Below are 288,358 nucleotides of genomic sequence, written 5' to 3'. Positions count from 1 at the left end.
TTCTGGCCCATAGTGTGGGGAAACTGTGCCTTGAATGGCTACAAAAATCTACACTAAAACAAGTGAAACAACACTTATCTTTACTTAAAGATGGCGTTGATCTGAGGGACTTCTTACAAGGACCTACTAAACCGCGTCATACACATTTTATATACGCCGGTATCTATACCATATTTTTAATAAAGCATGGAAGATTACTCAAGCAGAGACTGCAGAACGAATACGAGAAATTGATCGTATTAATTTATAGAAATCTCTCTCTGTAGTTGACAATGGGTTAACGACTCTGTCATCCAGAATATATTCTTTGGACAGCATAGTATCCTCTGCCATAGACATAATGGAACAGGACTTGGTCATGTTGTAACATGGTCAGTCACAATTGTGTTCTATAATGCTATTGGGCTGGACGTTACAAAACCTTTGTTCAGGCTATGTGCCTTGGCATCTAATCAACACCACGTCATTGTTTTCTGAATTCAACCGTACAGATACACAAATCACTTTGGCACAAAGGGGAGCAGACTATACGGTGCTGAGCATTGAAAAACTGGAAAGATTGCCATTAACTGTTTCTGAGAAACCAGCAACAGAATGGATAATACACGGTACAATCACTCTGCCTGTTACAATTTTCCCTTTTCAGTGTTGCTTAAAACATATACCAGCAGGTGTGTATGAAAGGTTGAGTAAAGAATACATCAAGACATCCTGGGATTTACCCTATACACACAGGTGTTAGAGTGGGGGAAAATAGGTGTTTCTTAGTGGTACAAATTGCGAAAACGCACTAAGCGGTTCTCTCTTATGTCAGGGTATTAATTTACACGGGGCCTGCGATGGTACCTCAAACAACTTATCTTGCCACCTTCAATGTTCTCCAGCCGTGGTGATTAATCCAATTTTTAGGCAACTTTCTAATGGAAGTTATATTATGTTGAATGAGTCAATGTGTCAGCCAGGGTCACTTGCTGTATGCAAGTATTGTTTCCTAAAACCAAGACAGACGGGGAGTCGCCGTTATGGCCTTCACTGAACATCTCTTCTATAGGAATTGATACTTTAAGCAGAATGAAAGCCATTCTTTTACAAAAAACGGTGCCACTGACCTCGTCCAAAGAGACGTATGATCTGCAAGTTGCAAGGACTTCTGCAGAGATACATGCCCTTTTATCCACAAACTGCCCTATACATTTCTCAGAAATGTTCGGTCATATCTTAAACATGTCTGATACCAGTGGTAATGTACATGTATTTAAGACAGTTTTTTCGGGACCGTTAGCACCCTTTGAAGCAATCCTAGGCATTTTTCCAAGTTTCGTGCACTCTGTGTTCAGCGGACTGCCTCTCATTTTGGGACTCATAGCAGGGATACTATTTTTGCTCCTTCTGCTCCTATATGGCAAGCCAACTCACCATGGACACCCAGATAGGCCTGGGCGGAATTTGCGAAATCCACTTTTGCAAACTATCGCGGAAATGTTAAAAATCTCTGCGAACACGCGGAAATATCGTGAAGACGCGGAAGTTTTTTCCCTCCCGTTCGCGATATTTTCTGCGCGATCACGTCTCGCCAACTTACCCATGCGGTCGCTCATGGGCAAGGCCATCTTGTTTTCACTTGTCCCGCCTGCTTGCGATGCTTACTCCCTGTTCCGTGTCGCGCAATGCATGCTTGCGGTACGTATTTCCTGTTCGGGAATGTTTTTACGCGTTCGCGACGGTTTTTGCGTGCTCGGAGAGAAATATTGCGCGAACTTGCGCACGTGGTCGCAATGGGCGCGGCTATCTTGTTTTTCACTCTATTGATATGGTTCTGGGGCCTGATTTTCAATCCTCCCTCTATCTTTCCAATCCTTTGTTTCAAGACACTTTTTAAAAATCTTTTTTATTTATTATCTCTCTTACTATTTTCCTGCTTCTATGTTTTTGGTTTTTGTCTACTTTTTGTGTGTTTTTTAGCTACTTTGTCACTCTTTTTCTATTGCCTGCTATTTTCATTTCCTTTACTTACTTTTTTAATTTTATTACCTTTTCTTTCCCGCCCCATCTCACTCTCCCCAGAACCATGTCGAAGGGTAGGGCTCACCGCAGCCAGAGGAAGGCGGCGTCCACAAGGGGTGCAGGCACGGGCCTTATTTGGGGAGGTGGAGTTGGTTGCACTCATTTTCTTTGTGCTGCACCACCTCCCCTCAACCCTGGCAGCAGGTGGCAGGCCTGGGTCCGGGTACGGGCTTTGGGAGCGTCAGCAGCGTTGGGGGAAAGGTGTGCTGGGCAGTGTTCCGCTGCTCTGGGACCCAGCGCACACAGGCCCAGTTGACGCACCGGTGGTCTGACATACTGGACCGAGAGCAGGACCTGCTGGACCTGGTAGGAGTGGAGGTCCCGGGTCTTGGTGAGTAACTATTTAATGTCTGTTCTTCTGCTCTGTGTTATATAATTATATTGCGAATATCTTTTTTTTCCAACCAAGAAAATTGCTGCTGCTAACATTACAGGTTAATTAGGTTTAAAAGTCTTCTGTGATTGTTATGACACAGGTGCTCTTCTGCGCTACTACTAATCTTACTTGTTTGCAACTTTGCGTTTGCGCTCGCTTAGCGTGATTATGTAAGAGTTTATTTTAGAGAAATTAAGTTACGTAATGCTATAGTGACTCTAGTCCTTACTTTGTCCTGTCACTAACAGATAGGCCAAAAAACAACTAAGGGTTGGCTCTGATCAGCAAGGCTGAGCCATGACCGTAACTAACAAGAGAGAATTGCCAATACTGATAAACAAACAATTCGTGTATTTTTTAAGTAAAGTACTTGAAGCAAAATTCAAGACCAATAGCTAATTAATAACTTTTATTATTCTTTAGAGTTTTATCAACACAACAAATCATATATTTAACGATTGCATATTCCAAAACACACACAAAAAACCATATTAAACAGGGGGTCGATATTCAGGAATCATTCAGCATATCACACATATCCCAGACATACACGGTACAACCATTCAAGGGAGGGAAAAGGGTACAATTGCTAAGAGCAATACAAAATTTTTTTTCAATATTTACAGAATAGCACAAGGCGAAACAAGAAAGGAAATTGAGAAAAGAAGCCAGGGTCTGCGAGGCACTTAACAACCTGGTTGCTTAATGATTAATCTAATAAACAGTACATTCCTATGGAGAAAGTTATATGTTATTTAAAACAGGTAATGTACAAGAAAATGAGGACAAGCAAAAAAATAATAATTCATGACATCCATGCTTGTCAATATTGCAGACAACTGTATGGCTATGGCCTACGCGTTTCGAATCCCATTGGATCGTGGGGATTCTCTTCAGGGCCTGGGGTTTTCTCTAGAAAAAATAGAGAAGAGAGAAAACCAGAAAAGATAAGGAATTACAACATACTCCAATTTTATTTTTCAATAGATCAACATCAGGCGCTTCACTTAGTGACCAACCCCTTCTCCACAGAAACTTACCAAAGGGCAACAGAAAGCAAAACTTAGTGGGGCCTCAACTTTGTAATCGGGTGGAATATGCCAGAATCTGGAAGGGTTAAAACAAGGCTGGAGTCAGGGGATTGAAAACAAGAATGGAGGCTATCAGTGGAACTGGGGGCTGCACATTTACTTACTTTTCTTTCATAAGAGAGAATATCACGATAGGGTGAACCACAGTGAAGACCTGTGAGGAAATAACCGTATAGTGCATCAGTACAATCTCCTTAAAATGAGTCAAAGAAGTAGTAGTTACAAATGTGTGATTAGTCTCACCTATTAATTATGTAGCTAAAAGTTCATTTGCGCCGAGGAAAGAAGACTCGCGAAGAAAGTCGAGCTTCTAATGTAAATCTTGTGTGGTAAAACTTGCACCTTTCGGTCCGTTTAACTTGTTGAGGACTCTGAAAATAATAACCCAAGAGAGAAAGCAATTTAGCATACTGTCGGGCGACAGAGTCGCAAACAGTAATTGTTTACACCGGGCGGCATCTTACCGCGTGAATCAGCAGCACTCAAGGGTTTGAGCCGGGTAGGTAACAGATTGTATTTTTTGGTCCGTAAAGCGTGTAGGCTAGTCTGAAAGAAACCAATAGTGGAAACAATTCAACAAACTGTCGAGCAACTATGTAGCAGACAGTAGTTTCACAAAGGGCGGCGTCTTACCGCGAGAAAAAGCAACAATCGGAGATCTGCTCCGGGAAGGTTGATACAATGTAGCCCAGAACGGCCCCGGGAAGGTTGATACAATGTAGCCCAGAACGGGCGCCTGGAACAGAAATGACAGAATGCGTATGAGTTGTTTAAAAGTGGTCTTACACGGACAAATTACTGCAAGGGCTGAAAGCGCTTACCGGCATGTCAATTGCCCATAATCTGGCGAAAATGGTTTGAAATGTTTAACTACAAAGGGGACAGAAAGAAGGAAAAACGTAAACTGAACCATTTAAAGAAAAACGGGTCAAATACCGACGAGGTTTGCACAGAAGAGTACTTACAAAAGAGTTCTAAGTCAGTTCCTAAAACTCGGCGGCATCAAAGCGGTCAGCACCGGTCACTGGCTCCTGCGTGATAGCAAGTCTTGGCTGAACTGTTCTCTCTTTATATATTTTCCTGGTGGGGCGATCCGCCCACAACTTAATTTAGCTCTGTCTAAACGTGAAGCCCTTCTTATAGTTAAATTTGATACTGCAGTATCAGGGCTCAATGAATTGAGTGAAATTTTTAAGCTTTAATTCGTGCTACTGGGCCTTTATTCTTTCAGCTAGGCTGTTACCCTGGATTCTTCCACTCCGGTCCACGGTTTACTTCCCTCCCTGGTTTAAGTTGTGGGCGGATTCTGTCATTTCTGTTCCAGGCGCCCGTTCTGGGCTACATTGTATCAACCTTCCCGGGGCCGTTCTGGGCTACATTGTATCAACCTTCCCGGAGCAGATCTCCGATTGTTGCTTTTTCTCGCGGTAAGACGCCGCCCTTTGTGAAACTACTGTCTGCTACATAGTTGCTCGACAGTTTGTTGAATTGTTTCCACTATTGGTTTCTTTCAGACTAGCCTACACGCTTTACGGACCAAAAAATACAATCTGTTACCTACCCGGCTCAAACCCTTGAGTGCTGCTGATTCACGCGGTAAGATGCCGCCCGGTGTAAACAATTACTGTTTGCGACTCTGTCGCCCGACAGTATGCTAAATTGCTTTCTCTCTTGGGTTATTATTTTTTGAGTCCTCAACAAGTTAAACGGACCGAAAGGTGCAAGTTTTACCACACAAGATTTACATTAGAAGCTCGACTTTCTTCGCGAGTCTTCTTTCCTCGGCGCAAATGAACTTTTAGCTACATAATTAATAGGTGAGACTAATCACACATTTGTAACTACTACTTCTTTGACTCATTTTAAGGAGATTGTACTGATGCACTATACGGTTATTTCCTCACAGGTCTTCACTGTGGTTCACCCTATCGTGATATTCTCTCTTATGAAAGAAAAGTAAGTAAATGTGCAGCCCCCAGTTCCACTGATAGCCTCCATTCTTGTTTTCAATCCCCTGACTCCAGCCTTGTTTTAACCCTTCCAGATTCTGGCATATTCCACCCGATTACAAAGTTGAGGCCCCACTAAGTTTTGCTTTCTGTTGCCCTTTGGTAAGTTTCTGTGGAGAAGGGGTTGGTCACTAAGTGAAGCGCCTGATGTTGATCTATTGAAAAATAAAATTGGAGTATGTTGTAATTCCTTATCTTTTCTGGTTTTCTCTCTTCTCTATTTTTTCTAGAGAAAACCCCAGGCCCTGAAGAGAATCCCCACGATCCAATGGGATTCGAAACGCGTAGGCCATAGCCATACAGTTGTCTGCAATATTGACAAGCATGGATGTCATGAATTATTATTTTTTTGCTTGTCCTCATTTTCTTGTACATTACCTGTTTTAAATAACATATAACTTTCTCCATAGGAATGTACTGTTTATTAGATTAATCATTAAGCAACCAGGTTGTTAAGTGCCTCGCAGACCCTGGCTTCTTTTCTCAATTTCCTTTCTTGTTTCGCCTTGTGCTATTCTGTAAATATTGAAAAAAAAATTTGTATTGCTCTTAGCAATTGTACCCTTTTCCCTCCCTTGAATGGTTGTACCGTGTATGTCTGGGATATGTGTGATATGCTGAATGATTCCTGAATATCGACCCCCTGTTTAATATGGTTTTTTGTGTGTGTTTTGGAATATGCAATCGTTAAATATATGATTTGTTGTGTTGATAAAACTCTAAAGAATAATAAAAGTTATTAATTAGCTATTGGTCTTGAATTTTGCTTCAAGTACTTTACTTAAAAAATACACGAATTGTTTGTTTATCAGTATTGGCAATTCTCTCTTGTTAGTTACTAACAGATAGGGGCGGATTGATACTTAGGTTTAGTTACTTTGTATGAGTTTGTAATTTTTTAGTGGTATGCGTGATGCCCCCTCTGTTACGTCATGTGCTGCTAGTACCATAGTCTTTATTAGAACCTTTTCTAGTTTGTTCAATGAGTGGTAATAGGCTTAGCACTAGCAGAACATCAGCATCAATCAATCAACCAAAAATTTGGTGTATACAAAAATGTAGACATGTGTCCTCCATTTATTTGACCAAATGCATTGTTGAGGACTAAAAGAAGTGGAAATGCATACTTAATGTACAATTGGCATGCCGGGAATAGGTGGGCTAGGTCGGGTGGGACGTCGTACTTAGGCTTAGTTAGTATTCTGGAATCAGAATGGAAGACTGGATTAGTGTTGATAAATAGTAAGTAGTCGATCCACGAATCCCCCGATACTACTTATTGACCAGATGAGATCAGATCGGTCAATTTAGTTATTGCAATTGTTGTTTACATAAGTGTTTTTTGACCGTTCTTTAAAAATATTTTATTTGTTTGACACCATCCATCAATGTTTGTCTCTTTCTTATATCTTTCCTGTTCAGCACCCAGGGGCAGACAGACAGGGGCACAGTCGGCAGGACAGTCACAAGAACAGTGGAGGACACCAATGCGGGCTCTTCTGCTGGCCCTAGTAAGTCTTCTTGTTTTTAATAATAATTCTTATTCCATAACTTTTACTGCACAATATTTTTCCCGAACTATTGTTTCCGTTTTCTAATGCTTTTTTTTTACCAACAATTATCCTTCGATCTGTATTGTTTCGAAAATCTTGTTATCCCTGCCTCTGCTATGATGAATCTCTGTACTACTACTACTATTAGTTTGTCTGTTCTGTTGTAGCTAAGCTTGCCCAGATGGCCACTCTTTATTTAAAAGGTTTTAAATACAACTCAGATTCACCAATAGCTCTAGCCATTGAGTCCAGTCCTTTGGGTCGTCCTCTTGTACTACTTCTAGTAATATTGATCTTGAGTCTTTGTTAATCTTGAGGCTTTGACAATTCACACCAACAAATGCCCAACCAGATTTACTATTTTGATATGATAGGACATACTACTACTTTTGTAGGGATTTTGCACATACACACCTTTGCACAAGCAAATAGGATGTTGGTGATGGGAGGTTGGACCTTCCTCAAACACCTCAATCAGAAGTTCAGAACCCACCACAATCCCCTGCCCGACTAGTTATAGTAGTGTCTTGTCATAACTATTAGCTCTCCCAACCCTCCCCCCAAGATACCCAACAAGTAGACAACCCAGAACATAACACACCCAACCTCTCAATCGTGGAAGCAATGCACATGCACACCCTTCCTTTCGTTCGCTCACTCATGTTAGTCCACACCAAATACCACCAAGTCTATGTAAGTTCATAATTTTTATTTTGAATTGACAAGCTCTGTACGCTATAAAGCAGCACCAACAGGAAAATCAATAATATTAAAACAATAAACATTGTTACACTTACTTACAGTTGGGAAATAAATCATGATAACTGAACAGTGGTGCAAGCACCACCATCCCCTAGGTAGGAATATAGTTTATATAAATGTATAAATGAAGATCTCTGAGTAAATTCTGGGGACCCCTCACCTTAGAAGAACCTAGTACTGGTAGTTGTTGCATCATAAGCTCTGTTTCGTAGAAGGGAATCTTCCGTCTGTAATGCGAAAAATGAAATGGTGCGCGTTAGTATATTGAAAGCATTTCTCAGCAGTGCCAAAAAGCGTAACATTTATGGATAAGCAATATGGACTAACAGTACACCAGAACTTCATAAAAAAGTGGCTTGTTAATGTTTTGGTTGACCGCCTGTACGCAGCGCTTAGACAGTAGCAGTATGAGGTCATGTGGGCTCAAAGGTGTCTTATACAACAAGCTGCAAGGTAACGTCACATGTGCAAAAATAAAAGACACAAAGGTAGAATGGTTGCATGGCTTGGGCTAACTAAGCAAAGGCTAGAATGACCCTGGGACCATATATAACTACTAGTGTCTACTCTTCTACTACCTGATTTGTATTAGTGATGTATGTTGTATACTATTAACTCATTGATATTAACTCATGGTGCATTGCCGCCACGTAAAGGCATGTGGAGTATGCTTGGGGGGCCCCGTTGTGGGCCCACATGGAGGGTACCTATGGTACCCCCCTGCCTTTCAAAGCACAACGTGGCAGGCTACGCGCGAGGCCTGTCACATTGTGCTTGGAAAAGCACAACATATATTTTTAGCATTTCGGCGGGCGGTGCTTTTAGCACCACCCGACACAATGTTAAAAATACGGGATGCGCCTGCCACTGTGGCGGGCGCATCCTAATTGCCCCCTTGGACCCCCGCCCTTATGGCGGGCGGACAATCCTAATGATGCCCTAAGTAAGTAAGAGGTGTTGTGAACGTTTAAAGAGTGAAGAAAGACACCCTTTAATTGGCATTAGGGGCGGGAGTATTGAGTAACCAATGGCCCTAACTTGGATAGGCTCTTTTTTGAGTCGGCGCACCTTCCAGGTTTTTTCGGCCAAAGCATCGTCTAAAATTTGTGCATCGGCATACGGCATGCCCCAGGGGTCTATTATTAGCCCATTACTTTTTAACATCTACATTAGACCCCTGGCCACTATTGTGGAAGAAGCTGGCTTAACTTGTGGTTCCATAACTCCGAACCCGTCCAAGAAAAGGTCGTCGGAAATAGACGATTTCTGTATCAGCGAACCGCAAATGATTAATGCGGCATGTACGAGTGTTTTTATTACAAACGATCAATGAGAACACCACCTATTCAGGGATTTCGTTTGAACCTTCGGGTTCCATTTTATGTACGGCAGCCATTTTGTGTGGTTGCCCTCACATAGGCGAATGACTACGGCCAAACAAGTCCTTGGGACACGTACACTTTAGCTGACTTCTGAATGACGTGGCTGAACTGACTCCCTTGCCTAAGGCTGACCACGCTGAGCCAGTTCCTTGTTAAGCAGCTGGTCAGATAAGAGATCAAGGAGCAGGACATGCCGAAGTTTATAGTACACTGCATCCACCCTTCTATCTTGCTTCCAATCTATTTCTGCTCTTTGCTTTACAACATAATCACTGATTTGGGTTGAGGATTTTATGATGGGTTTTGCCCGGCCTGACCGAACAGGATGTTAGAATGTGCTTGGTCATTTCTGGTGGGCTGGACAGATGAAAAGTGGGATTGTCTTCGTTCGATATGTTTGAAATGTCACATGCTCATTGGTCAGTTTGTAAGTAATCAATGCTAGCCTGGAATGTCTTCCTGAAGCACAAATTTTGGCATAAAAGACCATGCTCCGCTCAATGAATTTGTGCAGTCTCTAGCGAACCACCCGTGTTGTGCTTCTTAGACCTCTGTTCCTGGTTGCAGCCAATAAATTTGATCCTTGACGCCATCTAGAAGTGTCCCGTGTCTCTGTGCTCTAAGACAGGTGAACTCAAAGACATCGGGCGTTTTCCCCTGGCACCGCTGGGTTCTAAAAACCCGGTTCTTCAAACTTTATTTTCGTACGCCGATGACACACAAATTATTTTTTCTCTATCTGGAAGGGACGGCAGCAATATCTCAGCTCTTAAATTGGGTTTGTCACAAGTGGCAAGTTGGATGCAGGTAAACTTCCTGAGGCTAAATGGTGACAAGACCGAGATTGTAATCCTGGTTTGGGACAAAGATCTCTGGGGCCCTCAACATTGGCCCGAGAGTAGGGGTCCTACCCCGAAGCCTGTGGCCCAGGTTCGCAATCTCGGATTTTTAATTGATGAAAAGCTCACAATGCGACAACAGGCCGTTAAAGTGGCCGCTATTTGCTTTGCCACCCTAAAATGGCTCCAAAAACTTTGTGGATGCTTCCGGTTGCCACTCAAAGAACGGTGGTCCAGGCCTTGATAACATCGCGCCTAGACTACGGGAATGTACTGTATCTTGGTGCAGATTTGACAACTGTGAGAAAACTTCAGGTTGTTCAAAATGCAGCCGCACAGTTGTTACGTAATGTTCCCCGGAAAGCATCCGCATCCTCAGACCTTCGCGACTTGCATTGGCTAAAAATTAAAAATAGAATTAAATTTAAGGCTCTATGATATATTTTTAAGATAAAACAGGGCTCTGCCCCCAGGTACCTTCAAAGTCTTATTCATGCCTACACACCTAGCTGTACCCTCAGATCTGCAGGTAAAGGAGACTTTTGTCGTTCCTAGATTTAGGCTGGTGAAGACGGGCGGCCGCTCTTTTTCGCACCTGGGAACCAAAACTTGGAATGCTTTGCCTGTTAGGCTGAAGTTGGAAACTGATTTTGTCAGGTTTCGCAAGGGATTAAAAACTTGGCTTTTCCAGCAATAATTTTCAGAACAGTCTCTTTCTAGCTGCCCCATTCTTTAAAGCCTTGTAGTTCTTTCTTCTCTAGTCTATCCCTTGGCGCCGGGAAACCCATTGCGGGTAGCTGCACGCCTTATAAGTTTAAATAAATAAATAAATCTATCTGTGATTTCAAATCCGCTTTGAAAGTTTCATGGAGAAGACTAAAAGTCAGATCAGATCACCCGGTGTTGAACTAAAACGTCAATTACAAAGACGGGTGGAAGGAAGATCCACGGGCGAGATTTAATATTTATTATGACTGACAGAGAGAAGAATACGTGTGATGCAAGCATTTGTGGTATGTATCTATCCTCCCACTTGCTTGGGCTTTAATATTTGCAGGGTTTTTTCAGGCATTCAACCAACCATGCATCAGATTCTTTACTATCATCCACCTTTGCAAATGTTAAAGCCCAAGCAAGTGGGAGGATACTTACATACCACAAATATTATGTACTGTGCTTTATAGTGCTACCATGCCACTATGTGTATAATTAACTTGTCTTACTGTTTTTCTAAGAGTATATTTTACAATTGTCTTCTTTTTTTCTTTTTGATATACAGCTACTCCTTCCAAACCTGACCGGAAGGAGTTGGCCGCCGTAGGAACGGCGTCGCAAGCTGTAGGCAATCCAGTGAGAATATCGGCGACTGGTGGTCTGGGTAGAGGAGGAGGAGACTGCAGCACTTGAAGCCTCTCCAGTGCCCCCGGCCCCAGCCACCGCCCTCCAGCAGGACGGCGCCACCGTCTGGCGGCCGGCACCGCCCGCTGCCGCATTGCCATCTCCGGTGCCCCCCCCCCACTGTGGATGTAACTGCTGCGCTTTAAAGCGCTGGGTCGCCCGACTAGAGGAGCAAGTGTGTGTCCTCCTCCAATCCCGCCACACACAGAGTCCTTGTCAATTGCCCCTTTTTTAATTCTTGTTTTGGTGGGTGGGAAATGGGGCGTTGGGGTTTTGGACATTTGGACTCTCATTAACGATATTGGTTGGGTCAGCTTTTGTGGATTTTTGTTAGGGTGTGTTTTCGACAAAGGGCTTGTCCTTTTACCTCACATTAGACTAGGCCTGTATGTTTCCCATTATTTTATAATGAAGGCTTGTTCATGTATTTATGCACAGTAGGATTAAGCATATTGTTATTGAGCATAGTAAGCTTTGTTCTAGGTGATTTACAAACTCGTCCTTCATATGCATGTTTTATGTTAAGAGCGATCACCATGTTCCTTTTTGTTCACACATTGTATGGTAATTGGTCCCAAGGCTATGGTAATTGGTTCCAAGGCTCAAAAGTCAGCAGCAATCTCGTTATGGAAAAGCTTCACCTCATGTGTAAACGGAAAGACGTTCTCCACCGTTTACACGTGCACAAACCTGACCCCACCCTTGGACGTATATAAAAGGCAGCGCAGAACACGAGTCAGCGTTTGTGTTCGTCTTCGGTTTCCTGCTCACCTGCGATCCAGCTCCCACGTTCTTACCTGATGACTCGCTTGGCAGCGCTCCTCGACCGAGGCAGCTCCTGAGGCTCCGTCGTCTTCTTCCTTTCCCACGTCTTCCGGCTGCTGGCTCCCGCTCCTATTTCCGACTTGTCCTTTTCGGCTCTCCTCCTCCGATGACCCGGAAACGATCCCTGCAACAAAAACAAAGAAAGAACGGTAAAGCTTAGAAAACTTGAACCTTTTAAATTGTAAGTACATTATTCTGATATGCAATAAGCAAGCGCAACGGCATAGAAAGCAAAGTTGGCTTCAAGACATTGCTGCTTACATTATAACACAAGAGTTTGGAAGAGGCGCAAACCTGAGACTATTGATAATTGACTTTGAACTGTCCGCTTTTGCCTCACATTTAACACTTTAGAAGCAGTATGATTTTGTGAATACTGTTAGAATACATATGATATACAATTGGATATCGTGCCAGGGTGATTAGAAAATTCTTTTAGGAAAAGAGAATACTAAATCTTCCCTAAAAACAACCTGTCTGGTGATGTTGAAAACGCCAGATGAGAAAGGTACATTATCATTTAGGTCACTCTTGATGTAGATGATGCAAATGTTTTGTGTGAACTGTATTGTGCTGTTAACAAACACACACAGATAAGTAATGATTATTTTATTTCCTTTCTTGTGATGATGACATCGTTCTTCATAGAAGACTTCCTTGCTCCTAATTGATGAAGACAGATGGATAGGAAGAATCTGAAAATTAAGAAGAGCAGTGTTTCTCTTTTGTTATTTTCTCCACTTCCCCCTTCCCTTGGGCTTCTTTCTCTTCTGAACTTTGCTTTTAGCTGTGCAGTGGGGATTGAGGTGTAAGGGAGGGTGCGAATTATCATCTCATCCTTCGGGCAGAAGTATCTGGATGTGCAGGTGAGTGAGACACTGACAATTTTTTGACATAGTTTATTTTTATTAGGGTATTAAATCTATATTTCTACTTTACATGCAATGTTGTTAATGTTTTGTAGGTGGGGTTACTGTTTTACATCACACTGTTTCTTTGCTGGTGCATGTCCGCCCATAGCCAGTGTTTGATTTAAATAATTGGCTGACTCTGTAAGACACAAACAGGTAGATGCGTTACCCCTCACTGATTGAATTGTCCTACTAGTACTTTCAGTCTCTCTCTTCTAGTCTATGCATTCTTTATCTGGACTCAAAGGGGTGTGTGAATACATTGAAAATATGTCCATTATTAATTATGCCTCCCCCAAACTTCTCTTACCTTTCCTATATGTTTAACGTAGGCACAGCGATGGCTGCATGGTGATGACGGTTTCTTTTTTATAATGTGCCATGATTGGGGGTGGTGATGGTGGTAGTAGTAGTAGTAGTAGACACTGGCAGGGCAGCAGCATTTGCAAAAAAAGAAAATGAGACAGTCAGTCGACTTTGAGAGACTGTTCGAGGAGTAGTAGAATAAAGTACAGTACAGAACTTACCGAGCAACAATAATATCCAAAAATATTTTACAACAAAACATAATGGTGGTGGGGATAGCCTACTAGACAGAGTTACAAACTATAGTTGTGTCGAGTAACTTGACTAGACCTACAGCGTAATAGTTAGTGCTGGGTATGAGGATGACAACAAATCCAATCAATGCTGGCAATTAATGCTGAAGTATATGTTCCTTTGATAAAAATCACCTCTAAAATATACTGCTCATGGGTGGGCAAGCAGAAGAAGATCATCGCTCTGCCTTGAAATTGAAGTACTGTTGCTTTCGCCACATCCGCCCCAGCAAGCGTGTGATTAATTATTGGTGTACATTTAATTTAGTCACACCTCAATAAGTCACACAGCCCGGGGGAAGAGGGTTAGGGTTTGTTGAATGAATGGGAAGGGGGTTTGGGGAAAGGTTTGACAGTGAAAAACAGTACGCAAGGACAAACAACAAACGACAATCTTTGTAGACTACCATATCCATATCAATATGTTAAGTGAGAAAAAAGAAATGCATGCATGATGAATATTGATAAGGAGACCCGGATTACATACACTTCTTTTTCAGTTGTTCCAGGCTTAATACTTTTACAGATAGCAAATACACATTTTAAATATTGGTACGGATGAAGCAGAGAGCAAACCTAATGATAAATAATAACAACAACAAGAAGAACACACTGTTGTAAAGATTGTGGACAAAAAAATTAATCAAATTATTTAAAAGAAGATGAAAGTTGATACTGTTACTGTGTTATCCTGGTCAGAAATTTGGACTGGATTTGCATCTCGGCATTCCTCTTGGTCCTCTCGTCCATTAATCTTGGGTGTCGCCACTCGCCAGTTGCCTCTGCCCGCCTGGAATTTGTTTTAGATTTATTGGTAAGGTAAGTGTGCATTGTAATGTTTTCCCAAGTATAGGGCAAGGCCCGGCCTGTAATTGTAGATTGAAAAACAAAGCGGATATTAAGAAACAAAGTTGAAACAAATGCACAAGTTATGGTGTAGTGCAACAAGAACACTTTCCGAGGCGGCATGTATGCATCATCTCTATTCTAGTCTGTTTCCAGCATTGACCTACAACAACAACAGGACAGAGAAGGCCCACAGTGACGGCACGTTGCTTAGCACATCCTCCGTTTAGAGTACTTTGTTTTTTAAAGAGTTGGACAAAGCACATATCCATTCCAAACATAGCATTGTACAATTTAAGTTAGTAAATCAATGCACCGCAGTTATCCCACCGCTACACTCAACTCCACTTCTGCACAGACATTTGGGTCTGCTGTGGTTGTTGACGTGTTTACCTTTAGGCTTTTATATGCCACTCATGAAACGTCCCCCTTACTTGTTATATATTCCATCAATCATCTCCGATATTTGTACTGACTGACTGTGAAGATCGGTCTGCAGTACAAATAAAATTTTGTTATTTTACAACAAGAGTAGAAATATTACTGACTTGAGTCACTCTTTAGTGTGTACAGTAAGACTACTAGTACACTTTGACCTCACTTCGTGCGCAACAAACAAACAACAAAAACACAAACACCAATCGCTCAGAGACAGGTGTCCAATGCATTCCATTCATTTTCATTACCTGTTCCTTCTCATCTCAAGTTAACAGGCTGCCTTTTTCGCCATCATCATGATGGACGGTGCTGTTGTCATACTCAGTGTGCAGATTGAGTCCCCTTCCTGTATTCAATCAAAAGAAATGTATCAAGCTGCAGTAGAAGTACAAATTTCTTATTTGCAAGAAGGGGAAAATTGCCTTGAGTTACGTTTAGTGTGTACTGTAGAAAGATGATTAGTGCACAATGACATAACTTCATGCACAACAAACAACAACAAAATCACTCAGTCTGCGACTCTGTGTCCAATGCATGGCATCAATCATTACCTGTTCCATCTAATTTTCAGTTAATGGGCAGTCTCTCTCGGCTCTGAAAGGAGGATAGCTTTAGTAGTCATCATGTTCCACTTCTTTTGGCGGGACTAGGAAAGTTTTTATTTTTTCTCCTATTTTCCATCATCCAATTATCATGAGGGCAATAGATTTAGGCGGGAGATTCAGTATGATGGCGCGGAGGAGCTGGATTCGGAGGACTGTACTGTCAAATGCAGACACCTGAAACTTGTATATTGAAAAAAATAAGAAGAGTAGAAGACGGTGGTAATGGATTTGTTGGGATTCAAAGTTTGTAACTGGAACAACAGACACACAAATAAGGGGAAAAAAGGGAGGAAGACAGTAAGTGCAAGCCTAATTGTCAGGGAAGTATAGCTCGTCCTCAAACTCTGGGGGTTCAGCCAGTAGTAGGTAATCATGTGACACACTACTTCCGTCACCTGAGCCGCTGTCCTCATCTTCCTCGCTTGCTTCATGTATTGTGTAATTCGGTGGTATGAAGTGCTGATTCGATTCGATTCAATAAACTTTATTTCGATTAAAAAAGGAATCATAAAAGTATAAACAAATTAATAGGAACATTACACATTACACAAATAATTTAAAAAGACCATACAGTTATATTGACATCCAAAAAACATATTATTTGTCCAGATTAAATTTACAATACATTTAGGATACATTTAGGATAAAAGGTCACGTATATGAACAAAAATTATTGTAAAGTGCATGTGCAATCCATAAGGATACCAATCTATACACTGATCTACTAGATGTAATCAAAAGATAATCAATGATTTCCAGTAATGGTGATCAATATCGATTTCTGATAGTGAGCACCAGTCTAATAAAGCTAAGGACAGCACTACATATAGCTGGAGTTGATAAGGACAATAAATATTCATATCCCTCTTTGTAGTTAATAAGACAGGTTTAATAAATCGATTTCTTGGATCTTTATACAGGGTACAAAAAAGAATGAGATGCAGAGTGTTTTGTGAAACTTTGTTGTTACAGGGGCAAGGGGGTAATCTCTCACACCACCCCACTTGCTTTGTAAAAGCAAAAAGAAAATGTAGTGTGTTAAGGCGAAACCTGGTCAAGTAAAAGCGCCATTGGGTATGCATAATGTATGATAGGTAAGGCTGCTACTGCAGCCTTCCCCTATCATATACCACACTCTCACTATTTCTCAACATACCTAACCTGGCGCGATAGGCCTCTTTAATTGTTAGTTTGGTCTCCTTACCAACAGTTTCGGGGTTTAGATAAATATGTACCAAACCTATCCTGTGAAATGTTTCCCTGACATATAGTAGCCATGGGATCTTCGCAGGATGATCAAGTTTAAGGCAATCTTGCAAAATTTCCTTTGTGAGTTTCAGTTCTTCAGAACTCCAAACCTTGCTCTATAGCAGCAATGGGGAGACATGGATAGTGTCACTCACAAATTCAAGGCCCACCTCAGTGTGACAGAAAATGTTTGAGGTACCGGATGGGACAGATAGGAGGCGCTTCATAAATGTATTTTCCATAATTTGGATTTTATTACAATTTTGTATCCCCCACACGCCCGCGCCGTATGTTGCAACAGGGAGGCATTTTGCTTTATATAAAGTTTTTAGTTCTGCAACCGGCTTCTGACCCAGTTTACTTGAAAAACGGAAAAGGGCCTCTATAGACTGCGTAGCCTTTTGAACGCGAGCTGATATTAAAGGATCCCAACTTAAGGTTTTATTGAATAGGTTCCCCAGATAATTAAAACTATCAACTTTCACAATAGTTGAGTCCTTCACCATAAGCCTGCAAGATTTTACCCTTATTGGGCCGCAGACCATGGCAAAAGACTTTGTGAAGTTGACCCTTAGATCTAATCCTTGCATAAAAGCTTCAAAAGCATTCAAACAGGTTTGCATGCTATTGGCAGTTAGGGTCATTAACACCGTGTCGTCTGCATAAGATAACATCGGTATCCGTTTACCGTTAACCTGGGGAAAGTCTACACCACTTTCCAACAAAAAACCTTCCAGACCATTAGTGTACACCAGAAACAGAAAAGGAGCCAAGATACACCCCTGGCGGATACCTGTAGTCGATGGAATGGACTTTGTCTTCTCCCCGCCTGGGCCAAATCTGATCCTCACTGTTGTGGCAGCATGCAGTCTACGGAGAAGGGTGACCAACGGTTCTTCAAACCCCATGGACTCCATCATCTGCCACAATTTGTCTCTACATACAGTGTCAAAGGCACTGGATAAGTCCATGAAGGCCAAGTGGATACAACCACGCTTAGCCCTCATGTACTTACCCATAATTAAAGCCAAATTAAGGCACTGCTCAGTGGTTCCTTTTCCCCTCCTAAACCCGTACTGGGAATCCACGATAATACCTGTTGACTCAGCCCAGGTTTCCAGGCGTGCCAATATCACCCTTTCCATCAACTTACAGGACGCATCTATTAACGATATCGGTCTGTAACAACAGGGGTCACCTTTTTCCCCCTTTTTAAATATCGGTACCACTACCGCCTCTTGCCAGGAAGTCGGAATACGCCCTACCACAACTGCTCTAAATAAATGTAATAGGAGTGGTGCCCATACCACAATGTTATGTTTAAAAAGATCCAAAGGGACTGAATCCGGCCCTTGGGCCTTTAATGGGGTGTCTTTCCTTAAGGCGGCCTCTACCTCTGGGAGGGTCAGTGAAAGGCTAAGCATAAGAGCTGACTCCAAATTGAAATCACTAGCCCCTTCATTAGCAGTTGACAGGATCGCCCCATTTGGGTTAAAGATTCTTCCATAGTGTAGTTCCCAGGTATCCCCTGGTATATACACTAACATGTTATCCGTTTCATCGCTTCTTAGGAATGGGCGGTTTATTACCTCCCAAAAAAGCCGGCTATCCTTTAGTTCTTAATTGCTATAAAATTAGTTATTGAAACGAAATTTGGAATTGAAATAGGGGCAGCTCGAGAAAGATCATATAGACAGAGGAAAGTCCTCATTTCTAGCATCTCGCCATACTTATTTCGTCTGTGGCCAAACGGCCTATGTGCAGCTGCCCTTGAACTGGGGGGAAACTTGCTATATAGCATTCCTGTTACCCCCTGTCTTTGTGGCCCCATCCACTTACCACCGAGACCTCCTAGTGCCCCATGTCATACATAAAAGAACGATCAATACCTCCTTGGTTGACCAAACAGAAACCTCATGGGAACAGTATACAGATTTTAACAAAGGGTTCTTCTTCTTTGTTGGCCCTGTACAGAACAGCAAGCTTATACGCAGGTTGACAAGGACCTTAGAGGCTGTTGTAAACCAGACGGCGTCTGCCCTGGGGAGCTTAACCCAGGAGCAGTCCGCCAAACGATTGGTTACTCTCCAAAATCGCCTTGTTCTTGACATCATCCTGGCTGACAGTGGCGGAGCCTGTAAAATTATAGGCTCTAGCTGCTGTATATTTATTCCTGATAATTCCTCATCTGTATACACGTCCATAACAAAATTACACAAGATAGCCGTAAGTTTACATCAAGAACCTGGCACTTGGACGTGGTCTGATTGGTTCTGGAAGATAATATCGTCCTGGGGATGGCAACTGCTGTCAGCAGCAGGTATAATATTCCTGATAATAACTGGATGCTGCCTTTGCATCCAATGTGGTCCTGCCCTGTGCGGTCTATGCGCTGCAAACTGCATTCCTAAACCACTTGTCCAGCAGAGAGAAAGGGAAAGAACTATGCTACAAGAATGTATAGATGATCTCATGCAAATTGAGATATAATTTAGGTACACTCTGGGGCAAGGAGGGAATGTGGAAATAAAATTGACAATTGTGCCCCATCATTTCCCTGTTTCTGCCTGACAGCCATTTTTCTCATTCAGACAAGCACCCATTTTCTGTGTGACATCCATTTTGTCTTCAGACCCACAAGCAAGACACCCTGCCTCGGGCACCCCCGTTCATTGACCACACATTTCTGTGGTTCTGCCAATTCTGGTAACCAGCAGCAGATAGTTCCTGTTCTTAACTGTAAGACACCCTGCACCTGGCATCTTAGTTCATTGACCACCCCTTCCTGTGTTTCAGCCAATTCCCAGAACCAGCAGATGGTTCCTGTTTTAAGAAATAGTTCCTGTTCTTGACTGCAAGCCAGAGAGCAGATGGTCTCTGTTTTACACAAGATAGTTCCTCTTTTTGACTCTTGTGGTTCAGCCAATTCCCAGAACCAGCAAGATAGCTCCTGATTTACACAAGATGGTACCTGTGCTTGACTCTAAGCCAGAGATACACCCCCGAATGAGGAAGGGCCTTCAACTGAAAGAGAACACATTTCCACACATCGCATGCCCTCTCACGAGACACAAGACACGCCCCTACCTTGACACATCTGTTGGAAATTACTGCTTGTCACTTCCCTTTTTCTTGTCACTTCTCTTTTCTTCTTTTTCCTATTGACTGAAAACTGTATAAATATTCTGATGTGTGAATAAAGCTGCAGACCACTCCTGTACCCGCTTGGTGCTGGAGCTCTCCCCTTAACTCGAGTTACTGGACCTTTTTTTGTACTCGAGCACCACGGACTCCTCTCTTTGCTTTGACTGAAATTATGAATATTAAGTATAGAAATTCTGAGATGAGGTAATATTGAATTAATTTACCACACCTCCTCTGGCTTTTTGTGCACCTAAAAGCAAATAAGCCAGGAGAAGAACATCAGTGAAATGTTGCATTTGTTGTTGTGGTTCAGTTTCTTACTACTGTATTAGTGCAAACAAAAAATATCGTCTAGCCATTTCTGAGACTTTGTCGACAAGGGCTATGTTATACTAATATGTACACAGTCACACACTACACTCTCAGGAAGGATAGGAAAGAGAATAAGAACCACCAAAATAAACATGTAATGGAAGTGGGTGGACCCTATTTGCCATTAAATTATTTGAGCATCACATCATTTATGGAGCTGCTGCTGGCAGAGGAGGTGGATGGATGGAAGCAGTAAGTCAATAGGAAAACCATGCAGGCCTATCTGGCAAAAGCAGGACACTAATAACTCCCAACACAAAAAAGGCCACCAGCCACATGGACACTCACAAATCACAAGCAACAAGCAGGGGGCCTGGGAAGATAACACCAGGAGCTGACAAAAGGCCTATGAAAGCCAGGCAAATGATGCATGCTAAAGCACACTGCTCTGCCTTTTTAATGCAACTAAATGCATATACAAAAATTCACAGGCCCCAAAAAGGTCTGCAGGGTGCATGCATTACACACCAACACACACCACCAGATACACACAACAAAGGCATGTCTTTAAGACGTCCAACATCAGAAAACCCACCCCAAAAAAACACACTTCCCAACTCAATCTAATGCCATCCATGCCCTAAATGATGTCTTCATTCAACAGACCACACAGAAACACTTGATTAATAAAGCTGTGGCTACCTGCTCTGAGCCTACAGGATGAAAGCAGGCCTGTTGGCAGACAAGGCCAGACAAGCTTGCAGGCCTAGGCTTCAAAACGGCCACCAGCCACATGGCCAGGCCCAACAACATCAAAAAGCCCACCACAAAAAAACACACTTCCCAACTCAATCCAATGCCATCCATGCCCTAAATGAATGTCTAAATTCAACAGACCACACAGAAACACTTGATTAATAAAGCTGTGGCTACCTGCTCTGAGCCTACAGGATGAAAGCAGGCCATTTGGCAGACAAGGCCAGACAAGCTTGCAGGCCTAGGCTTCAAAACGGCCACCAGCCACATGGCCAGGCCCAACAACATCAGAAAGCCCACCCCAAAAAACACACTTCTCAACTCAATCCAATGCCATCCATGCCCTAAATGATGTCTAATTTCAACAGACCACACAGAAACACTTGATTAATATAGCTGTGGCTACCTGCTCGGAGCCTACAGGATGAAAGCAGGCCTGTTGGCAGACAAGGCCACACAAGCTTGTGGGCCTAGGATTCAAAATGGCCAGCAACCACAAGGCCAGGCCCAACAACAGAAAGCCCACCCCAGAAAAGAACACATTTCCCAACTCAATCCAATGCCATCCAGGCCCTAAATGATGCTTGAAAATGAAATACATTCAAAAAACACCAAAGGAACAGTTGCTTCATCATGCACACACCCATGAGGCCATGACTAACTCGGGCCTACTACTGACTACTAGTCTACTACCCACAACATTAAAAAAAAGGAATGATAGTTACCAAAATTAAATTGTAGTTGCAACAACTGCAATGCCCCCAATCAAACAGACACAACAACTTACTTGTAAAATATCCAATTCAAAAATCCTCAATTCCAATTGCAATGATGCAGCAGACAAAAAGAGTGATCTTTCCAGCTCAAAATCCAAAGGCAGACTGAGCAGGAGATGGACAAAGCACTGGGAGGAGCCTGCTGGACAGGAACAGGAAGTTGGGAGATTCTGTGGCACTTCCGACCTCTCCCCACCTTTTAAAACAAGCATTTGCAATGCAATAAGTCTCGCATTAGGAAAATTTGAGCTAATGGTCTTGTAAATTACAACATTTTTTATTTATGTGTTGGTTTTAAAAATAGCGAAATTAATAGCTTTGTCATTTACAATGCCAACACTTTTAACTTTTGCAAATGTGACACCTATAGCATTTGTAATGCAACATGTTTTGTATTTACGTGACTTAGATGTATTGCTATTACAAACAACAATGGCTTTTATTTTTTTTAAATAATTAATACATAAATAAAAGTTATTGTAATTTATAATGGCAATAGCTTAAACTTTTGTAAATAACTTGTGTGAAGATTATGTTCAGTGTATTTTATTGTGACGAAAATCCAAGAACAGAAGTGAAATATTAACATCTTTTTGTGACATCTATACTACTATTATAAAGAGAGAGCTTGCACCTTTAGGCAAGGTAAACTCGGGAACCACAGCGCCAATCTACACACCCGATACACCGTTGAAATCGGCAGGGTGTGTAGAAGGTCATAGGCTTTAATTTTTTTTTTAAATAAACGTTATATAAAAAGTTACATTTTTACAAAAAGTAGTTCCCCCAAAGTAGCGCCGGCCGCGACTGTGCGTCGTCACGTCAGGAGCAGGTGTGGTAAATAAAATTACCGGGACTATTTTTCTATACATTGAATGACAATAAGGATAGCTCAATAAAATGAGAGGCAGAGTCCGTGGTATCTGAGTCATACGGGCTTTAATTAAGTGCCTCAAGACACTGGACATCGGGTTCCATCACCACTAAGGTTCAGGAAGGGATATTCAACATTTTATTAACATCACACAATATATATAGTAAAACTGTATAGTTGCATTGAATACAGTAGGCGTAACAAGTGAAAAGAAAAGAGATAAGAACATATGGGAGTAAAAGAAGGCGTGTACAGGGCGTACACGAAGGTGTGTGCTAGATACGTCACAGAAGTGTCATAGGTGGGTGGATGCATAGAGGAAATCTGCTGGGTCTGCGGAAACCTTTACCCTGGGTGCGCACGCAACTGAGCATGACGTGGCATTGACGTGTAACTGGGGAGAGCTGGGGGCTTGACTTTAGCACTAGTAGAGGAGACTGATGTCTGGGATGTCAGAACGACCTGCACCTATAACATATCTGATATCTAGTGTTTGGAGGATGTGTTGTCTGAAGCAAAAGGTCTCTCGGGCAGAGGCCATACATCACTGAATGCTAGTGGGTGCATACGTGTCTTCGTGTAATGCGCGGGGCCATGGGCCTACTATGGCAACGGGTGCAGTAAATTACTTGTAAGGAGACAGGAAGGCCGGGCCCTTTGCTCTGTAGCCGGGAATATGTTTACCTATTTCACTAGACTGGAATGTGTTTTTGCGGAGGCTGAGCAGATAACTGTAGGCAAAATACCGTCTTGGCAGGCAGGCCAGGCCGAGCCGGGCACCGCTTGCCGAGGCAGGAAGTAAGGTAGAGGTCAGGGATGCATACCTAAACTGCAGCCTTTCAGAGACAGAAGAGACTCGGAACCTCAATTCAGGGCCTGGCTCGGCTGAGGCAGAAAACGTGTGCATCTTTAAACGTGTATCATGTAAAGACGTTGGCAACATGGGTCTAGGAACCAAATTAATGTTGCTTTCATGGAGGACTTGGTAGATGACATGTTAACGTTGGACGCAAATGCAAATGCGTCTTCATTTTCGGCCGTGGAGGGAAAATGCTTGGATGTCATGCACATACATTGAACGTTGGGGTACACGATAGGGGACATACTTGATCATGTAAAATTCAATTTTCCTCATTCCCTCCTTGTCCCCTACGTTCCCTTCAGGATATATCTATCTTCATGAGACCATCTATCTGTTCATATAGCATCATTTGCTCGTCTTTTTTCATTCGAGCACAGGATCGTGAACGTGGACGGGGAATACAAGCTGTGGCGCACAGGCCGCAAATCGCTGGGCCACATTGTAGACAGAGACAACAACTGAATACTATGAGCAGTATTATTCCTAGGAATGACAATACTTTCCATCCCTATGCTGATATCACACTCCAGAGCCAGCCGGACCAAGTCCAGGTGCCTGGATTCTGGTGTATCTGGTGAGCTATATTATGGAGCCTTGTTATTGCTTTGTACACTGACGGTGCGTTATTAGGAATGAAAATACAACAATTGGATCCGATCACTCTACAAGCTCCGCCCCTATCAGCCAGAATGACGTCAAGGACAAGGCGGTTCTGAAGTACAACAAGTCTCATAGCAGACTGTTCTTCTGTTAAGTTACCTAGGGCAGAAGCAGTTTCATTCACTACTGCTTCAAGGGTTCTGGTCAATCTACGTATCAGTTTACTGTTTTGAATAGGACCTATGAAGAAAAAGAAACCTTTATTGAAATCCGTATATTGTTCCAATGTAGTCTCAGTCTGGTCGACAATAGGGGACTCAATCTCCCTCCTATGTCTGATGTGTACAAGGTGTGAATTTCGATGATAATCGGATGGGGCTAGGAAAACTGGTGGCAGTAGGAATGCAATATAACATGTTCCATCCCAATCTAAGGGCAGACGTACATAAGCTGTCTGACCACAAATAAAATAGGAATGACAGGAGGCTTTGAAAGTAGACTTTCCTTTATCACTGAATTCGACCACAGTATTACACTCACTGTGTCCTAGGTGTACTGAACCATTCTTTCTAACACATAATTCACCTTTCACTGGTAAGACTGTTATAAACGGCAAGTCTGAATTAGTCTCGGACTGAACGTTCAGAATCATGAGGTTAAGGGAAAAATTACCTAAATCATACACTTCATTTTCTAGATCGGTCCCTGTCCTTTGGGGAAGACCATCCTTGTCTGGGAAACAGGCTTTATTCATAACTGTGTTCAGATCTCCCCATATCCAATTGCTCTGGGAAACTGTGGACTTACTACCTAAAAAGGACATTAATGCAAACCATGCTCCGCACGAACCATTGTGTGAAAACGGATAAGGAAAGAGGGGCAGAGCTCCCTTCATTTTCTGGTAAGGTGGGAGTCGGCCACATACCCAGCAATTTGTGACATTGCTGGTCTGGTGAGAATGGTGTAACATACTGATAAAAGTGTTGTTGCGTAATGCAAGTCGATAGGACAGTTCGTGAGGGGGCAGGTCACTAAAAGTGTGCTCTACGGTGTCATTAAAGGAAGGATGTACATGTGAACCAAGAGGAGGAAAGAAAACGTGTAACGTCCAGCTTATACATATGATCGTAAGACTCAGAAAAAACATAAAAAGCAATGTAACGATACATCTGCTACGCAGATTTTTACAGTATTTCATTTTCTTGACTTTCCGTCTATCTCTCTCACTATGTGGGTCTATCTCATACATGTCAGAAACCTGTCTAACCGCTTCACCCGGGGGGGACTTAAACAATTAAACGCTGTCTGACTTACTAGACCTTAGTTTAGATTTGTACTCCTGCTGCGGAGTTTTCTCTAACAGGGGGAGTTTAGAGTCAGTAACTGGATCTGGGCAGTCCTTGGGAAAAGTCTCTGGATACAGTCCATGAAAACGCTTGATGTGGCTGGAATGGAGCCAGCCTTTCCGCCCCTCCACCTTCACCGCGGTCCTCGTGGTCATCAATACCAGTTTCGGTTCCTTCCACCTGGGCTCCAGAGGGCTTGAGCGATCGAAGTTGCGGACCAACACCAGGTCTCCGGGAACGATTTCATGCGGTTTCACCTGGGTGTTGTCCGGGAAGGCAGCCGCGACCTGTGAACGACAAGAGAGTAGTGCAGACATCAAGGAAGCCAGGTAATCTGTCAGCATGTTACTATCGACATCGGTTATCTTACGAGGCATAGGCGTACCCCACATGTTTGGGGGACGACCGAAAACAATTTCATATGGAGACAATCCGGTTCTGGAATGGGCTACCATACGCATGTAAAAGAGGGCAACCGGCAGGGCTACCATCCAATCTACACCTTTTTCTGCACAGACCTTCGCTAAACGTGTTTTCAGAGTCTGATTGTGTCGCTCGACGAGGCCAGCTGCCTCGGGGTGTCGTACGCAGTGAAATTTCCACTGGTACCCTAACAGGAGTGATACCTGTTTCATGAGCTCGGACGAGAATGGCTGTCCATTATCTGAGTACACGACACGGGGCAAACCGTATCGCGGGAAAAATTCACGAACCAACTGCTTGGCAGTGGTTACGGCAGTGTAAACTGGGACTGGATATGCTTCTGTCCATCTGGATAGGGCACATACAACTACGAGGACGTACTTAAATCCACGACATCGATCCATCTGGATATAATCCATCTGGAGGACTTCAAAAGGGTGGTCAGGAGGATGAAATCCACCTTGTTCCACGGGAATACCTTTACCTGGATTGAACTGACAACAGATCATGCAGGTACGCACTTTCTGTTTTGCTGCTGCTCGTAAATGCTTGTTGAACCAAAGGTTCTGTATGCTGTCTAACATGGCTTTCTCTCCTAAATGTGCTGGACTATGTGCTGTATTAATGATAACTTGAACCATGGAGTCGGGGAGAAACCATGTGGCTTTTCCCTTCGTCATCCATCCCTGATCTGTCTGGACCCCTCCTTGTTCAGTCCATTTCTTGATTTCGTCTGGAGTAGCATGTGTCTGTATGTCTAGTACATCTTGTGTGGGATCCCTGACTGTCATGCAATGCGTCAGTGATGGTACTTCTGTCTTTGTCGTGTCAGCTGGATTGTCTGGGGTCTGAGCTGTAAGCTTGGCTGTTCGATCTGCCAGGTCGTTACCCTGGGAAATGGTGTCAGTAACTTTCGTATGTGCTTTGCACTTCATGATGGCTATGGCTGTAGGCAAGTGTATTGCTTCTAACAGAGCTTGGATGAGGGGACCATGCTGTATCTTGGCACCGTGGGAGGTCATGAAACCTCTCTCTTGCCAGAGGACTCCGAAGTCGTGAACGACTCCGAATGCATAACGTGAATCTGTATATATGTTTACTTTCAGGTTCTTAGCTCGTATGCAGGCTTGGGTCAGAGCGATGAGTTCTGCTGCTTGGGCAGACAGGGTGTCAATACGATGTGTTTCTATGACTTTAGTTTCAGTGGTCACTGCATATGCGGCCACTAACTCTCCTGTACTTGTTCTCATACATGAACCATCCACATAAAGTGTCAGGTCTGGGTCAGTTAATGCAATGTCTGTCAAGTCTTGTCTTGGCTCCGTCATGGTGTTAATGACTTCCACACAGTCATGTGGCGTAGGGTCTGCTGTAATCGAGGGTAACAGTGTAGCAGGGTTTAACATGTTGCAACGTCTGATCTCTATGTGTGGCTGAAACAGTGTCAGTTCATAGCCTGTCAATCGTGCTATGGTCAAGTGCTGAGTCTGTGTCCTGTTTAAGAGAACTTCCACAGAGTGTGGAACCTGTACTGTCAGGGGATGTCCTAACACTATGGAGTCGCTTTGTCTGATAGCTAAAGCTGTTGCTGCAACTGATTTGAGGCACGCAGGCAAAGCCTGGGCCACTGGATCCAATGTACTAGAAAAGTAAGCACAAGGCTTGTGTGATCCTGCTTGATCTTGTGTGAGTACAGATAATGCTGTACCATCGCGTTCAGTGACAAAAAGTGTAAAAGGTTTGCTGTAACATGGTGTCGCTAAAACAGGTGCTTGACATAGCTGGAGTGGACTTCCTGGTCGCTCGCTCCTCCAATCTATCTGCACCTCTCACCGTTGTCCTTGTCTACCGCCCTCCCCTGAACATGCCCCTGTTCGTGGCCTCCTGCAGGAACTCCTCGCCACGCTGGTGGTTAATAACTCCTCTGTCCTCCTGCTTGGGGACTTTAACTACTGGCCCGGCGACCCCAGGGAGGACTCAGCATCCAAGGACTTCACGGCCACTCTCCTCTGTCTCAACCTTAAGTCCCATGTTCTGGTCCCTACCCACAATTTTGGACACATCCTGGACCAAGTCTGGTCATCCCAGGACATAGTTTCCTCCCCCAGCATCCTTCCATGTACATGGTCTGATCACTCTCTCATTTCCTTCTCTATCACCACTGGTTCCCCCCACAAGCCCCTTCGTCCCAAGAATGTCTTCTCCCGTAGCTGGAATCATGTTGACTTGGCCTCCCTCTTTCACTCCCTTGCTTCTTCTTCCCCAGACCTCACTGGCATTCCCCTTGACTAACAGGCCGCTGCAGTTGGTAACTGGCTCTCTTCTGCATGTGACTTAGTAGCCCCCCTCAAGTTAGTCAAGTCCATTCGCCCTCACGAGGCTCACCGTTGGTTTAGCCCGGAGCTCAAGACTCTTAAATTGGAGCTTAGACGCTCAGAGCGCCTTTGGCGCCGTAGCTACTGCCCTGACCACAAGGCCAAATATAAATTTCTTCTTAAGGAGTACAAGAAGGCCATCTTGGCCACTAAGACCAAGTATTTTTCTGAACAAGTGGCGCTCTAGGCTAACAAAGCTAAAGAAATCTTCTCTTTGGTCAACAACTTGGCCACCTCTGATCGTGCTTGCCCTCACTTCACTCCCTCCCAGGCCCTCTGCTCTTCTCTTAACAACTTCTTTATCGAGAAGATTGTTAAAATTAAATCTAACATCTTGGTCACTCCTTTTACTCCTCTTCACTCTGTTCCCTCTGCGCCTAAATCTTCCTATTCTTCTTTTCCCCCCCTCTCCTTGGACTCTTTTCTAGCTCTGCTCACTAAAATCAAGTCTGGTTCCCCCACTGACTGTGCCCCTGCCCGCATTCTTAAAACCCTTTTTCTTCCTGTCCTGATACCCCTCTCTCCTTTCTTAATGCCTCTCTTTCCACTGGATTGGTCCCTTCTTCATTTAAATCTGCTATTGTTTCTCCCATTCTTAAAAAACCTGGTCTTGATTCTTCTCTTCCCTCTAACTTTAGACCTATCTCTCTTCTTCCCTATCTTGCTAAAATTCTCGAATCTTACGTTACTTCCTGTCTCTCTGCTTATGTTGAACAGAACCAGCTCCTGGCCTCTCACCAAGCCGGTTTCCGTTCGGGTCATTCGACCGAAACCGTGGTGTTAGCCGTCCTTGACGAGCTCAAAGCCAAGGCCGACGTCAACTCTCCCCAAGCTTTGATCCTCCTCGACTTGTCCGCTGCATTTGACACGGTCGACCATAACATTCTTTTCTACCGTGTCAGCGCAGCGGGCATACAAGGCTCTGTCCTCTCCTGGATCACCTCCTTTTTGACAGGCCGCTCTCAAGCCGTTCACCTTCCCGGCTTTTCTGCTTCCCCCCTCCCGGTGCCCTGTGGGGTCCCCCAAGGTTCCTCTCTTTCTCCCCTTCTTTTCAATCTCTATATTCACCCTCTTATCTCTTCCCTTCTTGAGCTGGGGGTCTCTGTGTATAACTACGCTGACGACCTCCAGCTCGTCTTTGATCTTTCCTCTTCTTCTCACTCTCTATCCTTTTTTCACTCCACCATGGTCTTTATTTCTGGGTGGATGAGCGCCAACCACCTCAAGCTCAATCCAGATAAGACTGAGCTTGTCCTGATTGGCGGCTCATCCAGCCCCTGGTCCCCTGCTTTCTGGCCCCCCATTCTTGGCCCTCCTCCCACCCCCGTTCCCTCCGTTAAAACTTTGGGCATCAAGGTCAGACAGGACCTGTCCATGCACGGCCAGGTCAGTGCCGTGGTGTCCTCCTGTTTTCTCTCCCTCCGGATGATCCGGAAAATCTCTCGTTTCTTTTCTCCTGACTCCCTTAAAATCATTATTTCTGCCCTTATCACTTCCCGCCTCGATTATGGCAATAGCTTGTTCGCTGGCATTCCTGCCTATGAAACCCGCCGCTTACAAGCTATCCAGAATCAGGCTGCCCGTCTTATCTTTCACTTGCCCAAAACCCATCACATCACTCCCGTCCTCAAATCCCTTCACTGGTTGCCCATTTTGCAGAGATCCCTGTTCAAACTAGGGTGCCTCGTTTATCGGGCCCTTGATCACTCTGCACCGGCTTTCATCAATTCTTTGATTTCCCTTCACACCCCTGCCCGCACTCTTCGTTCATCATCTTCTGCCCTCCTCACTGTTCCCCGCTTTCACAAATCTCGCACTGGTGGAACCCGTTTTTCTGTTCTTGCTCCCCGGTTCTGGAATTCCCTTCCTCTTTCTATGCGCTCGATCCCTATCTTTTCACACTTCCGTAAAGCGCTAAAAACTTTCTTGTTTGCCCTGGCCTACCCCCGCTAATCCTCCTGGCTCTGTCTGTTCGGTTCTTTAGAGCTCCCAGTGCCAGGAAGCCGTTTTGGCCATCGTGCGCTCTACAAATAATTTCATTCATTCATTCAGGGCTTTCTTCAATTCGTCAAAAGCAAGTGTATGTTCCTGAGTCCATGGGAGGACAGTCGCAGTCGCTGCCTCCTGTGTTGTCAACTGTATGAGTGGTTTGGCTAGATATGCATACTGAGGAATCCATTGTCTACAGTAAGAAGTGAGGCCAATGAAGGCCCGTACTTCCTTTTGCGTCTTGGGCTGTGGCAGATGTGCAATTAACTGGATACGGTCAGGTGTCAACTGTCTACCCCTCTTGGACAGCAAGTGTCCAAGGTAAACCACTTGCTGGGCACAGAATTGTAGCTTCGAAGGGGATACTTTATGCCCCTTTTCGGCCAGAAAATACAAGACTGTCAGTGATGCACGTTCGCAATCACGTTCTGTTCGGGCTGTGATCAAGAGATCGTCAACATACTGGAGCAGGGCAGTGTCAGTTGGCATGTGAATACTGTCTAGTTGTCGTTTCAGTGCTTGACTGTAAATACTAGGGCTTTCTGTGAATCCTTGAGGAGCGCGTGCAAATTTGAAACTTCGGCCATTTAAACAGAATCCGAAAAGGTACTCGCTTTCCGGATGAATGGGGACACTAAAGAAGGCGTTCTTGAGGTCTATGACAGTAAAGAACGCTGCTTTGGAATCAATGGCAGTCAATAGGGAAGAAATATCTGGGACCACTGGGTACTGGGGTATGATGCATTTGTTTAGTTCTCGAAGGTCGATCACCAGTCTGTAGACCGGAGGTGCATTTGGGTCAGTTCGTTTAAGAATCGGAATGATAGGAGAATTACATACATTGGAGTCAGTTTCTACAACTACTCCTTGAGCAATGAGTTCGTCAATAATTTTCAGTAAGGCCGTTACAGCCTCTGGTGGTAACTTGTATTGTCGGATTCGGTGTAGTACAATTCCTTGTTTCAGAGTGACACGGTATGGTGTAATGTGCATGCAACCTACATCAGTTGGACCTTGCGCCCATAAATGCTGTGGTACATTCTGTAATCTCGGATCAAAATCTCTTAACACATAATGTCCTTTAAAATCACGTAAAAACAATCTCACTCCTTCCGGAGAACAACAAATAACTGCTCCTAGTTCTTTCAATGTCCTTATACCAAGCAAGTTTTCTGGACATGATTTCGTAAGTAACAAGTCTGTAGTGCGGGACAATGGACCAACTTCTAGGGAAACTGGCTTTGACACTTCGTTAACAATAGGCTTTCCTGAAAAACCCAGGGAAACATTTCTTGAGCCTGAGAGGGGAGCCCCTGGAACCTCGTCATGACTGATGGTAGTTCTGCTTGCCCCCGTGTCAATCAAAAATTTTCTGTCTTTCCCTAATACCCGACTATGTTCATAGGGACCCTCTTGATCTACAGGAACCTCGATAAGAGGCAAGCCAACCTCCCTCTCTAGGCTGTTTCATGAATACTGTTGATAATCTGGATAATCTGACTGTGCATACTGATACATTTGCTGTGTAACCTGTTGTGTGGCAGCTATGGGCTGGGGTACGGCTACTGTCTGTTGTGCGTTCTGAGGACGTTGCGTGTTCTGCGGAACATGTTCCTGTCTAGGAGGACGCGGTCTTTCTTTTGTCTTGCCGGTAGCTATATTGTGTTTCAGAACGGCACATTCATTTATATAATGACCTGGCTGTTTACAGTAATTGCATGTCCCTTTTACAGGAGCTGCAGAATGACTGGTCGGTGTCGTACCCCTCTTCTGACAATCAGCTGGGACAGACTGCGCAACTAGTACTTTCATTTTCGTGTCTTTCATACGTCTCTTTTCGTGTTCTTGCTCCTCTCTAATTCGGTTCTGGTGGTATTGTAACATTTGTAACATTTGGGAAGGGGTGTTAGCTTGCCAGGTACTCTCAACCTTCAGTACTCGATTTTTAACTTGTGGTAAGGAATTCTCTACTAACTTGGTCACAAAAAGATGTGGATATGATTCACTACTTGTTTTCAGCCCGCTATTAATAATGAAACATTTCTCGAATCTGGAATAAAAATCACTAGTGTCTTCGTCTTGTTTCTGTTTACAAGCTGAGATCGCGTCCCAGTCTTCCTTTTTAGCAGCTAGTAATCTTGGCAAAACCTGTACTAATAACTCGGGCAATGCTTTGGCTTTTTCCCCGAGACCGGTACCAGGGATTCGTGTGTTATCTTCGTTTTCTAATTCTGCCCAATCGATCTTTTTCTCTCCCACCTCCCATTCTTTCTCTTTAAGTTTTTCGTAAATGCCTGCTGGCAATAGTACCTTTAACATTTTAATGATATCTGGATACGTGTACTCTCCCATGCGGAGCATGTCTTTTAATTCACGGTGGAACCCTGCTGAATCTTTATCGTGACAAGGCACTAATTTTTTCATTTCCAATAGTTCTATTTTCGTTAAGGGGGTGTAAACAAATACTCGTTCGAGCTCACCACCTGTTGCCCTAACGGGATGAACTTCTCGTAAGGGATTCTGTCTGTCTATGTAAAATGTTTTCCTTACTGGGGGTGGAACAGGAACGAAATGTGGAGTCAGAAAAGTCCTGTATTTGTGTCGTTGTTCTAGAATGACATTAACTAAATCGGTACCTAGGCCTCTCCATCTATTTAGGAGTAATTCTTCCAATACATTATATAGGGGACCTGGATCAGAATGCTGACTTTCGTACAGTGTAATGAGATGTTGGATCATGTACATACCAACTAGTCGCTGTTCGTCTGGGGAAAGATTCAAAAATGTTTGGGCCACTACGTCATCTTTATATATGGTAGAATTACTAGCCCATTGAACTGCTGATCGGGCTAGTTCCTGTTCATGCATGGTACTAAGCTCACTGTAACCTATTTGTTGCTTCAATACTTTATCGGTGGCTTGGATTAGATGCTCAAGAGAACATTGTTCTGGTATGGGAGGAAGAAAACTTTTCCTACATTCTAAGCGTATGGGTTTGTCAAAGGGTCTCGCCCTACCTACGTACGCTATTCTGTCTGGGTTCTCAGTTGCTATATCATCGTCTTCCGAGACTTCATCCTCTTTCTCGGTTTCGTTCTCGTTGGCACGTTCTTTCTCACGTATTTCTAGAATTTCCTTATGTATTTTCCTGTACATTGACTCTATACTAGTCTGTTTATCATGCTTTCCAACTGCTATGTTATCACTCCAATTTAACATACGTTTAGTTACTTCTCTGTGTGGTTGATCTTGTTCCCTGATCAAACAATTTATCAAGAACTGTAAAAGCAAACGCTGAGTTTCCACCTTTCTGTGTACCATGGCTTCCTGGATACTTTCTGGTCCCTCCCCCGTTCTAATGAAGTGATATATCTTGTCTAATTTCTCTCTCATGCATGGTAAAGTGATCAGATAATCTGTAACGTGCCTTAATCGTAATGAGTGTAAGACCAATGATTCCTCACCTGGTACTGGGTCATATATACAATCAGTAAGGTTCTTTCTAAGGGTTGCGTATGTTGCCTTTGGCGTTCGTTCTAGTGCTAATTCTCGTAATGATATTCGTTTTACTGGAGGAGGGGTAGAGAAACCCCCTCCCGCGGCTCCTAGATGTGAGCCACCAGGGCTTGCAGGGTGTACTGGCCCTGGAGGAAACGTGGGTGCTGGTAAAGTAGGTTGGTCCTGGGTTACAGGTACAGTAAAAGGATTGCCAGGACCAGTGACAGGAGGAAAAGTAGGGGGAATCTTGCCATTAACAGGATTGTGTGGTTGACCATTTGGGGGAGGATTAGTATTTGCATATTCTGGGACAGTATCGTCTAAGTAGGAAGAAAGAAAAATTTCTGCTGCTGTCTGTTTATGACGTAGCTTAGTCGGGACTAATGGTGGCGGTAAGTTACTGGGTACTTCCGGGGTCGCCTTAGGCAGGCCCTCGGCGAGAAGGGGATACATGCCTTTAATAAGGGCATTTCTTTGTCTGTCTAATTGTTCTGCTCTAACTCGTTCACCTTCTTCTAGTAATTCTTTTTCTTGGGCTTTTTCTGATGCTTCCCTACTTAGTTCTGCTTTCCTGATTTCTTTTTCTGTTCTTTTATGCGCTTCTTTACGCCATAATTCTATGGCATCTTTCTGGGATTGTCTGGCTTTCTTTTTCCATAATGCTTCTTCTACTCTCATGATGCAATCGGCATCCCATGTCCCTGAGACGGGCCATCTATATTTCTCTTCCAGATCTTTGGTGTAATCCACCCATAAGTCTAAGTACAGTATGGCATCTAAGCCATGCTTGTGGTACATAAAATGTCCGGGAGTGTCCCTAGGCGGGACGGGAACTGCTTCTTCGAGTATCCCTTTCCTGGTTCCTATCTGACGTAATTTCGAAAACAGCGGCATATTTGAACTTACTTGGACGTGAACACAATAAACACAGTAATGAATTGCAAACAATCATTCATACCACGACATTAAACACATTAAAAACATTTCGAACAGATACTGTCTGGTACATAGAAAAAACACAATACTGAAAATCTCGAGAAACAATACTAGAATTCTGAATTTCTGGATGCACTGCTAAAACAGTACAGACATACCGGTCCCCTAAAGAGACACGTCATACCGTATCCACCTAAGTGAACACGTCTTGACCGGGTCTGTGTACCCAGACCCGCCTTGACCGGGCACAAATTAATGAACCCGTCTAGATGCGTTCCCAACAACGGTACTCACCGGGAAGCAAAACTGAAGGCCTCGGAAACTTGACACTGGACTGGACTGGACTGCTACGACGTCTGGCTGCTACTACGCACTACGCATGCGCTTCGGAACAGTTGGGCCTCCGGATACCTCGGACCTTGCTCTCTCCGTTTGGGCTCTGGTCGGGACTCTCCGCATTCCTCACCGCCTCGTCTGGATGCTGGACCGCAGTCTCCGTCTCCTCCGTGGGCCTGAGTGAGTTAGCAGGAAAACCCGCAGGTGTGCACAGGAAGGGGTCCGTCACGGCTGTAGAAGGGGTCAGGGGCCTGCGTTACATCGCCGGCGCGTGTCGAAGGGGAGGGGTCCCTGTTCGGGCGCCAGATTATGTGGTAAATAAAATTACCGGGACTATTTTTCTATACATTAAATGACAATAAGGATAGCTCAATAAAATGAGAGGCAGAATCCGTGGTATCTGAGTCATACGGGCTTTAATTAAGTGCCTCGAGACACTGGACATCGGGTTCCATCACCACTAAGGTTCAGGAAGGGATATTCAACATTTTATTAACATCACACAATATATATAGTAAAACTGTATAGTTGCATTGAATACAGTAGGCGTAACAAGTGAAAAGAAAAGAGATAAGAACTTATGGGCGTAAAAGAAGGCATGTACAGGGCGTACACGAAGGTGTGTGCTAGATACGTCACAGAAGTGTCATAGGTGGGTGGATGCATAGAGGAAATCTGCTGGGTCTGCGGAAACCTTTACCCTGGGTGCGCACGCAACTGAGCATGACGTGGCATTGACGTGTAACTGGGGAGAGCTGGGGGCTTGACTTTAGCACTAGTAGAGGAGACTGATGTCTGGGATGTCAGAACGACCTGCACCTATAACATATCTGATATCTAGTGTTTGGAGGATGTGTTGTCTGAAGCAAAAGGTCTCTCGGGCAGAGGCCATACATCACTGAATGCTAGTGGGTGCATACGTGTCTTCGTGTAATGCGCGGGGCCATGGGCCTACTATGGCAACGGGTGCAGTAAATTACTTGTAAGGAGACAGGAAGGCCGGACCCTTTGCTCTGTAGCCGGGAATATGTTTACCTATTTCACTAGACTGGAATGTGTTTTTGCGGAGGCTGAGCAGATAACTGTAGGCAAAATACCGTCTTGGCAGGCAGGCCAGGCCGAGCCGGCCACCGCTTGCCGAGGCAGGAAGTAAGGTAGAGGTCAGGGATGCATACCTAAACTGCAGCCTTTCAGAGACAGAAGAGACTCGGAGCCTCAATTCAGGGCCTGGCTCGGCTGAGCCAGAAAACGTGTGCATCTTTAAACGTGTATCATGTAAAGACGTTGGCAACATGGGTCTAGGAACCAAATTAATGTTGCTTTCATGGAGGACTTGGTAGATGACATGTTAACGTTGGACGCAAATGCAAATGCGTCTTCATTTTCGGCCATGGAGGGAAAATGCATGGATGTCATGCACATACATTGAACGTTGGGGTACACGATAGGGGACATACTTGATCATGTAAAATTCAATTTTCCTCACAGGGGAGGAGCAGCGTCCCAGGAGCGGCGGACATGGCGTGCAGGGGAGGAGCGGTGAAGTGAGGCCAGTGGCGCAGCGGAGAGGCGGATATGGCGCGGGGAGGAGTGGCGGTGGACAGGTGGTGAGTGGCAGAGCGGCGGAGCGGAGAAATATGGACCGGCGGTGTGAGCAGCAGAGGCAAAGTAAGAATCCGGGGCAGCCAGGGTCGGGGCGGGCGGGCGGGGCACGGGCTGCTGGGTAATGTCAGGGCAGGCGGGGTTAGGGGAAGCCAGCATTTCAGGTTTGCGTGCTCTCCCGCCCCGGCCCCCGCCCGCCACAACGTTGTCTGGGACACAGACAATGTCGTGGCGGGCGGGGGCCTGGGCGGGAGAGCACGCAAACCTGAAATGCAGCCCCCAGCCCCCTTCTACCCCAGGCAACGCTGGGGCGGGCTGCTAGTTTGTAATAAAGCTTGAAACATTGAGAGAACATATTTCAACCAGTTGTTGTTGAATGGTTGCACAGATTGATGCTGTGGTGGTGCTGAGTGATGTTGTGGTGGCGACGAGTGATGCTGTAGCATTTTGTGATGCTGTGGTAGCTCATAGTGATGTTGTGGTGCCCCTGAGTGATGCTGTGGTAGTGCGATAGATAGATAGAGTGAGAGCGAAAGATAAATAGAGGGAGGGCGATAGATAAATAAATAGAGTGAGGGCGATAGATAGATAGACAGAGTGAGGGCGATCGATAGATAGAGTGATGGCGATAGATAGAGCGAGTGCGATAGATAGACAGATAGAGTGAGGGCGATAGATAGACAAATAGATAGAGTGAGGGCGATAGATAGATAGAGTGAGGGCGATAGATAGAGTGAGAGTGATAAATAGAAAGATAGAGTGAGTGCGATAGATAGCTAGAGGGCGATAGATAGATAGATAGACGGAGGGTGATAGATAGAGTGAGGGCGATAGATAGATAGATAGATAGATAGATAGATAGATAGATAGATAGATAGATAAATAGCTAGATAGATAGAGTGAGGGCGATAGATAGATAGATAGAGTGAGGCCGATAGATAGATCGAAAGATAGATAGATAGATAGAGTGAGGCCGATAGATAGATAGAAAGATAGATAGATAGATTGATAGATAGATAGAGAGTGATAGATAGAGTGAGGGCAACATATAGATAGAGTGAGGGTGATGGATAGATAGATAGATAGATAGATAGATAGATAGATAGATAGATAGATAGATAGATAGATAGATAGATAGATAGATAGATAGATAGAGTGAGGCCGATAGATAGATCGAAAGATAGATAGATAGATAGATAGATAGAGTGAGGCCGATAGATAGATAGAAAGATAGATAGATAGATTGATAGATAGATAGAGAGTGATAGATAGAGTGAGGGCAATATATAGATAGAGCGAGGGTGATGGATAGATAGATAGATAGATGATAGATAGATAGATAGATAGATAGATAGATAGATAGATAGATAGAGTGAGGGCGACAGATAGATAGATAAAGTGAGGGTGATAGAGTGAGGGTGATAGATAGAGTGAGGGCGATAGTTAGAGTGAGGCCGATAGATAGATAGATTGATAGATAGATAGAGAGGGAGGGAGGGATATCGATAGATAGATAGAGTGAGGGTGATAGATAGATAGAGTGAGGGCAATAGATAGAGTGAGGGCGATAGATAGAGTGAGGGCAATAGATAGATAGAGTGAGGGCGATAGGTAGATAGAGTGAGGGCAATAGATAGATAGAGTGAGGGCGATAGATAGAGTGAGGGCAATAGGTAGATAGATAGAGTGAGGGCGATAGATAGATAGATAGAGTGAGGGCGATAAATAGATAGATAGATAGATAGATAGATAGATAGATAGATAGATAGATAGATAGATAGATAGATAGATAGATAGATAGATAGATAGAGTGAGGGCGACAGATAGATAGAGTGAGGGCAACAGATAGATAGAGTGGGGCGATAGATAGAAGTGCGTGGTTGTGTGTGTGTGTGGTTGTGTGAGTGTGTGATTGTGTGTGTGTGGTTGTGTGTGGTTGGGTGTGCCATTGTGTGTGTAGTTGTGTGCGTGGTTGGGTGTGGTTGTGTGTGTGGTTGTGTGTGGTTGTGTGTGGATATGGTTGTGTGGGTGTGTGTGTGTGGCTGTGTGTGTGGTTGTGTGTGTGGTTGTGTGTTTGTGGTTGTGTGGTTGTGTGCTTGGTTGTGTGTGTGTGGTTGTGTGTGTAGTTGTGTGTGTGGCTGTGTGTTGCTGTGTGTGGTTATAACTTTTACAAATGTGACACTTATAGCATTTGTAATGCAATATGTGTTGTATTTATGTGACTTACATGTATTGATATTACAAATAACAATGGCTTTTATTTTTTTTAAATAATGAATACTTAAATAAATGTTATTGTAATGTATAATGGCAATAGCTTAAACTTTTGTAAATAACTTTTAGGTTTAAAGTATTTTATTAAAATATAAAAAACAGACACGGGGAAGGGACCAGGAAGTCAGGTAAACATACAGTACAAAAAGCAAATCATTGCAACGAGTCAGAAGAGAAAGAGGGAGGCAGGATGCCCCAGAGGGTGACAAGGCAAAGACATAAAGCAATAAGGCATTGTGGACGACCCCTCCGTAGGCCCCCGTTCCCTAGGCAAGGCCAAGCCAGAATAGGACTCCGCGACACAGTAAAAGAGAAGCATACCGTTCCATCAGCCCCTTGACCCCAGAAAAGAAGAAGAAAGAAAAGCAAAGAAAGAAAGGAAAGAAGACAACACCCCAACATCCCCGTCCGAAAGTCAGCATTAAAAGTATATAACTCCACTTCCCGCCCCCAACCCCCGGTCCCCAATCCGCACATTCACTCCGCCGCTGGCGCCGGCGGTGTCAGCCTAAGGAGGCGCAAGTACCGTGGGCACGTAAGTTCGCGAAATTCCGTGGACAGCAGTGCCAAAAAGGGATGCCAGAGCTCCTCAAACTGGTCAACATTCCCAGCCACCGTCAGCGACATCTTCTCCATGCCCAGTACCTGCCAGAGCCTATGCAACCAACCAGTGACAGAGGGGGCAGTAGGGGTGCGCCAGAGTACAAGTATGTTCTGAACAGCGGAGCCTAGCGCAATCGCAATCTGCCTGCCTCTGCGGGATTTCAACGGGTACATCAGGTCATTGGGGAGGCCAAGCAAGACATACGCGGGGAAGCGCGGAAGCTCGATCTCAAAATGCCTATCCACCTCATCTAAGACTTCCTTCCAGTAGGCCGACAGCACCGGGCACTCCCAGAGAATGTGCGTGAGGGTGCCCTCCTGTCCGCAGCCGCGCCAGCAACCCGTATCGCCTATTTTGCGCATCTCGTAGAGCCGCTCCGGGGTATAGTACCAATAGGTGGATACTTTAGTGAAGGTTTCCGTCAGCCCGGTGTGGTACGCAGAGTGCCTCGCCCGATATGCAATCCCGTCCCACTCCTTGTGGCTCAGGGTCCTGCCCAGTTCCCTGTGCCAGCGCTCCCTGCCCGGGTTATGGTAATGAAACGGCGGGGGTTGGAGAAACTTATACAAATCCGTGATAAGTTTGGCGTCCGAGGCCCGGGTTACCAACCATCGCTCATAGGGCGTAATCGAGCGGGCGGCAACATCACGCACTGGGGGTTGAAGAGCCCAGTGGCGGACCTGCATATAACGCAGTCTGTCCCCTTCCGTCAGGCCAAACTCCTGTCGGAGCTGCTGGAAGGGGAGCACGCCCTCCGGTCCGTAGATCTGGAAAAGCGCTCTGCATCCCGCACTCACCCAGTGGGAAAAGGCCCCCGGCTCCAGACCCGGAGTGAAGTCCGGGTTGCCAGCAATGGGAGTGAACGGCGACGGAAAAGTGGTGAGCTCCCGAAGCTCACACACCGCGTCCCACACTCTTAGCGGGACTCGGGTGATAAAGGAGGCGTAAAGATTAGGCGGGCGATGAATGCGCCGCAGGAACGGGACCTCCTGGAGGGTACGGCCTGCAACTGCCTGGTCCTGAAAGAGCCAGTGTTTGTCCGATTCCCACCGGCTCCACTCCACCAGGTACCGGAGCTGCGCCGCCTGAAAGTACTTCCGGAGGTCCGGGACTCCGAGACCTCCCGCCTCCGGGGCAAGCGTGGAGAGGACCCGCTTCATCCGAGGCTTACGGCCCTGCCACACAAAGCGGGAGATGTCTGCCTGCGTCTGCCGTATCCAACCCACAGGGGGCTGAAGAGGTAGAGCGCGAAAAAGATACAGAATCTGGGGCAGTACCGTCATCTTCACCGCTGCGATACGGCCCAGCCACGAGAGTAGGCCCTTGTTCCATCGGCCGAGTTCCGCTTTGATCTTTTTGCCCAGAGAGGAATAGTTAGCTGCAACCATGGCAGGCAGGGAGGGAGCAAGCAATATGCCCAGGTAAGGCACCGTGGAGGAGGACCACTGCGAAGGGAAGAGACTTTAAAGGTCCCTCCTGGCGTCGGCAGAGAGCGACACATCCAGTGCAGCCGACTTAGCCATGTTCATTTTAAAGCCTGCGACGCGGGCAAAAGCGTCCAGTTCCTGGACGCAGGCAGGGAGTGACCGCCTGGGATCATCTAGGGTCAGCAAGACATCGTCCGCGTATAAGCTAACAGTATGCGTGTATTGTCCCATCTTCACCCCAATAGCGTCCGGGTTGTCGCGGATCCTCTGCGCAAACGGCTCCATATAAAGGGCAAAGAGGAGCGGCGAGAGTGGGCAACCCTGTCTCGTGCCGCGCTCAATGGCGAAGCTGCTGGAGCTGTGTCCATTGACACGCACTGACGCCGACGGTCTCCTATAGCAGTTAAAGACCATCGTGCGGAACTTCTCGCCGATCCCCAGTTTCCCAAGAACCAGCTCGAGGTAGGGCCAATGGACCCTATCAAAGGCCTTCTCCGCGTCGACCGACAGCAGCATCCGCTCCCCCGGGACGCGAGAGGCCTTTTCCAGCACGTGCGTCACCCTCTTCGTGTTGTCGACCGTCTGCCTACCGGGTACAAAACCGGCCTGATCCGCCTCCACCAAACCCGGTAGATGTAGACCCAGTCTGGCCGCCAAGATTCCGGTGTAAAGCTTGAGGTCCACATTCAGGAGCGAAATAGGCCGGTACGAGCCGCACAAAGTCCGGTCCTTCCCCGGTTTGGGGATAACCGACACAGTCGCCGAGAGGAGGTCCGGTGGGATGGCACCCGGCTCAGAGAAGGAATTAAACAAGCGAGCTAGGAGAGGAGCGACGGTGGGACAGAAGGTTTTGTAGAACAAGGCCGTGTAGCCATCTGGGCCCGGGGCCTTACCATGCTTCAGCCGTGCGATCGCGGAGATGACCTCCTCCACGTGTATGTCCCTCTCAAGGTGGTCCGCCTGAGAGGGGTCCAAGGCCGGGAGGGTCACGGAGTCCAAATAGGCCTCAGCCTCTCCCGGTGGGGATGGTTCTGAAGCGTACAGTGCCTCGTAGAAGGAGCGAAAGGTATCTGCCACCTCCGCGTCACCAGAAACCGGAATCCCGTCCACACCCACCAGCTCCTTCACCACATTGCGTTGCTGCGCAGCCCTGAGCCTATGGGCCAGGAGCTTTCCGCACCTGTCTCCGCCGGTGTAAAAGGCGTGTTTCAGGCGCAGTGCTGCGTACTCCGCCCGATCGAGATCCAGCGCAGAGAGGAGTTTCCGTGCCGCCTTCAGCTGCTTCCAAACACGAGGAGCCCCCGTTCTGCGGTGGACCTGCTCGAGCTCCCTAACCTGCGCCGTCAGTTCCTCCCTCTTGCGCTGGCGTTCCTTGTTTTCCGCCGAGGAAATGGAGATAAACTCCCCCCTGACGACTGTTTTCAAAGCCGCCCATTGCGTAGCCAGGGACGTGTCAGAGTTGTTATTGTGGGTCAGGTAGTCCTGGATGACTTCCTCCACTCGCTTCACTACCGATTTCTTATGGAGAAGCGTGTCCCGAAGCCGCCACATCCCCCTGGAGGGGGGGGCCGCCGGCCAAGCAAAGACCCCTGAAACCGGCGCATGATCGGACAGGGACAAGACCCCCATGTCCGCCGCCACGGCGGCCGAGCGGAGCGGGCCGCTCACCAAAAGATAATCCAACCGCGAATAAGTGCGGTGTGCGTGGGAAAAATACGAGTAGTCTCTAACGGTGGGATGCATGGTGCGCCAGAGGTCATGCAGGTCCATCTCCGTAATCCGGTCCTGTACCGCCTTAGAAAGCTCCCCTGTCTGCGGAAAGCGCTGGGCAGACCTATCTAGAGTGGAGTCGAAGACCATATTCAGGTCTCCTCCCAGGATAATATGGCGATCGGGCGAGGCAGTAACGTCCACCAACACCGACTCCAGGAAGCGGTCCTGGTGGTCGTTGGGGCTGTAAACCGAACCAACCGTAAAGGCAACACCTCCGAGGCGCATGCGATACACCAAAAGCCTCCCCTTCTGCTCAGCATATTTATACAACACCTCCCCCCTAAAGGAGCTGGCTAAAAGAATGGCCACCCCAGCGGTCTTAGTCGCAGCAGAGGAAAAGAGTTGCGTGGGGAACTTGGCAGAGCGCAACCTATGGCAATCTCTGGGAAGCAAATGGGTCTCCTGCAGGAGGCAGATATCCGCCTGCGACCCCTCCAACAGGGAGAGAATCGCCCTACGCTTCACGGGGTTATTCAGACCCTTAACATTAAGGGTCACTACTTTCAGGGGCGGCATCGCCTCCAGGGAAACAACGCGCTATGCAGCAGGCGGGGGATCAGCGGAGGGGGCGCGCGGGGGAAGGGCACAGGGAAGGCCAGAAGCGGCATCGCACACAATCGGACAGTTTCGGACGGGACCCCCCCCACAACAAACCAACAATGAAACCCCCCCAAAACCCATTCATGGCAACCAGCCAAAACAAAAAGCAGAAAACAGCACCCCATAGTCTCAGTCTAGCCCAAATGGCGAGTCTGCAGAAAAAAGTCAAGTGGACGTCCAGCCACACACCACCCCCCTCGCCCCCCCAGCCCCCAGCCCAGCATCGTTAAAGCTAAGAGCCTCTCCCCCCGGAGAGAAGTTAGGCCGTTAAGGCCACACCAGTAGATTCAGGCAAGTTCCTGGAGGCAGTCCTCAGGGCCTCCGCCATTTCAGCTCTGATGGTGGGCGAGTCTGGGCGACTCGCTGGCGCCGACGATGGGCGCCTTCTCGACCTCCGTCGGCTCCGCCGCTCGGGACGCCGCCATGCGGGTGTAGCCCCTTCCTCCTCCGTAGCAGTAAGGCCCAGCACTCCGCAGACATCTTGTAAGGAGCGCAGCTGATGCAGCACCCCATTCCATCGAAAGATAAGACGGAAGGGGTGACCCCAGGAATAGGCTGTCTCGTGCTCCCGCAGAAAGTCCGTAGCGATGCGGAAAGACCTGCGCTTCTGCAGTGTGATAGCGGACAGGTCCTGATAGAGCGCCACAGGTCTTTCTCGGAAGGTCAGTGGTTGCTTCCTGCGGGCCTCCGTCATGATGCGCTCCTTCAGGGGGAAATCCGGCAAAAATGCCAGGATATCAGGCGGGGGTGCCGATGACTGGCGTTGGCGGCCCACCCTGTGTGCTCTGTCAATGCGGATTGGGAAATCCGCTCCTTCCTCCAAAATGTCGCGGAACAGGTCCTGCAAATAAGCCACCAGGTCCGCACCTTCATCTGCGGATGGAACACCTCGCACCCGGATGTTGTTCCGCCTGGACCTGTTCTCGAGGTCCTCCGAGTGGGCCTGGAGCTCGACACATTGCTCCCGGAGGCGGAGGACGTCCTGCTGGAGATGGGTTATCTCCTCATCGCGACGTTGAGCCGCCGATTCCACAGCCTCGACCCGCTCGCCCAGGCCCTCGACTTCCCTACGCACCTCCCGGACCTCTCCAGCCACTTCGGTCTTAAGAGTTTGAAATTCCTCCTTGAGGGAGCTAAATAAGTCCTCCATGAAGGACCGCGTGACCGGCGGTTCGCTCACAGTTGCGGCCGTTGATGCCCGGGAGGCCCCCGGGGATGGCTGCGTCCTGTCGCGTAGTTGCTGGGTCCTGCCGAGCATTTCCGGCAAAGTGCGATCTCCTCGTGCCGCGCCACGTCTTCCAGTCATCTTGGGGCCCGGCAAAGCCCAGGGTCAGTTGCTGAGGGCGAGCGCCGCCGCCCGCGGGCACCAGATGTGAAGCCCTCGCCGAGGACAAGGGTAGTGCGTCACAGGCGACAAGATGGCGGTCCGAGCTTGGGCAAGACGGCCCCCGGGCCGGTAGGGCAGACAGCAACGTTCGAAGTGCGGGCCTCCCGCCCTATGCTCCCAGGGAGGGCCGCAAATGTGCTGGTGCCAGGACCAGCCGAGGCACCCGCGCGAGAAGGGCGCGGGTCGGGGTCACTGGGCTCAGCCACACAAAGACAAGATGGCGGGAGGGTGGGACCCAAGAAGGCAACCCGGGCCAGCAAGTCCGTGGGCGACTCTCAAATGGTAACTAGTCCGGAAAGTAGAAAGCCGATGCCTCCCTCCACCTCCAGTGAATTGCCCAGTTCGGGCACTGCTCGAACTCCGCCATCCAGTGCCTCTAAGGCGCGGAGTTCGCAAGTCGTCTCCCTTCGAGACCCCGGGAGGGGGGAGACCGCCGGTGCAGGGCTGAGGTCCGTCGCCCAGCAATGGTGCCCGTCACCAGGGCACCGGCCAGGAGGCCACCTCACTCCGCGAAGTCCGTCCAGTCCGTTCCCTCGGGATCTCCGGCTTTCCGCTTTTCAGCACTCGGACCAGCCGAGGTGTGCGGACAGCGCCGTGCTACGCTCCGCCTCCAGGCTCTTCTCCTCGGGGCGACCCGGGCTCCACTCCTCGGAGCGATCTCTGGATAAACTTTTCGGGAACTTCCCCCGGGGCCACAGAAATCAAAGTGGCACCAAAATGTGCCCCTCGAACTCCGGCACAGTCCTCTCACCCGCAGTGCAGCCGCGGGGGGAGAGAAGCGCAGATATCAGGGCTCAGGCTGAGCTGGGCCGGAGGAGCTACGGGAGGAAGCGTCCGCTCACCCCGCCATCTTGGCCACGCCCCCTGTAAATAACTTTTGTGAAAATTATGTTCAGTGTATTTTAATGTGACGAAAATCCAAGAGCAGGAGTGAAATATTAACATCTTTTTGTTGCATTTATAATAAAGCTTGAAACATTGAGCGAACATATTTGAACCAGTTGTTGTTGAATGGCTGCACAGATTGATGCTCTGGTGGCACTGACTGATGTTGTGATGGCAAACGAGTGATGCTGTGGCGTTCAGTGATGCTGTGGTAGCGCATAGTGATGTTGTGGTGCCCCTGAGTGATGCTGTGGTGGTGTTGAGTGATGCTGTATGCTATGCTATGTTTTGTTCTGCTATCCTATGTTTTGTTTTGTTATGCTATGTTTTGCTATCCTATGCTTTGATTTGTTATGCTATGCTATGCTATGTTATGCTATGCATGTTTTGCTATGCTATGTTTTGTTGTGTTTAATTATGCTATGCTATGTTTTGTTATGCTATGCTATGCTATGCTATGTTTGGTTGTGTTTGGTATGCTATGTTTTGCTATGCTATTATATGTTTTGCTTTGCTATGCTATGTTTTGTTGTGTTTTGTTAAGCTATGCTATGTTTTGTTGTATTTTGCTATGTTTCGTTATGATATGTATTGTTATGTTTTGTTATGCTATGTTTTGTTATGTTATGCTATGTTTTGTTATGGTATGCTGTAATTTGTTTTGCTATCCTATGCTTTGTTTTGTTATGCTATGCTATGTTTAGTTTTGCTATCCTATGCTTTGTTTTGTTATGCTATGCTACGTTTTGTTGTGTTTTGTTATGCTATGTTTTGTTGTGTTTTGCTACACTTTGTTATGCTATGCTATATTTTGTTATGCTATGCTTTGTTTTGTTGTGTTTTATTATGCTATGCTTTATTTTGCTATGCTATGTTTTGTTATGCTATGTTTTGTTATGCTATGCTATTCTAAGCTTTGTTTTGTTATGCTATGCTATGTTGTGTTTTGTTATGCTATGCTATGTGTTGTTGTGCTTTGTTATGCCATGCTATGTTTTGGTATGCTTTGCTATGATATATTTTGTTAGGTATGCTATGTTTTGTTGTGTTTTTTATGCTATGCTATGTGTTGATGTGTTTTGCTATGTTTTGTTATGCTATGTTTTTAAGGATATGCTTTGTTTTGTTATGCTATGTTTTGTTATCTTATGCTATGTTTTGTTCTGCTATGTTTTGTTGTGTTCTGTTATGCTATGTTTTGTTATACTATGCTATGTTTTGTTTTGCTATGCTTTGTTATGTTATGCTATGCTTTGTTTTGTTATGCTATGTTTTGTTATGCTATGTTTTGTTGTGTTTTGTTATGCTATGTTTTGCTTTGTTTTGTTTTGCTATCCTAGGCTTTGTTTTGTTACGCTATGCTATGTTTTGCTATCCTATGCTTTTTTTGTTATGCTGTGCTTTGTTATGCTATGCTATGCTATGTTTTGTTATGCTATGCAGGTGAGGGTGTGTGAAAGTGAGTGAGGGTGAGTGGGGGTGCCACATGTCTACTCACACATACCCACCCACTGTTATCTGTCCACATTCACGTCAAATCTCATATATCTACCCACTGTCATCTGTCCATCTGCACGTGTACTCACACATATCCACCCGCTGTCATCTGTCCACCTGCACGTCTACTCACACATATCCACCCACTGTCATCTGTCTACATGCACATCTACTCACACATATACACCCACTGTCATTTGTCCATCTGCACGTGTACTCACACATATCCACCCGCTGTCATCTGTCCACCTGCACGTCTACTCACACATATCCACCCACTGTCATCTGTCTACATGCACATCTACTCACACATATACACCCACTGTCATCTGTCCACATGCACGTCTACTCACACATATCTACCCACTGTCATCTGTCCACCTGCACGTCTACTCACACATATCCACCCAGACTCATCTATCCCCCCACATGTCTTCTCACACATATACACCCACTGTCATCTGTCCACCTGCATGTCTACTCACACATATCCACCCAGACTCATCGATCCCCCAAATGTCTACTCACACATATACACCCACTTTCATCTGTCCACATGCACGTCTACTCACACATATCCACCCAGACTCATCTATCCCCCCACACATATCCACCCACTGTCATCTGTGCACGTGCATGTCTACTCACACATATCCACTCACTGTCATCTGTCCACATGCACGTCTACTCACACATATCCACCCGCTGTCATCGGTCCACCTGCACGTCTACTCACACATATCCACCCAGACTCATCTATCCCCCCACATGTCTACTCACACATATCCACCCACTGTCATCTGTCCACATACACGTCTACTCACACATATCCATCCACGAGCATATGTCCACATTCTCGTCAAATCACACTTATCTACCCACTGTCATCTGTCCACCTGCACGTCTACTCACACATATCCACCCAGACTCATCTATCCCCCCACATGTCTACTCACACATATCCACCCCCTGTCATCTGTCCACATGCACGTCTACTCACACATATCCACCCACTGTCATCTGTCCACATTCACGACAAATCTCACATATCTACCCACTGTCATCTGTCAACCTGTATGTCTACTCACACATATCCACCCACTCACTGTCATCTGTCCACATGCACATCTACTCACACATATCTACCCACTGTCATCTGTCCACCTGTACGTCTACTCACACATATCCACCCACTGTCATCTGTCCACATGCACATTCGCTCACATATATCTACCCACTGTCATCTGTCCACGTGCATGTCTACTCACACATCTCTACCCATTGTCATCTGTCCACATTCACATCAAATCACACATATCCGCCCACTGTCATCTGTCCACATGCACGTCTACTCACACATATCTAGTCACTATCATCTGTCCACATTCACGTCAAATCACACATATCTACCCACTGTCATCTGTCCACCTGCACGTCTACTCACACATATCCACCCGCTGTCATCTGTCCACCTGCACATCTACTCAAACATATCCACCCAGACTCATCTATCCCCCCACATGTCTACTCATACATATCCACCCACTGTCATCTGTCCACCTGCACGTCCACTCACACATATCCACCCACTGTCATCTGCCCACATGCACGTCTATTCACACATATCCACCCACTGTCATCTGTCCACCTGCACATCTACTCACACATATCCATCCAGATACCTATCCAGCTATGTCTACTCATACATATCCACCCAGTCACATATTCCCCTATTCACACATATCCACCTATCTTCTGATGTATGTTTTCCTTTCAACCATATATTCATTCCTGTACATACATCTAAATGTGCGTGCATCAGTCCTCCCCTCTCCATGCTGCAATCATTTACCCATACCCAAGTACATTCCAATAGATTCTCATCAAAGCATTCATTCATCATCCACATTGAACGACTCAGTCCTCTGCCAATACTTCCATTCATCCAGCTGTATAACCCCATCTATCCACCTGCCACTATGTACACTCTCACTCACCCAACCATGTTCTCATTTCTTTTTTTTTATAACACATTTTATCAGGATTTGTGTGGTAGATTGTGGCCGGAGCCGATTACATAGAATCAAGTTGAAATATGTTATAGAGTAGTACAGATACATCAGAACACCAACAGGAGCATGTGAAAATACAGGCTTCACCCTTCGCTCCCCAGCTGTGGGGAATTTCTTAAGAGTTCCCTTATATGGCTGAGTCAGCTAATCATGAGGGTGTCGGTGATCTAGTGACAAATGAATGCTGCCAAGTTTGGCAGGGTATCCAGTCGCACTCTGTTGGGGAAATCAATCCCTTGTCGACAATAATTCAACCTGGTTAGACAATGATGGTCATAAGTCAAGGTAAACTTTTAGTTACACATATTTATTCGCTTTTGGTTTGGATGTTTTGTCCTTTTCTTTAAGGTAAGGCTGTTACATCACAGCCATGTATCATTTCAATGTTTGTCCATATACAATTGTTCATCCACAAAATGAATTTAGGACCCAATGCATTTCGTGCTTGACAGCACTTCGTCAGGGGAAATACATTTCTGTGGGGTAAAACCAAAGGTAAGGTGTAATCAATGATAGGGAAGCAGTCCACAATCATATTAAAAAAAGAGTGAGAGTGGTAAGAATAGAAACAAAGAGTATCTGGAATTTCTTAATGCAAGCGTGTCCTCTTATTTAAAAGCGTTAGTGAAAATGGGGTGAAGGCTCCAAATGACAGAGCATCAAGGCGGTAAACTCGGCTAGTGAAAAATCCGATAACATGCGAGTAAAAAGAAAGTGTCTAGGTGCTGGCATCGCGTTACCCAATATATTCCTACTACGTGGCAAACATAGTTATCTCGAGGTTCGTGAAGTACTCAAGTATAAATCACCAGTGAGCTCATTCATTTTATGCATGCAGTTAAAACGCCTCTAAGGCGTGTGTCTAAACTCAATAATAAACGGGCGAAGACGCGCGTTCAACTGGGTCTGTAAACATGCAATGATGGTCAAAACACTCGGGTCTTACCGGTCTGTTCAACGCGTAAAGCGCATCTCGGCTCTGTGCTCGGAATCGTGTTTGCTCGCGCATGCGTGCAGCGCGTATTATCGGAAAGTAACCACGTGACCCGGAAGAAGGTGTAGTTTACGGAAAAGAGTTGAAAGAATTGAAGGAATATAAACAAGCAATAAGTACATGGAGTGAAATGTACAACAAATATAAACACTGTGCTTAAATGTGACAATATTCCATGTAGTATCCAAGCTGTGGGTGCATCGGAAAAAATAGTTAAAGTCGCGGCCATCTTAAGATGGTCAAAACCAATCTACCTGCATATAACTACATTCTGGGTGGAAAGGACACTCGTGATTGCAGGTATTACTTTCAATTGAAACGCAATCAATTCAACAAGAGACCATGTTACTTGCAATAAAGTCAACCCATCATTAAAACAGTTTAAGTGGAAATACATTAATGTGAATACTTATCAGAAAAAATTAATGTAAATAATTATCAGAAAAAAAGTCTGAGGTAAAAGTTCATCACAGGAAGCTACTATATTCAAGGCGTTCATTTAACCCCATGGGGTTGATGGAGTTCAGTTTTTTGATCCAAAACATTTCTCTTTGGAGTAATCTTTTTCTGTTATCACAGCCTTGCCTTGCGGGAACACACTCCAAAACCAGAAAACGGATTTGGCTGATGTTATGGCCATTAGAAATGTAATGGGCAGCTACCGGAGCTTTGGTGGATCTATTTCTAATAGTACTTTTGTGTTCTGTTAAGCGGGTTTTGATTTTTCGCTCTGTCTTCCCCACATAAGGGAGTCCGCATGGACATTTCAGCAGGTATACCACATTTTTGGTGTCACATGTGGCATTAGTATAAAGGTTGATGAGTTTTCCTGTTGTTGGATGGTTGATGCTGGTACCACGTATGATGTTGTTACAATGGCCACAGTTTGCACATGGTATTGTTCCTGTGTATTTTTCCAATTTTTTATGTGCCTCTTTTTCGATGAAATCCTTAAGGTTTCTGGACCTTTGATAGGCAAACAACGGTTTGCTGAATAATCCATTAAAGTCTGGTTCTTTCTCGATCATTTCCCAATTCTTAAGGATGATTTTCTTCATTTGGAAGCTCAAGGTGGAATATTTTGATACAAACACTGGTCTATTTTGAGTCAAATCCTTTGTGCGTGTTTTCAACAACTCCTCCCTAGAGATGGTTTGGGTTCTGGTTTTAGCTTCTTCCAAAATGTTGTCCGGATATTTCCGCTCTCGGAATTTGGTGATCATGGTGGTTGCATTCTTCTCATAGATCTGATCACTAGATGAAATTCTTTTCATCCTCAACAATTGCGAGTATGGTAGATGGCGTTTTAAGGACATTGGATGACAACTGTCAAAGATCAGCATATTGTTTCTATCTGTCTCTTTGGAGTATACATCTGTTTGGAATTGGTTGTTTTGCAAGGAAACTAACACATCCAGGTAGGGGATGGACCCAGTGTTAACGGAGTGAGTAAATTGGATATGGTCATCAATGTCATTGATGTTTTTAATGAAGTCCTCGATCTCAGTTGGTGAGCCTTTCCATATGAGAAAGATGTCGTCAATGTAACGCCAAAATTTCAGAATTTTGTGTTGCCATCTGGGATTTTCAAGAATATTTTCTAGTTCCAGTTTGTGCATAAAAAGGTTCGCATAGCTGGGGGCTGCACAATTCCCCATAGATGTCCCTGCCAATTGTTGGAAATGTTGATCGTTCCAAGAAAAATAGCTATGGTACAGTGTGAAATGTAACAATTCCAACAGGAAGATCTTGAGTTCTTGTTTAATGTCATGATTAATCAGAAATGCCTCTATAGCTTCTAAGCCTCTATTATGTGGAATAGACGTGTACAACGAACATACATCAATGGTGCATAATGTTATTTCCGTTGTGTTATCTAGTTTAACTTCTTTGAGTTTGGTGAGAAAGTCGGTGGTATCACGAAGATAGGTTGACATTTTCTGAACAAGGGGTTGTAGATGACGGTCCAAATACTTTCCTATGGGTTCATGAATTGAACCTCTTGTGGACACTATAGGTCTGAAAGGTGGTTTCTTCAAATCCTTGTGTATCTTAGGTAGCATGTGGATACTTGGGCATTTGGGATGGTCTTGGATCAGGAAGCGTTTTTCTTTGTCAGAGATGGTCCCCATCTCGACTGCTTGATTGATGATAGTTATCAAAACTCCTTTAAATGTATTGGTAGGGTCATTTGGCAGTGCCATGTATAATTTATCATCAGACACATGGTTGTTCACACTCTCGGTGTAGTAATCCTTATCCATTATGACGATGGCGCCTCCTTTGTCCGCCTTACAACATTTGATTTTGTGATTTCAACTGTATAAGAATATTGTGGACTTTACGTAGAATGAAGAGCGCGTGTGCAGGCCTTAGTAAGCTGCTACCACAAGTGCTCCATGCTTCTTATTTCAGCAGTGGCCCATGACGGATTCGGTCGGCAATCCGTCATGGGCCACTGCTGAAATAGGAAGCATGGAGCACTAAGGCCTGCACACGCGCTCTTCGTTCTACGTAAAGTCCACAATATTCTTATACAGTTGAAATATTACCTCCTTGGTTAGTGGCGTTATTCACCCAAAGGCCCGTGACGTGTGTCTACAACTTTATCCTGATATCGGAATCTTGATATCGGCATCTTTACTACTTTATTGGTCAGCTTTTTCATCTAGGTCATTTCGTCGCTTCAAGATCTACCAACATCTTTGCCCTGACGAAGCTCCCATGGTTGGGGAGCGAAACGCGTTGGCTGTCCTAAAAATGAAAAAATAAAAGAAAATATATTTTTTGACACAACGTGGTCCTGTTTTACTTCACGCTTGGTGCTGCCTCCATTCTTTCGCAAACATCTAACTAAGATCATAGACACTATTAGGTCTGTTATCCTTAATATTTTAAACTCCTCTATCACTACAGGTATAGTTCCTATGGCGTGGAAATGTGCCCAAGTTAGAGCACTACTAAAAAAAAAAACACCTTGGACCCTGACAACATGGCCAACTATCGTCCAATTTCACTTCTCCCCTGGGTCAGTAAACTGTTGGAGAAACATATCAATGCCACCATCACACAATATCTGGAAAACAACCTTCTGCTTCATGACTCCCAAGCAGGTTTCCGCCCCAAGTTAGGAACTGAAGCTGCTCTTCTGACGGTGACTGAGGTGGCAAGGAAACATATGGACCAAGGCGGCACTGTAGCAATTATGTTGCTTGATCTCAGTGCCGCCTTCGACACTGTCAACACCAGCATTCTTCTCCACCGCCTACGCCAAATAGGAATCTCAGGGAGGGCCATACACTGGCTTCAGTCCTTCCTGGAGAATCGTTCTTTTGAGGTAGTAGAGAGCAACACCCACTCAAAAATTTGGCCCCTTGATCGAGTGTACCACAGGGCTCGTCCTTGAGCCCTACCCTTTTTAATATTTACTTGCAACCTCTTGCTGACATTGTGCATTCGTTTGGTCTAGACATAGTAACCTACGCCGACGATACGCAACTGGTTGTATCAATGAACCAGCCCAACACCTCCCCCCCTAACCTCACTAAATGCCTGGTAGCAATAAATCAGTGGATGACTTCCTCACACTTGAAGCTCAACGGTGAGAAAACGGAGCTTATGATCCTGGGCAATTCAGTCATCCCCAGTCCTATGTTAGAATGGCCCCCATGCATGGGAAACCCGCCCCAACCAAAAACCCAAATAAAAAGCCTGGGCATATGGCTGGACACAAATCTAAATATTAAACAACAAGCAACCGCCCTGTCCGCCACCTGCTTCGGCTTGATGCGGATGCTCAGGAAGGTGTTGCCACTCCTACCTTTCCAAGCACGCAGAATAATGGTGCAAGCCATTATTCTTTCTCGTTTGGATTACGGAAATTCCCTATACCTGGGAGCTCCTATCTCCACCACTAGGAAACTCCAGACTACTCAAAATGCAGCTGCTCGCCTCCTCCTAGGCCTTAGCCGGCGAGAATCTGGCACAGCAGCTTTGAAGAAACTCCACTGGCTACCCATTAAGGCCATAGTTCTGTTCAAATCTATGTGCATCATGCACAGGGCCATGTGGAAGACCGCTCCATCTATGATTTCTTCTCTGGCGACCCCTTATCTTCCTCATAGATCTCTGAGATCTAGTACAGCTTTCTTAGCCACAATAAACAAAAACAAACGTGCTAGATGGGGCGGGCGATCCTTTTCCTGGAATGCCGCCAAGGCTTGGAACTCCTTGCCTGGTACCCTTCGCAGTGAATCTAACCTGCTGAAATTCCGGAAGGATCTGAAAACTCTCCTTTTCACCTAACTTGGCTCTCTTAGCCCTCTCTTGATGTTTGCGCTTAACAAAACACAATTAATAATAATAATAATATTAACCTGTTTGGACTGTCAAGCCTCTCATCAATACAATAGTGAATATCCTTTGAGGTGTGATTGTCCACAACCACAATAATAGCCTAAGCCAATTCTTCCAGCTCCACCGCGCTCTGGCCTTAGACCTTAGCGCGTAGAAGCCAACTTGAGCAGAGGTAACATTCTTCTCCGAATGGAATGGCACCTTGCTTTCAGGGCTCCCTGTGGAAGCAACACATGCATTTTACAAACCTGATGACTTTCAGTATTAACTGCTTCAACAACTTCAAGGTGAGCACGTCCAGTTCTTCTTGTAGGGTTTTATGCCCCCCACCTCCATATGCACAGGTCCAACACTGTTCACTGTGCCTTTCTTCCATGGCATGGCCAAGGCACACAGTGAGCTGGCTTTGCACACACAGACCAGATGTATCAAGGGCTTGCATTGTTCTTCCATCACGCGATCAATCAATCAGGATTTATAAAGAGCAGCAAAAAACCAGGAGGGTCTCAAGGCGCTGGAGTTGCAAGCTGCTTCACGGTGCTCTATTCATTCAAACAGCCAGGTAAGCTGTGAAACATGAGGGGAAAGCATCAGATATCACTCAGAAAGAAGGGGAAAGAGGGAGGAGGAAGCAGTGAAAACAACAAGGCAAAAGCAGGAGAAAACTGAAACATGGGAGAAAATGAAGGAGAAAGCAGTAAAATGAGGCAAAGTAGGAGAAAACAGTCTGAAAGACAGGGAAATGATGGAGAAGCAGTAGAAAACAAGGCAAAAGCAGGAGAAAGCGCTCAGTGAAACAGGAATAAAGGAAGGAGAAAGCAGGAAAATGAGGCAAAGTAGGAGAAAACAGTCTGAAAGACTGGGAAATGATGGAGAAGCAGTAGAAAACAAGGCAAAAGCAGGAGAAAGCGCTCAGTGAAACAGGAATAAAGGAAGGAGAAAGCAGTAAAATGAGGCAAAATAGGAGAAAACAGTCTGAAAGACAGGGAAATGATGGAGAAGCAGTAGAAATCAAGGCAAAAGCAGGAGAAAGCGCTCAGTGAAACAGGAATAAAGGAAGGAGAAAGCAGTAAAATGAGGCAAAGTAGGAGAAAACAGTCTGAAAGACGGGGAAATGATAGAGAAGCAGCAGAAAAAAAGGCAAAAGCAGGAGAAAGCGCTCAGTGAAACAGGAATAAGGAAGGAGAAAGCAGTAAAATGAGGCAAAGTAGGAGAAAACAGTCTGAAAGACAGGGAAATTATGGAGAAGCAGTAGAAAACAAGGCAAAAGCAGGAGAAAGCGCTCAGTGAAACAGGAATAAAGGAAGGAGAAAGCAGTAAAATGAGGCAAAGTAGGAGAAAACAGTCTGAAAGACGGGGAAATGATGGAGAAGCAGTAGAAAACAAGGCAAAAGCAGGAGAAAGCGCTCAGTGAAACAGGAATAAAGGAAGCAGAAAGCAGTAAAATGAGGCAAAGTAGGAGAAAACAGTCTGAAAGACAGGGAAATGATGGAGAAGCAGTAGAAAACAAGGCAAAACCAGGAGAAAGCGCTCAGTGAAACAGGAATAAAGGAAGGAGAAAGCAGTAAAATTAGGCAAAGTAGGAGAAAACAGTCTGAAAGACGGGGAAATGATGGAGAAGCAGTAGAAAACAAGGCAAAAGCAGGAGAAAGCGCTCAGTGAAACAGGAATGAAGGAAGGAGAAAGCAGTAAAATGAGGCAAAGTAGGAGAAAACAGTCTGAAAGACAGGGAAATGATGGAGAAGCAGTAGAAAACAAGGCAAAAGCAGGAGAAAGCGCTCAGTGAAACAGGAATAAAGGAAGGAGAAAGCAGTAAAATGAGGCAAAGTAGGAGAAAACAGTCTGAAAGACGGGGAAATGATGGAGAAGCAGTAAATCAAATCAAATCAAATCAAAATTAGCTTTATTCGATTTATCTGCAAAAATCATAAAAGCATACAAGTACATTTTATACAATAAATTTAAAAAGATTTCCCCATCAAGAAATTTTTGTAAGGAATTTATAATACAGTTTTCCATATGTAAAAAGTCAATGATGAAGATATGACCGAAGGCCTCATGTAAAAGCGTCTAATAGAACTAAACATATAAGGCTTATACCATAGTATTTCTGTATTTCATCACTGACATTAAAAAGCGAGAAACAACAAAGATGACATGCACCTCATCTAGCAAGAGTAACTTCAGATAAGCGTTTTTACATGTTCTAGTGCCCCAACGTTTAAGAAGAGGTAAGAGGAACAGTTTCCTCGGGGGAGAATACAGGTTACAGAAGAACATAATATGAATGTTACTTTGTGATGAATGATCATCGCATGGGCAAGTTGGGTTTGGTGAAATCCAATCATTTTGTTTCGGAAGGGTGACCATACGGAAGAAAGTGCCTAAACGCAGCCTGGTAAGAAGCATACGAGGGTAAGGTGCAGTTTCAATCCTGAGATACAATTGTAAACCTTCAATGGGGGTAATTTTTTGGTAACTCAGAGTAGTATTTTTGAGTTTCTCAGTGTCCCATCTAACGCTTTCCAGGTTTGTGATTAAAAGTTTTTTGAGAGCTGGCCTAGACAAATTTTCTAGGGACTCTGGGTCATCATAATGCTCAGGATGTCCGATTTTAGAGAACATCAGTCGGACATGTCGTAGCCATTTGATTTTGGATGCACCATCCAAATTCATACAATCCGTGATGAGTTCTCTATTAAATTGGCATTCCATAGTGGTCCAGATTTTGTGCCAAAGCAAACACGGTGATAGCTTTATAGTGTCACCAAGGTATTTGAGACCAGTCTCAATGTGAGTAATAAAGGTTGAGGTAGATTTACTCACACCTAGTAAATAGCGAATAAAAAGATTCTCACAAGTTTGTAGTGAGGACACATTTTCGAAGCCCCATAGGCCTGCTCCATAAGTGACTGTCGCTACACACTTAGCTTGATAGATCTGTGACATCTCGGCAATTGGTTTGCCCCCAATTTTTGCTGCAAAAGTTCTCAGGGCCCCAATAGCACGGGTAAAAGCAAGTTTCCTAGCAGAAACTGCATGTTTCCACGCTCCTTTCCTCTCAAAAACAACACCCAGATAGCAAAAAGTGTCCGTACTCTCAATTCTTTGCTCGTCAAGATATATCGAACATTGTGGCCTTTTGTTTTTTTGGGTGCATGGCATGGAGAAAGTTTTAGAGATGTTTATTTTCAGATTTCTTTTCCCCATGTAGGAAGAGAATTCACTTACCGCTCTCTGCAACCCTACCTTAGTCCTAGACATAATTGCCGCGTCGTCGGCATATAAAAGGATGGGTACAGGCCTACCATTGACGGCTGGGTAGTCACTTGTCAGATTTATTAAATGCTCTACAACAGAGTTAATATAAAAACTAAATAGAAGGGGCGCAAGTATGCAGCCTTGCCTAACCCCTCTATTTATGGCAAATTTCTGCGTACATTGCCCCTGGGTCCCGAACCTCACTCTGGCACCGGCGTCTCTGTACAATTCTTTTATGAATATGACGATGGTGGGATCCACCCCAATATGTTCCAATGTTGACCAGAGCTGCAGATGATCCACACAATCAAATGCTGAGCTAAGGTCAACAAAGGTAACAAACAGGTCCCCTTTTTTGGCCTGAGTATATTTGGACATCAGTAAGGACAGGTTTAAACATTGTTCCTGAGTACCCAATCCCTTTCGGAAACCATATTGGAATTCCGAAATGACCTTTTTTTCTGTCTCCCACTGCTGAATTCTCTTAAGGACGATCCTTCCTGCAATTTTCATGAGGCCGTCCAGTAACGATATAGGACGGTAGCAAGCAGGATCGTCCCTATTTCCCTTTTTAAAGATGGGCACTACAATTGCGTCTGACCAGGTGTTAATTAAGCCGCATTTGTTACCCATGTTCAAAACGTTAGTTAACAGGGGAGCCCAAAATTCCAGATTTGTTTTATAGACATCCACTGGGTATGGTCGGGGCCAGGGGCTTTCCCTGGCGGGCTTTCCCTGATGGCATTTTCAACTTCTATGGTGGTAAAGACCAGATCAATTGGGTAGGGAGATACTGGGGGGTCACTTAACTGATAATCCTGAGTTGATTTATTCAGGGATGAGATTGCCTTTTGTTGATTCTGGGTGTCCCCCTGGCTGTTGGTGTAAAGTTTGCCATAGTGTTCTACCCAGAGCTCTGCCGTGATTGCTACATCTATGCAATTGTCAGTATCTTTTGTGTTGTATACTGATCTTATCACTTTCCAGAAGAGGTTGGTGTCCTTATTCCTGGCAGCTTCCCCCAAAGCTTCCCAGGCCTCCCTTTTCATAGTTGCCTTCCGATGATTTATTTCCCGTCTATACTCTCGTCTGGCCTGGGAAATTTGAGCCCTATTTTTCGGGATGGTGTTTAAAACTTTCTTCAAATTCTTTAGGGCAGCTGTACACCTGGAGTCAAACCACCCGCGTACTTGTTTCCCCTTCTTTTTGTTGCTCCTTGTTAAAGTATCTTTTATGTACAGCTGAATATTAGCGAAAGCTGCCATAATCGCCATAGGATCAATATCTTCTTCTAAACAGACAAATATGTCTGCAAGGCAAGATGATATGAAGTTGTGAAGAAAGATTGTGGGGTTCAATTTCTCCCACTTTATCACATAGCCGTTTATCTTTGTTAAGGTGACCTCTAGTGGATAAAGTGGCCCGCTAGGTTCCTTTGCTTTCTCCTCTAGGAGCCTTACCCCAAAGGTAATAGGGTAATGATCGCTCATTGGTTCATCTCCTATCTCCCAAAAAGTTATGAAATTGGGTTTAGTGGGTGATATCAGTGCAAAGTCGATTGTAGATTCACAGCCTCTTCCATTGTATGTAGGGGCAAAGGGAACTGGGGGGGAGCATGCCTGGTTAATGAAAGTAAGATCAAAAGAGAATATAATACTATTAAGGAGAGACCCCAGGTTGGTGTGTGAGAAGTGGAAAGGGCCATCCTCCTCATGATCTGCAAGGCCGCACAAACCTAACTCAGAGAATGGGCAGATGGCACAATTGAAATCTCCCACCCAAAGAACTGTATGGTCCCCCGTGTTTTGATCTCTTACTTTATGAATGTGGTTTGACAATTTATTCAAAATCAATTCCATTTCATTTACTGGCATGTTATTATAGAAGTTTACCAGTATGACCTTTTGTGTGGTGCCCCATTTAAATGAAAGGATTTGGAAATATTGGTCAGAGTGGAAATTATATACCTTTATATCCCCTACATTCGAGGTGTATATGCACAGACCCCCTTTATTGCGACCCTGTGGAGAGGGCACGGCGGATGAATGGAATGTTCGATACCCCATAATGTGCCTTTCCTCTACAAGCCAAGTTTCTTGCAGGCAAAGTATGTCATGCTTCTGCACAGTCTCCAACCAGGGTTTGTGCATGATCTTATTTCCCAGACCAGCTATATTCCAGGATAACAGTGAATGCTTAGAGTCGGTAACTTCCTGATGTGGTTGGCCCACATTCCCCGTTAGGTCTACTGGAGCTTGGGGATGTACCCTATCTAGATGTTGTGTGGCCCGCACTGGGAGGGGGCGCTGGACAGGGCAGGGTTGTTCCACCACCGAATGGGTTGGAATGTTGTCAATGAGTGGTGATTTGTCACTGCTACTGGCATTCATTGGGTGATTTTGGGCACTCGACCGGGGTGGAAGATCGACAATTCCCAGTCAATCCACCTGATCTAGGCATTCAAACCTATTCATAGTGGGTGCTCCTTCCCACCAGTTGTTAGTGGGTTGCCATCCGTGCCCAGGCCCCTTCCATCTGTGATTATGTGCTATGGTCCAGGCCCCAGGACACTCTACTACCTGTTTTGGGGGGTAGAAAAAGGTAAGGGGTTTAGTGACAATGGCTTGTTCAGTTGCATATGAATCCCACGTGGTGATGAGATGTGCTGTATGAGGGTCTGCAAATGACACCACGATGCAGTCTCCTGGTATCGCTTTGTAAGTGCGACCCACCCATGGAACTCGCCTGACCATTAGGACCCTGCTCCTGTTGGTATGAGGGAGCTGCCTGTTGACATTTAGCCAGTAGATCACTTTGTTCTTTAAGGACCACTGGGTTTCCACAGTGTCAGGGTCAAGCGGAGGTACCCCAGCCAGGATAACAACATAGGGCCCGGCCTCAGGGGGGAGGTCAATATAGCCCCCGCGAAAATTCTGATGGTTTTGATGTGGGTTAGGTGGGCGCTCTAAAAGAGGGGTGATAGGCTTATTTACCTTCTGGTCAGCTCTAGGGAAAGTTTTGGGCTGCACCTGCTTTTTGGAAGGTTTTTTCTCTGGTTTTGGTGGATTTGATGAGGGAGGGGCAGCGACATTTGCAATTGTCCGGGGTTTCGGAATTGGAGTAGGTTTGGGTAGTGGGGGGGGTAAAAGTGAGGGCAGAATTGAAGGAACAAGGGAGGCCTCCTTGGGGGCTGGAGCCGTTTGGATGCCAGTGTTGGGGGCTGGTACAGGTTGGATGCCATCATTACTAACCTGGGAAGCAACCTCGGTAATATGGGGATATGTTGCTTCCAACTGTTTTAGGCTAAGCGTGGCCAAGGATACTAGGGTTTTATCCATTTCAAGAAGGTGATTCTCAATACGTGACAGTCTGAGTTCAAAAGGTGTCAATAGTTGTTTTAAAGTAACCCAGACTGTTTTGAGAAAGTCTTCATCATCACCCGCCTTGTCCCTGTCCCTCCCTAGCTCATTTTGCCCTCCCCTTGTTGGATTGTCGCCAGGGACAACAGGATTCTCTGAAACAGGGGCAGTAGGGGTGTTAAAATAAATAGGGTTGCTATCCCCCCCTGTTGGCTGGATAGCTGGAGGTGGTGTTTGTTTAACTTCCCCTGTGTTGGGCAGAGTTCTTCTATGGTTGAAAAACTGCTGCCTTGCAATTTTTGCTTTCTTACGAGCGTAAGCAGATTTTGCATTATTTTTCTTTTTCAGGCCTTGGCGATCTAGGTTTTTACTTTTTGCAACAGAAAAGGAAGGGGCAGGAATGTCCGGCAAAGTGCTAGAGTTTCCCTGTTCAGTAGGCAATTGACCCTCAGTAGGTTTGGAGGTCATGGGTGAGAAGATAAAGGAAGAGTCTAATAGGGGAGGAGAGGAGGAAGGGGGAGAGTGATGAACGTCAGCGAGGATCAACAAAGGGGGGGGGGCGTGAAGCCTGTTCCGGGGATGCAGCAGACGCAATGTTTCCCAGGGAAGATTTTTTAGAATTTGCAAATGTTTGGGAGAGTCTACGCGCGGCATCTAGCTCAATTGAAACCCTCTTCTGCATTTTTGTGATTTCGGCATCTATTGCCAAATTTGTTTTTACAAGAAAATCGTCCAAGGTGCCCTTTGGCTTAGTCAGGCCCAGCGCAGTCTTACTGCGACTCCCCCGAGTACACATAATGTGTGACAGTTATAATTTCTGTTGAGTACTCACTAATCTCAAAGACCAGGCACGATGACAGTGACAAGTACCAAGGGGGGTGGGCCAGGCCAGTCCTCCTAGTCCTCGAACGGCCTCAAACGGTCCCGCCCTTGTCCCGGGCTTCTCCCGGCGCCCTCCCACGCGCTCCCGCGCAGCTGGACACTTGGCTCAATATGTACTGACTGGAGGTAAGAGGGAGGAGCTGTTGAAAGTCAGGTGGGGCTGGGCGGGGCGGTCAGGGAGAGCCGGCCAGCTGGAAACGGCCTGAGCAACCCGGGACTCCTGGGATACTGAGTCCGGGTTGCTGCTCGCAGCCCTGTCGCACACTCACCGCCCAGCAGCAGAACAGAGAGCACAGCCTCGGGATGCCCCCTCCAGCGACGTGGGACCCGCGAAGCGGGTTCCACTAGGTGTTAGGCGAAGTCCGTGGGCAGGCAGCAAAGAAACGGCAGCAGCAAGGAAACGGCGTCCGTGTAAGTCCCAGTAGCAGTAGAAAACAAGGCAAAAGCAGGAGAAAGCGCTCAGTGAAACAGGAATAAAGGAAGGAGAAAGCAGTAAAATGAGGCAAAGTAGGAGAAAACAGTCTGAAAGACGGGGAAATGATGGAGAAGCAGTAGAAAACAAGGCAAAAGCAGGAGAAAGCGCTCAGTGAAACAGGAATAAAGGAAGGAGAAAGCAGTAAAATGAGGCAAAGTAGGAGAAAACAGTCTGAAAGACGGGGAAATGATGGAGAAGCAGTAGAAAACAAGGCAAAAGCAGGAGAAAGCGCTCAGTGAAACAGGAATAAAGGAAGGAGAAAGCAGTAAAATGAGGCAAAGTAGGAGAAAACAGTCTGAAAGACGGGGAAATGATGGAGAAGCAGTAGAAAACAAGGCAAAAGCAGGAGAAAGCGCTCAGTGAAACAGGAATAAAGGAAGGAGAAAGCAGTAAAATGAGGCAAAGTAGGAGAAAACAGTCTGAAAGACGGGGAAATGATGGAGAAGCAGTAGAAAACAAGGCAAAAGCAGGAGAAAGCGCTCAGTGAAACTGGAATAAAGGAAGGAGAAAGCAGTAAAATGAGGCAAAGTAGGAGAAAACAGTCTGAAAGACAGGGAAATGATGGAGAAGCAGTAGAAAACAAGGCAAAAGCAGGAGAAAGCGCTCAGTGAAACAGGAATAAAGGAAGGAGAAAGCAGTAAAATGAGGCAAAGTAGGAGAAAACAGTCTGAAAGACGGGGAAATGATGGAGAAGCAGTAGAAAACAAGGCAAAAGCAGGAGAAAGCGCTCAGTGAAACAGGAATAAAGGAAGGAGAAAGCAGTAAAATGAGGCAAAGTAGGAGAAAACAGTCTGAAAGACAGGGAAATGATGGAGAAGCAGTAGAAAACAAGGCAAAAGCAGGAGAAAGCGCTCAGTGAAACAGGAATAAAGGAAGGAGAAAGCAGTAAAATGAGGCAAAGTAGGAGAAAACAGTCTGAAAGACGGGGAAATGATGGAGAAGCAGTAGAAAACAAGGCAAAAGCAGGAGAAAGCGCTCAGTGAAACAGGAATAAAGGAAGGAGAAAGCAGTAAAATGAGGCAAAGTAGGAGAAAACAGTCTGAAAGACGGGGAAATGATGGAGAAGCAGTAGAAAACAAGGCAAAAGCAGGAGAAAGCGCTCAGTGAAACAGGAATAAAGGAAGGAGAAAGCAGTAAAATGAGGCAAAGTAGGAGAAAACAGTCTGAAAGACGGGGAAATGTTGGAGAAGCAGTAGAAAACAAGGCAAAAGCAGGAGAAAGCGCTCAGTGAAACAGGAATAAAGGAAGGAGAAAGCAGTAAAATGAGGCAAAGTAGGAGAAAACAGTCTGAAAGACGGGGAAATGATGGAGAAGCAGTAGAAAACAAGGCAAAAGCAGGAGAAAGCGCTCAGTGAAACTGGAATAAAGGAAGGAGAAAGCAGTAAAATGAGGCAAAGTAGGAGAAAACAGTCTGAAAGACAGGGAAATGATGGAGAAGCAGTAGAAAACAAGGCAAAAGCAGGAGAAAGCGCTCAGTGAAACAGGAATAAAGGAAGGAGAAAGCAGTAAAATGAGGCAAAGTAGGAGAAAACAGTCTGAAAGACGGGGAAATGATGGAGAAGCAGTAGAAAACAAGGCAAAAGCAGGAGAAAGCGCTCAGTGAAACAGTAATAAAGGAAGGAGAAAGCAGTAAAATGAGGCAAAGTAGGAGAAAACAGTCTGAAAGACGGGGAAATGATGGAGAAGCAGTAGAAAACAAGGCAAAAGCAGGAGAAAGCGCTCAGTGAAACTGGAATAAAGGAAGGAGAAAGCAGTAAAATGAGGCAAAGAAGGAGAAAACAGTCTGAAAGACAGGGAAATGATGGAGAAGCAGTAGAAAACAAGGCAAAAGCAGGAGAAAGCGCTCAGTGAAACAGGAATAAAGGAAGGAGAAAGCAGTAAAATGAGGCAAAGTAGGAGAAAACAGTCTGAAAGACGGGGAAATGATGGAGAAGCAGTAGAAAACAAGGCAAAAGCAGGAGAAAGCGCTCAGTGAAACAGGAATAAAGGAAGGTGAAAGCAGTAAAATGAGGCAAAGTAGGAGAAAACAGTCTGAAAGACGGGGAAATGATGGAGAAGCAGTAGAAAACAAGGCAAAAGCAGGAGAAAGCGCTCAGTGAAACTGGAATAAAGGAAGGAGAAAGCAGTAAAATGAGGCAAAGTAGGAGAAAACTGTCTGAAAGACGGGGAAATGATGGAGAAGCAGTAGAAAACAAGGCAAAAGCAGGAGAAAGCGCTCAGTGAAACTGGAATAAAGGAAGGAGAAAGCAGTAAAATGAGGCAAAGTAGGAGAAAACAGTCTGAAAGACAGGGAAATGATGGAGAAGCAGTAGAAAACAAGGCAAAAGCAGGAGAAAGCGCTCAGTGAAACAGGAATAAAGGAAGGAGAAAGCAGTAAAATGAGGCAAAGTAGGAGAAAACAGTCTGAAAGACGGGGAAATGATGGAGAAGCAGTAGAAAACAAGGCAAAAGCAGGAGAAAGCGCTCAGTGAAACAGGAATAAAGGAAGGAGAAAGCAGTAAAATGAGGCAAAGTAGGAGAAAACAGTCTGAAAGACGGGGAAATGATGGAGAAGCAGTAGAAAACAAGGCAAAAGCAGGAGAAAGCGCTCAGTGAAACTGGAATAAAGGAAGGAGAAAGCAGTAAAATGAGGCAAAGTAGGAGAAAACAGTCTGAAAGACAGGGAAATGATGGAGAAGCAGTAGAAAACAAGGCAAAAGCAGGAGAAAGCGCTCAGTGAAACAGGAATAAAGGAAGGAGAAAGCAGTAAAATGAGGCAAAGTAGGAGAAAACAGTCTGAAAGACGGGGAAATGATGGAGAAGCAGTAGAAAACAAGGCAAAAGCAGGAGAAAGCGCTCAGTGAAACTGGAATAAAGGAAGGAGAAAGCAGTAAAATGAGGCAAAGTAGGAGAAAACAGTCTGAAAGACAGGGAAATGATGGAGAAGCAGTAGAAAACAAGGCAAAAGCAGGAGAAAGCGCTCAGTGAAACAGGAATAAAGGAAGGAGAAAGCAGTAAAATGAGGCAAAGTAGGAGAAAACGGTCTGAAAGACGGGGAAATGATGGAGAAGCAGTAGAAAACAAGGCAAAAGCAGGAGAAAGCGCTCAGTGAAACAGGAATAAAGGAAGGAGAAAGCAGTAAAATGAGGCAAAGTAGGAGAAAACAGTCTGAAAGACGGGGAAATGATGGAGAAGCAGTAGAAAACAAGGCAAAAGCAGGAGAAAGCGCTCAGTGAAACAGGAATAAAGGAAGGAGAAAGCAGTAAAATGAGGCAAAGTAGGAGAAAACAGTCTGAAAGACGGGGAAATGATGGAGAAGCAGTAGAAAACAAGGCAAAAGCAGGAGAAAGCGCTCAGTGAAACAGGAATAAAGGAAGGAGAAAGCAGTAAAATGAGGCAAAGTAGGAGAAAACAGTCTGAAAGACGGGGAAATGATGGAGAAGCAGTAGAAAACAAGGCAAAAGCAGGAGAAAGCGCTCAGTGAAACAGGAATAAAGGAAGGAGAAAGCAGTAAAATGAGGCAAAGTAGGAGAAAACAGTCTGAAAGACGGGGAAATGATGGAGAAGCAGTAGAAAACAAGGCAAAAGCAGGAGAAAGCGCTCAGTGAAACTGGAATAAAGGAAGGAGAAAGCAGTAAAATGAGGCAAAGTAGGAGAAAACAGTCTGAAAGACAGGGAAATGATGGAGAAGCAGTAGAAAACAAGGCAAAAGCAGGAGAAAGCGCTCAGTGAAACAGGAATAAAGGAAGGAGAAAGCAGTAAAATGAGGCAAAGTAGGAGAAAACAGTCTGAAAGACGGGGAAATGATGGAGAAGCAGTAGAAAACAAGGCAAAAGCAGGAGAAAGCGCTCAGTGAAACAGGAATAAAGGAAGGAGAAAGCAGTAAAATGAGGCAAAGTAGGAGAAAACAGTCTGAAAGACAGGGAAATGATGGAGAAGCAGTAGAAAACAAGGCAAAAGCAGGAGAAAGCGCTCAGTGAAACAGGAATAAAGGAAGGAGAAAGCAGTAAAATGAGGCAAAGTAGGAGAAAACAGTCTGAAAGACGGGGAAATGATGGAGAAGCAGTAGAAAACAAGGCAAAAGCAGGAGAAAGCGCTCAGTGAAACAGGAATAAAGGAAGGAGAAAGCAGTAAAATGAGGCAAAGTAGGAGAAAACAGTCTGAAAGACGGGGAAATGATGGAGAAGCAGTAGAAAACAAGGCAAAAGCAGGAGAAAGCGCTCAGTGAAACAGGAATAAAGGAAGGAGAAAGCAGTAAAATGAGGCAAAGTAGGAGAAAACAGTCTGAAAGACGGGGAAATGATGGAGAAGCAGTAGAAAACAAGGCAAAAGCAGGAGAAAGCGCTCAGTGAAACAGGAATAAAGGAAGGAGAAAGCAGTAAAATGAGGCAAAGTAGGAGAAAACAGTCTGAAAGACGGGGAAATGATGGAGAAGCAGTAGAAAACAAGGCAAAAGCAGGAGAAAGCGCTCAGTGAAACAGGAATAAAGGAAGGAGAAAGCAGTAAAATGAGGCAAAGTAGGAGAAAACAGTCTGAAAGACGGGGAAATGATGGAGAAGCAGTAGAAAACAAGGCAAAAGCAGGAGAAAGCGCTCAGTGAAACTGGAATAAAGGAAGGAGAAAGCAGTAAAATGAGGCAAAGTAGGAGAAAACAGTCTGAAAGACAGGGAAATGATGGAGAAGCAGTAGAAAACAAGGCAAAAGCAGGAGAAAGCGCTCAGTGAAACAGGAATAAAGGAAGGAGAAAGCAGTAAAATGAGGCAAAGTAGGAGAAAACAGTCTGAAAGACGGGGAAATGATGGAGAAGCAGTAGAAAACAAGGCAAAAGCAGGAGAAAGCGCTCAGTGAAACTGGAATAAAGGAAGGAGAAAGCAGTAAAATGAGGCAAAGTAGGAGAAAACAGTCTGAAAGACAGGGAAATGATGGAGAAGCAGTAGAAAACAAGGCAAAAGCAGGAGAAAGCGCTCAGTGAAACAGGAATAAAGGAAGGAGAAAGCAGTAAAATGAGGCAAAGTAGGAGAAAACAGTCTGAAAGACGGGGAAATGATGGAGAAGCAGTAGAAAACAAGGCAAAAGCAGGAGAAAGCGCTCAGTGAAACAGGAATAAAGGAAGGAGAAAGCAGTAAAATGAGGCAAAGTAGGAGAAAACAGTCTGAAAGACGGGGAAATGATGGAGAAGCAGTAGAAAACAAGGCAAAAGCAGGAGAAAGCGCTCAGTGAAACTGGAATAAAGGAAGGAGAAAGCAGTAAAATGAGGCAAAGTAGGAGAAAACAGTCTGAAAGACAGGGAAATGATGGAGAAGCAGTAGAAAACAAGGCAAAAGCAGGAGAAAGCGCTCAGTGAAACAGGAATAAAGGAAGGAGAAAGCAGTAAAATGAGGCAAAGTAGGAGAAAACAGTCTGAAAGACGGGGAAATGATGGAGAAGCAGTAGAAAACAAGGCAAAAGCAGGAGAAAGCGCTCAGTGAAACTGGAATAAAGGAAGGAGAAAGCAGTAAAATGAGGCAAAGTAGGAGAAAACAGTCTGAAAGACAGGGAAATGATGGAGAAGCAGTAGAAAACAAGGCAAAAGCAGGAGAAAGCGCTCAGTGAAACAGGAATAAAGGAAGGAGAAAGCAGTAAAATGAGGCAAAGTAGGAGAAAACGGTCTGAAAGACGGGGAAATGATGGAGAAGCAGTAGAAAACAAGGCAAAAGCAGGAGAAAGCGCTCAGTGAAACAGGAATAAAGGAAGGAGAAAGCAGTAAAATGAGGCAAAGTAGGAGAAAACAGTCTGAAAGACGGGGAAATGATGGAGAAGCAGTAGAAAACAAGGCAAAAGCAGGAGAAAGCGCTCAGTGAAACAGGAATAAAGGAAGGAGAAAGCAGTAAAATGAGGCAAAGTAGGAGAAAACAGTCTGAAAGACGGGGAAATGATGGAGAAGCAGTAGAAAACAAGGCAAAAGCAGGAGAAAGCGCTCAGTGAAACAGGAATAAAGGAAGGAGAAAGCAGTAAAATGAGGCAAAGTAGGAGAAAACAGTCTGAAAGACGGGGAAATGATGGAGAAGCAGTAGAAAACAAGGCAAAAGCAGGAGAAAGCGCTCAGTGAAACAGGAATAAAGGAAGGAGAAAGCAGTAAAATGAGGCAAAGTAGGAGAAAACAGTCTGAAAGACGGGGAAAATGATGGAGAAGCAGTAGAAAACAAGGCAAAAGCAGGAGAAAGCGCTCAGTGAAACTGGAATAAAGGAAGGAGAAAGCAGTAAAATGAGGCAAAGTAGGAGAAAACAGTCTGAAAGACAGGGAAATGATGGAGAAGCAGTAGAAAACAAGGCAAAAGCAGGAGAAAGCGCTCAGTGAAACAGGAATAAAGGAAGGAGAAAGCAGTAAAATGAGGCAAAGTAGGAGAAAACAGTCTGAAAGACGGGGAAATGATGGAGAAGCAGTAGAAAACAAGGCAAAAGCAGGAGAAAGCGCTCAGTGAAACAGGAATAAAGGAAGGAGAAAGCAGTAAAATGAGGCAAAGTAGGAGAAAACAGTCTGAAAGACGGGGAAATGATGGAGAAGCAGTAGAAAACAAGGCAAAAGCAGGAGAAAGCGCTCAGTGAAACTGGAATAAAGGAAGGAGAAAGCAGTAAAATGAGGCAAAGTAGGAGAAAACAGTCTGAAAGACAGGGAAATGATGGAGAAGCAGTAGAAAACAAGGCAAAAGCAGGAGAAAGCGCTCAGTGAAACAGGAATAAAGGAAGGAGAAAGCAGTAAAATGAGGCAAAGTAGGAGAAAACAGTCTGAAAGACGGGGAAATGATGGAGAAGCAGTAGAAAACAAGGCAAAAGCAGGAGAAAGCGCTCAGTGAAACTGGAATAAAGGAAGGAGAAAGCAGTAAAATGAGGCAAAGTAGGAGAAAACAGTCTGAAAGACAGGGAAATGATGGAGAAGCAGTAGAAAACAAGGCAAAAGCAGGAGAAAGCGCTCAGTGAAACAGGAATAAAGGAAGGAGAAAGCAGTAAAATGAGGCAAAGTAGGAGAAAACAGTCTGAAAGACGGGGAAATGATGGAGAAGCAGTAGAAAACAAGGCAAAAGCAGGAGAAAGCGCTCAGTGAAACAGGAATAAAGGAAGGAGAAAGCAGTAAAATGAGGCAAAGTAGGAGAAAACAGTCTGAAAGACGGGGAAATGATGGAGAAGCAGTAGAAAACAAGGCAAAAGCAGGAGAAAGCGCTCAGTGAAACTGGAATAAAGGAAGGAGAAAGCAGTAAAATGAGGCAAAGTAGGAGAAAACAGTCTGAAAGACAGGGAAATGATGGAGAAGCAGTAGAAAACAAGGCAAAAGCAGGAGAAAGCGCTCAGTGAAACAGGAATAAAGGAAGGAGAAAGCAGTAAAATGAGGCAAAGTAGGAGAAAACAGTCTGAAAGACGGGGAAATGATGGAGAAGCAGTAGAAAACAAGGCAAAAGCAGGAGAAAGCGCTCAGTGAAACAGGAATAAAGGAAGGAGAAAGCAGTAAAATGAGGCAAAGTAGGAGAAAACAGTCTGAAAGACAGGGAAATGATGGAGAAGCAGTAGAAAATAAGGCAAAAGCAGGAGAAAGCGCTCAGTGAAACAGGAATAAAGGAAGGAGAAAGCAGTAAAATGAGGCAAAGTAGGAGAAAACGGTCTGAAAGACGGGGAAATGATGGAGAAGCAGCAGAAAACAAGGCAAAAGCTGGAGAAAAGAATGAAATTGGGGAAAGGAAGAAGGAAGCAGTAAAAAATTAGGCAAAAACAAAGCGCTCAGTGAAACGGGGGAATGGAAGGAGGAAGAAGTAAATGAGGCAAAAGTAGGAGAAAACATACAGAGAAATGGGAGGAAGCAGAGCGGTGCAGCTGCACGGAAGAGCTGGGTCTGTGGCCTGCTCCCATGCAAGGTGACGCAAGGGCAACACAAGACCTCAAGTGAGGTTTACTATGCCGCACAGAGCCACCTTGTGTGACAGTGTGGCACAGTAAATCTGGAGTAGCTCAAGGCATCACATGTTGCGGACTTACGATACCCCGCCCTGGGAAGGCGTTCCCTGGTTTTGGTGCATCCCCAGATTCAATAACAGTAGTGAACCAGGAGAGGTCTAACAACGAGAAATATGTCTCGATCCCTTTGTTTTTCCCTCTCTCTACGTGAGCTGCATTCTACGGCACACATGGAAAAAGGCCTCAGAGGATTGTTTTTGTGCAGGGTGTCCCTTCCTCCTCAAAAACAATCCTGTTTCTTACGCAGACACCCTAGCACCATGGTCAAGGTTTCCAGCATTGGTGCTTTGCAGTCACAAGTGCACTAGTGCAGAGGAAGAGCAGGAGGGCACTATATCTTAGTAGACATGGAACATTCCTGCCCTCTTCATTTGACGCACCACAGCAAATTCTCTTGCAATGCTGCGCCAACTATTAATACATCAGCCTCCAGTGTTACAGCACCCACTCCTGCACAGCTCTCTCAATGTTGAGATCCATACATGGTGACACAAATGCATCACAATATGTGCACATCACTATCGTGGCACAGTTTAATGATTTCTCGCTCGAAGACACACACGGGCAGATTTACAAGGCCCTTGCGCCACTTTTACAGCATTTTAGCATGGGAAAAGTGATGCAAAAAATTGGCGCAAGGGGCTTGTAAATAAGCCCCCCAGTGTGTGCACATTCGCAAGATGCGTGATAGCGGTGTGGGCTACAGATGTGTGTGTGTGCTTACATGAAACTGCTGGTGTAGGAGGCTCGCTCCCATTTTTTAAGCAGAAAAATAATATTTGTTCACTTTCTTACCTTTTAGATGTATTTCACTTCTAGGCTAGATGAGAAAAAAAGTAAAAAATTATCATATTCCCTCTAAGGTGTGCCCACATTTTGGATTCTATGCAGGTGGGGGCTGTAGAATTGGGTGTAACCAGTGAAGTGGGGGCCATGAGAGGACCTTGGAAAGGTTTTAGGTGGAATGAGAAAAAGTAAAGGAGAATGCGTAGAGCACACAACTTAAAAAAAGCATGAGGGGAAACTAGGGTACAATGACGGTATACAGAGATAAGCAAAGGTTGCGTTGCTTTCTGAGAACATTTGAAGCCCAACTTAAATGTTTTAACATTTTTCAAGATATTGGGAAATCCATTGAGTTATATAAAGGTTTTATTGGAATTATTATTAAACCGGCGACTAAACCTTTTATGATAAGAAGTTATCTGTGGTTCATGGGTAGATCCGCTAATGCTGGAGGTTGTAGAACAGGACTCCAGAGAAAGTATTGTGCCCCCGACCCCAGGTGGACCACATTTTACTTCACTCACAGTGGAAAGAAGCCACAAAGGAGACACAGAATCCAGGCATTGCTTTATTTTTCTGATCTAGTGCCATGTCAACGGGATCTGTGGTGGATCCGAAGGCAGAGGAAGGTGTGGACCTCCCCCATGGCAGGATATCACTGTTGATGCTTTTCTGACTTTGATCATCGTTGAGCTGATGTGACGTGTCCTTTTCAAGCACCACTTCAGCACGCCACGCTGGGGACTGTAAGAGAGAGAATATTTAACATGAACTTCACAAATTTCCATCACGTTAGGTTACATCTGTGTGTATCGTGCTTTGCTCTTAGCAGCAGTTGTCGTGGTCCCAATGGAGACATTTCTAGAGAGCACGGTGTGCCCTACATGAAGGAGAACAGAGAAGGACAGCGAGGGGCAGATGGAAAACAGCATTAGAGAGAAAGCTTGGGGAGAAGCGATGAGATTGTGAGATTCAGATACTGTCCTTCCTCTAGGTGACTCCCCCAAGATACAATGACTGATGCCACCCACAAATAACTCCTCATTTTTCATGTTATATCATAGGTCGAGTGCTGAAGGCATCCTTCCATTCTACCAAACCGGTTTTAGACCAGGATCCGCCATATGCTTTACCATGGACAGGGTATAAAGATGGATAATCCCCTCCTTTGCTTTATACCCTGTCCACGGTAAAGCATATGGCGGCCTTTGGAAAGTTCATCTTTCAAGCACGGGCAATGTTGATGACTTCTACTGGTCTGATTACAGATTCTCCTGCCGGCCCATGAACCTTTTCCGATGTATTACCAGGGCCCATGGAGCAATTAGATAAACTGAACTTGAAATTTTCGTGATTTTAACTTTTGTAATGCTGTTATTTTTGTATTTTGGTTTTATGTAATGGTTTTCAGTAACCAAACAATAAACATTCATTCATAGGTGGTGTCATGGTAGCACATCCAAGTTGAAGACCGATGGTTTTTATTAGGCCTGCGTTCACACAGTCTAGCTTGGAGGTGATTGTAAGTTCAATCTTGTGGTATTTACTTTCACAGATCCAATATTAAAAGGTAGTTGTCTTAGAACTGTAATTCAAACTCTCCTGCCTTCATAAATATATTAAATGGTCACAAATACACACACACTCTTTATGTGAAGACACTGTGGTCCACTCACATTTTGTGTAGATTATGTTTGGTATGAAGACTGTTGTCTGTAGTTGTGATTTTCTGCTATAGGAGCAGTCGCGTTTGCACCCTTCCACCAAACCCATGACAGAATGATCTGTAAGTCCTTTCTTTCCATCCTGGTGTGTACACATGTCTACCTGGTCTACTTACCCCTCTGATAACCTGTCTTTCCTCCTTCAATCCTCACCTTGTAATCGCCCTGGGAGCCGGCTTACCCGCTGTTGGCCCAGGCAGCCAATCTCCCCAACACCCCTCTTCATTTAACTCCCTTCTTAAACTTAACACAACTGCATCCCTCCCACTTTAGTTCTCTTTACCTTTTAGCAGCCACCAGAAAACCTCTCCCCTGAGGTGTTCTTTCAATCTCTTTCCAACAAGGTCCCCCCATCTACTTTTAACAACCTCCAACAGTTTCTGTAAGGACACCCCAGCCCCAAGCAGAGACAAGTGCATGCCTTCTAGCTCAAACCTCGAAGGAACAGTTCTACAATGTCCTGGTAATTCACCCACGTTATGCACCGTTGAAGTCCAGGGTTGGGGTGCAGATGAGAAGAAACCTCCTTTTTGCTTCTGTTATTTGACATGTATACCACTTCTGGTTGATGTAGGCAGAACACAATGGTTAGATAGGTGGAATATCCTGGATATAAGCAGAAGTAGAACATTTCATGAATTGTTATGTGCGACAGATGTCTGAAAAGGTACCTTGTATAGTGAGCGCGTGCACCCCACTGAGATGACGACAAGTGGCCTTTTTTAGGCTCGACTTGGGTCACCTGGCAGCTCACTGAAGTTTCTGGTGCCTTTGGAGTTGATGTAGGCCAGTATACAGGCCACTGGCTTTGTCAAGGTGAGAATTCACCAGGCACCCAAAAACATGGGGTGCTTTTTGAAGATGCTTTTTAGTAGAGTATTAAGGCAGTGTTTTATGAGCTACATTTAATAGAAGGTTTACTTTAAAATGGCTCCCACATGACTGTCACTGCTGATATCAGTGTCTCACATAACTTCTTGGTTTTCTAGGGGGTGGATCTTGCCTGTGCTAAAGATGGCAGCTTAGTCAGAGGGCTCCGCCTAGCCATCACAATATCCGTAATTTATCCTGCAACTAGGTAACTTTTTCTGCCAAGACTACGATGATCAAGGCGCTGGAGAGTGCTGCCGTTGCAAGAAGCTGACTTGGGGCCTTTGTATCAGCCTACAAATATCGACATTGAGAGGTGGCGTGAGGGCTGGGTTCTGAGCTGCGGAGGCCAGAGCTGCGCTGCGAAAATAACATTTGATGGGCAGAATGCAGAACAATGTCATACATTCACCCCAGTACAGAGATCTGGGCCTAAATCCATCGTTTTTTTGCACTCCACACCACCCCAGTTCAGACATGGCCATATGCAAATTAGCCTTGACCCTGTGCCTCATGGGAACAGTCCAGCCCGAACTGCCAAGCCATGTCTTTCCTCGACCGGAATCAAGCATCCGAGGACCGGTTTCTGGCTATCAGCCGTCTTCAGCCAGGATAGCTTGACTCCAGTGGCGTGGAGAGCATGGGACTCACGTCTGAGCATACCCATCCCACTCGGGGTGACAAATGCAAAAATAACAGTTGATGGACAGAATGCAGAACAATGTCATACATACACCCCAGTACAGAGATCTGGGCCTAAATCCATCGTTTTTTTGCACTCCACACCACCCCAGTTCAGACATGGCCAAATGCAAATCAGCCTTGACCCTGTGCCTCATGGGAACAGTCCAGCCCAAACTGCCAAGCCATGTCTTTCCTGGACCGGAATCAAGCATCCTAGACCCGGTTTCTGGCTATCAGCCGTCTTCAGCCAGAATAGCTTGACTCCAGTGGTGTGGAGAGCATGGAACTCACGTCTGAGCATACCCATCCCACTCGGGGTGACAAATGCAAAAATAACAGTTGATGGACAGAATGCTGAACAATGTCATACATTCACCCCAGTACAGAGATCTGGGCCTAAATCCATCGCTTTTTTGCACTCCACACCACCCCAGTTCAGACATGGCCATATACAAATCAGCCTTGACCCTGTGCCTCATGGGAACAGTCCAGCCCGAACTGCCAAGCCATGTCTTTCCTGGACCGGAATCAAGCATCCTAGGACCGGTTTCTGGCTATCAGCCGTCTTCAGCCAGGATAGCTTGACTCCAGTGGTCTGGAGAGCATGGGACTCACGTCTGAACATACCCATCCCACTCGGGGTGACAAATGCAAAAATAACAGTTGATGCGCCGTGGACAGTGTGCCTGTTGGGGGCATGCTGCGCCTGTTACCCGTCTACTACCTCGCAGTATTGGCTGCAGATCTGGCTCCATTACGCCTGCGACTGGTGGGCGTCGCTGATTCCTGGAGACTGTGGTGGACCGAGCACGGTGCGGGGCGGGCTGTCCCAGCGCTACTGACACACGCAAACCCGGGCGCTCATCGGACTGGAGAGACAGCGGCTGGGTTTGCAGCAGCCTCCGGCACCTGTTGGAGACCTGACGGGTAGGTCGTGGCTGCTTGCTGAGTGGAGCAGTGAGGTCTGGGTTTCCCATCCCCCCTCTCCTCCCCGACACTGCTGGAGGCTGAGGCGCGTGCCGGTGGTTCTGTGCTGGGCCTGAAGCAGCCATCTTGAGCCATCGGGCAGACATTCTCACCTGTCCTGGCATGCCTAGGTCATAGCTGCCAGAGTTTGCACTCCTGTTCTCGAAGCTGAAGAACAGTTGCTTTCACAAGCGTGGAGGGGGCTCTAGGGACCCCCACTAGGACAATTTACTCTCTGTCCCCTGCGCACACTGGAACCTGTGTGTCTGCTTCGCCAGGGTCATCGCTACTGTCTGGTCGACGCACCAGCCTATTTGATATCCTGCCTGCGGGGGAGACTAGGACATTGGATTCGGCGATTTGAGAGCTTGCGGTGCTGGTTCTGGGATCCATTGAAGTGATGGTTGATGTCCTTAGGCACTGCCCCCTCATGTAATAGCTTTTGATGCACTGTTCTGGGTGGAGACTGGGTGCAGCTACAGCATGTTGGGGTAGTGGGGATATGTAGGAAGGTGGATACCTGACTATGGTTACCCCCAACTTTTTGCCTAGTGTTTAGCTGGTTTTGGACTTAGTTGGCCTGGGATCCTGCTATTCAGGGCCCCAGGCTATCTGCTCTCTCTATAAAATGGACTCCATGTACTTTAGGTACATATCTAATTGGATGTTGGGTCACTTGGTGAGCCCCTGTATAGTGTATCCTAGGTACCCAGGGCATATGTGCATCCAAGGCCTACCAGGGGCTGCAGCATGTATTATGCCACCCCTGGCTGGCCATCCACATTGACACAACTGGCTGATCACTCAGCTGGGGCAAGGTCGTGTAATCGCCCCTTGCTTAGATATAGTATTCCTACATCTACCCATATATATATAGACACAAGTGCACCTATAAGTCACTCCAATAACAATCCTGAAGGCAGAGTGCTTGATTTTATGTGAGATGGTGCTCTAGCATGAGCTGAGCCTGTCTGCAGCTTTTGGAACCATGTCCTTATAGCTGTTCTATGATATAATAATACCATATATAAGTGCATTATAATCCTCGCTGTTAATGCTAACTTTGGTTTGGCTTCATCCAAACATGTCGTGTAAGGTGTCATACGCTTTGGAATACTACCCCCTCGACAGTTCTGGTGACGGGGGTAGCATTCCACCCTTCTAGAGGGAGAAGACATGTTGTTCCTGGTAATCCCGGTTAAAGTTAACCAGAACCTCAGCATCACAAAATGGATGCTGCTGCCACAGACACAAGACCTCCTGCTGCTGGGAGTCCTTCCAGCGAGGGAGGCTTGGACAATAGGTTTACTGTCTTGGGAGGTGCTAGCACCACCACAGACAGGCCATAGTGTATTGGGGCAGGGAGGGCTGAATGAAATGAGAGACTGCCTGGGGCACACAAGGTGCTCAACGCATAGTCCAATTGAAACCAGTAGCTGGGGCACTCCAGCCCCAGCTCTGGCGCGAAACTGGACAAAGGTAAAGGGGTGTAACCACCCCCTCCCTGGTCCCACCCATAGGTGGGACCTAGCAGGTAAATCAGCCGCTTTTATTAGTATAAAGCTAGGAGCTGAGTCTAGAGACTTTAGAATTATCCTGACTGAAACTTGAAACAAAACTCTGGACCTTCGACATTCTACTGCAACTAGAAGACTGAAGAATCTACCTTGTGGTCAAGGAGTGACCACCCTGTGCAAACACCAGCGATCTGCAGTTTTCTTTGTCGACGCTCTGGCCAGAGCCCGAGCACAGAGCCCGACAAGAACTGGACTTCCAGACTTCGTTGACCGTCATCCACATCCACAGCAAAGCTGAGATCCGTGGAGGCGACGAGTGATGTGGGACCGGCCATCTTGGAAAACCTGCTCCTTGCTACTTGTGCAGCTTCTGAGGCACCCTCGATGTTGTGCATTGGGGATTGAGAAGCCCCAGCCCCGAGCATCATCTGCACTGAAGATCAGCCCTCCACACTCCACGAGTTCTGCGTGGGGCCCTTCTGCATTTTCCTGCTCGACGTGTCTGTCCGGTTACTTGCCTGTTGGCTAGTGGCCTCTGTGACGATGAACCTTTAAACTTGCATTGCTGGCCTGGTTGCTCCAGGACCCTGCTTCCCTGGAAAAGAGGAGCACCCCAGACCTTGCTGGTCTGCAACAGAAGCCATCTTCGATTCCTGTGTGGGTTGCCTTTGTCAAGGCCTTTTGACTCCAATCCAGAAGTCGACACCGCCAACAGCTAGATCCTTCGTGGGAGAGTCCGTATCCAGCTCCTGGTCATCGTTGACACCTCCTCGCCCACGTGGCTGCAGAGACAAGCTTCACAACATCACCTGATTGCTTCACAACATCGTCTGGTTCCTTCCTGGTTCCTCCCGGTCACTGGCTAGTGACCCAGACTCTGTCCCCTCTGCTTTCAGGTACTCTTCATCCTCGATCCGCCCTTGGATCCAACCGGACACTTCTCACTTGGTCGCCTGCAGCATCTTTTCACAGGTCTCCATAGGATCCAGCGACGAACCCCCGACACAACTTGACACCTATGCACCCGGCTCCTGTGTGTGAGGTAACGCGAGTACTCCGGTGCTCCTGTGGGTATTGACTATCCAAGTGTCCTTGTTTTCAGTAGCTTCCTCCTAGGCCAACCGGAAGTGTCCTAAATTCACTAGTTTCTGACTCTTAAGTTCCCATTGTATTCCTATGGTAACTCGCGTGTGTGTTAAGACACTGCACACGCTTCCCGTGGGCCTCCTGCTTCCTAAACTTTGTAGTTCAGTGTAGCCCCAGCGATTCCCTAGGCCCTAGGCCTACTCCTTGTCCGTGACGTGGTTCTTATACCACTATTTTAATATATGGTTTACATCGCCCCTAGGGCTCGACTGTATTTTGTGCAACTTACTGTATGATAATTAAGTAACTTGTTATGTGTTTGTGCCTCTGACCTCATAAAGAGTCCAGAGGGGTTGTGTTAGTAATAAATACATATATATTTTATATATAACCTGTGTGGGGTCCTTTCATTTGGTTTTCAAGGGGTTACATATGGTAAAAGTCTAAACAGAATCCCTGGAGAAAACAATTCATTCACTCGTACTACTTGTAATCACTGGTCACAAACTAATTTATACCGTTCACAGACTTGTTTTTATTAATATTAAAAAAACATACACATATAGATAAAACAGAATGCATTGCATAATAAATTTTGTTATTCATAAAAAGACTGGCACTTCATGCAATAAGTAAAAAACAAAGTTAAAAATAATTCATCGAGGAGGAGCTACGCGGGCATCCAAGATGGTCGCGTGAGCAGAGAGCTCCCGACACCCGCGCCGTCCTTCTTTATCTATCCTGCACCTATCCTGGTCATTTTGACGGGCTTTTGCAGCGCCATCATCGCTGATGCTACTGATCCTTTTTTGGTCGAAATCGGACCCTGGGGACCATTTCTCTGAAATTTGCAACTTTCTGGCCTGCCCGCGGGCGCGACCGGGGACTCTGTTGCCCACTGTTGCCGACCTGTAATTGAACAACAACGGCTGCCTGGCATCTGGCCCGCCGGAGGTGTATTGCTTTCACTTTCGGTTTCCTTCCCTTTGTTCCTGTCTCCTCCTACTCTGCCTCGCCTGCTGCCCTCTCAGCCTGCACTATCCTCCGTGGGACTGGCAAGGAGCCCGCGACACCTCTGTCTCAGTCGCGCGTCGGAGTTTCGAGACTTTCCTACCTTCTCGTCACTTCCCCTGGCTATCCGGCCGACGCTGAACGCGAGATGGCAACGAAAGCGGAGGCCGAAAAACGCCGGAAGGCTGCGACCCGGGGGGGATCGATCCAGTCGAACATGATCGAACGCTACACCCAGCCGAGAGGCTCCCCCGGGGCCGTCTGCATGGGTGCTGAAGGACTTCAAACGGACACATCGTCTACTTCGGAAGTGTCGCTCCAAGACCTTTTGGCTGCCATTACTGGACTCAAGGCCGACATGAGTCAACAATTCGAAGCCATAGTGTCCAAAATAGACACGGTGGCGGTGGATGTGACTCTGATTCGGGCCGACTTGGCCAAAACAAATGAGCGGGTGAAGGCACTGGATCTTAAAACGTCGAGCCTGGTGAACGACATGGCTGAGGCGCAATCCGAAATTGGCAATCTGCGTGCATCGCACGACTTACTGCTCAAGCGGAGGGAGGACTATGACAACAGGGCCAGGCGGAACAACATACGCCTTGTCGGAGTGCCGGAAGGTGATGGTGCTGTAGCGACCGATCTTTTGGTTGAGGAACTTATAGTCGCCCAACTGGCTCCGGCAGGACTTGGTAAGTTCTTTGCCGTGGAGCGCGCCTATCGTTTTCCAGGAGGTCAAGTGAAGCCGGGGAACCCGCCGAGGCCTATCATCGCGAGGCTCTTTCACTACCGGGACAGGGATGCTATCCTCCAGGCCGCCCGTAAACATGGTCCCCTGAAGTATGACAATAACTCTGTCTCCATATATCCCGATTTCACTCTTCAAGTGCAGCGACAAAGATCAGGCTTCCTTGGAGTGAAGCGTCGCCTGAGAGACCGGGGACTGAAGTATGCCATGCTGTTTCCGGCCCGGCTCCGGATCGAATATCGGGAGCGTGCCTATTTCTTTGATCAACCTGAACGTGCAGCCGACTGGTTGGACTCGTTGCCGGCAGATGACTTTGGGAGCGGAGGCCCTGGTGGTGCGGAAGGTGGTGCAGCGGCCCAGGAGTAACTGAGGCCCTGGAGGTTCCGATTGAGACTATGCAACGTACTGTGTAAATTGACTTAGTCCTTAATGACTCTGCCCGTGGCGGTGCGGTAACGGGTGATTTCTCCCTTCCTCCTCGGGGGGTTCTTTGTGTAGAAGTATGGGGCGACAGGCACACTGCAGTTGGGGGTGGCTTTTTAGTCAGCAGGGGTGCAGGGAGGGGGGTGTTGTAACGGGTTTGGGTTTTGGGGTTGGCGTTTGGGGACTGGGTTGTGTTTCGTTTAATTTGTTCTGTTTTGTGTTTCATGGTATTTCGTATCTTGCAATGACTTTTCATAGTGGGTCCTGCTGGGGGGTGGGTGTGGAATGTTTTTGTCGCAATGGGGGGGGGTGAAATGCGGATTATTTCTTGGAACGTAAATGGTTTGGGTGACAGGATTAAGAGGGGCATTGTATTGCAATTCTTGAGGCGCCACGCCCCTGATGTTGTGTTCCTTCAGGAGACCCACTTGATTGGCAATGCTTGCAAGGCCTTAGACCGCCGGGGTTATCGACTGGTTGCACATGCGGGTTTCACCTCGGGTTCCCGGGGTGTGGGTATTATGGTAAAGTCTTCCCTTGCTCTTGCTATCGACGATGTTATCCTTGATGAGCGTGGGCGGTATGCTGCTGTTTCGGGGAGGTGGGAGGGTAAGCAGGTCGTGTTTGTTGTTGTCTATATCCCCCCGGGACTGCAGGCTACCACTTATGCTGATTTAGGCAGGACTCTCCTTGGGCTGCCAGACGGCTTGTTGGTCCTGGGCGGGGACTTCAATTCTGTCATGTCCGGCGACTGCGACCGGCTACCCCCTAGAGTGTTGCCACAGTCCCAGATGTGGCTCAGTGAAATGGCTGACACTTTTGGCTTAGTAGATGTCTGGCGCTCACTACATCCCACACTCCAACAATACACTTTTCACTCTGGTGCGCACGGCAGCCTCTCCCGTATCGATTATTTTCTTATGTTAGCCTCCACTTTGTCCACTGTTCGTGAGATTCGGCATCTCCCCCGGGGTATCTCGGACCACTCCCCCCTGCTGATTACGATTTCTGTGGGCGGTCTGCCTGGTAATAGAGTTCCCCCGATCCCTCCCTGGCATTTTCGAAACCCCCGGCTCCGCTCAGACTTGATTAAGGCAATAGATTGCTATTTTTCTGAGAATCTGGGCTCAGTCACTTCCCCCACTGTTCTCTGGGAGGCCTTCAAGACGGTTATTCGGGGTTCCGCCCTGTCACTCATTGCCACTGAGCGCAGGGTCAAGAGGGAGGCTGTTGTGGCTCTTGAAACCGAAATCACTGCGCTTGAAAGTGAGTTGGGTGGGAATGACACGCCTGCACTGCTGCACGAATTGGAATTGAAGCAAGCAGACTATAAAGCCTGTGTCACGGATGCTGCTAAATTGATGCGGTCTAATCAACTTGGTCGACTGTATGATGTGGGTGACAAAGCTAGCAAGCTTCTTGCGTGGCTGGATAAGACTGAGCGTGCGAGTCGTGTTGTTCCTTCCATTGTTCGTGATTCTGGAGAGACTGTCTCTGATCCGGGTGAGATTGTTGAGTGCTTTGTTGACCACTTCCGTATGGTTTACACGCCTGTTAGTGATCGAGATGAGGCCGACTCCAGGCTACTCCTACGTGACATTGCCCTGCCTACTGTGTCTGATGCGGACTGCCTCGCTCTGGAGGCCCCCTTTACTGTCGACGAGATCGCCCTTGCGATTCGTTCCCTTCGCTCGGGTAAGGCAATGGGCCCCAATGGACTCCCCATTGAACTTTACAAACTTTGCCCAGACAAGATGGCCGCCCACCTGCGTCACATGTTTCTCGAGGCGGTTGAGGCTGGATGCCTCCCCCTTGAGCAGCGCCTCGCTACTATAGTGGTCATCTATAAGGATGGCAAACCTCGTGACCGTTGTGCCTCGTACCGCCCCATCTCCCTCCTTAACGCGGAACCCAAAATCCTCGCTAAGGTGCTGGCCACTCGGATGCTTGCTGTGATTTGTGACCTGATCCATCCGGATCAATCCGGTTTCATCCCCCACAGAAACACTGCTCTTAATTTGCGTAGGCTCCACAGTGTCCTCGCGAGAGCTTCTATTCTCGCCGAGCCAGCAGTAGTCGCTTCCCTCGACGCCACGATGGCATTTGACACTATTGAATGGCCCTACCTATGGGCAGCCCTCGCTAAATTTGGCTTTGGCCCCAATTTCATCGCATGGGTCAAGCTTCTTTACGAACAGCCGCTGGCTCAGGTCGCGGTGAATGGTAGATGCTCAGACCCCGTCCCCTTGGGCCGTGGCACACGTCAAGGCTGTCCCCTTTCTCCGCTTTTATTCGCTTTGGCACTCGAACCTCTTGCCGCGTGGCTCCGGTGGGAGCCCTCTATCAAAGGGATCCGATGGTCCCCTGACCTCGAGGATCGTGTCTCCTTGTACGCGGATGATATCCTTCTTTATCTCACTTCCCCTCAGAAGTCACTCAATGTTCTCTTCGACGTCCTCACGTCCTTCGGTAAGAACTCTGGACTTGTCATTAATTGGACCAAGTCCTGTGTCTACGCCATAGCTGGTACCCTGCCGCCTCTCCCCCGCAGATTTCCCATCCTGGTAGCGACTGACGGCTTTAAGTATCTGGGGGTCCATGTATCCATGATCTCTTCGGTCCGCTATGAGCGGAACTTGTATGCTCCGCTCCGCAGACTGAAGCAGGATGTTCGGCGTTGGCGCGATCTGCCCCTATCTCCATTAGGCCGGGCGGCGCTCTTTAAAATGATGTCGCTCCCCCGATTCCTCTATGCCCTGCAAAATTTCTTCGACCCTGTTCCAGCTCGCTATTTCCGTGAAGTCGAGAGTTTGCAGCGGCAACTCATCTGGGACGGCCGTGCCCGCATTGCCTTATCCAAGCTCACGCTCTCCTGGTACGACGGAGGTATTGCGCTGCCGGATATTAGACGATACTACTGGGCCTCGCACCTGAGCGCCATCAACCATGCGACATACTCTCCGGAGCCCGCTCCTGCCTTTGCTTTGGATAAACTGCTGTTGCCCGGTGGCAACTTTAATAGGGCGCTGTATTCCAAGGCCCCCTTCCGACTCCTTACGGGCCCAACGAAATGTGCTGTGCGGGCATGGCGGGACGCTACGGTGGCCACGGGCTGGGGTGGTAGACTGACACGTATGACGCCGCTGTATGATTCGGAACGACTGGGCAACCTGTGGAAGACGAAAGGGTTTGAGAAATGGGACATGATTGGGATTAGCACGGTGGGGGACCTGTGGGCACGCGGCGCGGTTAAGTCCTTTGAATCATTGAAGCTGGAATACCGGCTCGATGATAGGGAGCACTTCCGGTACATGCAGGTGAGGCATGCCTTGTCTTCTGTCTTCCCCTCCGGTACGGACGTTCCGCAGTCCTCCCCTTTGGAGGATCGAGTTCTAGATGGCCACGTCCCAGACAGTACCATCTCCTTAATTTACAAGAAGCTTATTAATAACAGAGCTGACCAGCTCGAGAAGCTCCGGGCTGCCTGGACGGCTGACGGACTTGAATTGGACGACGAGGACTGGCAGTCAGCTGTGTCCTCCCCTAAGGAGGTGGCTATTCCGGCACGACTTCGCTTTGTCCAATTGAAAATCCTCCATTGTGTGTATCTTACTGGAATGCGTCTGGTGCGAATGGGTTTGGTTTCGGATGGACGATGCAAGCGTGGATGTGGGATGGATGGTACCTTTCTTCATGTTCTGTGGGAATGTCCGATGATTGCAGCGTACTGGCCTAGGGTGCATGATGTGATGAGTCGTGTCACGGGGGTCCCATTGCTTCCTGAGGCACGTCGTTGCCTGTTGAATGTGTGGGAACCGTCTGACTGCACTGCTGCCCAGACACTTTGGGTTACCTTAGGCAATATGATTGCGAAGAGGGATATCGCGCAGCTTTGGGGCTCCCCTAGACCGCCAGTGCTAAGTGCCTGGAAAGAGAACATGGACTGGTCCATGTTCCGAGAGAAGACGGTATATGAGGCCCGGGGGCGTCCAGGGAAGTGGTCCAGAGTTTGGGCTCCCTGGAATACTTATCGTGGAGACATCTGTTCTCCCCCGCTTGACTACGAGGTCCCTCTCTCCTCCTTCCCGTGATTTACGTTCCTCTCCTATTCTCACCACATGCTTTGTTCTCTTGCGCGCGCCACCCCCCCCTCACCATCGTCGTTCCTCCTACATCCATCCCCCCCCCCCCACCTCCAGCAACCCTTGCCACTATGACACCATGTGTTTGTTTGTTTGTGTTCATTTCGACAAAAACATAAAATTAAACCTTTTTTATCCTATTTGTATGATGTTATGCTCTTGCCGATAATGTTAACGTGAGAGATTGCTCCAGCAACGTACTGCCTCATATTGCACTTTTCGCTCAGCCTGTTTTTGTCATAGCGGCCGGCCCAGCGGGGTTGTAGGCAGACGCTGTGTATTGTGCATTCGTAAATAAAGGTTTTAAAAAAAAAAAAAAAAAAAAAATAATAATTCATCAATGTATACAGATAAAACAGCAGAGAAAAACCTATTTAACACATTTTAGAGTGTCAACAAATCCTACCAAGGTTTATCACAACTTAATCTAAGGCAGACAATACAACACCTATAAATCAAAAGCATAACCCCAAAGAATCAAGAATATCTATTTCTAATACTGATTGCAAGATTCAAAAGCCCTTGCTGTATTTGTAGGACAAATCTCATTTGACAATCAACCTTATTCCAGAGATTTACTGGGCTTGAATTCTGAAAACAAAAATAGCGTCGACGCGTTTCGGTGTTACATATGGTAAAACAGCTGGCTTTACATGCCCTCTGAAGTTTTAGCCTAAAACTGCTTTGTCCATGCTACCACTAGGATAGCTGGTCTATAAGGTTGACTTACAACCATTCACCATAAGGGTTGTTTGGACTGATACAAGGTGCCCACTAGAATAGTGGACATCATATATTAGGCCAACTTCTCACAGGATATTCACTTGGCTTGCACACAAGAGTTACACAGCTGTTTTTGAGCATTCCTTGTGCCAGCGACTCAGTACACCCCAGTATAATCATCATGAGAAAAGTGGACATAAATCAGACGAAGCTCCACTTTGAGCAGAGAAACGAATATGCTACTTACCAGTATGCATCTGTTCTTGGCATGTAGGGCTGCTGACATTCATATATGTGCATAGATCGCCGCCTAGTGTTGGGTCCGGATGATTGCACATTGTTGTCCTGGAAGAGTCTTCGAAGTATCACGAGATAGGTGGCTCCTCCCCTGGACTACAGTGCGCATGGGCATCGCCTCCATCCCCAGATTGTTTTTAGCCATTGGCAGAGATGGAGTGAAGTATGTGAGTGATGACCATGCTATGAGCATATATATATATGAATACTGCAGCTGCTACAGGCGCAGGGGAGGAGGGTGGGCGATATGAATGTCAGCAGCCCTACATGCCAAGAACAGATGCATACTGGTAAGTAGCATATTCGGTTCGAGGCATGTAGGCTGCTGAATTCATATCTGTGCATAGAATACATAGCAGTCCCTCCATTAGCGGCGGCTGCCCGTGCCAGCTGCAGCAGTTTGGAAAAGTGTTTTGAGAACAGCCTGCCCTACAGCTGCCTGCTGTTTGGAGTGCACAGCAACACAATAATGCTTAGTAAATGTGTGTGTGGTAGACCATGTGGCTGCTCTACATATGTCTTCCAAAGGAATGTTTCCAAGGAATGCCATAGAGGCCCCCAACTTTCTGGTGGAGTGGGCTCTCGGTGGAATGGTAAGAGTACGTTTTGCTTTCAGATAGCAGATCTGGATACATTTAACGATCCACCTAGCAATACCAGCCTTGGAAATAGGGTTACCTTTGTGGTGTGGTGAAAAGGCGACAAAGGGTTGTTTAGTTTTCCTAAAATCCTTGGTCCTATCGATGTAATACATTAGGGCCCTTTTGACGTCAAGGGTATGGACCATCCGCTCCGCCATTGACTCAGGATTTTGAAAGAAAACTGGTAATTCGATCGTTTGGTTGATATGAAATTGAGACACAACATTGGGTAGAAACTTAGGGTTAGTGCGAAGCACTACCCTGTTGGAATGAATTTGAAGGAATGGCTCTTGGATAGTAAGTGCTTGCAATTCACTAACCCTTCTTAGCGATGTAATTGCTATGAGGAAAGCCACTTTCCACGTCAAGAACTGAATCTCGCAGGAATGCAGTGGTTCAAAGGGAGGACCCATCAGCCTGGTAAGGACCACATTGACGTTCCACTCAGGGGCTGGTGGAGTCCGCGGTGGAATGACTCGCTTGAGACCTTCCAGAAAAGCCTTAATGGCAGGCACCCTGAAGAGGGAGAGGTGCTGCCTATTTTGGAGATGAGCGGCCATCGCAGACAGACGAATGCGAATGGAAGCATAGGCCAGATTACACTTGTATAGATGGAAAAGGTAACAGATGATGTTCTGAATGGAAGCATTCAGCGGGTTAATGTGGTGCTCCGCACAATAAATGACAAACCGCTTCCATTTTGCCGCATAGCATGCTCTGGTGGTGGGCTTTCTTGCCTCCCGAATGATGTCCATACAGTCGGAAGGTAAGTGTAGGTAGCCAAATTCTAGGACTTCAGGAGCCAGATCGCCAGGTTGAGCTGTTGCGGATCTGGGTGCTGAATGTCGCCATGGCTCTGCGTCAGAAGGCTGGGTGTGAGATGTAGCCTTTGATGCGGTACCACGGACAGTTCCAGAAACGTGGTGTACCATGGTTGGCGAGCCCACGTTGGAGCAACCAGGATGAGAGTCATCGAGTGCTGCCTGAGCTTGCGTGCCACCAGCGGTATCAGAAGTGCTGGGGGAAAAGCGTACGCAAATTTGCCTGACCAGTTCATCCATATCGCATTGCCCTGCGACTGTGGGTGTGGGAACCTGGCGGCGAAGCTTTGGCATTTTGCGTTCTCCCTTGTGGCGAATAGGTCGATCTCTGGATGACCCCACCTTTGGAAGTATGGTTGGAGAACTGATGGATGTATCTCCCACTCGTGCATCTGGTGGCTGTGCCTGCTGAGCAGGTTCGCCATCTGATTGTCCTTGCCCGGGAGGTGCTCTGCCATGAGGAAGATGTTCCTCTGAATGGCCCAATTCCACATGCTCTGAGCCAGATGAGACAGCTGCAGAGAGTGTGTTCCTCCCTGCTTTTGAATGTAGTACATCGCCGTCATGTTGTCCGTCCGGATCAACACGACCTTGTTGCAGAGATGCACTTTGAAGGCTTTTAGCACCATGAAGATTGCAATCAGTTCCAGAACATTGATGTGCATCTTCGCTTGTTGATGCGTCCATAGTCCCTGCACAGTGTAGTGGAGTACATGCGCTCCCCATGCCTGGAGAGAAGCGTCCGTCGTCAGGATGATCTGTGGCACTGGCTCCTGGAACGGTCGGCCCTTGCAAAGGTTTCGTGGATTCCACCAATGCAGAGAGGTGTATGCCCGACCGCTCACCAACACTAGGTCTTTCAACTGCCCGTGAGCCTGAGTCCACTGACGTGCTAAGCACTCCTGAAGCGGGCGCATATGTAGTCTCGCGTGCGGGACAATGGATATGCAGGAGGCCATCATGCCTATCAACTGTATGAACACTCTTGCTGGAAGCGAGTGTTGAGGTCTGAATTTTTGGACCAGCGATTGAATGCTGTTGACTCTCACTGAATTTGGCTGCGCTGTGGCTGCCACCGTGTCTATGGTCGCACCCAGATACTGCCGTATGTGGGCGGGCTGGAGGTGGGATTTTGGGTAATTCAGTGAGAATCCCAGATCGTGTAGGAGGCGAATGGTGTGGGACACGTGGGCGGCACACTGCTGGGCTGACTTTGCTTGGATGAGCCAGTCGTCCAGATAGGGGTAGACGTGGATATTTTGTCTCCGTAGATGTGCTGCCACTGTCACCAGGCACTTTGTGAACACTCTGAGCGCCGTGGTGACCCCGAAAGGCAAAACCCAAAACTGGTAGTGCTGGTTTTGTATGGTGAACCTGAGGTATTTTCTGTGTGAGGGGTGTAGTGGAATGTGAAAGTACGCATCCTTCAAGTCTAAAGTTGCGAGAAAATCGCCCTGCTGGAGCAGCGGGAGCACTTGCTGCAGAGTTATCATATGGAAGTGCTCAGACAGAATGTAGAAGTTGAGGGGCCTGAGATCCAAGATGGGCCTGAGGGACCCGTCCTTTTTTGGGATTAGGAAGTACAGGGAGTAAACTCCTGTGCCTCTTTCCTGCATAGGCACGAGCTCTATCGCCCCTTTTTGCAGCATGACGTCGACTTCCTGCTGCAATAAGTGCAAGTGCTCGTCCGACATAGGACGGTGCCTTGGGGGAATGTTGGGTGGAGTGGATGTTAACTCCAGACAATAGCCAAATTGGATACGTTTTAAGACCCACCTGTACGTGGTGATGGACCTCCACACGGGCAGGAACTGCTGGAGTCTCCCCCCGACCGGTGTTATGTGGTCGGGGGGCAGTGACAATGCGTCACTGTTTGCTGGTGGTAGAGGACCTGGAGCTGTTGTTGCCACGTCCTCTGCCTTTGGCGCTGTTGCCGCGATATCCACCGCGACTCTTGTTGGCATAAGAGGTCTGGGTGTTGCCTTTGTAGAATTGCGTGGACTGTGAGAGCTGACCCTGTGTCGTTCCTCTTGCATTGGAGCGACGAAAGGACCCACCCCGAAACTGCAAGGCACCCATGGATTTGGCAGTGTCAGTGTCCTTCTTCATCTTTTCTAGGGTTGTGTCAACCTCCGGGCCGAACAGGTGATCTGGGTTGACCTTTTGGTTTAAGATGGTGGTCTGGATGTCAGGCTTGAAACCAGAGATTCTCAGCCAGGCATGTCTCCGAAGCATAACACTGGTATTAATGGCTCGCGCAGCGGTAGCAGCCGCGTCCAGAGCGCACTTAATGGAAGCGTTGGAGATTAGCTTCCCTTCTTGAATCAGCATTTCTGCCCCTTCTTTGTATTGATCGTGCAGGTGTTGTAAAAGGGTCTCTAGGGTATCGTAGTGAGCCCTGTCATAGCGCGCCAGAAGCGCCTGTGTGTTTGAGATGCGCCATATGTTGGCTGCCTGAGCTGCCACCCTCTTCCCCGAAGCCTCAAAGACCTTAGATTCTTTGTCTGGGGGAGGAGCATCACCCGTAGTCTGAGAATTAGCCCTCTTCCGGGCATTCAAGACGACCAGAGAGTCCAGAGGCAACTGTCCCTTAATGTAAGTTGGATCAGTAGGCGCTGCCTTGTATTTTTTGTCAATCGTAGGGTTGATGACTCTTGCCCTGGTAGGTTCTTTGAAGACCTCAGCAGCATGTTTTAACACTCCTTTAAGCATTGGCAGAGTCTTTACAGTCTTTTCAGACACAGCAAAGGTGTCAAAGAGGAAATCCACTTCTACAGGGTCAGCATGCAGCTGGACATTGTGATTGGCAGCGGCCCGTTCAATGAGGGCATTGAAAGCAGCAGAGTCCTCAGTTGGGGAAGTTTTCGCAGAAAAGAGTTGAGGGTCTTGTCCCGAATGAGGGTCCCCAGGCTCACCACCAGCCGACCAGGGCTCCGTTGTATCTTCTGGGTCTGTGTAGACCGGATAGCTAAACTCATCTCCTTCATCGTCCTCACCAGCCTCCACTTCAGAGCAAGCGGGTGAGACCTCATGAACTGGTGGTGAAAGGGGCTCCATCAATGCAGGAGCACCAGCAGAGTCCATTTTCTTTTTAGGGGGATTTTGTAAGACTCCAACGGAGGTTCTGTGGTGATTTTCCTTTTTAGAAGGGAAAGCCGGCCCGTCTCAGTGTCAATGAAATGTTCTTGACGCTCCTCTTCCATGGGTTGTCGAGGTCGTGGGCCGTGGACCACCCACACCGGCTTCGGCGTCGAAGAGACCTTCTCGGGCACGCCGGCCCCTGGCCTAGGAGCGAAAGCCTTTGGCGCCGTCTGAGGCGGCAACGTGAAAAGGATAGGCGTGGAAGCCTTAGCCAGTTTCTCCCGAGTCTTGGTAGGCGGAGGGTCCTTCGGCTCGACCGCCGCGGTGCCGTCCCTAAGGCGCTGCAGGGACTCAGAGATTTTCTTCGTGAAAGCGCCAGCGGCCGATGGACGCGCCGATTCCACAGAGTCCTTAGAGGGGGGCTTTGGAATCGAGTCCTTCGAGGACACCTTCGGGGTCGACGCATGTGAGGAAACCTTCGGAGCCGACGCATGTGGCGCAGCACCCTTGGCCTTGTCGTGTGGAAGCGGGTTGGAGAGCTCCTTGGACCGCTTCTTTGGGTCGTCGAGAGACTTCTTTGCGGTGTCGACAGACTTCGCTTGTTGGACCCGAGTTTTTCCGGCGTCGACCGTCTTCGGCGCCGATGCGCCAGTGTCGGACACCCGTACTTTAGTCTTTGGCTCAGTAGCTGTAGGCTCGGCAACCTTGACTTGTCCCTTCGGCTTGATGGCCAGTTTTTGTTTCTTCGGCGCCGAGGCCTCAGAAGTCTTCGGTTAAACCAATGCGATGCGCACTTTCGGTTTCGATACGTGCCCCTGTGCAGCGTCTGGCGTCGAGACCGTCACTTTCACTTTCGGTTTCATTTTCACCGGGAGTGACTCGGTAATAATGTCCGTGGCCGGGCCAGAAGGCGGGGCCGAGGATTCAGTATCGAGGTCTTGGGTAAGGCCCGAAGGCGAGCCCTCGACCTGGGCCTTATAGAGATTAACGGCCTCAGTGTCAGTTTGAGGGTGCTCCTCGTCCGAGCTACCCTCCACGGCCCCGAGGACCTCGTCATCGTCTCCTACCTCCTCGACGACTTCCTCGCTCTCGAAAACCTCGGCGTCATTGTCGTAGTCTTCCTCGACGTCCGACGCGGGGTTCGATTCTGAGACGTCCAGGATATCTTCCTCCTCGACCTCTCCTACATCGAAAATGTCCGGAGGCGCCGGATCAGATCGCTGGGCCTCCAGGCGCGCAGCTCGACGGAGCTTGAGTGTCTTCTTGGACACGAATTTCGAACAGGCCAAACACTTGGCCTCATCGTGGTCCGGAGACAGGCACTTGTTGCACACCGGGTGGACATCGATGTGTGGGTACTTGGAGTTGCAGACCGGACATCTCTTGAATGGACTACCGTCCATGATGGATAGTCGATGAGTCTGGAGCGTCGACAGGGCCTTCCGCGCCGAAAGCACGCGGAAGTACAGAACTCAGCTCGGAGCCGAAATAGAAGGTGTTAAGCCGAACGCAGAACAATACCGACGTAAACTAAAGACCTTTTGATCTCAAGGAAAGTTTTTCTATCGATTCCGACAAGAGGGAACTAAAGACATCCGAACCCGATGGCGGAAAAAAACAATCTGGGGATGGAGTCGATGCCCATGCGCACTCTAGTCCAGGGGAGGAGCCACCTATCTCGTGATACTTCGAAGACTCTTCCAGGACAACAATGTGCAATCATCCGGACCCAACACTAGGCGGCGATCTATGCACAGATATGAATTCAGCAGCCCACATGCCTCGAACATCTAGGTTGCGGGAGCAAACTCCTGAAGAGAGCTTGAACTCACAGGCAGAGGCGCCGGATTCAGAGGAGGGGGACATTCGCTCCATGCTGTCCGCAGTACAAAAGAGCTTGTCCTCCATCGATGCTAAAATTGATTCCTTAGAAGGGAAACAAAAAAGGCTTGGGTCTATATACTAACTGGCCTAGACCACTCAAATTGAAACAGCAAAAACATTGGCCAGGTAGATTGATTGTAACGTCAAAATCTAGTACCACTTATCCAATTGATCTAAGCGGACACACTTTTCATTTAGTATTTTTTACTCAGTCTTTCGTTTTCAAGAACATCATTCATATATGTCTGAAGAATGATACCATTTCAGTAGCAAAATTCACATAAAAATACAATATTCAAAACACAAATTTGACAATCACTGTGAATGAGACATATTTACATTTGCACAATATATACAAAAACACAGACAAAAAATGCCTATCTTCATTAAATGTTTAAGGCACCAGTCCTGATGTACAACCTACAGACAAGCAACGGGCCGTTCAGTGTTTTTGCTGGCCTGCTTGCTTGATTATGCTGGAACCTGCTGACTACTAGGGTCAAAGTTCAGGTAGAATTCATCTACAATTAAAGTCCTGATATGCCCTTCCTGAATCTTGTTCCAGCATCGAGTCAACGCGTTTCGAACCCACATGTTATTGAGGGATTCTCCTCAGGACCTGGACTGGAAACTGTCCTGTACTGTGAAGTGTAAATAAATAAAATAATCGTGTAAGAACAACTGATCCCTTCTACATTTTACATAGGAATTTCCTCTATATCAGCTAGGAATACCTGAAATGTAGCCTTGGTGGAGCAACAGTATTCTCTCTCTCAGGGGCACTGTAGTTCTGTATTTCTGCAGATATACAAAGAATGTTTCAACAATGCCTGGTTTTGCTACACTGTTCTCTTGTGAGAGGCTCGGTCAATAATATACCACTGTGCGTGGTGGACTTTCCTACCTTGTGGTAGAAATTTTCTTTGATGATTCAAACTTGTAGAAGTGATGCCTGGTACTGTATGCTGTGAACGAGAATGGAGCGTAGATTGAATTGCCTGTATTCGCTATCTAACTTGTACGCAGCTAGTCTGAGGCATCGTTTGCACATACCTCAAGGACGGAGGAGGAGCGATTCAATCATGGTGGACGCAGGGGATTTACTTCATGATCCTGCCGGCTCTGTTGATGTAATTTAAGACGCACATTTAGACTGTATCGCCGCCAGTCAGGTTAATGCGAAATATGTTTACAAACGCTTGACACTTACGTCCGCTCAGAGTTCGGCATTCAGAGTGTCTCTCCGCTCGCGGCTTCCATGTACATCGTCAGGCCAGGTTTGTCAGTTTTTTGTGCAACAACGCGAGAGGCTGTTGCGACGGCTTTTCTCCCCGGGGCACTTGGTCTTTGTAGTGCACATTATACGTTCGTCCCGTTCAATTGATGTATACAGGCATCTTCGACTTCACAGTTTTAGAATCTGTTGAGATGACCGTGGGCACCACTCTCAGCTTAAATTGCTCAGCTCAGACAATTCATTTAAACCAGCATTGGTTGTGTTAAATTTCAAAATAAGGAAAGCCTCCCTGCGCGATAATTGCAGATCTGGATCACCTCCAGATCCTGGGGCGATTTTAATGGCTGACAGAATAGTCCATTTGAATTCATTTGGGCCATGTTTTTGTTCCAGAAAATGAGATACAAGTGGGGCAGACATTACCTTGTTCTTTATCCTGGATCGGTGTTGAATGATCCTTTGTCGCACTTCCTGCATCGTTTTCCCAATGTATATTAGCTGGCACCGGCACTTGATGGCATATACAACGTATTTAGATTTACAGTTTGTGAACACGTTGTGTCTCATCACTAAACAATGTGCCCTCTTCAGTGGGATCACATACCGAGTAGGTTCCACACTTGTGATGTCCTTTAACTGGACCTGCCCCTAAGATTGTACTCTGGACTGTCTTTTTTACCAGTGGACGTGTTGACATTATTTGGTGCCCAATGCTGCGATTTTTCTTTAGTGTGAAGAGGGGTTTTCCCACTTGGGGGATGACACCTTCCACCAGGTGCCAGTGATTTTGAATAATTTTCTGGACAGATTGTGTGTAGGGACCGAATGTGGAAACACAGACCATCCGTTCTGTGGGCGATTTGTTTTCCTTTTGAAGTAAATGTTCCCTAGGTGTCCAGCGGGCCCACTTCATCAAGTGTTTGAAAAAAATTCCGTGGGTACCCTCTTTCTTGAAGCTTTTGGCACAGAGCTTCACCATGTAGTTCAAACTCTTCGACCCTTGAACAATTACGTCTCACCCTCAGGAATTGTCCATAGGGGAGGTTGCTTTTAAAATTTCGTGGGTGGTAGCTGCGAAAGTGCAAGGCATTGTTCTTGTCCGTTTTTTTCAGGTAGAGAGAGGACATCAGTCCCTCCGGGGTGTACTTGATTTCAACGTCCAAAAATGGAAGAGATTTATAATCATACGTGAGGCAGAATTTGATGTCGGGGCTGCGATCATTGAGCCACTGATGAAAGTTTTCCAACGACGTAGGTGATCCTTCCCAGATGCACCACACGTCGTCAATATATCGCAGCCACTGTTTTGTATGTTGATGGTGCGGGTTGTTGTTATATATGAACTTGTCTTCGTATTGCGCCATATACAGTATCGCCATTTCCGGCGCAAAAGGACACCCCATCGCGGTTCCTTTGATCTGTAAAAACAGATCATCCTCAAATTGAAAAGAATTCCGATGTGGGCGTGGTCTCCTTTCAAGAAAGACCTCCATGGCATCAAATCCATCCTGTTGGGGAATCTGTGTATATAAGGACGTTACGTCCATTGTTGCCAGTATTTGCGAGGTTGGATCAAATTGAAACCCCTCCACCAAGTTTATAAATTCCATTGTGTCCCGTAGATGTGCCGGGACCTCCGATACACATGGTTTTAAGAATACATCCACGAATTTGGACACTGGTTCGAGAATCGAATCACAACCGGAAACTATCGGTCGGCCAGGTGGTGTTGTGGTATCCTTATGGACTTTGGGTAGGAAGTATAGGTGGGGGGTTCGGGGGTGTTTTTTCACAAGATATTCAGCCACCTTTTTCCCAAGGATTCCTTTCTCCTTTGCATCGTCGACAATCAATGTGATCTCTTATAATATCTGCATTGTAGGGTCAGTAGAAATTGGTCGGTACCATTCTGGGTTTCTTACATGTTTAGCTCCCTCGGATTTATACAGGTCCTTCGACCAAAGGACCACCGCTCCCCCTTTGTCTGCAGGTCGGATCACCACTTCCCACTGGTTCCTTAGATTGTTGATGGCCTCTCTCTGTTTCTGAGTGATGTTTGCTGGGATGAAGGCACGCTTTCTCTCGGATGCATTGAGGGCTGATAGTACAGTATGTTCAAAAGTTATTATTTCTTTGGGCATATTGTAATTGGAAGGGCAGAACACAGATTTATTTCTTAGTCCTGACGCTTCAGCGGAAGCTGTCTCCACAGAGTCTTTAAAAAACCACTTCAGCCTGATCTTTCTAAAACATTCGATGACTTCCATCTTAACTTTGATGAAGTCCATCATAATGCCAGGGACAAACGACAAACCGAGTTCAAGTACTTCCATTTCGGCCTTAGTGAGCACCATATCCGATATGTTGATGATTGGAGATTTGTTCATGATTTGTAGTGTTGTTTGTGCGTTGTCATCTCCCATTGTGGTTTGAACCTCGTGCGTGGTTGTTGCTGGCCCCGGCCTAAAAAAGGCCTCTTTTGTTGCTGGTTCCTGTTTGAAGACCCTTCTCCTGGGTCAGAATCACTTGTAGTGTCAGAGGAAGAAGTATCCGAAAATGTAAGAAACTTTTTCTTAGATCTCCCTTGGTATGTGTTTAGGTACTTTGTAGTGTCTGATCGCGTATAAAACTCGTCTTTTAAATAGGGATATACTGTTTCCAGATTAAAAGTTTTCTTGTCTTTCTCGAACTTGGTGGTTTTGAAGTTAATCGTCTGGTCTTTAAACGTTGCAAGTTCTTTCTCAATTTTCTCCAGGAGAATTTTGGCTCTAGACTCTGTGCAGTAAAAATCACAGGGACATTTTTACTGACGATCCTGTGTATAGAAAGGGGTTCAGTTCCATAAGTACTAAGTGCAGCAGGGACCTGATGGTGCACACCATCGAAACCGCCCAACGTATATGTAAGAAAGAACAGGAGAAGATTGAGGAACAACTGAAGGTGATTAGGGATAACCACACAGAGTCTGAAGCCAAAATTCTCCTGGAGAAAATTGAGAAAGAACTTGCAACGTTTAAAGACCAGACGATTAACTTCAAAACCACAATGGGAGATGACAACGCGCAAACAACACTACAAATCATGAACAAATCTCCAATCATCAACATATCAGATATGGCGCTCACTAAGGCCGAAATGGAAGTACTTGAACTCGGTTTGTCGTTTGTCCCTGGCACTATGATGGACTTCACCAAAGTTAAGATGGAACCCCCCACATCCATTCAGGTTCGCCAACCGACCCCTGTCCCCACCACATCTTCAACAAAGCAGACTCCATCATCGCACCCCATCTCCGTGATGTCATCAACTGCTCCTTCAACTCTGCTACCTTCCCAGAAAGCTGGAAACACGCCGAACTCAGCGCTCTCCTGAAGAAACCCACAGCAGACCCCTCGGAACTTAAGAACTACCGCCCCATTTCCCTCCTCCCATTCCCTGCCAAAGTCATTGAGAAAGCCGTCAATAGCCAGCTCGCCGCCTTCCTTGAATCCAACAACTCTCTCGACCCCTCACAGTCCGGCTTCCAAGCCAAACACAGCACCGAAACCGCCCTCATTGCAGCGACAGACGACATCCGATCGCTACTGGACAACGGAGAAACAGTTGCCCTCATCCTACTCGACCTCTCCGCCGCCTTCGACACAGTCTGTCATGGCACCCTCATACAACGCCTCAGCAACGTCGGAATACAAGGAAAAGCCTTGGACTGGATCATCTAGTTTATCGCCGGGAGAACCCAGAGAGTCCGACTCCCCCCATTCAAATCAGAGGCCACCGAAGTCATCTGCGGAGTACCACAAGGATCATCACTCAGTCCCACCCTCTTCAACGTTTACATGAGTCCCCTCGCATCCATCGCGCGACAACACAACCTCAACATCATCTCCTACGCTGACGACACCCAGCTGATCCTTTCCCTCACCAAAGACCCCAACACTGCCTAAACCAGTCTTCATGTAGGCATGAAAGAAGTAGCCGAATGGATGAAAAACAGCCGCCTAAAACTTAACTCAGACAAAACGGAAGTCCTCTTCCTAGGGTCATCCCCCTCTGCCTGGGACGACTCATGGTGGCCATCGGCCCTGGGCACAGCACCCATACCCACAGACCACGCACGTAACCTAGGCTTCATCCTAGACTCCTCCCTCTCGATGACCAGACAAGTCAACGCCCTCTCATCCTCTTGCTTCAACGTACTTCGGATGCTCAAAAAAATCTTCCGTTGGATCCCCACCGAAACAAGAAAGACTGTCACCCACGCACTGGTCACTAGCCAACTGGACTATGGAAACACCCTCTACGCCGGAACCACAGCCAAATTACAGAAAAAACTCCAACGCATCCAAAATGCATCAGCCAGACTCATATTGGACATCCCTCGCCAAGCTCACATTACCGGCCACCTGAAAGACCTCCACTGGCTTCCCGTCAACAAGAGAATAACGTTCCGTCTCCTCACCCACGTACACAAGGCCCTCTACAAACTAGGACCCGAATGCCTCAACACACGACTGTCCTTCTACACACCCACCCGCCAACTAAGATCCTCCAATCAAGCTCTCGCCGCAGTTCCGCGCATCCACAGATCCACCATGGGAGGAAGATCCTTCTCCTACCTGGCGGCCAAGACCTGGAATTCTCTCCCCACTCACCTCCGCCTCACACAGAACCACATTTCCTTCAGAAAGGAACTTAAAACCTGGCTATTCGATAAATAATGCACCCCCTCCCACAAGCGCCTTGAGACCCTCTGGGTGAGTAGTGCGCTATACAAATTCCGGAACTTGAACTTGAACTTGAAGTCATCAAATTTTTTAGAAAGATCAGGCTGAAGTGGTTTTTCAAAGACTCTGTGGAGACAGCTTCCGCTGAAGCGTCAGGACTAAGAAATAAATCTGTGTTTTGCCCTTCAAATTACAATATGCCCAAAGAAATAATAACTTTTGAACATACTGTACTATCAGCCCTCAATGCATCCGAGAGAAAGTGTGCCTTCATCCCAACAAACATCACTCAGAAACAGAGAGAGGCCATCGACAATCTAAGGAACCAGCGGGAAGTGGTGATCCGACCTGCAGACAAAGGGGGAGCGGTGGTCCTTTGGTGGAATGATCTGTATAAATCCGAGGGAGCTAAACATGTAAGAAACCCAGAATGGTACCGACCAATTTCTACTGACCCTACAATGCAGATATTACAAGAGATCACATTGATTGTCGACGATGCAAAGGAGAAAGGAATCCTTGGGAAAAAGGAGGCTGAATATCTTGTGAAATAACACCCTCGAACCCCCCACCTATACTTCCTAGCCAAAGTCCATAAGGATACCACAACACCACCTGGCCGACCGATAGTTTCCGGTTGTGATTCGATTCTCGAACCAGTGTCCAAATTTGTGGATGTATTCTTAAAACCATGTGTATCGGAGGTCCCGGCACATCTACGGGATACAATGGAATTTAAAAACTTGGTGGAGGGGTTTCAATTTGATCCAACAACGCAAATACTGGCAACAATGGACGTAACGTCCTTATACACACAGATTCCCCACCAGGATGGATTAGATGCCATGGAGGTGTTTCTTGAAAGGAGACCACGCCCACATCGAGTGCCTACTGATCTAATTTTACGTTTGGCCGCTCTGGCATTAAAAAGGAATTTTTTTCAATTTGAGGATGATCTGTTTTTACAGATCAAAGGAACCGCGATGGGGTGTCCTTTTGCGCCGGAAATGGCGATACTGTATATGGCGCAATACGAAGACAAGTTCGTATATAACAACAACCCGTACCATCAACATATAAAACAGTGGCTGCGATATATTGATGTTGTGTGGTGCATCTGGGAAGGATCACCCACGTAGTTGGAAAACTTTCATCAGTGACTCAATGATCGCAGCCCTGACATCAAATTCAGCCTCACGTATGATTATAAATCTCTTCCATTTTTGGACATTGAAATCGAGTACACCCCGGAGGGACTGATGCCCTCTCTCTACCTGAAAAAAACAGACAAGAACAATGCCTTGCACTTTCACAGCTACCACACAAGAAATTTAAAAAACAACCTCCCCTATGGACAATTCCTGAGGGTGAGACGGAATTGTTCAAGGGTCGAAGAGTTTGAACTACATGGTGAAGCTCTGTGCCAAAAGCTTCAAGAAAGAGGGTACCCATGGAAATTGGTCAAACACTCGATGAAGAGGGCCCGCTGGACACCTAGGGAACATCTACTTCAAAAGAAAAACAAATCGCCCACAGAACGGATGGTCTGTGTTTCCACATTCGGTCCCTACACACAATCTGTCCAGAAAATTATTCGAAATCACTGGCACCTGGTGGAAGATGTCATCCCCCAAGTGGGAAAACCCCTCTTCGCACAAAAGAAAAATTGCAGCATTGTGCAACAAATAATGTCAACACGTCCACTGGTAAAAAAGACAGTCCAGAGTACAATCTTAGGGGCAGGTCCAGTTAAAGGACATCACAAGTGTGGTACCTGCTCGGTATGTGATACCACTGAAGAGGGCACATTGTTTAGTGATGGCAAAACATTTTGGAGACACAACGTGTTCACAAACTGTAAATCTAAATACGTTGTTTATGCCATCAAGTGCCCGTGCCAGCTAATATACATTGGGAAAACGATGCAGGAAGTGCGACAAAGAATCATTCAACACCGATCCAGGATAAAGAACAAGGTAATGTCTGCCCCACTTGTATCTAATTTTCTGGAACAAAAACATGGCCCAAATGAATTCAAATGGAATATTCTGTCAGCCATTAAAATTGCCCCAGGATCTGGAGGTGATCCAGATCTGCAATTATCGCGCAGGGAGGCTTTCCTTATTTTGAAATTTAACACAACCAATGCTGGTTTAAATGAATTGTCTGAGCTGAGCAATTTAAGCTGAGAGTGGTGCCCATGGTCATCTCAACAGATTCTAAAACTGTGAAGTCGAAGATGCCTGTATACATCAATCGAACGGGACGAACGTATAATCTGCACTACAAAGACCAAGTGCCCCGGGGAGAAAAGACGTTGCAACAGCCTCTCACGTTGTTGCACAAAAAACCGACAAACCTGGCCCGACGGGCTGACGACGTACGCGGAAGCAGCGAGCGGAGAGACACTCTGAATTCCGAACTCTGAGCGGACGTAACTGTCAAGCGTTTGTAAACATATTTCGCATTAACCTGACTGGCGGCGATACAGTCTAAATGTGCGTCTTAAATTACATCAACAGAGCTGGCAGGATCATGAAGTAAATCCCCTGCGTCCATCGTGATTGAATCGCGCCTCCTCCGTCCTTGAGGTATGTGCAAACGATGCCTCAGACTAGCTGCGTACAAGTTAGATAGCGAATACAGGCAATTCAATCTACTCTCCATTCTCGTTCACAGCATACAGTACCAGGCATCACTTCTACAAGTTTGAATCATCAAAGAAAATTTCTACCACAAGGTAGGAAAGTCCACCACGCACAGTGGTATATTTTTGACCGAGCCTCTCACAAGAGAACAGTGTAGCAAAACCAGGCATTGTTGACACATTCTTTGTATATCTGCAGAAATACAGAACTACAGCGCCCCTGAGAGAGAGAATACTTTTGCTCCTCCAAGGCTACATTTCAGGTATTCCTAGCTGAGATAGAGGACATTCCTATGTAAAATGTAGAAGAGATCAGTTGTTCTTACACGATTATTTTATTTTATTTACACTTCACAGTACAGGACAGTTTCCAGTCCAGGTCCTGAGGAGAACCCCTCAATAACACGTGGGTTCGAAACGCGTTGACTCGATGCTGGAACAAGATTCAGGAAGGGCATATCAGGACTTTAATTGTAGATGAATTCTACCTGAACTTTGACCCTAGTAGTCAGCAGGTTCCAGCATAATCAAGCAAGCAGGCCAGCAAAAACACTGAATGGCCCCTTGCTTGTCTGTAGGTTGTACATCAGGACTGGTGCCTTAAACATTTAATGAAGATAGGCATTTTTTGTCTGTGTTTTTGTATATATTGTGCAAATGTAAATATGTCTCGTTCACAGTGATTGTCAAATTTGTGTTTTGAATATTGTATTTTTATGTGAATTTTGCTACTGAAATGGTATCATTCTTCAGACATATATGAATGATGTTCTTGAAAACGAAAGACTGAGTAAAAAATACTAAATGAAAAGTGTGTCCGCTTAGATCAATTGGATAAGTGGTACTAAATTTTGTCGTTACAACCAATCTACCTGGCCAATGTTTTTGCTGCTAAAATTGATTCCTTGGCATATCGAATGGATAGAATGACAGAACGTATGGACAAACAGGTGGAGCGGTTTGATAAGACGGAGCGCAGGGTCACAGAAGTCGAGGAAGCCCAGACTGAGATTGATACCTAGCACAAGCAGATGTGAAAAATGCTGCAAATCCTTCAAGACAAAGCGGAGGATTTAGAAACGTGATCTTGGAGGAGTAATAATCGCATTACAGGCCTTCCGGAGTCCACAAGTATAGGAAACATGGAATTGTTCGTGGAAAAGCTATTGGTGACTATGCTGGGAGCTGAAACTTTCTCCTCGATGTTCGTGATGAAGCCGGCTCACCGCTCGTTGGGCCCGAAGCTGCCCCCCTGGAGCAGCCTCGAGGCCTATCATTGCAAAAATGCGGAATTACAGAGACAGAGTTACAGCTCTGAAAGTTGCTCGGGAGAAGCAATTGTTCCAATAGGAGGGAACTGCTATTGCGCTCTATTCAGACTTTATGATTCGCGTGCATGAGGCGCGCAGGCAATTCGCACCGCTAAAGAGACAACTGCAGGAGTAAATTTTGGAATATGCCATGCTGTACCCGGCGTGACTTTGGGTGAACAGGCAGGGTAGATCCTGGATTTTTACAGACCCCAAGGTGTTACAAAAAGCCTTGAAAGAATGGTCAAAGGAAAAAACGTGTAACAACGATCTGACTGACCCAGAGGGAGCAGCCGGAGGCAGCCTGGATGATCATGACTGATTGCCTGCATGCTTAATCTGCCTGACAAGATTTTGCCTTGTGGGAGGGGGGTGAGGGAGACACACTGGTAAATATTAGCAACCCTGCCGCCACTATGGGTGAGGGGAGGTGACGAGATTAGTGTTTTATAACGGGTATCACTGCATTACATGATCAAACCTAGCGGTTAGCTAGGGTCCCACATCTGGAAATGGCAAAATAATGTTAGGATTACAACGCAGATATGGAGTTGTTGCGTAGTTAGTTATTTGCACTAGATGTGCTTGATGGCTGACGGCCCTAAACATACAGTCTGTCAAGCACTGGTTAAAAGAGGGTACAGACAACATCTGCCCACATGTGTGAAACACAACCTGAAGTTGAGACAAACTTGTCTGCTGTTTGCAATTGTTGATGAGAGTTTTGTATGAAGCAAGGGGCTTTTAAGACGGGATTTTGCCATTGCAGAGTTGGGTATGCTTGGCGTGGGAGGGGTGAAAAGGGACACAGAGACTTATTTTCACTTGTGATTATTCTGTTAAGTCGATTGATCTGATCATACATAGACTGTTTTGCATTACCATGACACGGGGAGACACCAGTGAATAAGCATACGCAACAATGATGAGGTCTGCCAATACACATGACACAGACGCACACTAGTAGGATCAGGGTTATAACGTGGAATGTACGAGGCCTTAATAATTATAGAATGCTGAGGAAGATATTAGCCTATCTCGCTAGGCAGGATATAGATATAGCTTTGTTACAGGAGTCGCACTTGCCACTTAACAGCCAAATGCTATGCAGAAGGGGGCTAGAGGGTAATACACATGTAGAGTGATTCACGTCTCGTGGGGTGAATACTTGGGTTAATCCAAAGAAAGAGCTAAAATTGGAACCTCTCGACACAGACTCAGAGGGGAGATTTGCCATCTCGAGAGGTAGGGGGGAAGGACTCGACTTGATCCTAGTCAACATTTATGGCCCAAACTTTGACAACCCTCGATTTTATGCAGATCTGCTGGACAAGATGCGTAGCTATGGTAGTGACACGCACCTCTGGGGTGGAGATTTTAATTGTGATTTAGACCCTCAGCTTGACAGATTGGGAGGCCCGAAGCAGTGCACCACAGCTGCGGCACGGACTATGGTTTATATGGCAACTCATCAAAACTTATGCGATGTATGGAGAACGTGTTCCCCTGGGAAGGGAGGATTCACACACTATTCTGCATATCATGATTTGCATACCAGGATTAATTATTGGTTGGTTTCTAGGTCACTGTACGGTCAGGTGCGAGGCTGTGTGGTGCTCCCGTGCACCTACTCAGACCACTCACCGGTACTGTTAGTACTGGATAGTCCACACACACACATCCCTCCCTTCACCTGCCATTTCCCGCCATACTCACTGCTTGATACAGCATTTAGATTGGAGCTTATGGAAGCTATAGACACTTTCTTTGAGTGCAATGTGGGGTCCATTGACACATTCTCTGTTGTATGGGATACTTTTAAAGTTTATTTCCGTTAGATTGCAATGTTCTCCGTGTGCTCCAAAAGCGACTTTCGGATTTAGAGAACAGCCTAAAGGTTCTGGAGCAAAGGCTTCTTTTCGACTCAGAAGATAGCGTTTCAGAGGAATTTCAAGCATTACCGAAAGACTACAATGATACGGCCGACTCAGAAATTAAACATCTGGGTAAATATGCAACCGCCTGCACGTATGGTGAGGGGGAGTGCCCCGGCTTGGTCCTGGACTCGTTGCTTAAGCAACGTATAGAGAAGTTGGGAATAGCGGTAATTTACCGTGAAGACGGGGAGCCTTTAACAGACCCACCGGCGATTGCGGATAGATTCAAGCTGTATTACTCGACTTTATATAGCTCACGCAATGATGGCAATGATGCCGACATCCAAGAATATCTGGCACACATCAAGCTGTCAAAATGCCCACCGGGAATATCTCATTTGCCCCTAAGATACAGAAGAACTAGTTGAAGCACTGGCGGGAATGACATCCGGTAGTGAGCCAGGTGCTGATGGTCTAACGGTCTCATTTTACAAAGAATTTAAAGACATACTTATCCGGCACATAAAAACGTTATTTGAGGAGACGAGTGAAAGCAGGCTACTGCCTCCCTCGATGAGGGAAGCAATATTTGTCGCAATGTTAAAGCTAGATAAGCAAAGGGCGGAATGCTCATTGTGTCGTCCATTGTCGCTATTGAACGTCGACACAAAGATATATGCTAAGATCTTAGCAAATCGCCCAGCTCCATTGATACCGCTGTTAGTGGCACCGGAACAAGCCGGGTTTTTCCCTAGCAGAAATCAGATTTAAAACTTGACAATGGTTTTTGGTGCGATGCAACACACAAGACAAGATGTTTAGGTGGTTGCTGTGTTCCTTGATATGGAACAAGCGTTTGATTCCGTAGAAAGGATGTTCATGAAGCTAGTCCTGACAAGACTGGGGCAGGAAAACATAATTCTTCATATGATAGGCGTTCTATATAACTCTGTAATGGGCTGGTCCCATGCGTGTAAGAGGTACAAGTAGATGCTGTAGACGTGGCCAGGTAGAAGTAGATGTAGTTTATTAAGTTCTTAGATATAGATACAATGAGCCCCACCAGGAGTAGCCTCAGGACATCCTCAACTGACAACATTCACCACAGGCACCCAAGCATTCCACTCACACTACCATTCTAACGGAAACACTCACACTGGCTGAGCAGCTAGATGCAGAGGAGTAAAGGAACATATATAAAACCTGAGGATACTACATTATCCTCTTCCTCTTGAAATGAAAAACAAAAGAGAAAATAACAATGAAGAGTAAAACTATGCTGTTGGACAGGCCACATGAAGGGCTCGCTCCCTCCCTGCATGACAGAGCCCGGACATCAGCTCTACGGGACTCCTACTCCCGGACATCTCTGTATCACGGGCCCGGGCCACCGTCAGCACCATTGCCCAGCCAGGCCGCCATCTTGGACACTGCACCACGAGGCCGCAAGGCCTCAGCTCGACCCCAACCCTGGGCCTGGCCAGGCCCCGACATCCCGGCACCACCATCCACCCAGGAGGTGAACGGACCACTTGGCAGGTCAATGGGAGAAAGGAGTGTCGATGGCTCTCCCCCGCCAGGTGCCGATCGCCCCCAGCCTCCCCGGGCGCTGGCTCCACCCCCCTGCTGGGTGTCTGGACTCCCTCATCCCGGACCTCCCGACCTCCAAGTGCGAGGGTCCGGACATCAAAGACCGCCAGACCTATAACTGGGGCAGCTCCAGAGCAGGAAGGCAGTTGTATCCTGGAGTCGAGAGACACGGAGAAGAACTCATCCTTGACGGACTGCTGGCGCTGCCGCAGCCCTGCCTTGTGAACTGTCGTCCTGCCGCTGGCGCTGCCGCGGCCCTCTGCAACCTTCATCCTCGTCGGGACCTGCTGGCGCTGCCGCGACCCGTTGTAACTACCATCCTCGTCGGGACCTGCTGGCGCTGCCGCGGCCCGGTGTAACTACCATCTTCGTCGGGACCTGCTGGCGCTGCCGCGGACCGTTGCCACCTTCGACCACCCCGGGACCTGTTGGCGCTGCCGCGGCCCGTCCTTCAAGAACGCCGAGCTCGAGGATTGTGAGCTACCCATCATCTCATCACAACTACCAGATTGGTAATAAGACTGTCCCGCTGCCCCCTTTCCCATCCAAGAGACTAGAATCGAGGGGACCCCTGAGTCCAGACCTCCTTGTACCCTTCTACCGTACCTCAAGATTGCTTATAAAGAACGTTGAATCTTATCTTTGTGTGGTGTCTATCTGTGGGGGGGAAGTTACTTGTCTTTACGATCGCTGGCGACGGCTCTCCCCGGAGACCTCTCCCCTTGTCCTCGGCCGACCCTCCAGGTCCCGTCTAACATTGGTGGCCAGCGGCGCGATCTGAACCAACGCGTAATCGTACAGAAAGCAACTCACCCCACGACTAAACCACAATGCCGGCCCAAGAGAGCGGGTCTACAGAGAAATTCCAAATAGACAAGCTGGAGGAGTACAACCATCGAGAATTAAAACAATTTTGTATGGAACTGGGCATTGCTACCACCGGTCTGAGCACAAAAGATGACTTTAAACACGCCCTAGAATCATGGGCAGAGGCAAACACCGCTGGTCCCCGGGACCAACGCATCGAAGCACCGGAAACCAACCCCGCTCCTTCCGAGGAAAGGAGAACGGGTCTCTCACGGGAAGAGATCCAAGAGCGAGAGAAAAACAGACTGCATGAACTAGAGTTGGCACGGCTCAAAATGGATGGAGAACTAAAACTAGCGGAACAAAAATTGAACCTAGAACACTTACGGCTCCGAGAAGAGCGGGAGGAAAAACAAAGACAAAGAGAGCTTGAAGAAAAAAGACTGGCATATGAACACGAGCGCAAACTAGCAGAAATAGAACTACGTAAGCAAGGCAAGGACCTGGGGGTGCCCGAGCAACCACGCACCCCAGGAACTTCAGAACCAAAGGTCCACATTCCCAAAGATGTCGTCCGAGAGTTCTACAGAAACGACCACATACAGCAGTGGTTCAAGGCCTATGAGATCGCCATGTCCTCTCACCGGATCGATCGAAGTGACTGGGGAGCCGGTCTATGGGGGAGGTTCGTCAATGAAGGCCGTGATGCCCTGTTACAGCTCCCGGATCACCAAATGACGTCCTATGATCACATGAAGGCCGCCCTCCTCACTCGATATGGGCTGACACCCGAAATGTACCGCCAGAGGTTCCGCGACTGCACCCGAATCCCGGGTACAACTTGGGTGGAATATGTGAACTATTTCAGCCGAGCCCTTGAGGGATGGATCAAGGGGAGCAACGTAACGACCTACGAGCAGCTTTTTAACCTTGTTGTGTGGGAGCACCTCTCCAACAACTGCTTTGTCGAGCTCAGGCAGCACCTCCTCAACAGTAAATTGACTGATCCACGGCAGCTCGCCGCCGAGGCTGACCGATGGGAAAGCACCCGAGTGGGCCGGGGTGGCCCGAACGAGCAGAACCGGAACAACCAAGGCCATCACCGTCCCCGAGAAGGAGGAGGAGGAGGCCAGGGCCGGGGGAAAGACACCGTCCCGGCCGCTCCCGCTACCAGCACCCCGCCCCCGGCCAGCAGGGGCAACCCCCCGATGCGCCCGGGGTTCAGAGCCAATGTCACGTGTTCAGGTGCCAGCGAGTCGGTCACTACGCCAATGACCCGAACTGCCCACAGAACCAGACTCCGAGGCCCCGCCAGGTAGCTGCCGCCGCCCTAGGAGAAGAGCAAGTCTCCGAAGAGCAGGAAGAATACGAACAAGAGCAACAAGAGTGGGAACCGGCCGCCATGGTCCTGGCGTGCCTGGGGGGGAGAGACATGGTCCCGCGGGCTCCCCTACCCGCCAACACCAGAAAGTACACTCAGTGGGTGAGCATAAATGGGCGCAAGGCCGAAGCCCTACGTGACACGGGGGCCAGTGTGACGGCCGTCCGCTGTCACCTGGTGACCCCCGAGCAAATAATACCGAACGTTCTCTGCCCCGTCCGTTCAGCCGACAATTCGGAGAGCATGTGTCGGATGGCCTGCGTCCCCTTCGAGTGGGGAGGAGTATCCGGCATGCTGAAGGTGACGGTCCGCGATGATGCCCCCGTGGACTGTCTCCTGGGGAACGATCTCGAGAGTTCCCCGTGGGCCGCCGTGGAAAGAAGAGAGCACCTGGGGATGTTGGGCCTCCCGGACTGGGCGTGCGTAACCACCCGGTCCATGGCGGCCCGCGCCATCCCCCGACCAGAAGAACCCGAATGGCCAGCACCTCCTCCCCCGATCTCTCCAGTGGGGGACGCCGACACCACCGACCTCCCGGAACAAACCCAAGAAGAACCCGCTCAGCCCCAGGATCTCCCAGACCTGGCTCAGTGGCGTCAAGAAGGGGGACCCACCCAGGAACAATTCCGTCAAGAGCAAAAGACATGTCCCTCCCTCGAGGGACTACGACAACAAGCCCTCGCCCAGAGCGCGGGAGATACCGCCGGGGCCCACTGGATCTATTGGGACAATGATCTATTGTACAGCGAACAAAGAATCGCCGAGTTGGGGGCCAGTCGAGTGTTAGTGGTGCCCCTCCGTTTTAGAGACTTCCTGCTGAACTTGGCCCACGACGTCCCCCTGGCCGGACACTTGGGTCAGGACAAAACCTACAACCGCCTGGTGACCCACTTTTACTGGCCCAAAATGAGAAATGACGTACTCAACCACTGCCGGTCTTGTCCCACTTGTCAGGCCAGCGGGAAGAGCGGCCGCAAACTCAAGGCGCCCCTGCAGCCCTTTCCGGTGGTTACCACCCCGTTCGAGAAGGTGGGAATAGACATTGTGGGGCCCCTGGACCCCCGAACAGCACAAGGGCATCGTTTCATCCTGGTACTGGTGGACCATGCCACCCGCTATCCCGAGGCCATCCCCCTTCGAACTGTAACAGCACCGGTGGTCGGCCGAGCCTTAATGGGGATCTTCTCCCGGGTGGGCTTCCCCCGGGAAGTCGTCAGCGACAGAGGCACGAACTTCATTTCAAAATACATGAAATCCCTCTGGCAGCAGTGCGGGGTCACTTACCGATTCACAACCCCCTATCACCCACAAGGAAACGGACTGGTTGAGCGGTTCAACCGTACACTCAAGGGAATGATTATGGGGTTGGAAGAGCCCCTCCGCCACCAGTGGGATGTGCTCCTCCCGTGCCTCCTCTTCGCCTACCGAGAAGTCCCTCAGAAGTCCCTCGGCTTCAGCCCCTTCGAACTCTTGTACGGGCACCCTGTTCGAGGGCCCCTCAGCCTAGTCAAGGAAGGTTGGGAGATGCCCCCCCTGAAAACCCCTCCAGACGTCTACAAGTACCTCCTGACCCTCCGCAATCAGACCAGGCGGTTCCGAGAAATCACCAAAGCCAATCTTCAAGCCAGTCAGGAGGACATGAAGAAATGGTACGATCAGAACGCCTCCTCCATAGAGTTCGTACCTGGCCAGCAAGTATGGGTGATGTCCCCCACCGAACCCTGTGCCCTGCAAGATAAGTGGACGGGGCCCTTCAAGGTGATCGAGCGCAAGAGCCCCGTCACCTATCTCATCAACATGGAATCTTCCCGGAACCCCCTCCGGGTCCTCCACGCCAACAGACTCAAACCCCACTTTGTGCGCTCGGAGCTCAGCCTACTGATGGCTACAGACAGTGGAGCGGAAGAAGACTCCGAGCCCCTCCCTGACTTACTGAGGACCCGTGAAAAAGATGGTTTGGTAGACGGGGTCCGACTGTCAGATGCCCTGACCTCAGAGCAGCGCCAAGACTGTCGGGCTCTCCTGCTGCAGTTCGCAGCCCTATTTTCCCTCACCCCAGGGGTCACCCCCTGGTGCTTGCACGACGTGGACACTGGGGACAGTCCTCCCATCAGACATCGGGCGTACCGCGTGCCAGATCGGGTACGTGCCTGCATCCAAGAAGAAGTCTCCAAGATGCTCACCCTCGGGGTCATCGAACCCTCGGACAGCCCCTGGGCCAGCCCAGTCGTACTGGTCCCCAAAGCTGCTGTCCCCGGCACCACCCCTGAGCTCCGATTCTGCGTTGACTATAGGGGCCTGAACGCTGTCACCCGGACCGACGCTCACCCCATTCCCCGAGCCGATGAACTGATCGACCGCATGGGGGCTGCCCGCTACCTCAGCATCTTCGACCTGACAGCGGGCTACTGGCAGATCGGCCTCACCCCCAGGGCGCAAGAACGGTCCGCTTTCTCCACCCCGGATGGCCACTACCATTTCAAAGTGATGCCATTCGGCATGAAAAACGCTCCAGCAACCTTTCAACGCCTGGTGAACCAGGTATTGGCGGGCCTCGAAGAGTTCAGCGCCGCCTACCTGGACGATATCGCGGTTTACAGCCGCCACTGGTCAGACCACCTCCGCCACCTCCGAGAGGTCCTGCAGGCCCTCCAACAGGCCGGCCTCACAATCAAGGCCAGCAAATGCCAGATTGGCCAGGGGTCCGTGACCTACCTCGGACACCAAGTGGGGAGCGGTCTGGTGGCCCCCCTCCAACTCAAGATCGCTGCTATCCAGTCCTGGCAACCACCTGTAACGCAAACCGAGGTCCGGGCCTTCTTGGGGCTCACCGGATACTACCGGCGGTTTGTGAAGGACTATGGCAGCATTGTGGGGCCCCTCACGGCACTTACATCTAAGAACCAGCCAAAAAGAGTCGACTGGACTCCCGATTGTCAAGCGGCCTTCGAGAAGCTGAAGGTCGCCATGTGCACCGCCCCGGTACTCCAGGCTCCCGACTACGGCCGGGAGTTCATCGTCCAGACTGATGCCTCCGACCATGGCATTGGGGCCGTCCTCTCCCAACTGAACAGCGAGGGAGTCGACCAACCAGTGGCCTTCATCAGCCGACGTCTGTTGGCCCGAGAACAGCGCTGGAGCACCATCGAGAGGGAGGCCTTCGCAGTGGTATGGGCCCTCAAGAAGCTCCGGCCCTACCTCTTCGGCACCCACTTTCGGGTGCAAACAGATCATCGCCCCCTGCAATGGCTAATGCAGATGCGGGGGGAGAATCCCAAGCTCTTGCGATGGTCCATATCCCTGCAAGGGATGGACTTCACTGGGGAACACCGCCCTGGCCAGGATCACGCCAACGCAGATGGCCTGTCACGATTTTTCCGCCTCGACGAGGAGAGTCCCCAAGAAGATGGGTGACTCTCCCCGCCTTCAGCTGGGGGGGACGCATGTTGGACAGGCCACATGAAGGGCTCGCTCCCTCCCCGCATGACAGAGCCCGGACATCAGCTCGCCAGGTGCTACCCACAGAAGCAACCCACACTCCGTCCCCTACGGGACTCCTACTCCCGGACATCTCTGTATCACGGGCCCGGGCCACCGTCAGCACCATTGCCCAGCCCGGCCGCCATCTTGGACACTGCACCACGAGGCCGCAAGGCCTCAGCTCGACCCCAACCCTGGGCCTGGCCAGGCCCCGACATCCCGGCACCACCATCCACCCAGGAGGTGAACGGACCACTTGGCAGGTCAATGGGAGAAAGGAGTGTCGATGGCTCTCCCCCGCCAGGTGCCGATCGCCCCCAGCCTCCCCGGGCGCTGGCTCCACCCCCCTGCTGGGTGTCTGGACTCCCTCATCCCGGACCTCCCGACCTCCAAGTGCGAGGGTCCGGACATCAAAGACCGCCAGACCTATAACTGGGGCAGCTCCAGAGCAGGAAGGCAGTTGTATCCTGGAGTCGAGAGACACCGAGAAGAACTCATCCTTGACGGACTGCTGGCTGCCGCGGCCCTCTGCAACCTTCATCCTCGTCGGGACCTGCTGGCGCTGCCGCGACCCGTTGTAACTACCATCCTCGTCGGGACCTGCTGGCGCTGCCGCGGCCCGTTGTAACTACCATCTTCGTCGGGACCTGCTGGCGCTGCCGCGGACCGTTGCCACCTTCGACCACCCCGGGACCTGTTGGCGCTGCCGCGGCCCGTCCTTCAAGAACGCCGAGCTCGAGGATTGTGAGCTACCCATCATCTCATCACAACTACCAGATTGGTAATAAGACTGTCCCGCTACCCCCTTTCCCATCCAAGAGACTAGAATCGAGGGGACCCCTGAGTCCAGACCTCCTTGTACCCTTCTACCGTACCTCAAGATTGCTTATAAAGAACGTTGAATCTTATCTTTGTGTGGTGTCTATCTGTGGGGGGGGAAGTTACTTGTCTGTACGATCGCTGGAGACGCTCTCCCCGGAGACCTCTCCCCTTGTCCTCGGCCGACCCTCCAGGTCCCGTCTAACATATACACAGTAAAAATATGCAATCATAGCAAGAAATCTGTAAACCCAGGGATGAGGGTGACATCACATCGCGAGAGGGAAAACAGACAACCAAGAAAAGAAAGAAGGAAGAAAGCAATAGAGATAGAAAAACACTAACACTATCCTCCTCCTTTAAGAATGAACAAAAAAATAAGTAAGTAGTGAATGAAGAGCTCACATACTACAAGTGAAGAAGACAAACATGACAGAAGTGAGGGGAAAGCATAACCCCAGACTGGAATACAATGGGTGAAGCGACACCCGAGGAAGTACTTCTCATGTGAGAAGACTGTGGTGAAAACCCAATACGCCACCCCTCATGTGAGGGACACTGTGGGACTAAAACCCAAGTGAAAAATTGTTTGGGACAGACACCCAAATGTACAAATAACGTTGCATGGGACTAGAACCCAGGGACTTGTGCAGCATGAAGAACAGAATGCAGCACAGTGTGGCATCAAAGGATGACTTCCCACACACATGAAAACATAGATTGAAATGAAGGGACTGACACCCAACACCAACATAACAAAAGTGGGACTGAGACCCCGTTTGAACAGAGAAATGGGGCAGATACCCATCCCAAATGTATATAGCTGTGAACGTGGGGTGATGGGACTAAAAACCCACTCCCATCCGTATACAGGGATAAAGTATCTACAACATGGGGTCATGGGACTAACAACTCACTCCCATATCTAGGCAGGGATAAAAAAAAAATCTGAAAAGGAAAATGGGACTAAAACCCACTCCTATCCCTAGGACAGGGATGACAGTATCAGAAACAAGGGGACAAGGAGCTAAAACCCACTCCCATGACAACAAAACATATATGGGAATGATTTTTACCGAATCGCTATTAAGGACTCACAAAATGCCATGTAGGTAGGAATCGCAATATTTTTTGCGATTACTTAATATACCCGAATTGCAAATTGCGATTAGCAATCAAGGAATACGTTCCCATTCAGGGAGGATATAGACAGATGGATTTGTCTGCCATTGTGGCTCACAGGTAGAATCTCGATCATGAAAATGGTAATACTGCCTCTGTTCTTGTTTTTGTTCGCGAATATCCCTATAGTCTTTCCTATCTCCTTCTTTCGTACGCTCACAACATTACTAGTCAGATTGGCTTGGGCTGGGAAGCACTCTCGGGTCCGATGGGAAGTTCTCACGCAACCTTACCACATGGACGTAATAAGTGCCCCTGGCCTCGATCTATATTACAGGGCGTCTCAAAGCACCCATGCACACTATTGGTGCATTTCTCCCCTGGTATTCCTCACATTCAGGCCGCAGAACTGGTATCTTAGATTCTATCAATACGCCTGGCATCATCTTCTGAAGTTGCAGGAGCTATCCTCTACTCTGCGATGGCTCCGTTGGACTGATGCCTTTGGCTTCCTCCGTGCAGGGATAGAGGGGTAACTCGGGCATTTAGTTCTATCAATATTTGGACAATAGGTGATATGTTACTAGAGGGAATAGTAAAACAGTGGGGTGAAGTGGAGGCAACCGCCCAGAATGATACTTTGCTTACTAGATTCCTTTTTCACAGGACGAGTAAAGCGTTGATGGAAATTGTAGGCAGCGACCTAGCTGAGCCGCTTCAGGTGGCCCCTCTTACACTCACGAAAAAGATTGACTCCCCGGTTCAAATGGTTTCCAAAATCTATAAGTTGGCTCAGGGGTATCGAGATAACCACTATACTAAGGCCCGATTGGCTTGGCTTGGCAGGCCGACCTGGGCAAAGACATTGATGACAAAACATGGAGATATTGCTGCGAGAGCACGAAACGCTTTTCCCTAAACAGACAGCACAGGTTGGTTCAGTTCAAATTTTTAAATAGAGTTTATTACACCCCGCTAGGCTGTACAGGTGTGGGTTACGAGAATGGGAATTCTGTGGTGAATGCTTGACTGACTTTTTCCACCCAGCCTGGTTATGCCCAGGGATTGCCAACTTCTGGGTCCTGATTTTTAAAACTTTGGGAGATATTATTGACAGAACACTGTCACCGGACCCGATGTTGGCCCTGTTGGGGTACTCTACGCATCTACCAAAAGCTGTTAAATGGTTGGTCGATATGGGGCTGCTGATGGCTAGGTGCAGAGTGGCTATTTGCCGGGCTCGGGCCCGATTCCTACTATCACAGGCGGGTCAAGAGACATGATGTACTGCAGTACACAAACTGAAAATTACAGCGAACTTCAGGGCATATTATCAAGAAAGGGCCTTACATTATCGCCGCTTTTATCGGCAGGAAACTGCCTTTAAAGCGGCGATAATGGGCTTGATAATATGCTCTATGAATTCCAATCGAAGCCCATGTTAGATGTGAAGACTTGTAAGATGGGCTTTGATTGGAATTAATAGAGCATATTACCAAGCCCATTATCGCCGCTTTATTGGCAGTTTCCTGCCGATAAAAGCGGCGATAAAGTAAAGCCCTATCTTGATAATATGCCCCTTCTTTCTCCGCGCAACCGGCCAAAAAACGTCTGGGAACTGTAGCACATTTATATGGCTACCAAAGACAATGGGACTGGGAACGTAGGCTCCCCATTACATGAGTAAGTGGTGTATTGAGATGATGAATTGACGGGAATGGTAGACACTGTTTGCAGCAAGTACAAGGTCCTAACATCTAACACCGGATCTGTTTTGGAGCTGCAGACTGAAGTTGTAAGGTGCAAGAGGGTGATGCAAATTTTATGGTACGGTGATGCCCTGCTTTTCAGGTGTTAAGGGTGCGTTTCTGAAGAGCGCAGTTAAGAGATATAGCATATACCGGAACTAAGATTTATGACAGATGATTATATTGTATACTATGCTTCTTATCCATAATCAGAATGTCCTTGTTCTTTATAAAATGTTAATTTAAAAAAAAACTTCCTGGTTTTCTACCTTGGATTTTCCATCAAAGAAAGCAGGGATGGGAAGAGACAATTAATGCCCCATTAGTCCCCGGATCTGGGATTGACCAGCGGGATGGGGGGAACCGGCAACTTCCCGGATGGATTGCCCAAGAGATTACAGGGATCCATTAGGTGTCCGTCCTTGATCCGCGAGAAGGCGGAGGATCCATTGGCTTTGACTTATATCCCTGGCTCGAAGGGAGCTAGAGACCCAATGATGTCATGACGGGATTCCTTGGATCGTGGCGTGTTCTGCCATTAGAGGCCTCTGAATCTAGCCAGAGCAGACCTCCAGTAGGTAGAATTGAACCTTTCTGCTGAGTGATTAATTGGCAGCCATTTTGGATGAGGACCGAGTTTCTTCTGTTTCATTATACCTTTTTATGTCACTCGTCTTTTGTATACTGCCCTAGCACTATGTAACAGCTTTATTGTAAAGTGTTTAGATGCACTTTGGGAGTATTTCTTGCTATATAAATCTGCAATAAAAACACATACATCGCATTAAGGAGGAAGGTGGACCTGGCAAGAGTTGTTTAGGTTAAAGCTGTTCAGTTTGTGACTGATACATGTCATTGAGACCTCTAATAATGTCAGTCCCTTTGATTCAGGCAAGATGTAGTAGTGCTGCTCTTGGGCACAGAGTCTATGATTCCACAGTACCAACATCACAGTGGCCATGCAGGTGGGGAGTGTGGTTCCAGTCCAGTAGGCATTTAATATAGATTTCCGTCAAGGAAAGTAGAGTTCATGGATGAGTGGGCTGCAACCTCTGATAAACTAGAGGAAGTAGTCAGTTATGTTGCTGCATGCCTGCAATAATACACAGTTTTGACGTGTGCCGACTAACCATGTATTTTATGGGCGTGTACCTGATAACCATGCATTTCATGGGCGTGTACCAGATAACCATGCCTTTCATTAGTGTATACCTGTTAACCATGCATTTCAGAGGCGTGTACCTGCTAACCATGCATTTCATGGGTGTGTACCTGCTAACCGTGCATTTCAAGAGTGTGTACCTGCTAACCATGCATTTCATGGGTGTGTACCTGCTAATCATGCATTTCAGAGGTGTGTACCTGCTAACCATGCATTTCATGTATGTGTACCTGCTAACCATGCATTTAATGGGGTGTGTACCTGCTAACCAGACATTTCATGGGTGTGTTCCTGCTAATCATGCATTTCAGAGGTGTGTACCTGCTAACCATGCATTTAATGGGGTGTGTACCTGCTAACCATGCATTTCATGGGTGTGTACCTGCTAACCATGCATTTCATGTATGTGTACCTGCTAAGCATGCATTTAATGGGGTGTGTACCTGCTAACCATGCATTTCATGTATGTGTACCTGCTGAGCATGCATTTAATGGGGTGTGTACCTGTAAACCATGCATTTCAGAGGTGTGTACCTGCTAACCGTGCATTTTATGGGTGTGTACTTGCTAACCATGGATTTCATGGGGGTGTACCCGCTAACCATGCATTTCATGGGCGTGTACCTGCTAACCTTGCATTTCATGGGTGTGTACCTGCTAACCATGCATTTCATCAGTGTTTACCTGCTAACCATGCATTTCAGAAGTGTGTACCTGCCAACCATGCATTTCAGAGGCGTGTGCCTGCTAACCATGCATTTCATGGGTGTGTACCTGCTAACCATACATTTCAGAGGCTTGTACCTGCTAACCATGCATTTCATGAGTGTGTGCGTGCTAACCATGCATTTCATGGGGAGTGTACCTGCTAACCATACATTTCAGAGGCTTGTACCTGCTAACCATGCATTTCATGAGTGTGTACGTGCTAACCATGCATTTCATGGGGTGTGTACCAGCTAACCATGCATTTCATGGGATGTGTACCTGCTAACCATGCATTTCATGGGGTGTGTACCTGCTAACCATGCATTTCATGTGCATGTACCTGTAACTATGCATTTCATGGATGTATACCTGCTAACCATGCTTTTCATGGGCGGGCATTTGCTAACCATGCATTTCAGAGGCGTGTTCCTGCTAACCATGCATTTTATGTGCATGTACCTGTAACTATGCATTTTATAGGTGTGTGCCTGCTAACCCTGATTGTACTGTATATGTGTATACTTTTTAACCATACATCTCATGGGTGTGTACTTGCCAACAATGCATTTAATGGGTGTATACATGCTAACTATGCTTTTCATGGGCGAGCACTTGCTTACCATGCATTTCCATAAAACAATATGGTGTGTACCTTTAATTCCTGCAGTTTTTAATCCTTGCTTTGTAGATACTTCTCAGGAGAACTTCTGAACTTTACCACATTCTCACAGATCTCCTCCAGGACCGATACGTCCGCTTTAAACAGGTTGACATCTGAGCCCAGGAAGTAGTGGGGCAGCACTCTGGCAGTAAGGAAAATTATAAGCAAATCCACCAGCCTCTTGAAGCTCGTGGTCAGGTCCTTCCAGTCAGAGAATGAAGGGTGAACTTCACACGCCCAGAACAACACCGTCTGAAACAATAAACACAATGACACCAAGTTAGTCCCACAGCAACAATTAACACCTTGTTTGATTTCATGGTTGCTCCACAGCAGCCCTCTCTAACAGTTTTCCAGCAGGCCCACTATTAGTGATGGCCCACACATGCAGATATCACACTGATCTTTGGTAAGATGTCGCCTCGCTCCAGACTCACACAATGAGAGCTCCAACCAGGACCACACTCTGCGGGTCCTTGAGGAGTGATCTAAGAACATAAGATACAGGAAGGCGCATGTGAAGGTGAAACAGCCTTTACAACGAGGTAAATACATCGCATGCATTTGCTTCGCTTTTTTTAGCATGCATTTTTTTACCACAATTAAACATTTACATCGCATACCAAAACCACGAAATGAAGGTAATCTGGGAGGAGTGGGGGGTCTCCCCCCACAAACACTTTGGGCCATATTATCAAGAATGGGCAATAAAATGATTGCCGATTTAGCGCCGCTACAGCCGCGATAAGGGGCTTGATAATATGCCCTTGTGAATTCCAATAGAAGCCCAGGTTCTGGTGTGCAGGACATCAAACCTGGTCTTCTATTGGAATTCTATAGGGCATATTCTCAAGCCCCTTATCGCTGCTTTAGCAGCAATTTCCTGCCGGTAAAGCAGCGATAAGGTTACGCCCGTTCTTGATAATATGTTCCATTGTTTTTAAATATAAAATCAATGCGTGGTATTGGAATGCGATGTAAATGCATAATTGCGGTAAAACATGCGTGCTAAAAAATGCGAGGAAAATGCATGCGATGTATTTACCAGCGGTGTACCGTCGTACAACCCCTTAGAAGCGTGGGCAAAGGGCTGATGAAGGTATGTGTCACATAAAGCAGATTATACCCATGAAGTGCGGGATATTACAATTGCATAGATATCATTCTATGAAATCATATTCCTGACGTCAAACACAATATTTCGAAAAAATGCAGATACAGCAACAATATATTAAAATACTAAACATCAAGCAGCCGTAGATTTTTAGCCCCACATGAATCCGTCAAGCTGGCAGGAACTTTCACACTGGCACTGTAACACACCCTTCTGCACACAACAACTCACACTCCTCCTCGTTCCTCTTGCAACCACACACATTGACTGCTTGAGGCTCACAACATTGCCACAACTTCTGGGGATTTCATCAGCATCTCTGAACTGACAACACTTGGAGCACAAATGAGGTTGTGATTTGCACGCAATTGTTGCCTTTCAGTTGCGCGATTCTCTTCCATCACTTTGGTTTATCAAACGTGTTCTTCTTGACCGTCTGACTTTTCTCCACTCTTCTTTTCACCTGTAGACATATATCACTGGCTCCACCACTTTCACATATACAGACTGGACGCAATTAGTGCCAGTCTTTGTACCCTGGATGCCCTCACATGAACCCAGTCCTGTAGTTCTTCTGGGTGTCTTTCTGTGGACCACAGCATCCATGTGTCCATCTGCAAGGGGCCACTGGCCAGCTGGTGACTGAGAGCACCTTGGCGATGAAGTATTTTACAAGAACCCAGGTGTTTGTGATTCTTTAGAGTCAATTAATTATGCAAATCAATGTATTGTTGTAGTGAGGTTAAGCTGGTCTTGACAATCACCATCAACTTACTCAACTAATTGGTCCATCAACCTAATTGGCGGGGTACATTGATGCACAGATTAGTTTAGTAGACTTATGAATGAAAACAAATTGTGGTGCTAAAATATGTGCTTAACGGTATCCTGTTATAGGAGAGAATTCACTGAACCCAATTTTTAAAAAATATTTGCAAGGGTTTGGGGTAAAGTGTGTGTGACTAAGTGTGTTGTACCTCGGTGTTATGGGCCCCACCGGAGTGACCGGAACCTTGTGTTGGTGATATTTCTGGGTGAGAGTGGCATCAGATTACTTGGTAGCAGATTCATGGTTATTATTGACTAGTTTGGTAATTAGTGATGGTTATTTTTACTAGCTTAGTGTATATAAAACCCCTATATTCAAAGGTTAATGTATATAGAGTTTGATGTATAAAATTTATGACTAACATCTGTTGAGTTCGTATTATGTTATAAGTAGTCCTGGAAAGGCTTCAGAGTATTGCGTGAAGCTGGTCACTCTGTCTGCAGGCAGAGGAAGTGTGGCAAGTGAAGCTGCACATCGCATAGTCTGTTTCAAAAAAGTAGTATCGTTGTATACTGCAGTGTTATTGTCGTATATCACAAGTGGTGTCGTCGCACATCACAAGTTTAGGGACTTTTCGTGTGAAAGGATAAATGCATAGCAAGGACAGCCTATAAAATCTTAGCCTTCAAGTACAGGAATCATAGCGTATCCCGATTTAAAACTTACTGCCAAGAGAGTAATAGAGCTTAACCCGAGCTTGAGAGAAGGGTAATGTAGAGGGATGTGCTGCTTTATCAGCGAGTTAAAATTCTGTGGTAGAGAAGAGGTAAGCGCTGTCTACTGGAAATACAGAATACTTGTGTGATTGAGAAAACTATCACCAAGGTTTAGCGAAACAGACGAATGGAGTTGTTTTGTGTAAGTTACTAACCGATTCAGTTGTATATCTTGTAAATATGGCTTCTCGATAGATTTTGTAAAGGAGGGGTCAGCAGAAGCAGCAGAAGCTGGAGCAGAGCTGACGTCAAAAGTGTCGCTCAGGGATTGGTCCTCGTGACCAAGACAGAGTAAGGGCTGATTGGTGCATCAGCGAAAGCAGCGAACTATTGGTTAAGCACTAAGAAGACATATCTTGTTCTAATTAGTACGCTAGTGTAAACCGTGCTGTGATAGGCTGGTGTTATGGAACAGCAACAGAAGAGTGCGCAATCTTTTGAAAGACAGGAAATTAACAGAAAAATGTATTATATTGGTAAAGAGAAGAAAGTTTCACTGTTTGGAAAGGTAAAAAGCTTGTTTGTGAAAGACAAGCCTGTAGTAAACCCGGAATGGAAGTTAGTCTTTTCCATGGGAACGCCTGTATCTCGCATGCTAATGAAATATGGCTGTCTCACTTGTTTGTGGGTCGAGAAATGGGTGCAATACACGAAAGATGATGATTAGCTTGCATTTCCTCCAGAAGGTTCTTTTAACATAGAGGTTTTACAAAATTTCAGAGAAACAATGATGAAACTTAAGCCTACATCTAAACCTTCACAATTTGAAGTGTTAATGGAATGGGAAGGTGAGGTGTATAAGAGAGAACAACACAGATCAGGAAGAGGTTATGATTTTGGTTTGGATAAATATCGGAATGAGAATATTGAGGACAAAATATGTAGATGGGAACAGGTAGATGTACCAAATGATTTGTTTCCTGTCAGGAGTATGGGAGGATCTACAGGAGATAAAAATAAAGAGGACGATAAGCATGTTCAAATTTTAGGCTGTAGATACAGTGACACAAAAGATGAATTGCTAGATGACATTCTGGATAACAGATCACCTCCATATCAAGGGGAGTTTGTGACAGTGGTGCTAAAGGCACCGCCAGCGGAAACTACAAAAGTTCTCCAAACTATTCCAGTCCCCATAGGGAGTAATGCAATAAATATACAGGAACCTGTTCAAATTAATAATATAGTTACAAAGTCAGAACTCCTTCCAATGAGTAGTTGGCAAGAAAGACAAGTGATAAATAGGTCAAATAATGAAGAAGAAGAAAATGAATTAGCAGTCAGGACAAGAGAATTGTCTGAAAGTTTAAAAGAACTGCCCATGAATATGGAAGCCTTAACAGTCTCAATGAATATAGATTCTGAAATTTCTGAGTGTGGTACAGGGTCAAATGTATGACTGGATGAACCGCTGGCTTCTAAGGTTGAAAGTAGCCTGTAAACTCTGCACAGTCCAGCTGCAAGGTACTATACCCAGCTAAATCCATGAAAATACACTATCCAATAGGTCGCTTAAAAAATAAATCTTTGTGAAGCCACGTGTCTGGTTATTATCTGTTTTCAAATGTTAAAAGCGAACCTGAAATATACTAATGTCCCACACAGGAGACTCCAAGAACCTAAACAGGACCTCCATTTCGCTGGTAATCACATTCAGGAATTTCTCTCTCTTCCATCATTTAATCGTTGACAGAGAGGCATTAAATGCGGATTCTCTGGGGCGTGGTCTGAGGCGTCAAGATGGCGGTCGCACTCTGAGAGTGCTCCTGGACCCCCTCCGTCATCCACCTGCCATCCACCGCTCACAGCTTGTCTTCTTGCCACCTACCTGCTGATTCCAGATCCCGGTGCGGGCCGCTGTCCCCCCGGTGCCCGTCTGGGGCCGCCCCTGAGCTTCTTTCCCCCTGTTTTGCTCCTCCCTGCTGAAGTTCCTCCAATAAAAATCTTCTTGAGGTCCCCAGGTTTGTAAGAGCGAAATGGGGAGGCAGATCGCTTTCCTCTGTTGTACCCAGGTTGTGGAACTCTCTCCCTCCTGAACTCTCAGGGCAATCCTCGCTTGCTCTGTTCCGCAAGGCCCTAAAAACTTGGCTCTTTTCCGAAGTGTATTAGTAAAGCCGAAGCTGGCGGATTATGTGTTAGATGACCAGCTTTGGCGCCTTGATGCCCTTGGGTTAAGTTGCGCGATAAAAGACTCCTTTCATTCATTCATTCATTCATTCAAGGCCCGACTTCACCAAAATGGCGGCCCCCATGTAGCGCGGGCCGGAGCAAGGGTGCTTGTCTTCCTGCGGTCTTGGGGCCCCACCCGTGGCTGGGGTCGGGGCAGAGAGGCTGTTTGCTCTCGGGGTGCCTTACACTGGCTGAGTGAGCTGGGGGCCGGTGTGGCGGTGCGATGACGGCCCCCTCGAGGCCTGGGCTGCACGCAAGGCGCTGAGGAGCATGGGCCCATCCTAAAGTGGCTGGTTCAATCTGCGACGGAGAGGTAGCGGCGGCTGGCCTGGCAAAGAAAGCGAGGGGACCGAGTGAGTTGCGGGCGGTGCGTCGAAGAGAGACGCCGCTGCGGTGAGGAGCTCCTGGGGGGTGGAAGACGACTGGGCCCACGCTTTCCACCTTGCGACCCTGATCTTTTGTGGGCCGCGCAGCGATCCGTTCGGCCCCTGGCCCCGCCGCTGTCCGCCTGGATCCTGAAACCCCTCTGGAGGACTGTAGCCCATTGGGGGGCTTGTGGGCGGTGGCCCTGTGGTTCCTCGTCCCCCTGAGTGGAGATATCATCGACCCCCCTGACCGCAATAGCTGGGGGATCCCGCAGGGGGGGGAGCGGCGAGTCTGGGCCCTCGAGACCTGCCCTGGGGACTGGGCCCCCACGCCAATCCAGCCCCTGTCCGCCCCCCGCATGGCGGCCCTCCGATCCCCTGGCCCTGGCGTGGATGGACTGTGCCCCAGGCGCTCCCTCCTGTTGAGAACTGGGCACCACTGGGAGCCGTGGGTGGTGGCTCTGTGGGCCATCCTCCTCCCGGGCGACGAAGAGCACCTGAATCTTGACATCTAGATCAGGGCACGCGAACCCGAGCCCCAGGCGTGCCCCCTGGGGGGCTTGCCCGAAGCAGTGCGCCCATGGAGAGGTGCAGCGTGCCCGGGTGCCCACCGCTGGGCTTGGGGGCGGTTGGACCCGGTGGCCTCCCTGTCTCGGACTTGTCTGGAGGCGCCACTATACCTGGTGTGGGAATATCGAGGTGCGGTCTGGCCCCGGAGGACCGACCTATGCATTAAGTGGTGAGCCCCTCCCCCCGAGCGCCCGTCAGGAGGACTTAGTCATAGGCGGACTGCATGCAGAGGTGCGGACCGGCCATCATATCAGGTGGCTAGGGCGCTGAGGGGACCGGCATCCCACCCCCTTCTAGCTCGTGTTGGTTGACTGTCTACAGCTATGGGCAATTTATTTTATTTATTTTATTTTAGGTTTTTATAGAGCGCGTAGTCACCCTCGAGTATCCCAGCGCTGAAACCTCGGACTCCTAGGTGGGGGTGAAGAGAGACTGCTGATGAATCAGGGGAAAAGTAGGGTTTTGAGGGACTTCCTGAATCGTAGGAGGTTTGGTTCAGCTCTGAGACTCGGGGGGAGCGCGTTCCATTTTTTTGCTGTGTTGACAGAGAAGCGGCGGCCACCTATGCGGGCCTTCTTCACCCTGGGAATAATAATAAGGTTTCCCTGTTCTGACCGGAGTGCTCTCGTCGGTCTGTAAGGAGTGATCCAATTATTCAGAATAGGGGGGCCGGCGTTGTGCAAAACCTTGTGGGCCAGGCAGAGGGCTTTGAAAACGACTCTTTCCCTCACAGGGAGCCAATGAAGTTTCCTCAGAGCTGGTTTGGCTGATGTTCTGGCTGGGGTGTTCGTGAGTAGGCGAGCTGCGGCATTCTGGGTCTTTTGCCGTATTTGAAGAGTAGCTTCCGGTGCTCCAAGGTAAATGGCATTGCTATAGTCCAGCCTGGATAGAACTAAGCCTTGAATCAGCAGAAGACGGGACTGGGATGGTAGTAAAGGGAGCACCTTTCTGCATGATCTGAGTAGGCCATAGCAGATGCCGGCTGTTTTCCTGGCCTGGGTCCTGAAGGTGAGATCTGTCTCCAGCCAAACTCCCAGACTCTTAACCTCTGTCTTGGGAGTAGGGGGTTCACCCATACAGGCGGGCCAGAGGTTGGAGGGAAGGCTCATAGTTTTTTGACCTAGGAGCAGGATCTCTGTTTTTGACCCGTTTAGTTTGAGGTCTGAGTCACTCATCCATTGATGGATGTTGGAGAGGCAATCTCGAAGATTGGAGGGCTCTAGCTTGGGGTGGGAGAGAGTCACCACCAGCTGAGTGTCGTCAGCATAGCTGACGATAGTGACTCCGAATGGTGAGACCAGCTCCTCCAGTGGGGCCATATACACGTTAAAAAGCGTGGGGCTCAGTGAAGAGCCCTGAGGCACTCCACACCGGAGGGGGATAGAGGGGGAGCGGCTTTCTCCTTCCCAGACTTGGAAGGAGCGTCGGTGGAGAAAGGATGTGAGCCATTTCAACGCACTGTCTTTTCACTGTCTGGCAAGCCCCGCGCCCCCCCAACCTCTGGCTCCACAACCCAAACAACGATGGAGCAGTTTGCGAAATCGGATCGGGGACCTAGTAGCGGGGCAGCGTCTGTCTCGGGCCAAGTCGGAGGAGACCTTTCGACCATCCTTCAGGCGATCAGCGCGTCTCAAGCGTCCGTCGAAAGCAAAATCGGAGAAGTCCGGATCGACGTGGCCCTCATCCGTCAAGACCTTCGTAAGGCTACGGAACGTATTACCGAGGCTGAGTCCCGTATCTCCACAGTGGAAGATGACATCAATATCCTCAAGTCTCAATTGGCCCGTCTCCAGTCGCAGACCTAGGAGCTCCACCGCCAGGCCGAGGATGCTAAAAATGAGGCGTGCCGCAATAGTCTGCGCCTCCTGGGCTTCCCAGAAGGGGTGGAGAAGGACAACACCACTGCCTTTCTGGAGACCTGAATCCGCTCCTGGATGCCCAAGGAGAAACTCTCCCCCTGGTTTGCGGTGGAACAAGCTCATCGCTCCCTTGCCCCAAAGCCGCCGTCTGGTGCCCCGGCTCACCCCATCATCCTCCGTGTTCTGAACTTCCGCGATAGGGACGCCATCCTGGGGATAGCCAGATAGCTGGGGCAGCTGCATCACCAAGAATCCAGGACTACTCTAGAAAGGTTCAGTCACAGCGCCGCTCATACGATGAAGTTAAGCAAAAACTGAGGGCGCTGGACCTTCGCTACAGGTTCCTCTTCCTGGCCCGGCTTAAAGTAATCTTTCAGAATAAGACCTTCTTCTTTGATTCTCCCCAAGCCGCATGGACCTGGCTCACGGAGGAGTGGCCCCTCCGCCAGACGACAACTCTCTCTCCTTCCCAGAGAGCTCCGGAGCGGGTGAACCAAACCGCACCAAAGCCCAGGCAGCGTAGGACCGGATCCCGGAGGAGGGCTTGCCGCCTGGGTGGTGGCTCCCAATCGCCGGAGACACGAACCCAACAACCTTCAGCCCAAACTCAGGAACATGGCCCTGCTTGCCCGCCTCCGGCCTCCTCCTTGATTGACCTGGGCAGCCTCCCCGGACCTAGTGACACTCTGAGACGGGCCAGGTCGGACTCCGACTTGTCCGGGAGCCCTGTGATCCGCGGCTCTGATGTAGACACCGAGCCATGAGGGTAGATGCCGCCTGCGCTTGCGGCTCCAACTGGAGACTCGTCCTTAATGAGCATGTCTTTGACTCTGAGAATCAGCTCGTATGGTGCTCACCAGTCTGGTCTGTTGGGGTATTTACACTGTTGTAATCCTGAGTGTTGAACCCTTCTGCCCACAGATGCATGTTTCTTCTTTCTTTTCATGTAACTTGCTGTTAGTATTTCATCGGAACGCATGGAGGGGGGTCCAACTCAGCCATGTCCCAATCTTGTGGTTGCTAACCATTTTAGTTTAGCTGTTCGCCTCCCTCGCAGGTGTTTGTGACTTGTTGGGTGACAGATGCTTCCCGTTCTGAAGTATAGGGTGGGGAGAGTTGGGGGGAGAGGGAAGTGGGAGAGACCGTTGTCTCCTGGGAGTTTGTTGTTTTTTGCCGCCTACGGGCCGCCGTGTTCCATTCCCATTGTTAGTCACATGTCATGATATCTTCTTCACCTGTCACGCACACCCCTATCTCCATCAACTATGCCCTGGTGTCCCAGACCCGACTGCAGTCTTCCACCTGAATGTAAGGGGTCCTTCTTGTCCACTCACTTCATGCCAGTCCTCACTCTTACACATGACCCGCACTAATGCCACGCCCCTCCACATCCTTTCCTGGAATGTGAATGGCCTCCTGGACCGCATTAAACGTACTGCAGTGCTCCGAGCGGCTCGCCGACACATGCCTGATACTCTGCTTCTCCAGGAAACACACCTTCTGGGTTCCCAATGCCACTTCCTGGCCCGCTATGGGTTTGACCGGGTCTGGCACTCCGGATTCGCTAGAGGTTCCCGGGGGACGGCCATCCTTCTAAAATGGGGGCTCCCTTTTATCGTAGTTGACGTCACCACTGACACACAGGGGACGTTTGTGGCCGTGTCGGGGATGGTTGAGGGTAACCCCGTGAACCTCCTTTGCACCTATGTTCCCTCAGCGCTCTTGTCGTCCACCCTTCGGCGCCTCACGCAGGTGGTCTCCTCCCTACCCCAAGGCCTTACTGTCGTCAGGGGGGACTTTAATGCTGTCCTACAGACCTCTAGAGACGTGACGGGCCCTTCTTCGCCACATCGGTTGACCTCCGCGAAGAGCCTCGTGGGTTGGACCTCGGCAATGGGTTTCTGCGATGTATGGAGAGTGTGGCATCCCCGACAGACAAAATATACACACACGTCAGCTGCCCACCACACCCACTCCTGTATAGGTCTCATTCTGATGCCTGCCTTGGACTGTCAGCTGGTGTCCGGGGTGGAGATCCTTCCAAGGGGAATCTCCGGCCATTCCCACATTTCCCTCCACATCGGGTATCCCTCCGCAGGCCCTAGGACAGCCTGGCGATTAAACGCATGGTTTTTGCAAGACTCCGAGTTGGTGTAGTCCCTTGGCAGGGAGCTCAGCCAATATTGGATCTGTCCCTTCGCAGGGTATGCTTTGAGAAGCGGGCAAGGCGGTGGTTCGGGAAGTGGCCAGAGGGTTAGTGCATGCCAAACGCGTGGTCCAAGTCACCCAACTGGTGCAGCTGGAATCCCGAGCAGTTTGTCTGGAACAGGCTCAACTGGCTAATGATACCGCCGACTCCTCTAGACAGCTGGTGCTTGTCCACGATGAGATTTGTCGGCTCTCCCTGGAATTGGCCAAAATGTTATGGCGTTCCTCCATGGCCCGTATTTATGGCTGGGGTGACAAGAATGGCAAACTGCTCCATAACCTGATATCCTACCCTAGGGCCCATCGCATCATTCCAGAGATCCAAACGGTTAATGGGACCCATCAGGTGACACCGCGAGCTATTGCGCAAACCTTTGCTCAGTATTATGCGGCTCTGTACGCAGCACGTCCCCCCCCACAGTCTCCCTCGCTGAATTGATGGAGAGATCTGGTACTTGCCTTCCTTGTCTCTCCCGAGAGACTGCAGACACCCTGGACGGCCCTTTAACCCCGGAGGAAATCCATGGGGCTATCTCTCTGATGCACTCCGGCAAAACGCCCGGACCCGATGGATTCCCCCAGGAGTACTACTCTGTATTTTGAGATGACCTGGTCCCCCATTTAACGGCGCTTTTCCGCCAGGTGGTTGACGACGGGTTCTTCACATCTGAGTCTGACATGGCGACCATTGTGGTCATCCCTAAGACACAACCGCCTTCCCTAAATTGCTCTAATTACCGCCCAATTTCGCTGATCAACACTGAAATTAAAATCTTCGCTACTGCAATAGCTCAGCGACTCCGGCCCCTCCTACAAGACCTGGTCCACCCTGACCAATGCGGGTTCATGCCGGCCAGGGGCACCCGCCATTGCATCCGCCGCCTCCACTTGGCGTTGGCCCACCGGCATCGGCTGTCCCCGTACTTGGCGCTTCTTCTCGTTGACTTCGAGCAGGCCTTTGACACAGTGGACTGGAGGTACTTGAGGGATGTCCTGGAACGTATGCGTTTCGGTCTTCCCTTCCGCCGCCTGGTCCAGGTTCTCTATAACAGCCCTAGAGCCCGTGTCCTCGTCAACAGTGCGATCTCTGAACCATTCCCGATCCGGAGGGGCACCCGACAGGGTTGCCCTCTCTCGCCCCTCCTATTTGCGCTGGCGATGGAGCCCCTGGAGGCGTTAATTCGACAGGATTCCCTTATCCAGGGTTGGGTATGGGACCAAAGCCAAGTGGATAAAATTGCTCTATACGCGGATGATGTTCTGCTCTACTTAGCTGACCCGGAACATTCCGGCCCTAGAGCTCTGGCAGTCTTTTCCGACTTTGAACAGGTCTCGGATCTTCGTCTTAACCCGACGAAGTCTACATTAGTTCCTCTACACCCCACCCGAGCATGCTTTGACTGGCAGGCGATGATCCCCCTCCGGAGGCAATCATTCAAGTACCTGGGAGTATGGGTGACCCTCCTGCCGGAGCTGGAATGGGCCCTCAATTTTGCCCACTGGTCTCCCGGATGAAAACCGATCTTAGGAGCTGGCAGTCCCTTCCCCTTAACCCGCTGGGCAGGAGTGCCCTTTTTAAAATGATGATCCTTCCCCGCTTCCTCCATATTCTCCAGAACACCGCGGTCCACCTCTCGAGCAGCTGGTTCAGGGAACTGGACGGCGCACTTACTCAATTTCTGTGGGGTGGCGAGTGGTCGCAACTGTCCCTGTCTCATTGCCGGGTTCCCCCCTTTGACGGGGGTATGGATGTCACCAACCTTCATTTTTACTACCTAGCTACAAGACTTATTGTGCTTCATGATTGGTTTGCGGGCGGCTGGTCCGACCCAGCCTATTGGGTAGAGCTTGCTGTCCTAGACTTTGCGTAGCTTCAGGGCTACCTGTACGGCTCCCCGGTGCCACAAACCCTACCCCCAATCACCAGGTCAGTGTTCATGGCTTGGCGTGCTGCCCTTCGCCTGGTGACCTGGGACCGGAAGCTGACTAGACAGACGCCCCTCTGGCATGGCACTTGGTTGGGAGAGGTCTCATCCCTGGAGGGTTTCCGCCGCTGGGACTCTTGGTGGGGATATCACAGCTTGGGGATGTGTGGATGGGAGACCACGTGCGCTCCTTTTCTGACCTACAGCATAGACAAGCTCTCTCCCCATCCCAGTTCTACAAATATTTGCAGCTCTGTCATGCCCTCCATATACACCTCCCAACACCCACCTCCCTCCCGGAATTTAGTCCTCTAAAAGCCCAAGTCATGATGGGTAACCTGGGGAGAGGGGGGGTGTCCCGTATATATCGAGCTGTGATAAAAAAAACTGTCCCACATCCCTGGACCGGATTAGGGAAAGTTGGGAGGGGTGGGTGGGCCCCCTGGACGAGGCAGGCTGGCGCGATGTTCTAATGGCGCCTAAAATCCTCACCACATCTTCGAAGCTGCGCTTGGTACAGCTTTACTATCTCCACACGGCATACCTCACCCCAGTGCGTCTCTTTCGAGCCAGCTTGAGTGCATCCCCAATATGTGCGCGCTGTGCTGGTGCCCCAGCTGACTTCTATCACATGGTGTGGCTGTGTCCGGCCTTAGATCCATTTTGGGGGGGGTCGGGGGGTAGAGCGTGAGCTCACGCGGGCCTTGGAATGGGTGGTTCCTCACGACCCGAGACCCTTGTTACTGGGAGTGTTCGATGGCCTGGATGGCTCCCGGGCCGACAAGAGCTTCCTGGGAACAGCGTTGACTGTGGCGAAGCGAGATATAGCAGCTAGATGGTCCCAAGCTGAGGCGCCAGTACTGCGGAGGTGAAGGAGGCGGGTGGACTGGTGCGAGGTGCAGGAAGAATCCCTCTTTGAGGCCCGGGGATGCCCAGAAATTTTCAACAAAGTGTGGGGCAAATGGTTTGGCCTACTTCCACCCTGATGGGCCTTTGCCTGATTCCTCAGCGGGATGTGAAGAGACTATTTCCTTACTCAGGAAAGACTAATGTGATTTACACTGTCATTGGGGAGAGACTATGATGTGTAACTGGTTATCAATGAAATTTCTTGTATCAAACTACAATAAAAATGTGATTATCAAAAAAAAAAAAAAATGCAGTTTCTCCACGGACGCTAGCTGAACCATGACTAGTGCGCTTTAGACTGTTCGCTAGTTCGAGCCTGATTCACAAAGGTAACATTTGACTTTTGGTCTAAGTTTGGACCAAAAGTCTAACTTTGCTACTCTTCAGTATTCACAAAGGTAAGTTATGAGTAGTTATGAGTAGTTGCTTTACGTTCGCACTAGGGCTGAATCTCCACACTTGGGGCAAATCTCTGTCCAAGTGCGGAGATTCCTCCTTAGTGCAGAGATTCTTTCTGAGTGCTGAGATTTCTCCGGAGTGCGGAGATTACACTCCGGGTGTGTAGATTCCACTCTGGGTGCCGATTTCACTTCGGGTATGGAGATTCCACTCTGGGTGCGGAGATTCTGCCCAAGTGCGGAGATTCCTCCTTAGTGCGGAGGTCCCTCCTGAGTGCGGAGAGTCCTCCTGAGGGCAGAGATTCCTCCTGACTGCAGAGATTCCCCCCGAGTCCAGAGAGTCTACTTTGGGTGCAGAGAATCCACTCTGGATGCGGAGATTCCACTCTGGGTGTGGAGATTTCACTTTGGGTGCAGAGATTCCGCCTGAGTGTGGAGATTCTTCCCGAGTGCAGAGATTCCATTCCGGGTGCAGAGATTCCACTCTGGGTGTGGAGATTCTACCCTGGGTGTGGATATTCAACTCTGGGTTTGGAGATTCCACTCTGGATGCGGAAATTCCACACTGGGTGTGGAGATTCCACAATGGGTGCTTAGATTCCACTCCGGGTGCAGAAATTCCACTCTGGGTGTGGATATTCAACTCTGGGTTTGGAGATTCCACTTGGGTGCGTAGATTCCACTCCGGGTGCATAGATTCCACTCTGGGTGTGGAGATTCCACTCTGGGTGTGGATATTCAACTCTGGGTGTGATGATTCCACTTTGGGTGCGTAGATTCCACTCTGGGTGCAGAGATTCCACTCTGGGTGCGGATATTCCACGTTGGGTGCGGAGATTTCACTCTGGGTGAGGAGATTCCACTCTGGGTGCAGAGATTCCTCAAGAGTGTGGAGATTCCACTCTGGATGTGTAGATTACTCCCAAGTGTAGAGATTCCACTCTGGGTGTGGAGATTCCACTATTGGTGTGGATTTTCAACTCTGGGTGTGGAGATTCCAATTTTGGTGCGTAGATTCCACTCTGGGTGTAGAGATTCCACTCTGGGTGCAGAGATTCCACTTTGGGTGCGTAGATTCCCCTCTGGGTGCAGAGATTCCACTCTGCGATCAGAGATTCCACTGTGGATGCAGAGATTCAACTCTGGGTGCGGAGATTCGGCTTTGGGTGCGGAGACTCCACTCTGGATTGGAGACACCACTCTGAGTGCAGAGATTCCACTCTGGGTGCAGAGATTCCACCCAAGTGCGGAGCTTTCTACCGAGTGCGGAAATTCCCACTCTGAGTTCAGAGATTCCATTCTGGGTGCCGAGATTCCACTCTGGGTACGGGGATTCCACTCTGGGTGTGGAGATTCCACTCTGCATGCAGAGATTCCTCCAGAGTGTGGAGATTCCACTCTGGGTGTGTATATTCCTCCCTAGTGTGGAGATTCCAATCTGGGTGCAGAGATTCCATTCTGGGTTTGCAGATTTCAATCTGGGTGCAGAGATTCCACTCTGGATGCTGAGATTCCACTCTGGGTGTGGAGATTCCACTTTGGGTGCATAGATTCCATTCCGGGTGCAGAGATTCCACTCTGGGTGTGGAGATTCCACCCTGGGAGTGGATATTCAACTCTGGGTTTGGAGATTCCACTCTGGGTGTGGAGATTCCACTTTGGGTGCGTAGATTCCACTCCGGGTGCAGAGATTCCACTCTGGGTGTGGAGATTCCACTCAGGGTGTGGATATTCAACTCTGGGTTTGGAGATTCCACTCTGGGTGTGGATATTCCACTCTGGGTGTGGATATTCCACTCTGGGTGCGGAGATTCCACTTTGGGTGCATAGATTCCACTCTGGGTGCAGAGATGCCAATCTTAGTTCAGAGATTCCACTCTGGGTGCAGAGATTCCTCTAGAGTGTGGAGATTCCACTCTGGGTGCGGAGATTTCACTTAGGGTGCAGAGATTCCGCCCAAGTGAGGAGATTCTTCCTGAGTGCAGAGACTCTGCCCAAGAGCAGAGATTCTATCAGAGAGCGGAGATTCCACTATGGTTTCAGAGATTTCCCTCTGGGTGCAGAGATTTCACTCTGGGTGCAGAGATTCCACTCTGGGTGCAGAGATTCCACTCTATGTCCAACCGCTGGCCCCGGTGGCTAGAAACAGGGGACTGACCATGGTCTCCTATGCGGACGACACTCTGCTGGTGGTGGCACTCTCAAGCGACACCAAGAGGGACGCCCTGAAATTTCAGGGCAACCTGGCGGTGGTCGCTGAATGGATGACCGCCAACTGCCTCAGCTGAACGCTAGTAAATCAGAGGGGCTGTTGGTGGGAAAGGACCATGGTTTGTGGGGCAAACTTTGGTGGTCAGAAAGCCTAGGTAGTGCCCCCCCTCCCAAGCAGGCCGTCAAAAACCTGGGGGTATGGTTCGACTCATCCCTCAGCTACCAAGTCCAAACCAAAAAGTTAGGAGGGACTTGCTTTGGGCTTTTATAGGGGTTTAGACCCCTACTGTTTTTTGTTACCCCCTCCCCCCCCGACCCGCCAGACCATCATTCAGGCAGCCATAATGTCCAGATCGGATTATGCCTGCTCTATGTATTTAGGGGCAAACAAGCCCGAGATCGCGCGGCTACAACAGGCGCAGAACGCAGCAGCCAGATCCCTGATTGGACTGCGCAGGTCCTGCCCGGTGTCAGCCGCCATCCACCGGCTTCATTGGCTGCCGGTGGCCAGGAGAATTGAATTTAAGGCCCTTTGCATCACTTTTAAAGCCCTGGAACTCAACACCCCCAGTATTCTGACAAACCTAGTTACTCCCTATATTCCCACACGGCAGCTCCGTTCACTTGGCCAGCACCTGGTGAGGGTTCCAAGGTTCCGGAGAGTGCGGGCAGGAGGTCATTCCTTCTGTAGCAGGGCAGCCCTCCTCTGGAATTGACTGCCCACTCACATTCAAAGCCACACCAACTACTTGGCTTTTAGGAAGGCCATAAAAACACACCTTTTTCCCATTGTGTATCCTTTGCCTTCCCTCTGTGTTAATAGCTTTACTGACTGCGCCGGGACGCCCCTCTGCTGGGGCAGCTGTTGCGCTATATGAATTGTAGTAACATAACATAACATGCAGAGATTCCACTGTGGATGCAGAGATTCCACTTTGGGTGTGTAGATTTCACTTTGGGTATGTAGATTCCACTTTGGGTGCAGAGATTCCACTCCGGGTGCAGAGATTTCACTCTGGGTGCAGAGATTTCACTCTGGGTGTGGAGGTTCCACTCTGGGTGTGGATATTCAATTCTGGGTGTGGAGATTCCACTTTGGGTGCGTAGATTCCACTCCGGGTGCAGAGATTCCACTCTGAGTTCAGAAATTCCACTCTGGGTGCGGATATTCCACTCTGGGTGCAGAGATTCCACTCTGGGTGAGGAGATTCCACTCTGAGTGCAGAGATTCCTCCAGAGTGTGGAGATTTCACTCTGGGTGTGTAGATTCCTCCCAAGTATGGAGATTCCCTTCTGGATGCAGAGATTCCACTCTGAGTTCAGAGATTCCACTATGGATGCAGAGATTTCACTCTGGGTGCGGAGACTCCACTCTGGGTTTGGAGACTCCACTATGGATGCAGAGATTCCACTCTGGGTGCAGAGATTCCACCCAAGTGCGGAGCTTTCTCCAGAGTGCGGAAATTCCACTCTGAGTTCAGAGATTCCATTCTGGGTGCAGAGATTCCACTCTGGGTACGGGGATTCCACTCTGGGTGTGGAGATTCCACTCTGCGTGCAGAGATTCCTCCAGAGTGTAGAGATTCCACTCTGGGTGTGTATATTCCTCCCTAGTGTGGAGATTCCACTCTGGGTGCGTAGATTCCAATCTGGGTGTGGAGATTCCACTCTGGGTTTGCAGATTTCACTCTGGGTGTAGAGATTCCTCTCTGGATGCTGAGATTCCACTCTGGGTGTGGAGATTCCACTTTGGGTGCATAGATTCCATTCCGGGTGCAGAGATTCCACTCTGGGTGTGGAGATTCCACCCTGGGAGTGGATATTCAACTCTGGGTTTGGAGATTCCACTCCGGATGCGGAGATTCCACTCTGGATGCGGAGATTCCACTCTGGGTGTGGAGATTCCACTTTGGGTGCGTAGATTCCACTCCGGGTGCAGAGATTCCACTCTGGGTGATGAGATTCCACTCGGTGTAGATATACAATTCTGGGTTTGGAGATTCCACTTTGGGTGTGTAGATTCCACCAAAAAAACAAAAAGTTAGGAGGGACTTGCTTGGGGCTTTTACAGGGGCTTATACCCCTACTGTTTTGTTAACCCCCCCCCCCCCCCCGCCCCCCCCAACGTGCCAGACCATCATTCAGGCAACCATCATGTTCAGATCGGATTATGCCTGCTCTATATATATGCTATATTCCACTCTGGGTGCAGAGATCCCACTTTGGGTGCATAGATTCCACTCTGCGTGCAGAGATTCCTCCAGAGTGTAGAGATTCCACTCTGGGTGTGTATATTCCTCCCTAGTGTGGAGATTCCACTCTGGGTGCGTAGATTCCAATCTGGGTGTGGAGATTCCACTCTGGGTTTGCAGATTTCACTCTGGGTATAGAGATTCCTCTCTGGATGCTGAGATTCCACTCTGGGTGTGGAGATTCCACTTTGGGTGCATAGATTCCATTCCGGGTGCAGAGATTCCACTCTGGGTGAGGAGATTCAACTCTGGATGCAGAGATTCCTCAAGAGTGTGGAGATTCCACTCTGGGTGTGGAGATTCCACTCTGGGTGTGGAGATTTAACTCTGGGTGTGGAGATTCCAATTTGGGTGCGTAGATTCCACTCTGGGTGTGGAGATTCCTCTCTGGGTGCAGAGATTCCACTTTGGGTGCGTAGATTCCCCTCTGGATGCAGAGATTCCACTCTGAGTTCAGAGATTCCACTATGGATGCAGAGATTTCACTCTGGGTGCGGAGATTCCACTTTGGGTGCGGAGACTCCACTCTGGCTTTGGAGACTCCACTCTGAGTGCAGAGGTTCCACTCTGGGTGCAGAGATTCCACCCAAGTGCGGAGCTTTCTCCCGAGTAAGGAAATTCCACTCTGAGTTCAGAGATTCCATTCTGGGTGCAGAGATTCCATTCTGGGTGCAGAGATTCCACTCTGGGTACGGGGATTCCACTCTGGGTGTGGAGATTCCACTCTGCGTGCAGAGATTCCTCCAGAGTGTAGAGATTCCACTCTGGGTGTGTATATTCCTCCCTAGTGTGGAGATTCCACTCTGGGTGCGTAGATTCCAATCTGGGTGTGGAGATTCCACTCTGGGTTTGCAGATTTCACTCTGGGTGTAGAGATTCCTCTCTGGATGCTGAGATTCAACTCTGGGTGTGGAGATTCCACTTTGGGTGCATAGATTCCATTCCGGGTGCAGAGATTCCACTCTGGGTGTGGAGATTCCACCCTGGGAGTGGATATTCAACTCTGGGTTTGGAGATTCCACTCTGGATGCGGAGATTCCACTCTGGGTGTGGAGATTCCACTTTGGGTGCGTAGATTCCACTCCGGGTGCAGAGATTCCACTCTGGGTGATGAGATTCCACTCGGTGTAGATATACAACTCTGGGTTTGGAGATTCCACTTTGGGTGTGTAGATTCCACCAAAAAAACAAAAAGTTAGGAGGGACTTGCTCGGGGCTTTTACACGGGCTTATACCCCTACTGTTTTGTTAACCCCCCCCAACGTGCCAGACCATCATTCAGGCAACCATCATGTTCAGATCGGATTATGCCTGCTCTATATATATGCTATATTCCACTCTGGGTGCAGAGATCCCACTTTGGGTGCATAGATTCCACTCTGGGTGCAGAGATTCCAGTCTGAGTTCAGAGATTCCACTCCGGGTGCAGAGATTCCTCTAGAGTGTGGAGATTCCACTCTGGATGCAGAGATTCCACCTGAGTGTGGAGATTCTTCCCGAGTGCAGAGACTCCGCCCGAGTGCAGAGATTCTATCAGAGAGCGGAGATTCCACTCTGGTTTCAGAGATTTCCCTCTGGGTGCAGAGATTTCACTCTGGGTGCAGAGATTCCACTCTATGTCCAACCGCTTGCCGCGGTGGCTAGAAACAGGGGACTGACCATGGTCTCCTATGCTGATGACACTCAGCTGGTGGTGGCACTCTCTAGCGACACCAAGAGGGACGCCCTGAAATTTCAGGGCCGAAACGGCAGTGGTCGCTGAATGGATGACCGCCAACTGCCTCCAGCTGAACGCTAGTAAATCAGAGGGCCTGTTGGTGGGAAAGGACAATGGTTTGTGGAGCGAACTTTTGTGGTCAGAAAGCCTGGATAGTGCCCCCCTCCCAAGCAGGCCGTCAAAAACCTAGGGGTATGGTTGGACTCATCCCTCAGCTACCAAGTCCAAACCAAAAAGTTAGGAGGGACTTACTTTGGGCTTTTACAGGGGCTTAGACCCCTACTGTTTTTTTTTACTTTCCCCCACCCCGACGCGCCAGACCATCATTCAGGCAGCCATAATGTCCAGATCGGATTATGCCTGCTTTCTGTATTTAGGGGCAAACAAGCCTGAGATTGTGCGGCTACAACAGGCGCAGAACCCAGCAGCCAGATCCCTGATTGGCCTGTGCAGGTCCTGCCCGGTGTCAGCCGCCATCCACTGGTTGCATTGGCTGCCGGTGGCCAGGAGAATTGAATTTAAGGCCCTTTGCATCACTTTTAAAGCTCTGGAACTCAACACCCCCAGTATTCTGACCAACCTAGTTACTCCCTATACTCCCACACACCAGCTCCGTTCACTTGGCCAGCACCTGGTGAGGGTTCCAAGGTTCCGGAGAGTGCGGGCAGGAGGCCATTCCTTCCGTAGCAGGGCAGCTCTCCTCTGGAATTCACTGCCCACTCACATTCGAAGCCACAACAACTATTTGGCTTTCAGGAAGGCCATAAAAACACACCTTTTCGCCATTGTGTAGCCTTTGCCTTCCCTGAGTGTTAGTTGCTTTGTTGACTGCGCCGGGACCCCCCTCTGCTGGGGCAGCTGTTGCGCTATACAAATTGTAGTAACATAACATAACATGCAGACATTTCACTGTGGATGCAGAGATTCCACTCTGGGTGCGGAGATTCTACTTTGGATGCGGATACTCCACTCTGGGTTTGGAGACTCCACTCTAGGTGCAGAGATTCCACCCAAGTGCGGAGCTTCCTCCCAAGTGCGGAAATTCCACTCTGAATTCAGAGATTCCACTCTGGGTGCAGAAATTCCACTCTGGGTGTGGAGATTCCACTCTGGGTGTGGAGATTCCACTCTGCATGCGGAGATTCTACCAGAGTTTGGATATTCAACTCTGGGTGTGTATATTCCTCACAAGTGTGGAGATTCCACTCTGGGTGTGTAGATTCCACTCTGGGTGCAGAGATTCCACCCTGGGTTTGCAGATTTCACTCTGGGTGCAGAGATTCCACTCTGAATGCAGAGATTCCACTCTGGATTTGGAGGCTCCACTTTGGATGCTGAGATTCCACTCTGGGTGTGGAGATTCCACTTTGGGTGTGTAGATTCTACTTTGGGTGCAGAGATTCCACTCCAGGTGCAGAAATTCCACTCTGTGTGTGGAGGTTCCACTCTGGGTGTGGATATTCAATTCTGGGTTTGGAGATTCCACTTTGGGTGCGTAGATTCCACTACGGGTGCAGAGATTCCACTCTGAGTTCAGAAATTCCACTCTGGGTGCTGATATTCCATTCTGGGTGCAGAGATTCCACTCTGGGTGAGGAGATTCCACTCTGAGTGCAGAGATTCCTCCAGAGTGTGGAGATTCCACTCTAGGCGTGTAGATTCCTCCCAAGTATGGAGATTCCACTCTGGGTGTGGAGATCCCACTCTGGGTGTGGAGATTCCACTCTGGGTGTGGAGATTCCACTTTGGGTGCGTAGATTCCACTCTGGGTGCAGAGATTCCACTCTGGGTGCAGAGATTCCACTCAGAGGAGCCAATTACGATGGCGGGCGGTCTGCCACTGTCGGGCCAGCGGTGAGGACCGTCGACCCGGCGGTGGCAGACCGCCCGCCATCAGCCTCAATATTCCCACCACCGAATAGGGATGGTGGTGGGAATGCAAATGGTACTGTAGCGGACTGAAAGACGGTCAGCCATGCTCATACAAGGCAGTCCTTTTCCGCCCACCTTGCGGGACCCAGCAGTACCTTGGGGCAATAGAGGCGGTGCCGTGCAGGCACCGCCGTGGGCATTATGATGCCTGTCTTTTGCGGCGGAGTTCCCGCTGCAAAAAGACAGGTGGAGAATGCCTTCGGGGGCCTGTTGCGGGCCCCTGGGGGGTGCCGCACATGGGGGAATCTATGGTACCACCCTGCATTTGCATGTACATTGTACATACACATGCAAAACATGTATTTTTATATTGTGGCGGGTGCTGCCACCGGCCGCAATGTAAACATACAGGATGCGCCCGCCAGTGTGGCGGACGCATCCTAATTTGTTTTGCCGGACCGCCGCACCTATGGCGGGCGGTCCCTTTTGCAGCAGCGATGGCTGGCGGCCGCCCGCCATCGTAATCAGCCCCTGAGTTCATAGATTCCACTCTGGGTACAGAGATTCCTCCAGAGTGTGGAGATTCCACTCTGGTTGCGGAGATTCCTTCCAAGTGTAGAGAATTAACTCTGGGTGCGGAGTGAAATCTCCACACTCGGGTAGGGATTCCGCCCCAGTGTGGACGTAATGATATTACTCATAACTTGCTAATATTTGAAAAAGGCATCCGAGTTGCAGAGGATTGCACTGCCAGGACTAGTCTCACAGGTAACAAGATATTGCCTACCTCAAATGGTCAGCTGCCGCTTGACCACAAAATTCAACATGCATTCAAAAGGGTATGAGAGGCAATATATATAACAAGGTAAAGCATAAAGTATGTACAGAAAGTGAAAAAAGGAATTCAACTTTGTTGTATATGGTCTTAAGGTGTCTTTATTATAGATGTACTCGGTTTTCATAAGTAGACAGCCAACGCGTTTTGCCCAAACATGGGCTTCTTCAGGGCTGTAATATCATACAATATATATACATATTTTAAATCCAAGCATATAACCAAGTATTATCGAGTGCAGGTTAAATGGTGACTTGTATTTATAGTGCTGATGGTAAGAATAAACACAGGTAAAGTGTGAGATAAGAAAGGATATATAGTGAGGGAGGAGAGTCCTTCAGAGAGGAAGGAGAGAGACCAATGCTGTGGGTAGTGACGGAAGGCCGGTATACACGATTCATTCAAGTGTTCTCATTGTGCTAGGGAAGCTACCGCTAAAGTCCCAAAAGATTTAATCAAAATAGAGGACATAAGAAGGGTGACAACGTTGAACGTGGTAATTGGGAGTACGCTTGCCGATAGCAAATAGTGGTAGGTTCGCCAGGGGAGTAAAATCAGGTCCGTATTTTATTTAAGTCTGCGTCGGGACATTGGATGTAAGAGGAATTAACCTAGGCAATTTAAGGGATGATATCAGTAAACGAAATTCCCATCTGTAAATAAAGCAGGATGAATTGTGCGTATTTATTCAAACTAACCTGTTTGGTTAGAAGCAACAGTGGTCAAATAGATGAGCGGCCTCAAGTCTGCGCCTTTGTTGAGCTGATCCATAGTAGAGGCAAAGAGTATCTACAGGGAAAGTGACCTCAGATGAGTAAACGAAAGCGGGCCATAATGGGTTAATTTAACAACGTTACGAGTAGGCTACATTGTAATCCATCCAGTAAAGCTAAAAACGAGTCCATGTTCAGTAACAGTGGGCTCAGGCAATTACAGCAATGAGTACGATGTACCTGCAGCCTACAGGAACGCGCTAGACATAAACCAGTCCACGAGTGATGACAGTGGGCGCTGGCAACAGCAGCAGTTTGCGCGTTACACCTGTTGTTTAAAAACGTGCTAGTGGAGCAGAGACAAGTGCGCTAATCTCCAACCCCTAGACATTGACAGTAAGCCCAGGAAGCAGTGGCTTATTGCAAGTTTGGGTTTATGGCTTAAAATAGCGCTGGCGCAGTAAAGACAATAGTGCAAGTACCCCAGTGTGATTCCAACCGTATGCACTTTGCCCATCGTATTTACGCCAGAAGTTTGCCAAGTGTGTCGAGACTTGTGGCAAGAGCAGTTAAAAAATGAGCTCAACAGTCTCCAATGCATAAGAAAGATTTGAGGCAAAATTAAATCGGGCGGCTGGAGCCCGGCTGACTACGTTGTCCAAGCATCTATGTAAAGTACTGGGCAAAGTCTATTAAGGGACGCAAGGAGGGGCCCTTGCCACAAGTCTCGACACACTTGGCAAACTTCTGGCCTGGGCAAAGACAAAGACTCTTAAGTATCCCTTACTCCCTTTCTCTTTCTGTTGTGTCCCTGTAGATACTCTTTGCCTCTACTACGGATCAGCTCAACAAAGGCGCAGGCTTGAGGCCTCTCAATTACTCATAACTTACCTTTGTGAATACCAAAAGTCGTAGACTTACACTTTTGGTCTAAGTTTACCTTTGTGAATCCGGCCCCGAGATGGCAACTCTCTAAGATCTATGAGACAGACAAGAGTTTGTCCAATCTAAGGCTGTAATTGTGATGCCACAGTGGGGTGGTGTCTTCCTCAGGCAGTTGTGGTCGATGCTGTATAAGGGAGCGGGGAGGTCTAAGAGGATCAGTGCTCCTGTTATGTAAAGTTTTATGTTTGGGTAAATGTTTATGTATTGTGAGTATTCCTGTGATGCTGAATTTTTGGAGAGTTCAGAAAATCCAAAATTCACACTAAATCTAGGCAAAAGCATATGATGTAAATGCGTGACTTTTTTGAAAGAATCTGGATCTTGTAGGAAGAAGCTCTTCAGAAGAGCAGAGCAGAGAGAGAAGGGACAGGGGAGGAGGCTCTGTCACCAGTGTTCACAGCCGTCCTCACACCGCACCACGGCAGCTCTGGAGGCTTCGTGGACACAGGGTCTGGAGGGACGCGACTCTATGCAGAAGTTGGGATGCACAGCAGCTGCACTGGAGCACGTCCTCAAAGTGATGGCAGTGGGGCTAGGGTGGGGTAGCAGAAGGACGTTATGAGTCGCAGACCACCTCCTGCTAAGTAGAGACGTGGGACACAGAGGTGCTGCTGAGATCCTTGGCCACAGGGCTTGCAGTAATTTGATAGGCTAGGTGGACAGACAACAAACACGGCATGTATGAGGGAGGGTGAACTAACCTGGACCAATGCTAATTCCATATCACTGGTTGTTTAGCTAAATATTGCAAGTACAATAGGGGACTGAGCCCTTGTAAATGAGTGTTAGTCGGGCTCTATTTGAACGGTTCATCCCAATCTGCTTGTCTCATCCTTTCTGTGGTGGATTACAGAACCCTGGACCATTTCTGGCCTTTTGGATCTCAGCAGTAAGGGGCAGCCTGAGTCCTGTGGAACAGCCAGCCTGGGAGCCACATCCATCTGGGCACATGGCCTCACAGAGAGCAGTAAAAAAGTGACAGATAGAAATGCTTCGGTTGATCTGGGCCATTTGAATAAGAGTAAGGGAATTATACCAAGGACCCAAGACCTGAAATGAGGTCGGTGTGGTTCTATATCTGCAGACCAACCTTCAGGTGATAGGACACCAGGGCCTTCGGATGCTTCCCCTTCCACCGATCCTCTCTGACCTTCTTTAGGATTCGAAGGCTGTCGCGTCGATGTCCACCATCTTCATCAATCTTTTCAAGAAGGATACGTTCAATGCGGGAGAAGGAATACCTGCCAGGTGGAAACAGAGCAGGACAGAGTGAGAGTTCCTGCTTCATAAGGAGAATGCAAAGAAATCAAGAGTCTTTTTAGGCCCTGGACATGTGTTTATAGTAGCATTGTGGTATACTTGACCTGTTTACGTTTCTATCTAGGCCACGGTGTGTTGCATTTCATTGTAATATTGCATTATAGTTTAAATTATTAAACACAAAAGCAACCAGAAATATTCACAAGGCCTAAGAGCTGATCTAAATATAACAATCTATAAAAATGGCACAGCACTTATTCAAGCAGCTAACAAGGATCTAAAAAATGTGATGACTACTTTACCACCCTGAAAGAACAGGTACTTAACAACACCCCGGCAAGACTTACTCACCACCCTGGCACCCAAACTAACTCACCGCCAAGCAATCTTCCCACCAGAACAGACACTACAACAGCAAAAAAAAAACAGCTAATTAACCTCACAACAACGAGGTCAGAGCCGCAGGACAGCAAACACCAGCACTCAGAGTTCAATCAACTACGTTTCAGCAAAAGCTAATTAACATCTATGCTCAAAAATAGGTCCGTCCATATACCTCCCATTGTGATGCCCAGTCGACACGAGCTCAGGGTTGCAACCAATACAAAGCTAACAGGTTAATGGTCAACCGATCATCTAAATAGCATAGCAAACCAGCACCGCAAACCACAACAGCCATTAATTCTCCGCTTACTACCTCCTTCACACCAGGTACTCATATAAACCTGGAGTGCATCGCTAAAATCCAACTAAGGCCGATTGGTCCTACCATCCTCCCTATCCTTCCCACCCCCAAGATACAAATGGTCTCTCGGTCATTCCTTCGAATAGAGAAATATCTACTAGTAGGTTTAAAGCTTGTCATTTGGATGTTGAGCGCTCTAGCACAAAGACATTCAGGATCCAGGGACTCCCCTCATCCATCATCTGCAACTCAAATGGAGCTAGAATCACAAAAACCCCAAACCAACAACTTATCACAGAGCATTAAAAGTGTTGTTCTTGAAATGAAGAGCTTCTTACACCTCACAGAAGAATCTCTTCCAAAAATCAAATTCAACATAAAAAGAACTTCCGTATCCAAAAATAGAAAGTTAAACAACAATAACCTGAAGAGACTTTCGTTAACTACTGCCAATCATAATTCAAATCCTGGGAACTCCTTGAAACCGCTCCTGACCTTCTACTCCACTGCTGATCAACAGTGAGGCATGCCTTCGACATCATCAAACTCATTTTAAACCAAGAAATAGACATAGTGGTCCTAACCGAATCATGGCTCACCCAAACTTCGTCGCCATGCATGGATTTACTAGTTCCCCCGAATTACAACATTGTGAGACTAGACAGACAAATAAAAAAAGGGGTAGGCATAGCTTGCATTCACCACTCCAATCTTGCTGTTATGTAATTAAAGTCCGATCCACTTAACTCTTTCCATAAAAACAAAACAAATCATCCATGTATTTTCACAACCTTTTACCATCCATCAGGTAAGAATGACACCTTCATAGACCACCAAATGGAAATAATCACTGCAAACTCTTCCCCCGAATCCAATGATATATTCCTGGGGGACTTCAATCTTCACTGGGATGAGCTGAATGATAGCCAGGTTAATGTTTTTAAAGAATTCCTAACTGACCAAACACTCACCCACGCCTGCACTCTTCCAACTTACAGCAAAGGATCTACACTAGACTGTATCATCTCTAAGGAAAAGGCTGTCAACTTAATCTCAATTTCTCCATGTGATTGGTCAGACCACAATTCTATTACCTTCCAAATTCCAGGAATAATAAAGGAAAGAGCTACAAAATATGTCAAACCTAAGAGATGGATTGGAGATACAAAAGGCCTAGACTTTGAGAAACTGGCTGCGCGTTGAAAGATGGATCTACCCCTACCTCGAATTTAGCAAATGTTAGCGAACTTCCAGAGCACTGCAACGAAACAATGTCTGACATAATTGATTCAGTTGCCCCTCTAAAACTGAATAGAATCACAGAAAGAGACAAAAATCGCCGGTTAAGTGGTTCCCTGAACGAGGAAAAAAAACCTGAGACTAACTGAATGGAAATGGAGACAACACCCATCATCTCCCCAACTAAAACTACAAAGAAAGACCAGAAATGCATACAACAAAAGCATTCTCAAATCAAAAAAATATTTCTTTAGATTCGAACTGGAGAACGCTCAAAATAGACCACATAAAAACTTTTAAATGGTAAAACTACAGTCTAATAAATTGGCCAAAGCCTCTAAAAGAGCTGCAAAACCCCTAATAAGCTGTGAGGAATTCTGATCTTTCTTCACAGATAAAGTCAATGTATTGGAAAGTGATCGATGAACCTACACACTCCCTCCAAGCAGTGCCCAAAAATGAAGCTCAATGGTCTTTCTTCAAGTTATATGATGACAAAATCCTCTCATCTATCAATCAATCAATCAATCAATCATATAATTTGTAAAGCCAGTACTCACCCGTGATGGTCTCAAGGCGCTGGGGTGGGGAATGCTGCTACTGCTCGAAAAGCCAGGTCTTGAGGATATTTCTGAAGGTCAGCAGGTCTTGGGTCTGCCATAGGTGGACAGGGAGGGTGTTCCAGGTCTTGGCAGCGAGGTTGGAGAATGATCTGCCACCAGAATTTGCTCTTCGGAAGCAGGGGACTGTGGCGAGGGTGAGGTCGGCGGAGCGGAGCTGGCGGATGTGGGTGTAGAAGCTGAGTCATCTGTTGAGGTACGTTGGTCCGGTGTTGTGGAGTGCCTTGTGTGTGTGTGGGTGAGGAGCTTGAAGGTTATCCTCTTGTTGACCGGGAGCCAGTGCAGGTCTCTCAGGTGGGGTGTGATGTGGCTGCGGCGAGGGATATCGAGGATCAGGCGTGCAGAGGCGTTCTAGAAGCGTTGAAGCCGTCTTAGGAGTTCGGCCGAGGCTCCTGCATAGAGGGCGTTTCCGTAGTCCAACCTGCTGCTGACGAGGACCAGGGTGACCGTTCTTCTCGTTTCAGTGGGGATCCACTTGTAGATCCTGCGGAGCATGTGGAGCGTGTGGATGCAGGAGGAGGAGACGGCATTGACCTGTTTAGTCATGGAGAGGGCGGAGTCGAGGATGACCCCTAGGTTGCGTGCATGGTCGGTAGGTGTTGGGGCGGTTCCCAGTGCGGTCGGCCACCAGGAGTCATCCCAGGCCGAAGGGGTGGATCCGAGGATGAGGACCTCCGTCTTGTCTGAGTTCAGCTTCAGTCAGCTGTTTCTCATCCATTCAGCGACGGCCTTCATTCCTTTGTGAAAGTTGGTTTTGGAGGTGTGGGGGTCCTTGGTGAGGGAGAGTATCAGCTGGGTGTCATCGACATAGGAGATGATGTTGAGGTCATGCCAACGGCGACGTGGGCGAACGGTGCCATGTAGATGTTAAACAGAGTTGGGCTGAGGGATGAGCCCTGGGGTACGCCGCAGAGGATCTCAGTGGCTTCGGAGCGAAAGGGGGGAAGGCGGACGGTCTGTGTTCTGCTGGAGAGGAAGCAGGTGGTCCAGTCCAGGGCCTTCTCTTGGATCCCGGGGTTGTGAAGGCGTGTTCGTAGTGTGTGGTGGCAGACCATGTCAAAGGCGGCTGACAGGTCCAGGAGAATGAGGGCCGCCGTTTCTCCGTTGTCCAGCAGGGACTTGATGTAATCAGTGGCAGCGATGAGGACAGTCTCGGTGCTGTGGTTGCTGAGGAACCCGGACTGGGAAATGTCCAGGATGTTCAGTTGTTCGTTGACGGTCTTCTCGATGACCTTCGTCGGGAACGGGAGCAGGGAGATGGGCCGGAAGTTGTTGAGGTCCTTGGGGTCTGCCTTGTGTTTCTTGAGTAAAGCATTGATCTCGGCGTGCTTCCAGCTCTCCGGGAAGGTTGCTGTCTCGAAGCAGGTGTTGATGACTTTCCGGAGATGGGGTGCGATGGCTGTGCTGGCTTTGTTGAAGATGTGGTGTGGGCATGGATCTGACAGAGATCCGGAGCGGATGGTGTTCATGATCTTGATGGTGTCGTTCTCGTTGATGTTGGTCCAGTTCAAGTTCAAGTTCAAGAATTTATATAGCGCACTACTCACCCAGAGGGTCTCAAGGCGCTTGGGGGGGGGGGGGTCATTATATATTGAATAGCCAGGTTTTGAGTTCTTTTCTGAAGGAGATGTGGTTCTGTGTAAGGCGGAGGTGAGTGGGGAGCGAGTTCCAGGTCTTGGCCGCTAAGTAGGAGAAGGATCTACCTCCCATGGTGGATCTTTGGATACGCGGAACAGCGGCGAGGGCTTGATTGGAGGATCTCAGTTGGCGGGTGGGTGTGTAGAAGGATAGTCGGGTGTTGAGGCATTCGGGACCTAGTTTGTAGAGGGCCTTGTGTGCGTGGGTGAGGAGACGGAATGTTATTCTCTTGTTGACGGGAAGCCAGTAGAGGTCTTTCAGGTGGCCGGTAATGTGATCTTGGCGAGGGATGTCTAAAATGAGTCTTGCTGATGCGTTCTGGATGTGTTGGAGTTTTTTTTGTAGTTTGGCTGTGATTCCGGCGTAGAGGGTGTTTCCGTAATCTAGTCGACTCGTGACCAGTGCGTGGGTGACAGTCTTTCTTGTCTCGGAGGGGATCCAGCGGTAGATTTTTTTGAGCATACGGAGTACGTTGAAGCAGGAGGATGAGACGGCGTTGACTTGTCTGGTCATCGAGAGTGCGGAGTCTAGGATGAAGCCAAGGTTACGTGCGTGGTCTGTGGGTATGGGTGCTATGTCCAGAGCCGAAGGCCACCATGAGTCGTCCCAGGCGGAGGGGGATGATCCTAGGATGAGCACTTCTGTTTTGTCTGAGTTAAGTTTTAGGCGGCTGTTTTTCATCCATACGGCTACTTCTTTCATGCCTTCGTGAAGATTGGTTTTGGCGGTGATAGGGTCTTTGGTGAGGGAAAGGATCAGCTGGGTGTCGTCAGCGTAGGAGATGATGTTGAGGTTGTGTTGACGCGCGATGGATGCGAGTGGACTCATGTAAACGTTGAAGAGGGTGGGACTGAGTGAAGATCCTTGTGGTACGCCGCAGATGACTTCGGTGGCCTCTGATTTGAAAGGGGGAAGTCGGACTCTTTGAGTTCTCCCAGCTAGGAACAAGATGATCCAGTCCAAGGCTTTTCCTTGTATGCCGATGTTGTTGAGGCGTTGTATGAGGGTGCAGTGACAGACAGTGTCGAAGGCGGCGGAGAGGTCGAGTAGAATGAGGGCCACTGTTTCGCCATTGTCCAGTAGTGTTCGGATGTCGTCTGTAGCTGCGATGAGGGCGGTTTCGGTGCTGTGTTTGGCTCGAAAGCCTGACTGTGAGGGATCAAGGGAATTGTTGGATTCAAGCAAGGCAGCGAGCTGGCTGTTGACGGCTTTCTCAATGACTTTGGCAGGGAATGGGAGGAGGGATATGGGGCGATAGTTTTTAAGTTCAGAGGAGTCTGCAGTGGGTTTATTCAGGAGGGCGCTGACTTCGGCGTGTTTCCAGCTTTCTGGGAAGGTAGCAGAGTTGAAGGAGCAGTTGATGACATCACGGAGATGGGGTGCAAAGCAGGCGGTTGGTGCTGATGGTGGTCATGGGGGCGGAGGTCTCAGTGGTTGTCGGGGCAGTCGTGGCGTTGAAGCTGTCGTGGATGTCTGCGATCTTGCGGTGGAAGAAGGTGGCCAGCGAGTCGCACAGGTCTTGCGAGGGTGGGACGTCGTTGGTGTTGGAGCTGGGGTTGGAGAGTTCCTTTACGATTTTGAAGAGCTCTTTGCTGTTGTGTGCGTTGTTTTCTAGGCAGTCTTTGAAGGAGGCCCTTTTTGACAGATCTGATGAGGCGATGGTGTCTGCGGGTTGCGTTCTTGTGGGCTGCGTGGCTGTCCGGTGTTCGTTCACGGAGCCAGATCTTCTCCAGCTTTCGGAAGGTTTGCTTGGAGGCCCGAGGTCTTCAGTGAACCAGCTGGCTTTCTAGTTGGTGTGACTGTTGGAGGGTTTCTTGATCGGGGCGAGGGTATTGGCGCAGTCGTTGATCCACTGTCTGAGGTTGCGGGCGGCGTTGTCAGAGTTGGTGGGGTCGGCGGGTGGGCTCTGGGCGAGGGTGGGGGTTAGCTGGTCTTCGGTGACTTAGCTCCAGCAGCGGCGAGGCATCTGTTGGGTGCAGTGGTGCGTTGTGGGTTTCTTGAAAGTGAAGTGGATGCAGCGATGGTCAGTCCAGTGGAGTTTGGTAATGTGGTTGAAGGAGACGTGGGGGCTTGCAGAGAAGATGGGGTCAAGCATGTGACTGGTGGAGTGGGTGGGTTTTGGACGAGTTGTCTGAGTCCGAGGTCGGCTAGGTTGTCCATCAGGGTGGTGGAGTTGGTGTCGGTATTGTTCTCGAGGTGGAAGTTCAGGTCCCCAAGGAGGATGTAGTCCGTGGAGCCGAGGGTGTGTGTGCTGACGAAGTCGGCGATGGAGTCGCTGAACTGTGGTCAGGGTCCGGGGGTTCTGTAGATGAGGGTTCCTCTGAGGGTGGTGTTGGGGTCGGTGTGGATCTGGAAGTGCAGGTGTTCGGCGGTGCTGAGGGTGTCATCAGTGTTGGTCGAGACTCTGAGAGTGTTCCTGTGGACAATGGTGATTCCTCCTCCTGCTCCGTTGGTGCGGTCCCTGCGGGTGATCTTGTCTTGTAGCCTTCTGGGACAGCTATGGCTATGTCGGGTGCTGAGGTGGGGTTCAGCCAGGTCTGCATCAGGAAGGCAACGTCTGGAGAGGTTGAGTCGAGTAGGTCCCAGAGTTCCACAGCGTGTTTGCGGGCAGAGCGGGTGTTGAGAAGGATGCATCTGAGGTGGTTGGGTTCTTTCCTGGTCGGCAGCATGGTGGGGCGGATGCTTGTGAAGCTCCAGTTCTGTCAGGTAAAAGCTCCGTGGGTGCGCTTCGGGGTGGCTAGGAAGCAGGTGTGTGATCGTCCGGTGTTGAGTGCGTGGAGGGTTTTGGCATCGTAGCGGTTTCGGGCGTTGTGACGTTTGTGGCGTCCAGGGGTCCTGGCACTGGGCATGGTCCAGGCGCAGACAGGCTTGCCTTCGGCGGGCCAGCGGCACGACTGCTGCGCGCCCACTGCGCGGCCTCCATATGAGAGGATGTAGGAGGGAGGAGCAGTTGGGAGGCGGGAGCGGGGAGGCAAATGGGATTGCAGGTGGGCAGGGCCGCAGGGACACAGCGGCAGAACAAAACAGGCGGGCCGTGGGAGAACTGGGCACAGGACGGAAAAACAAGTTTAGGCAAGAAAACAACTACAGGCAAAGAGGAATAAAAACAAGTCTGGGCAAGAAAGCAAGTTAGGCACAGGGGAAAAATACAAGATTAGGCAAAAACAATGCAGGCAGAGACGTGCAGCAGCGGGGGAGCGACCTGCCTGCGAGCAGGGTCAGAGATCTACAAAACCAAATAATCACTTCATTGATCCTCTCCGTTCGAAATTCTCGAAGACAAATAACCAATTTGTCGTCCCCATCTAGACTGCGATAATCGACGCCTCATTGTCTCAAGGCTCCATATCAGACTGCCTAAAAACTGGGCAAGTCATCCCCATCATGCTGACCCAAACAATTTCAGCCCTGTATCCAATATTCCCTTATTAGCGAAAGTGCTAGAAAATATGTGCATCAGCAACTGAGCCAACACATCTCTAAATTTAATCTACTAGACGGCTGCCAATTGGGGTTCAGGCCAGACCATAGTACGGAAACTACAATACTTCATATAGTGGATGGTGCCTTGCAAGCTCTAGACGAAGACGAAGCTTGTTTCTTAATTCTTCTGGACCTTTCGTCTGCGTTCAACGTCATAAACCATGATACACTATTAGCTTGACTCGGAAACAGGAAGGGACTGTCGGGAACTGCCATGAATGGTTTAAATCTTGCTTGGAGAACAGAACGCAAAGCTTTTTTGTAGATCAAAAGCTATCAACGCAATCCCCTATTATGATTGGAGTGCTGCAAGGATCAACTCTTTCCCCAACTCTCTTTGACCTTTACACAGAACCTCTGGCTGAAAGACTCCGAGCCGCCAACATCTTGTTTCATAATTGTGCTGATGGCACACAGATTTCCATTAAAGTTTTGTCACTGGAGGAGATCAAGTAAATGAATGTAGCACTAATGATGACCACTCATTGGCTAACAAGTAATCAGCTTAACCTAAGCACACAAAAAAAAGAATTCTTACTAATTTCTCTCCTCCAAAATCCCTTTGGAAATAAAGAAATGGACCAAACTGATCACTGTGCTTAACTGCACCCTGATCTTAGTGGACTCAGCCAAATTACTAGGAATCATGCTGGACAAAAACCTAAACATGTGAACCCACATCAACTAGTCGGCTAAGAACGCCCGGTTCCACCTGAGATGTATACAAAAACTGAAACCATTCCCAGAAACGTCGGACCTCAAAATGGCAGTTCAAGCTTTGGTCATCACGCGGATCGAATACGAATGTAGAACTCTAGGTGGCCTGCCCAAGATCTCAACAGCTCAGCTAAAAGCCTTTCTCAACACAGCTGCAAGACTCATAACTGGGTCTAGAAAATGTAATCATTTATCTCTGCACTTAAACGTTATGAACTGGCTCCCACCCGAAGCAAGATTACAACACAAACTGACCTGCATCACTCATAAGGCGCTACACTCAAAGACACCGGCGTATCTAGCTCAGAAAGTGATGATATCTGGAGGAGGCAGGTACTCCTGGGGCGCAAAAGATCTTATGCTGAAACTACAGTTTTTCCAGAAGAAGAAAACATACAACAGAGCTTTCTCAGGTGCCGCACCCAGAATCTGGAACTTGCTACCGTCAAACAATAGAAGATTACCATCCTCATCAAAATTAAAGAAGGAAGCTAAGATCTTTGTTGGACTTGGCCCTCTTGGCAGGGTCATCCCTGATCTTTTTAGCTCCCTCCAATATTCTCTCTGACCTGTTTTTGTTGGTTTAATGACTCTGGGCACTTTACCACTGCTGACCAGTGCTAAAGTGCATATACTCTCCCTACTGTAAATTGCTATATGTGATTGGTTTCTATGATTGGCTTATTTGGTTTACTGTCAGTCCCCAGTAAAGTGCACCAGGAGTGCCAGGGCTTGTAAATACAAATGCTGCTGGTGGGCTTGCAGCACTGGTTGTGCCACCCACAGAAGCGGCCTAGGAAAATGTGTCTAGGTCTGCCATTGCAGAACCTGCGTGCAGTCTGGTACTGTCATGCTAACTGCACAAGTACACCTACTTGCCAGTCCCTAAACCTTCCCTTAACTTCATATTAGTCACCCCTATGGTAGGCCCCAGGGCAGGGTGCATTGTAAGCATAGGGTAGGACAAGCCCTGATGTGTGTGGCATGTCCTAATAGTGAATTACCGTCAATTTCGTTTTTCACTATTGTAAGGCTATCTGTTCTCATAGACCAGAATGGGCTGCTGGAATTATTACACTCTATAATCACAGCAGGCTCAGGGAACATGGTAGAAAGTCAAGTTTAGTATGCCTGAACTCAGAATAATAAAATACTTCTTTTAGTAAAGTTTATTTTAATATCCTGTGTTTGCAAATGCTACTTTTAGAAAGTTAGCATTTGCTTGCCTAACCATTTCAGCCCGCCTCTGCTCTTATGTGTATCTGCTGTCTGGGTTCTGTGAGTGACAGGGCTGAGGATGACAGGTGGTGAATAGAGGGATTACACCAAAGTGGGCGGTGGGAGTGCCCCTTGGCTCTGAATAGGGCTCTGCTCTGCCACCACAATACTCGCTCCGCCCCCTGGGGAGTGACTGATGACTCTGCCCGACACCTGGCCCAGGAAGAGGGAAGACTGTACTTGTCATCACAATGCTGGCTCCACCTCCTGCTAGTGTCTGCTTTCCCTGCCCTGCACACTGAAAGAAGAAACCAGAGCCTGGAAAACAAAGTGCTCAGAGACTGACTGGATTAGGCAAAGGCCCCCCTGGCCTACGAGAACAAAATAAATGTCCTATAAAAGTAGGAGCTCTGCTCCTAACAAATCAGATCCTGTTTGCGCTAAGAAGAAACTCTGCCTGAAGAGAAGGACCTGGGAAAGCTGCATGGAGGAGTACTGTCTCTAATCCTGAGAGACTGGCCTGTGGTGGGTGCCTTGCTACAAGAAGGAGAGGAAACAAAGACTGAGAAAGACTTTATTTTATTCAACTGGTGCATTCTACTTGAAAAGATCTCCAAGGGCTTGCTTGTGAACTTGCCCCCTGAACTGTGCCCCAGGAACATTGGGCGCTAACTCCCTGAAAGAAGGAAGCTGCTGCTGGCGTGAACTTTTCCTTCAGCGCTGACCCCAGAGACCTGAGTGCGACAGGGAAGCTGTCCCGCACTTTGAGAGCCCGTGCAGTTCATCCCGCCGAGCAACGCGACTCCTGGACACCTGCAAATGCAACTCACACCGCAAAGGCCTGCCCCGTCTCGCCCAAGCACCGTGAGCTGCTGCTAAGAGTCAGGAGAGCACCGCAAGAACGGACTGACTGGTCCAAGTAACGTGAACCTGAGCCCCAAGCCGTGGAACACACCACAAAGAGTGCCTGCATCAGCGCTCGCCACCCCCCCCCTTTGGGAGAAACGCCGCTAGATTGACCTCAAGCAGCTGCCCCCTCTCCAGGACCCCAGGACTCTGCCCTTGTGAGCCTATGCCCCCCTGAGCACCGCCAACCAAAAGAGAAGCGACCCCGTGGCCCCCGCGTCAACCCGCCCTCCAGGACGGCACCGCAACGAAGGGCACCAGCATAGAGCCGTCCACCCCAACCAGAACAAAGGTAACGAACTGTTAGCTTTGTGTTTTGCATCCGTGCGCCTTGGGCGCAGCGTACACCCCTCCTGGCTCTACAACCAGCCGGGCGCGTCCCCCGGTACGCCTCGCCCCCTTCGCCTTGGACAGTGAAACTGTCCGCACCGTACCGGCAAGTGAGAGACATACGCTTGTGTGCGCTGAGAACAGTACGCCGGCATTGAGGAGAACTGTACGCTTGTGTGCGCTGAGACCAGTACGCCGGCAAACGCTGAGAACGGTACGCTTGCATTGAGGAGAACTGTACGCTTGTGGTACGGTTGCTAGTACGCCTCGTACCGTTCATCTACATTGCTTACGCCGTACGCCGGCTCACGCGAGAAGCGTGAGACGTAATAGGGTTCTTCCCCGAAAGCCGCGCAGAGCGTACAAGAGCGCTACGAAGCGCACAAACCTACGAGGACTACCTAAAAACGAGCAAAACATTGCATTTTAAGAACTGTGGCATAATTGAAAGTAATTGGAACCCTTCCTGAAACATAAAGACTGTATTTTAAGCCTGCTATATAAAGAGTATATTTTTATAAAACTACAGTCTTGTGTCATTATGTGGTGGGCTGATGGTCATTGTGGGGGATATTGCAAATGCTTAACTACATGTGTTCTGGGGTCTAGCCTTGTCTGCTCGCCCCACACTACCTAAAGTGTGAGCAGGGGTTATTCCTGGGAGTAGTCCTTTGCCCTGGCTTGGAGGAGAGGGTCCCTGCTTGTCGCAAGTACATACCTGCGCCAACCAGAGACCCCCAATTCTAACATTGGTGGCAGCGGTGGGATCACAAATTTGCATTTGTAGTGTCCATACAGTGATTATTGACCATTGCACAGTGAGTACAGTCCAGTAACTTAGCCACAGACTTTTTAAAGATTTGTGCTTTGCTAGAAGAGATATCCATGTGTTTTTGAAGTTATGCCTGTGTCAGTGAAAATGGAAAAGGCAGCAACCATTTCTTCTATTGACTGTGATTAGGAGAAACTAGAAAACTACACCAAGAAACAGCTCAAGAGCTTCTGCAAAAATGTGAAAATTTCCATGACCGGACTCTCCAGAAGGGAGCAGTTCCAAAAGGCACTGAGGGCTTGGGTCAAGGCAAGGAATGCCCCCGGAAAGGATATTGAATTTGAGGATGCAGAACAGCAGCTGGAGGGACCCCTGACTCCAGAGTGGAGGGGTGCAACCTCCCCATTGGGTAGCAGTGTTTCTGCCCAATGTCTGTCGCCAGAGGAGCTGGCAGACAGACAGGCAACCCGAGATCATGAGATGAAGTTGGCAGAGCTGAAGTTAAAAGGCCAACTGGAGCGAGAGAGCAAGAAGTTGGCCCTGAAACAAATGAAAATGCAGCTTGCGCATGACTTAAGAATGAGGAAACTTGACATGGAGCTCGAGGGGCTTGAGGCCAGGAGGGCTTCAGCCCAGCAACCAGAAATATGTGTAGCTCAGAGATGGAGCTTTGCTGAGTTGGAGGTGGAGTCCAGCTCAGATGGTGGAAGCAACATTCAGGTATCTAGTGCTGGGAGAGTAGTACACACACCCAGAGATGTGGCACCTGACTTGGAGGGGGTTAACATACACCAGGAGGTTCAAGGACATGAGGTAGCTCCAGTAGTGCGCAGCATCCCTGAAGGGAATAGGGTAGCTGGAGTAGGGGTTCATGGTCCTAGTAGTGGGAGGGACACTCTACTGACTCTAGATGAGAGGTACAAGGAGAGGGGATCCCCCAATGTTGAGGTCCTGGAATGTGAATATGGAGACCGCCCAGTAGAGTGTGGGTTGTGGGACAGAGAGTCAGATACTGTCTTGCCAATCTCAGGAGAGTGGTGTGGGGTACGTGTGTGAGGCACTGGATGGTGAGATGAAGGATAGTTTGGTTGACCCTTGTAGGGGGCTGTGTAATCCAATTCTGGGAGAGCATATTTTAAGTCCCTGTTTTCCAGAGCTATGCCAACACCTGTTTGAGAGTGAGTTCTCTGACCCTAGGGAGCTCACATTGGAGGCTGACCCTTTGGTGGATTCCAGAGGGTCTGAAGAAGCATTGGGGAGTGATTCCAACAAGAGTGGCTCAGGTAACTTCCAGTCCTGTGGGATGGAAGAGGTTCAGTGTAGCCCAGCTAGGTCCCAGTATAGCGGGAAGGGTGTAGGGGCTCACGTCCTGTCTCAGAGGAGAAAGAGTGAGTGTGGGTTCTGTCCCAAGGTACCTGAAACCCAGTCTCTGGATGGTTTCTTAAGGGAACATCAGGTCGGGGGCCTAGGCTGTACTTGTAGGCCATTTGAGGAGGATCATCCAGTGGTTAAAGAACGTGGAGACTCTGTAAACAGAGCTCCAGTAGTTCTGGTATCTGGCAGTACCACTCCAGTTAGGAGGGTGCAGAAGTCCAGGCGGAGGGGTGAGAGGGGGAAAGAGTCCCCAGTGGGAGAACTAGTGGGTCAGAGGTCAGCCAGCAGGGCTGCGTCTCCAGGAAATGACCATGGTTACACCACTTCTGTCCAGGGGGATCTTCGCGCACTGTCAGATGGACAGGGTGTAGGAGAGTAGGTCTGCTTTCCTATGATCACCCCATTTTTTGCTTTTTGCTTCACTGGCTTTCGACTTAATGTGGTTGTGGGCCTGCTAATCAGCCCCACTGTTCTGCTGTTCTCTCTCTAAATTCACACCATGTACTTTAGGTACATCACCAATTGGGATTTGGGCCACCCTTTTGAGTCCCTGTACAGAGTACTATAGGTACCCAGGGCATAGGTGCACCCAAGGCCTACCAGGGGCTGCAGCATATCTTTTGCCACCCCTGGCTGGCCATCCAAACTGACACAACTGGCTGATCACTCAGCTGGGGCAAGGTTGTGTAATCACCCCTTGCTTGGATATAGTATTCCTATGTGTAACCTTATATCTAGACACATATACACCTATAAGTCACTCCTATGGCAGGCCTTAACAATCCTGAAGGCAGAGTGCTTGGTTTTATGTGAGAGGGTGCCCTAGCATGAGCTGAGCCTGTCTGCAGCTTACGGAACCATGTCCTTATAGCTGTTCTAGGATAGTGCCATACCATATACTCTTAAGTGCATTATTAACCTCGCAGTGAGATGCTAACTTTGGTTTGGCTTTATCAAAACATGTTGTGTAAGGTGTCATACGCTTTTGAATACTACCCCCTCGCCAGTCCTGGCGACGGGGTTAGCAGTCCACCCTTTTAGAGGGAGAAGACATGTTACTTCCATTAATCCCGGTAAAAGTTAACCAGAGCCTCGGCATCACAAAATGGATGCTGCTGCCACAGACACAAGTCTGACCTCCTGCTGCTGGGAGTTCTTCCAGCGAGGGAGGCTTGGACAATAGGTTTCCCGTCACAGGGAGGTGCTAGCACCACCCCAGACAGGCTATAGTGTATTGGGGCAGGGAGGGCTGAATGACATGAGACACTGCCTGGGGCACACAAGGTGTTCATGCATAGCCCAGTTCAAACCAGTGCTGGGGCGAAACTGGACAAAGGGAAAAGGGTGTAACCACCCCCTTCCTGGGTCCCACCCATAGGAGGGACCTATCAGGTAATCCACTCCCTAGATTTGGTATATAGGTAGGAGCTGAGTCCCAAGACTTTAGATTTAACCTGACTGAAACTCTGATACGAAACTCTGGACCTTCGACATCCTACTCGACGTAGAAGACTGAAGAATCTCCCTTGTGGACAAGGAATGACCACCCCGTGCAAGCAGGCACCATCAAACGCTCAACTGTTTGCTTTGTCGTTGCTCCCGCCGGAGCCCGAACACAGAGCCTGACAAGACCCGGACTTCCAGACTTCCTTCAGCCCGATCCACAGCCACAGCAAAGCTGAGACCCGTGGAGGCGACGCGAGATGTGGGACCGGCCATCTTGGAAAGCCAGCGAAACGCTTTCCGTGCAGCTTCTGAGGAACCTCGAAGTTGAGCATTGGGGATTGAGAAGCCCCAGCCCGGAGCATCAACTGCACCAAAGAACACCTCTCCACACTCATCGAGTGCTGCATGGGGCCCTTTTGCATTTTCCTGCTCGACGCGTCTGTCCAGTCACTTGCCCATTGGCTAGTGGCCTCTGTGACGACAAAACCCAAAATCTACACCACTGGTCTGGTTGCTCTAGACTGGCCCTTGCTTCCCTGTGAAGGAGAAGCCCCTCAGTCCTTGCTGGCCTGAGTAAGAAGCCCTCTTCGAATCCTGCGTGGGTTGCCTTTGCCAAGGCTTGTTGACTCTAATCCGGAATCCGACACCGCCGACAGCGAGAGCCTTCGTGGGACAGTCCGTGCCCAGCTCCTGGTTGTCGTCAACACCTCCTGGTCCATGTGGCAGCAGAGACAAGCTTCACGACATCGCCTGATTGCCTCCCGGCATCGCCTGGTTCCTTCCTGGTTCCATCCTGGTCACTGGCTAGTGACCCAGACTCTGTCCCCTCTGCTTTCAGGTACTCCTCATCCTCGATCCACCCTTGGATCCAACTGGACTCTTCTCTCCTGGTCGCCTGCAGCATCTTTTCTCCAAGGCTCCAAAGGAATCCACGACGAAACCGGACACACTTTGGGACCTATGCACCGCTTCCTGTGGGTGACGTAACGCGAGTACTTCGGTGCTCCTGTGAAGATTGACTATCCTAGCGTTCTAGTTTCCGGTGTTTAGTTCCTAGTTCAGTCGGAAGACTCCTAAATCTTTAACTTTCTAACTTTACGCGCCCATTGACTTCTATGTGTGCACGAGTGTCCATTTAGACTCTGCACCCGCATCCCGTGGGCCTCCTGCTTCCTAACTACTGTAAGTCCAGTGTAGTCCCAGTGATTCCCAAGGCCCTAGGCCTTTCAACTGTTCATGACGTGGTTCTTATACCACTATTTTAGTATATGGCTTAGCGGGCCACCATGGCCTATCCATATTGTGCAACTTATTGTATGTCATATTGAGTTACTTGTTATGCGCTTGTGCCTCTGCCCTCATAAAGCGTTCAGAGGATTGATTTAGAAATAAATACATATATTTTGAATGTATAACCTCTGTGGTGTCCTTTCATTTGGTATTAAAGGGATTGCATATGGTAAAACAGCTGGCTTCACATGCCCTCTTGAGTTTAGCCTAACACTGCTTTGTCCATGCTACCACTAGGATAGCTGGTCTATAAGGTTGACTTTACAACCATCACCATAAGGGTTGTTTGGACTGATACAGGGTGCCCACTAGAATAGTGGACATCACATATCAGGCCAACTTCTCACATTGGTGTGCAGCGGTTGGTATTAGAGCTTGCTGTTGTTTTACCAATTGTAACCTTTGAGATATCATTTGAAAGATCACATTAGGTACCATAGGTACATATAACAAGACTTAGAATACATAAGTTCTACTGAACTTAGTTGTTGTAGACCAAAGGGCCTAGCACACCCTGACTACAACTCCTAGAGAGGTTCTAGTAGGAAACACATAGTGTAGGTAGGTGCACACACCATACCTCACTAGAATCATGTCTACCACAGGTGAGCCAAGTATGACTCTTCCTGTGGGGGGTGACCCCCCAGGGCACCCTCTATATATGAAATGCTCAACTTCCAAGAGATGAGACACTTGTGTACCTCAAGGAGATTGAAACAGGGTTCCAAACCTACCATTTTCCACCTAATAGAACTCCTAGAGAGGGCTGATGCTGAGAAGGCCTCTAGACAAGGTCCCTCAGTTCATGCAGAAGAGGTCTTACCATATACGGATGATGCATCCGACGCCACTGTAGTAGGTGAAGAAGGAGATGAATAAGAGGAAGAATCTGAAGAAGAAGTTTTCCAAGATAGTCAGGTCCAAGTGGGGAGACTTAGCCAGGCTAACCTAAGCCTACATGGGGCTGAGAATGGGCGCCCCATACAGACCTATTAGTAGACTTAACCAGGGGTATGAGAGGAGAAGGTCCCACTCAGGTGAGTCCCTCCACTCTAATGCCTCTAGGGGATCCAATACCCTTGCTCAGAGAAGGATGACCTCTCCTAAAAGGAGAGAGCATCAGGCTAGGATGAGGGAAGCTAATCTGAGGATTGAGAGGCAAGAACTACAAGTTGCCCTTGTCAAAGAGAAGCCTGCCCTAGCTAGAGAGCAGAAGTTGGGTGGGTTACAACCCACTGGTGGCAGCAATATCCCTAAGGATAAAGACATGTCCCATGACAATACTAGGCACCTGAGTAAGATAGTGCCCCCCTACAAAGTTGGGGATGACATCCACAAGTGGATAACAGCTTTGGAAAGGGCCTGTAAAGTCCAGCAGGTCCCCCAGAGTCAGTGGGCAGCTATCTTGTGGCTCTCCTTTGAAGAAAAAGGCAGAGATAAGCTCCTCACAGTCAGTGATGCGGATGCTAATAACTACCCTGTCCTGAAGAGTGCTCTAATTGATGGGTTTGGCCTAACCACTAAACAGTACAGGTTGATGTTCAGAGACACCCAGAAGACACAGAATCAGGACTGGGCTGATTTTGTTGATTGTGCCACTAAGGCTCTGGAAGGTTGGTTACTGGGAAGTAAAGTTAAGGACTATACAGGATTGTATAATTTGATCATGAGAGAGCAAATCCTTAATAATTGTCAGAACCAGTTGTTGCACCAACACCTGATTGACTCAGATCTGACCTCTCCCCAAGAATTGGGAAAGAAGGCAGACAAATGGGTCAGAGCAGGGTTAAGCAGAAGCCCCAGAACCAAGGTGGTGATCAGAAAAAGGCAGACCAAAAAGGTGGCGATCAGAAACAAAAAGACCAGAAGTCCTCATCAGGCCCCCAACATTCTAATGAAGGGGGGTCCCAAACTTCTAAGAAGAAGAAGAAAGAAGGTCCAATGAAACCTTGGTGTAATTATTGTACATCTGCCTACCACTGCAGCCCCTAAGGCAACTGCGCCCCCTAGTACAGTCAGCAGTGGTAGTTCCCAACCCAAGGCTATAGTGGGGTTAACCATGGGTACTGAGGTGGATTCTGGCCTAGTCAGGATTCCAACTCAGGCTGTCCTGATCTGTGATGTGGACATGGCTATGCCCACTACTGTGAGTCCCAATACTTGGGGCAAGTACAGACAGACACCTTTGATTAATGATAAAGTGGCTCAGGCCTACAGGGACACATGTGCCAGTGTCACCATGGTGACACCTAACTTTGTGGAACTGAGGAAATATAAATTTTATGGTCAAGATTGTGTTCCCTAGCGTGTACCCCACCGACTCCATGTACCAGCTTAAAGTGCATGTAACTTCCCTCCTGTGCCAGCTACGAAGACGCAAATACATTTGCGTCCAACGTCAACATGTCCTCTTTCAGACCCACCCTGAATGGGTTGAATAGTCCGTTCCTAAGTATGCTATGCCAACGTCTTTTTGTAGTGTACCTTACACGTTTTTCAGCTCTGGCAAAGTAGGCCCTGAATTTCTGCCATCGAGCCATTTTTCTGGCTTCTGACTCTAAAATCCTCAGCCCCGGCTGCCTCTGTACCCGTGAACTCTGACTTACTTCTAGCGCGGCCCACCGTGCTCAGCTCAGCCTGCTGCCTGCCAAGACTGACTATAACCTTCGAGTTATCTGTTCCGCTCCTCGAAAATACATTCCTGCCTGCTAGCTTCAGTAAACATCTCCCTCATCTGTAGAGCAAAGGGCCAACCTGTCTCCGTGCAAGTAATTCATAGCCTCTGTTACCATGCTCCCATGGAAGGCCCATGCCCCCACGCTTCTCATGCAGACACTCAGGCGCTTATACACGCACTCACAGTCAGTATAGAATAGCTTCTGCCCCAGAGACCTTTCCCTCCAGATAGTATGGTTCCCAAACATCAGATATCAGATATGATAGAAGTACAAGTTGATCTGACATGCCAGACTTCTGTCTCTTTCCGTCAGTGTAAATGTCAAGTTTCCTGCACCCTCCTGTCTCACGTCAATCACACGTCATGCAGCTGCGCGCGCATCCAAGTTTCCGATTTCTGCTGACATTGCAACATTTCTGTTAGTGCCACCCCTTCTGTGACACCTATCTGGTGACGTTTCTAGCACACACCTCTAGTTCACGCCTTCTGATTACGTATTGCTAACACGTGGATACTGTTATCTTGTCTTCTCTCAGCTGTTACGCCTACCACATGCTTTTCTATGACAATGAATTAAGTATATAAGCTATGTACTGTCAATAAAATGTGGTGCGCACTCTTCTATCCCTTCCTGAACCCTGTGTGGTTGCGGGAACATGATAGCTAAACTATGACCATTCCTTTTTAAGGAATAAAACCCCTAAGAACTCTAACGCCACGGACTCTGCCTCCTTCTTTCTGATTGAGTTATTATTGATTAAGTACTTACCTGCATAGAAATTAAGAGAGTAAATTAAATATTTACCACAGAACCTGGACAGATTGTACTGGGTGATAATTACCTGGTGACCAATGCTAGCAATGTCACTTCTACCCATAGTGTGGCAGTTGTTAATTTCTCCTGGGAAGGGGTAACTGGCCTCAAAAGAGTTGTGGTAAGTGCAGACCTCCCAGTTGAATGTCTTTTGGGCAGTGATCTTGAAAACTCAGTATGGTCCGAAGTGGAGTATAGGACTCATGCAGAGATGTTAGGCATATCAGCTCATGTCCTTGCTGTGACCAGGTCACAGGCCAAAAAGTGCCACTCTGACAGGCCTTGGATCCTGAAACTATGGACCAAGTGCCATCCAAGAGAAAGAGCAGTAGGGTTAAGGCAATGCCTTCCCCCCTGACCTCAAGTGAGGATCAGCCTTCTCAGGAAGCTGATTCTGATACTCCTGAAGAAACTGTCCTGGAAGAGCTTGAACCTGAACAGGTTGCGTTTCTTGGGACAGGGGGACCTTCAAGGGCAGTGTTGAGGCAGGCTCAGTTAGACTGCCCCTCTCTTGAACCCCTCAGACAGCAAGCTGCTTCTGAGGCTGCTGGGAATGCTACAGGTACCCAGAGAGTTTATTGGGATGAAGGACTTCTTTATTCTGAGGGTAGAGACCCCAAGCCTGGTGCTTCCAGGAGGTTGGTCATACCTCAGACCTTTAGGGGTTTCCTTCTTACCTTAGCCCATGATATTCCCTTAGCAGGACATCTAGGCCAGAACAAGACTTGGGACAGGTTTGTCCCTCACTATCACTGGTCCCATATGTCAGAGGATACTAAGGAGTTGTGTCGCTCCTGTGTGACCTGCCAAGCCAGTGGCAAATCAGGTGGCACAACAAAGGCCCCCCTGATACCACTACCTGTGGTGGGGGTACCCTTTGAAAGAGTTGGGATTGACATTGTTGGACCAATTGATCCCCAAACAGCCTCTGGGCACAGATTTATACTGGTGGTAGAGGATCATGCCACCAGGTATCCTGAAGCTATTCCCCTAAGGACCACAACAGCACCTGTTGTGGCAAGAGCCCTCCTGGGAGTTTCCTCAAGAGTGGGCTTTCCAAAGGAGGTTGTCTCAGACAGAGGTGCAAACTTCATGTCTGGGTACTTGACTGCTATGTGGAAGGAGTGTGGGGTTAATTACAAATTCACTACATCCTACCATCCACAGTGCAATGGGCTTGTTGAAAGATTCAACAAGACCCTCAAGGGTATGATCAAGGGTTTACCTGAAAAGCTTGGGCGAAGATGGGACATCCTTCTACCCTGCCTTCTGTTTGCTTACAGAGAGGTCCCACAAATGGGGGTTGGCTACAGCTCTTTTGAGCTTTTGTTCGGGCATCCTGTAAGTCTGTTGAAGGAAGGATGGGAGTTACCTCTCAAAAAGCCTAAACAAGACATAGTTAGGCTGTCCGGATTCGGTTTTAACCAACTCTGCTCGAAAGAACCCTACAGGATGAAAATCAGCTGACACCGTTTAAACCGAGTGTCACTGATTTTCATTGCTATTATACCTTTTGGCCACTTGATGGCGCCAAAGCATTGCAGACCAAACTGCAATTTAGGCCAGAGAAGCAAGCAGCTCAGAACGCGAGTCATTAAATCACTATTTCCACAACCCTTAATTTGGTTATGGGTGCCCAACATTTCTAGTGTACTAGTACAGGCCTGTACTTTAACGTGCTGACACCTGCTCATGTGCAATGCAGGCTGAGTCCACTCGTTATCTGGTTGTTGTGTAAGTACATTACGGAGTACGTTGTTTCTTCACAGACGTGACAAGTTAATTTTGTCATCTCCAAAACGATACGGCGTCTGTTTCACTACAACAGTGGTAAACCTCAGACCAAGCTGTTCTAAATACAAAACCAGGTGACCATGTTTTATTTAATGTACGCAATTGAAGAAACAATTAGTGCCTTTGTCAAAGCGGTGTGACTATCTCTGTTGTGCAGTGTCTATGTGACTGTCTCATCTGTAGGAACCTTTGTGGCTCCGCCAGTGCTAGTCATGTGATTTCAACCTTCGCATATCTGTCTTCGCTTAAAACGTATTGTTTGCTCTGACTGCACATTGACAAGCTAGTGCAGGCCTAGTGGATCGAATTTTATAGCTCCTAACATGATCTTTTGTTGTCTTGGCACTTGATTTCTGATATTCACTATGCAAAGGCTGATGACCTTTGCAATACAAACATAGAGGAAGCCTAGTTACCGAACCATGGGCCAGATGTAGGTAAGTAACATTTACCGAATCTTAATTACCGAAAATTACCGAATTTTACCGATTCGGTAATTAAGATTCGGTAAATGTGAGGGGTTGGTATGTAGGGAATCCAGATGTTCCCTTTTACCGAATCGGTAAAATTCGGTATTTACAGATTCGGTAAATACCGAATCGGTAAAGCCTATTGATTCCTATGGGCTTCAAAGCCCATAGAAATCAATAGGCTTTACCGATTCGGTATTTACCGAATCGGTAAATACCGAATTTCACAAGGGTGCAGGGGGTGTCACTTTGACACCCCCTGGCACCCCCTAAACAGGATTGGGTGCCATGTGGCAGGCATACAAGCCCTAGGGGCAGGTCTGCCTGTCATATGGCACAGGTGTGCATGCACACATGTGCATGCACACCAGAATCGGTATTTTACCATCAAATAGTATTTGATGGTAAAATACCGATTCTGTATTGCTTGTGGGACTCAGAAGAGTCCCACCTACATATCAATTTTACCGAATCGGAAAAAATACCGATTCGGTATTTCACAGAATCTGTAAATTTACCGATCGGTAAATTTACCGATTCTGTAAAATACAGGGCCCTACATCTCAAATTGCATTTACCGGTCGGTAACGGACGAATTCGGCCGTTACCGACCGGTAAATGCCTACCTACATCTGGCCCCATAAGTGTAAGATTGTCTTTGGGGGAAATTCACATAAACGCGGAGAGAGACTTGGAAATGTGCCACATTTGTATATTTTTAGGCATAAACCTGAATCCTCTAACCCTACGTGATTTATGGAGCAGGTTTATGGTTCTAATTAATGAACTTGGATGAACTTTACAAAGGGTGACGTTTTGTGGACTTTAAACTAGGATAAACAAAGAAAGTGTGTACAAAACGACTGAGTTGGTTGTACTTCACTCATGAAGGTATTTGCGGCGGTTTATTATGAGTACTCAATGCCAGTAAATACACGTGGACTTTGTCACTTCAGGGTGCTGTACTCACCGTCGAAGTATTCGCAGTAGTGCTGAATAGAGGCGTTAAAATAACAGTTGACGTCAGTGCAGCTTTCTGTGTGATGTTTATTCTTCTTTGAGTTATCCCAGTACAATCTGCTCATATTATTGTGTAATGTGCTAACCCAGCTAAAAGGCAGTGAGTACTGTCAGAGGCACAACTAGAGCCAAAATTCGGGGCGGGCTCCTGCACATTTTGTGGGGAGTGGAGGAGGGCTGACTCTCCCAGCAATATGCAGAGTGTAGCTACAGGGGCTCTAAGAAGGGGTGAGAAACAACAAAGCTCCGTTAGCAAGTTAATGGTCTTTGAAAGACCTGTGAAGTACTCGGGTGCGGCTGCCTTAAGACGTTCACCAGCCCGTGAAGCTGCCTCAGCCGGACGGACACACACAATGGGGTGGGGGGTGGGTCGAGTTGGGGGCTGAACATTGCTTAATTTGTAAAAAAATAAAGTCCCGGTGCTCAAATTTTTTTTTCGGCGGCTGCAGCCACTTCTCCCAGTTGTCCGCCCAGCTATCTTCATGGCACCACATCAATACACATTCATCACGCCTAAACGAGAGGGGCAGACTGTACAGGCATGCCATGCTGTCACCCAGCTGGATCTATTATACTTTGAAGTAGACAAAGGCGTGTGATGAAATCGGGAAAGGCTTTGTAAACATGTGTGCACAACTCCCATCCACACAGGAGTCAGCAGAAGATGAACGGTGGATGGTGTGAGACACGCTGGCTCACTCCGATACTGGGGTAATACAGGCAGTGCAAGACCACCCAGCGCACATAACAATTGTGTCCGCTACGCACATCCAACTCTCTTTACATAGATAGGTGCATAAAACGGACAACAATGTGGAAACTGTATTTGTGGCATCCTTTTATTTTACATTTCATGTTTACTGGCTGCTTTTACTACCACCTAAGAGCTACAAGGTGCAATATGTAAGCACAGTAGCACACACAATTTGCACTTAGCTCGCAAGTGCTACCAAGACTGTTTTGCCCTATTTGTATTCTATCACCAGAGGCAGGAGACCGGAATGTACATTAGTTAACTTCGGCAAGAGAATCCTGGGAGATACGAATTCACACTTGTGAAAACCGGGGTGGATGTTTTGGCACTATACCTTCACTATGACATCATGCCAATGTTATAGTTATCATGCCAAATATGGCCACTGACTGCAGCGACAAGACAGCAGGAACATGTTTCACACAGCTTAAATATAGGGAATCTTCTCCCAGCAGGCACTGGGAGGAATGACTTCTTTACAACGTGGACAGGAGGGCAGATGGATGGGGGAAATAAGAGGCGCTTCACATCGGACAGGTAAAACTGAGCCCTGTACAGACTGCCCAGACAGGAAGAAGTACTGTCACACACAGGACAGAGAAACCGCATTCACTGCAGTACCCACAGCATGACAGGCAGCCGGTCACCACAGGCTCTGGTGCCACGCTGAAGGGGCTGGAAGGGAAAGGGGCACACATGGGATGCATGAAGGGGCCAGGCACTGGCAATTACATACAGCCAGGCCTCTTGGTGCCAGCAGGCACAGGTTCAGCTCTGGCGGGAATCCCCCACCTGCTCCTGGTAACCTCCGGCAGACAGGCAGCAGGTAACTAGACACACGCAGTAGCTGGCATCGGGTGATGATGAACTCGCTGTAGTGCCAATACTGGGGCACAGCCAGATAGCTTCTGGTACCAGAGTGATGCTGAGCTTGCTGTAGTGAGAAGAAAACATGTATAGACACAGCCCTGTGAATTAAGTGCCAGTGCTGAGCACCGAAAACCACCGGCACAAATTAAGCACTGGGGCTGAAACCCGTTGAACCCAATGGGAGTTGTGTGCATGAGTACTATTATAGTGCAAATGTGATTTACATGCGAGCGAGAGGGGACTGCAAACTTTTTCATAGTTTTTCACTGTGGAAGGAGCTGCTGTGTCATTCACAGGTCTTTAAAAAGACCATTTACTTAACGAGACATTGTTGTTCTTGCACCCCTTCATAGAGACCCTGCCCAATTTGGAATCTCGAGTTCCCTGTTTTATTTTACAATGCATGAGAAATGCCTAGCTATGATGCATACAAATGTCCCTTCACCAATCATGGCATTTCAAGTCAATGAAGCCTCACTTTGGTGCTCTGCACAAGTGTTAGATTCCCTCCATTAAGGGGAATTTTCTCCAGACTTTGAAAAGTACAGCTGCATTTTTGACCGCTTTAATACCTCTGAGGGCATATGCACCCAGTTCAACTCATATGTTGCAATACCTAGTCCAGAGAATGTCAACCTTCAGGTGCACCAGTATTGGTATGGAAAGCTACATCAGTGGCCAGAGTTGGCAAATTGTGTACTGGCTGTTTTGGCATTGCCAGTCTCAAGTGCCAATGTCGAGAGAGCCTTTTCACAAATAAGTGTACATGGTAAGGAAAGAGAGAGTGTGAATGACCAAAGAATCATTGAAGAAATATTGTATGGTGTACTACTATAAATTCGATTTGTATAAATGTATTTGTACCTCAAAAGCACTGTACATACACTATCTATAAACCAAGCATCAATGAAGAAAGCAAGCAATAATAAAAGAAAAGTGTTCCATAAACACCGGTAAAACACTGTTTCAGTTGTTTTGTATGGCGCGAAAATTAGTAACCACTGAAAAGCACAGTTTTTTTGAGGCACTGAAATCACTGGAAAACACTGAAAAAACACCACCAGAATTTACCAAAAATAGAAACTGAAAACAGGAAAGCCTAGACATAGTGGATTATGTACTTGGTCTCTGCTCCAGGATGGCTGAGTATATGAAGAAGGCTTCTAAAAACCTTAAGGCTAGCCAAGAACTTCAAAAAGCTTGGCATGACCAAAAGGCTGTGCTGACTGAGTACTAGCCAGGACAGTAGGTGTGGGTGTTGGAGCCAATGGCTCCAGCAGCACTCCAGGACAAATGGTCTGGACCCAACACCATTGTTGAGAAAAAGGGAGAGGTCACCTACTTGGTGGACCTTGGAACCCCTAGAGCCCCACAGGGTGCTCCATGTCAACAGACTCAAAGCATATGCTGACAGGGCAGACATGGGCTTGCTCATGGCTACAGATGAGGGACAGGAGGAAGAGTGTGACCCTCTCCCAGACCTGTTGACTCAGAACCCTGATGATGGTTCAGTTGATGGTGTGGCCTTAGCTGGCAGCCTCACTGACCAGCAACACAGGACTACAGACAAGTTCTACAGGCCTTTAGACATATGCTTTCATTGACACCTAGTCAGACTAACTGGTGCATCCACGAGGTGGACACTGGTGACAGTCTGCCTGTGAAGAGTAAGATCTACAGGCAACCTGACCATGTCAGGGACTGTATAAAGACTGAGGTACAGAAAATGCTTGAGTTGGGAGTAATTGAGCCATCAGAGAGCCCCTGGGCCAGCCCAGTATTCCTTGTACCAAAACCTCACACCCAAGATGGTAAGAGAGAGATGAGGTTCTGTGTGGACTACAGAGGTCTCAATGCTGTCACTAGGACAGATGCTCACCCAATTCCAAGAGCAGATGAGCTCAATGATAGATTGGCTTCTGCCAAGTTTCTGAGCACATTTGATTTGACAGCTGGCTATTGGCAAATCAGGTTAGCTGAGAATGCCAAGACCAAAACTGCTTTCTCAACCCCAGGAGGTCATTATCAATTTGTGGTAATGCCCTTTGGCTTGAAGAATGCTCCTGCCACTTTCAAAAGGTTGATGAACCAAGTCCTCACAGCTCCTGGACCCATCTTCAACAAGCTCCTGATCCCCAAGAGAAGGCTCTCAGGTCCTGGGCTCTTGGTGTGGCTCTCGAGTCCTTTAAATCAAACTTTTGGGCAATTTGCGAATGCGAGTGGGCCTGCTTGCATCGGAAATCACACCGCTCCTACAAAAAATCAACACGAGCCGCCGCAAGCTCATCTCATCTCACAGCAAGCATTGTCCACCAGAGTGGATCGCCACTGCAAGGCTCCAGCACTCCCGTCTGCAATGCCCGTCCTGCTGTTCATGCCACGCCAACCATCGCAAGCCACACTCTCCTTGCTGCCAGCAAATTTCTTCCCCAAAAACGGGGCTTTTGGCACAAAACTTGAGAAGGTAAATTAATCTGGAACTGTATCTGACCCGAGCTCCATCACAGTTGGCTTGAACTTTTGGATTTGACCCAGTCCAGCGCAACCAAATATTCCCGGTTGGAGTTTTATGCTTTTAAGGAGCTATTTTATGCTTTATTCTTTAAAAATTCGTAACTCTGGTTCTACAGATTGGATTCTTGTAGTTGTGGCCTTGTTTTATTTATTATGTTAATCTCTATTTTTTGAACTTGGTGTGGAATCTTTTTGCATGGTGTTTTCACAGTTTTACTGATTGAAGTGTTGCACAAATACTTTACACATTGAGTATAAGTTAGGCCTGACTGCTCTGTGCCAAGCTACCAGAGGGTGAGCACAGGTTAATTTAGGGTTTTCCTGCTTCTTGCCCTGAGTATGATTGTGGTTGCTGCTTGCCTAGGGCTTAAACCCTGGTCAACCAACAGCTGTCTTGTGGCCAGCATCTGTGAATTGCCACTGGAAAACTTGGGCAACAGAACAGCGACTTTCTAAAAGATTAATTTCTTTAAAAGTTGCATTAAATTTGTCTTGGGCATCAAGTCAGGCTTAATGTAACGATTATTTTGATACCTTGAAGTACCAACTTTAGTAGTCCAAGTCAGAAGTTAGCACAGCAGAGTTGCCAGTGTGTTACCCTGTACTCACAAATGGATGTATGATTAAACAACTATCATTTATACAACGAGTGCCTAAACCACGAAGGCTAAACAACTACCAAAGCCCAACCACAACATATTGTACAACGACTTACTAAACCACGAAAATTAATGTATTCCCATATAACCCAAATCTACCACTACATTCAAAACATGGCAAGATTAAAACAAGAAAAAAATTTCTTTAAATTAATCAACAATTCTATTGAAAACTATTTATATTAAATAGACTTAAAATAATCATTTTTAATAATTACAGACAAACTTACAAAGAGACAGTTATGTACGTGTAAAAAACTATTTAATATAAGTTCATTGTCTTTTTTCTCATAGGAATTAACATTTTTAAAAAAGGATTCCATAATATATTTTCATTTTTCAAAGAATTGACTCAAATAAAGCATTTAAAAAACGCTCAACCACCCTTTTCTTTTTTTTTTTTAACAATTTTATTAATTCAAAGCAACAAACAATGGGCATAGAAAAATCAATACATGCATTCAGAAATAATGGGTAATCAGGGAACTAGTACATTGACACTTCAGGTACACAGTACGGTTATGACATGTCGGTAATCTTCCCTCCTCCCCGGATCTCCATACCCCCCCTTACTCAGAGTAGCTGTCGCTGCCTAGCTGTGATGGCTCACATATGAATCCCCTGTACTCATTCCACGCACCCCAGATTTTAGCCCACTTTTTCGGACATTTTCGGTTCAGGTACACTGCCCTTTCAGCCATCATTGCAGAGTCTAAATCCAAGCACCATTCCCTAAGTGCCGGCACCAATGAAGCTCTCCAGAACCTGGCTATATTCTTTTTGCATGGAGTGATTAAGATCGTTTGGATCCCAAATATTCAATAAACAACAACGCGGTTCCGGGACCAGCGATTCTTTCACCACTTGCGATATAGTCCTCATAACCTTCACCCTAAAATCGGCAATCTGAGGGCGGTCCCATATGGTATGAAAGAATGTACCCTCTTCACCGCACCCCCGGAGACAGTACGTATGTGTAGCTTTCCTCATCTTATAAAGGGCGACCCTAGTGTAATAAACATGATGCCAAATTTTTAACTGTATTAATCTGAGCCTAGCTGGTATAGCAACCTCTTGTGGCGAGGAGAGCGCCGTTTGCCAGTCCTACTCATCGAACTCGCCCACCTCATCAGTCCATGCTGTCCGTAACTTCAAGGTAGGGTCAGGGAGGTTATTAACAAGCTTACGATAAATAAAGGGAGTCGCCTTCTTGGGCATGTGTTCCGTAAGAAGCCTATCTTCTAATGGGGTAGACTCCGGTAGCTCCTCACCAGGCTGGACTAGTGATTTCAGGGCATGACTAATCTGCAAATATCGAAATCGCTCTGTGTGTGGCAGGTCATATTGTTCCCTAAGTTGTTCAAAGGAAAGGACAGCCCCACGCCTCCAAAGGTCTCCAACCGTAGAGATACCAATCAGGTCCCAGGTTTCAAAGCCCTTACTATTACATAAACGGCCCAGTCGGCGCGATGACCAGAGCGGCGTCATTTGCGTAAGTGTGTCCTTACATTTAAGGCGGGCCGAGGCCAAGTACCACACTTGCACCGTATGAGCCGTCGGGCCGATCAAGACCGCAGCACTTTTTGAGTCATAAAGCGTGGCCATCACTCCGCCGCTCCCAAGGTCGTACCTGTCCGCTTTGTATGCAGGCTCGGTCTGCGGAGCGTGCAGCCATTGATTTATAATCTTTAACTGTGTCGCCCAATAATATAGTTGAATTTCAGGGAGGGCTATGCCTCCATCAAACCAACCCCTAACTAATTTATATTGAGAAATGCGTGCTGGCTTGTCCCCCCAAAGGAGACCGGAGACAAGTGTGTTTATGGACGTGAAATACTTAGGAGGCACTGAGAATGGAGTGTTCTCAAGGAGATAAAGCAGTCGGGGGAAAGTCATCATTTTAAATAGCACCGCTTTCCCCAGAAGGGTGTGTGGCAAGATATGCCAATGTTTTACATCGCTACGAAAGCGTTCAAGGGGGGGCATCAAATTACGCTGAAAGAAGGCCTCTTGGTTAGGCGTTACCCAGACCCCCAGATATTTAAAGGGTCCGTCAGTAACCACCAATTGACAGTCAGCCGGCAGCCGCGGTGGGGGTCCTTTAAGGATGAATAAAACAGGCTTGGACCAATTAATAGTGTACCCTGAGGCCCGCCCGAAGATTTCACAGATGTTGAGGAGTACTATAATCGAACGTCTGGGCAGGGTCAAATAAAGGACGAAGTCATCAGCGTATAGTGATATGCGGTCCTCCCACGTCTCGGTCCAACTGAGTCCTCTAATCATGGGGTCCCACCGTATCCATGCTGCCAAAGAGCAGGGGCGGCAGGGGGCATCCCTGACGCGTGCCTCGTCCAAGTTGAAAATCCCTGGAAATATGGCCGTTCGCCACTACATGCACTAGTGGTTCAGTGTAAAGTAGCTTCACCCATGCACAAAAATTAGGGCCAAAACCTAGGTGCCGGAGAACCGTGAAAAGATAAGGCCAATCAACCATGTTGAAAGCCATGCGGGCGTCCAATGAAAGGATCACCACAGGTTCCGAAAGACTAGGGGCCCGATTCACAGAATGTGTGCATTCTGTGAATACCAAATAGTAGTAAGTTTAGGATTTAGTCTTAAGTTCATTCTGTGAATCGGGCCCAATGTATCGGTGCCATCACCGCGTGGACTCGTCGGAGATTAAGAGCAGTGTTTCTGTTCGGCATGAACCCGGATTGGTCCGGGTGGATCAGCTTCTCTAAGTGTGGGGTCAACTGAATAGCAATCATTTTGGCCAATATCTTCGCTTCCGCGTTCAATAGGGAGATTGAGCGGTAGGATGTGCACACGTCCGGGGACTTGCCCGGCTTCGGGATGGCGATGATTGTAGCCATCCGCTGGTCTTGCGGTAATTTTCCCTTGCATAAGCTATCCTTAAACATCTTCAGAAGGTGCGGAGCCGTCAAGTCAGATACTCTTTTGTAAAGTTCTATAGGGATCCGTTGGGACCCATGGCCTTGCCTGACTGCAAAGAATGAACCGCAGCAAGGACCTCGTCCTTTGTGAACTCAGACTCCAGGAGCGAGGCCTCGTCCTCCGACAAGGAAGGCATTTTTATATCCTTGATATAGGTTTGTGCTTCTTCTGTGGACATGCGGGAGGTGGGGGTATACACCTTCTCATAGTAGTCTGCCAGGACATCTACGATGTCCGCTGGAGTGGTGACCAACACACCCTCTAGGGTGTGAAGTTGTGCTATCGTCCTCTGGGCCCTTTCCTTCCTATCTAACCAGGCCAGTAGCCGTCCCGCCTTATCTCCTACTTCATAAATAGTGTGCTGCGTACGTTGGAGTCGTTGTCGTACCCGTTCTGGCTGATGTTCAGTGAACTCAGCCTGTTTGAGGTGCAGTTGTTGCGCTGCTTTCCCAGTAGGATCCTCCTCGTGTCGCAATTGTAACATGGCCAGATAATTTTCGATCGTCTGTATGTCAGCATTCGCTGCCCGCCTGTGACCCGTTATCGAGGCTATCGCTTGTCCCCTCAATACTGTTTTATACGGCTCCCACCAGACCTCCGGCGAGCAAACAGAATCCACATTTTCTTGGAAGTATTGCTCTGTAACTGTAATCAACTCTTTCCTGATATGCGGGTTCTGTAAATAGCCGGGGGAAATCGGGAAGATACGCCTCCTAGTTTTCAAATAGGAGGTATAGGTCATGGAGACTGGAGAGTGATCAGAAATGCCTCTTGGGCCTATCAGCGCCTCTGTCAGATGGGGTAAACTATCAGCGGAGAGGAAGAAATAATCAATGCGGGAGAGTAACGCATCTGTAAATCCAACCAACCGGAACTTTTCCACCCCTGGTGTTCTGCTGGGGTGTCGGTCCAGCTCATCATTCATAACTACGTTGAAATCGTCCCCTATGATAAGCTCCCCCTCGGGCAATGTCAACAAAAAAGCACTAAGGGTGGGAAGCGCTACATTATGAAGGGCAGGCAGAATATATACTGTTACTACATTGAATCTCCTCCCCTCCCACAGACAAGAGATAGCAGCAAACTGACCCTGCGCATCCTTCCAGACCTGCTGAACAATTAAAGGGAAGCGCTTGCGCACCAATATTCCCACCCCTCTGGAGTCAGATGAGAACTCAGAATGCACAACCATTGTGTACCCCTGTGAACCCGCCTCTGAGGCATACATCGCAACAGGTCAAAAGTCAAAGCGTAGCCCAAAACCAAACCTAAAAACAAAACTCAACAAACCCCCCCCACCATCTTCTTCGCCACTTTTGCCAAATTTTTTGCATTATCATAGCAAACAATACCCCCACCCCTCCTTTCCCTTTGAACCTCCCTCTCTCTCCCCTCCACCCCCCACCCTGCTCCCCTGCCTGTGGACCTCAAACTGCCCACCCCCCAACATGGCAGAGTGCCTGTACTCCCCGAACCTTTGCTAATCGGGCAGGGGTAAGCGAGCCCCCCAACCCATGGCAATCTATAGTGTCAACTACAAAACACAGCCTTCAATCTGGAACATAGCCCTTAAACAAATATCATGACATCTCTAGGCAATCGCAAATCCATCATGTTACAAACTCAAAATCTTCTAACCCAGGTACCTTCATATAGTCACTCCCCCGCTGGGTCGCCCCCCCCAATCACACTCCCTCGCCCAGCGCTTGCAGGCGGCACCATGAACCGGCCCAACAAGAGGCCGCAAAGTTCACTCATTCCTGTTCGTTCAGGCCACTTGCTTCCATCTCAGCTTCCTGCACCAGGACGACCCACCACGATTCCTCCTGTCTCTTCTGTCGTGGCGGGAGCCATTCGCATCGCCGACCCTCCAGCCACTCCCAGGCCACCTCAGGTGTGTCAAAAACCATGGTTTACCGTCCCTTTCAACTCTTAATTTTGCCGGGTAAAGCATTGCATATTTGATGTCTCTGCTGCGAAGTTCCTGCTTAACTGCTTGGAAGCTGCGTCTCTGTGCCTGGACCCTTGCCGTGAAGTCTGGGAAAAAGGAAACCTCATAGTTGTCAATCTTCAACGGGGGGCCTGCTCTGGAGGCCTGCAAAATATTGTCCCTGTCCCGGAAGTTAAAGACTCTAGCAATCAGGGGTCGTGGTGGAGCCCCAGGCTTGGGCCGCCCGCCTGGCACCCTATGGGCTCGCTCAATGGAAAAATAAGCAGAGAGTGCCTTAGGCTTTAGATGTTTCGTGACCAGCTCCTCCACATATAGGTCCGCGGCAGGCCCTTCTGTTTTTTCCGGAACACCTAGGATTCGTACGTTATTCCGGCGGGCCCTCCCTTCATAGTCGTCCAGTTGTTGCGCCATTCGAGTTTGTTTCCTTTCCATGTCTTACACTTGACATTGTAGTTCAGAAGTATCTTCCGGTAGTGCCGCGGTCATCACCTTGAGTCCCCTCACCTTCTCATTCATCTGTTTAAAGTCCGCACGGAGCAGGGAAACTTCCGTCGTGACTGAGTCCATTGAAGTACGCATTCCCCCTATGGCCGCCAGGATGTCATGGAGCGTAGGTTCCTTAGATGGGGTGGGCGATGACTCTGCGCCATCTTTGTCCGTTCTTGGTGAGGCGCCCTTATCTCCACTTTTGGTCCAGGCAAATTTGGAAAGTTGTGCCTGAGGGTTGCTCCTTGAACCTCTGCCCCCCGTCGCCATTTTCTTCGTCGGCAGGAGAGTCGTGCCTGGGATGTACTCAGCGACAGCAGCCCCGACTCCCCTGTATCTACCACGGTGGGCCACGAGCAACCCCCACAGATCTCCGGGGATCGTGTTGCCGAGATAAGTGCACCTCGGAGTCGGGCCGCACCCACCAGACGCAGTCGCTCAAAAAAGCAGCGTTAATTGCACAACAGACTGGCACCCCAGTTCAAGCCGCAAATCCGCTCCCGGACCACTGACCAACACCCCGTCCCGGGCGCTGCAGAACGTGGAGGCGCCCACTGGCAAATATGCGATGGAAAAGCAGGCCAGAAGGGCCCTAACTTAGCCAGGTCCTTCTTAGTCGAGAAAAAAGGGTACCACACGCCGCTAGGCCCTGAAGCCGGGGCCTCAATTAGTCTCACAGTCCCGAGCCGGCACCCCGGACCCACCTTATTATCGGGAATCGGGGGAGGTCATTCTCCGGCGTTCCTCATCGCGGCACCTCCGCATCCAAGAGGCTGAGCCGCAGGAAGTCAACAACTGGTGGGAGGAGGGATCCCCCCGGGGACAGTCCAAGTCTGTGCTCGCTCAGCACCTCGAGGCCGCCATCTTGTGCACCACAGCTCCCGGGCCGACCGGGAGCGCGCTCACGGCTGGGGCAGCAGCCCCGCTAGCACCACACCGGAGCCGCCACGAAGGCTCCAGGCATCGATATCGGGCACTGCAACTATAAAGTATCCCTATCCATAGGCTGTGTGAGGATAATGGGCCACAGGACGGGCGGAGCTCTCTCAAGCTGCGGCCATTTCCCCTCGGCCGCTAGCCACGCCCCCCCAACCACCCTTTTCTGACCACTTCAACTGTTAAATAAACAATTAAATTTAGGCAAATGAAATCTGAACTGTGATGCAGTCGCATCCAGCATAGTTCAGAATCGCATCATTGAAAAAAAACTACAGTGCCCTCTACTGGCCTAACAAGGGTAATTTTTTTTTGTTTATTTTTTTAACTGTATTTTTATTGCAGATTTAGAAAACATAGAGCCATTTGTTTCAACCGTCCCGCCATCAATAAATGACCTGCAGATATCGTGATGTAAGCAGCACACAGCCATTTAGCCCACATCCCGGAGGCCGGGCGGCGATAGCTAGAAAGTGCGGCACATGGAAAAGCACCAGAGAAGCAACGACACCTGCTCGGCAGAATGATCTAGTATCTACTTTTCTTTTTTTCCCCATCCCCAGATCCCAACAAATAACCGGTCCTATAGTACAAATGGCAATTACTGGTGGGTACTGCCAGTATAACCTGGCGGCCTCTCTCCAACCCACTAGCCCCCATGAGCAATCGTCATACCATCTCCTTAGTAGGGAAATACCAGACCAGGCGTACTACCCAAGATCCATACATGCTGCCCTCACTGGTCAGTCCCCTATTATACCAACAGTAGGACCCTCAACTACCCCACCCATACTCTCCCCCTAACCGCTACTGGTGTGGGCCTGGTGCATTTACCACGACTGCTAATCGGAAGAAACCTGTAGGATCTACTCTCCTCCAGCTATGTACCCCATGGAACTACATTCAGAGCCCTTCCTCTTTAGCCCTCGTCATTTGCCTGCTTGTTGCTCAGTGTGCGCACGAGTTCTTCCCATGCACGTGCCATCTCCAGGCTCCTCTCATTAGCTGTACGGACTGCCTGTCTAAGTCTAACAGTACCTTCACTATGGGCCCATTTACAGAGTTCGCTCGTCCATCTACTACTGGAGGGACCCTCCTTCGATTTCCAATGCCAGGTTATCTCCCTTTGGGCTAAGATGAGACCTAGATCAATGAATTTACTAGTGATTTTAGTTTTTTTCGTGACCAATAGAGCCCTAGTTTCGGACAGTCCCACAGCATGTGTGCTCTGTGCACTATACAAAAGTGCACCTGCTGAAATCGAGCATTTCTACACCCCTTCCAAGTCCTCCGCAGTATGTGCCCCCACGTTGTGTCCGGAATGGGCTTACCCACACTAGTCTCCCATTTTTGCTTGAGAACTGTCAGAGGTTCCAACCCCTCGTGTAGCATTCGAGAATGTAGGCAAGTGACCACTTTAAACGTGCCCGCCGTCATCACCACATATTGGCAAGCCATTGTGGTTCTTGGTTCTGATTGCCCAGTCTTCCAGTGCTTCCGCATCGCCGTCGTTACTGCCATGTGTGAGAGGAAACTCCCGTCAGGGAGGCCAAATTGATCCTGCACCGCCCGAAATGGCAACAACTCACCATCATCGTAGAGGTCACCTACCACATGAAGCCACAGCTCTTCCCACTCCATGAGCGGGAACCAGTCCCCTCCATGTGGCAATGCTGTTAACATGCCCAGAGGGATTTCAGGCGCATACGGGTGTGCTACACCTGCCTTCTTCTTGCTTTTATTCCAGCACAGCCTCAGGGTCCTCTCCTCTAGGGTTAAGTCCTGTACCACAAGCTGTTGCTGCATGATGATATACGAGATGACATGCCTCTGTATACCCATCCCACGAGTCCGGTCTGGGCCCCTAAAATCCCGTGCGACATTCTGTGTAAGAATCTGCAGCTGCGCCGCTAGATAATAAAGTTCGAAGTTAGGAACTGCCAGTCCTCCTTCCGACTTCGGTCTCAACAACATATCCAGCGCCACACGTCGCCTCCCGTGTCCCCATAAAAAGTCAATAGTGAGCATCCGCAACTCTCAAAAGAACCTTGGAGGTACCCAAATTGGCAGCGTACGGAAATAGTAGAGCAAGCGAGGTAACGCCACCATTTTAAGCAGCGCCACTCTCCCCACCACCGAAAGGGGAAGAGTTGCCCAAAACGCCATACAGCCTCTTAGGGCTCTTATACAGCATCCTATGTTCCCCTCCAGCATGTCATCAGCCCCATTATAGATCCTAACTCCCAGGTAGGTGAAACACAATTGTTACCAAATCACATCAGCGGCCAGTTGTGGCTGGGGCATATCTGCCCTCAGAGGGAAGATGCATGTTTTATTCCAATTAACTCTTAGGCCCGACAGCGTCCCAAAGTCTGAGAGCATACCCCTCGTAGTGCTACTGTCGCGTCCTCCAAAAACAACAGCAAATCCTCTGCATACAATGAAATGTAGTGTGGAATACCCCCACACACCAGGCCTCTATACGCTATTCCTGTCCTAGCTTGGGTCGCCAATGGCTCAATCACCAGCGCGAACAGCAGGGGCGAAAGTGAACACCCCTGCCTCGTTCCTCTCCGCACCGGATACTCTGAGGAGATTACTGAACCCAACCGCACCCTGGCGGTTGCTAAGGAGTATAAGACCCTCGTCCAACGTCTAAATTGCACGCCTAAGCCGAATTTCTCCAGCACCCTATCTAAATACTCCCATTCCAGGCTGTCAAACGCTTTTTCTATATCGACGGACAACACTGCAGGCATCATCCCATATCCAGATCACTCCCCAGTACTCGTATGAGGCGGCGGATATTGATCGAGGTATTTCTAGTTGGGATAAACCCTGCCTGATCTTCGTGGACTAAAGTAGTCATGTGGGGCAGCAATCTTGTGGCCAGTATGCGACTCAATATTTTATAGTCCACGGTCTATAAGAGGTCACATCACTACCCTCCCTCCCAGGTTTCAATAAGGGGACGACCAGAGCCTCTCTCATGGACGCTGGCAGGTGGCCCTGCTCCAGCGCCTCGTTATAAACCTCCAGCAAGTGGGGCGCCAGAATGTCAATGTATTTGCCATAAAATTCTATGGGGAGCCCATCGACCCCTGGGGTCTTGTTCCGGGCCATCTGCTTTATCGCTCCCCTGATCTCCGCTAAAGTTATGGCCTGTCTCAAAGTCTCAGCGTCTTCCTTATCTAGCTGTGGGAGCTGAATGCCCGCCAGGTAGCCCTCTATGTCCAGCGACTCCGCCTCCAGGTGACTCTGATAAAGTGTTGTGTAGTAATTCTGGAAGCGCGTGAGGATCGCGGTCTGGGAATATACCATTTCTCCTGTCTCCGTCTGTATACCCAAAACGGGGCACTCCCCTGAAATCGGGTTCGCTAGCCTCGCTAAAAGCGTGCCCACCTTGTCCCCCTCGGCATGAACCATCACCAGATATTGTCTATAATCATAGCTTCGCAATCTCTCCGTCTCTGCCGCCACTAGTTCCTTAGCTGCCAAGAGCCGCTCCTATAGTTCCCTTTGCTCTGGTCTCTGCTTCTCGATCTCCCGCAGTGCCCCCTCAGTCTTTTTAACTTCAGCTAGTACCACTGTCCTTTCACCTGAGTGTTAACTAATGCACAACCCTCTCACCACTACCTTAAAAGCATCTCATTCTATGCCTCTAGTGGATGCCGATTCTCTATTTACAGTGAAATAGCGGTCAATGCCGTCACGGATTTCAGAGCTAAAGACCTGATCCTCCAGGGTATCTGGACGCAATCGCCAAGTTGGGACTGCAGCCCTCACCCGCTGCCATCGAAAGGACACCAACAGAGGATTATGATCGGAGATGGTCCTAGCCAAATACTCAGAGTGTGTTGCCAGAGATGCTATTGAGTGGCTACATAATACAGTGTCGAATCTGACATTTAGTTCATGGAGTGCAAAAAAGCAAGAATAATAATTATATTCAGGGTGGTGCCCCCTCCATATGTCAGTCAACCCCCACCTCTCTTGCCAATCCGCCCGCTGCTTCGCTATCCTGCGGACCTGGGAATCAGCCAATGGTGGGTGCGACCTGTCCAATGATACATCAGTGATCGAATTAAAATCTCCCCCCAGAATCACCTGACCCACCAAAAAATGCGCTATAGTCCCCGAGATTGTGTCTAAGAAGCGGGGCTGATCCGTGTTCGGAGCGTAGATACTGCATAGCACCACATCCCTTCCATACAATCTCCCCTCAACTGCCACATATCTGCCCTCCGAGTCAATCACACTGTTTGTGGCTTGGAACGGAATCCCCGCCCTCACCCACACCAAGACTCCTGATGTAAATAATTAATTTACTCTCTTAATTTCTATGCAGGTAAGTACTTAATCAATAATAACTCAATCGGAATGAAGGAAAACAGAGTCCGTGGTGTAAGAGTTTCTAAGGGTTTTATTCCTCATAAAGGAATCAGGATATCATGTTCTGACCACCACACAGGGTGTCAGAAGGGATAGATGAGCGCGCCAACGTTTATTGACAATACATAGCTTATATACTTGATTTACATCATAATGTTCAATGTAAGAGGCGTAACAGCTGAGAGAAGACAAGATAACAGTATACACGTGGTGCTAATACATCATCAAGAGGCGTAAACTAGGCGTGTGTGCTAGAAACGTCACTGATAGGTGACGCAAGTGGGTGGCACCAAGGGGTGGTGCTAACAGAATGTTGCAATGTCAGCAGAAATCGGAAGCTTGGATGCGCGCGCAGCTGCATGACGTGTGATAGACGGGGTGCAGGGGACTTGACATTTACACTGGCGGAAAGAGACAGAAGTCTGGCATGTCAGATCAACTTGTGCTTCTATCATATCTGGTAGCTGATGTTTAGGAACTAAGCTATCTGGGCAGAAAGGTTTCTAGAGCAGAAGCTATTCTATACTTGCTGTGAGTGCGTGTATAAGCGCCTGAGTGTCTGTATGAGAAGCGTGGGGGCATGGGGCCTTCCATGGAAGCATGGCAACAGAGGCTATGAATTACTTGCATAAAGACAGGTCGGCCCTTTAGCCCTGTAGCTGGGGAGGGATGTTTACTGAAGCTAGCAGGCTGGAATGTATCTTCGGGAGGAAAACAGATAACTCGAAGGTTATAGTCAATCTTGGCAGGCAGCAGGCTGAGCTGAGCACGGAGGGCCGCGCTAGAAGTAAGTCAGAGTTCACGGGAACGGGGGCCGCTTGGGCAGAGGCCCTCGCAGTCAGAAGCCAGAAAAGAGGCTCGATGGCAGAGATTCAGGGCCTACTTTCAGCCAGGCTGAAAAACGTAGGAGTACACTTCAAAAAGACGTTGGCATAGCATACTTAGGAACGGACCATCAAACCCATTCATGGTGGGTCTGAAAGAGGACAAGTTAACGTTGGACGCAAATGTATTTGCGTCTTCATAGCTGGTACAGGAGGGAAGTTACATGCACTTTTAACTCGTACATGGAGTCGGTGGGGTACTCGCTAGGGAACACAACATGACCATAAAATTTATATTACCTCATTCCCTCCTTGTTCCCTACGGACCCTTCATGATATATCGATCCTCATAAATCGATCAGTTTGTTCTTGTAACATTATATGTTCGTCTTTCTTTCTTTGACTGTTTGAGAGGCAACTGGAATGCTCAATGCAGGATGTGGCACACAGTCCACATATCGCTGGCCCACACTGCAGGCATAGGCAACAACTGAATACTATAACAAGGCCAATGCCTAGGAAGGATAAGATCTTCCATCCCCAAGCTGTTAACGTAGTCCAGAACCAACCGGACCAAGTCCAGGTGCCTGGATTCTGATGTATCTGATTTGCAATTTTATGTAAACGGGTGATAGCTTGATAGACAGATGGTGCATTTTGTGGAATGAAAACACAGCAACTTGACCCGATGACCTTACAAGCTCCACCTCTATCTGCCAAGATGACGTCAATCACAAGACGATTTTGAAGGACAACAGTCCGTATAGCAGACTGCTCCTCTGTTAAGTTACCTAGAGCGGAGGCAGTTTCGTTCACTACTGCTTCAAGTGTTCTCGTTAATCTGCGTATTAATTTACTGTTTTGGACAGGTCCTAGGAAGAAAAAGAATCCTTTATTGAAATCAGTGTACTGTTCCCATGCCGTTTCTGTGTAGTCGACAAGGGGAATATCTCTTTTGGGTCTATTCGGTGCTAGATTCGTATTTCTATGGTAATCAGGAGGAGCTAGGAAAACAGGTGGCAGAAGGAATGCAATGTAACAGGTACCATCCCAATCTGGGGGCAAACGTATGTATGCGGTATGACCACAAACAAAGTAGGAATGACTGGTAGCTTTAAAAGACGATTTACCATGGTCACTGAACTCGACCACAGTAGTGCATTTACTATGACCTACGTGTACTGAACCTTTCTTGCTAACACATAATTCACCTGTGACTGGTAACACTAACATATGGGGCAAAACTGGAGCAGTTTCAGATTCAACAGTGAGGATCATAAGGCTAATTGTGTAATTACCTAATCCATATACTTCACTTTCTAGATCAGTTCCTATTCGAGTGGGAAGTCCTTCTTTATCAGGATAACAGACGTTGAGCAGGACTAAGTTCAAGTTTCCCCAAACCCAGCCCCCATCGGAAACAGCAATATCAGGATCTAAAGAATTAATTATTTTAAACCATGCTCCACAGGAGCCATTGTGAGTGAATGGGTACGGAAAGAGAGGCAGAGCTCCCTTGTAATTCTGGTAGGGAGGGAGTCGACCACATATCCAGCAGTCTGTAGCATTACTTGTCTGATGGGAATGGTGTAACATACTAATGAATGTATTGTTGCGCAGCGCAAGTCTGTAAGAGAGTTCATGTGCAGGAAGTTCACTAAAAGTGTGTTCAGCAGAGACATTGTAAGCAGATTGTTCACGCCTGAAAATAGGCCAGTACATAGGAAGCAGAATGCTGGCAATAATAATTAGAATACTCAGAATAAACATGATTATTAGTGTCACTATGCAGTGACTACGAAGTGATTGGCAATATGTTCTTCTCTTTTCCTCTCTCTCTCTAACTCGATCTAGGGGATACATGTCAGAAACTATTTAACCGATTCACCTAGGGGAGGACTTAAACAATTAAACTGTCTGACTTGCTAGATCGAAGCTTCATTCGGTAAAGTTCTTGAGGAGTCTTTTCTCTTTTAGGCACAGTAACGTCTTGTGCTTCAACACAGTCTTTGGTGGGGGTGGACGAGTCAGAGTCCTGTTTCAGTCCATTTTTTAGTTCATTGCATAGCTTGATGTGACTCGTGTGGACCCACCCCTTTCTCCCCTCGATTTTCACGGCGGTCCTGGTGGTAAGCAGAACGGTCTTCGGAGACTTCCAGCGGGGCTCCAGCGGACTTTTCCGGTCGAAATTCCGGACGAGTACCAGGTCACCTGGACGGACCTCATGCGCCTTTACATCGGTGTGGTCAGGGAAGGCTGCGACAACCTGTGAACGACATGATTGGAGTGCAGACATCAAGGAGGCAAGGTAATCTGTCAACATGTTACAATCAATATCAGTGATCTTTTTCGGAACGGGCGTCCCCCACATATTCGGCGGTCTTCCAAAGACCACTTCGTACGGAGATAGCCCTGATCTCGAGTGCGCAACCATTCTCATGTAGAATAGTGCCACGGGCAGGGCGACTATCCAGTCGACCCCTTTTTCCTGACAGATCTTGGCAAGACGGATTTTTAGTGTCTGATTATGCCTTTCTACAAGGCCAGCTGCTTCGGGATGTCGGACACAGTGGAACCTCCACTGATATCCTAGCAAGAGGGAAACTTGTTTCATCAACTCGGACGAGAACGGCTGTCCGTTATCTGAGTACACGACACGGGGCAAACCGTACCGTGGGAAGAATTCACGAACCAACTGTCTGGCAGTGGTCGGAGCAGTGTAGTCTGGGACTGGGTATGCTTCGGTCCAGCGGGACAGAGCACAAACAATTACAAGGACATACTTAAATCCTCTACAGCTATTCATCTGGATATAATCCATCTGGAGGACTTCAAAAGGGTGATCGGGAGGATGGAATCCACCTTGCTCAACAGGGACGCTTTTACCTGGATTGAACTGACAACAGATCATGCAAGTACGCACTTTCTGTTTTGCTGCTGCTCGTAAGTGTTTGTTGTACCAGAGGTTCTGTAAACTGTCTAACATGGCTTTCTCTCCAAGATGGGCAGGACTATGTGCTGTATTTATCATGACTTGAACCATTGAGTCGGGGAGAAACCATATAGATTTTCCCTTCGTCACCCAACCTTGATCTGTCTGAATCCCTCCTAGTTCAGTCCATTTCTTTATCTCCTCTGGAGTAGCATGTGTCTGGATGTCAATTACGTCTAGGGCGGGATCTCTAACTGTCATACACTGTGTTTGTACTGTTGTCTTTGTCACATCAGTAGTCTGGGTGTGAGTCAATGCTGTATGTTTTGCTGTCTGGTCTGCCAGGTCGTTACCCTGGGAAACAGAATCTGTGACTTTAGTATGTGCCTTACACTTCATGACTGATATGCCCGAGGGCAAATGTATTGCTTCTAACAGTGCTTGAATGAGGGGGCCATGTTGTATCTTGGCCCCATGAGAAGTCAGAAAACCTCGTTCTTGCCAGAGGACTCCGAAGTCGTGTACAACTCCGAAGGCATAGCGGGAATCTGTGTATATGTTAACATTTCTGTTCTTGGCTAGAATACAAGCTCGGGTCAGAGCGATGAGCTCTGCTGCTTGAGCAGACAGGGTGTCAATACGATGTGTTTCTTTAATTTCAGTTTCAGTGGTCACGGCGTACGCGGCCACTAATTCTCCTGTACTTGTTCTCATGCATGAACCGTCCACATAAAGTGTCAGGTCTGGATTTGTCAATGGGACATCTGTTAAGTCTCGTCTAGGCTTAGTTACTGCATTAATTATTTCTATACAATCATGCGGAGCTGGATCTGTCATAACTGTAGGTAACAGTGTTGCTGGGTTCAGGATGCTGCAACGTCTGATTTCTATGTGTGGCTGGAATAGTGTTAATTCATAACCTGTCAGTCGTGCTATAGTTAAGTGTTGAGTCTGGGTTCTGTTTAACAAAACCTCTACAGAATGTGGTACTTGAACTGTTAACTGATGACCTAAAACAATTGAATCACTTTGTCTTATTGCTAACGCTGTTGCTGCTACTGACTTTAAGCACGCAGGGAGTGCTTGAGCTACTGAATCCAATGTACTAGAAAAATAAGCACAAGGCTTATGTGAACCTGCTTGGTCTTGAGTGAGGACAGACAACGCTGTGCCATCACGTTCTGTAACAAAAAGTGTAAACGGTTTGCTGTAACATGGTGTCGCTAAAACTGGTGCTTGGCATAAAACTTTCTTTAATTCTTCAAAAGCTTGTGTGTGTTCCTGAGTCCAAGGGAGGACAGTCGAAGTCGCTGCCTCCTGTGTCGTTAACTGGATGAGTGGTTTAGCTAAGAATGCATACTGGGGAATCCATTGTCTGCAGTACGAGGTGAGGCCTATGAAGGCCCGCACTTCCTTTTGTGTCTTGGGTTGCGGCATGTTCACAATTAACTGAATGCGATCGGGAGTGAGCTGTCTCCCCACTTTGGACAGTAAGTGACCCAAGTACACAACTTGCTGAGCACAGAATTGTAGCTTCGAAGGAGACACCTTGTGTCCCTTGTCAGCCAGGAAATGTAAAACTGTCAGTGATGCTTTTTCACATTCGGGCTCACTTCGTGCGGTGATCAGCAGATCATCGACGTATTGTAGTAAAGCGGTGTTAACTGGCATTTGAATACAATCTAGTTGTCTTTTCAGTGCTTGACTATAGATGCTGGGGCTTTCTGTAAATCCTTGAGGTGCGCGCGAAAATTTGAAACTGCGTCCATTTAAACAGAATCCGAAGAGATATTGGCTCTCGGGATCAATAGGCACGCTGAAGAAGGCGTTCTTGAGATCAATTACAGTAAAGAACGTCGCTTCTGAATCAATAGCAGTCAAGAGAGATGATATATCGGGGACCACAGGATACTGTGGGATAATGCATTTATTCAATTCTCGAAGATCAATCACCAGCCGATATACTGGCGGTGCATTGGGATCAGTACGTTTAAGAATCGGAATGATGGGTGAATTACAGATATTGGAGTCGGTCTCGACGACCACTCCTTGGGCAATGAGCTCTTCAATGATTTTCAGTAAAGCCGCTACAGCATCGGGTGGTAACTTGTATTGTCTGATTCTGGGTAATACAACACCTGCCTTGAGGGTAACGCGGTATGGTGTAATGTGCATACATCCTACATCAGTTGGGCCTTTTGCCCACAAGTAATCAGGTACATTTTTCAATCTGACGTCAAACTCACGAAGGACGTAATGACCCTTGAAATCCCGCAGAAAGAGTCTAACTCCCTCCGGGGAGCAGCATATTATAGCTCCTAGAGCCTTCAGTGTTTTAATTCCTAACAGATTTTCCGGACATGATTTTGTTAGTAACAGGTCTGTAACGCGTGATAATGGACCCACAGCCAGGGGAACTGGTTCTGATACTTCATTTACAATAGGTTGTCCTGAAAAACCAAGGGAAACATTTTGTGAGCCTGAGAGGGGTGCCCCTGGAACTTCGTCATGACTTATTGTAGTGCGACTTGCCCCTGTGTCAATTAAAAACTTTCTATCTTTCCCCAATACTTGACTGTGTACATAAGGACCTTCTTGATCTACAGGAATCTCGATAAGAGGCAAGCCACCTTCCCTCTCTAGGCTGTTTCATGTATATCGGGAATATTCGGGGTAAGCAGACTGGGCATACTGATACATCTGTTGTGAGACTTGCTGAGTTGCAGCAATGGGCTGTGGCTGTGGTACTGCTACGGTCTGTGCTGTCTGTGCGGATGCATGCATGGGCTGTGTATTCTGTGTAGACTGATGCTGGTTATGGTCTTGTCTAGGCGGATGCGGTCTCTCTTTAGTTTTACCTGTCGCTATGTTATGTTTCAGAACTGCACATTCGTGTACGTAGTGACCTGGCTGCTTGCAATAATTGCATGTCCCTTTAACAGGAGCTGCAGCGTGACTTGTCTGGGTCGTACCTTTCCTGTGACTGTCGGATGGGACCGTCTGGGCTACTAACATTTTCATTTTCGTGTCTTTCATGCGCTTCTGTTCCTGATCTTGTTCTTCCCTAATTCTATTCTGGTGATATTGTAACATTTGTAACATCTGGGATGGCGTATTTGCTTGCCATGTACTCTCGACTTTATACACTCTATTTTTAACTAACGGTAGGGAATTCTCGACTAACTTTGATACAAAAAGATGTGGGTACGACTCGCTACTTGGCTGGAGGCCACTATTGATAATAAAACATTTCTCGAATCTTGAATAAAAGTCGCTAGTATCTTCATCATGTTTCTGTTTACAGGACGAGATTGCATCCCAATCCTCCTTTCTAGTTGTCAATAATCTGGGCAGGACCTGTACTATTAAACCTGGTAATGCTTTAGTTTTGTCCCCAAGGCCTAACCCTGGAACCCGTTTCTTTTCTTCATCCTCTATTTCTGCCCAGGCAATCTTTGCGTCTCCCACCTCCCAGTCCTTTTCCTTTAATTTCTCGAATATACCCGTAGGCAATAATACTTTCAACATTTTCATGATATCATCATATGTGTAGTCCCCCATCAGTAACATGTCTTTGAGCTCTCTATGAAAACCTGCAGGGTCTTTATCATGGCACGGTACTAATTTCTTCATTTCTAACAGTTCTAATTTAGTTAGAGGCGTGTGTACATACACGCGTTTCAAAATTTTATCCTCACCCATAACAGGGTGCACTTCTCGCAAGGGGTTCTGACTTTCAATACCACCCCCGCACTGCATATGGTACATTTTCCTTTCTGGAGGTGGGGCGGGAACATATTCAGGACTTACAAAGGTGTCATATCTGCGTCGTTGTTCTAGAATTATTTGAACTAATTTAGTGCTTAAGCCTCTCCATCTATCCATCAGTAGTGCTTCTAGTGTCTCATGTAAGGGACCTGGATCGGAATAATGTTTTCTGTACTTAATGAGAAGGTGCTGAATCATATATACCCCTGCTAATTTCTGTTCGTCGGGGGAGAGGTTCAGAAATGTCTGTGCTACGGTGTCATCATTATATATGTCTGCATTTTCGGCCCATGATACCGCTGATCGGGCTAATTCTTGTTCATCCATAGAATTGAGTACATGGTACCCAACTCGATCTCGAAGCCGTTTATCAGTTTCCTGGAACTGATGTTCAGCAGAATTCGGATTCGTTAAGGCAGAGAAGAAAACTCTCTTGCTTTCCGGACGGACACCTTTCCTAAGGTAGTTTCCCCTACCTACATATGCTATAGTGCTTGTAGTTGGTTCTGGTTCTTCAGATTCTTCTTCCTCCTCGGAGGGAGCCTTTTCTTTCTCTTTCTCGTGTACTGCTATCACTGCTTTCTTAATCTTTTTATACATGGCCTCTATGCAATTTTGTCTGTCATGTTTTCCATCGGCTATATTTTGACCCCATTTGTTCAATGCATCTAATTCACTCTGCTCTGTTCCGGGCCTGTCTCGTTCTCTTATTAGACAATTTATGAAAAATCTTAGTATCAGTGCTTGCATGGTAACTTTCTGTTTCTCCAGGGCATCCTTAATACTGTCGGGGTCCTTTCCCGTTTGAACGAACTCATATATTCTATCTAGGTGCTCCTTCATTCCTGCGTAACATAACAAACTATCAGTAGCAGATCTTAACCGTAAAGACGCTAATACCATTAAGTCGTCCTGTCCAGGTTCTGGATCATATCTACAAACTGACATATTTTCTTTTAGTGCATCAAGACGGGATGAATTAGAAGAACGGGGGGATCTGTGCGTAAGAGGACTCTGCAGACCTCTGAGATTTAATCTGTGAGTCGGTGGCGGGGTCTGTAGACCCGCGGTCGCACCTCCTGAAGCGGAAGCTTGGGCATTATCTCTGTGTGTAGTCAGTATCTGAATTTGTCTTTTAGTAGGATCTGATTGAAGTGGTTTCGGCAGATCAGTTTTAGGTGAGGGAAGTGGCGGAGCTGGCGGAACGGGACTAGTCTTTCTCGATGTCGGCTGAGAGTGATCTTGGGGAGCAGTACCACCCCCGGCCCTGTCAGTAGGCAGGGCACGAACAGGCAGATTGGTGTAAGCTGGCGCTACATCTTCGAGATATGAATTTAGGAATATGTCTTTAGTAGTCTTATGTATTACTTTAGTTGGAACTAATGGTGACGGCAAATTTTTCGGTATTTCTGAAATGACGTCAGGGGTACCATCGGCCAAAAGATACATGTTGTTCACTTTGCTATTTTGGATACGGTCTATTTGTTCTACTTTTACTCGAATTCCCTCAGTAACTAATTTATTTTCTTGGGCCTTTTCTGATTCTTTAAGCCTGTCTTCTCTACGGAGTGTTCTATCAGCACGCTTACGTGATTCCTTACGCCAAAATTCTATGGCGTCTTTCTGAGATTGTCTAGCTTTCTTTTTCCGTAATATTTCTTCTACTTTTATGATGCACTCGGCATCCCATGTTCCGTTAACTGGCCATCGGTATCTTTCCTCTAAGTGCTTGGTATAATCGGTCCATAACTCTAGATACAAGATGGCGTCTATGCCATGCTTATTATACATGAAATTACCTGGAGTGTCCCTAGGGGGGATCGGAATCTCTTCCTCTAACATCCCTTTCCTAGTTCCTATCTGCTTTAATTTGTTGAAAAACGGCATTGTGCCTACTTGATACTGGAATGCTTGATCCTTGATACTTAATGTCAACTGTAACTATTTATACGAAAACACAATAATGCACAAAAACAATCACATTCATACCACGACATTAATTACATGAAACATTTAAAGACATAGCTAATTTCCCCTTACTCTGGATGTACCGCTCAACGATACAGATACACTGCTGTAACAGTGCAGAAATTCGGAATACTTTATATACTGCTAAACAGTACAGATACACTGCCTAAAAACAGTGCAGACCGGACTTGCGTACCCAAACCCGTCTAGATACGACCCAGCAATGGTACTCACCGGGAAGCACGGAAAACAGAAGGCCTCGGAACTTCGGAAAACTTCGGAAAACTTCGGAAAACTTCGGAAAACTTCGGAAAACTGGTGGGCCTCTTCACACCTCGGACCTTGCTTCCTTCGGCTGGGCTCTGGTCGGGATCCTCCGCACTCCTCACCGCCTCGTCTGGGCACTGATCGCAGTCTTCGTCACCTCCGTGTGTCAGAGGGGGGTGCAGGAAATCCTGCCAGTACACGTGTTGTCCGTCTAACTGATGGCAGGGGACACGGATTGCAACGCACCTTCCGGCGCGTGAGGTGGGGGAGGGGTCCCTGTTCGGGCGCCAAAATGATGTAAATAATTAATTTACTCTCTTAATTTCTATGCAGGTAAGTACTTAATCAATAATAACTCAATCGGAATGAAGGAAAACAGAGTCCGTGGTGTAAGAGTTTCTAAGGGTTTTATTCCTCATAAAGGAATCAGGATATCATGTTCTGACCACCACACAGGGTGTCAGAAGGGATAGATGAGCGCGCCAACGTTTATTGACAATACATAGCTTATATACTTGATTTACATCATAATGTTCAATGTAAGAGGCGTAACAGCTGAGAGAAGACAAGATAACAGTATACACGTGGTGCTAATACATCATCAAGAGGCGTAAACTAGGCGTGTGTGCTAGAAACGTCACTGATAGGTGACGCAAGTGGGTGGCACCAAGGGGTGGTGCTAACAGAATGTTGCAATGTCAGCAGAAATCGGAAGCTTGGATGCGCGCGCAGCTGCATGACGTGTGATAGACGGGGTGCAGGGGACTTGACATTTACACTGGCGGAAAGAGACAGAAGTCTGGCATGTCAGATCAACTTGTGCTTCTATCATATCTGGTAGCTGATGTTTAGGAACTAAGCTATCTGGGCAGAAAGGTTTCTTGTGGCGCCTTGACATAGTATGTAATCCACGTACGTTCCATGTAATACATTTCAATTCAGGTAATGTCCCCATTGCAACAGTCCCTCAGTCTCTCCTCCTCCAAACTTCGCCATCCCACACCAAAACCACTGAACCCCAAACTCCCAAGTCCCTGAAAAACACCCAAAATCCTCCCCCCCAGAACAGGACCCAATAACACATTATCAGTCCCCATCCAAAATACCCCAACAAGTCACTCAGTACTACCCTGCAGTAGTCACTACAGGCCGCCTTAAGGGCAATGGGAAGGTGGTCCAGCCCCGACAGGTGGCAGCCCTTGCCCCAGCACTCAGCCCCTCAACCCCCTGCAATAATAAGGCACATCTATAATATTCACAAATGTCACCAGGTATTCCAGCACCGCCACGTGTAGTCCTCCAGCAATGATCCCCCCGAAGCTTGAAGCAATCTACAAATCATCTGCTGTTCTGGGCGTCACCTCCGGGCCCTTGGTGCTGTCGTTGTCTGAAAGCTCTGTGCCCGAATGTCTCTTGCCCTCCTCGTAATCCGTCCCCCTAGTGGAGTCCTCCTTCTGTGACCCTGTTATCGCTGCAGTTGCCGCCAGAGCCCCCTGTTTGTCAGCCACCAACTGTGTGAGCTGTGAGGCCTGCTGTAGCCTGTTTTTCTTGCGGAGACGCTGTGACTGGCGCATCCTCGGCGGTTTAGGTTGTTCGCTGTTTCCCCTGCCCCTACGATCTGTGCCTGCCCTGTACGATTCGAGCCAGGTCCAGGCTTCCTCAGGCGTCAGGAAAAATTGTGTCGATCCATTCAGGATCACTCTCAATTTAGCTGGGAACAGCAGTGAATATTGGATCCCCTCATCCCTCAGCTCCTTTTTAACAGTTAGGAACGTGGCCCTACGCCTTTGTATCTCCTGGGTATAGTCGGGGAAAATCGTGACGGTGCCGTTCTCCACCTTGAAAGGCCCTGTTGAGCGTGCATTCTGAATCAGCAAATCCCTATCCTTGTAATGAAGGACTCTGGCCACTACAGGTCGGGGAGGGCGGCCCGGTAAAGGCGGCTTGGCTGGGACCCTTTGTGCCCTCTCGAGCGTGAAGAAGGAGAGACCCTTCGGGGCGACATGAGTTTTGAACCAGTTCTCCAGATAGGCTATCATGTCCGTTCCCTCTATTTTTTCCGGCAAACCTACCACTTGCATGTTGTTGCGTCGATTGCGACTTTCAGCACCCTCAGCCTTTTTCTCCAGCATCTCCAGGCGCCTCAGCGCATCCTCCAGCTTGTGTTCTACTGTCACCACCGCTGGTTTCAAGTCTTGAATGACCGATTCCGTTTCTTTAACCCTGTCAGCCAACTTTGAGTGGTCCGCCCTCACGAGCCCCAGCCCTGTCGTGACTTGCGTTATGTCCTGATGAAGGGAATCCTTTGTCGCCTCTATGGCTTCCAGGATTTGATCTAGTCGTTTATTCAGCCTCCGCTCCGAGAGCGTGCCCTCGGTATCATCCCCCTCCGCACGGGCGTCTCCATGCTCCACAGCTTCAGCATTCTTACTTTTGGGTTTCATCGTAGGGGAATGGGACGGCCACCGCCTCCAGATCTACCCTGTCCCGTGCAACAATACCTCCACCAATGTCCGCTCAGGTGAACGTTAGATTCTTGTGCAACCAAGTGGGCCCACAGACCGCACAGCGTATCTCACCATATGTCCTCAGCACTGCATAGAGTGCACTCACAGCAATGGACACCGTCTGTCTTCTCGCCGCGATCCTCATCTACTGGTAGGGTGTCCCAAGGCCCGCTGGCTCAGCATCCCCTCCCGTGGCGCTAATGTAGGCCCCAGCCCATCACTCGCAAGCCTGCTCTCCTCCAGCTGCTGTTCCTCTCCTGGTTCAAGTCTCACAATATCTCCCTTAATGCCTCCAAGCCTCCAGGCAAGCACTCAGCAACTCTCATATGCCCGAACTCCCAGTGCTGCTCCCAAGATAATAGTAGGGTATGTCCCGGCAGGCCGGTGTTTGCTCCCTGCACGCCCTCCGTACCAGCAATCAAAGCCCACTAGGCCGGGTCTCCAGGTGCACAGCGTCCCACTTCCAGGCTGTGCCGTGGTCGCTCTCCGCACTCAATGCCATCGTTCGAGCACCCACGACCCCTGGCTGCGCAGCAGCGAGATCAGGCCCGCACCACCCCACTCACCAGAGGCCCCAGGAAGAGCCCTCCGTCTGCCACACGACCACCAGTCCGTCCCGCCGGCTCCGCAGCACTCCCTCCACTGTACCACACTCGCCGGATCGCAGAGCCTCACAGCCGGCTCCTCAATGGGTGAGCACCGTCCGCCTCAACCCCTTCGGTGTCTCAGCTCCTCCACAACTGGTGAACCACCATTGCTGCCTCATTCCCAGTCCGCCGAGGTCGCCGTCATCTAGCGCCACTGTAACTGCTGTGCGACCTATTCAGCACTTTGTCCGGGTGCCATTTTAGGGGTGCTACCCACCGCGCCAGCTCATCAGCCACGCCGGTCCGCCAGCCGCTGCCTTCATCCAGAGCTTCACTGAAGTAAGCGGAACAGTAGGCTGCGCCCTGCGACTCCTTGGCGCTACCGTTCTATGAGCTAGTATCACCGCAGGGCGTGCGGGCCGGCCCAGCTCAGTCTCCCCAGCCGAGCGCCGCCACCATTTTGCTGCTCCTTCGTTAGCTCCCCTGATAACAAACTTCGAATCAGGGGCACCCCAGAGCCACCGGATTCCGCACCGATGAGCAGAAGAGCGTCCCTAGTCGTTCCAACGCTCATTGCTGTTACTACAGATGTAGCCCAGGCAGTTTTCAGGATTATTGGCGGGATCGGGGACGGAGCTAGCTGCTCACGCCGCCTCCACCATCGGCGCCCAAACCACGACCCCTGGCCTAACAAGGTTAATTTATACAAAGTCTATTACAACAACATTTACTAAAATAAGGTTGTGGTTCAGATATAGTAGTTGTTAAGGAGGTACAGGTCGTTGTTTGGGAGTTGTTAAGCCCACTCGTTGTTAGGGATTCGCTATTAAAGATGTTTTCCCTCTTTAGTGTATTAACAGTTAGAACATATCAAAATACATGTACTGCTTTTAATATACAGCACCCTGCCTGAGTACCCAATAGGCCTGCTTTAGGGATGATTTTACTATATTAAAAAGGAAGCTTAGGCACCATTAGTTTAAATGGTAAAGTAGAGTTAGCAGTTTAAAACTGCTGGGTCAGTCTGCAGTGGCAGGCTGGCAAATATGTCTTCACACTGTCACAGCTAGGGTGGCACAATCAGTGCTGCAACCCTGGTGGGACACTTTAACTTAGAGGCCCCTGTGCACCCCAGGACTCATATACAAGGGACTTCTAAGTAAGTAAAGTAATGCATTTGGGTTTTAGTGAATCTAAAATTACACTTTTAAGAGTCAAAGCACAACCACTGAGGTCTGGTTAGCAGGGCTCAGTGCATTCTCAAAGTCAGAAAACCAGCATCATCTGTGTAAAACTTTGCGAGTGATCATGAAAAAAGAGGTGTTGGACTTGGCCCTATTTGCAGGGTCATCCCTGAACTTTTTCTTCTGACCTGATGTTGGTGTTAGGACTCTGGGCACCTTAGCACTGCTGTCCAGTGTAAAGTGCATAAGCTCCCTGTTGTAAACATAGTAAGATTGATCTAAACCTGTTTGGCCTATTTAATTTACCTGTCAGTTTATTTTAAAGTGGTATCCCAGATACCCAGGGCCAGTAAATGAAATGCTACTGGTGGGCGTGCAGCGCTGATGGTGCCACCCACCAAAGTAGCCTTTCAAACCTGTCTCAGGCCACTGCTATTGCAGGGCCTGTGCCCGCAGTGTTACTGCCGCTGTGACGTGACACCTAAAGTGTGTGCCACGTCTGTGACCCCCTTCTACTGCATGTCAGTCACCCCTAAGGTAAGCCCTAGCTAACCCTATGGGAAGGGTGCATTGTAGGTAAAAGGTAGGACATGTACCCTATGTGTGTGACATGTCCTGGTAGTGACAAACAGCCATTTTGTTTTCTCACTGCTGTGAGGCTGTCCTCCCATAAGAATTCATTTGGGATTCCCTGATAAGCGTTTGAGTGGTAATTCCTGATATGAGAGGAGCAAAGTGGTCAAGTTTGGTATGTTTGGAATAGTAACAATAAATGCTATGCAATGGTGTGCGCAGATATATAATGACTATTTTAGAAATGCCACTTTTAGAAGTTAACATTTCTGTGTGCTATGTATCTGCCTACCAGATGTGGATTGTATGTCTGACTCTGGAGTGACAGGGGCTGGTGAGGTGTGTGTGGCTCCAGGGAGGGCAGGGTGAGTCAGCGCTAGGCTGAATAGGAGATATACATTTGGAGTAGTGGTAGGAGTAGTCCCCTGACCCTGAATAGGTCTGTGCCTGCCTAGGTGAATGCTGGCTCCACCCCCCTGTGGTGTGTCTGAAGACTGAGCCCCCACCTGACAAAGGGGAAGAGGAGCCCTGTAAACAGAGTGCTCCAAGACCCCCCATAACCAGTTGAGGCTGGTTCCCTCAAGCCCTGAGCCAGGGCAGATATAGGGAAAATTTTGTGTAAGTACTGGGGCTGTGACCCCATGAAAGTGTGCTTCCTTGTGACTTGGGACTTGCTGCTGCTGGGCCCGAGGAGGAACCGCCACGAGGGACTGCCTCCCTGCTGGAGGGCCCTGTGAGCTGGCCTGCCTGGGCCCAGCCTTTCCCCTGAAACCTTTTTGGAGGCTTAGCGCTGCAACGCTCTTCTTGATTCTCCCAGGACAGGAGAAACTTGGGTGGCAGGCAGCGCTGGGCTGCAACATTGTCAGAGGGAATCCTGGTGTGGGGATTCCACCCCGCCGTGCTGCGGGAAGGTAGCGGGAACCCACCCCGCATTGTTGCCTTGGAAGCGAGAGCCCACCCCGCTGTTTGGTGCCCCTGACGTGAGCCGCTAACGTGGGCTCGTGTGGTGCACCGCCGCAGCCCAATCCGGAAGTCAGGTGGACTGCCTGGTTGTGGGCAGGACCGCCTAGAGGAAGTTCCCGGCCGGAAGACAGGCAGAGGGGACAACATTGGCAGAGACTTCGCTCCTCGTCCCACTGCCGCAGTGTCTGCCAGGGAGAGACGCCGCTGAGCTTTACCCGCGTTGGAGGAGACGGAAGAGTCGACGTAGAGCAGCTCCAGTGAGTGGGGCTGTCCTTGCACATTGTTTGTGCCCTTTTCCCTGGCCCAAAGGAGACCGGAGGAGTCTGGAGAGGCCCGGTGAATGGGGGCTGGAACGAGAAGCATTGTTGGAGCCAATCGAAAGCACTAGGAGGAGCCCTTGTAAAGGGTGTTCACCAGGCACAGTTAGTGCCAGTGATATTTCTGCACAAGAGGAGCCCCGAGAAGGAGGGTACTTTCACGGCACTCTGTTGGTGCCATCATTCTGCTGTTTCCAGCTGCACCACGAGAGCCTGGGCAGCTGCACCGAGGGGGCACTTTTGTTCAGTAGTCCGGGAGTGGCCCTTCAAAGGCACTGTCAGTGCCAGTGCTTGTTTCTGTGCCACAGCTGCACCACGAGAGCGTGGGCAGCTGCAACGTGGAGCCATTTCTTTTAGTGATGAGAAGGGAGGGTGAGATGCACCCCATGGCCCCCAGTCGATAACGCACATTGTTTTTGCTGCAAGGCAGCCAGAGGGCCCTTGGAAGGTCTCGTCATTACGCCCTGACTTTTGGGACAAAGGGCTTTTGAGCCCCAGAGAAGGCCAGTTGGCCTGGGGTCATGTTTGGTACCTATGTGTACTGGTAGGGCGCAAGGCCCTAAAGGAGTGCATAATGTGTTTATGCTGAGGGTGATGTGTGCACCTAGGTAGTGTTACTAAGGTGCACTCCAAATTGTGATTTATGTATAATGTGTTTTATGCCTGATGTGATGCAGACATAATGCGTTTATGTTGCTAATACTAATGCTTAGTACAGTATGTTACCAGTAGTTACTGGTGATGTTTTTTTTATCACTTGTGCTTTCGAATGGTTCTGACAGTGGCCCGAATGGCCCTGTCAGGTATATAATCGCCTGCAAATTATGACCTGGTGCCAGTTGGCACAGTGTATATTGTGTGATAATGATTCTTATTTGTTTTGGATAATACAAAGGCTATGTTGTATATAACCTTGTGTGGAGTTTCTTTTGTGGTGTGCCTAGTGTGTTGCTGCTGTGTGTGTATGTTGCGCAAACGCTTTACACATTGCCTCCGGGATAAGCCTGACTGCTCGTGCCAAGCTACCAAGGGGGTGAGCAGGGGTTATCTTCAGCGTGTAAGTCCCTTGCCCTGACTAGAGTGGTGGATTCTGCCTGGCTTAAGCGCAAGCCCTGGCCAACCAGAAATCCCATTTCTAACAAGAAGTATTTCCTTACAGCGGTTGCCAGTGCTTATTCACATTTTCAAGCAAAAAGATGAGATTTTCAATTTTCTTAAAAATTCATATATCTGGAACCCTCGGTTGGATTTTGTTCATTTTGGTGTTGAAAACTTCATAAAAATTAGGTCTCATTTTATAAATTGGTATCTGATTGCATTTCTGGTGTGTGGCTTTCTAATTTTTCTCTTTTGATACTTCTACATTTATTGCCCTCCTTCCTTTCTTTAAGCCTGACTGCTCGAAGCCGCAGTTACCCAGGGCACCCCTGCAGAATAAGCCCTCAGAGGCTCTCTTATCCCCCAGATATCCATAGGCTTGAGGCAGATTGGGGCTCCATGCAGAATGTGTTGAGGTGCCCCAAGACTCCCTAATATTACAAATGTGTGTATGTTTCAGACTGAACAGTAGCCCTCCTGCACTGCAGAAGCTTGCTGGCTGCGTCAGGTACCCGGACAGTCGGCGCGTGTATCCACAAGAGACCGTGCTCCCGTGACTACGAGGTCTTTACAATGGCTCTCACCGACACCTAATTAAACTTATGTTAGTGTGTGCTGTCCTCAGATATACTGGATGTTTAATTAATAGAATTCATGATTACATTCTAACTGGACATCTGAGATGCAGAGGTCTGCATTTCCTGAGTACTGGCAGAGTGCGTTTCGAAAGGTGCAAACTGTGCAAGTGTTATGTGGAAATTATCTGTGAATAGTTTGATTTCCAATGATGCATAGAGTCGTAACCGATGAAATGATGAGTTGCACCTGAAATAAGGAACCTAGGTCACTTAGAAGTGTAAATAATTCTATGAATAGTTGTTCCACATTTGCATGTAGTACACCATTATTTTAAAATGGATACATGAATGAATGAATGGAGAATTATTTTATTTAGTAACGTGGACGAGTCACCCCAACTAGGTTATCTTGGCGCACCATCAGTACAGTAAGGCAAAAGCAGATCTGAAACAATGCCCTTTTAATGCTTTCCGAAATGTGTTATTGTCTGGACAGGTTCTCACAGAAAATGGCAATTTGTTCCAAAGGATGGGGGCCAGATAAGGAAAGGCCCTTCCTCCGCATCTGGATCGACGAATACGTGGGACTGACAGTAGCTCCTTCTCATTGGAGCGCAGATTCCTAGCAGGGGGTAACGCTTGAGCTTCCGGCAGAGATACTCAGGGCCTTCGCCCCGCCGGCCTTTACAGTTTAAGCAGCACCATTTGAAAGTTATCCTTTTCTTTACTGGTAACCAGTGAAGAGATTTTAAAAGAGAAGCGGAGGCCACTCTGGGCGGCCGATTGCAGATCCGCAGGCAGTATCGACAATAATGACTCACTGGCAAAAGCCAATAACTACCTTGCTTGGGATGGGGGCCTTTCCCAACTCAGGCGACCACCAACCTGGGGACCAAAGCGTTTGGGCCTTCCCAAACACAACAATCTCTGTGTTCCCTAGGCTCAACTGCAGAAAAACATCTGCCACCCACTTGACAATCTCCTTCATACCAGTCGATAAGAGATACTTTGTTTTCTCGAGATCTTCCTCTAAGGACAAGACCAGCGAAGTATTGTGCGCATATGACATCATATTAGACCCATATTCTCTGATGCTTTAGCAAGGGTGCCACAAACATGTTAAATGGAGTAGGACTAAAACAGGACCCCTGCGGGACAACCTTATCGACCAATCTGGGATTGGGTTCAATAACTCCCACTGAGACACCTTGCATGCCATCCTTCAAGAGGTCCTGGAACAAAGCTAGGGCAGATCCATGGATCCTGACTTCTTGTAATCTTTGTAGTAGCTTGGTATGGGACACAGTATCATATGCTGTGGATGGGTCTAAGAGCAGGAGCATGGCAGGTGTGTCCACGTCCAACGAACAATTTATCGTGTCAGTCACGGCCACCAAGGCAGCTTCGGCCATGCTCTGCTCTGAAACCTGATTGAGAAAGATCAAATATTTTATTTGCTTCAAGATAATCAGTCAATTGGTGTTAATGCCCCGGTTACTTACTGGTAATCTTCATTACTGCGAGTCCTTGTCTTCCTCGCCACAGTATTCACACATGAGCCTCCGGCTCCAAACAGAACTCCAAGCATAAAAATGTCGCTCTAGGCTCCCTCTCCCTCCTCCAAGATGGCCCCCAGTGGCTCCAGCCAATCCCATAAAGGGATACAGAAACACCCAATCAACCTGAAAAACCAAGCCGCAGACATGAAGCCACCACCAGGGCCGGGAGGGAAGGGAAACTATACTGTGGCAAGGAAGACAAGGACTCGGAGTAATGAAGATTACCGGTAAGTAACCAGGGCATTACCTCCTCGTCCGTCTTCCTCGCCACAGTATTCACACATGAGCCGATACCAAAGCAATCAGCTTCATGCAAGGAAAACAGGCCACACCATAAATGTAGCAAAAACACAGTTTAATAACAAGAGGTACAACAACCAAAAGGACAACCTCTTAAGGAACCCCCGCAGACAGAACAGAAGGTGTAAAAGAAACAGAACCCCCACCCCCAATCTGAAGGCGGTAATGGGACATGAATATATGAGGGGATGACCAAGTAGCAGCCCCACAAACATCCTCCATGGACACCCCTTTGAAAGCAGCCCACGACACAGCAACAGAGCGGGTGGATCGACCCTGAACAGGAAGGGAGGGTACCTCAGAAACAGAAGTATACGGCAACAGAATGGCCCCTTTGATCCAACGACTGACCGTGGAGAGCGAGGGTTGTAGGCCCTGACGGGATAGTCCAAAATTGACAAATAAATTGTCCACCTTACAAAAGGAAGACGTACGTGACAAATAAATCAATAAGGCACGACGAACATCCAAGAGGTGCAAAAGGCAATCCTCATCCGAGGAAGGAACAGGGCAAAGAACCGGAAGAATCACCTCCGCAGACCGGTGAAAACAAGAATCCACCTTAGGCACAAACGTAGGATGAGGGCGCAAGACCACACGATCCGACAGAATGACCAAAAATGGGGCAGACCGCAGGAACGCCCCCAAAACCCCAATACGCCTGGCAGAAGCAACAGCCACAAGAAACACGACCTTGAGCGTCAAAAACACAGATTCCAATGGCTCGAAAGGAGCCAACTGCAAGGAACGCAACACCAACGGAAGGTCCCAAGGAGGAGGACACACGATAGGATGGGGACGCTGGAAGGACAGAGATTTAAAAAGACGTGCCACCAAAGGGGAATAGAAACCAAAGGGAGGACATGAAATGCCCGAACGGCGGCCCACTGAGCTCGAAGAGTCGAAATGGCCAAGCCCAACACAAATCCATCATTTAAAAAATTCAGAATGCGAGCCGGGTCCAAAGAAGCCACAGACAGTATGCGACCCACACACCAAGAAGCAAAATTATCCCAATGCTTTGCGTAGGACTTCAGTGTAGAAGGCCACCGGGATTGCTGAATGACCCCAGCTACAGTCACAGAACAACCTTCCCGCATCAAAGAATCCCTCTCAAGAGCCAGGCCCGGAGACCCAGGGAACGGAACACAGGCAGAGGAAGAAGAGGACCCATCAGAGGATAAGGCACGAACAGTAAGGTCCACCCCGGAGACACAGCCAATACCAACAGCAGGGGATACCAAGGGCGACGCTTCCAACCCGGAGCAATCGGAAGCACAAAGGACCCCTCCCTCATGATCTTTTGCAAGACAGCCGGAATCAGGGGAACAGGGGGAAAGGCATACAACAGACCCCTCGGCCAAAGGAACAACAGAGCGTCCACTCTCCAGGCAGCCCGGCAAGGCATAATCGTGCAAAAGCAACGGATCTTGGCATCGTACTGGGAAGCAAAGAGGTCCACAATCGGAGAACCAAACATCCTCAGCAACCTCCTGAACATCAATTGCGTGAGGGACAAAAGACCCCATGGAAGGAAATACCCGGCTCAGAAAATCTGCTACAGTGTACTCCGGACCCGGCAGGTAAATGGCAGATAGGGACGCCAGGTGCACCTCTGCCCAACCACAATTCCGATGGCTGAGGCAACTGAGGGAATGAACCCTGCATCCCCCTAGATGGTTCACATAAGACATCACCACCTGGTTGTCTGTCCGGACCTGCACATGGTGACCCTGAACAAGATCCGAGAAATCCAACAGACCCAAAAGGACGGCCTTCAGCTCCTTGTAGTTGGAAGAACAAGATAATACAGACCGAGGCCAAACCCCTTGAGTCGATGAATCCCCCAGAGTAGCACCCCACCCCAGCAGGCTGGCATCTGTAGTGAGAATTCGGGTGGGGACAATCAGAAAGGGGCGGCCCCTGGACAGATGACCCTCGTCCATCCACCAACCCAGGACCACCCGAACATCTCCGACATAGGAACCAAAACACTCATATCGAGGGAACAGGGGTCCCAATGCGACAAAATGTGGGACACCACCCGGGTACATGTGTAGGCGAGCAAACGGCACTGTCAACAAAGACGCCAACATCAGACCCTGAACCCTCAACTACAGGCTCACAGGATGAGAAGACCCCGACAACAGGAACCGCACAGCAGACATCAGTGACAGAAAACGAGCAGGGGGCAGGAACACCATTCCCAAAGGAGGCGTGAACAGAACCCCAATGAAAGTCAACTCCTGCGCAGGAACCAGGGAGGACTTCGGAACATACACCAGGAACCTGTGATGCTCCAGGACAGGTCACACTCTCCGAACATGCAACACCGCCTTCGAAAGAGAAGAAGCAGAAATTAAAATATCGTCCAGATAAGGAAAAACACTAAGGCCCTCCCCATGTAAATGTCCAAAGAGGAGCCAGAACCTTAGTAAAAATTCTGGCCGAAGAGCAGAGGCCAAAAGGCAACACCTGGAACTGATAGTGACGACCCAGGATGCAGAAACTGATACATTTTTAAGAATCCGGGTGAACAGGCACATGCAGAAAGGCAACTTTCAAGTCCATGGAGGCCAGAAAATCCCCTGGAGAGACCAGAGGAAGGATCACCTTTAGGGAAATCATTGTGAAATGTTGATGAGGAATGAAAGTATTCACCCAATTCAAATCCATCACAGGTCTGAGAACCCCAGTGCGTTATGTCACCAGGAAGATGATGGAATAAATCCCCAACTCCATCTGATCCACGGGTACGGGAATCACGGCTGTCTTCAGAACAAGGGACTCGACACCCCCCAAAAGAGCCACCCGCCTCAGAGCGTCCCTGGGACATGGAGTGGACCCGAAACAGCCTGGGGAAGACAGGGTAAATCCAAGACGCACACCTCCGGACACCACCTGTAGCACTCACTGAACAAACACAGGCTCTCGCTAAGAGTCCAGGAAGCAAGTGAGGCGACCCCCAATCGGACCCACTCCAGGAGTGATACAGTCAGGATTTCGAAGCGGAAGCGGAGGAGGCAGAAGCACCGGAGAACAAAAGCTTACGGCCTTCCGCCGTCTGCTTAACCATCTCCGCCAAGGGAGAGTCAAACAGTGTCACACCAGAGAATGGGACCCACATAAGGAGACCCATCTGCGCAGCATCAGCCTTCCATGACCGGAGCCACAACTGCTCCTCACAGCGATAGAAGACCCAGCAGCAGAAGCAGTTGCCCCCCAATGAATCAAAAGAAACATCAGACAGCAGCCAAACTAGTTGTTCCATCAACGCCAGAGTAGAAGAGACATCTTCCCTCTGGTCCAATAACTCCGCCAAAGATTGAAAATCCTTAAGTATAGATTGGATGGAATAAGAAGAATAGGCCGCAGCCCGGATGGAGAAATTAGCTGCTGCAAAAGTGCACAACACCGCACCATCCATCTAACGATCTACAGGTTCAGCAGGAGAGGACCGAGGAAAGAAACTTCACGGAAAAAATCCCGCAGAGGATAGCGTTAATTCAGAAAACGCGGAAAAGATCCCTATCCACATCCTTCCATTCTGTCTCCAAAACCTTCAATACCGAAGAATGAATGGGCAAGAATCAGGCTTAGAACGCTGATACTGAGAGAATAAATCATCCTCTGGAGGGGCCACAGAATCAGGAAACACCAAATTTCTGCAAAAGTGTCCAATGACCAACATAAGACCGGCCCCCTGCACAAAGCGACCCTTGATGACAACATCCCCCTCTGCGACCGAATCAAGAGCAGGAGCATCATCACAACTGGCCCTCTTTTGTCAGCAGGAACCGGCCCCTGGCCCTGTAAAGCCGCAGCCACAGCAGAATCAAACATTTGGTGTAATAACTCCATAGAAGGAATCGTCACCCCCGAAGCAGAAGCCTCCTCCAAGGAACCAGGAGCAGGTAAGTCAGAGGAACCACGCTCCATGACCTCCAGACACGAGTGTACCAACACAGGCAAAGGAGAAACCAACTCTCCTGTTAAAAAAAGGTCTTGAGGTAGCTAGGCAAAAACACAAACAACCTATCACACGCCCCCAAAGAAATTATGATCACAACCAGACCCGCGCGCGCAAAATGAATCAAAAGAAACCTTCAAAAGCGGCCTGAAACCGCAGCACGTGGAAGACCCAGCAAGTGTCAGAGACAGGGACAGACTGGAGGCACGACCACCGCCGTCCCCGCCTTCCTCGAAGTGTCAGCAGGTAAGCGGGAGGGAACGGGAGCCACCGGCTCCCTGAACAATCGCACCCGGCCGTGCCATGTCCACTCAGCAGGACGCATGGCCGGGCAAGAGAGCAAACCGAGAACGGCCCGCACAGCAGGACCCTAGGCGCCCCCACCCAGATCGAGGTCCAAAGCGACCGAAGCTCTTAACCAATTGTCTCCAAAGTCCGCTAAAGCAGGACACGGAGCGCGAAGGCAAACGCAGGGGAAAAAAAATTACAAATATATATCCAACAAAGGCAGTAAACACAACAATACACACAATAAAACTACTTCCCCCTGACGAGATACCAATGGAAGGAGTATCACCAGAGAGAATCGTGGATTCTTAATGGGATGTGTTTTGAAAAAAGGAAAGTATTCTTCCTTTTGTAAAAAAACCCTCACTCACCAACCTAGTGGTGACATGCTTCATCATCGGGGTCCACCCTGATGACCGCGTGCCATCAGGGTGTGCTATGACACCTGGACTACAGTGGAGCTGGATTGTGAGTGATAAGTGCAAAAAAGGGTGTGTTAAAAATTGTCCTGGTTTAACTTAGTAAAAAAAAAAAAAAAATTGTAAGTAACTGGACAATGTTAAAAAGAAGTGTGGAGATACTTTGAGGGTAATTATGACCAAGAGTATCTCTGGAGGTGGTCTGGTCTACATGTTTCAACCTATGTGTGGGAGTTACCAGGTTTTCGTCAGGACCAAAGGGAAAGAAAGTCGACGGTCTACACCCCCTAAAAGGTGTACCCAGTCCTAAATTCTTGTGACCAAGCAAAAAAGTCTGCTATCGGTGTAAGCTCCTACCAAAATCGGCGGGCTTGTAATAAAAAAAGAGCGGGGCTAGCGGACATGACAGATAGGTATACAGCCTTCTCTCGCTCAGCGGAACTAATATGTTTTAGCTGAGGAATACCCATCCCCTGCCCTACGAAGCCTAACAGACACCTATTAGGATTCTTTTTTTGTTACAAGCCTGCCGATTTTGGTGATACTCCTTCTATTGTTAATTATTATACCTTACCCAGGGGAACAGGAGTAATCTCCATTCACATTTTGTGAATACAATCCCTTACTCTTCCTTTTGTTGTTACGAGATGCCAATAGACCCACGGGGCTGCTCAAGCAAGACCCCAGCCCCACTCACCTGACCAGCAGAGAACACAGCACTCGGAGTAGTGAAGAAAAAAAGAACAGGTCGATTGGGTGTTTCTGTATCCCTTTATGGGATTGGCTGGAGCCACTGGGGGCCATCTTGGAGGAGGGAGAGGGAGACTAGAGCGAAATTTTTATGCTTGGAGTTCTGTGTGGAGCCGGAGGCTCATGTGTGAATACTGTGGTGAGGAAGACGGATGAGGAGGTAATGTGGCCTTCCAGCAGCTAGCCAAAGCACGGAAGTAATAATAGGTGCAGTTTCTTGTGTTCGCCTTCTGATTCTCCCTTCCAATTAGTGTCCCGCTGTTAAGCCATCCCTCCCCTTGTTTCCACCTAGCATCAAGTGAAATACGTTTATATATATTAGCCATGTACAACACTTGTTGTTCATTGTGAATGAGGCTTCCATGATGTACCCAGAGTTCATTTGAAGCACTTCCACTGGAAGCTCCGCTGAAGACGCATTGGTGTTAGTTCTATTAGCCATTGTAAAGTGCTTCATTTGTATTACACATCTCTGGAGTGCAGTTTCAGAGGAAGCAAGTGGAAGACTTTACTTACCTTAAGAAGTGGGTTAGTGTGAAATAATTGCATAGTTTTTAGTTGTTCTTTGTCGTTTCTGATTTGCCAAATGCGACCCTAACCATGATCACACCATGCTGATTTTCAGGATCTATTAATAGCTTGCATGATTTGCCTCTAAAACCTCTGGAATTCAGTTTTTTGTGGGATTTCTTTTGCCATTTTCCTCGTAGGCAACTTGTCATGCTTTCGATGCTCCTTATGAGATTTACATTTAGGATTTTTTCTTAGAGTGAGCCTAACCAGGGCTTTATGATTTTGCATTTATCTGTGCTTCTGCATTGCGCCTTCACAGCAATCTATGCATTTTTTCCTCTGTTTTGCAGTTTTTATTTTGTTTAACTCTGCTGAAATGTGTTTTTCCAGATGAGGAGTGTAGTCTCTAACCACTAAACCAACTGCAGACTCTGGAGACAAATGATTTGGCAATTATTATGGGGTGATCAAGTATTGGGGTGATAATTAGGGTTCAGCTCCCACACTGGTACTCAGTTCAATAGCACACAGAAAGGGGACAGGTGCTTCTCCATTCATGCCCCCAATATTGGAATTTGCTCCCCCTGCGAATTCCATCAGAGCTAGTCCTTTACAGGTTTTAGTGAGGCTTTGTTTATTCAATTTTAAGGCCCATGGCAGTGGGATGTATGACGTAACAAAGTGTGTTATTACAACGCGTGCTGTTACGTCGCAGTCTTTACAACGATTGCATGTTACCACGCTATATCTTTACAACGCAAGCCTTTACATTGACTTGCGCTAGGTGGCGTGCTAACATTAAAAAAGGGAAATTTACTATTCCAACTCCACTCCACTTATCAGTAGGGAAGGTGTTGGGATAGTAAACTACACCATTTTTTAATGTTAGCACGCCATCTAGCGCAAGTCGATGTAAAGACTTGCGTTGTAATGGTATAGCGTTGTTACATGCGGTCGTTGTAACGACCGCGATGTAACAGCATCACGGTGTAATAACCGCGTTGTAAAGGATGTTTCCCATGGCAGTGACTTCACTCGGTATTGTGCATGTAAGAATGCAGTTAGTCATTTCATCAGTCTCTGCCATGCTGTAGGGGTCACTATAATGCATATGAGCTGCACGAGCCTCTGTCTAGACCAGGGATGTATGGTGGCACTGCATTGCGTCTGAACAGCGCAAGTCTGTGTTGTAAAGTGCATGTCTTCCAGTGCAGCGACCCCTTTTTTCATTTCAGTTTGAACACATGTGTTATTGAACATATAACAAGTGATGAATTGCTTTTTCAGCAAATGCATGTTTCTGGCAAGTGCTTTTATTCTGTAAATATGTAATGAATATGTCTGATAAGCAAGATCAATCAAAAACACATTCAATTATTATTTAGTGACTATTTTGATTCGAAATTATTCCAAGAATGTCATAAATGTTATGACTGGTTCCCACCATAATTACATTATTTTTTCTATTTTAATCACTTTCTTTTAGGCTTCTTTTCATTTTAGGTTCTTAAACATATGCAGGACAGGTTCCACTTCAGCAACATTCTCCATTTTAGTGAGCTCGTCCAGCGTGTTTACATTTGGCCCAGCTGATGCATGTGATTATCTGTCACAGAATTTATGAAAGTGTCAATTCATCTAAACAAGGACTTTGAAAACACCTGAAGTGACACAAGTTCCCTGTTAGTTTTTTAAAAAAGATTTAATGCACTTTGGGCTGCCTGGTCATTGGTCAATCTATCTCTGACCTAGATACTGCGGGCCATGGTCATTTTAGTAACCTGTGGAAGTATCGAATCATCCAAACGATGACGGTGATATAAGTACCTGATGCAACATCAGTTTGTGACAGGTGCCTTTTTATCTATATTTCAAGATCGGATAAAAACCATAACATAACATTTTTTGTCTTGTTTGTTGTATTTGTTTATACTAATGCGTCTAAAGACTAACATACTGATGTATATGGATTATGTTAGAAATTCCTTAGGTGAGAAGATCAGTGGCTGATATTATAAAACCTTCCTGAAGTGGCAATTGAGCGAGAGAGACTTCACTCACTCTGCAGATTCAGATGAGCACAGCATCTTGACTGAAGAAGCCTCCAGCAAGACTCGGAGGCTCTGCAAAGCATTTTTTCTTCAACAACTGGTGCCACGACTGTGTGTTCTTAGAGACACAATCTATTTGTCTTTGTTCTCAAAATAACAGGCAAGTTATTCCAAACAGACAAACAAATCATGTTGTCCAGGTGCGCTCAGCACCTCCAAAACCCCGGCTTATTTTTCCTTCTTGTGCTAGAACTAGCATAGCGCTTAGAGATGGCACAGTGGCTGCTGTGGGTTTCCCTGTTATTACTAATAATGAACAGCTCATCTGCTTTTAATTCTTATCTTCTTTGATGCTACCATTATTGTTTGCACTAGATCCCGGAGGCTCAAAATAACTATTTTACAGTAAATATGCTGGAATTAATAATCCTATTCGAGTGATCTTGATTGTGTAAATCATTGATGAACAATAGTTTGGATTACAATTGCTCCTTGTTGGTAACCCAAAGCATTGATACCACTTCAATGCATTGGGGAAAGGGGGGTCTGGAAGGTGCACAATAACCTGTCTTTCACATTCAGTCTTTGGTGCATTGAAGTAAGTTCACTTGTGTCACCTGTGGGTGTGAAAACAAAGTTTGTAGAGCTGAGCACCTGTTTCTACGCCACAGACATTATGTCTAAACTGCGCAAGTCTCTGTCTAGCCAACGGACACATGTGGGCACTGCATTCTAGGCCGCCGCCGCGCTACATTACATTTGAACTGCACAAGCTCTATCTAGGCTCTATCATTGCCTTCGGAGTCACAGACACACATAGCATCACATCTGAAATGCATAATGATATGTCTAGGCCCTGGACACATGGTAGCACTGCATTTATTATTATTATTTTTTTTAATGTTCTTATATAGCGCTCGATCACCTGGGGAGGTATCTCGGCGCTTGCCTTGGGAACCCGTCCTGGTTTTTCCCTGTGAGACAGTCCCTACAGGGCATCCCCAAGGTGAAAGCCAGGCATCGCGCTGCGGGGGCCGTAGTGGAGATTAAGCAAGGTTAATGCCCAGAGTTGCAGAGTGTGAACCCATGATTAGGTCAGGCACCGAAGTGAGAATTACCGAGTCCGTGGACATTTGAGCTCAAGACCCTGCCGCGTCGGGAGTTGAACCCTGGTCCCGGGTCTGACCTCTGCTTCAGGGTCTGCCTGCTCTAACCAGTGAGCCACACTTCTCCACGGCATTCCAGGCAATGGACACATGTTGCATTGCATTCTTACTGTAAACAACGAAGGAGTGACTAAGGTGCAAAGCAAAAGTGATAATCGCAATGGGTTCATGAAATAACGCTTCACTGTGTACTGCACGCGTGATCAATGCTCACACGCGTGCAGAAAATACAGTGGGGCAGTCTTAAAAATCCCTAAGGGGGCCCGGACGACCTTCTTCTACTGGAAGAAAGTCAGGGCGTTTGCTGGTCACCTTCTAGTGGGTAGAGGGAGAAGACCTAAGTTCTTAGAAGGACCCTCACTCACCACTAGTTGGTGACATGCTTCATCATCGGGTCCCCGCTGGGGTGACCGAATGTCTCCCCAGCGTGCTACGACGCCTGATTACAGCGGAGCAGGATGTGGTGGGTGCAACAGTGCCCAAATTAGGAAGTGACTAAACGTGATAGTGCAAAGGTGTATTAAACAATTAAAAAATGCAAAGGTTGTGCCTTTAGAAAAATTTTTAATAATGGCCAACCCGCATTGGTTAAAAACAAAGTGAGCGGACTCCCACGGTTCTTAATTAAGGAACCGGAGTCCTAAGTCAGAAGTAAAATTTGGTCGACATGTTTCAGCTGTTAAGGTTGCATGTAGCTCAGCTTTCTTCAGGACCTAAAACATAAGTCCTCCGGTGGTGTGCACGCTCTAAGGTGCACCCTCCCGTGAGGCTCTAAGTGTGAATTTTTTTTTTTATATCATGTCAAAGGATGGAAGAACATTCCATCACCACCGCACTACTCACTCTGGTAGGGGTGTGTTAAAAAGGGAACCTGTGAAAAAGAAGGGACAAGAACAAGACCACAAACATAAAAGCATGAAAGAGAAGGGTTAATTCCTTCTAAGCAAGGTTGGTTTCATGTAAGTTCAACTCTGGGTATCATGCACAATTAGTGTGACACCCATAATGGGGTGCTACCTTATATTCCTTAATCAGGTGCACCAAAATTCGCTGTCAGAACCAGCCCAGTGAATGAGTCCGTGTCCTGAACATGCTCGAGGGTCAGTGGGATCGAGCAATATGCCACTCAGTTCTGGGGCGGTAAAAATTAAAAACCACAGTGATAAGAGAGTATAAGCAAGTATTTTCTTTGATGTTTAAATATACACACACACACTATTTGTGCGGATGAGGACGAACAAATTCTTGTGGATATGCTTGCTTAAAACCGTCACCCCCCGTTTTCTAAGCATCCTTTACTCACGCTGGGAAGGGGGTTCCTGGCCCCTTACACGTGTGTGTGTGTATATTTAAGCATCAAAGAAAATACTTGCTTATACTCTCTTATCACTGTGGTTTTTAATTTTTACCGCCCCAGAACTGAGTGGCATATTGCTCGATCTCACTGACCCTCGAGCATGTTCAGGACACGGACTCATTCACTGGGCTGGTTCTGACAGCGAATTTTGGTGCACCTGATTAAGGAATATAAGGTAGCACCCCATTATGGGTGTCACACTAATTGTGCATGATACCCAGAGTTGAACTTACATGAAACCAACCTTGCTTAGAAGGAATTAACCCTTCTCTTTCATGTTTTTATGTTTGTGGTCTTGTTCTTGTCCCTTCTTTTTCACAGGTTCCCTTTTTAACACACCCCTACCAGAGTGAGTAGTGCGGTGGTGATGGAATGTTCTTCCATCCTTTGACATGATATAAAAAAAAAAATTCACACTTAGAGCCTCACGGGAGGGTGCACCTTAGAGCGTGCACACCACCGGAGGACTTATGTTTTAGGTCCTGAAGAAAGCTGAGCTACATGCAACCTTAACAGCTGAAACATGTCGACCAAATTTTACTTCTGACTTAGGACTCCGGTTCCTTAATTAAGAACCGTGGGAGTCCGCTCATTTTGTTTTTAACCAATGCGGGTTGGCCATTATTAAAAAAAATTCTAAAGGCACAACCTTTGCATTTTTTAATTGTTTAATACACTTTTGCACTATCACGTTTAGTCACTTCCTAATTTGGGCACTGTTGCACCCACCACATCCTGCTCCGCTGTAATCAGGGGTCGTAGCACGCTGGGGAGACATTCGGTCACCCCAGCGGGGACCCGATGATGAAGCATGTCACCAACTAGTGGTGAGTGAGGGTCCTTCTAAGAACTTAGGTCTTCTCCCTCTACCCACTAGAAGGTGACCAGCAAACGCCCTGACTTTCTTCCAGTAGAAGAAGGTCGTCCGGCCCCCCTTAGGGATTTTTAAGACTGCCCCACTGTATTTTCTGCACGCGTGTGAGCATTGATCACGCGTGCAGTACACAGTGAAGCGTTATTTCATGAACCCATTGCGATTATCACTTTTGCTTTGCACCTTAGTCACTCCTTCATTGTTTACAGTATATATGATTGGGGTACAGGAGTGTCTACACCCTACCTCTCTTGTTGATATTGATTAGCATTGCATTCTTAGCCATGCCCTTGCAACAAGTTGAAACTTTGTGAGTGTCTGCCTTGGACTCTGTATTTGTTGATCTTCTTTAGTTTGAGTAACATTTTTCGTGAACCAACTGCAACCCCTGCATGTTCTGTCCATTCACATTTTGAATATTCATATAACATGCTTTGGTTTGATTGACAGGCCGGAGTTTGAATTACTGATATTATGAATGTTAACGTGTTAAAGAAGTAGGCAGTGCTGTGTGATAATGTTGTGTCTCATTCTTAAAGAGAAAGACAAGGACATTCTTGTTTACAAACACTGGATCCGTGAGGTGGGTTTGTGTGGGCCATGCTTTGGTCAGTGGGTGGGCCCTGTGAGAACAGAATCCAGAGGCCTGAAAGAAGGTACAAGATACAGAGACAGCGATGGCATAAAAGAACCATCCCTCCAGGCCAGGACATTGAGGACCCAATGCCCAGTAGAGGCTGTTGGGAGGATTCCCCATTGGAACAACCTAAAATAGTCTCTTCCCTGCCCTCTCTCCGGCTTCACTCAATGTCGATTGCATTCATCGGGGAGGTAAGTGATGAAGATCTTGATTTATAGGTAGCAGAAGGAATGAGTTTAAATCTTGCTTGTAATGAAAGGACATCAGTGGAGAAGCAATGAGGTGTCACCACTCTCTCAAAATACAGCAGACAGCTTTGCCCTCCTACCTCCAGTACAGGTTGTGCTTGGCCACCAGGTCCACTCCAGTCTCCTGGATCTCCTGGATCTTCTCTGCAGACGGCCAGGACTGTCCAAGACGCGGCCATGGGACGCTCCACTCGTCGAAGGGATTCTTGATGAGCGGCACCAGGTCCACGCTGATGTCCTTCTGGTCATGGGGGACAGATAGTGTGACAGCGGGTGTCCCTTGCTGCAGTCGCTGGACTGTCACTTTACCTAAATATCACGAAAGAGCAAAGGTGAAATGAAGCAACAGGAGATAAAAACAATGTTACTACTAGACGAATGCTCCTATTATGCAGTCTCTTAGCAAACTGTTTATTTCTCAGTCATTTAACCCACTACATCTCCCATCAGGATTTTTTTTATAACAGGGTAAATGACAAAACATAACCAGTAACGTCCACAGTACATATAAGACAGTAATGATGGGCTCCCCCTTTTGTCTCGCTGCTGAAAAGTGAGGGTAGTGGAGGGATTCATGAAGCTGAGTGTGTTAAATGTGAAAGCTATGTTATGTTATATTATGTGTATTTGTAAAGGGCCCTATCACCTGCAAGGGTTTCCTGGTGCTCAGAAGGTGTGTGTTCCTAGCCTTTTCTAGGGTAGGGTGGTTAACTGAAAAGCCAGGTCTTCAGCTTCTTGCAAAATTCATGAAGACAGGGGGCTCTGAAGTGGAGCGGAGGCCATTCCATGATTTAGGAGCGATGTAAGAGAAAGCCCATCCACGTGATCTGCTTCTGTGTTTAGGTGTGAGGTGTGTGTGAGTAGGAGTCCTGCATTGTGGAAGTGTCTGGGGAGCTGGTGGAAGGAAATGTGACTGTTCAGGTGGGTGTGACCTAAGTTGAGCTGTGCCTTAAATGTGTGTGTTTTGACTTTGAAATGAGCACTTTTGTGCATCAAGAGCCAGTGGAGCTCCCTGAGGTGTGGTTTGAAGTCCGTTCTGTGTGGGAGGTTGAGGATGAGTCTGGCTGCTGAGCTCTGAATGGTTTGTAGTCTTCTACTGAGCTGCTTGGTGGTCCCGGCATACAGAGTGTTTTTGTAGTCCAACTTGCTGGTGACTGGAGCATGAGTGACAGTTTTTCTAGTGTTGCTTGGGAGCCATTTTAATATCTTCCCCTGCATCTTCATGGTGTGGAAGCGGGATGCAGGGACGGGGTTACAGGGGTGATGGGCTTGGGCATTGGCCTGAGATCAGCCAGCCATCAGTGAGAGTCCTAAGATGAGGTGCCCTTGCCAAAGATCACTTCTTCTGTCTTGTCAGCGTGAGACAATTCGCTCTCATCCAGTTAGCGACTTTGGTCATGAAGGCAGTGCGTTTGCTTCTTGCATTGGAGGTCTTGTCCGATAAGGAATGTATGAGTTACTTGTCATCAGCTTAGAAGAGAATGTTAATGTTATGTGCGTGGATGACTTTGGCCAGAGGAATCATGTGTGCACTGAAAAGGGTGGGGCTAAGCAATTAACCCTGAGCCACTCTGCAGATGTGTTTGTGGGATTCTGAAGTATAGAGTGCCAGTTTACCAGCTTGTATTATATCCATTAGGAAGGAGTAGATGCAGACGTCTATTGGAGTATTTACGGGAAAAAGGGTCTGTGTGAAAAAGCACGACTGAGTTACTCTAACGTCTTGCGTTAGTTTTATCGCCTTACCAAACGTTGGGCGCCATGTAGTGTAGTTCCTATATTCCCAATAGGCTCTGCGCATTGGAATAATATATTCAGCAGTGTAGACATAGGACTGAGGTCGACTAGTTCTCTACTGACTATATTAGACTTAAGGTTTGCCAGCTAGCTCAGAGGTCACTAGAAACTTTCTCGAATAAACCAGGAGGAGTTTAACCTCCCTGGATAGACAAGAAGGGATTTGCTTCTGACAACCATATAACATGACAACTTTGCTCCCTCAGAATAAAAGTGTATCTCTAGAGCCGTGTGAAAACAATACGTTAACAAAAACAGTGGTCCTTGACCTAATTCAATTCAGTGATTTTATCACGAAAGTAATCCTTAATTTGCTAACTTTGAGCCCAAATAAATTTTGCTCTTCGAATAAGATCCAGAATTATTCATACAAAACACAGAGCCCAACAACTATATCGCATTTATAGAAAAATATATATAGTACATTTTATTTATACCAAACAATGTATTTACCCTTTTATAATTCAAAGGTTCAAAATCCAGTTTTCTCGTTTTTTACAATATTTACAATGTTTTATAAGGTACGAATATCAGGGTGCTCATAGGAACGTGCAAAGAGTTAGTGCTCGAAAAGGTGGCGCATGTGATTGAAAGAAAGAAAAAGAAAGGATTGGTGCCAATTTATACAAATGGATATACTGGTTCGGTACTTTCCAACAGTATAAGCCTGTCCACTACCAAAGTTCAGAATCTAATGTTTCAAAATCCCAATCATTTTATTTAACACGTTTAACACTAGATTTTTTAAGTGGTCCAGGGAGTTTTAGGGGTGTCGACGTTTCGACCCGACTTAATGCCTTGGGGTAACTGATAACCTCTGCTTGCGGGTCTTCTTCAGGACTAGGGAGCACCCTCCATACCTGACGTATAAGAGTACCCTAATGGTGAATCAAGTGGTCGTCAGCAATAATCGACCAGGGATCTATGTATCCATGTCTCAGAGTAGAAGCCGTGAGAGTTAATCCACTCTCAATGGTGGTGAGTTCACTCAATAAACGACCCAGGATTTATATATCCGTTTTCCAAAGTTGTTTGTAGCGTCGTCAGAATTAATCCACTCAGTTTGATGGTGAATTCACACTATCTGGTAGTGCTAAGAATTCCCTCAGGGCATGGGTACCCAATGCATCTTCCCAACTTAATGGGGAACTTCACATTAGTGCCGGTATGGTCACTCTCTTATTATTTGTAAAGTCCAAAATACAGGATGATTCGCTATGTAATGCCGGTCGTCTCTCACCGCCGGCATTACATAGCGAATCAGAGGAACGCTGTGTGCTTGTTGCTTAAAAAGTTATTCTTTCTGTTCAGGGGAGAACATCATTTCAGACAGATGTGCAAAAAAGCAGTCTACAGCTTCAGGTGAAAGTTCGACTAAGTTTGAAAATGCCGCAACAGTGCAGTCGTGAGAATGATTGCTATCATCGATGTCCGGACAGCAATGCTCACAGAAGGTCGTACCTGGGTGATGTTGCTCTCATCTCGTACTTCACTGCCACCTAATCGTAGTGGTGAAGTCTCAACGAATGCCGTCATCAGAATTGGTAACCGCTGGGGACGGTGCACAGACAAAATATCGACTCCAAAATATCGAATGGACAAAATATCGAGTTAAAAATATCGATAATAATAAAATATCGATAACAAAAATATTGTTGGTCAAAATATTGATTAAAATAATGATAAAAAAAATTTAGTACAAAAATATCGACAAAATATATATAAATAGTCAAAGTAAAAAATTTCAATAATATGTAGAAAAAAGGTTAAAAAAATATTTTTTTTTATTAATAGTAATATAAATTGTACTTAATGTTTAGGAGCGGGATGTTGGGTTAATAGGGGATAAGGGTGGGGAGTAATTTAATAATAATTAATTAATTAATATATGTTTGTAAATATTTTTAATTAATAATTAATTGGTACTTAATTAATATTAATTATTTAATTATTAATATAATTTTGTACATATTTTTAATTAGTAATTAATTGGTAATTAAATAATATTAATTAGTTAATTACATTAATTAGAGTAATTTATTTATATATATAATTTTTAGTTATTGTTAATTAATTATTTGGGGAAAATAATATTAATTATTAAATTAAATTAATTACAGCTAATGTGCTAATATATTTACTTTATTGTTATTGTTAATTAATAATTAATTGGTAATTAAATAATATTAATTAATTTTGGGTAAAGGAGTATTTTTAGGGTTCAGGGTCAGTTTTCAGTTTTTGGGTAAAGGGGTATTTTTAGGGTTCTGGGTCAGTTTTCAGTTTTTGGGTAAAGGGGTATTTTTAGGGTTCAGGGTCAGTTTTCAGTTTTTGGGTAAAGGGGCATTTTTTGGGTTCAGGGTCAGTTTTCAGTTTTTGGGTAAAGGAGTATTTTTAGGGTTCAGGGTCAGTTTTCAGTTTTTGGGTAAAGGGGTATTTTTTGGGTTCAGGGTCAGTTTTCAGTTTTTGGGTAAAGGGGTATTTTTAGGGTTCAGGGTCAGTTTTCAGTTTTTGGGTAAAGGGGTATTTTTTGGGTTCAGGGTCAGTTTTCAGTTTTTGGGTAAAGGGGTATTTTTAGGGTTCAGGGTCAGTTTTCAGTTTTTGGGTAAAGGGGTATTTTTAGGGTTCAGGGTCAGTTTTCAGTTTTTGGGTAAAGGGGTATTTTTAGGGTTCAGGGTCAGTTTTAGGTTTTTGGGTAAAGGGGTATTTTTAGGGTTCAGGGTCAGTTTTCCCTACTGTTGCACCCACTGGAGTGGGAATAGTAATTTTAACCCCTACGCTATCCAACGCTTTCCCTACGCTTGCACTCTTTGGAGTGGGAATAGTATTTTTTACACTTCTGGTATCGTACGGTAATATAATAGTATCTTATTTAATTATAGTATGTTACTATATATATATGTTTTAACAAATAAGATTGTAAACATTTTTTTTTATTATTTTCATTTATTATTTAATTATTATAAGTTAATGTAAGTATTTTTAAGTATATTTTAGTAATTAAATTTTAATATTAATTTAATTTAACACTGTTTTTAATAAAGTCGATATTTTTTACAACTATATTATTGTAAACGATATTTTGTACTCGATATTTTTGTACTTACCTGTTTGTAGATACAAACTCGATATTTTGACTGTCGATATTTTGTCCACGATATTTTTGCAAGTCGATATTTTGTCCCTCGATATTATTTCAGTAAACCGCTGGGGACAACACGATGCATGAGCCGTTACAGGACTTAGCAAAGTATCGATATCCATTGGTACTGCCGATTGCAGTGTAAGACAGGTGTCCAACACGCATTCTTCTCCGCATAGCATACATCAAAGCAGAGGTAGGATGCAATTTTGCCAGATTGGTCTGAATGAAAGAAACCAGGTCATATTCAGATCTCTTAGCCGGGCTAATCCAAGGACTTTAGTTATGCGGTCCCGATAGCGTATAGCTAGGATTGTTTCTTCCATTGTTGCTGGAGTCTTGTCTGCGACTTGGCTTGCTATATCGGAGCAGAAGGATCAGAAATAAAATTCCTGCTACGAGTCCCAAAAGTAGTGGTAGGCCGCCAAAGACAGAATGGACAAAATTGGGAAAGATGCCCAGAACTGCTTCGAAGGGTGTTAACAGTCCCGAAAAAATTGTCTTAAATACATGTGCGATGCCACTGGTATCAGACATATTTAGGATTTGGCTTAGCATTTCTACGAAATGCATGGGGCAATTTGTTGATAAAAGGGTATGTATCTCTGCCGTTGTCCTTGCAACTTGCAGATCATACGTTTCTTTTGATGACGTAAAAGGCACGGTTGTCTGTAAAAGAACAGACTTCATTCTGCTTAAAGTATCAATTCGAATAGAAGAGATATTCAAAGAAGGCCAAATCGTAGCCTCCATATCTGGAGAGCCGTTTGGATACAATACTTGCATACAGCAAGTGACCATGGAACTAACGCTTACGAGATAGGCTTTCCCTGGCACCATGCCTCAACATCTGTGGTCCGTTATTAGAATGTAACTTCCGTTAGAAAGTTGTCTAAAGAATGGCCCTATTTGTGTTGCAGGTGTGCCATGCTGGTGGCATGAAAGGTTATTTGAAGTCCCCTCACAGGCCCCATGCAAATTAATACCTTGGCACAGAAGTATACAGCTTAGTGATCGTTTACAATTGTTACCACTAAGAAATACATTCTGTTTCTTGTCACTATAACATGTGTGTGTGTAAGGTAATTTCCATGATGACTTAATGTACCCTTTACCCAACCTTTCATACTGGCCTGCTGGTATATACTCTTGGCAATTTTTAAATTGGAAAGTTATTATCGGAATTGTGATTATTCTGTGTATTATCCATTCAATGACAGGTCTTTCTGACATTGTCAACGGTAATGTCTCAGGTTTTTCAATGCTCAGAATCGTATAGTCTGCTCCTTTTTGTGCCAAACTGATTTGTTTATCAGTAAGGTTAAAGATAGAGAATAATGACGTTGTGTTTATTAAACGCCATGGCACGTAGCCTGAAGGCAGATTTTGCAACGTCCAGCCGAGCTGTATAATAGAACGTAATTGGGACTGACCGTGTTGTAACATTAGTAAGTCCTGATCTATTATATCGATAGCAGATGATACAATACTGTCCAGTGAGTATATTCTGGAGGACAGAGTCATTAACCCATTGTCCACAACAGAAAGTGATTATTCCAAATTAATACAATCAATTTCTAGTATTTTTTCTGCTGTTTCAATTTGCATTACTTTCCAAGCTTCGTTGTATGCAGCATATATACCGGCCGCTATGAAACGTTTTTGACGCTGTTTGCGTGGTCCCATTAAGAAATCATGCAAGTCGGCACCGTCTTTAAGTAAAGTCAAGTGTTGCTTAATTTCAGCCAGTGTGGATTTCTCTAGCCACTCAAGGCATAGTATCCCTACACTGTATGTTGTTACTATCCCTGGATGTTGTCTCTGGGAGTATCTAGGGTCTGGTCTGGTCATTTTGAACCCCTGTATTTTGTTCAGGAATCTATCTTGACAGTTATTTATGTCAATTGGCCAGATCAACCATTTTTTCAGGATGTGTTCTGTTTTGGTGTAAAATATGGTATACGTCTATCACAACATCTGTAGTGCTATTACTGTCAGGTATTGGCTTTGGAATAGACGGTTTGTTTAAGTCCTTAATTTTGGCTAGTCCAAGACAGGTTGTCTGTTGAATGGTGTCATTCAAGAATATAATTTGTTCTGGGATCATGCAGGCTCTAAATAATGTTTCTAGACCTTGGACCTGCCATTCTTTTGTACCCCAGATGGTTTTCGTTTCGATGTTGTTTTTCCAGAATTCAAAACCAAATGTAATAATTTTTTCATAAAATGTTTCAAAATAAATCAATTTAGTATTTGTCAACATTGTTTTTATCCCTGTCCTATCTGACAGTTTAAAATAAAACGTTTCTGCATCACTTGTGTTAAACCCTGAGAAGTATTTTAATTTCTCATAAAATGTTTTCGAACTGCTTTTAGGTGGAGTTGCACAATGTTCCCATTGATTATAATTTAAAAAAATTCTAGGTTGAGCAGATTTATGTAAATAGTGATGTGCATAGTGATTGTAACAATACATTTGTTCATAATTCGACGAACCCTGTAAGTAATCATGTTCTGTAAATTTTGCTGACATTACTAAATCTGACATCATATTATTTATACTTTCAAAGTCCCAATCATCAGAGAACGTACTTGGTTTTACAAAGTCACTTAATGAAACCTTGAACTGATGTGGATATTTCAAGAGTTCAACCGGGCCATAGATTTCGTAATCCGTTTTGTCCCAAGCTACCCCACCAGGTATTGGAATGGCTGTGACATTCACTGATGATAGTTCTCTTTTCTCGATATGAGATGACTTGTGTGTCTTTAGGACCAAGTTGATGTTCTGGCTTGCTGTGTCCATTGTACTGTAATAAATTTTCCTAAAATTAGAACTAAGATTAGACAAAGAAGGAGTATAAGTACGCCTAATACAATCCAAAATTCAATCAATGGTGCATTCAGATATGATTCTTTTAGTTGGTCAAAGAGTTTAATTGCTTTGTCTTTAAAAGTTTTTGTTGCTGGCATTTCTTCAGGTTCGCTTGGATCTTCAGAAAAGTTATCAAAATTGATGAAGTAGCCAGATGCAGTTCTGTCAATTGTTGGAATTGCTTCCGAATTTTCCTTTGCTTTTACATCTTTTCCTTCATTAGCATAGTCTGAGGCTACATCGTTGTAGACAGGTGTTTCTTGACGAACTGTTGTGATTTGGGTTTCAAGAGGCACAAGTTCCATGGCATTGTTGCATAGTCCTTTTTTATTCACTGCAGGTTTATCAAATGTAATTAGTCTCTCAGTTTGAACCTCTTGGATAGTAGCAAATTGTGGTATTCTGCTATTTCTTGGGAGTCCACTGGGCCTACTACTTATTATTGGCCACATGATTGTGGTTTTACCAGGTCGAAGGATACAACTCGGTTCTCCTTTTTACCAGCAAGGGGCGGTAGTACAACTGATTTTGTTCCACTGATATCTAAGACAGGTACTGCTTTTCTGTAAGCAAGCCCAAATTCCTTTCTCACCGCGATCTTCTATCTGACCAGATCCCCAATCTTTGGAATCCAGACAGGTCTTGCTGGGACAGGTGGTTTATCTTCAGTGGTTTCTGGCTGTTGCTTTAACTTTATGTTGCTTAGTGCTCTTCTTGTTTCATTTAAGTCCTGTAAAACAGCCAAACGGACTTTGATATCAAAGCATTTTTCTTTTACCACTGAAGTTTGACTATCTAAGTCCTGAATATGCATTCTAGTACCGAACAATAGCTCGTACGGGCTGAAACCTTTTAGAGAATTTCTTGGCAGGTTATTAGGACTACGTTGGACACTTGTTAAATGTTGGACCCACCCATCACCCGAACCTAATACCCTCGCCGTTATAGATTGCTTTATGTCCCGTTTTTTTCTTTCCACAATCCCATTTCCCTCAGGATGGAAGGGACAAGAGTACTGCAAAGCAATGCCCATGCTGGTCATGGCCTCCTTATAAGCTCGAGAGCTAAAAGCAGGACCCTGGTCAGAATGTAGCATGCCAATTGCGTATGTGCCGATAAAGACTCGCAAATCTTTTATAACAGTTCTGGCGTCAGCCGAGCGCTGGGGCCTGTATTTTTAAGTGAATCTAGTCTTAAAAAGAAATTAATGGGACGCTGGATTTTACGTATAGTTAGCCTTATGCTAACTAAAAGAAGGGCCATGGCAATACTCCGGTCGGTTCGCTACTGGGATCTCTGTTGCAGTTTGGACAGCTCTTTGCAAATTTGTAATGTTGCACGCTCATCCCCGGCCACCAGTATTCTGATTGTAATTCTTTCTGAGATTCCTTGATCTCATTGTGCCTTAGACCTTCACCCATGTGTGCGTTTGCTATTAATAAGATTCTCCTGTTTGTGTTTGGAATTACTCTATCCCCCACTCCAGGGATTTGAGCAAAAAGAACGGAGTTTGCGTCAATTATGTATGTATAATTGAGTGGATAGTTCACGGGTAGTGCTGCACAGTCGCCTTTTGAGGACGTTTTTACCGCCAGCATGGTTTTCCCGTCTATGTATTTTTCTGAACGCTTTTTTGTGGCTACGGAAGCCGGTTGAGCTGCTTCCGCTGTGGCTGTTTTAGCCAATGAATTCCCTGCAACGTGAACGCCATCACGTTGATGACTCAGTGTATGTATCACGTGAGTCTTTCATAGTTCTTTCTGCAAAAGAACTACCTGTTCCCAAAGCGCCTTATGCTTTATTGTAGCACCTGTGTCATCTTTGTAATCGTTTTGAACCCAGTTCTGCAAGTCATTATTGTAAGATTTGATGCAAAAATGCGAATCGCACACTATTAGTGTCGGGAATTCACGATCGGCATTTTCAAGCGCCAACTTTAAAGATCTGATTTCAGCTCGCTGAGCCGAACAGTTTCTCAGTGATTCCGTTTTTGTTATTTTTGGTCTGAATTTACCACAGAGCCAGCGACTTTTAACAATCGCGCACGCTGAATTGTAGGATTTATTATCCACATCGTAGTGTTGTGCAAATCTGTCCATATAGATTACACAAGAGTACTGTTGGAGAGGCAGAATTTCGATTGGCAGAGGATATTCTTCTTCATATTTTAGATCTTTCAGTTTTTTCATGTTCGGGTCAAAATAGTATTTCACGTCTTCTGCAGCAAGAGAATTTTCCCACTGTATCCGTTTTGGATCTAATGCCACCGTTTTTAGATTAACTGGGCTTAATAACGCCTCAAAGGCTGATTCTGCTGTATAAACAGTTATTCTTTTGCCTTGGGCTCTTTCTTTTGCTACAGCAGTTTGAACCGCATTTACAATATTTTCTGTAAGACTGAATGTTTTTTCAGCTTGTGTGTACAAATGTGATTTGTAATCTATTGGTACCGTTTCTCCCTCATTAGAGGTCCGGTACGTGAATCCGCAACTTCCTGGGATGACTCGGATTACAAGGTTGCGTGTATTGTCGCGAGTTTCTAATTTTGTTTTAGCTAACATGTCTGTTTGCAATGATCTCAAAATTTCTGTGTGTTTCTGAGTCCAATTGATTGGTTTAAAATCAGGTTTTATTAATTCATAGAGAGGTTTAACCCTCTCTGCATAATTTAGAATGTAAGTTCCTCCGAAATTCAGGAAACCTAGTACTGATTGTAAGTTCTTCAGCTTTTTGGTGCTTGGAGTACAGCGCACTTCTCTAAGAAGTTGTCTGCTAGGCTTTTGCCTTCACTTGATAATTCATATCCTAAAAATAGGACAGTTAGGTGGGCAATTCGTGACTTTTTAAAGTTGAATTTGTAACCCTCTGCTGCGAACCCAAGTATTATGGTGTTCACTCTTTTCCAGTGAATATCCCGGTTATCATCTGTGAGATAGATCTCATCGACATAAGATAATGCTTGATCATCATATATTTGTAGTAACTCTGTTACCCTTGCTGAGAATAATCCTGGGCTATTCTTGAATCCCTGTGGGAGTCGACAGAAATTTTTCTGTGAACCCATTATTGAGAATGCGGTTAAATACCTGCTTTCGGGTGCAATGTTATGACAAAAGAATCCATTAGAGATGTCTAGTGTTGTTTTGTATTTTTTGCGAACGATGTTATTCATTAGTGCCGCACTGTGTGAGTTTTGTACTGCAAATGTCTTGCAACATGAGTTAAGGTGTCTATAGTCCAAGACTAGACGATATGAATCATCCGGCTTGGAGACAGGAAAAAAAGGATTGTTCATTTGAGAGGAGCATGTTTCAATCACCCCTTGGTATTCAAGTTGATCTAAGATCTCCCTGACTTGTTTTTTAGCTTCTTGCTTAATTGGGTACTGCCTTTGTGCAGTGGGTTGACATTTTAATAAGCGTGAGCGCAAAATTCGTTTCGCTCGCGGATTTCGCGGATTTTCGGTAAATCCGCAATCCGCGAACTCCCGCGAATTTACCAAAAATCCGCGAGCGGCGGATTTGGGGGGCAAAAGTTCAAGCCTTCAAGCTTGAAGTTGTAACTATTTTAGGATGGCGCCGGCAAGCTGCCAGCGCCATCCTAAAATAGTTACTAAGTTAGCTTCAGTTAGCTTCAACAGGAAGCACTAATAGATAAAATAAAGCAGGTGCTCAAGATCAAGCACCTGCTTTATTTTATCTATTAGTGCTTCCTGTTGAAGCTAACTGAAGCTAACTTAGTAACTATTTTAGGATGGCGCTGGCAGCTTGCCGGCGCCATCCTAAAATAGTTACAGGATGATGGATGGGATGGACAGCTCACTCAAGGGACCCCTGCGCACATCGGTGCGATTGCATAGTAACACACACATGGCCACTGGAACTAGTTGAAGCTCAAATTCAGTGACTCATTCATCAGCCCAAAAACAATCGTGAGCATCGTCGAGGCTGGGCAGGTGTGCCTTCTTCCCAAATCTACCGTCGAAAATCAGCTGTGATGCTGGATAGAGGCCTTTGCATCCTTGACTTTCACGAGCGCAATCCTCGTGCTGTTCCTGTGACCAGGAGCTTCTTTCTCTTGATCTGCTGCTCTGATCGGTCTCTGAACTTTTATACACACAAGAGGCATGTTGTGAACTCACATGGAAGCCCAGCCCGTTTGGCCCCGCTCACACACTTGCGGTGTGCACCGTCTTCCCACCATTTACCCACTATGATGGACAGCTCACTCAAGGGACCCCTGCGCCCTTCGGGGCGATTGCATAGTAACACACACATGGTTGCTGGAACTAGTTGAAGCTCAAATTCAGTGACTTATTCATCAGCCCAAAAGCAATAGTGAGCTTCATCGAGGCTGGGCAGGTGTGCCTTCTTCCCAAATCTACCGTCGAAAATCAGCTGTGATGCTGGATAGAGGCCTTTGCATCCCCCATTTAAAAAAAGTCCGCAAAATCCGCGAATCCGCAAATTCGCAGATTTTGCGGATCCGCGAATACGCAAATCTGCAAATTCGCGGATCGTGAATCCGCGAAATCCGCTCATGCTTACATTTTACCTGGATTTTGTGAGGAGGGGAGTCCTCATCCCATCCTACATGATTTTTATATAATGCAGGAGCTTGGGCTACTGCCCATTTTCTTGCATATGTGTATTTTCTATGAATTGGAATATGATTTGAGAAGGCAGGCATAATCATTTCTTCGCCATGAGGGCACTCTCTGACAAACTCTGGTGGCCAGTCTTTCTCAGCTAGAAGGATGTCACAGCCTTTTGAAAGGTTATCCCAAAACAGACCCCTTACTTTCCTAGTCTTATCTCCCTCTATACGCAATGTTATTTCGTATATTTTATGAGGTTTGCTAACTCTGGTATCTGCAGTTTCCACCTGAATGTATTCATTCGTGTCCACTGTCTCCAGATGATTCATCAGGATCTTGCGAGCTATTGTCACTTCTGCTGCGCTGTCTAGCATTGTCTGGGCCCACTCTCCGTTTTTCAGCTGTGTCCTCAGTATCCTCGACATGTTTGATTATTTTAATACTGGCTACCTTCTTTCTTGGAAATTTAAATTTTTTACTCTGAGCAGGTTCCTTGTCTTTGGACTTCACGTGCTCTTCCCTGTTTTCTGACCGTCCTCTCTTTCCGATTTCTGCGAGGAAGTCTGAAAAGATCGAGAAGGACGTGTATCAATATCTTGATATCTATCAGGTTTTTTCAAATTATCCCTATTTCTAAGGTTGTATCTTTTCTCAGAGGGCTCCCTCTGGGGAGACTTGTGTCCTTGATCCGGAGATCTTTCTCTCCGCCGAGGAGACCTTCCTCTGGACTGGAATCTTTTTTCTTTGGGAGTGGATTTTTTATTTCCATCCCAGTTCTTTTTTGGAGTGTTTAGATTATTTTTAATAAATATCTTTTCAGGATTTTCAGTTAGTTGGGGTTTTACCGGTTTCCCACCCAAACTATCTCTACCTAGTTCCTCATAGGATTTTTCTATGATTCTGGCAAGTTCAATTGGTTGGTCTGCTATATCTGTTTCTTTCAATTTCTGGAGATTAGGTATATTCCCCGTTGCCAATTGAACTAACTCTCTATATGCCTTTGTTAATTCTTTTATTTTAACTAAGAGTTCTTCGCTTGACATTTTATCAATGTCGGGGTGTGGTGTGTAGCTGGCTAGAACCGGCCATGTTGCTCCTGGTCTACCTAGTGGACCGAGCCTGGTGATGTGATTATTATGTTTTAGGGCGCCTCTAAACCAGAGCAGGTGCTCTTGGTATTTTAATGGGATTTCAACCTCCTCGAAAGGAGTGTATTCATCCGGAGGTTCCTCTATTTTGTAATAGTGGAATTCGTGTGTTACAGCGTTTGCTGCTGAAAAGTTTATCCATGAATAGAATACCTCTGTCTGTCGATATTCATGGGCCTCTACCACGAGTATGACTGTACCACCTTGTGATGTCAGTCCGTTTTCTATAAGTTTTATAGATATAGTTATTCTCATATTTGCCGGAATGAGTATAACATTCGGGTCATTTTGTAGGAGACTTGTGTCATCCGTTATTAGCTGAGCTGCTATTCTAGCTCGCTCTCTTTCGTCTTCACTTTCCCCCATTCTACTGGCAGAAAGGTTTTTGTTGCAGATCAAGTTTCAAGGAAACAAAGATTAGGTGCACAATATTTTGGAACACTGTATCCTTCAACGTTGACTAAACCAAAAACTATACATAGGAATCTCTTCCTACTAAGTTCCAGCGGATTTTAACCTTTTACCCACTACAGACGTCTTTTGGAGTATTTATGGGAAAAAGGGTCTGTGTGAAAAAGCACGACTGAGTCACTCTAACGTCTTGCGTTAGTTTTATCGCCTTACCAAACGTTGGGCGCCATGTAGTGTAGTTCCTATATTCCCAATAGGCTCTGCGCATTGGAATAATATATTCAGCAGTGTAGACGTAGGACTGAGGTCGACTAGGTCTCTACTGACTATATTAGACTTAAGGTTTGCCAGCTAGCTCAGAGGTCTCTAGAAACTTTCTCGAATAAACGAGGAGGAGTTTAACCTCCCTGGATAGACAAGAAGGGATTAGCTTCTGACTAGGCATGGGCGGAAAATCCGTTCCGCTCGCGGATTTTGCGGATTTTCGGGAAATTCGCAATCCGCGAGATTCGCGAATCTCCCGCAAAATCCGCAAATCCGCGAGCAGCGGATTTTGCTCGCACTGCTCGCACTGTTCGCGTGAGTTTGCGCCCCGCGAATAAGTGCAAAATTGCAGAAATACGATCTTAGCAAAACTGAAAGTAACTACTTACCAGGTTCAAAAGTTCAGGCTCATCATTAGTAGCCATTTCCTGTAGTGCTTCCTGAGGGGCCCCTCCAGAGTTCAGTTGCCAGTTGAAACTATTATGTGACCCTGCTCTGAACCTCAGAATAGTTACACATATGCCACAAAGGTCCTGAATTACAGCTAAGGGAGACAAGCAGGAGCCAGGCTGGAAGTTAAAATCCATTAATCAGCCCCTAATTCATTATTGTCAGTTGGGGCAGGGCAGGTGTTGTAACTAATTTTGCAACAATGAAAGCACTTAGCAAGTGCAAAAGATCACTAATCAGGGCGCACTAAGGAAGCAGGTGCCAGCTAAAAAAATATTCTGTGACACATTAATCAGCCCCAAATTAATTCAGGTCACTTGAGGCAGGGAAGGTGTGCTTTGCTTTGCCGAAAATAATGTACACTGGACAACCAGAGGGTGTGGTGATGAAACAGAGGGTGGCATGGGTGGGCCAGAGGGTGGCATGAGTAGTCAGAGAGTGGCAGTGGTGACAGAGAGTGGCAGTGATGAAGAAGAGTGTCCCAAACAGGCTGGACACGTAGAAACAACAAGTTCGCAAAACTTGCGACCCGACAGGTAAGTTCGCAAATTGCGAAATTGTAAAAACCCTCGCGAACTGGCAGAAACACGGGCGAACACAAAAAAAAAAAATCCGCAAATTCGCGGGAATTCGCGGATTTTGCGGATTGCGAATCCGCAAATCCGCAAAATTCGCGAACGCGAGATCCGCAAAATTCGCTCATGCTTACTTCTGACAACCATATAACATGACAACTTTGCTCCCTCAGAATAAGAGTGTATCTCTAGAGTCGTGTGAAAACAATAGACAGCTATTTCACTCAGTCAATTGTGCGTACTTAGTTTCACCAGAGTGCAGAGAAAAGAGAGACGGGCGTTTTCAATAAACGGTGTAATTTATTGAGCAGTCTTCCTTCTCATGCAAGAGAAATGAATTGCCACAATTGCAATACTTAATGTAAAGTAAAGTGCGTACAGTAAAAGGAGTATTATGAAATAATACTGTAAAAGCATTGATATGGTTTCTTAGCCATAAGATACTTTAAAATGGATAAAATATATACATGCATATATACATTGACTAACGTACTCAACTGGTGCTTCTAAATACGCCTACCCCGGTGTACCTGACCTAAGCCTAATACGTGGGAAGGAGTAAGTAAGTAGCAGTTTAAGTTAAGTTGGTTTTGCCAAGAATCTGACTCAAGAATTCTCTTTAAGGGTTTAGTCAGCTCTGTACCTTGGTAATAGAATGTGGGAGGTCTGGTATCTCTTTCCTCAGGACTCGATATTCCAGTAACCCGCAAGGGTAGGCTGGAAACGACAGAGCTGGATTTTCTCGGCTGGATAAAAAGACAGCGTCTTTCTCAGCGCGTCAAAGAGGAGGGGCAGCGTCCGTGGGCTCTCGCATCAGCTGGGCTCTCGGGCAAGTAGATAGCTGCTTTGCTCCAAAACCACCACTGTGTGTTTGCTTAAGTCAACATTGGTATATTTATACCTGAAAGGTGCCGGGTTTGACGTAAGGTTGGACATAAGATGCCAATAAAGATGTCACTAAGAACTGGCCGTTCTTACAGTGCTCGCAGGAGTTCTATGACAAATCAAAACAAAAGCCATGGGGATTTCCCAGGTTGCTGGAGGTTTGATTTGTTTAGAAAACTCGTGCTTTCTAGGAGTCCGGGGAAATAGCCTTGCTTAATGTGACTGCATGGGCTACAACTAGATATGGATATAATTCCTATGCCATTATAGGGATATTATTGATTAAAGCCGTACAAGGGCATAAAATATAAATATTGATTTAGGTTCCTAGATAAAAACACAATAGCAGGTCCTTGGATGCAGTTGTCTGATGAGGATGGGATATAAGGTCATGTCAAATGCTGCAGGAGAATGAGTTTTCCATGGCTCTTCTGTTAGGTATCATATGGATGCCCTCAAGTGGATGGAAGCTGGGTGTGGTGGTTAGTGGACTAATGTGCCCACTGTAGGGGACGTGTGCTTTACAAATACAGGTTATGGTGGTCTTCATAGCAGCGAGAGTTTGACATTGGTCACGGCAGGCCAGGAGTTCCAGGTTTGATCTTCAGGAGTGCTGGGACCTTGAGTTGCGATGAGGACGGGGTCTCATTGAGGGTTGAAGTTGCTCTATAAGAATGGGATTTTTTCAAAGAAGAATTCCAAGAGCTTGTTGCAAAGGTCTTGTGAGGGATTGATGTTGCCAGAGGTGGCAGGAGGCACAATGAAATCTTTGATGAGGAAGATTTTCTTGCTGCTGTTAGTGCTGGTGTCAATGCGATCTGCAAGAGCTGTGTAACTGGTGTTCTGTATCTGCTGGTGGTATGTCTTACGGTTGATTTGAAGATGTCTTTATCTGTGGTTTCTTGACTTATCCATTTGTGCTCCAGTTGCTTGCAGTGGCTTTCCATCAGCCTGAGTTCCTCTGTGTAGCAGCTGGCCTGTGATTGGGCCCTTGCTGTTAGGTTTTGTTAAGGGGCGTCAGGGTAACTGTGCATGAGGTAATCAAATTGTTGAGGTTTTTAATGACTTTCCGCAAGTGTGTGTGGAAAGAGTGGAAAGCTACTCCTCTTCTGTGATACATTTGCAACTACGGCAGATAGTTTTAGTAGTGGTAGGTCTGTGTTGGTGTGAGATGGGTATGTTGAAACTGACAAAAGTGTGGTTTGTGCAGGTTATAGTTGCTGGCTTGTCGACTGTGATGTTGCTGATTGAGGATAACATCGGGTCCAATAGGTGTCCGGTGATGTAGGTGGGTTCAGTAATATGCTGTGTGAGTCCAAGGTTTTTGAGGTTTTCTAGAATGGATGTAGAGTTTGGGTCATTGCTGTCTTCTTGTTGAAAGTTAAGTTCTCAGAGGAAGATGGAAGTGCTGGCATTAATGACGAGAGTGTAGATATTTGAGGGTTTAATTACAAGCCCATTGGGCCACCGGTTGTTAGATTTTGGGGTCTCTAGTTGGCACAGGTAGGTACTTGTGACAAATAGGGACCCTTGCCTCTAGTCAGGGTAAGGGGGTACACTCCTAAAATAACCCCTGCTCACCCCTTTGGTAGCTTGGCACGAGCAGACAGCCTCATCTCAGAGGCAGCGTGTAAAGCATTTGTGACCACATACAGTAACCCAGTGACAACACTACAGATGGATACCACACAGTTGTATATTAAAAATAAGTATTCTTTATATAGACTTAACACAAGACCACAAATGACAAACATCCACAATACTATACTTACGATTGTAGTTTTATCTTAGTTCAGATCAGTTCTTAAGATGCGACACTTTGCGTCAATGTACCTTACGATGCGTTGCGCTTCCACAACAAGCAATGTTGCAGCGATGGAAATGCGGCAAAGTTTCGGTGCAAAGAAATAAAGACGTGAAGATCTTCCAGATGCGGCACGCTTCTCCAATGAAGCAAGAAGTCTCGATTTGATGTGTCAGCTGCGTCGGCAACACCCTTGTTCAGCGATGCAACGGCAGCAGCCTCAGCTGCAACACTCTTCTCTGACGTTTGCGAGAAGCTTCCGCATGATGAGACAACTACAGCGGCGACATCCTTGTTCAGAAATGTGACGGCGGCGCGCTTCTCTGGGGATGCGAGGTGCTTTCCTCGATGTGGTGAAATACAACAGCTACAGCGGTGTCACCCTTGTTCAGAAATGCGACGGCAGCAGCAGCGACGGCGACACCCTTCTTTCTCGTTGCGAGACACTTCTCTCGATGCGGTGCAATATGACAGCGACAACACCCTTGCTCAAAAATGCGACGGCAGCAGCAGTGACAGTGACAGGCTTCCTCTTCATTGCGAGACGCTTCCCTCGATGCGGTGCAATACGACAGCTCCAGCTGCGACACCCTTGTTCAGAGATGCGACGGCAGGGACGGCGACACACAACTTTCTTGTTGAGTCGTGCTTCCAGCTCCTTGCGACACGCAGTCCCTCAGAAGGCTCAAAACAGCAGCATTCACTTCCAAAGAACTCTGGGGAGCTGGAGGGGTGAAGTCTGTTGTCCCTGAGACTTCAGCAGGAGGCAAGCTCTGCTCCAAGCCCTTGGAGATCCTTGCAAGTTGAAATTAAAGCACACAAAGTTCTTTCTCCTCTCTTTGGCAGCCAGGCAACCACTGCAGGCCAATCCCCTAAGCAGCACTTCAACTTAGGAATAGTCTCTCCTCAGTTTCTTCAGGTTCCTCTCCTCAGAAGAGGTTTCTTCTTGTGGTCCAAAAGTGATCTAATTTCTTGGGATCAGGGTCCCAATATTTATATCCCAAAATCCTTTGTCCTCTGAGGGCAGAGGGGCCTTTGCCCAATCCAAACCAGTTCTGAAGCACTCTGTTTACAGGTCTCCTTCTCTTCTTTCACAGTGCAGGGCAGAGACATCAGACGCCCCACAGGAGGTGGAGCCAGCATTGCGGAGGAAAGGCACAGCCCTGGAGCACTCTGTTGACATGATTCCTTCTCTCCTTTCACAGTGCATGGCAGAGACATCAAACACGCCACAGGGGGTGGCGCCAGCACTGTGGGGGGCAGGCACAGCCTTATTCAGGTCCCAGGTGTAACTCCTCCCTCCCATCTAGATGCAGATCTCTCTATTCACCACTGGGCGTACTCACCTTGTCTCCTGGAATCCCCCCGCCCTATCACTCAAATTTCAGACAAGGAATACACAACCTAGCAGTGGCAGGCTGGGACAGTTAGACAAGAAAATACCTACTTTCTAAAAGTGGTATTTTCAAACACAGAATGTTAAAACCAACTTCACTAAAAGATGTATTTGATCATTCTGAGTTCAGGCATACTACACTCGAATTTCTACCATGTTCTCTGAGTCAGTTAGGATTATAAAATGTAATAATCTAATATCCCATTCTGGCCTATGGAGACCAGGTAGCCTTGCAATAGTGAAAAACAAAAATGGCTGTAATTCACTATTAGGACATGCCACACACACCAGGGCATGTCCTACCTTATACTTACAATGCACCCTGCCCTTGGGCCTACCATAGAGGTGTCTGATATGTAGAAATGGGAAGGTTTAGGGACTGGCAAGTGGGTGCACTTGCTCAGACAGCATGACAGTACCAGACTGCCCACAGGCTCTGCAATGGCAGACCTTAGACACATTTTACAAGGATGCTTCTGTGAGTGCCACAACCAGTGCTGCAAGCCCACCAGCAGCATTTGGATTTACAAGCCCTGGGCACACTTGGTGCACTATACTAGGGTCCGACAAGTAAACCAAACAAGCCAATCATGTAATCACTGATCAATACATTAATTTACAGTCGGGAGAACTTGTAATGTGGCACTGGACAGCAGTGGCACAGTGCCCAAAGCATCTAACACAAGCAAAAACACATGAAGCAACAGAAACATGGAAGGGAGACCCATGCCAATGGTGCCAGGTCTGACAAAGTTCATAAGGAGAAGTTGTGAGTGGCCGGGCCGGATGATGAAGACGGCCCGAGCTGCAAAAGGAGTGAATCCTGACACATTAACAGTAAGTGAAGGGGGTGACAACCAGAGAAGGAACTGGTGACCCCCAAGCAGGAGACAGAAAGTAAGCCTCAAAGCCTGCGCGAACAGAGTCTCATGCCTCATATTTCTCAGCATGTCTATCACGCCCCTGTCACCAACGTCCTAACAGCCCAAAGATTCCAAGTGCATGGGATGTAACTGTTGCCTCAATGGAAATTGGGGCACCTGGCCACTCCCTGCCTCAGGTGATCGACTCAAGACTAAAGACCTGCAACCATCCTGGCAAGTCATCAACAACTGTTGTCTGGATTCACCACAAGACTAGCAATGCCATCACGCCAGTCCTCATCAAGTGCATCAAACGATACCATCTCAAGAGTACCATGGACTGGAGTCCTACACCGTTGTCAAACCAGCCGACAAGAAGGGCCAGAGGCTACCTGCTAACCGGGTTCATACCTGAACTGCGGCAGCGAGAGCATGTCTTGCCCAAGACCCATCCATCCCTGAGGTTTGTGCGAGCGACTAGGTGCTAGCTCCTTGGTGGTCTTGCAGCTGCCCCCAGTCAGCACACATGCAGCCCCAGTGCAGCCCACAAGCAGTCCCATTCCAACCCCGACCAAGGGCCTACCCAGGCGGGAGAGTTGGAAGAGACATTTCAGCAAGATAGCCTAACAGGTGCATCAGTCGATCCTGCAACATGCCTGTGAACTTTCACCATGGACTCCAACCATGATCTTGACGCACCCAGTTAATGAACTGTTAGTATCCACCACATACCAACCTCTACGTCAGCGAAGGGGAGCCACCTCGGAACAAAGGGCATGTTTCCACTGGCATGTTACAAGAGTGCAGCTGACATCTCCAAGCCACTGTTCGTGTCCTGGACCACTCAGGTTAAATCATGAGTGCCCACCGAGATCGTCCTGCTGCAGGCAGAGTCACCAGTCCTTGTCTGCTGTCTTCCTGCTGCCTGACACGAGAAGCTGATGGCCCCTGTGGTGTATATTTAATTGTTATTTATCCCCAAAGGTTGGACTAGTAAGTGTTTGGTCTTCATTAAAATTTGGGAGGAATGTTGTGTCCTGCAAGACATGTTCTAGTGTCGCAGCAGACACAGAGTTGCTAACCACTCCCTTGTGGGAGGGGGCACACATGCAACCCATTAATAAAAAGGGCCCGGGTGCACGTGCTCGTAGCCAGTTCACTAAGCATGCCTGCAGTGTCTGTCACTTCATGTTAGCATGTGGGCCTAGGGCCCATGACACCATACACCTGTCACTGTTCAGTGACTCTCTAGAGCACTCCAGGATACCCGTGCTTTTAAGATAAATACTGGCGTGTTTTCACTGGAACGTTACTTGTAAATGCAGTTCACTACGCCGACTGATGATCAGCGGTTACTGTCACCAAGACATGCACAACATTTCAGCTGCTCTCAACTTACATGAGCATTAGTCTGCAGTATAGTCTGTACAGCATGGCAGATTCATGACAGGGGATGGGGGAGATGCAGTGCTTACCTGTTACTTGCCTTCATGGCTTTAAGAGGGATAAAAAAACTTGGGGGTCTCTCAAATGGGGGTGGCCAATGAAATCGAGGGCATGGCTTAAAACACATAAGCTAAAACTCTGTGCTTAGCATAGTGTGTCGCCCGATTTGTATTTTGCTGTTTCTGTCAGTACATCCAGATATGTGATACAACAAGTGAACATCATACCTATAAGAAGTCAGAACTATTGGCTTTGTCAATGGTGTTAGTTGCATAAGGTAAATCAGCAGCACCTATAACTTGTATATAATATTGAAAACCTTCCATTTAAATCCCTGGTGACACGACAATGTTGCTGCGCCTTAGTTTCAAATAGAGAAGAAAAATCTAGAGAAAAAATGACTTTTTAAAGGATTTCCCTTCCCCTACAAGCCTCACCTGGCATGACGTCATGCCGCAGTAAGTTTTTCACTAGTGAGAAGTGAGCAGTGTGAGCCACCGCACACATTGATGTGCCTGCTGTCAATGCAGTCCAAAAAAAACGGACCGCCTGTGCCAGGGCCCAAAACAGAGCCTGATAGAGACCCGTTTCAAGGCCCCTTTTAAAAAACTGCCGGTGAGACCCGGCCCACTTAAAGCCCTGGTTGCCTCTGACTTGATGCTGCACAGCACTGCAGTGTCAGGTCATCTAGGGGTGCTGTTCTTGCCTGGCACTTGCCTCAAATCTATGTTGCTACATCAAGGCAGAATAAGCTCATCTTGGGATGCAGTGCCTGCCTGTCACTTGCCTCTGTCTTTTGATAATACCACCTAGCCCCCTCCCCTCCAGTGAAGGGTCGGCTGGTGCCACTGCACGGACTGTACCAACAGTAGCCGTACCCCTGATGACGTCCTTCTGTGCAATTTGTGGGCTTAGAATGGAAATCTAGGAGTTCAGACACTAACTACCCAGAGTGCCTGTTTGTTAATGAGTATTCCGGGGCTCTCCCATCAGGACCTCAATTATGAGTTGCACAGTACCGGGGAGGTGCAAACTCCACACCCGTAATTACTGGCACTGTGGGTAATGCCCCAACTGTAGTGTACAAGTATGAGTTAAACCCCATGAAATGTGGAATACCTATGTAATTCAGGTTTGGGGTCCCCCACTAGTCCCTGAGATGCTATAGTGAGCATAAATGTAGGCAAAGTTACCTTCGAATATGACAGGCCTTTTCATTGTCTTTAGTTTGCTAATTGTGCTAATCATATTTTTGATTTGCATACGTCTTTTAATTGCAGCGCAGTTGTTGCAAATTCGAGCAGAATAGTTTCAATAAATATAGCAAACTTTCTTTGTGTCTCTTTTTTGTTTGTTGTGGATACGTATGAATGAGAGAACGAAAGGTGGCCCGTTACGGCGATCCGTAAGAGGGTCTGGAGTGTTGTGTTCTGGGGCGCCTACTGACTTAGGAGGGCCGGTAAGGCACTGTGAGCCAGATGTATCAAAGGGTTTCACCCATTCTGTGTCTATGGGAAAAGGTGTTCATTCATATGGTCCTATGAGCTGGCCTGGATTTGGGTGCATAGGTACTGATGGGGTCTGGTGACTCAGGTCCTCCATACTGATGTTCTGTGGTCCTGGGTATAGTCCTGTTCCAGAGCAGAATCCCTGCCACCTAAGCAGGTGGTATGTGTGGGGGGGGAGAGACAATAGTGGTCTCGCCCATACCGCTTCTGATGGTGGCGGGTTAGTGTGCAGGTCCACGATGCAGGCCTGCGTTGTCCCAATGCAGTGTCCTTGGCCAGATTACTCGTTCCTGCATGTGGTAAATCTGGGGGTGGGAACAACGCACGGACCTGCAGGCAGGAACTCTGCGCTGCACAGGTTGGAATGGGGGCTCGGGTATACTGCCCCCTGTTGAGAAGAGGTGGTACGCGCCGTTTGAAGTGAGAGAAGTGCAGGTACTGAGTCCCTGGCAGCACCTGCCCATTGTGGGGTGCAGCCACCTCAAGAGTCCTAGACACCTCGGCAAGCCTCGGCCCTGCCTTCTCCCCCTGTGGAAACAAACATATAAACCCCAGATTGTGTGCGGCAGAGCCCTGGCCCCAGAGCCGCGGAGCCTCACCTGGTTCTCGCTTGAGGGCCTCAGAGACGCTCTGCTTAAAGGTGCCCATCACTTTCTGCGGCTTCAGCAGCCACCTCCCGCTGGGCAGGAGGTCGGCCACGTCGAGTTGTCTCCACGAGCACAGGTCTGCCGGGGCCCTCTTCCCACCGGTCCCGCAGGTGGCACAGCCCAGGTTGTCGCACGGGCTCAGGGTCCCGGCCACGAAGCTTCCATCCGGACTCGCTGCTGGTAAATCCAAGTGGCCCGAAACAAGTGTGAAGCTCTTCTCGCCCAGTCCCTTCAGCGGCACCAGGAAGTCGAACTCGTCGGGCTCGGACACCTTCAGCCCCTCGATGTAGCTGCCGGACCTCAGGAAGTGGGGTCCGAAGCGCGCGTCGAGGCCGTGGACCACCGCCAGGACGCGCTCCACCTCCGGGAGGACCCCTTGCTGCAGCGCCTCGGAGGTCTCGGCCCTGGGGATGAGGACGCAGTCCTGGAGGAAGCGGGTCAGGACCTGCGGGGGGAGCGCGCCCCAGGGGCCAAATGCGCACTCCATCCTTCCCTCCAAGCTCCTGAGCTTCTCGGGACACCAGGGCGCATCCATGGCTGCGCGCACTGAAGCCGTGTTGCGTAATATGTGGTATCTCCGCGGTATCCTGTATCCCCTGCTCTTCGGCACTTCTCGGAAACGAAACTCAGCCGGGGCAGGGCTGAGACCGAAGAAGCTGAGCACTGCTCGGGCCGAGTGCAGGGTACACGATTCAACAGGAAGCCAAACTCGGCTCTGGCGACAAATCACCTGAAACTTTTGCACGTAGAGAGACAGACAGAAATACATAGAATGAATCGAAATGGGAATAGCAATTACGTTAATAAATATTGAGAAAGCAAATAAACTATTGCTGAAGCATATCTGATCGTAAGGAAATAACATGAGAGGAAGAGAATAGAAACAACGGCAGGGGTTCAAATACGGTGAAAAATAATATCAAACCGAGCAAAAGATTAAAGGGGAAAGGTAAAAAAAAAGCAAAGTATTAAAATGAGGAAAGAAAGTTTTTGATTTTCATATAATGAATATGTTACAAGGTGTTAATGACAAACATATAACGTGCACAATAAGTTGAATAACAGTGCATGTTTAGTTTGACTCATACAACGTACTTGCCATTTTACCAGCTGCCCTATCTTTTTGTGTCCATGCTAATTAAACAAGCATTGGCAACACAATCAGTCTCATACTTTTGTGAAGTTAGAGCTATTGGCGCTGTAAATAACAATGTTTTTTACTTATTCTTTAGGTTGAGCCTGGGCAGCGCATGCGCTACTCTGTGGCATGATGTATTGGAGCACGGAATAGAATCCCCGCCAACTCTCCTCCCATATTTCCCATTGGCTTGTGTCATTGTCTTTCGTATTGGCTTGTGTCATTGTCCTTCGTAAATGGTGGCTTCTGATTCGTTAATAGGCTTGTACGTCCCTCCTTAGTACCGCCTTATCTTCATTTGTAACCTCTCATGAGGACTGGCCCTTTTACTTCAGTTGTTACACAATACGTCTTTTTTAGTCTATAACCTCTATTTTCTTTAATGAGTTTCTCCTACTGCGGCCACAACCCGCTTTCTTGCAACATTCAGTGCGCCGTGCATGCTTTCACTTTCCGAGCAGCCAGGGATAATAGCGGCCGCTTCTTTGAATAGGTTTCGAATTTACAAGAGTTTGAACTATTGGGATTGTAAATGACGATGCTTTTTATTTATATGTTAATTAGCAAAACAGATAAATAAAAGACAATGTCATTTACAATGCCAATAGCTTAAACTCTGGCAAATGCGACACCCATTGCAAATGCTTGTCATACATGGTTCCTGGTGCACACTGGTGGCACACATTCTGATGTTTGTTTCTCACCTTGCTGGTTTTCGAACCCAGATACTGGCGCACGCTCGTGTCTCAGGCTACACAGCACACATCCTGGACTAGTTCCCCTAGTGCCTTTGTTCGTACACGGATCCTGGTGCACGCTGGTGGCTCACTGCATACATTCTGGTGCCAGCTTCCTACGTGGCAGGTTTTTGTACAGGAATTCTGGTTCACGCTCATGTCACTCACTGCACAGCACATTCTAATGCTTGATTTTCACACAGCTGGTTGTTTTCGTGCACGGATCCTGGTGCAGGCTCATGCCTCACGCTGCACAGCACACTCTAATGCTGGTTTCCCACATGGCTGGTTTTCGCACACGGATCCTGGTGCACTTTCATGCCTCACGCTGCAAAGCACACACTAATGATAGTTTTCTTTCATGGACCCTGGTGCACGCTCATGTCTCATGCGCACAGCACACTCTAATGCTGGTTTTCCATAATGCTGGTTTTAAGGCACAGGTCCTTGTGCACACTTGTGTCTCACGCTGCACAGCACACTTTAATGCTGGTTTCCCACTTGGCTGGTTTTCACGCACGGAACCCGGTGCACGCTTATGCCTCATGCTGCACAGCACACTCTAATGCTGGTTTCCCACTTGGCTGGTTTTCGCACACGGAGACTGGTGCACACTTATGTCTCATGCTGCACAGTACACTCTAATGTGGGTTTCCCACTTGGCTGGTTTTCACGCACGGAAACTGGTGCACGCTTATGCCTCTTGCTGCACAGCACACTCTAATGCGGGTTTCCCACTTGGCTGGTTTTCACGCACGGAAACTGGTGCACGCTTATGCCTCATGCTGCACAGCACACTCTAATGCGGGTTTCCCACTTGGCTGGTTTTCACGCACGGAAACTGGTGCACGCTTATGCCTCATGCTGCACAGCACACTCTAATGCGGGTTTCCCACTTGGCTGGTTTTCACGCACGGAAACTGGTGCACGCTTATGCCTCATGCTGCACAGCACACTCTAATGCTGGTTTTCCATAATGCTGGTTTTAAGGCACAGGTCCTTGTGCACACTTGTGTCTCACGCTGCACAGCACACTTTAATGCTGGTTTCCCACTTGGCTGGTTTTCACGCACGGAACCCGGTGCCGCTTATGCCTCATGCTGCACAGCACAATCTAATGCGGGTTTCCCACATGGCTGGTTTTTGCACACAGAGACTGGTGCACGCTTATGCCTCATGCTGCACAGCACACTCTAATGCGGGTTTCCCACTTGGCTGGTTTTCACGCACGGAAACTGGTGCACGCTTATGCCTCTTGCTGCACAGCACACTCTAATGCGGGTTTCCCACTTGGCTGGTTTTCACGCACGGAAACTGGTGCACGCTTATGCCTCATGCTGCACAGCACACTCTAATGCGGGTTTCCCACTTGGCTGGTTTTCACGCACGGAAACTGGTGCACGCTTATGCCTCATGCTGCACAGCACACTCTAATGCTGGTTTTCCATAATGCTGGTTTTAAGGCACAGGTCCTTGTGCACACTTGTGTCTCACGCTGCACAGCACACTTTAATGCTGGTTTCCCACTTGGCTGGTTTTCACGCACGGAACCCGGTGCACGCTTATGCCTCATGCTGCACAGCACAATCTAATGCGGGTTTCCCACTTGGTTGGTTTTCACGCACGGAACCTGGTGCACGCTTATGCCTCTTGCTGCACAGCACACTCTAATGCGGGTTTCCCACTTGGCTGGTTTTCACGCACGGAACCTGGTGCACGCTTATGCCTCATGCTGCACAGCACAATCTAATGCGGGTTTCCCACATGGCTGGTTTTCGCACACGGAGACTGGTGCACGCTCATGCCTCATGCTGCATAGCACACTCTAATGCTGGTTTCCCACATGGCTGGTTTTCGCACATGGAGACTGGTGCACGCTCATGCCTCATGCTGCACAGCACAATCTAATGCGGGTTTCCCACATGGCTGGTTTTCGCACACGGAGACTGGTGCACGCTCATGCCTCATGCTGCATAGCACACTCTAATGCTGGTTTCCCACATGGCTGGTTTTCGCACACGGATCCTGGTGCACTTTCATGCCTCACGCTGCAAAGCACACACTAATGATAGTTTTCTTTCATGGACCCTGGTGCACGCTCATGTCTCACGCGCACAGCACACTCTAATGCTGGTTTTCCATAATGCTGGTTTTAAGGCACAGGTCCTTGTGCACACTTGTGTCTCACGCTGCACAGCACACTTTAATGCTGGTTTCCCATTTGGCTGGTTTTCACGCACGGAACCCGGTGCACGCTTATGCCTCATGCTGCACAGCACAATCTAATGCTGGTTTCCCACTTGGCTGGTTTTCACACACGGAACCTGGTGCACGCTTATGCCTCATGCTGCACAGCACACTCTAATGCGGGTTTCCCACTTGGCTGGTTTTCACACACGGAACCTGGTGCACGCTTATGCCTCATGCTGCACAGCACAATCTAATGCGGGTTTTCAAATGAGTTTCTCCTACTGCATCTCCTACTGCCGACAGAAAAGGGTTCCTTGCAACCTTCAGCGTGCCATGGGTGCTTTCACTTTCCAAGCAGCCCGGGACAATGGCGGCTGCTTCTTTGCAAGGAAATAGGTCTCGTATTTACAAGAGTTTGAGCTATTAGCATTGTACATTACAATGTTTTTTATTTATGTGATAATTACAAAACTGATAAATAAAAGGGATTGACATTTACAATGCCGATAGCTTAAACTCTCGTAAATGCGAGACCTATTGCATTGTAATACATTGTACATGCATGGATGTCGGGGTGATCAGTTGAATGAAAAAATGGTAGGGGATGCATGGGTAGGAAAGCTACAGATGGTTGGTATGGAAAGAAAAAGATGGATACATAGGGAAAATATTTATAAAAGGGAAAGTTTTGTACCATATTGGACCTATGGTCAAGACTGGATGATATATCAGGCTACATGGTGGCCACGATCTCAATAAATATAAAATCCCATTTACAATTCAGAAGTTGGTGGTGGTTTTGTGCCCTATGCTTCATTGTCAGCTACTTGGATGCCTGCTTAATCTGCAGTCTTCCAACGCAGTATTACATTTGGACGCTGGTTTAACCCATTCAAATCTTAAATGCTGTGTTCCATCAAACCTTACAAGAGACTGTTACTAATTATGACTGATGAAGGAAAAGTCTGATGACTCGTCCCATTGATAGAACTTGCATGTGGTGTTCTGCAAGTTGCAAGGACACGTTGACAATGCCCTGTTGATGAACACAATTATGCCACTCTGAGGCATTGAGACTGTCAAAAATAGGCCTGTTTGTAAACTCTTTGGTGCATGTCATGCACACAGAAGGCATGCTACATGTTTGTGGAGCCTTGCAACTTGTACCCGTGTGAGGGCAAGGAAGGAATGGCATGACTGGCACAGCAGGGGCAGCATTACAGTCTTTTTGTTCTGAGGACTGCAACATTTCCGAGTGAGCCTTCACAGCAGCAGCTTCCCAGTATCTTTGTTGCTTACTCGATTGGAAGACCAAACAAAAGATATCATATTTCGGGCCGTGCTATAGATGACTGCGCCAGCGCTGATTGTCACTGTGCACCAGATTATGCGCCCAATGGCATTACAGAGGATCAGTCTGTGGGGGGCCTGGCTGGATGCCAATGGAGCAGGGAGCCTGAACCAGAGCTCCTGCGGGTGATCCCCTATCACAGCCCATCCTGCCCGATATAGAGGGGCCCTTCACCTAACAAACTCACCCCCGGGCAGGTGAAGATCGTGGGAGCAGGCAGGAATCGAAAATCGGGGCGCAACAGCTCACCTTCACCGTGAAACGAGCTGAAAGGAGGTGACGCAGGGATAGCCAAGATGGCGCCTGAGCTGTGAGCTACGACTCTGAGGGAGCAACTGGCGACCGTTTCTCGCACAAAGTGGATTTGAGGGGCAATTTGAGCCGGCAGAGCGCTGGATGAGCGGGACTTCGTGGCCTCCGAACGAAGTAGCGGGACTTGGCGATGACTGGGCTGAGAGGGAGACTCGGCCGGAGAAAATGGCAACGGGGACCTGGGGCGTCCTCCGCTGCAAAGCTAGATACCAGACAGATAACCAGTCCCAGTTTGGAGCGGGGGCCTGAGGAAATATAAATTTTATGGTCAAGATTGTGTTCCCTAGCGTGTACCCCACCGACTCCATGTACCAGCTTAAAGTGCATGTAACTTCCCTCCTGTGCCAGCTACGAAGACGCAAATACATTTGCGTCCAACGTTAACATGTCCTCTTTCAGACCCACCCTGAATGGGTTGAATAGTCCGTTCCTAAGTATGCTATGCCAACGTCTTTTTGTAGTGTACTTTACACGTTTTTCAGCTCTGGCAAAGTAGGCCCTGAATTTCTGCCATCGAGTCATTTTTCTGGCTTCTGACTCTGAAACCCTCAGCCCAGGCTGCCTCTGTACCCGTGAACTCTGACTTACTTCCAGCGCAGCCCACCGTGCTCAGCTCAGCCTGCTGCCTGCCAAGACTGACTACAACCTTCGAGTTATCTGTTCCGCTCCTCGAAAATACATTCCTGCCTACTAGTTTCAGTAAACATCCCTCTTAGCTGCAGGGCGAAAGGGCCGGCCTGTCTCCGTGCAAGTAATTCATAGCCTCTGTTACCATGCTCCCATGGAAGGCCCATGCCCCCACGCTTCTCATGCAGACACTCAGGCGCTTACACACGCACTCACAGTCAGTATAGAATAGCTTCTGCCCCAGAGACCTTTCCCTCTCGATAGTATGGTTCCCAAACATCAGATATCAGATATGATAGAAGTACAAGTTGATCTGACATGCCAGACTTCTGTCTCTTTCCGTCAGTGTAAATGTCAAGTCTCCTGCCCCCTTCCAGTTTCACGTCAATCACACGTCATGTAGCTGCGCGCGCATCCAAGTCTCCGATTTCTGCTAACATTGCAACATTTCTGTTTAGTGCCACCCACTTGTGACACCTGCCTGTGACGCTTCTAGTTCACGCCTCCTAATTACGTATTGCTAACACGTGGATGCTGTTATCTTGTCTTCTCTCAGCTGTTACGCCTACTCTATTGCTTTCGATGATGTAAAATAAGTATATAAGCTATGTATTGTCAAGTAAAATGTGCGCGGCATATGCTCTCTATCCCTTCCTGAACCCTGTGTGGTTGCGGGAACATGATAGCCAGGTCATGACCATTCCTTTTTAAGGAATAAAACCCCTAAGAACTCTAACACCACGGACTCTGGTTCTTTCTTTCCGATTGAGTTATTATTGATTAAGTACTTACCTGCATAGAAATTATGATAGTAAATTAAATATTTACGACAGGCCGCTGGGACTAATGCACGCGCTGCGGACTCTGAACAGTGAAAAAAGCAAGGAGGGGAGGCAGAGGGGCCCTGAGCCATTAAGGGTCCATGTGTGGAGTACTGCGGGGCCGGGGACTGAGAGCAGTGGCCCGCCTACCAGGATCGCAGTGCCCGGCCCACTCAGCGAAACCGGAGGAACTGGCTGCATATCTGGGAGGCTCCGGGAGGAGCCGGCGGTGTCGCTAGTGGAGGAGGCACACCTCCTAAGCCTGGGGCTGAGAGGCGGGTCGGACCGCCCTAGCTGCGATCGCAACCCCCACCATTCAGGCGACTTGACAGATGGAGAGCAGGGGGCTGCTGCCCATGGAGCGGTGAGGAGAGGGGGGCAGCAGGAGGTCTGGAGGATATTGGAGCGGCAAGAAGGGCCGGGACACTGTGACTTTGAACTTCAGGTGGGGGGGCTCTCCGGTGGTGGCAGGTAATGAGCTGACACCCACAACAATGCAGGCTGAGCGAGGGAAGTAAGCCCAAGAGAGACAGGGACCGGGGTTGGGGACTTTGCCCGTACCGACGTACTGAACGGCCACATGACCTCCGGCCACATTGATCAAATCCCGCTTGCGAGGAGCTTGGGGGAACACGTGCCGGGTTAGATTGCTCCCTTGACGGCACTCCTTGCAGCGTCGCTGCTGCACTGCCCATGCGCTTCGCAGTTGGGCTCCACACCCCACGTGCTTGGACTCAATGGCCCTTGCAGGAGAGGACTACATAAACCCGGAGTGGGTACCCGCTGGTGCCTTTACTGATCGGCCTGCTCCCACACCGTTCCAGGTATGGAGAGAGTCAACAAAAGACGGGAGGCGGAGCAGCAGGTATCGGCGGGCGAAGACAATTGGGAGTCGCGCACATGTACCAAGGCCCGCAGTGACATGATTGTGCCTCAAGATGACATACCGTTCATCCATAGAAACCTCGCAGACTGCCGTGGAAACCAAAATAGACACGCTCCGAGAAGATCTGGGCCTCCTCAGGGCAGACCACAGGAAATGAGTGGACTGAGTAACAACAGTGGAGGGAGATGTTGTCGGCCTGAAGCCTCATGCATCCACGTCCATTCGCAAAATTGCAGACATTGAAAAAAGCGTCCAGGTGTTGAGGCAGCCGGCTGAGGATGCAGAAAACAGGGCAAGACGAAATAACATAAGAGTCATTGCACTGCCCGAAAAAGTTGAGGGGAACAATATAGTGGCCTAGCTTGAGAACTGGCAATGCACTGAGGTGGCAGAGGAGGGTCTATCACGATTTTTTGCATTGGAGCGGGCTCACAGGGTACCTGCCCGAGCCTGGGAGACTGCAGAAGCCAGTTGTGGCCCGCCTGTTGTTTTACAAAGACAGGGACCACGTGCTGAGCCGGGCTCAACTCAAGGGCCAACTTAAAATAGAGAACAGCATTGTTCAGATCTTCCTGGACTTTTCCTGGGAGGTACAGAGGCAGCAAGCTTCCTTCGTCATGGCAAAAAGGAAAATGTGACAAATGGAGGTGTCGTACTCCATGGTGTTCCCCGCTGTGTTACGGATAGTACATGCAGGGGAGACCAAGTTCTTCACTACCCCTCAAGATGTGTGGGACTGGAAAGAGGAGCGGGGATCACTAGATCGGAGATGCAGCAGCGGAGAACAGCCTGAGAAGAACCACACAGGATCCCCTGGGAGGGGGGGAAACTCAAGGGCCACCAGACGATGGAGGAAGCCCACAGAAACAGGGAGAGTGTGGTGGCAGCAATAGCCTCCATGAGTGCCACAAGCCCATGGAGCAACCCCTCTCTCTCAGGAGAGGATCAGTGGGACTCGGACTCTGACACCAGCTCGAAAACCATGGGGGAGGCCAGTCAGGTACTGCCAGATGTGACTCCTAGATCGGCGGACGACTTGATATGAATCACCGACGGCACGCAAGCCTGCATGGACACTTCAGCTAGGGGGTGAGGGATCATAGCTCAAGACTGCTTTGAGGGTATGGGGGCCACGGGAGGGGCGGCACAAGAGCGTACTCTGGGATAGGAGATCCAGGGTGGGAGGGCAGAGGAAAGGGCTTCCCTCCAGCCGGGCATTTATCTAGCTACCACCTGAACGTTGGGTACTTGACTGTTACCATGCCAAACGGGCAGTTTGGAAAGGGGAGATGTTCTCAATTGTCCTGGGGAGGGGAGTTGGGGAAGTTTAGTTGTTTTAAGTTGGGGGCACTGCTGTCTATAAGTTCACGGGGGCACAAGTTACAGAGTGTAGGTTCCCTCACTTATCATATAGAACCGAACGCCAAGCTTGGGGGCGGGGCCCAGACGGAGATAGAGAGGTTACTCCGAGATGTCGACACAGAAGATATATAACTTCCTCTTTTGGAATGTCCAAGGGATGCATTCTATTGACAAACGCTACAAAAAAAATTCCCACTTGAACAGGTGAGGGATTTGTATCGCGATGCTGCCGGAAACACACAAATTAGCTTCGGAGGGAGCAGCCTTACATCGAAGATGGAGAGGGCAAGCGTACTATACTTCGCATTCAGCATTTGCCAGAGGGGTCCTCATTTGGATCAGGGCAGTGGTCCTCTTTCAGAATACTGGCCACAAGGTAGACCCAGAGGGGAGTTACGTGGTGGTCACAGAACGCCTGGATGGGAAGTATTTTGCGCTCATAAGTATCTACGGCCTGAATGTGGACCAGGGACTCTTTCCGGAGCAACTATCTGGGACTCTGGCACCGTATTTGACAGGGTCGATTATCATGGGGGGCATTTCAATTGTATAGCCGACCCGGCCCTTGACTGATCTCACCCACCACTCAGAGACGTCCCAGTACATAGGGTAGCCAGGGCGTTTAAGGCCTGTCGATCACACTGGGGGTTGTGGGCACATGGAGACGTACATACCCAGTGGACAGAGAATACTCCCACCTCTCAAATGTACATGACTTACATGTCCAACTGGACACCTTCCTATGCTATCCGGATGTACATGCCCGACTACACAGGATGGAATACCTCACTCGCACTGTGTCGGACCACAACCAGATACACACCAGATTACACTGGGGTCCCAGCAGCAACCTATGCCCTCTTGGCACCTCAAACCTGAGGCACTGGAGGACCAGGTGTTCCTACAGGAGATCAGGGATAGTATCATCACATATTTTGCTGACAATGCCCAGACCACGGAATCTAGGGTGACAGAATGGGAGGCCTTCAAGGCTGTAATCAGGGGATGATGCATGGCGCTATCCATTGGGGTGAGGTGCACGCTACTCACAGATGTAGAACAGGCTGAACCAGTACTGCAAGAGGTGGAACTTCCCCGCCCGAACCACCCAGAACTTCGCCAAGAGTTGCTTGAGAAGAAGGAAGAAGTGGGCGTGCAAAAGGAAAGGTTGAGGTATAAGACTTACATGGATAGGACACACGCAGAGTGGGACACGGCCGGTAGACTACTGGCGTGGCTGGGTAGCCCAACTCACAGGGGGAACCATCATAGAGCTTGCGGACTCTGAGGGGCACTCCCTATATCAGCAAGATGCCATTAACAATAGGTTCCGCGGCTATTATGAACAGCTTTACAAGAAGGGGAAACAGAGGACTTCTTGGCGGACATTCCTCTGCCTTCCCTGGCGGAGGAGGATGCAGACTATTTCTGAGCAGCGATCACTAAGCCCGAGGTAAGGGTGGCTATGAAGGCACTGGCCAGGGGTAATTCCCCAGGCACAGATGGGCTCCCGAAAGAATTCTACGCGGCATACGTGGATGAACTAACCCCCAAACTGGTGGAGATGTATGCGGAGGCAGGAGGGAGGGGGCACTTGCCGGACACCACTAGAGAGGCGGTTGTGATTCCGCTACTGAAGTCTGACAGGTCCCCCTGGAGTGTGCAGCATTTCGGCCCTTGTCGATGTTGAATCTGGATTTTAAGATTCTACGTAAGATACTGTCAACGCGGTTACTACAGCATATGACCTCCCTGGAGCATAGAGATCAGGTGGGATTTATTCCCCGCAGGAATACGACCCTGAACATACGCCACCTGCTATCATTACTTGAACTTGGGGCACTAGGTGATCAGGCAGGAGCAGTGTTTACCATCAACACAGAAAAGGCCTTTGATAGCCTTGAGTAGGGGGTTCCTGTACGCAGTTTTGATCAACATGGGCCTTGGGCCAGGGTTCCTGCGCTGGGTGCAGTTGCTGTATGCAGATCCAGTGGTGAGGTTCCGCACGGGGTGCACCATATCGGGGCAATACTGGGTGGAGAGGGGCACGCGTCAGGGGTATCCTCTCTCCCCTTGCTGTTTGCCCCTGGCTGTGGAGCCATTGGCATGTGTTGCGCGATCTGACAGGGCTTACTGTGGACTACAACTGGGGGGCCAGAAGCATATTATAGCATTGTATGCAGATGACCTCCTGTTGTTCCTACAGCGTGCAGGGGAGGTCCTGCCGGGGGCACGGAGGATGATGGATGAGTTTGGTTCCCTATTGGGCCTCCGAATAAATTGCCAGAAGTCTAGTTTGTTCCCCCTTGTAGCGAATATACCGCCACCTGAGGACCTTGGTGATCTGCGATGGGAGCCCTGATGCTTCCCCTATCTGGGAGAGCGCATTTTACACAACATGGCAGATGTGAAAGAGGGGAATATAGAGCAGGTGCGGCGCTCGATTAAGGATAGCATGGCCTTCTGGGGAAAGTTTCCTCTCTCCGTGATGGGCCGTGTCTCCCTCCTCAAAATGGTGGCACTCCCGCGGCTGCTGTACTTCTTCACCACACTATCAGTGTGGATCTCAGCAGCCTGGTTCCGGGAGCTGGACTCCTATCTGTCGGCGTTCATATGGGGGTGGGCTGGAGGCGAGTAGCCCTGAGCACGCTAAAACGACCCCAGTCAGAAGGGACCTAGCATTGACAGATATGGAGGGGTACTACATAGCAGGTCAACTGCAGAGATTCACACAATGGGAGGCAGGAAGCATTGACCTGGACAGAGGAGTACTACCCCTCATCCCGGAAAAAATGGGGATGTTCCGTACACTATTAGGGACTGCTCAATCACAACAGGCTAGAGGTAACAAGCACAGAGTGATCAGACAGTGCTGGAGTCGATGCCGACAGAGAACCAGGAAAAAACGCCTATACTCACCTGTTAGACCTGACATCATTGGCGTGAGTCTCCCTTCCATTTTTGACGGATTGCCTCCTCTGTTTTGATATGTTTTTGCAGGATTTATACTTTGGGCACTGTACCACTGCTAATCAGTGCCACAGTGCAAGTGCTCCCTATGTTAAATTAATGTACTAATTGGTTATTCCATGATTGGGTTATTTGATTCACTGTCAGCCCCTAGTACAGTGCACCATGTGTGCCCAGTGCTTGTAAATCAAATGCTGCTAGTGGGCCTGCAGCACTGGTTGTGCCACCCACAGAAGCAGCTTGTAAAGTGTGTCTCAGGCCTGCCATTGCAAGGCCTGTGTGCAGTCTAGCACTGCCATGTCGACTTGGCCAAGTGCACCCACTTGCCAGTCCCTAAACCTTCCCTTTGCTTCATATTAGGCACCCTTATGGTGGGCCCAATGGCAGGGTGCATTGTAAGTATAAGGTAGGACATGCTCTGATGTGTGTAGCATGTTCTAATAGTGAATTACAGCCATTTTCGTTTTTCACTATTGAAGGCTACCTGTTCTCATAGGCCAGAATGGGCAGTTAGATTATTACATTCTTATAATCCTAACTGACTCAGGGAACATGGTAGAAATTCGAATTTCGTATGCCTGAACTTAGAATAAGAAAGTACATCTTTTAGTAAAGTTTATTTTAATATTCTGTGTTTGCAAATACCACTTTTAGAAAGCAGGTATTTGCTTTCCTAACCATTTGAGCCCGCCTCTGCTGAGTTGTGTATTCCTTGTCTGGGTTTGTGTGTGGCAGGGTTGGGGAATTCCAGGAGACAGGCTGGGGCAGCCCAGTGATGAAGAGAGAGATCTGCATCTAGATGGGAGGGAGGAGTCGCATCTGGGACCTGAATAGGGCTGGGCCTTCCCTCTATAATCCAGGCTCCACCTCCTGTGGCTAGTCTGATGTCTCTGCCCTGCACTGTGAAAAGAGAGGAGGAATCATGTCAACAGAGAGCTCCAGAGCTGTATCTTCCCTCCCCTGTGCTGGGTCCACCTCCTGTGGGGCGGCTGATGTCTCTGATATCAACAAAGTGCTCAGGAACTGGTTTGAACTAGGCAGAGGCCTCTCTGCCTTTAGAGAACAAAGGATTTTGGGGTATAAATATTGGGACCCTGCTCCCAAGAAATGAGATCACTTCTGGAACAAGAAACCTTTCTGCCAAGGAGAAAAACCAAGGAAGCTGCAGGAGTTTGGACTGCCCCTCTGCCAGTGTACTGATTGCTGGATTGGCCTGCAGTGGTTGCTTCATTGCCAAGGGAAAGTAGAAGGTACTTTGTAAGGACTTTCATCTACAGAATATTCTCCAAGGACTTGAACTGTGCTTGCCTCCTGCTGAAGTCTCAGGGCCAAAAGACTTCACCTTCAGCTCCCTCCTGAATTTCCTTGCTGGGAATTCTGACTCCAGTCACTTGCGTGCCGCTGGGAGCTGGAAGCGGGACGCATCGAGAAGAAGCGTGTCGCCACAGCAGCTGAAATCATTGCATCGCCGGAGAAGCGAGACTTCGTCACATCTCCCTGGAAGCGTGTGTTCATCGAAGCTGCCTGCTGTCGCATCACCGGAGAAGGGTGACGCCATTGAGAGAGTCGCCATCGCATCACCGGAGAAGCGTGTCGCAGGGCCTGTCGCGGCTCCAAAGTACAGAGTCGTCGCAAGGCTGCCAGGGCGTCATCGCATCATCATCGCATCGCCGCATCAAGGGCGCCATCTTCTCGCATCGCAACCGGATCATCGCATCGCATCAAGGCGCCATCTTGCACACTGCAACGGGCCCGCAGGCCGAGAATCTACGCATCCCCCCTGCACCTGTAAGGCTCACGACGAGTCCCCTCCTCTGCGCAAACATTGAGGAAGGACGCAACCGTTCCCCGGGTCACGGAACCGATGCATCTCCCCTTCTGCGAGTCTTTTTGTTTACTTTGCTTTACGGATCCAGGTTCTTTGTTGAGAACTTTATCGCATCTACCATCAACTTGAACTAAGAGACTTTAATCATCTTTTAAGTAACCTTGAGTGTAGTATTGTGGATTTTTGTCGTTTGTGGTCTTGTGTTAAGTCTATATAAAGAATACTTATATTTATAAAACCTGTGTTGTGTCCATCTGTAGTGTTATCACTGTAATACTGTGTATATTCACAAATGCTTAACACACTGCCTCTGAGATAAGCCTGTCTACTCATGCAAAGCTACCAAAGGGGGTGAGCAGAGGTTATTAAGAAGTGTAATCCCCTTATTCTGACTTAGAAGTAAGGGTCCCTATTTGGACAAAGGTGAATACCATTGCCAACTAGAGACCCCAGATCTAACATCGCCAGAAATGGCTATGACGTTACTAGGAGCCCTACCCCATGGGGGACACTGGCGTGGCATAGATGATTGGGTGCAGACGGGGGCCACAATGATAGGAAATCTTTTCAGAGATGGGGAGCTGCTATCCTTTGAGGACTATAGTACTGTCTGGGGTATTCCACAAGGACACTTCCTAATCTATGGAGCAGAAACGGGGGCCATGAGGTACCACTGGGGAACGGGCACAACTGAGCCGAATCGACAGGCAACCTGTGAATATATAAGCGTGGCTGGGGGAACTATCAAGGCATTCGCATGTCTTTATAGGGCTATAGGACGGGATACCATACAGCCACTAGATCAGTTAAAAAACCAATGGGAGGGGGACATCGCCAGTCCACTGGCAGACAAGGATTGGGAGAAATTACTCAAACATGCAGCCGAAGTCTCCAGAAATGGCCGCTTTAACCTGATTAGCTTTCATACATTCCACCGTGCTTATTTAACCCCAGAACGTATTAACAGATATTTTACACAGGAGGACACCCGATGCCCGAGATGTACTACAGTGGGAGCGACCTACATCCACATGATGTGGAGCTGTACTTCTTTAACACATTATTGGCAGGAAGTGACGCAGGAGATGGCTAGGAGAGGGTAATCCCATGCACACCTACACATGTACTGTTGAGTTTGTTTCCACACACTGCCAAAATTAGGACCACAGACAGGTTCCAAGACCTCGCCTTTGTCCTGGTGAAGTGGCAAATCACTCGTAACTGGAAAGACCCGAGAGGCCCCAGTGTGCAAGGGTGGAAACGGGAGCTGTTATCGTGGGCAGGATGCGAGAGCAGGGTCCTCTTGAGGAATGTGAGGTGAGGGATAGGCAAGGAGGAGAGAGCCAGGGCTTGGGAGACGATGATGGGCGACATGCGGTGAGACGGACAGGAATCTGGCGCTTCTACCCCTGAGAGACCACCACAACAGGAGCATCCCTAGCGGCCAAGGCAGGACGAGAGGGCACAGGGGGATCCTGGTTAGGGAGGGATATATAATTTACCATCACAGGGGAGGGTACATACAGAACAGGGGGTACCCGCAAAGGGCTTCCACACACAGTCAGACACGAGAGAGTTAACCTTCTGAGCCCTAGGGGTACAATGGGGAGACAGCAGTGCAGGGGATCTAGTTAACTATTTTTAATTGGTTGGATGTGGGACGAACACAAGGCCACCATAACATTATTTCCTCAGAAAATGAGAGTAGACAAGGACATATCATTACATACTGCAGAGGAATACAGGATGGGTTGGGGGATATATTGCCAACAACTAAGGCCAGAATATTTTTGTATCAGGATATGTGGATGAACAGACTGATAATAAATGCCAATAAAGTGTGTTTAAAAAAAAACCAGAGGATTAGTCTGTAATGCACTGTGATGTTGGTGAAGACTTTGAACTCTGTCTTTATAAGCGTTTGCGTCTGTGCGCATATTGTATTAGCGCACAGACGCAAATGCACATAAGCACAGACATACTCCGGCGCACAGCGACAATTAGCGCTGGCGCACTCTTCTGTAGTACAGCCCCAGAATGTTTAATGTACTGCTTTAGTTGATGGGCACGGTGAAAGTCCTTATTCTCCCACCAAAAACCTGACCCATACATTCACTGAAGCACTACGAAGAAGAAATAAGGCTGCACTGTGCTCTGAAAAAACAATAGTCCAGCCTCACAAATCAGAAGTATAACTATACCCAAAGCACGCTCCAGAAACATTTTGTAAGCCTTGCAAAGATGCAGATAACAGTTTCAGGTGTTCAGCATGTATTGTATTAAAAAGCACTCCTGCCAAACTTGTGATGCTGTACCTGCCCGGACATCCCAACACCCCTGCCCTACCTGAACAAATGGAGCTCCAAGGCCATGCACGTTGCATGCTCCAGCTTCGCCAGGGCCAGTTTCATCTGCTGCTGCTGCAGCAGCGTGGACCCCATGGGCTCGTTGCTGCCTTCCAGGGCCTTCAGCAGCTCAGCCAGCACCGGAGGCAGAAGGAAGGCAAACACTGGATTATTTCGACCAGCGCAGCACCTGTACATTATCACCCTAAGCGCCATATTAGTTACGGTACTATCTTTGCTGAAGGTAATCAGTTTAGGATGCGTCATCTTGGTAAAGGGATCGCAAACTGAGTAATCATGGTCGAGGGCTCGCAAACCTAATACAGCGGCAGCAACACAAAACAAGTATAGCGAAAGAAGAGAGATGGCTGTTAGCAGAGGCACTGTCACACCGAGGGCAGACTTCATGCATTTAAGTTCAAAGCATCCAGATGAGCCTCCACTATTTTATTCTCACCACTGACTGATGAGAGAAATGGGGGGTTGTGGGCTGGGAATGAGAGAAATGCAGGGGTGGGCGGCTGTACATATGAGCTGGGCTTTACATTTGTTGCACAGTAATAAAGCATGGCGTGCCGCGTGCAACAATAAGAAAAAATAGTTCTCCCCAACAACAGATAAAGAATACAAGCGGAAAGAAACTGTATTTTGGAGGTGCTCCTCTGCAAAAAACTGAAGTGAGGTATCGCTGCATGAACCACCGGAGGCAACAAAGAAGAGCGACACTGGACTGAACCAATGGTAATCAGCAGGCAGGAGCAAACTCCTTTATCAATATAACTGGTCTTCCGGACAGCACATGTGCGTTCCCTAGGCTCAACCTAAAAAGTAATACAACTATGTATTTTTTTTCCTTTTTACATTTACACCTAAAACAAGAAGCACACAAAGCAGTCCTTTAAGAATATGCATTTCCTCTAAGTTTGCAAGAAATGGTATTAATATTTGGGGTGGACAGCTATACATCTCAAGAAATAATCACAACTCGAGACAGCGTGAAACTTCACAGTCACTAATTAACCTAAGCTCTACCCACTGATAGGAATGGTGAAGATAAGACAGGCTTAATTTAGGGCAATGTGAGACTTATTTATCCACTGTCAGAACAGTAATAAAGTAAAAAACACCAAGCAATAAAAAGACCAAACTGAATTATAAAAATAGAGTAACATTTGGTAATCAAAATGACAACAAAACAATACTAATCCATTAAGGGATACAACAGATATGAATTTTAAAGATTAAAGAGATGATAGCACTGAAAAGTATTACACACCATTGATAGTCAATGGCCCCATTAGAGTTTTTCCTTGGGACTCAGTCTCTGAAGTTTAAGTCAAAATCCTTCAGTGGGTCAAGCCGCCAGCCTGTATCTGACGGTGAGTTTCATGAGGCCGGGTACCTTATCGATCAGGGCCCACTGATTTGCTGCTGTGTCGAAGCTCCAAGTGGGAGAAACCACTTTCTTCAAACCAGCGTGGCTATGCCTTTGGTGGATAGTATACGTTTGTGTGTTCCGGTCCTCCTGAGAACTGGAAATCTAAAACCTGGTAAGTCCAAACTTTTCAGAGGTGGTATGACAAGTGCAGTTAGACACAGCTCAGGTTTCCAGGACCTGAGAAACAACAGTTGGGAGTCAAGACTCACTCCAGGAGAGGCCATCAGCAGGTTGCAAGTCAGGTCCAGTTGCTATTGGTCAGCTGGGCACTTCATGGAAAAGTCCTCTTGCAGCTTTTTGTGGCCCTATTGCTAAACAGGTCAATAGGCATCTACTTTTTTGTCCTGGTTACAAGGGGAAGCAAGCCCAATCCTTCAAAGCTCTGCTCTAGTTACAGAAATCAGGTCCAGTCCTCTTCTCTTCTTCCACAGGTCCATAATGTGTGATTAAAAAGGGTGTCTTGAGGTTCCATATTAATGCTTGGTACCAATTAGTGTATTGCTCCTGATGGCGCCCAAAGTGAATGGGTAAAAGTTCCTAGGGGCAATCCTACCCACTTTTGAAGCTGTTCCTGTTTTCTCTTCTGTAAACAATCCCACAGTGCCCCCTCACTTTCAAAATCGTAGATGGAGGAATCCATTTCTCTTAATGCAGAGCCTGTGTGCACTGCCCTCCCAGATGTATGACCAGGGAAATCAACACTCTCCTTCTCTGATGTCACCCTACACCAGTTCTGGAGGTAGAATTTGGGGCCAGCTTAATAAGAAGGTCATACGCCCGGACCTCTCCAGGTGTTACCAAACATTTGCCTGTTACAGGGGACACCCCTTCGAAGTAAATTAAGTTCATGGGCCAACACCACTGGTCTTTCTGCCAGGGAAAGAGAAAAACAACTCCTGATTCCCAAGTCATTGTACCTGCCCTAGGATCATTTTTCATACCATTTGTCACGGCTCATTCCTGGCTGTACCACTGCTCATGAGAGAATGCAAATTAGCCCGAGCAGCTTCAAGCAGGGAAAAGTTTAGGGCCCGATTCACAGAACTAACTTAAGACAAAATCCTAAACTTACTACCATTTTGGTATTCACAGAAGGCACTTACTCATCAATGAGTAAGTGCCTTCTGTGAATTTCAAAATGAGTAAGTTCCTCAAAAGGAGTAACGGCCTGATTCATCAAAGGTAATTGCGCTCGCAAAGGGCCAGATTCTGAGAATCTGGCCCTTTGCGAGCTCTATTTTTGCATTTGGGATTCATCATCCCAAATGCAAAAATCGGTAATAGCGAATTCGCAAATTTGCGAGGAATTACATTTAAGGAATCTCTATTTGAGATTCCTTAAATGCAATTCATCATCCATTTTCAAATTGCGAAATCGCAATTTCGGGCCGCTATTTACCGCGAGGTCAAACCTCATGGTAAATAGCGAAAACTCAGAAAAATGCTTTTAAAAGCATTTTTCTGAGTTGCATGTTGCACACACACATGTCCTTTGGACATGTGTGTGCGCAACACCTGTTAAAATTAGAATTTATGGGGTGCTACAGGGTGTCCTCTGGACACCCCTGGCACCCTTTAAATCGCTATCTTATTTGCGATTAGCTAATTGCTAATTGCAAATAAGGAATACTCCCCATTCATTCCTATGGGCCTTTTGGCCCGTAGGAATGAATGGGGAGTTATTCCTTATTTGCGATTAGCAATTTGCTAATCGCATATAAGGAATAAGTAGGAATCGCATTTTTTTTGGCTATTCCTACATGAATCCCGTTTTGCGAGCCTGTAATAGCGATTCCTTATGAATCGCTATTAGAGACTCGCAAAACGGGTCTTTCATGAATCAGGCTGTAAGTTACTCATTTTGGTATTCACAGAAGGCACTCGCTCATCAATGAGTAGGTGCCTTCTGTGAGTACCAAAATGAATAAGTGCCTTCTGTGAATACCAAAAAACATGTACGTTTAGGATTTTGTCTTAAGTTAGTTCTATGAATCGGGCCCATACTTTCTAAAATATACTTCCCTAATATTCATTAAAAATACGACTTCACACCATTGAGTTGGGATTGTAATAACTAATAGAAAATAGTTGTTTCATCATTTTTGTAGCTGGACCCTGACTGGAGATACCAACATTTATTTTACAATCGCTTCCCAGTGTTTCCCTTTGGGATAGCAAGAGTCTTCTCACAGTAAAAATAGCTTTTGAGTGCTAGTCACTATGAGGGCATGTTAACTGTATATTTCTACTGTTAACTGGATATTTCTACTCTTCTACTTTCATAGACCATAAACACTGCCTTGTGGGCTATATGGCCTACACAGGAGTGACTTTTTGATATTTAAAAGAATAGATTTTACCTAACAAAAAAGGTTTTGTTGAAGGAATGCATAGTAGATTTTTCCAGTGAAGCAGTCAGGAATGCACAGGATAAGCCTGAAGCCATGTTTGCCCTGCCGCTGTGGTTGATGGCACTATAGGCACTGCAGTCCTCTAGTGCCATTACATTTCCGGATCATGTGTTCATCTTCTACATCATATAGTAGGGACAGCCAATGAGGAATACACCAAATTAACCATATCTAAGAGGGGGCACAGGCACTCTACTAGCAGGGGTACATTGCACAGAGTTGTAAAGCCAGCAAAGCAGATATAGGAAAAATCTGGAGGGACGCCACACAAAATATGGTCATTTCCTACAATGATTATTAAAAGGAAGCATAATTGTTACAAATGAATATAGGGCATTTTACACAAATACCTTTTCATGTGCCAACACTGTTTCGGAATAGAAAACATAACCAAATGATATTTGTTTCTGGTGCAGCCCCAGTGTCAAGTCTCTCTATATTATGAGAGATGTAAATCTTCTCTTTTTAGTCTACATCGACATTCTGGGACTTTTAATTTCTCTTTTAAGATTGACAGTAAGGCTGAAAAATTGCAGGTAATATGGTGGGGGAAAATTAGAGGCGGTCAGTGGTTTTTGGCAGGCAGATCGCCACCGCCATGCGGGCAGTGGCGATTCGCCCGTTATCATAATGGGCCCCTTTGTGTTTTCCAATGTCGTTTTGTATGGGGGTAGCAAACAAAATTGCTCATAGATTAATATATCTTTGTCCCCACTTTTCAAAGGTTTCCTTTTAGCCACGGACCAGTGGCCTTTTATTTGTTAGACACCTACAGGCTTGATATAAGTTCACAGATTTCACATCTGGTTCCTTTGGAGTATACCAAATATAATGGCCTGTACAGCCTAAAATATTTGGCAGCCCCTATTTTTCTGAAGATTGAACTTGACAGGATATAATTTGACATGGCCTTATGTAGGCTCCACAAACACATTACTTTTTCTACCATATAGAATTCTTGCTTGAGTTTTCTAACATCTTTTCTGAAAGTGATACCACATATTACAGCTCATGCATTTCTGTAAAATCTGATTTCCCCTACTTTTCAACTCACGTTGCCTTTTATTTGAAAGCAGACTGTAGTATCTTTTCATATTTGAGATTTAATTCCGCAAGTTTTCACATCAGGGTCCTTCTGGGGATATTAAATATAATGCTTTACAAGGGCTGTAATAGTTGGTGCTCCCTGTTTCTCGAGTTAGAGATTACCAGGACTCAATCTGACATGGCATACTTTGGGCTAGATGAACACAATATATTCCTGCCAAATCGCACCCTTTACTGTGTTTTCCAACATCTTTTACTGTGTGGATATCGAATGGATGTACCATGTTACAACGCATACCGTTACAACTACCTACCATTACAACGCGACCATTACAACGCATACCATTACAACGCATAGCGCTTTGAGGTGCTGGATAGTGGTAAGTATAATTTACTATTCTAACTCCAGTCCCCGTGGACCCTAGGGAAGGTGTTGGATAGTAAATTATACTTATTCCCTATCCTAGAGCGCCCCCCAGCGCAATGCGTTGTAATGGTATGCATTGTAAAAGTCGCGTTGTAATGGTAGTGCGGAGTAACAAATGCGTTGTAACAGGTGTATACCATATCGAATATTACTGCTCCTGCATTGCTGTAATTTCTGATATCCCCTACTTTTCAATGGTTAGCTTTTAGCCAGTGACGAATTCAAGTTACCTTTTATATGATAGAAGATTACACTAATTCCTTGCATTTTTCATTTGATTCCACAAGCTTTCACATCTGGTTCCTTTCAGGAATACCAAATATAACGCTTTGTTTGGGCTATATTATTTGGTATCCCTATATTTCTTGGGTTAGAGCTTACCAGGATTCAATTTGACATGGCATTCTGTGGATAAAGTATTTTCCTGCCAAATAGCACCCTTCCCTGTGTTTTCCATAATATTTTACTGTGGGGATACCACATATTACGGCTTCTGCAGTGCTGTAATATCTAAAATCCCCAACTTTTCAAGCATTACCTTTTAGCCACAAATCAACTTAAGTTGCATTTTATTTGCAAGCAGACTGCTATATCTTTTCACATTTCTGATTTCATTGTGCAAACATCCACATCTAGTTCCTTTAGAGGATACCAAATATAATGTCTCATAAGGGCTATAATATTTGGTATCCCCTATGTTTTGCGGGACAGACTTTACCAGGATTCAATTGGACATGGCATTCTGTTGTCTGGGTGAACAAAGTATTTTCCTGCCAAATGGCATCCTTCCCTCTGTTTTCCATATAATTGTACTATGGGGGATGCCACATATTATAGCTACTGCATTGCTGTAATATCTGGTACCATATATAATGGACTCTACCGCCTATAAAATTTGGTATCCCTTGTGTTTCTCGGGTAAGAACTTACAAAGATTAAATTTGACGTGGTCTAATGTTGGATGGCTTAGCACAGTATTCGTTTGCCAATAAGCACCTTTCCTTTTGCTTTACAACATCATTTACTATGGGGATACCAAATATGTGGGCTCACTCAATGCTGTAATATCTCGCCTTCCCTACGTTCCATGGGTTACCCTTTAGCCATTGACCACTTGAAGTTGCCTTTTATTTGATAGCAGATTACAGTATATTTTCCCATTTTCTACATCATTCCATACGAATTTATATCCAGTACGCTCAGGGGATACCAAATATAATAGCTTATATAACCTATAATATTTGGTATCCCCAGTGTTTCTCGGGTTAGAAGTTACCAGGATTCCGTTTGACATCGCCTTATGTTGGCTGGGAGAGTTCAGAATTTCTATACCAAATAACATCCTTCCTTTTGCTTTCCAACATCATTTATTAAGGGAATACCAAATATTATGCCTAGCTCGTGTTTCGGGATTGATTCCCTCATCAGTAGAGATAGTTTCGGGTTGCAGAATAGGTTGCCAAACACCCGTCACAGGCCTCGTTGCCCCTCTGGCGCGCAGGTGCATCTCCAACAAGCTCGTCAGCTATTATGGCTACAGGGAGCCATCAAAAGGGGATTCTGGAGTTGGGAGCACACCACTGACCTCTTCCGCCGTATCGCCCCACTGCATCATGGTCTATGCAGTTCAAGTATTTTCAGGAACGGTTCAAAGTTCAATTTTCAAAGTATTTCACCTCAATCGGTGCAAGTAAATACTTGTATTTAGATCATCTCTAGACACGAGCCTAGCTCGTGTTTCGGGATTGATTCCCTCATCAGTAGAGATAGTTTCGGGGTTGCAGAACAGGTCGCCTTTACGTCCTACAATACTTGGTATCCCCAGTGTTTCCAGGTTAGAACGTACCAGGATTCAATTTGACATGGACTTTTGTTGGATGGGTGGGCACAGTATTTCTATGTCAAATAGCGCCCTTCCTTTTGCTTTCGAACATCGTTTAATAAGGGGATACTAAATATTATGGCTCACGAATTGCTGTAATATCACGTATCCCCTACGTTTTATGGGTTACCCTTTAGCCATTGACCACTTGAAGTTGTGTTTTACTTGATAGCAGACTACTGTAACTTTTCACATTTTGTGCACCATTCCTCAAGAATTACCTCTGGTTCCCTTAGGGGATACCATATATAATGTCCTATACCGGTGATAATATCCAGTATCCCCTGTGTTTCTGGAGTTAGAACTTACCAGTATTCAATTTGACATGGTCTTATGTTGGATGGATGGGCACAGTATTTCTATGGTGAATATCATCCTTCCATTTGCTTTCCATCATCGTTTACAATGGGGATACCAAATATTATGGCTCACACATTGCTGTAATATCTTGTATCCTCTATGTTTAATCGGTTACCCTTTAGCCATTGACCTCTTGAAGTTGCCTTTTGTTTGATAGCAGACTACAGTAACTTTTTACATTGTGTACATCATTTCATGAGATTTTACAACTGGTTTGTTTAAGGGATACCAAATATAATGGCTTATAACGGCTATAATATCTGGTATCCCGGTGTTTCTTGGTTTAGAACTTACTAGGATTCAATTAGAAATGGTCTTATGTTGGATGGGTGAGTGCAGTATTTCTATGCCAAATAGCACCCTTCCTTTTTCTTTCCATCATCGTTTAGTATGGGGATACCAAATATTATGACTCATGCATTGCTCTAATATCTCATATCCCCTATGTCATGGATTACACTTTAGCCATTGGCCACTTGAAATTGTCTTTTATTTGATAGCAGGATACAGTATCTTTGCACATTTTGTACATCATTCCACAAGATTGTGTGTACAGTTCCCTTAGGTGATATCATATATTACGACATATACCAGCTATTATATTTGGTATCCCCTGTGTTTCTTGGGTTAGAATATACCAGTATTCAATTTGACATGGTCTTATGTGGGATGGGTGAGCACAGTATTTCTATGCCAAATATCACTCTCCTGTTTGCTTTCCAACTTCGTTTACTATGGGGAGACCCAATATTATGGCTCATGCATCGCTGTAATATCTCTTATCCCATACGTTTCATGACTTGCCCTTTCGCCATTGTCCAATTGAAGTTGTCTTTTATTTGATGGAAAACTACAGTATCTTTTCCGATCTATCACATAATTCCACAAGATTTTACATCAGGTTCCCATAGGGGAAACTAAATATTATGGGTCACACATTGCTGTGATATCATGTATCCCCTACATTTCATGGGTTACCCTTTAGCAATTGACCACTTTAAGTTGCCTTTTATTTAGTAACAAACTACAGTAACTTTTCACCGTTTTTTACATCATTCCACCAGATTTTACATACAGTCCCCTTAAGGGATACCAAATATAATGGCCTACACCGGCTATACTATGTGGTATCCCCAGTGTTTCTTGGTTTAGAACTTACCAAGATTAAAGTAGACATGGTCTTAAGTTGGATGGGTGAGCACAGTACTTATATGCCAAATAGCAACCTTTCTTTTGTTTTCCAACATCGTTTACTATGGGGATACCAAATATTATGGCTCACGCATTACTGTAATATCTTGTATCCCCTACGTTTCATGGGTTACCCTTTAACCATTGACCACTTGAAGTCGCCTTTTACTTGATGGCAGACTACAGTAACATTTCACATTCTTTACATTGTTCCACAAGATTGTAAGTCCGGTTCCCTCAGGGGATACCTTATTTAATGGCCCATACCGGCTATAATATTTGGTATCCCCTGTGTTTCTTGGGTTAGAAGTCACCAGGATTCAATTTGACATAGTCTTGTTCTGGATGGGTGAGCACAGTACTTCTGGGCCAAATAGCTGCCTTCTTTTGCTTTCCAACATCGTTTACTATGGGATACTAAATATTATGGCTCACGCATTGCTGCAATCCCTCGTATCCCGTCCTTTTCTTGGGTTACCCTTTAGCCGTTCACCAGTTAAAGTTGCCTTTTATTGTTATTGTATAGCAGATTACAGAATCTTTTCTGATTTCTTACATGACTCCCACAAGATTTTACATCCGGATCCCTTGGGGAATACCTTATATAATGGCCTTTACAGGCTATAATATCTGGTATCCCCGGTGTTTCTGGTGTTAAAACTTACCAGTATTCAAAGTGATATGAACTTATGTTGGATGGGTGAGCACGGATCACTGAAAAATTATCGAGAGACAAAATATCGACCTGCAAGAATATCGTTGAGAAAATATCGACTGACAAAATATCGAGTTTCTATCTACAAACAGGTAAGTAGAAAAATATCGAGTTAAAAATATCGTTTACAATAATATAGTTTTAAAAAATATCGACTTTACTAAAAACAATGTTAAATTAAATTAATATTAAAAACGAAGTACTAAAATATACTTAAAATTACTTAAATTAACTTATAATAATTAAATATTTAATGAAAGTAAAAAAAATAAAAATTAATTCATATTTCTTAAAACATATATATACAGTAACAAAATATAAATAAATAATGGCCAATATTATTAACGTACAATAACAAAAGAGTAAAAATTACTATTCCCACTCCAGTGGGTGCAACAGTAGGGAAAGCGTTGGATAGCCTAGGGGTTAAAATTACTATTCCCACTCCAAAGAGTGCAACAGTAGGGAAAGCGTTGGATAGCGTAGGGGTTAAAATTACTATTCCCACTCCAAAGAGTGCAACAGTAGGGAAAGCGTTGGATAGCGTAGGGGTTAAAATAACTATTCCCACTCCAGTGGGTGCAACAGTAGGGAAAGCGTTGGATAGCGTAGGGGTAAAAATTACTATTCCCACTCCAAAGAGTGCAAGAGTAGGGAAAGCGTTGGATAGCGTAGGGGTTAAAATTACTATTGCCACTCCAGTGGGTGCAACAGTAGGGAAAGTGTTGGATAGCGTAGCGGTTAAAATTACTATTCCCACTCCAAAGAGTGCAACAGTAGGGAAAGCGTTGGATAGCGTAGGGGTTAAAATTACTATTGCCACTCCAGTGGGTGCAACAGTAGGGAATCTGTTGGATAGCGTAGGGGTTAAAATTACTATTCCCACTCCAGTGGGTGCAACAGTAGGGAAAGCGTTGGATAGCGTAGGGGTCAAAATTACTATTCCCACTCCAGTGGGTGCAACAGTAGGGAAAGCGTTGGATAGCGTAGGGGTAAAAATTACTATTCCCACTCCAAAGAGTGCAAGAGTAGGGAAAGCGTTGGATAGCGTAGGGGTTAAAATTACTATTCCCACTCCAATGGGTGCAACACTAGGGAAAGTGTTGGATAGCTTAGGGGTTAAAATAACTATTCCCACTCCAGTGGGTGCAACGGTAGGGAAAGCGTTGGATAGCGTAGGGGTTAAAATTACTACTCCCACTCCAGTGGGTGCAACAGTAGGGAAAGCGTTGGATAGCGTAGGGGTTAAAATTGCTATTCCCACTCCAAAGAGTGCAACAGTAGGGAAAGCGTTGGATAGCGTAGGGGTTAAAATTACTATTCCCACTCCAGTGGGTGCAACAGTAGGGAAAGTGTTGGATAGCGTAGGGGTTAAAATTACTATTCCCACTCCAAAGAGTGCAACAGTAGGGAAAGCGTTGGATAGCTTAGGAGTAAAAATTACTATTCCCACTCCAGAGAATACAACATTAGAGAAAGTAAATATTTCATATATTATTCAAATATCTAAAAATGAATATCTATTAATAATTATTTGAAAAAACTAATTAACAATAATTATTTCAATTAATCACCTATTAATACAAATTAATTAAACATTTACAATTAATTATTTTATAATGTAAAATTATTTTTTAATTATTTCCAAATAAATAATGTTTGATTAGTTTTATTATTTAATTAATTATTAATAAATTACTTTCCACCCTATGCCCCTATAAACCCACAACCCGCTACGGAAATTAAATTAGTAAAATTTACATAATTACCAATTAATCAATTAATATAAATTCATTAACTATTTTAATTAAATTAATTAACAATTATAAATTAAATAACAATTAATTACTATTTACCATCAATAAATAAATTTACATATTTAATTAATTATAATTAAATTACTTCCCACCCTATTCCCCTATAAACCCACAACCCGCTACAGAATTAAATTAGTAAATTATAAAAACAAAATTCATTAAATATAATTATTTATAACATAAATGCACACTTTTCACACATATTATAACATAAAAATACACTATAAAAAATTATATATTATTAAAAAATCGCTATTTTTAACTATCTACATTATATACTTCGATATTTTAACGAACTATATTTTTTACAGTCGATATTACTTCACTTACCTTAAATACGATATTTCTGTAGACTATATTCTGTCCTGTCGATATTTTGTCCAGTCTATATTAAAAACACGATATTATGTCCAATCGATATTTTGGACTCGATATTATGTCCGGGTGAGCACAGTATTTCCTTGTCAAATAGCGACCGTCCTTTTGCTGTCCAACACGTTTACTATCGGGATACCAAATATTATGGCTCACACATTGCTGTAATATCTTGTATCCCCTACGTTTCATGGGTTACCCTTTAACCATTGACGTCGCCTTTTACTTGATAGCAGACTACAGTAACCTTTCACATTTTTTACATTGTTCCACAAGATTGTATGTCTGGTTCCTTTAGGGGATACCATATATAATGGCCTTTACGGGCTATAATATCTGGTATCCCCTTGTTTCTGGGGTTAGAAACTTACCAGTATTCAAATTGACATGGTCTTATGTTGGATGGGTGAGCACAGTACTTCTATGCCAAATAGCGGCCTTCCTTTTACTTTCCATCTTCGTTTACAATGGGTATACCAAATATTATGGCTCACACATTGCTGTATTATCTTGTATCTCCTATGTTTCATAGGCTACCCTTTAGCCATTGACCACTTGAGTTCGTGTTTTACTTGATAGCAGACTACAGTAACATTTCACATTTTTTACATCATTCCACAAGATTGTTCGTCCGGTTCCCTCAGGTGATACCTTTATATAATGGCCCATACTGCCTATAATATTTGGTATCCCCTGTGTTTCTTGGGTTACAACTTACCAGGATTCAATTTGACATAGTCTTATGTTGGATGAGTGAGCACAGTACTTCTGTGCCAAATAGCGGCCATCCTTTTGCTTTGTAACATCGTTTACAATGGGGATACCAATTATTATGGCTCACGCATTACTGTAATATCTTATATCCCCTATGTTTCATGGGTCACCCTTTAGCTATTGGCCACTTGAAGTTGTCTTTTATTTGATAGCAGACTACAGTAACCGTTCACATTTTTTACATCATTCCACAATATTGTACGTCCGGTTCCCTCAGGGGATACCTTATATAATGGCCCATACCTCATATATTATTTGGTATCCCCTGTGTTTATTGGGTTAGAACTTACCAGAATTCAATTTGACATAGTCTTGTGTTGGAAGGGTGAGCACAGTACTTCTGTGCCATATAACTGCCTTGCTTTTGCTTTCCAACATCGTTTACTATGGGGATACTAAATATTATGGCTCCCGCATTGCTGCAGTACCTCGTATCCCCTCCGTTTCTTGGGTTACCCTTTAGCCATTGGCCACTTGAAGTTGTCTTTTATTTCATAGCAGACTACAGTATTTTTTCAAATCTTTTACATCATTCCACAAGATTTTACATCCGGTTCCCTTAGGGGATACTAAATATTATGGCTCACGCATTGGTGTAATATCTTGTATCCCCTACGTTTTATTTAAGGGTTACCCTTTAGCCATTGACCACTTGAAGTTGATTTTACTTGATAGCAGACTACAGTATTTTTTACATTGTTCCACAAGATTATATGTCCGGTTCCCTTAGGGGATACCATATATTATGGCCTATACCGGCTATAATATCTAGTATCGCCTGTGTTTCTGGTGTTAGACCTTACCAGTATTCAGATTGACATGGTCTTATGAGAGATGGGTGAGCACAGTATTTCTATGTCAAATAGCGGCCTTCCTTTTGCTTTACAACATAATTTACTATAGGGATACCAAATATTATGGCTCACGCCTTGCTGTAATATCTTGTATCCCCCATGTTTCATAGGTTACCCTTTAGGCATTGGCCACTTGATGTTGTCTTTTATTTGATAGCAGGCTGCAGTATCTGTTCAGATGTTTTATATCATTCCAGAAGATTGTACGTTTGGTTCCCTCAGGGGATACTAAATATTATGGCTCACTCATTGCTGTAATATCTTGTATCCCCTACGTTTCATGGGTTAACCTTTAACTATTGACCACTTGAAGTCGCCTTTTACTTGATAGCAGACTACAGTAACTTTTCAAATTTTTTACATTGTTCCACAAGATTATATGTCCGGTTCCCTTAGGGTATACCATATATAATGGCCTATACGGGCTATAATATCTGGTATCCCCTTGGTTCTTGGGTTAGAAACTTACCAGTATTCAAATTGACATGATCTTATGTTGGATGGAAGAGCACAATATTTTATGCTGATTATAACCCTTCCTTTGCTTTCCATCATAGTTTACCATGGGGATGCCAAATCTTATGACTCACGAATTGCTGTAATATCTCGTATCCCCTATGTTTTATTGGTTATCCTTTAGCCGTTCACCAGTTAAAGTAGCCTTTTATTGTTATTGTATAGCAGATTACAGTATCTTTTCTGATTTCTTACATGACTCCCACAAGATTTTACATCCGGTTCCCTTAGGGAATACCTTATATAATGGCCTTTACCGGCTATAATATCTGGTATCCCCTGGGTTTCTGGTGTTAGAACTTACCAGTATTCAAATTGATATGGACTTATGTTGGATGGGTGAGCACAGTATTTCCTTGTCAAATAACGACCTTCATTTTGCTGTCCAACACGTTTACTATCGGGATACCAAATATTATGGCTCACTCATTGCTGTAATATCTCGTATCCCCTACGTTTCATGGGTTACCCTTTAGCCATTGACCACTTGAAGTTGTATTATCTTTGATAACAGACTATAGTATATTTTCAAATGTTTTACATTATTCCACAAGATTGTACGTTAGGTTCTCTTAGGGGATACCATATTTATTGACCCATACCGGCTATAATATTCAGTATCCCCTGTGTATCTTGGATTAGAACATACCAGTATTTAATTTGACATGGTATTATGTTGGATGGAGGAGCCCAGTAGTTATTTTTCAAAGAGCACCATTCCTTTTTCCTTCCAACGTCGTTTTCTATGGGGATACCAAATATTATGCCTCATGCATTGCTGTAATATCTCGTATCCCCTATGTTTCATGGGTTACCTTTTAGCCATAGACCACTTAAAGTTGTCTTTTCTTTGATAAGAGACTGCAGTATCTTTTCAAATTTTTTACGTTATTCAATAAGATTGTACGTCAGGTTCTCTATGGTGTTACCATACATAATGGCCTATACCAGCTATAATATTTGGTATCCCCTGTGTTTCTGGGGTTACAACATACCAGTATTCCATTTGACATGGTCTTTTGTGCTATGGGTGGGCACAGTATTTCTATGCCAAATAGCACCATTCCTTTTGGTCTCCAACATCTTTTACAATGGGGATACCAAATATATGGCTCACGCATTGCTGTAATATCTTGTATCCACTACGTTTCCTTTGTTACCCCTTAGTCATTGACCACTTGAAGTTGCCTTTTATATGATAGCAGACAAATGTATATTTTCACAGTTTTTACATCATTCCACAAGATTGTATGTCTGCTTCTCTTAGGGGATACCATATATAATGGCCTATACCGGCTATAATATTTGGTATCTCCTGTGTTTCTTTGGTTAGAACTTACCAGGATTCGATTTGGCAAGATCATATGTTAGACGGGTGAGCACAGTATTTCTTTGCCAAATAGCACCATTCCTTTTGCTTTCCAATGTAATTTTCAATGGGGATACCAAATATTATAGCTCACGCATTGGTGTAATATCTCATATCCCCTGTGTTTCAAGTGTTACCCTTTAACCATTGACCAGTTGATGTTGCCTCTTATTTGATAGCAGACTACAGTATCTTTTAACATCTTTTTACATCGTTCCACAAGATTGTAGGTCCGGTTTACTCAGGGGATACCATATATAATGGCCTATACTGGCTATATTATCTGGTATCCCCTGTGTTTCTTTGGTTAGAACTTACCAGGAATCAGCTTGACATGGTGTTATGTTGGATGGGTGAGCACAGTATTTCTATGCTAATTGTAACCCTTCCTTTTTCTTTCCAACACTGTTTACTATGGGGATACCAAATATTATGCCTCATGCATTGCTGCAATATCTTGTATCCCCTTGGTTACCCTTTAGCCATTCAACAGTTGAAGTTGCCTTTTATTTTATAGCAGGCTACAGTATCTTTTCCGATTTTTTACATGATTCCACAAGATTTTACATCCGGTTCCCTTTGGATGGATGAGCACAGTATTTCTATGGCAAATAGCACCCTTCCTTTTGCTTTCCAACATCACTTACTATGGAGATAACAAATATTATTGCTCACGCATTGCTATAATATCATGTATCTCCTACCTTTCATGCGTTACCCTTTAGCCATTGACCACTTTAAGTTGCCTTTTATTTGATAGCAGACTACAGTAACTTTTCAAATGTTATACATCATTACACAGTTATGTTCAGTTCATAAATCTTTATTCGAATTCGAGGAACTCATAAAAGCGCAATCACAAATTTGCAATAGTATTATAAAATCCTTACATTACACAAGATTTTGGGTTGCCCTCTCTCTCCTTTGCTGTTTGCTCTGGCATAGAGCCACTAGCAGCACGGGCTAGGATGGGCTAGCACTATCCAGGGTTACGAGTACAAGAGCAAATTCACCATATTGCGTTATATGCTGACGACCTCCTTATGTTTTTGGCTGATTGTGACGGTGCCCTTCTAGGCACGAAGGAGTTATTGGAGAACCTTAGCAAAATTGCCGGTCTGAAGGTAAATTGGGCAAAGACTTGCCTGTTCCCTGCAGCGCTGCAGCCTGAGAGCTGGGATTATACGCAGGGGGTACAATGGGAGCCACAATGTCTGACTTATCTTGGCACTCACATTTATTATACCCATACTGACTTATTGGAGGGTAATGTAGGCAGGGCCATTAGAGCACTTAAGGGTAGTATTGAGTTCTGGGGCACACTTTCACTATCAGTAGCTGGGCACGTGGCCATACTTAAGATGAGGCGCTCCCCAGATTGTTGTACTCGTTCAGAACACTGCCGATTTGGGTTCCAGCGTCGATCTTTAAGCAACTTCAGTCAATGGTGGTTAGGTTTCTTTGGGCTGGGGGGCGACGGAGACTGACTCTCAGCACACTGATGAGACCGCGTTCGGAGGGTGGTCTGGCGGGCCCTGATTTTGAATCGTATTATTTGGCAGCGCAATTACAGTGGCTCACTCAAGCAGTGGCACGGTCATTACGTGGTGATGATGAGGGGGAAAAGGATTCAGTTCAATAGGTAATCACTTTCCAAAAAATTATTACAATTCCCAATTCCAACCTCCTCTCTCACTTGAGAGATGGGGAGATCTTAAAGCTCTCCTGGAATAGAAGACAACGCCGGGCACAAATAGAGCGTCTGTATGCCCCTGAACTCCCATTGACGATATGTAGTGCTCTACCGCACGGCGGAAATTGGGATTACACTTTGTGTTATTTGAACTAATGATGATTGGATAGCTAGCGCCGTATGACCTAGACGGGGATGCTATCTCCATTGACTCGGATTGATGTTCTGATGTGTAAAGAAGTGTCAATTGGCATGGGTAGCATTCTTATACATTTCTGATGTGCAACCGGAAGCAAGAGGTAGTATCCGGGAAAAGGTGTTTCACCATGTGTTGCTAAATGTACAGTTGCCCATGTCGTAAACTGCAATTGTTTTGTTGAGAAAATAATAAAAAATATATTAAAAAATAATAATAATCATTACTCAAGATTTTACATCCGGTTCCCTTAAGGGATTCCAAATATTATGACCTATATGGGATGGGTGAGCACAGTATTTCTATGCCAAATAACACCCTTCCTTTTGCTTTCCAACATCGTTTACTATGGAGATACCCAATTTTGTGGATCAACCATTGCTGGAATATCTCATGTCCCTTACGTTTCATGTGTGACCATTTAGCCATTAACCACTTGAAGTTGCCTTTATCTGTTAGCAGACTAGAGCACATTTTCACATTTGTAATTTCATTCTGCAAGCTTTTACATCCGGTTCCTTTAGGGGATACAAAATATATTGCCTTATAAAAGCTATACCATTTGGTATCCCCTATGTTTCTCGGGTTAGAACTTACAAGGTTTCAGTTTGACATGGCCTTCTGTTGGCTGGGTGAACACAGTACTTTCCTGCCAAAAAGCACTCTGCCCTGTGTTTTCCAACATCTTTTACTATGGTAATACCACACATTACGGCTCCGTCATTGCTGTAATGTCTGGTATCCCCTACTTTTCAATGGTTACCTATTAGCAGCTGACCAATTCAAGTTGCATTTTCACACTTTTTATTTCACAAACGTTCAGATCTGGTTCCTTCAGTGGATACCAAATTTAATGCTCATAGAAGTATAACATTTTCCAACGCCTATTTTTCTAAGGGTTAAAACTAGCAAGGACACAATTTCTCATGGCCTAATGTTGGCAGGTTGAAGACACTGTTTTTCTATTACTATGCACCCTTCCTTTTGTATTTCATTCTCTCATTCTATGGGGATACCAACTAATCTGGCTTAAGCATTGCTGGTATATTTTGTATACCCTCTTTTTCAAGGGTTACCATTTCACCACTTTCAAATTGACTTTTATTTGACAGCAGATTACAGTATAGTTTAGCACTTTTAATATCATTCTACAAGCTATCACATCTGGTTCCTTTAGGTGATACCAAATATAATGTCACCAATGAGCTGTAATATTTGTTATCCCCTCTGTTTCTCAGATTAAAACTTACCTGGACATAATTTTCTATGGTCTTTTGCTGGCGGGACGACACATTGTATCATTCTCAGACTACTGTGGTGAGGCAGCCTTTGTATAGGACGATGTTTCTCATTATAGGAAACAATGGAGGTGACTCTCAGCTTCAACACCCACATTGTGGACAAAATGTGGTTTGGGATCTTTCTGATGCAGCAATTTGGGACAGGCTGTCAACAGGTCTGTCCTAGAAGCTATAACTATTTAGTAAAGCTGAGATTGGTGTCCCAACCCTTGTCACAGCCATCCACCAGGCAACTTTGCTCGGGAGGAGTATTCTGCAACTACTTGATAAACAAAAGGCCTCTCGGAATTTCTAAATGTAGCCTGATCTCTTATTTCTCACCTCAGTGTCTGAGTATCCTCCCTCCAGCTATCCGAATGCAGGTAATACACTTGCACTCTTCAGGAAGCTATCCTCCTCTTGTACAATTACAAGCCAGGGCCATTCAAATTGACCTCACTTTGCTTTGCAAGGGTAAGCATCAGAATACATCAGTTATAGCATTCAGGGAATCTTCTTTTCAATGTTTGGATTACTTATCTTGCATATTCTCTCGTGTTGCTTTTATCATGAAATAACTGATTCATTCATGTACAGCCGAAAATGCTTGATATTTTCTTTTAAATGCATCCAGCCATTACTTTGCGGTTCCAACCCCTGAGCTGATCAGCGTTCTTTGCTCAAGCGGTGGTCTAGCAGTAGCCTGGTAGTGAACAGACTGTTCGTCTGTTTATAAGGCCCATCAAAAAGGGCTTAATTGAGAACAATCCCAAACGCAAACAATGTTTTGAGTCCTTAATGGATTGAGCATTGTAGCTTCTGATTGGCGGCTTCACTAGCACCAAACCAGCGCACCAAGTATTGATGCCAACAATTGGCCGAACGATGCATCTCGACTCAGCGTGACGCATCTCCACGCAAGTACTCGCATCACTAGCGCTTCATTGACCTTGATATAAAGCATCTTGTTGCCCGCATCACAGCTCTGTTTGGTGGCTTCAACAGAACTGACACGATGGAACACAGCGCATCTTGATGCAGTATCTCAACTGCTCGTCGACTTCTCCTCGACAGTCACACCACACAGGCCAATGCAAGGACTTGTTATCACTATGCCCAGGACACAAGATACTTTATGAATATGGACTAGACTCAGTCCTGTATCTGACTCACGCTCCATCGTAGTCGGCCTTTGTGACTTGGATCCCAACCTACATGACTGGTTAAACACAATTAGTGCTTCTTCCTTCAAAGAGCTACTTTTCTTCAAAACCTTTAAAATAGCATATTTCTGGTTCTACTTATCTGATTTTTGTTGTTTTTCCCAAGGTTTAATCTACTTTTCGAGATTGGTGTGGGATTATTCTTCTGTTTTGTTTTCACTTTATTACTGTTTGAAGTGCTGCATAAATAGTGTAATAATATTCTGTGTGCTTAATTTACATGTGCTAGGCAACAGAATCATAATAGAGATTCAGACAGAATGTTGGAAAGAAAATTACATTGGGACAAAATATTGTGTCAAAAATCTTCATAGAAAATCATGTTATGACATGTGAACGTATACACGCACGACAGAATCCCTGAGGCACTAGGAACCTAGACCCTGTGAATTGAAAAAACAGGTCCTATTGGCATAAGGAAGGGCTATATTTCCCCAGTGAGGAACTGTATATCTCTGTAGCCTTACAGCTCAACTAGGTGGGCAATCTAACAAGAAAGTAAGCAATTGGGCCCACTTGTGAAGCCATGGATCCTTTCATTAAGATTTGGGCATAAGCCAAGAGATTGGATGCAGATGAAAATTGAGCCAATTGAACACGAAAAAATCTCACTTTCAATTGGTGTATTTTAATATTGTGTAATCATGTATGGGAGATATGGTGTGGTCCTTAAGAAGGTGGTCAAAATCTGTGTTAACTACCAAAACACTTTGACGCTTAGGTTATGCTAAATCTGATGAACACATGGATAAAATAGACGATGATCTTTTGAACAATCAGGCATCCCATTCTTCGATTCACACAAATTAGCATGATACGAAGACAGATATAATAGTTTTGGGTGTGCTCCCTCTTTTTGAAAAAATCTTTCTATTGTGTATGAATTTTGGTCATTTTTTATGTAATATATTTGTTTTTTAACTGATGATTTCAAGTGATTTTGTTCACTTTTATATAGCTTTTGTACACTTTATTTGTTGCCCTAAATGTAATGTGTAAACATTTGGAATTAAAAATCTGAACAATCTGGCTCTTTTTGTTGTATTTGACTTGATCAGTGTTGGGGCCATTAAGGAATTATGTCTGAGTCCATTGCGGTGAATGTTTGAACGAATGTTTGTAGAAACTAAGTTGTGGTTGATTGAAGTCTCAAAGGGAGATTTTTTTGACTTTTTAGTCTTACACATGTCCCTCTCTCTTTACCTTACTATCAAGAATATTGAGGACAAAAATATAATGACGAAAGGTTTCTATAGGTAAGCAAAGTTTAACTATGTATAACTCCACATATATGTACCTTTACAATACCATATGTCATCAAAGTACATAGACATGGAGTTAAGAGTAGTAATTCTATACTTACCTATTTCCATTTACCTTCTCAATAGTTTGGTCCTTCATATTTTTGACATGAGATTCTGTCCACACAATATTTGTTTCCGATATTCTGTTAGTGATCCATAAAAGCATTTTTCTTAGTGCAGTGATTGTGTGTGATATTGGAAACAACAACACTGGGCTCCCAAATTACTACTGTGTCTCTGAATCCCTGTTTGGGGACTGTTGGCAGTGGCGGCTCCTTTGTAATAGCGGAGGAGAATCGCCCCACTGCAGAATGAAAAATTAAACAATTTTATTATCATTTTAGTTTTCACTGGTAGCCAAGTGGGAGCTGAAGCTGAAGTAATAGATGAGTGCTTTTTATTATTATTTGCCCCATGCTGCCACACCACTGTATGTTGGCACCAACTGCTGCTGACTGTTAAAAACCCAAAAACATAGACATCACTTCAACTATGTATTGGGTTGTGGAGGGCTACAACCTGTCTTTCGCATTCAAGTACTAGTGCATTTAACTAAGTTTACTTGTTGCATCTGTTGTGATGAAAACAAACCTTGCAGGTCTAAACCAGAGCCTTAGTTTACGCAATATCATGACATGCAGAATACCCAATGGACCCTTCAATAGCCCTGATAAACAAATTACCTCAACCTCAAATGTGCTTCAAGGCACAGCAAATGGAATTTAACACTCAATAGGAAGACCTAAGTATTCACCATCTCAGACCCCTATCTGAGAGCCATTGGGCCACATCACTGTAAGTTGGGTTCGATGACACATTATTGTGGTAAACAATATTGTTAACAAAAATATTGTTACCAAAAATATTGTTTGCCACAATATTGTGTTCCTATACTAATGAAGATCGCAAAAATATCACCAAAAATTGTAGACCTTATTATCCAAAAATATAAATTTTTGTGATATATATATATATATATATATACAGTTTAAAGTAGTAAATTATATAATGTATAAAATTAATATAATGTACAGTAAATAAATTACACAAATTATTTAACACTATATATAAATATATTTGTACATAAAAACACACATACATATGTGTGGATGTTAAAGAAATAGACTGGATTACACTAGTGTACAGTTGAATGCTATAGAGTGGAGTTATGTATGGTAGAGTGAAGGGGCACAGAGTGTCGTTCAGTGGAGTAGAGTGTCAATGCGGGGAATAGTATGGAGTGGTGTACAGTACACTGTAGAGTGTAGTAGGATGTGGTAGAGTGGAGTTGTATAGAGTGGAGTAGACTGCATTGGCATACAGTAGAGTAGAGAAAAGTGGAGTTGCTGTGACACACTCCTGAGGCGGAAAGCCGGGAGGCTGATCATTTTTAAAACTGTTGTGTTATTCTTGTGCCTTTTAAAATAACTCACTCACCCCCACCTCTCACGCTCGAAAGGCGGACTTAGCGCTGCCCTGCAACTAGGCGTGGAACGCTTCCAGCGCCTCGCTCAGCCCGCAGGCCACGCCCCCTTCAGAGGCCACGCCCACCGACCGTCACTTCCTTCTCCCATAAATCATGTGCTTTCCTCGGAAGCGCAGCGGACGAGCGCAGCGGGCGCGACGAAGGTGCACCGAAGGCGCGCCTAAGGAAAGCCCGTCTGCGCCCGTCCGCGACCGACCGGGACTAGGGGCACCCCATAATACCCAATCCTTCCATTACTCCAGGGCTGACCTTCTGGAGTGCAATAGGAACAATGATCATCTACTCCTATCAAAGGACATACTCCATCTGCTTTGTAAGTATGGTATCCTGCGCCAAGGCTGTCACCTCTCCACCCGTGCAGCATGTTTGGCTACGTCCAATCCACCCCTCAATTCGCTCTCTATCCTTCACCTCAACACCCGTTCCCTTGTTAAACATCAGATGTACATCTTTCTGTTACTCGCCACGGAAAAACCTGACATCCTTCTGCTGGCAGAAACGTGGCTATCTCCTACCTCAGCACCTGATATCATAGCAGCCCTACCATCTGACTACTATATTATCCAGGCAGACTGCGCAAGCGCAAAAGGAGGAGGTGGAGTTGCTGCCATTATCCACTCCAGCCTGGAGGTCACCAGTCTTACCTGTCTGACACTAGCCAACACGGATAACCTTGTACTAAAAATTGTCACTCCTCACATGACTATAGCATGTGTTCTTCTGTACAGACCACCCACCTCAATGCCATTGTTCCCCATGGCCTTTAGCGAGCAGGTTGCCAACCTAGCTCTGGATTACGCCAGGGTTATGTTAGTAGGTGACTTCAACTACTGGTACAAAGATCCTTTAGAGGGTTCTCAATCAGCGGAACTGGCTGACCTTCTGTCTAACCTCAACTTCAAGCAACTGGTGCTCTCCCCCACTCATGATAAAGGACATATATTGGATCACGTGTGGTCCAACACCACCTGCGTGACCCCCCCGTTAACTTTGCCTTGCCTATGGTCAGATCATCTGATCCTTAAATTTGAGATTCATTTTACTCATAACAAAACCACTGTGCCAACTGCTGGCAGATTAGCTAGGAATTGGAACGCTATGGATAAGACTGCTTTTCTACAGTCATTAGCTAATGATGTCCCTCCTTTGGATAATGACATAAACCTGTCAGTTTCTTCTCTAACCGATTGGCTACAAACGGCCAGCAATCTTCATGCCCCGTATAAAAAAATTAAACTCGCTCGGCGCACGGATGCCAACAGATGGTTTTCTGCCGACTTGAAAAGCAGGAAACTGGCTCTCCATCAGCTTGAGCGCTTGTGGCGTCGCGACTATGACACTGAGAAAAAACGAAATATTCTAGGGAGAGGAAGGAATACATGAATGCCATCTCTGCTGCAAAGGTGGAGTATTTTTCTTCTCATATTCTGGACTCATCAAACAAATCCAAAGATATTTTCTCTGTCTTCAATGAACTGACCAATCTGGAGAATGTTCGTCCTAAAGTAATCCCCACCCAGTGTCTGTGTGATTCACTCAATTCCTACTTTAGTGATAAAATCTCAGACATAAAAACTAGCATTCCCCAACCGAAGACTCCACTCACGACCGGTATGGCAATAAAGACAGGCTCTGCCACTCTTACCAATTTTCAACCTATAACCCATGGCCAGCTCCTGGAATTAATGACGAGAGTCAAATCTGGCTCCCCACTGGATATCTGTCCCCCTCGCATCTTGAAAGAATGCTTCTCCACTTATCCAACCCCTATTCTTGCCCTTCTAAATGATTCCCTTTCATCGGGCATTGTCCCGTCTACCTTTAAAGAAGCCACGGTTATACCCCTATTAAAAAAACCCGGGCGGATCCTGGATGCAAGGCAAACTTCAGGCCTATCTCCCTATTGCCTTATTTGGCGAAAATTCTAGAGGCACACGTGGCGAAAAACCTCTTCAACTTTCTGGAGGAGTCCTCTTGCTTTGACCCTCATCAGGCCGGATTCCGGCCAGCACACTCTACGGAGGCAGGGGTCACCGCAGTTTTGGATACACTCCGAGACTGCGCAGACAGACGTTCTCCCCAGGCACTGGTGCTACTGGACCTGTCGGCCGCGTTCGACACGGTCGACCACAACATCTTGATCGACCGTGTCGGACAGACCGGCATACAGGGCGTGGCGGCCTGCTGGTTGAGGTCCTTTTTGGAGGACCGCTCCCAAGCGGTGCGTCTGGGGGACTTGACCGGTGTTAAACAGTCCATCCCATGTGGAGTGCCACAGGGCTCCTCCCTGTCACCCCAGCTTTTTAACATATACATACTCCCCCTTATACAAACCTTGAGGGACAAACAGGTGAGAGTTTTTAACTACGCAGATGACCTCCAGCTACTCTTCACCATTGATAACTCCGAAAACTCTATGAGTCATTTCCAGTCAACCATGAGGTTTATTAAATCCTGGATGGATCAAAATCAACTGAAATTAAATCCAGGTAAAACTGAACTGGTACTGACGGGGGACAGTGCTAAGTACTGGGGCCCTCACTATTGGCCTGCAGACCTGGGTCAAGCTCCGCAACCATCACCATCGGCTAAAACGCTTGGAGTCATTGTGGATAGTGATCTCTCACTAAAAGCACAAGTGGGACAAGTGGTCTCCAAATGCTTCTACCAGCTAAAACAAAATCAGGAAGGTCAGGCGACTACTAACGCCTGAAGCGATTACCCAGGTTGTGATCGCCACTGTCCTGTGCCATCTGGATTACGCGAATGCCATCTACCTAGGTCTCCCTAACTATTTACTTAAGCGTCTCCAGAGGGTGCAGAACTATGCTGCTAGGCTGATCCTGAAGCAACCAAGATGGCAGGCGGCGACTCCTCTTCTCATCAAGCTGCATTGGCTTCCGGTCACACAATGCTGCTACTTTAAAGCAGGTTGTATGATCTTCAAGTCATTACACGGCAAAAGCCCTAAATTTATTAACCAATTGATCACCAGACACGTCCCCTCCCGCAACCTTCGCTCACTCCATCTGGCCCTGCTCCAGACCCCTCCCTTTAAACTTAAACGTTCTGGTGGACGCAGATTTGCAACACTGGCCCCCTGGCTATGGAACACCTTTCCCCTGGAGATCCAGTCTTGCCAAGACCTCTTACCTTTTTGGAAAGCACTGAAGACCTGGCTTTTTAGACAAGCTTTTTTAATCCACCTTTTCCACCTCCGTTTGTGTTACTGTCAATTTTAGCGCCAAGAAACTAATCAGTGTTAGTGCGCTCAATAAATGATTTAATAACATAACATAACGTAGTCTGTCATAGTGGAATGAAGTAATGTGTCATTGGGGAGAGAGTATTAAAGTGGAGTGCAGTGGCCTAGAGGGAGTTGCGTAGTGTATCTTAGTGTGTTGTAGATTGGCATAGAGTAAAGTGTCGTACAGTGGAACAGAGTGGAGTAAAGTGCTGCACAGTGGTGCGTAGGGGCATACAATGTAGTATAGTGTTGCACACTGGCATAGAATGTAGTAGAGTGTTGTAGAGTGGAGTTGTATAGAGTAGGGTAGAACATTGTAGAGTGAAGCAGCATTGTGCAGAGTTTCCTACAGTAGCACTGATAGGGGTAAAGTGTTGTACAGTGGAGTCTAGTGGAGAGGCATAGGGTAAAGTGAAGAAGAGTATCATAGAGTTGAGTGCCATGTCGTACAGTGTAATGTAGTTCCTATATTCCCAATAGGCTCTCCGCATTGGAATAATATATCCTATATAATTGACGTAGTACTTAGGTCGACTAGGTCTCTATCGAATATATTAGACTTAATTGTGAGTGCCAGCTAGCTCAGAGGTCACTAGAAACTTTCTCGAATAAACAAGAAGGGATTAGTTTCTGACAACCGCATGAACATGACAACTTTGTTTCCCCAAGATAAAACGTATCTTCAGAGTCGTGGAAACAATAGATAGATATTTCCCTCAGTAAATCGTGCATGCTTCGTTTCACCAGCGGTGCAGAGAAACAGAGAGACAGGCGATTTCAATAAAAGGTATTTGTAGAACAGTCTTCGTTCTCATGCAGAAGAAATGAACTGCTACAATCATAATACTGGCTGCAAAGTATAATGAGCATTATGAAATAATACTGTAAAAGTATGGTATGGTTTCTAAGCCATAAAATATATAGAATACATACATTAAATAAATAAGGACTAAAAGTACTCAACTGGTGCTTCTAAAATACGCCTACCCCGATGTACCTAACCTAAGTCTAGTACGAGGGAAGAAGTAAGTGTGGTGTAGAATAATTTTAGTTTCTTTTTGCCAAGAATCTATCCAAGATCTCTCCTAGGGTCTAATCAGCTCCGTGCCTAGGTTTAGAATGAGGGAGTTCTGGTATCTCTCTGTCTCAGGACTCAATTTCCCAACAACCCGCAAGGGTAGTTTGGAAACACTGGAACTGGATGTCTCAGCAAGAGAAAAGACAGCATCTCTCTCAGTGCGTCTGCTGGAGGGTCGGCTTCCTTCGGCACTTGCTGCAGCGAGATGCATCGGGCAAGTAGGTAGTTGAACTGCTCCAAACCACCGTGTGTTTGCTTGGACAAGTGTGGGCATATTTATACCTTGAAGATGCCGAGTTTGACGTAAGGTTGGACATAATAACGTCATCAGAGTCTCAGTTCTTTGAAAACTCCTTGAGTTCTTGTATAAATCAATATTCAAGCAGGGGGAAGTCCCTAGCTGCTGAAGGCGCGTTTTCCAAGAAATCGTTGTGGATTTTCGGAACAAGTGGAAGTAGCCATGCCGTATTTGGACTGCACGAGCTATGTCTAAATATGGTTATGATTTCTATGCCTATATAAGGATAGGGTGATTTATACCTATATAAGGTCATGAATCGGGACATTTACATTAGGTCCTAAAATGCTATACAACAACAGTGCAGTGCCATCGAGTACAGTGGAGTGACATAGCATAGAGTGGAGTAAAGTGGCATAGAGTGGAGTGGTGTGGCATGTCATATAGTCTAGGAAACTGTCATAGGGAGGAGTGGCATAGAGTATAGTACAGTCTTGTAGAGTAAAGTGATGTTGAGTAGAGTACAGTGTGGTGGAGTGTGGTACAGTGGAGTTCCAAAGAATATCTTAGAGATGAGTGGCGTAGAGTGGAATGTAGTGGCATAGAGGTGAGTAGTTGAGTACAGTGGAGTGGTGTGTCATAGAGAATCATGGAATACATTGGGGTGGAGTGGTCTTGAGGGAGTGAAGCAGAGTGGAGTAGAGTGTGATAGAGTGTCATACAGTGGACTACAGTGCTCTACAATGACATAGACTGTAATACAGGGTTGTACAGTGGAGTAATCTTTGGTAGAGTGGAGGGGCATAGAGTGTCAGAATGGTGTACAGTGGCATAGAATAAACGACTGTGGTATACACTGGTATTGACTGGAGGACAGTGCTGTACAGTGGAGTAGCATAGAGCTGAATTGAGTTTGTACATTGGGTGGCAGACTTACAGGTCCTTTTTTCTATTTTTTATTAAGCATTTCAAATTAACATCAACAATGTATACACATCACACTTGTCAAATGATAGATTAAAAAATAATGTTCAACCATCCTATTTGAACATGTAACATTCCATGTGGACATGTAACATTCTATTTACAAATATTTCACAGTATTAACTATTCTTCAGCCGGATAGCACTAGTCATTGGGATACTCTAGGCATCAGATAGCGCAGAGACCTGTATAAAGTGACGTGAATGTTGAGCTGTATTTCATTCCGCTCTATAGATGACAGGTAGGCCTGGAAAGGGGCCCAGAAGTTTTTGGGATGTGAGATCAGGGGTTGCATCTGTGCATAATCCTCCCCTACTTTCTAGCAATGACACATACTCTCCAGCCATCCCGAAGCTGTGGGGGGGCAAGCACTACCTCATCGCAGTGCTATCTCTCTTTTAGACAGTAGCAGTGCCATTGTCACCAACCTATGAGAGCTGCGTGGCACCTTGAGGGTATATCCCAATAATGCCGTTAGTGGACAAGGTGCAAGCCCTGCACCCGTCATAGCTGAGATCCGTTCGAACACCGTCACCCAGTAAGCATGTAGCACTGAGCATGTCCAAGCGAGGTGTGCGAAGTCAGCTCCCGCATCTTGGCACTTAGCACAGGCATCAGATCTGGTATAGTCAAACTTAGCAATATCGGATGGGGATATATAATATCGATGTAAAAATGTAAAGTGTAACAATTTGTGGCGTTGACAGATAGAAATGCGCTGCATCTGTGTGCAGCAGTATGCCCACATGTTGTCATTGATCTTCATCCAGAGTTCTGTCGCCCCAAACCTTACGCACTTTATTGGTAGTGTCGGGTTTTAGTTCAAGACCGGATCTATATAGTCTAATAATCATGCGTCCTCCCTCGGTAGTCGAGATTATCAGTGGGGCAAAATTGTCAGGAGGGGGTGGATAGGAATGGTAGAATGTTCGTAACTTGTTGCACAGTCTCCTGAAAATAAATTGGTCTATGTATGGAATATCCCTATCCCATGGTCCTTCCAAAAGTGGAGTAACATGCCCATCAGGGTACAATTCCCCCATAGTGTGGAGGTCATACCTATGAAGGGTGCCTTGGACTAGTTTCTCCCTAGCGGAAGGGAGCCAAGGGTTGTCATGCAGCGGGATGGTGTTGGAATTGAGGGAGCCACCTCCCAATGTGCCACTCATACGGCGCCATGCCCAACAGGTAAAGGACACCGTTTGTATGTCCATATCCTCGAGTGGGTTTCCCTTGGGTAGAATCTGGGTGTGCCTGATTCTTTCAAGAACCACTCTTTCAGGGTGTCAATAGGGTATTCGACTGTCAGGATGGTATGAATGGTATGTGTAATGGCATTGAACTGCTTCATAATATAAATGTAGGTCAGGGACACATAGGCCCCCACGCTCATAAGGGAGGGTAAGTGTATCCCAACGAATACGGGGACAGGTTCCCGCTCATATTAATCACAAAAGGGTTCCTCTTAGTGTGTTGAAAAAGTACTGTGTTAAGGGAATAGGGATGTTAGTGTAGAGCTATAGAAAGCGAGGCAAGATGACCATATTTATAATTGCAACTCGCCAACTATTGACAAAGGGAGTTTTATCCAACGCTCCTCCTGTGTATTGAGATCTGACAGAGCTGGCCCGTAATTTTGTTGTAGTATCTGCTCCTTTTCTCTATGGATGTGGATGACCGAGTATTTATTTCCATCAGGTGCCCATTTGAAGTCGAGCTCAGCCAGGGTAGGAGCCGTTGCGTCCGTTAATGGGAACTGCTCTGATTTGGCCCAATTTATAAGGAGGCCTGAGAAGACACTGAATCTGACTGTCTACTGCTTAAGAAGCGGGAGATTGAGGTGTGGGTTGCAGATGAACAGTGAAATGGCATCGGTATGCAGTGATATTAGTAAAAAGCCCATGGGTGAGTTGGGACCCCCGATGCAAGTGGCGCTCCTGCATCACCTGAACCAGAGGATCCATTGCCTTTATAAATGAAAGGATGATAATGAGCCCCTTGCCGAGTACACGCAGAATCAGGAACGCATCTGATATAGCACCGTTCACTCTAATGCGGGCCGTCGGATTGGAATATAGTAGCATAATTAGTAATATGAACTGGGGGTACAGCCTAGTTTGCCTAGCACAGCCTGGAGAAAAGGCCTTCTCTGCATCGAGAAATGCCACTACAGAGGGCATGGCGGGAGAAATTTGATTAAACATGGCAAAAGCAGTACGGGGATTCAAGGAGGTGGACTGGTGTGGAACAAACCCATACTGTGCTGAGGAGACGAGCTGCTTCATTTGCAAGGCTAATCGGGTTGTTAGCACCTTGGCCAAAATGTTAATATTTAACTTTAACAGAAATAGTAGGCGATGTGACACACAATTACCAGGATCATTACCAGGTTTCAGCAGCAAGGTGAGGACTGCCTCTCGGGGCGTGGGAGGTAAAGTGCCAACCTGCATTGTTGTATAATGTCAACAATCTTGGTGCAAGTTGTGGCTTATAGACTTTATAAAATGCCCCCCTGTTAGTTTATCGAGCCCAGGCACTTTTGAGCCATCTAGAGTGCCACTAGCTTGGGTCACCTCCTCTAGGGTGAGTGGCTCAGTGAGGAATTGCCTCTGACCATCCTCAAGCCATAAATGGCAGCATCCGCTAGGTATGCTGATAGTGTCTCAGGGTCATTAGTTAGTTACCTGAGAAGAGTACAGTTTTTGGTAGTAAGTACAGACCGTGGCCATGATAGGTTCTGTGCTCGTAATGACCCCTCCATTCTCTGCTCTGAGATCTGCAACATAATGAACTGATCTGTTGGTGCATAGAATGCGAGCAAGGGTGCAGCCAGGTCGCTTGCCCTCACAATAGCGACAAGCTTGGGAGTGTTTACTCTGATATGCGGTTTCCAGTTCTGCCAACTTGCGATATTCTGCCAGTAGTTCTGCCCATCGAGTCAGTCCAGGCGCTCAATCAGTCTCCTCGCAATGCTCCAGATCCAGCAGTTTTGTTTCAATCCAGATTAATTGCTTGCGGATATCTCTAAGAATACCTACCTGCTTGGAGATACACATCCCTCTGCTGAAGGCCTTAAAAGCCTCCCACAAGGTCGTTTGTGAGGGCACACTTCCTGCATTGTGCTAAAAGTATTACAGAATGGACTTATGAATCTCACTACGGACAACTTGTTCCCAGGGAGAATCACTGTTGAAACACCAGCTGAACTCAAGGCCACTTCCATATGTAATCTGAAGTTTCAATATTACTGGATTGTGATCTGAGAGTGTTCTAGGGAGCACTGTTACCTTGAATATCCACTAGTGAGACGTGGCCGACATTAGCCAATAGCATAATCGAGTCCAGACCGAATGGGGCGCTGAACAGAAGGTATATCTGGATTGCGTTGGGTGATCGGTATGCCATGCATCATGCAGCATATAAGTCTCGGGCCCTAGGATTATCAAACGGGAGCGTGCTAGCGGAATCGGTGTGCATACAAAGTGGTAAATTAAGATCCCCACCAATATTAAAATGGTACACCACAAATCTGTCCTGTCGAGAAAAGACGTTTTTAAAAAATCAGGGTCGTCAGTGTTAGGGGCATATATATTGTACTTTTGTCTCCTAGCGTTCAATGTACTAGCAGATATCGGCCTGCCATGTCCGTGTAGTGAGAGTGATAAAGAAAAGGTAGAGTTTTATGAATTAAGATACAGGTACCCGCGAGTAGGAACTCTAACATGAGAAATATCGATGTGTGCCCCAGTTCCTAGAAAATGTATGGTCAGCACATGGGGAGAAATAGGTTTCCTGAAAAAAAACAATTTTATCGGAATATCTATTAAGATATTTCAGTACCTGTTTCCCTTTGAGGGGATTGTTAATACCGCGTAGATCCCAGGTAACTGCACCTAGGTCGATGGACGTGACCATGTTGTGGAGTTAGTACGAAGTGATCATACATCAGGCCAAGGGCCGTGTTCCATACAACAGTGTAGGTGGTGAATGCTAAGATGCGATGTGCAACATCAAAAACATTTCAACTCTAGTAAAATAATCAAACAGTAGAGAGCCACCCCCCACCCACACTAGATCCAACATTACCCTGTGAATCCCATTTAGTCCCTCAAGAAAGAAAGATAGACTTAAACCACAACAATCTAAAATGGTGTTCACCATGAGGGCATGGGAGCAACTTGGTCTCCGGCGGTCCCTACAAAGTAAAGAGCCAAAGCTGGAATGCGGTTCTTTCCAACATGAATTCGGATACGCAAATGAGGAGATATTCAATATGATGTATATACAAGCAATGAGGCAAGGGTATCAGACATCAGACCCAGCAGCCAACCACCCCATTCTCATTTCGAGATGTGGTGGGTGGGCTCCCGTGCCCCATTAGCTTCCGGGGTGCATGGTCATTCTATAGAGATTCAGCATGGATAGTTTTGTAATAGGCCTTGGCGTCTATAGGGGTATTTCCGCTGAGCTTCCTCTACTATTGGGGTGAAATCAGGTAAGATGGGGATATTCGAACCTTGATATTGAAGGGGAACCTTTTCCTGGGCTATCCGCAGCACTGTTTCTCTGTCCCTATAATTGAGCAGACAGGCTATAAGAAATAGTGGTGGAGCGCCTTCCAGGGGTCAGGGGCCAAATGAGCAGTGTGCACGTTGGATTGCAGAAGTATTGGAGAAACTAGGGTGGTCAAAGAGGGCCAGTAGAAATTGTTCAACAAAGTTTTCAGGACGCCCCATGTCGTTATTTTCTACAATTCCCGAGATACGAATGTTATTCCTACGAGATCTGGCATGGAGGTCCTCGTTCTTGATTGCAACTTGTTTTAAAAGGTGCTCCATTTTATCTATGTGCTTCTGCATTGTCACAGAGTTATCCTCCAGGCTGGAGATCCTTTCTTCAGCGCCCTCAATCCGGACTCACTGTCTGTCCATCCGCTCGCAGACTGTCAGTTAGCCAGTTAGTGTATCGAAGCATGCCTCCATGGCTCTGAAGCCTGCCTTGAGTTTGACTATCACAGCCGAGATGTCACATGGGGGGGCTGCGGCACCACCTGGACCAGAGGGCTCTTCTTTATCTGACTGGTAACCGCGGTGACCAGTGCGGTCCGAACGACTCATGTCATGTCTTCAGTAAGCGAACACCATGGGTTCAGGGGGAGGGCGTGCACTCAGCATCTTCAATCCTCCCCCCCAGTTAGGCCTGCCCCACAATTGTTATACAGGCTTTAGTCAACATCGTGGAGTTTCTGGACAAGGCGGGTTGCACGAAGTGTCACATGTGGGGCCCCCAGTGTTGTGTCTATGTGCGTAGAGATGTCCGTGGGTCACAACTCCTGTCACGCAGTGTGTCAGTAGGCAGGGATCCTATCCCCAGCTCCCCAATTCTGGGTGTAAGCAGACAGGGCAGCAGATCAGCTCCCAGAATCCCCTCACATAAAACCAGAGGATCAATATGAAAACAGTGTGGAGTCCGGGCCAGTGGGGGGCAATGTACTCAGCATTCCCTGTCTCTTCATAGCCCCATACCGGCCGGTGTCCAGACGATGGTCTATATCTCAAGCACCCCCTGCTATGGACGATTTAGGCTACCATCTCTGAAGGACTGTCAAGTAGACAAGTGAGCGCAATACCTCCCTTTTGCACAGCTCCACATGTGCCAGGAGTTTGGCTTGGTTAAACAAGGCCAAAGCTCACAGACTGGACTCACTGTTCTTCACTCCTAGCAGCCTCCCATGAGCGTTGTATAAGGGCATGTGCAGGGCACCAGCCACGCAGTGCAGGCAGCTGCCAGGGGGAGGCGCAGCCTGCAGCACTCAGACAGCCACCCAGGCCGCACTTCACCCACCCTCCGGACACACAGCAGCTCGCTGCCTCACAGCTCCGGGATCAGGAGCAGGGCGTGGGCCAAGTCTGAAGGAGCCAACCGCTCCGTGGCCCACACATGGAGGAGGAGGGAGGGGGCGTGTTGCAACCGACAAGATCGAGCGATCTTGGCCTGTTGCAGCATGGCCTCCGAGGCAATGTCAGTGGAACCGCAACACTCCTGATTCCCCTCAGCTTCAGGTAACAGTGGTGCGTGAGGGCATCACCCCTGCATCTCCTCGAGCCACAACACTCCCAGTATGCAGTGGGGACACCAGCGCTAGTATAACGCAGTGGCAAGCAGCAGATCCTAGACCGCAGGATCCTGAGCCTCACTAAGATGCAGCCATCATGTTGGTGGTCTTTGCCGCGCCCCCAGACACACACATCCATAAGGCAACTCAAATGAACAGCATGATAACTCGGGTTGGTGAATATATGGCTTTAGCAGTTTGAGACTCCATGTACCGCTACAGCAGCGGTGATGGCTCTTATAGGATGTACCACAAATTCAGCAGTACCTGGACAAGCACCTCAGGCATGCTGCAAGAGTGCTAGATAGCGCACTGTTGGCTGTCTTGTAGTTTCTTGATGGGATTTCACACATTAATCACACTGGGAAACGGTTGACATCACACAACTTCAGAAATTACAGGCTTGGCTTCCAGTGTCATTCGGCCTCTTTTGGATACTCCACAGCCGGGAACATAGCTGGTCTTCTCCTCCTGGACAGCCTCTCCTCCAGTATGGCTAGGCCTAGGCTCTCTCCTTCCCTCCCTGAGCATCCATACAGTCTTGTTGGTGCTAGGCAGAACCACATCTTCTCCATCTAGCTTTAAAGACTTTGGGTGATATACACTCACCTCTGCGAGACTGGCTGACATGCAGATACCAGCCCTGCATCACAGTACCTCTGTGAGTACCTTGAAAAACATTCTCTTTCATGGTCAAGAAGAACTGGAAACTGCACAAACGTTATTAGGACACAACCATTATACTCATTTTCCAGACAGGACATGGATGTACTACCTAAGGTCCTGGCACTGGTTTGAGGTGTTATGTTATGTTAAAATTGTATAAAGCGCACAGCTGCCCCAGCTAAGAGGCGTCCCGGCGCTAAGCAGCAAGAGCATAGCATGCACAAAAATACAGGAGGCCTATAAGGAGGGAAAAAGAAAAGTTTTAATGGCCCAATTAGATACACGTTCTATACAGGTATTGAATACTGGTCTGCAGCTGAAAGATAAGTGCAGATTGAAGAGAGAAGAAGGGGTTATTGCCCCAGGTTTATGGAAAAACATGGCCCACATGACAGGTCAGGAAAACAATGCCTCACCACCTTACTTCATATCCAAAACACATGTTTTATTTCACCTTCCTCCATACATTCTCAAACATAAAAGCTGTCATGCAAGAATTTTTATGCTTAATTCTGAAAATATAATTTCCATTTATCTTATACATTTTGCATGTCATACAGTACATTTTTCCTTTATCATTTATAGACATTTTCTTGACAAGACTCTGATAAATCGAATGCAATACAATTTAAATTGAAATTCTTTGAAATATGCTTCCACCTTATGCACCCGCAGTTGCCATGTGTACCTATTTAATTGATTTTACTTAGAAAAACAAATATTTCCAAGGGCCATATTATACAAAGTGCCCTGGGGGAGCAACGTGTGTTTGCGCCAGGGCACTTTTGTATTACAGAAAGGGCAACAGACAAGGGTGCAGCCCCTTCTGTACTACAGATAGCGCTAGTGCACATACAGCACCAGCGCTATCATCAGAGGGTGTTCTTTCATTTGTAATTTTGTGGCCAACCCCAAAGGGGAGGAAGGGTCCAACCCTGTGCTATTTTGTGATACATAGTTGGCACAAACAGGGGTGCCCATGAAACTATAAGCTCAATACCTTGTGGCAAATGTAAAAAGAACAATTGATGGGCGGAATGTAGAACAATGTCATACATTCACCCCAGTACAGAGATATGGGCCTAAATCCATCGTTTTTTTGCTCCCCATGCCATTCCAGTTTGAACCCAACCATAAGCAAACCAGTCTTCACCCTGCGCCCAATGGGAACAGTCCAGCCCAAACTTGAAAGGTCAGGTCCTTCCTAGACTGGAAACAAGCATTCTTGGACCACTTTTGGGGTTTCACCCCTCATCAGCCAGTATAGCTTGACTCCAGTGGCATGGAGAGCACAGGACACACATCTGGACATACCCGTCCCGCTCGGGGTGACAAATGGAAAAATAACAATTGATGGACAGAATGCAGAACAATGTCATACATTCACCCCAGTACAGATATCTGGGCCTTGTGGAGCACCCCCATCGAGTGCCTGTGCGACGACTGCCACCATAAG

At 47.0% G+C, this 288,358-nt stretch overlaps 1 protein-coding gene across 1 annotated transcript; it reads right to left on the bottom strand.

The window, feature by feature from the left end:
- Positions 1-71,926: 71,926 nt before the first annotated feature.
- Positions 71,927-236,272, bottom strand: LOC147725872 (protein mab-21-like 3). Its single transcript, XM_086962809.1, has 5 exons — positions 235,602-236,272; positions 211,922-212,150; positions 141,958-142,108; positions 117,252-117,512; positions 71,927-72,113 (listed from the first exon to the last, which is right to left on the bottom strand). Exons 1-4 carry the CDS (start codon positions 236,182-236,184, stop codon positions 117,270-117,272), a joined length of 1,206 nt encoding a protein of 401 aa, XP_086818935.1. The 5' UTR covers positions 236,185-236,272; the 3' UTR covers positions 71,927-72,113; positions 117,252-117,269.
- Positions 236,273-288,358: the final 52,086 nt, after the last annotated feature.

The sequence above is a fragment of the Lissotriton vulgaris genome, chromosome 3_1, assembly GCF_964263255.1.
Source record: "Lissotriton vulgaris chromosome 3_1, aLisVul1.2, whole genome shotgun sequence".
Taxonomy (NCBI): domain Eukaryota; kingdom Metazoa; phylum Chordata; class Amphibia; order Caudata; family Salamandridae; genus Lissotriton; species Lissotriton vulgaris.
This window is presented reverse-complemented; position numbering and strand designations above follow the sequence as displayed.

Coding starts and splice junctions, on each gene's coding strand:
- LOC147725872 (XM_086962809.1), bottom strand. CDS start 236,184: ATGGATGCGCCCTGGTGTCCCGAGAAGCTCAGGAGCTTGGAGGGAAGG. Junction 142,109..211,921: donor AAGCACAACCTGTACTGGAG/GTAGGAGGGCAA, acceptor TCCACCTGGCAG/GTATTCCTTCTCCCGCATTG. Junction 117,513..141,957: donor TGGTGTCCTATCACCTGAAG/GTTGGTCTGCAG, acceptor TTATTGTTTCAG/ACGGTGTTGTTCTGGGCGTG.